General features: G+C 58.3%; 10 protein-coding genes across 35 annotated transcripts; 6 read left to right on the top strand and 4 right to left on the bottom strand.

Annotated features, from left to right (window-relative positions):
- The first annotated feature begins 6,824 nt into the window (after positions 1–6,824).
- AHDC1 (AT-hook DNA binding motif containing 1) lies at positions 6,825–59,431 on the top strand. Of its 6 annotated transcripts, XM_087761059.1 has the most exons (8): positions 7,435–7,559; positions 36,975–37,084; positions 50,299–50,461; positions 51,180–51,294; positions 51,406–51,446; positions 51,862–56,943; positions 57,047–57,662; positions 58,333–59,431. In XM_087761059.1, exon 6 carries the CDS (start codon positions 51,939–51,941, stop codon positions 56,898–56,900), a length of 4,962 nt encoding a protein of 1,653 aa, XP_087617185.1. In that variant the 5' UTR covers positions 7,435–7,559; positions 36,975–37,084; positions 50,299–50,461; positions 51,180–51,294; positions 51,406–51,446; positions 51,862–51,938; the 3' UTR covers positions 56,901–56,943; positions 57,047–57,662; positions 58,333–59,431. The 6 variants fall into 6 exon arrangements, with proteins under 6 accessions (XP_087617182.1, XP_087617186.1, XP_087617185.1 ...); XM_087761056.1 differs by lacking the exons at positions 36,975–37,084; positions 51,180–51,294 and adding an exon at positions 6,825–6,996 and having other exon boundaries at positions 7,439–7,559; XM_087761060.1 differs by lacking the exons at positions 36,975–37,084; positions 51,180–51,294 and adding an exon at positions 7,085–7,149 and having other exon boundaries at positions 7,439–7,559.
- Positions 59,432–70,822: 11,391 nt separating this feature from the next.
- On the top strand, positions 70,823–104,162 carry WASF2 (WASP family member 2). 3 transcript variants are annotated; one of them, XM_087761150.1, is made up of 9 exons: positions 70,823–70,957; positions 87,772–87,925; positions 91,762–91,896; positions 92,416–92,569; positions 93,694–93,811; positions 94,992–95,122; positions 96,641–96,796; positions 98,546–99,066; positions 99,552–104,162. In XM_087761150.1, exons 2-9 carry the CDS (start codon positions 87,796–87,798, stop codon positions 99,707–99,709), a joined length of 1,503 nt encoding a protein of 500 aa, XP_087617276.1. In that variant the 5' UTR covers positions 70,823–70,957; positions 87,772–87,795; the 3' UTR covers positions 99,710–104,162. The 3 variants fall into 3 exon arrangements, with proteins under 3 accessions (XP_087617276.1, XP_087617275.1, XP_087617277.1); XM_087761149.1 differs by lacking the exon at positions 70,823–70,957 and adding an exon at positions 70,958–71,065; XM_087761151.1 differs by lacking the exon at positions 70,823–70,957 and adding an exon at positions 83,823–83,961.
- A 6,434-nt stretch (positions 104,163–110,596) lies between these two features.
- Positions 110,597–112,302, bottom strand: GPR3 (G protein-coupled receptor 3). The gene is made up of 2 exons (XM_087761152.1): positions 112,251–112,302; positions 110,597–111,628 (listed from the first exon to the last, which is right to left on the bottom strand). The coding sequence occupies exon 2, from the start codon at positions 111,610–111,612 to the stop codon at positions 110,626–110,628; it is 987 nt and encodes a 328-aa protein (XP_087617278.1). The 5' UTR covers positions 111,613–111,628; positions 112,251–112,302; the 3' UTR covers positions 110,597–110,625.
- Positions 112,303–113,869: 1,567 nt separating this feature from the next.
- On the top strand, positions 113,870–119,320 carry CD164L2 (CD164 molecule like 2). 2 transcript variants are annotated; one of them, XM_087761154.1, is made up of 6 exons: positions 113,870–114,084; positions 115,875–115,979; positions 116,566–116,643; positions 116,833–116,901; positions 117,602–117,767; positions 118,232–119,320. In XM_087761154.1, the coding sequence occupies exons 1-6, from the start codon at positions 114,000–114,002 to the stop codon at positions 118,245–118,247; spliced, it is 519 nt and encodes a 172-aa protein (XP_087617280.1). In that variant the 5' UTR covers positions 113,870–113,999; the 3' UTR covers positions 118,248–119,320. The 2 variants fall into 2 exon arrangements, with proteins under 2 accessions (XP_087617280.1, XP_087617281.1); XM_087761155.1 differs by lacking the exon at positions 118,232–119,320 and having other exon boundaries at positions 116,836–116,901; positions 117,602–117,771.
- Positions 119,321–121,239: 1,919 nt separating this feature from the next.
- Positions 121,240–131,013, top strand: MAP3K6 (mitogen-activated protein kinase kinase kinase 6). Of its 6 annotated transcripts, none has more exons than XM_087761136.1 (28): positions 121,240–121,975; positions 122,468–122,607; positions 123,291–123,314; positions 123,737–123,924; positions 124,042–124,210; positions 124,405–124,511; positions 124,623–124,793; positions 125,107–125,219; positions 125,371–125,530; positions 125,674–125,824; positions 125,995–126,102; positions 126,174–126,223; positions 126,350–126,445; positions 126,757–126,844; positions 126,926–127,059; positions 127,138–127,265; positions 127,365–127,501; positions 127,682–127,787; positions 127,948–128,105; positions 128,211–128,391; positions 128,466–128,628; positions 128,913–129,078; positions 129,175–129,360; positions 129,479–129,584; positions 129,833–130,079; positions 130,171–130,426; positions 130,537–130,613; positions 130,716–131,013. In XM_087761136.1, exons 1-28 carry the CDS (start codon positions 121,696–121,698, stop codon positions 130,807–130,809), a joined length of 3,984 nt encoding a protein of 1,327 aa, XP_087617262.1. In that variant the 5' UTR covers positions 121,240–121,695; the 3' UTR covers positions 130,810–131,013. The 6 variants fall into 6 exon arrangements, with proteins under 6 accessions (XP_087617262.1, XP_087617264.1, XP_087617263.1 ...); XM_087761138.1 differs by having other exon boundaries at positions 130,731–131,012; XM_087761137.1 differs by having other exon boundaries at positions 126,760–126,844; positions 130,716–131,011.
- Positions 131,006–141,090, bottom strand: SYTL1 (synaptotagmin like 1). 6 transcript variants are annotated; one of them, XM_087761142.1, is made up of 16 exons: positions 136,871–137,026; positions 136,063–136,330; positions 134,777–135,073; positions 134,339–134,484; positions 134,156–134,264; positions 133,793–133,832; positions 133,337–133,436; positions 133,052–133,146; positions 132,713–132,835; positions 132,460–132,626; positions 132,274–132,376; positions 132,006–132,167; positions 131,855–131,933; positions 131,683–131,782; positions 131,393–131,598; positions 131,006–131,289 (listed from the first exon to the last, which is right to left on the bottom strand). In XM_087761142.1, exons 3-16 carry the CDS (start codon positions 135,022–135,024, stop codon positions 131,150–131,152), a joined length of 1,818 nt encoding a protein of 605 aa, XP_087617268.1. In that variant the 5' UTR covers positions 135,025–135,073; positions 136,063–136,330; positions 136,871–137,026; the 3' UTR covers positions 131,006–131,149. The 6 variants fall into 6 exon arrangements, with proteins under 6 accessions (XP_087617268.1, XP_087617270.1, XP_087617271.1 ...); XM_087761144.1 differs by having other exon boundaries at positions 136,063–136,256; XM_087761145.1 differs by having other exon boundaries at positions 136,063–136,146.
- Positions 141,091–141,804: 714 nt separating this feature from the next.
- TMEM222 (transmembrane protein 222) lies at positions 141,805–150,711 on the bottom strand. 3 transcript variants are annotated; one of them, XR_015705408.1, is made up of 7 exons: positions 150,554–150,711; positions 148,034–148,118; positions 147,239–147,270; positions 146,464–146,560; positions 146,165–146,295; positions 144,969–145,159; positions 141,805–142,613 (listed from the first exon to the last, which is right to left on the bottom strand). XR_015705408.1 is itself a non-coding variant. In XM_087760488.1 (6 exons), the coding sequence occupies exons 1-6, from the start codon at positions 150,670–150,672 to the stop codon at positions 145,072–145,074; spliced, it is 552 nt and encodes a 183-aa protein (XP_087616614.1). In that variant the 5' UTR covers positions 150,673–150,711; the 3' UTR covers positions 141,805–145,071. The 3 variants fall into 3 exon arrangements, 2 of the variants coding, with proteins under 2 accessions (XP_087616614.1, XP_087616615.1); XM_087760488.1 differs by having other exon boundaries at positions 141,805–145,159; XM_087760489.1 differs by lacking the exon at positions 144,969–145,159.
- A 498-nt stretch (positions 150,712–151,209) lies between these two features.
- On the bottom strand, positions 151,210–183,543 carry WDTC1 (WD and tetratricopeptide repeats 1). 3 transcript variants are annotated; one of them, XM_087760485.1, is made up of 16 exons: positions 183,347–183,543; positions 175,873–175,949; positions 173,579–173,662; positions 172,604–172,650; positions 171,288–171,399; positions 170,658–170,845; positions 169,803–169,985; positions 169,388–169,482; positions 168,179–168,294; positions 167,001–167,076; positions 165,151–165,247; positions 163,777–163,950; positions 160,311–160,546; positions 159,764–159,932; positions 159,149–159,341; positions 151,210–158,995 (listed from the first exon to the last, which is right to left on the bottom strand). In XM_087760485.1, exons 1-16 carry the CDS (start codon positions 183,402–183,404, stop codon positions 158,798–158,800), a joined length of 2,103 nt encoding a protein of 700 aa, XP_087616611.1. In that variant the 5' UTR covers positions 183,405–183,543; the 3' UTR covers positions 151,210–158,797. The 3 variants fall into 3 exon arrangements, with proteins under 3 accessions (XP_087616611.1, XP_087616612.1, XP_087616613.1); XM_087760486.1 differs by having other exon boundaries at positions 175,873–176,020; positions 183,347–183,495; XM_087760487.1 differs by lacking the exons at positions 151,210–158,995; positions 159,149–159,341 and adding an exon at positions 159,357–159,630.
- Positions 183,544–188,662: 5,119 nt separating this feature from the next.
- On the top strand, positions 188,663–220,146 carry SLC9A1 (solute carrier family 9 member A1). The gene is made up of 12 exons (XM_009470908.2): positions 188,663–189,065; positions 210,906–211,366; positions 213,123–213,373; positions 213,859–214,076; positions 214,452–214,654; positions 214,915–215,004; positions 215,404–215,474; positions 215,943–216,116; positions 216,264–216,378; positions 216,774–216,875; positions 217,200–217,272; positions 218,238–220,146. Exons 1-12 carry the CDS (start codon positions 188,738–188,740, stop codon positions 218,558–218,560), a joined length of 2,409 nt encoding a protein of 802 aa, XP_009469183.2. The 5' UTR covers positions 188,663–188,737; the 3' UTR covers positions 218,561–220,146.
- A 6,284-nt stretch (positions 220,147–226,430) lies between these two features.
- On the top strand, positions 226,431–234,054 carry TENT5B (terminal nucleotidyltransferase 5B). 4 transcript variants are annotated; one of them, XR_015705484.1, is made up of 3 exons: positions 226,431–226,861; positions 230,525–233,543; positions 233,681–234,054. XR_015705484.1 is itself a non-coding variant. In XM_087760918.1 (3 exons), exons 1-2 carry the CDS (start codon positions 226,685–226,687, stop codon positions 231,539–231,541), a joined length of 1,194 nt encoding a protein of 397 aa, XP_087617044.1. In that variant the 5' UTR covers positions 226,431–226,684; the 3' UTR covers positions 231,542–231,573; positions 233,681–234,054. The 4 variants fall into 4 exon arrangements, 3 of the variants coding, with proteins under 3 accessions (XP_087617044.1, XP_087617043.1, XP_087617042.1); XM_087760918.1 differs by having other exon boundaries at positions 230,525–231,573; XM_087760917.1 differs by having other exon boundaries at positions 230,525–231,573; positions 233,411–234,054.
- The last annotated feature ends 24,114 nt before the right edge of the window (positions 234,055–258,168 follow it).

Raw genomic sequence — 258,168 nt, 5'->3', positions numbered from 1 at the left:
AATAAAAGCCTGGAAAAGTGGGGTTGGGAAGCATTTGGGTTTGCAAAGCTGCCCCCATGGAGGGCACCCCGCAGCCCCCTCCTGCATCCAGCATCCTCACGGTGGGGACCGTCCCCTCCTGCTGCCTCCTGGACATGTGCATTAACAAGGCAGCAGCCTGGGTTTAATTAGCAGGGGGGCCCCTGGGCAGTGTCTGGCCAGGGGGAGCTGCTGGCCCCCTTCTCTGTGTTAGGGCAGACGTGCTGGTGGGGGGGTCCTACGCTTGGAGGCTGGGGAGGAAGAGGTTAATTTTCCTCGCAGCTTGGCCTCCCCAGCAGGGCCCAGCTGTGGCCGGCTAATGAATTCCCCAGCACTGGTGGGAACAGGGGACTGGCCCCGGCCCCATCCGGGGGGGGCTCAGGCTTGGTGGGGGGAGGCCCCGGGCAGGTGGGGAGGGGGGCACAGGGCCAATGGCAGCAGGTTTGGGGACATGCCAGGGGGCTTGGGGACATGCCACTATCCTGGATCCTGCTTCACCCCAGCTTCTACAAGGACTGCAAATTCCCTGGGCACAGGCGCGTGCAGCGGAGGAGGGCTGGATGCGGCCACCCCCCTTCCCCATCCGAGGGAAAAATCCCTCCGGGCTGGATGCGGCCACCCCCCTTCCCCATCCGAGGGAAAAATCCCTCCGGGAAGGGCCAGGCCCCCGGCCAGGCTTGGCTGGGCAGCATGGCATGATGCCCGGTGCCGGGGGGGCCAGGCAAGGAGAGCAGATTGCGTGGCACCACCAGCCGAGGCGAGGAGGCGGTTGGCACCGGACCGCAGCGAGCAGAGCCTGGGTGCCAGATTGCAGCCACCGGCTCCGGCCGCTCCATGCCTGGGGCTGGGCACCCAGGGACACGCAGGCGTGTGGGGTCAGGGAGACATGGGGCACCCCATGGGCACAGCAGTGTCTCCGTCACCCTCCCCGGCAGCTCTGGGGCTTGAGGCTGTGCCACCCCCCTCAGGGCTGCCCACTCTGCCCGCCCGGCTGCTCCCTGCCTCGTATCACCCCTGCGCTTGGCGTGCATACATGTGCATGCCCGTGTGTTTGGTGCACAAATGCATGCTGCCTCTCCTGGGTATGCACACACATGTGCTTGGTGCAACTCTGCCCGCAGCTCCGTGCACACATGCACGCACACACGGACCCCCTAATATTCAGTGCACACAGGCTCTGACACACACCCAGCACCCCAAAACCAATATCCCTTTGTGTGGGTCACACCCGTCTCACCCACATGATGTGTCCCTTGTCCCCAGGCCCACAGGGACACGCCCTGTCCCTCTCCAGCCCTGTGCGGGGAGCAGAGCCCTCCAGCCGGGGGGAGCACCCCAGTTCAATCCCTGCTCTCCAAGCTGGGCACAGCCCTGCTTGGGGAAACAAAGCAGAGCTGTGCCCCCCGTGCCCCTTGTGCCCCCTGTCCCCCCATGTCCCCTGGCACCCCATGCCTCCCAGCACCGGCACTGAGCAGGGTCCATCTGTGGCTCAGCCCTGGTGATTAAAGTCTCCCACTTAATTGCAGCTGGCGGTTTCATAGAGCAGGGCTGGCTTGGGGGGTGGGGTCATGGGGACCCCAACCCTGTGCACCCCGGCTGTGGCTGGGGCGGGGGCAGGCAGCAGTCTCCGGCCGCAGCTGCTCAGCGCTGGCTCAGGGAGGAGGTGGATGCGGCTGCACGGCCATGGTGGGCACCTGTGGAGAGAGGAGGGCTGGAAAGCGCAGGCGGGTGGGAGGAGGAAGCAGCTGGGCACCAGCGGGGAGGAAGGCTCACCATCGCCTTCACTGCGCCCACAGGCAGCCGCTCCATCCAGGGTGCGATGGACTGCTGGATGCTGCCGGACAAACCCTGGTGTGCTGGACCCTGGCTGTGCCAGTCCCCTGGCCCCGACTCAATCCCTGTCCCTGCCTGGCTCCTGCCCGTTCCTGCCTGGTTGGGCATTCGGAGGGGCTGATCCCACCACGGTCCGGCTGCCCAGCAGGGTTACTCTAGGGCAGCAGTGAGCAGTATCAGGCCCTTGCTCTGCTGGGCTGCCAACATGGCAATTCCCTCCAGCATAAAATTCACTTAAAAAGGAATAAAAATGTAAATCTGGGGCCTGCCCTGGCATGAAGGGGCAGGCTGGTGGTGTGGGGTCCCTGCTGCTGCCCTCCTAATGCTCCGCTTTTGCCTCCCCACAGCCTGGGCCAGATCCTGACCTCCTGATGGGAAATGATGCCACCCTCCCATGTCCCCAGCCAAGGACTCTCGTCCTCAGCGGTGCCAGTAGCAGGAGTGGGTCAGGGCCCAGCCAGAGGGTTTGTGCTGGCCACGCCATGCCCCAGGGACTCGTGTGGATTTGGCCACATGCTTTTAAACCCAGTTGTGCTGCAGTGGTCTCTCCCTGCAGGATCGTGGTCACGTCACCGTGGTCTGTCCCTAATTTTCCCCTTTGGTGTCATGAGTGTGAAAGCTCTTGGGGACAGAGAGTGGGGCCCAAGGTTGCAGGGACCTGCACAAAGGGGCTGCAGGGAGGGACCCCTGTCCTGGCCTCCGTGCTTCTTTCCTTTCCCCCTCTCCTCCATGGGTGCCCCGAGGCCGGAGAGACGGGGTTAAAGGGTTTTGCCTTGGGGTGACCAAAGGCTGGGCAGGGGAGGGGGCATCGATTTTATGTTAATGCTGGGCTGCATTGACCAGGGATGGAGGGACCGACGGGTCCACCCAGGGGTGCTGCCAACCAGGAGCAATAGGGAGGTGGGGAAGGAGGCTGGGACCCCTCCGAATGTGCTGCAGGGCTCATTTTTGCTGCAGAGCCTGGGCTGGGTGCTTGAAGGGAACAGAGCTGCGGGTGCTGGGGAGGGCGAAGGTCAGCATCCAGACCCGGGGGCTCTGGCCCCTTCCTCTCCCGGCTGACCAGTTCCTGCAGCATCGCAGGAGTGCTGCAGAGCTGAGCCCTGGCTGCAGCATCTTCTGGAGAGGAGGCAAAAGCAGCTCAGCATCACCTCCTCTGCCCTCACCCTGCCTGTAGCTGAGGGCCAAATCCAGCATGAGACTGCGGTGTCAGGTCCCCCCAATGCTTCCCAGGCCCCCTGTCCCCATCGTGGCCAGACCTACCTTCCCTGCTCCTGCCTGCAAACCCTGCCCGTGCCTGCCCAGCCCACGCGATCCCGCTCTGGCTGGCTGCTCTGCCCTGCTCCATGCCAGCCTCGGTCTGCATGAGCGCAGCAGGAGCTCGCAGGTGGGGGGTTCTGGAGCGAGCGTGCCCACCCAGTGCCAAGCACACAGTGGGCGCAGGTGTGAGACCACTGCAGATGGCCAGCGCTGCAGACCCTGGCACGAGGGAGCCGCGGCACTGCCACCCTCCCCAGGGGGGTCCCCTCACCCAGAGCTGCTGCTGGGAGTCGTTTCTCCCTCATGGTTGGGAAGGAGCCATCCCCACCCAAAACAGGCCTGGGAACTGGGTCTGTCCCTGTCCCCTTTGGCCCAAGCTCCCCAAGGACGGGCAGAGCCTGCAGAGCTCCTGGGTCGTGAATTGGAGCCACGTCCCCATGGCGGCGATGGCCAGACAACAGTGGAAGATGGCCAAAAATGTGGTTTTAGGCTCAACCAGACTGAGGACTGCTGGTCCAGGCCTGCAGGGACTGTGTCCCCGCAGGGGAAACTGAGGCACAGAGGGATTTATCTGCAGTCACCCAGCAGCCCAGCAGCAGTCACTGGGAGGGGACACATTTTTCCACGGAAAAAACAACAGAGGTTTGGGAAGAGCCATGCACTGGTCACAGCAGCAGCCGTGGCAGCAACCGGGGAGCAGCAGGATTTGGGGATGGAGGTTTCTTGGGTGAAGTAAGGTGTGGGGACGGTTCGGTCACAGCGCAGATGTATGCGGATGGGAAGAAGGCACAGTGGGAGCCTTGCTCTGCCCAGGGCATGCTGCTGCTTGGGGCTGCTCAGAAATGGTTGCATTGGGGAGAAATCCGGGATGGTTTTGCTGCTGCTCTGGGGCAGCACAGGGCTGGAATTCAAGGATGGATGGGTCTCTTCTGCTGCTTAAATTTATTGGGGTAAAATCTGGATGGCCCTAATCCTCTGCAGACGCCAGAGGGGCAGAATCCCCCCAGCCCAATGGGGATCTCTGGACCGCACTCTCCACAAAGGCCAGCAATGCATCAAACACCTTTTGCCATCCCCCTCACCCTGCTGTGTCCATGCACCCCAGCTCTCCCCCACAGCACCCCGCTGCACCCCGCTGCCTCCAAACCCCCTGCTTCCACCCCAGGGAGCTGGTGGCTTTCGGGATGCCGACTGGCACCACCACCCATCCAAGCCAACCAGAGCTTTCGAGGGACAAGCGCAGGCAAGTCACCCGCTGGCCTGATACTGGCAAGGGTGATGGCGAGCGGGGCCTTCGCCTCCCGGGTTTGGGGGACTGGGGTTGCACTTCTGGGGCAGCCGCCCGCAGGGCGCGGGGACGCGGGCTGAGAGCCGGGGACAGCGGTGGCCCCGGCTCGGTAAAGCAGCCACTAGATGGTAGCGTAAGTCCACGCCAACGCTGCTGACACAGCACTTGGCTGGGAGAGGGGACAGGGTGCCCGGGTGACCCGGGTGGCCCTGGGGACCCGCCTCCGCCACCCCCCTCCCCCGGTAAAAAGAGATGCAGGCGGGGCTGAGCACCCGCGGAGTTGTGACACGGGTGGGTGGGCACGGCTCCCCCACCCCAATGTCGCCTGTCACAGCCGGGAGCTGCCCGTGCCCGCCGGCGGCTCTCTGAACCAGGGGCGAGGGGAGGACCCTGCTCCCAAACCCATCGCATCCATCTCCCCACCTCCACCCCAAACCCAAACCACCCCATGCAGCTGAGCTGGGGACAGCTGTGGGGCACAAGCCTGACTTGAGTGGGGGACAAACCCAAGCCTGGGGACAAGCAGGGTGGCCCACAAGGCACCCAGCTCAGCGTGGGGGTGCTGGGCACACAGGGCAGCCTGGCAGGGCCAGAGCGTGCGTGCCCCTCCGCAGGGACCCTGCTGCAAAGTGCCTCGCTTTGCTCCTCATCCCTGCTCCCAGCCCTGCCGAGGGCTCCATGCCAGACTGATATATATATTTTATGATAACTATGGAGATGCACTTCAAACCTGACAAAGGACTTTGACAGTTTTAAGCATCTCTTTGATTAATACATGACCTTTTAATGCTTTGGATTAAATTAATAAATCTTTTACATTCTAACCCATTCTGCCTGCAATGTAATGTTTTTTTGCACGACCTCCTTCTCTCCCTGCCCGTGCAAGACAGCTGACCCGTCCCTCTGTCCCACTCCCCCAGTGCACACGCAGGTACAGCAATACCCAGCCTTGCAATATTCATAGGGCGCAAAGCCCTGCAAGGCGAGAAGGGAGGGATCCTCCTCGTTTTTTGAACTGTCCCTAAAAATAGCAAGAAAATTCAAAGCTGACATTCAGGGCGAGGGGACGAGGAAGCCTGCAAAGTTGCTCACTCAGCCACCAGCAATTGCAGCGATCCTGTCTGCGTGTGCAGATTCCTCTGCTGACCGGGCTGGAGCCCAGGCCTCCTCTCTGCACTGCTTCCAGGAGCGATGCAGACCGGTCCCCATTCTTATCTGGGGTGTGCAGAGCCCAGGTGGTCCCTGATCCATCCCTGTAGATCCTGGGGGGTGCACGGAGCCTGGGGATGCAGCTGCCAGCTTTTCAGGTGCAAATCAGTGGTTTTCAGTTGTCTTCCCCACTGGAAGACAACTCTCAGCTTGACCCTGGCTCACCAGGTCGTCCCAGTCTGGCGGCGAAGCTGGGGTGCCCAGTGCGTATCCTGAGCACAGATTGGCTCCTCGCTGCCTGTTGATCCAGAGACACGCATCAAACCCCAACCTGCACCATGCAGGCGAGGCGGAGGGCTGCTGTAAAGCCAGGTGCTGTGTCTCTCCCTGCACCCATGTGTTATTTCATCGATGACTCACGTGTTATTAGCAGCCAAGCAATATTCCCAATTCCCTGGAGTTAACCCTTCACTCGTCACTCACAAAAACACAATGTCATAACAAACATCAGTAGTATTATCTACTTTAATTATATTGTATCTACCTGGCTCTGGGAACATTAACATTGGCGAAGACTTGGAGGGAAGGAGCTGGAGAGATGCTCGACGGAGCCACAGGGAGGGAGGTCACAGGGTGCTCGGAGAGCTGGGGGCAGCTCCCCGCTCTGCCACCGCTGTCCCAAGGGGCCTCAGTCACCACCTGCCCTCCTGGCATCCCCTCTGGGACCTGGCTGAGAGAGGACACAGCTCCGTACCCCAAAGAAAGTAGAAGAGCAGGGTGTTACCAAACAGTGGGGAAGTTTCCAGGCCCCAGACAGAGCTTCTGCTTAAAAACAAAATTAATTAAAAGGGGGGGGGGGGGGGGGAAAGGGGTGCTGAGACGGGGAGGGTGATGAAGTGCAGATGTGCACCCCGGATTGTGATGGGGGGGCTTGCAGGCGCTGTGTCCCCTCACCCCTGCATCCTCAGGGAGGGGGGTGCGCAGTGCGGGTGTAACCCGGGAGAGGGCAGCAATGCCCCGCGCATCCCATTGGGACCTCGGGGGGGGCACCCGGGGGGGGCAAACCACCTTCGGTGCCCCCCTCCCGGGTGCCCCCCCATAAGTATCCCCCTCCCCAAGCAGCACGCAACGGAGGCGCGCCCGTTTGCGCCCCTCCCTGCGCGCTTCGCAACGGCGGGGAGGAGAAAGAGGGGCGGAGGGGGGGAGGAAAGGAAGGAGGGGAAAAAAAAAGGGGGGGGGGGGAAAGGAAGGACTACAAGGCCCGGCATGCCCCGGCGGTGCTGCACGGCTCCCCGGGGTGCCGGATGCTGGCCGTGCCGCTGACAGCGGAGCGAAGCGGAGCCGCGGTCCCCGCCGCGCACGGAGAGGAGAGAGGGGCAGGGCGCGCCTCGCCGCCGGCTCCGCTCCCCCCCTTTTTATCCCAGCCCCCACAAAGCCGGGAGCGGCAGAAGGCAAGAGAGAGGGGGGAGGAGGTGGAGGAGGAGGGAGGAGGAGGAGGAGGAGGAGGAGGAGGAAGGGGGGAGGCAGCGGCAAGCCAGGGCTCTGCTGCGCTGTGTCTTTCTTTGCTTTCCGCAGGCGGCGAGCGGCGGAGGCGCAGAGGGGAGGTCGGTTCCCCTCCGCCTCCCGCTCCGCTGCCTTTTGTGTGTGTGAGAGGCGAAGGGGGGGGGGAAGAGGAGGAAAAAAAAATTAGTGGGGAAAAAAAAAAGCTAAGCGGCAGAGGGGAGAGAAAAGCCCGGAAAAAAAATAAAATAGAGGGGTGGAGGGGGGGGAAGAGGGAAGGAGGAAAGCGGAGAGGAAAGAGCAGGCAGGGGACGGAGGAGGGGGCGGGCTGGCAGGAGCGGAGTTGCCTGGGGAGAATGTGAGCAGGAGGCGCTGGAAATGCTCTCGTTGAAGGTGGCGAGCGGTGCCGAGGGCTCCGGGACTCCCGCGGCCGGTCAGGACGCAGCCCCGCCGGACGGCAGGAGCCTCCCCAAGCGGGCGGGTTCCGAGGGGCTCGGAGCGCAGCAGCCGGCGGGTGAGTACCGGGGACCCCCCGCCTTTGTGTGGGGCTGGGAGGCGGGGAGGGGGGGGAGGACACACGGGACACCCCCTTCGGGCAGAGCGGGAGGGGGGAAGGAGGCGCTGAAGTTGCGCGGCGAGTTGGTGCCAAAATTGCAGGAGTTTAATGGCACTTGGGGCGGGGAGGGGCGTGCGGGGGGGGGCCCGGGGCGAGCCCCCGCCGGGGGGGCTGCGATCTCCAAGAGTTCGGCCACCTCCCCCTGGCCGCCCCCCCCCGCCGCTTCCCCCCCCCGGCTGCGAGCGCTGAGTGACAGCTGTCAGAGCCGGCTCCCTCCGCTAGAAGGCAGGCCGCCGCCGGAGCCGAGCGTGTCAACAACGCTTGGGGTTAGCCGGGCTTCCCGGGGGACGTGGGGGGCCCCCCGGGGCAGAGCATCCCACCCTCCCTTCCTCTGGCAGCCGGACCCCGGGGAGCGGCGGGCTGGCCCGCGGGGGGCAGCTCCGGGGGGTGGGGGTGGGGGGCTCGCCCCAGCCCCGCCGGCGAAGTTGCGTGGTCCACGGCGCGGGGCTTGGCAAGCGGTTGTCGCTTCGGTGCCTGTCATCCCCCCTCTGATTTGTTTTTATCGATCAGCTGATTTAAATCCTCTCCCCCCCCTGCCCCCGGCGTGGCCCCTCGGTGCTTGCATGGCAATGGGGACCACGGGGGACCGGTGGCTTTGGCAGGGGCTGGAGTCACCCCACGGGGGTCACGCTAACGCCAGACCCTCTGCCCACCCCGGGAACGTGTTTGGTGTCCCTAAGGCTGGGGCAGGTGGAGGCACCTGGGTCCCCCCTTGTTTACGTGCCTGGGGAGGACGTGGCCCCAGCTGCAACCAGGTGGCCTCGTGCATCCAGCCCCTCAGCCCGTGGCTGCCAGAACAGCCACCAAAAACCACGGGCTGAGCTCATTGTGTGCTGCCGCGAGCCCCGGCGCGCGGTGGAGTCGCTCCAGATTTATCCTGGCGTGACAGAGAGCAGAAGCGAACCCCGAGGGCGACGGGCACAGATCCTGCCCTCTCGCTTTCGACCCAGACGCCGGCGGGCGCTGGGGGCGTGTGGTCCGAATCGGGGCCCCCCCAGGCCTCCCCCCTCTTCCTCACCCCCCCAGGTGTCCCCTTACACTGGCTTCTCCTGCTGGGCTGAGGAATTTGCAGGGGAGGGTGGTGGTGGTGGTGGGGAGGGGGGGAAGAGGAGGGCGAGGGGGGGGCTGGAGAAGGGATGGCGTGGCGCCAAATTCCGCTCTGCCATGTCTCTGTAACCTGAATAGGCCAATTCCATCCCCGGTGCGAGTCCCCCGGGGCTCTGCCGCGCTCCGATGCAGTCAGGCGGGAGGTGGCTTTCGCCCAGCCGCCAGCCGCCAGCCTCCCCCCTCCCCGTGAACCACAGTCCAGTTCCCTCCCTCCGTCGTCCGGCGAGCGGATGCCAGCCAGAGCCACCGCGTACCCGCCGGAGCCACCGCGCACCCGCCGGGAACCGATCCGGCAGGAGGTGGAGATGGCCAGGGTTTTGGGAGGGGGGGGAGAGGCGAAGCGTTGACACTGTGGCAGGGACGGGGTAGCCAAGGACGTGTTGGGAGCGGGGCGGCCGGTGGAGCAGAAGCGATGGAAGCCCGTGGAAGGTTACGGGAAGCCTGGGGGGGCCGGCACTGCCCTGGCCTCCTTAGAGGAGGCAGCACAGACCCGGGGCAGGCTATTTCTGCTGAGATCCCGAGGAAAGCTCTGGGAGAATTGTGGGCTTCTATAAATAGTGTGTGTCAGCCGAGTGGAAACAGGGCCTTGAAATGCTCCTGCTATTCTCCTGAGTGCTTGGAACCAGCTCTTGGTAAACAGGGCAGCGGTGGGGAGGGCTGTTTCCTTCTTCCGGGCTCGTTAACGGGAGTGTGGAGAGGGGGAGCGGGAGGGATGGGGAGGGGGGGGATTTTTGGCTGGCGACAGGGCAGGGCTCCCCGCCGGGGCTGGCTGGCTGGATGCTGGGCTGTGGCTGGGCTGCCCGGATGCGGGATGGCCCCTGAATGCGTCGCAGATGTCCCCCCCACCGCTGTCCCCTCCCCAGTCTCGCCGCCCACCGAACTTCGGAGCTGGGATGTGCCGTGTGGTCTGGCTGCGCTGGTGATGCCGGGGGCAGTTCTCAGGGTGCGAGGGCTCAGCTGACCGGGAGATGCTGTGCAGGCCCCCTCCTCTCACCGGCATGGCGGTCCACGGGGTCACAGCCTGGTTCTCCTGCTCCCCGCCGCATGTCTGTCTGTCCGGGCTGGAGTTGTTCCTGCTCTGCCTTGGGGGCATGTGATGAGCGATGCTTTGGCCTGGCGCATGTGCTGGAGGGCAGGTATTTGGTCCCGTGGGACCTTCCCCAGGCACACCTGGACACTGGGGACCCCCTCCCTCGGGGGCCTTTGCATGCAGAGGCGATGTGGTGACATGCGCCCAGGGTGTTTGCTTGGCTCCAGGGTGCATCCCGATGGTCCCACTGCCGCAGGTGAGCATTTTGGCTTCGCACGAGGACCTGGCATTGCGCGTGGCATCGCCTCCCCTTGCACCCGTGCCCTGGTATTTACCCTGTGCCGCAAACAGTGGCTCAAAAGCTGCGTTGTTATTATTTTTCCTTCAAAATAACACAGAGGGGAAACAAACGGGGTGCGGCTAAGGTGCCTGCCCTGAGTTTTTAAGGCAATGTAAGGCAGGCTGCGCGGTCGGAGGGATCTGGTGCGCTCGCGGTGGGATTTGGCATTGCAAAGTGAAGCAGTCGGCAGTTCACTGGGGTGTTGCGGCGCTGGGGAGCTCACCCTGGTCTCGTGGGCTGGCTGACCCAGGCAAAGGCTGGAGCACTCGGTGCCGGCGCAGCGGAGCGTGCCGCTCTGCGTGGGTGGGAAGGGGCGAGCGCCAGTCCGTTTTTTTTTCCCCTCTCCATCTTTTTTTTTTTTTTCCCCTTTCTTTCCTTTTTTTTCTTTCTTTTTTTTTTTCCCCTCCCTCTCTGTGGGTTGAGCGTTGGGGCGACAGACAGGGAAAGTCTGAGCAATGGTCTCCGCGCTGGTGCTGTCTTCAATCACCGTGTCCCAGAATCCCTCGCTCTGGGCCTTCTAGGCACAAGGGCTTACAGCGAAAATCGGCAGCTGCAGCTGCGAGTGAAAGCACAAGAGCCCGGCTGGGTCTTTGGCATCGGCAGGAGAGCAAAAAGCTGGGGGAGGCGAGGAGGGAAAAGGGGGGGGAAATGTGCCCTGTGGTTTTTTTCCAGGCTTGCCACTGAGGGTTGTGTTTCAGAGCATTGGTTCCTGGGCGCGGGAATAGGCGGGAGGGGGGGTGCGGAGCGATGCCTCCGGGGAGCTCATTAAAATCCGTCGGCTCCCCCCTTTTGCCGGCCGAGGGAGGCTGGCTGGATATGGAGGGGAAGGAGGGAGGGACGTGCTGGGAAGGAACATGCCTGCAAACCGGCTGCCCGGTGGGGACAGTTCCCGGCCCAGGCAGGAACGCTGCCCCGGGGGCTCACCTGTTGGAGCACGTAGGATGCCTGCGTGCCAGCGGGGCCGTGACAAGGGCGGGCGCGCGCTGCCACGCCGGGGACTCCCTCTGCAGCAGGGCCGAAGCCCCCCTCGGGAATGCCGAGCTGGGCTGGGAGGTGTGATGAGCTGCCATGGTGTGGAGGGGGGCTGCAGCGGATGGGCTGCGGGCGGTGCTTGGATGGGGGTGCAGGGGGTCAGGGGGTTGCAGGCAGGCAGGAGGGGGTGTTAGCGGGAGCCATCCACACGTGCGTGGGCAGGGTTTGGCGTGTGGGCAGGGTTTGGTGCGCAGGGATGGGGCTGGCATGTGGAGCTGGGGGTGAAGGTGGGTCTGGGCAGGTGCTGGCAGGGGATGCGCCACCGTGGTGAAAACACCTCCTTCCCCTCCTTGGTGAAGGGGACGGGGACAGACCGCAGTGGGGACCCCCCCCGCCTCGTGCCAAAGCCTACCCCGCACAGGCGTGCACACGGGTGAGCGCTGATGCAGCCTGGCCTGGCGCGATGCGGGGAGATGGGGGAGCGGCGAAATGTGGTATTGATCCTCTCGGAGGGAGAGCAAAGCACTTCTGGCATCCGCCAGCTCCAACCTCTGCCCTTCCCGCCACTAAACGAGCTCCAGGCGGGGGGAGCAGCATCCCATCGCATCCCATCCCACCCCATCCCATCCCATCCCATCCCATCCCATCCCATCCCATCCCATCCTATCCCCGCGCCGCCGCCGCCACCCCCGGGGCCCCGAGCCCCACGCACGCTCTTTGCCTCCTGCTGACTTCAGCGCATCGGCTTGGGCTCGGCGCCTGTACATTCCTCGCAAAACCCGGGCCTAAAATATCTGGAGGAGGACGGAGTGCCTTGGGCGAGGGAGATGAGCTCTTCAGCTGCAGGAGAGAGGGAAGCTGCTCAGCTGGAGGCAATAGTGCCGCCCCGCTCCCTGCCAGCAGCCGGCTCCGCTGGGCCCCCCGGGAATTCACCGGGAGTAAATCTCGCCCAGTGAACTCGGTGGCTCGGTTTGGGATGGATGCGCCTGAGCAGAAGCAGGGGCAGGAGGGGAGCGTGGTACTCCACGAATCGCCAGCCGAGTGGCATGGGAGCAGGGTGACAGGGGGAGCAGGGTGGCAGGGAGTGGGTGGCAGGGGAGCAGGGTGGCAGGGAGCAAGCTGGGGCTGGGTGGCTGAGGAGGGACAATAAATGCTGAGAGGGAGGTGCTAGGCGGGAGCTGTGTGAGAACCAGTTTGCGAGGTCCAGATTGGCAGCAGATCCTGAACCAGGAGGAGCTGAGCATCCATACGGCCCCTGCCGAGATCAGACGAGACGACAGCGACTCGGTTTGGGGGAAGAAATTGGAGGCGGGGGAAGCTTTTTTGCTGAAATGAAATTTGAACCCCAAAGTGGGAGGGAAGTGGAGGTGGGGGGCACGGCTCTCTCCACATGGTTATTACTGCTGTTTTCCACCCAGCTGAAAGGAGAATGTAGCTTAATATGGACCTGCGGGGAGGAGAAGCAATCAGGAACGGGGATTTGTCAGGAGGGAGCTGGGAAACAGCGGGAGAGACGTAGAGGTGAGAGTGGCCAGCGCATTGCCCAGGGAGGTGTTTGCAGCCTGGCGGGAGAGGACAGAGCCGGGCTGGAACAAGGCGCTATTGCTCTTGGTGAGTGGGGGGCCAGCCCGCGGCCCCCCCAGACCCGCAGAGCTGGCAGAGCTGGCGTGGATGTGGGGAAGGTTTTTGGGACCATTTTTCCTGGTGGATTGCTGGCTGGGGAGTGGGAAGAGCTCAGAGTGTTGGGGTGCATCAAAGGCACTGGCCGAAACTCCGGGGAAAGCGAAGGGGCGGCGTGCCGGGGCCTGGCGGGTGGATGAGGGGGTGATGGCAGGTGAGCTGGGGAGAGGACAGGGATGAGACGGGGGAGTTTGGGATCAGCAAGCAGGAGGGTGGGGGCGGCGGAGCGGGGGCTCGGCAGTGGGGGGACGGGGCTGTGTGAGCGGCAGCGGGGCAAAGCCCAGTGTCCCTCGGCTGGCAGGTGTGGTGGCTCCTCCTCGACGCATGCATGAGGCTGGGGAGGGCGAACCGGAGGGGCTTTTCCCCTTGCTGGCCTGGGGACCCCCTCACCCTGTGGTCTGGGTCCTGCTGCGATCCCCTCTTGGCTGTTGGTGTCTCCCTGGCAGTCCCCAGTGCATTGCTGCCATCCTGTGTGTCCCCTCGGTCCTTTGCCCGGCACCTGCCATTGCTGCCCTTGGCACACTGACGCTGCTGCCCTTGGCACACTGACGCTGCTGTCGGCATCTCGCTTTCTGCCCCTGGCACTGGGCATGGAGGGGTTGGCAAGAGCAGCAGCTCCGTCCCGCTGCTGGCATCAGCCGCCACATTACCACAGCCGTTGGCTGTTCCCTGGGCCACGCCAGTGCTTGGGGACACCCCAGGGTGCCATCGAGGCACAGCGAGGCACGTAGGGGCTGGAGGAGGAGGAAGAGGAGGAGGAGGAGGAGGAGGAGGGAGAGACGCATGGCCCCACAGGGTCTGAGGGCTGTGGCCAGGGACGAGGTAGCGAGGCAGGGGCCAGCCTTTGCACGTCTCTGGGCAAAGCTGAGCTTGTCCCAGCCCTCCCTGGGCTCCCTGCGCTATGGCGGGGGGCCAGCCTTGCCCCCTGCCCCAGCCCAGCCGGAAAGGGGACAACCCCCTGCCCCCCAAGTGCAGCCCTGGCATTTGCTCCCCATCCCCCCCCAGTTCCCACCTCTGATGCTTGAAATGCAGCAATGCCCTAAAGGCAGCAGAAGCACCTTAGCAAGTGCACACTAAATAGCTGAACACGCATGGGTGGCTTTGGGTTAGCTGCTGCTCTTGCTCTTCCCCAGCCCCTTCCCCGGCGTCTGCCTCTCTGGAACCCCCAAATTTGGGGGGTACCTGTGGGAGCTTCCCTTCTCCTCCAGGACAAGGGTGTAATATTTGCTCAGTAGCTCTCACTCTGAATTATTTGCTCTGCTCCAACCGAGCAAGCACGGTGCTCGGCATTGCTGTGCCACTGTGGGTGCGTGTCATCATGTGTCGTCCCCCTCACAGCCCATCCGCTGCCAGCCCCATCCACACGTGGTACCACGGCATCCGAGCGACGCCCACCTCCCCATCCTTCATCCCTGCGCCCTCCCCTCCTCTTCCTCCCAACCTGAGCACCCTGCAGCCAGGCCCTGTGCCCGTCGGGGCGGGGGGAACAGTGTTCCCCTCCCCGGCATTCCTTGGGAGTGAAACACAAGAGCTGGCAGGGCACTCCTGCTTTCTCTGGCCTCCGCTCCTCCGGTGCCTGAACAAAGCCCTCCTGCCTCTCCCGGGAACCCGGGGTTTGAAACAGGAGAGGTGGCTGGTGCTGTGTGGCAAGGCGAAATGTCCTCCTCCAGCCTATTCTGGGTTTCTAGGGTGAGTGGGGGACAGAGGCAGGCATGGTCCCCGTGGTCCCCAAGGGTGGCAGTTCTGGCTGGGGTACCCCGGAGCTGCCGCCCTCGGGGACTGCAGGGACTGTGCCCACCCCATGGCATCCTCCCCAGCCTGAGAGATGCCGGAGGGCTGGCTGCTGGCCCTTGACTGGGCTTTGCATTCCCGCCGTCTCACTGCCATCGTATTGCTATGGAAACTGAGCCCTGGAGAGGACCGGTTCAAACCCAGTTTGGCCCCAGTTTGGTCCCGGTTTGGCCCCAGCTCTCATGCACAATCCATCCGTGGCAATACAGGTCGGTGTATCTGGACTAGCTTCGCCCCTTCATCCCACGATCTGGCATGATGCATCCCAGAGGAAGCATGTGCTCTGGCCCCCGGCCGCCTTCCCAAAGTCCGATCCCCCCCACACCCTGCAGAACAAAGCCCCCCCGCCTCCCCACCGCCCCCGGTGAAACAGGCCCCTGTCAGAGCACAGTCCCCGACAGCGAAGGTTATTTTAATGGATGCATTACTTTAAACGAACCCTCCACCATCTGTTCCACCCCCTAATTACGCATGCAAAAAAAGCCCATCTCACAGCCAGCGCAGGAGAAAGTAAAGATATAAGTGATTTAAATGCATGTATCCGCAGCTCTGCCGGCAGCTGGGCTGTGCTGCGCTCCTCGCCTTTCTCCCGGCTGCCAGGCGAGCTGGGCAAGTTGCAGGCAAGAAGGCAGAGGGATGGCTCTCCTGGGTCTGGCAGCTGCTGACACCTCTGGAGGCTGGCCGTGCTGCTGGTCAGTGGGTGCAGGCAGGGGTTGGAATTTGGTGGCTGCATGCCCCCCTCTGTTTCCTCTCCCCACTGCCCCCCTGAAGGTTAGCTCTGCCCGCCGGCTGCCAGCCTCGGCGTGGCAGCGGCTGAGCCTTCAAAGCGCGGGGACACGCCGCCGTCCCCGGGCTGCCGCGGTGCATGGCGGGGCTTTGGGGGGGAGCACCCCCGGCTTGGCCAGGCTCCTCACCCTGCTGCCGTTTGGTGGCAGCTCGTGCGGGCAGGGTGTCCTGCAGTGCCAGCTCTGGGTGTGCACAGCCCCTGGGTGACACTGGGGTCCTTGTACCCTGGGAGAGGGGCCAAGGAGGGGGCTTTGCCCCGGGCTGTGCTCAGGGGTGCAGGGCTGTTTCCCAAGCAGCAGCTGCGTTTCCTTGAGGCATCCCAAAATCCAGGGATCCTGGAGCCTGAGTGCCCCTGGATGATGTTTGACCCTGGGGGTCTGTCCTTCGGGGCTGCAGAGGGTGATAGCAGGGTGGGGGGGTCTGAACAAGCCACCCTCTGGAGGGGCAGAGCCCACAGGTGTTTGAAAAACACCATTTTTAAGTCAGCCTCCTGGTCTGGGGAGTCCCAGCCCGGGGCGGGGAGTGTGTGACAACGTGCCAGGGCTGTGGTGCAGGGGGCTGCGTCTGGCCACCATGCCAGGGCTGCCCCAGTGTGACTCAGTTTCCCCCATCCCCAGTGCAAACCCTCTCCTTGCGCCACCACGCTGGGATGGGTGACCAGCGTGGCTTTGCATGACCCCACGGTGACAACACAGGACCGTGACCACCATAGCAGGGCCACCGCCTGGCGCCAGAGCCGGCGGCGGTCCTGGGTGCTGGCATCCCCCCTCTCCCTCCATCTCCCTCTCTCCGTGCCTGACTGCAGCAGATGCGCCAGCTCTGCAGGAAGAGGGAATTAAGTTGGGCTGGAGGAATTTTAAAGATTGCTGCAGGCCTGAGGGTCTTAGATCCCCCCGCGGAGATGGGCAGTCATGCAGAATTAATCCTATCGGCAGCCTGGCTCAGCTTCAGCCGGTGCAGAGCTCCAGGAGAGCGCGAGGGAGCGCGGGGGGCGATGCTGGGGGCGGCTGAGTGAGCCCCGGCGCCTCTCGGCGTCGATGGGAAATTAATAATGAAAAATTAAAAGCCCCAACTCAGCCTTCCCCCTCCCAGCTCGGACGTGGGACTCGTAGGGGGGGAGGAGGTAGGAGGATTCTGCAAAGCTTAAGGAAAACCTGTTTACCGTAGCAAACAGAGCCCGGTGGTGTGAGAAAACGCCAGGGCTGCATCCTGCTCTTGGTGAATGGTGCTGTGGTACAGCTGGGGTTCTGCCCTGTGCTGTGGCAGGGGGGCTGGCTGGGTCTTGGGTGGGGGCACCCCTTTGCTGCCATCACCCAAACCCATCTGCACTGGGCTCATGTGGTGGCAGGAGGCAGCTTGGGGTGCCGCGCTGGCGTGGGGGACACGGGGACACACCGGACCTCTCCACGTGCTGCATCAGCCGCACGCCACGTCCAAGAGTGGCATCTGGCCGCCCTGTGGCTCTGCCAGCCCCATGGGCAGCCTTGTCCCCATTGTCCCTCCTGGCCGCTGGAGCTGCGGTACCACGATGCCAGTGGGCTTGGTGGCTGGGTGACTCGGGGCAAGGTGGCCCGTGAGGGCTCTGCAGCTGCTGCTGAGCCCTCTGCTCCTCCGGTTTATAAATAATGCAGCACCAAGGCATGTTGGCAGCACTGCACACACGCCTGCAGCCCTGGTGCGGCGGTGGGCACTTCGGGGGCGAGCAGCGGGTGCTGTCACCCCGTCTGGGTGACACGGGGCCATGCTACCCTGGCAGGGAGGAGGCGAACCCCAATGTCCCCCACACCCCCTTGCTCCCCACACCATCCCCCAGCCCCACATGCCCGGAGTGAGTGGTGGCAGTGGTGAGTGCCCACGGTGACCCCATGCACGGGGACGTCCCTGCGCCTCGTGGCGGTGGTGCCGATGGCGGCGCGCAGCTTGCATGGTTGCCATGGTGATGTGCCGGCGCTAACGAACCCGAGTAAACATTAACGAGGGAGAGCCCCACGCGGGTGGGAGGGTGGGTGGCCGTGGTGCTCAGGCCTGAGGACCCAGGCGTTCTGTGGGACTGGGTGCTGGGGTGGGGGTCATGGGGTCGTCTGTGTGTCTTAGGGTGCACCCAGGAACATCGCTCCGGACACCTGGGTCCCCTCTTGGTGCTGCATGAGGCTGTGCTTTAATGACCAGACTGGGAGCTCTGGGTGCTGGGCAAGGTCCTTGGGGGCAGGACATCTGGGTCCCTTTCCCAGCTCAGGGGCACCCACGGGGGGAAGGTCCCGACCCCGAGGACCCAGGGGTCCTGTCCTGCCTCTGTGCAGGCACCGGTGCAATGCACGGCACTGCTATCCAGCACTGGCCACCATTGCCCTCTCTGTGCAGCAACCATGGGTGCAGGCGTGGTGGGCAGGGGGTGAAGCTGCGGTCAGGTGCCCCCCGAGGCTGGCGGGGAGCTCGGGGCATTCCTGGCAGCAGCTGCTGCGCGGCCCTGCCACTGCTGCTGCCGCCTGCAGTTGTCACCATGACTCAAGTCCCTGCGTCCCTCCCTGTCCCCCAGCCATGCTGGCTTGGGGACACACTCCGTGGTTTGGGTGGGGGTCAGGGTGGGGGTCAGGGTGAGGGTCAGCCCTCCACACCAGCAGCCCCGCCATGCCCAAGGTCCCCTCCAGCGTTTAATGGTGCTGCAGCTCATTAAACAGAGGTGCAGGTGCCCTGGGTACCTTCCTCCTCCTGGAGGGCTCTTAATGAGCGGCTGCTAACGAGCACGCTCGCCTCCCCAGCCCCGGGAAAAGGCTGATTGGTGAGCAGGCACCGGGAGCGATGCACGAGCTCCTTTCGGGGGCCTTAAGGGGCCGAGTGACCCCATGTCCACTGCCACTTTGCTGTGCCATGGACATGGCCTTTGCACTATGTGTGAGGGTCCCGTGTCACCGTCACTGTGCCGGTGCCTGAGCCGGATGGTCCACCACCTCGGTGCTGGGGAGCACCGATGGCTCTTGCAGCCCTCGTGGCCCTGTTGTCTATCAGCCTGAGAGTGGGGGCCGACAGCACGGCAGCTCCCTGCCTGCAGCCTGCCTGCAGCCTGCCTGATTTTGCAGCAGAACACTATACCTGGGGAGAGGGCTGAGGGCTGTCACCCTCCTCCCAGGCGTGCGCGAACATGGCAGCACCACATCTCTCCCTGGCTCCTCGGCGCAGGGCTGCTGCGGGATGTGCGTCACGGGCACCTGGTGCCCCGTGCCTCAGTTTCCACAGGGCCCTGGGGGCAGGCATCGGGGCTGGGCAGGCATGTGGGGACATGGCTTGAGGCTCGTGTTGGTCCCCCCGGCCCCATTTTTGTCCCCATAGTCACATCGTACAAAGCCACCCGACCTCTGGCAAGCCCTCCTTGAGTCTGCCTGCACAGGGGCCTCCGGCAGGGTCGGTCGAGGGTCCGTGGCTCCCATGCACCCCAGAAATAACCCAGTGGTACTGATGCAGGGGTGCAGGTCTGTGGGTACGCCGGAGGAGGTGGGCTGGGGGCTGCCTGGCTGGGGGGGGTCTTAGGCTTGTCCTTCTTCTTCAGAGGCTGCAGGCGAGGGACAGCCCATCCCGCACAGAGCCATCGATCTGCGCCGGAGCTGGGTCCCCCAGCTCCCTGCTGAAGGGAGCCCTAATCCTCCGTGACATGGTGCCCGGCTCCACGGTGGCTAATTGCAGTGTCCCCAGCTGAGGATTATGGTTTAAAGCAGAGAAGGAGCAGCGGGAGCAGATGAGCTCCTGAGCAACAAAGCTCCCGTTTCCCTGCAAAGCGACTTTTATTAGGGGTATAATTAAAAGCTGACAGGAGGGGATAATCACAGGGATGGTCGGGGCAATGGCTGGGGTGAGGGATGAAGCCACCCGAAGGTCCCCATGCACCCCCAGGCACCCGACCCGCCAGCCCCCTGCTCTGACCACAGCGTTTCTGGCAGGGCAGGAGACAGCGAGGTGCTGGGCTGGCGGAGGAAATCCAAACTCAACCCCTATGAAAGGGGCTTTGTGTGCCCGGGAAGGAGCAGCCCTCCTCCTTTTTCTCCTCCTCCTCCCTGGCCGCGGGGCCGCTTTCCTGCCTGGAGGTGGCCTTGCCTCTGGCGTGGGCACCAGAGGGAAACTGAGGCACTGGGCAGCATGGCAGCCCCATGGCCTCCTGTCCCACTTGGGCTCCCACAAGGGCTTTTCTCCATTGCTTACACCCGTGGCATCGGCAGGGGCCACGTGCTGTGAGTGAGCTGGTCCCTGGGGATGTGCTGGGCTCCCCCATGGGTGCCGTCCCTGCAGGGTCCCTGGCGTGGGTCCTCCCTGCCAGGGCTGGCCAAGGCTCCAGGAGCAGAGAAGGAGCCGTGGGGACAGAGGGACATCACGGGGACAGAGGGACATTGTCCCCTATTCTTTTCATGCCACCATGATTGCCCTTTCCCTAGCACTGCCGCCTGCCTCAGTTTCCCTTTCCCCCTCTTGTGAGCATTATGGCTGCCATCCAGCAGGGTAGGACCCCAGATCGCCCTGGGAGGGTTCAACCCGTGTGGGTGACCCCGACTGCCCCTGTAGACGTGGCCAAGGTCCCCTGGGAAGGGGACACATTGCAGCACCCGGTATTTGCACATCCCTGGGCAGAAGCTCTCAGGAATGTCCCTCCTGTGCCGGCTGGGTCCCATAGCAGGGAGGAGGGTGGGTGCAGGCAGGGGCCCCCGGCTGGGTGCTGGCCCACCAGCTGCCTTGCCCCAGCCCCGGCCCTGGCCCCAGCGGGCAGCGGGGGGCTTGTTCTTCGCCTGGACAGGAAGACGAATGAATTCCATTACGGGATCGCGATTTTATTCCACGTGTCAGGGAGCCTGAGATTAACTTGCTCACCAGGCTGTGACAAACCCAGACACAGGCATGCACGCGCTCGGGTGCGGGGGCTTCACACACTCACCGGGCACGGAGCCGCCTGAGACCCCGCCATGCCCCCCCAGGGCAGGAAGGGCTGTGCCCGTCCCCGCTGCTGCCGGCTGGGACCCCTCCCGGCACCTGGGGAGGGTGGCACCGGCCAAGGCAGAGGCCTGGCACTGCCACCGTGCTGTGCCCTGTCCTAGAGGTCCTTTGGCCACCCGAGGATGCAGGTCTTGCAGCTGGGCGAGGGGTGAAGCGTCCTCCCAGTACAGCTCCCCTGCAGCTTGGCACTGTGCCGGGAGGCCACGTGCTGCCAAAAAATGGGCTGTGAGGAAGGTGGGAAGGGGAACACGGGAGTTTGGGGGACCTGTCATAGTGGCTGGCGGTGCTGGGGACATGGCAAGGCCAGTGGACCACTCTCATCTCTCTCATCTCACCCAAGCTGAGTGGCTGCCCGACCTGGGAGAGTGCGTCGGGGCCGTGCATCTGTGTCGGGTCTGCGCAGCCACGTGCACGGAGCCATGCCATGCTGTGCCGTGCCGTGCTTTGCCGTGCCATGCTGTGCTGTGCTGTGGGGCCGGCTGCTCTCCCCTTGCTGCCCCCCCTGTGCGGGCGTAGGCAGCTGGCTCTGTTTGCTGGAGGCTTTGCACATTCCAGTTCGTGGGTCACTCGCCTTCGAAACCTCTCCGGGGACAGAGGCAGTTGGGAGCCGTAACAAACAACCCAAGGGCTCTGATGACGCCCGCGTCCAGCACTGCCTGCCAAGCACCGGGGGGGAAGGGCCTGGGAGACAGCCCCCCACTCCCTTGGGGTGCCAGAGGGGAGCTTTGGGGTGGTGCTGGGAGTTCCCGGTAAAAATAACTGGGGAGGGGGGACACGCCAAGTGGGTCTCCTTGCAGGATGTGGGAGTGATCGCTTTTTGGGGAGCGGTGGAGCACGCAGGAGGGATGCTGCGGTCCCCTCTGCTTATGGGGTGTCAGGGCTGGGGTGCAGAGTGGGGTGCCGGCAGTGGGGTATCAGTTGGGATCCATATGGGGAGGGGTGGGGGAGCTGGTGGGGTGCGGCGCAGGCAAGAGAGCGGCGCAGGCAAGAGAGTAGCGCAGGCAGCAGGCAGCGAGCTTGGGGTGGCCAGGCTGGGGCTTGCTCAGGGCTGGTTAATGTGTCCAGGAATGTGCGTTGGAGCCGTTCCGGGGAGATCAAGGGTCCGGCAGAGCGGCAGGAGCGCAGCGTGGCTCGGGGGGCTGCAGGGCCGCACGCCGGGGAGGCTGGGCGGCGTGGGGAAGGTCAGCCTTGGCCAGATGCAGCCACTCCACCCTCCTCCAGTGCTTTGCACATTAATGCAAATGCACTGGCCTGAGTGGTTCATTAGCAGCATGTGGAATGGAATAATGCATCCGCATCCCATTAGCCTAATGAAAAAAAGGGAGCCGGCACCTGGAACAAAGCTGCCGACTCTTGGCTAGTGCTCTGCCTCAGCCGTGCTGGGCCTTGGGGCCCCCCCTTCCCTTCCCCTCCCCTCCCTTCCCGTCCCTTCCCTCCACTGCCCTGACTATCGCCTGCCCGGTCCTCCGGGCAGCCTCGCACCCAGTGCCACATAAGGGGACACCATCCCCAGGATGTCACCATGGTGAGGTGCAGCCCCAGGGGGACCCCAGGGTGGGCAGAGCCGGTCCCAGCATCACCCCTCTGCATCCCAGGGTGGGGGGGATCGAGCCAGGAGTGCCGCAAAGGCACTGGCTGGGTGTCGGTGCCGGGCGGCGAGATGTCCCCATGTCCCAGGGGCTGAGAGCACGGAGCCTGAAGGATTAGAGGAAACATTGCCAAACAAACCAGGCTGTGCCGGAACCAATTAGCCTCCAGCAGGCAGAGTTTCAGATGCTGTTATTTCTGCCTCTTCTCTTTTCTCTCCCTCCTTCTGTCTCCCCCTTTCCCCCTCCCCGGCCCTCCCCAGCCCCTCCTGCCCGCCCCCAGCATCTCTGCTCTCGCCATTCCTCTCCGTGTCGGAGCTTGTTTTGGGCACTGGCTCTGGAGTGAGTCATGCCGCGCGTAGGGGATTTTAAAAGCTTTCTGCTGTCGCTGGGAAGCCGGTTTGGGCTGCTCCGATGCTGGGGGTGGAGCATGATGCCTCGCAGACAACCCTTGTCTGGGGAACCCAAAAAAATCCCCCACCCCGGCGCCCCGAACCCCTGGGGTCCCACAGGCCCCCCTTGCCGCGGCCAGCTCGGTCACCCCAGCCAGCGGTTGAGTCACAGCCGAAACTTTCGAGCCGTTGGAGCTTCCTCCGCCGGGGCCCCTCTCCGAGGAAGTGGTCTGCCGGGGTGTCGAGCCCGGCGGGGCGGTTGCCCTGGCCCCGGCGAGTGCAGCACGCAGGCGCTGGAGGTTGAAGCGTGGGAGATTTTTTCCCCCCTCCTTCCCTCCATCGCCGCCTCCGCCAGCCCCGCTGCCAAGCCCAGGGTGGGGGGGCCCTTTGGCGCGACCCTCCCGCCGGTCCGCAGCTGGCCCCAGTCCCCCCCCTTCATCCTCCTCCTCCTCCTCCTCGCCTTGAGCTGTGCTGCTGAGGGACTGCAGCTCCCGTGGATCAGGAGGAGATTTAGGTCAAGCGCTCGACTGAGTCGAAACAGCCATCTGTGTGCGGAGGAAACCGGCCACCCAGAGCCCCTGGCGCGGCTGGCCCTGGCTTTGCTGCCGGGTCCCGGCACTGCTGGCACCCTCTGAACCCTGCGGCTGGGCACGCAGGCTGCCTTTGTCTCTGGCAAGGAAAAAACCCCACCCAATGAATAAATACATGGGGGAAAAAATCCCCCTGCCCACCCCCAGCTCTGCCGGGGGCATTGCCGCCGAGCGCCGGGAAGTTTGGCGCGGAGTGGCCGTGGCACCGCTCCAAGGTCGCCCTGACACGCTGCGGGAAGGCGCGCGCCTGGGGAGGGAGGCCAGCGCGAGCCGGGCTGGGGATGCGGGTGCCGAGGGCCGGAGCTGGCCCCGGGCGTCCACGGTGCAGGCAAGGGAGGCAGGGTGGGAGGCGCAGGCAGGAGGGAGGCGCTGGCTGCCTGCCCGGAGCCCGGACTCCTGGGTTCCTGCAGGAACAGGGTGGAGCAGGAGGAGGCCGGGGAGCTGGTGTCATCCCGGCCATAGTGAAGGGGAGCGTTTCCCTCCCCAGGAGGGTGGGGGGCTCTGCACGGACCACGGGGTGCAGAGCTGCTCCCTGCCTGCTGCTGTGCCTCAGTTTCCCCAGATGGAAAATTGTCTGCAGAGCAGGCTGGTGCTGGCAGCACAGCCAGGCACCCCAGCGAGGTGGGGAGCCCTGGATGCCCCTTCGCGCCCCACGTCAGGGTGGGGGCGGCCGCAGCCCCTCCTGCTCTCCACCTGCCGGCTTCTTCTTGCTTTCTCCATTTCCTTCCGGAGCCTTTTTTCGCTCACCGGTGTCTCTGTCGCTGCGCCTGTGCACACGCCTGTGCGCGGGGAGAGGAAACGCCACCGGTGCCGTGGGAGGGCCGGCGCGCGCTGGATGGGACTTCCCGTCACAGTCGGTCCTGTGCACCCTAGCCGTGCAACAAGTTGTGCCTGGTCTCAGGCTGGAGCCCAGCCGGGCATGGGGATGCTCTCCGGCACCTCGCCTTGTCTGCTGCCCACCTGATGCTCTGTCCGTGCCTCACCGGGCCCCTCAGGAGCCCGTCGATCTGCCCATCGTGCTTGGTAAGGAGCTTTGCCCACAGCCTGTTTGCACGGTAATCCCGCCTTGGCCGGGGGGATTACGTGTAGGGAGAGCTGTGGAGGGCCCGGAGCACCCAGTGGCTGGCAGGTGGCTTTTGGAGGTCGGGGTTTCCCTCATCGCTGCGGGTTTTGCCCGGGAGGGGGATGGGGACGTCGTCGTGCCAGAGCAGGTCCTGTTGACTGGGGACCACTGGTGTTCGCCACTGGCTTCCCCAGCCAGCAGGCAAAGCAGGCGGGAGCCCGGCGTCTCTGCAGAGCCTCAGCGGGCAGGGGGCTGGCAGCCCTGCACCGAGCCATGCCAGGGCTGGGGCCGATGTTTCCCTCTGGCGGGACCATGGCGAGCCGTGCCTGCATCCTTCGCCTGCATCCCTCCCTCCCTGCGGTGCGCTGGCGTGGCAGCATGCAGGCACGTGCAAGCAGCAGTGAGGCGAGGCAGCTGCGAGCGGGGACATGCAGGCAGCATGCGGAGGAGGTGTCCAGTGTGGGGACGAGGGAGCTGGGCTTGGGGACGGGCTCTGATCGGGGGGTCCCATTCTGGCTTCTCCACGGCCCCAGGTCCCTGGGGGGGCCTCGGAGGGGGCTGGTGGATGCTGGGAGCTCAGCGGTTCTTTACGGTCTCAGAGGGCTCCATTAATTCTTTAAATATCCAGCCTTTCCAGGTGGGTTTTGTTGAAAATTAATTTCCGGAGCTATTTTAATTTTGCTGTATTTAATTTGCTGTTTATTTTAATTAATTAACGTCGGGAAAAATCTCTTCTCCCGAGCATCCTGCAGCCGTCTGGGGTGGCTGCACCCAGGAGGCTAGAGCAAGGGGTGTCACAGGCGCAAGGGGCACCGGTGGGGAGGGTGCCCGGCCCCCACGGTGCCCACCCGGCTCTGCCGCACCTGTGCCGACCTGTCCGGGCAAACAGGCTGTCGGCACCCGCCTGCTCACCGGGATGGGCATGGGGAGGCGTTGACCTGGGTCTCTTCCGAGCTCCGTCCCTGGCTCCGGGGCTCATCCCGGGGTTTGCTGCCGGCTCCCCAGGATGGTCGTTGCATTTCCTGGCTGGGATATGGCTCGGGTACTGCTTGCAGCCACCTTCCTCCTCCTCCTCCCACCGATGGCTGGGGACCTGGGGATCCAGCACCCGTGGGGATGCAGTGGTACAGCCGTGCTGTGTGATGCCATGCCATGCTGTGCCACGCCATGCCATGCCAAGCAGCAGAGCCCCAGTTAAAAGCCCAGCACAGAGCTGTTTCTATCCACACCCATGCAGAGGGATGCAGGGCTGAGCTCAGCCTCACGCTCCCATCCCTGCATCCCTCCAGTTCTCCATGCTCCAGCCTTGGGGCTGGCTGGACCCCTGCGAGGGGATCCATGGGGGGAGGCGAGCAAGGGGGGGAAGGGATGGAGCCGCCTTCCTCCAGATCAAGGCCTCTGGTCTCTCGCATGTCTAGACACTGCCACACACACCTAATGTGGTTCTTGGCAGGAGCCACGGCTGCTCTCTTGAGGTTAATTGCTGCGCGCAGAGCTCTGCAGACAGATAGCCTGGCTCTGCGCTGCCCCCGGGACGCCTGCCTCGCCCAGCCCCTGCGTTGGTTGCAGCCCCCTGGGGATACTCAAACCCCCCAGGGATGCTCGGACCCCCCGGGGGTAGAGACGTGGGTGGGGGATGCAAAGGAGGTGCTGCTGTGCCCAGCCGGGCAGTTTGGGGTGCAGCACCAGGCAATGAGGGGGAGTCCCCTGGTTTTGGGGAGCAGGCAGGGATGGAGGAGAGGTGCTGGCGGCACTTTGCAAGGGGCAACGGCGGCCCTGGGGGGCTTTGGAGCTGGAGCAGGAGAAGAGTTAATGGCCTCTCCCTCACCGGCTCGGCGCTGCCGCCATCCTCCTGCCTGCTCTTGGCAAGGCGGCTGGGCCAGATAAGGGGAAGCGCGGCGGGGGGAGCCGGACAAAGGCAGAGACTTATTCAGCCTGCGTGGTTGGATCAGGCCTCCGGAACGGGAGCCGGAGAGAGACGCGGCAGGGACTGGGCTGGGAAGAGCCATTTCATCCTTCAGCCCCAACATCTGGTGGAAAGCAGGGCTAGGGAGAGGGGAACGCTGGGAGCGCCGCAGGGATGAGCCCTGGGGCTTGGCCGGATCCAGATTCCTGGGACAGGCTGGATGAGCCCATTCCCAGCAGCTGCTCTTGCAAAGGAGCCCAGAGGTCTCCAGGACCCGCAGGGAGCTCAGGACAGCCAGACACTAGCACCTTCCCAGGAGCACCACAGGTGAACGCTGCCATGCCATGCTTGCTGCCACTGGCACCGCGAGCCCAGTCCCTGTATGGCCCCGTGTGTAGGACCAGCTTCCCCATGGGCAAACCGGCGCCTTGCTGGGCCCGTTGCTGGCTCCTGCATGCCATCGTTGAGGCTGGGAGGTGCAGAGCAGGGCTGGAAGTGGTGCATCCTGAGATGGGAAGCACATTGGGTCACCAGAGAGAGATGCCCAAAGCACGGCGTCCCCTCACCTTGCACATGGCCAGCGCCGGCATTGGGGTCTGGGCTCAGACCCATGTCCTGGGGTTGTGTGGGAGTGACCCCCAGCCCTGGGACCTTCCCCTGCACAGGATCCCCAGGGAATCCAGTGAAGGTTTCGGTCCGAGCTGTGTTTTGGTTTGGGGTTTCGTCATGTTTTCATGGCAGGGAATTTCCGTTCCTAACCAAAGACAAGAGGGGAAAAAAAAGAAAAAACAAAAAAACACCAAAAAAAAACCCTGTATTGAATTGTTGCCAAAAAAATGAGATGTTTCCATTCTTGTTTTGGCTTTTGGCAGTCCCAAACTGCAGCCAATGGAAGAAAATATCTGTGTGGAAATGCTGCTGGCCTCCTCCGTGCAGTGCAATGGCTGTTTCAGGGCTGGCCGGGCTGGGAGCTCCTGCCCCCATGGCCAGGCAGCTTTGGGGGTTTTGGGTGCAGAGGGAGACTTTTGGCGTAAGGAGAAACTTGGAGAGAGCGTGAGAAGGAGCGTGGACCCTCCTGAGCGTGGCACAGGCCACCGCTCCTCCAGTGCTCTCCTGCCCGTGCCGTGCTCTTTGCAGAGGACATTGCCATGAGAACGGGATCGTTGTTTTGTGGGGAGCATCGACACGAAGCAGGCGAGCGGCTGCAAGGACACCGGTGGCACATGGAGCTTGCGGTTCCCACTTGTCCTTGCAGCGGGTCGCTCTCTCCTCCCCAGCTGGCGGCAGAGCCATGTTTGGCTCTGGCGTGTGCCGTGCAGTGCTGTCCTCCCGCTGTGCATCGCCTCCCCTCCTGGCATCACCCAGCCTCCCCCCGCCACCCTGCTTTGCCTCCCAGTTTTTGGGGGACCCTCTCTGGGGCCACGATGCTGCAGCAGGTGGGGTTGGGAGGAGTGGCCGCTGCAATGCTTAAATGAGGTTGGGGTTTTTTTTCCACCCCCCCTCCAGTCCATGCTAGGAAGAATTACAGTCGCCCAGGCATCTGTTCTGGCAGAGTCGAGCTAAAGAGCTTGTCCTGGGCTTGGCAAACCAGCCGGCACAGCCGACAGCTTTTCCAAGGGCAGCCTTGGCGGATGCAGAGCAGCAGGTTGACATTGCAAGGAGAGGAGCCCTGCGCCACAGGCACCAGCCCCACGCCCCTCTGCTCCTGCCTGGGTAGGTTGGGGGGGGTCCTGCCAGGAGGATGGGTTGCGGGATGCTGCAAACCCCCTCCCCAAAAAGCAGTGTCCTCCGGTAGATCTTTGTTTGGAGCGGGGAGGAGGGCAGCCGGTGCCAGCGCATCCCGGGCTCCTTGTCTCCAGGCAGGCAGGATGGCTTGTGGCACCCCGCACCCGGTGCAGGCAGAGCCGCAGCGCAGGGCTGGCTGTGGGAGGGAGGCAGGATCAGTCCCTGAGCAGCCCCTTGTGTGCCCATGAGAGCGGGTTGCAGAGCCCTGCAAGAGATCACCACCAAAAAAATCCCCCAGAGAGGTCCCTCGGTGTCCCCAAGCTGTGCGGCGTCCCCCGTCACTGCCACCCCATCCCCGCTGGGTGCTGCACACCTCACGACCACCCCACAGGTCCCGCTGTCACCCACTGTCCCCATGAGCGCTGTGGGTGGGTATGGCGGTGGCACCAGGAGATGCCAGGAGCACGGTGTGCCTGGGCTGGGGGCTCAGCTGCCCCTCGTGCCTCCCCCAGCCCCGCCATGCCCTGATCCTGCCCAGGCCTGTGAGCACAACTGCAGTGCAGGTAATTGGCAGTAAATCTCTGTGTGGGTCTCCACTCATCAGCTCACGGGAACTGGGTTTGGCATGGCATGCAGGGAGGATGCTGTTTGAAGGCACCTTTGCAGCCACCCTCCCACCTGGCACCCGGCACATCGCCATATCAGTGCTGCAGACCAGCCACTGGCACCATGCGTGGGCCATATCCATGCCCCAAGCCAGCAGTGGTTGAGGCAGGGGGAGGCGAATCAGTGCGGCTGGGCAGGGAGGTGGGGGAGCCCTGCCGGAGCGCCAGGCTCGGAGCTGGAGCATGTCAGGCACAGATGGGATTGTTAGCGCTGGTAAAAATTATCCAGCCCCTCTTAAAAACCCAGGCACAACAACCCGACCCTGTGGGCTCTGATGGCGGCAATTCCCACTGGAGTGGCGTCGGCGTTTGCTTCCCCTGCTGTTACCGTCCATCCTCGGGAAGGGATACGGGGCCACAGCCGCCCTTCACGTGCCACCATGTCCCCACCGCCTGGTTCCAGGCGAGGTGACCCCCTCGCCTTCCCCTATGCTCTGCTGAGGTGCGGGCTTGCTTCTTTCCCCAGCCCCTGGGACGGGCACCCTGACCCTGCTCCCATCCCAGCCCTGGTGCTGCTGGCACTGGGTGAACCCCATCCCCGTGGGCGCCCCCGCCCTTCGATCCAATCCGCCCTGCACAATTTCCTATTTCTTTCTTAATGCGCCTGAGCCTCCTGTTTGCTTTTTTAACTGCAGTAACCACAAGAGGGAAGTTTTGGAGCGGTACAAGCCCGGCTCCGCTGGGAAGGGAGAGCCGCCACAACGCTGCCGCCCATCACCGCAGCATCGTGACCCAGGGCTTCGCCAGCACGGTCCAGGAGGTGGTGGCAGTTGTGCTCTCCATCCCCCTCTCCCTGCCCCTCATCCCCAGCCCCTTTTCTCTTTGGGGCATCGAATTTGGGGTTGGTTTGGCATTGCCTAAGGGACTCGGACCCCCCCCAGTGCCGATCGATCGCTCTGCTCGCTCCCGCTCGCTTTTTTTTCTGTTTGTTTGCAGCCGCTTGAGGGCTCTTGTGATGAATCCAGCCTGGACAGATTTCAAGAACAGCTGAAACGCAGCCCGGGGTGGGGGTGGGAGTGGGAGGGCAGCGGGACCGGCCAGCACCAGAATGCAAAATGGTGCAGCGGGCAGAGCTGGGACAGCGGGATGGGCTCATGCTGGGTCCCGCTCGAGGACCAGAGATGGATGGGGAGTGATGGCAGCACCACCGCAAAGCTCTGGGCTCTGTGTGTCAGCAGCACAGGGACCGTCCGGGTTCAGCGGGGCTGAGGATTTGGGGTGGTGCATGGGGAATGGGCTCAGCCCCCGCACCTGCCTGCTGCCCACGGCTGCTGCCAGGAGCTGGGCTGCGCTCCAAGCCAGCCCCTAATTGCACAAATGAAGGGCTGGTCCCACTGGCCTAGTGCAACCGGGCTGCGCCGGGGCTCGGGGTCGCACCTGCGAGGGGCTGGGGGGGGCCACGCCGGCTTTGCTGCCCACCCCGCTGTGCCAGGTGCTGTCCATCCTCGAGTGGCCCCAGGGACCAGCTGCCTAGCCTTCCATTGCTGTAAAATGGCAGCTTTTTAATAATAAAGGAAACCCTCCCAAAAACCCCAGCACAAGGAGGAGGGTGAGCATCTCCCCGCACCCTTGCCCGGGGCCACTGGCTTTACCGGGGGGGGGGGGGGGGGGGTGTGACGGTAGCAAAGGTGGGTGCACAGATGCACCCAGGGGGACAGAAATGCAGGGAGCAGGAGGCGTACCAGAGCCTCGGAAGAAATCTTCCCTGGCTGATGCGGTGCCGATTGGTGAGGCAGCAGCTGCCATGGTGCTGGGTGCTGGGGCTGGCTGCGATTTTGCAGCCATGACTCCGGGAGAGAGCGGGACGCGCGTGTGCACACGCACCCGTGTATGAGTGTGCGCACAGGCAGGAGGAATAATTAGTTCCTACTATAGCAGTTTTCACTCAAAGTGCTTTTTAAAAGCCTCCATTCATTAGTCTTCACGGCTCCCCCAAGGTGTCGTGTCCTGGTTCTCTCCCCCCTCCGACTCCCCACCTTCCCTGGAGCAACTGGGGATCTTGAGTTGGGGAAGGGGAGGGTAATGCTGCTGGCAGATGCCAGGTCCTTGTAAAACCCGAGGACATGGCAGCGGGGTTTTTGGAGACCATTCTGGCATCCCCCATCCCAGTGGGGCTGATGAGGTGTCACGGGCACATGGGCATCATTGGAAAGTTCCCATCAAAGCCGAGCTGTGCTGGGTTCGGAGTGCTGGGAAGGAGAGCAGGAAGGCGGGGAAGGGCCATGGATCCAGTGGGTGCCACCACTGGCTGCACCCGGGGAGAGCGGTGCCCCTCACCAGGGTGCCAGGGAGTGGCACGGCAGTGCCAGTTTCCAAATTACCCAGTGTGTGCCGGGCTCCCAGGGGGTCACCAGGCAGAAGGATGGAAGATGCCGGAGGGTGCCAGTGCCACTCAGCCCCTGAACCCGAGCATTGCCACTGGGCGAGGAAGCGAGGGGGGGTGCCTGCTGCGTGCCCCTGGTGGGGCGCGGAGGTGGGCAGGCACTGGCGGAGGGCCTCCTCTGCAAACCCTAACCTTATTTTCCCAGGTCCGACGCCAGTTTCCATGGAAACAGCCGGGAGCAGAAACGGGAACCAGAATCCAGAAATGCGAAGCCTCGAGCTCCCATTCGCCTTCCTGGATTCCCGCTCCCTGTGGTCCCGGGATGCCGGCTGGGTGCTGGCCACGGGGCATCCATGCTGCTCCCACCACATCAGGGTGCAGGGCTGGCCTGCCTGGGCACCCCATGGGGTTGGGGTGCTCCTGTGTCCTTGCACGCTGCAGCACCTATGCACAGTACACGGTGTATGTGGACGGTGTGCACAGCAGTGTTCTGCAGTAGGCTGGGGGTACCGCAGGCAGGGGGTACTGCAGGCAGTGGGTAATGCGGGGCAGGGGATATTGCAGGCAGCACTGTGCACAGGCAAATTCAGACAACATCTGCACACATCTGTGCATCTAGATGGTGCACAAGGGTGGGTGTGTGATGTACATGTCTATGCGCTCGGGCATGGACATATGCACTGTATAGGTATAAGGAGGGCTGTAGTCACAGTACGTATCAATAATGTACGGTCTGTGTGTTCAATGTTACTGGTGTGCACTGGGAGGACCCCAGTCCCATGGTGTTTCCCAGTCCCGTCCCTCCCCAGGACGTCCCCATGGAGAGGGGCAACAGCAGCTGTCCCTGCCTACGGGGACCTGGGTGCCGGGTGCTGCACACAAACCCAGGCGTGTGGCTGTGGGGGGAGGCCCTGCTCAGCCCCCCGGGGCTGGGAGCCCCCCAGACTGCTCCAGGCAGCCTGGCCCTCCCAGCCAAAGCAGAGCCTCGCAGGCCATATTCGCGTCCCGCAAAGCCGAGCCCCGAGCCCTGCGCTGTGTCGTCCTGTGTCCGTCCAGCCTGTGCCTTCCCCACTGCGCACCAACCTCCTGCATGCATGTGCTCGCCTCGCACGCACGTGTGCAAGCCTCACGCCATGGTCCCTTGGGTGTGCAGTGGCACGTTGCATTCCTGCATGAGTTTGTAGGAGCTGGCATCTATGGGGTAGGACACTGGTGTCCCCTGGCACATCCTGGCCGGTGATGGGTATCGCTCAGCGCCGTCCCGGTGCCAGCTGGCCCCATCCTCTCCGCAGCATCCCGCCACTCCCCGCAAGCAGATTTCACCACGCTCCCAGTGGGCTGGGGCACGGCCGGAGCCATTCACGGCTCCTATCCCGGCACCCATCCCTCGCTCCCATCCCCACACCGTGCCTCGGGGGTGACGACGGTACCGTCGTGACGCCTTCCCCCCTGCGGCACGCGGAGCCGTGGGTGCGGGCACCGCCGCCATTGTGTGCGCTCACCGTAATACATCATTTACAGACGGACAGGTATTAAGATACATTATGGATAACTCACAGAGAGAGACGCTATTAATAATACAGACACATACAGAGGGAAGAAAGTGCACACTTGATTTCCATGTTGCTACCAGGAGTTGTGAGGCTGGCTCTGGCTGCCTCTTCCCACACGTGACTGCAACACAGTGGGTAGCTGACAGCCCAGAGAGCCTGGCTTGGGGCCAGGAAAAAGCAGAAAACACAATGTCTGTGCATATCCTCTCTCTTAAAATAACACTCCAACACCGTCTGAGACGAATTAAAATAAGATCAGGAGCGGTCTCGCGAAGAGAGGAAGACGAAGAGGGAAAGGCAGGCAGGGGAACGGCCAGGGCTGGGCGGCTTCAGACCCCGGCAGGGAAGGAGGGGGCTTGTTTTGCAGGGTTAGAGTTTAAAATAAAAAAGCTGAAGGAGAAAGAGAAGGCGAACTGGGAGAAGCAAATCCCCGGCGGGGAGGGGAGCGATGCCGGCGGCGGTGCTGGCTGTCCAGCACATGGCTGTCCTTTGGAGGGGAGCCGCGGCAGGGCGGGGGATGCGAGCGCAGGCTGCATGATGGAGAGCATCAGGAATTTCCTGCAGCTGAGGAACACACCAAATACCAGAATGCAAGAGCGAGCAGAGGAGAGCAGGGTGCCGGGGGGGGGGGGGGGTGGTGTGCAGAGGGCTTTAAATAACCGGCGGGGAGAGCAGCGAGGGCAGGGGGCAGCAGGGTGGGGGGCACCGAGGAGGGAACCTGGTGCTTTGAGGCTTTTTCCATCTCTTTGCCTTTATTTTTTTGCTGCTTTTTTGAAGGAGGTGCCCCACGGTGCTGCCTGTGCCCGCAGGCCCCTCTGCCTCCTGCTCACTCCCTGCCTGAGCGGGGGTTTGCTGCATTTTGGGGGTTTTATGTCTTTCCTCTCTTCTTTCCCCCAGTTATCTGGCGCGGTGCCGGGGTCGCGGGGGTTGGCAATGGCGGGGCGGGGGGTCCCACAGACCCCTGCCTCTCCCATGGGCCAGATCCAGGCTCAGGGAGCTGGGAGCAGCCTGGAGAACAGGCACAACCTTGCGGGACGGTGTCACTGGAGAGCGGGGGCCCTTCGGGGGGACCCGCCGTGCAGGCAGCAAGGGCAAACGCTGCCCGCTCGGCAGAGCAGAGCCCCGAGGAGCCATGGCAGCGCCTCCCACACATGCAACGAATTCGCCAGGCGCCCTTTGGCCACGCTCCTGCTTCTCCCTGGGCCAGGCTGGGTTAAACACAACAACCCAAAATCCCCAGGCAGGCTGCGAGCCCCCGAGGCCAACGCTGCATCCAGGTGCAGCCCGACCTCTCCCTCCTCCGCAGCCACCCCCGGCTCCCCCCTGCATCCAGCTCCTGGCTGCATCCAGCCCCGGCTCCCCCGGGGATGCTGGGGGGCCGGAGGGGAGGGGAGATCAGAGGGGGCATCTTGCAGTGCCGGATCCAGGTAGCCAGAAGGTCGCACTGAAAATCTGGAAGTGGAGTTTGAAGCTCAGCAGAGCAGTGAAATCCGTCTTGCTTTAGGGCAGAGAGGAGGAGGGAGAAAGATGCAGTGAAAGGAGCAGGAGGGAGAAGGGCTGTGTCCCCCCCATCTTGGGGTGCTGGGTGTCCCCAGGTAGACGCTGTGCCCTGGCCAGGGCTCTGCTGAGCATCGCAGCGAACTGGGTTGGGGGCATTTTGGGGGGGACTAAAGGGGGATGAGGAGGAGGCAGCAGTCCCTGAGCGAGTGCAGGAGCCTGGCCAGGCGATGCTGAAGGCGGCTTTGCAGCCCCCCTCGCCAGGTGCCTCCCGTTTCCACTGATTCCAGGCCACAGCATCCCTGCCGTCCCGGAGCAAGCAGTGACCCACACCTGCCAGGGCCCTGCTGAGTATGGGGATGCTGAGAAAGGGCTGAGCTCATTAGCCGGCTCCAGCCTCCCCAGCACAGGGGGTCAGAGAGCAGCAGGCTGGGGCGGGGGATGTGGGGAGTGTGGCTGGAGGCACTTTGTGTGGGCTGCTGGCCCCCGCCATCTCGCTCACCGGTCCCCAGGAGCCATCCCAAGCCATTCTGGCTCCTGGGATGCTTGTCCCAAGGCTGGGGGTGCAGTGTCATCGGATGGGGATCTACCAGGTGTGGGGGATGCAGTGCCAGGGGTGTCCCGAGAGGCTCCCCCCACCCAGCACTGCACCCTGCTGTGGTTTTTCCTCCCTCTCCCCCCCCCTCCCCCCACAAAGCACCCAGTCTTCTTCATTGCAGACCATGAGCTCTTGATCTGGGTGCAGGGTGAGTGGTGGGTACCTGTGCACCCCCCCCCCCTGCATGCCGGTGCCCTGTCCCTCCCTGCCCAGCATGGAGCAGGGTGTCTCCCAGACCATGGCGTGCTGGGAATCCCTCCTGGCTCTGCTTGCTGAGCTGGCCGCAGCCCTTTGATCTCCAGCACCGCTGGGGAAAGAGTGGGGCCAGCTGGGGTGCAGGGGGGCCAGCTGGGGTGCAGAAAGACGGGGCTGCAGGCTGGGGGGTGTTCGGGCACCCTGGGATCCCCCCACCCCCCTGGCTAACAAACCTGGGGACATGCCTGGTGTCACCCTGCCTGGGCAGGAGATGCGAAGCCTGTGCTCACCCCAAGGTTGGGGTGTTTCTCGTTGGGCATCAGCTGCTAATTGGTCCCCCTGCAAAGTTGTGCAATGGGGGGGGTTCCCCAGATCTGCCCCATCCTGGTCATGCCTGCCTGGCATGGGGCAGGGTCCCCCATCATTTTGGGTGGGTGCCTGGTGTAAATGCCCTGTGGGCTGCCCATGGGGGACATGGCACCTTCGCTTGCACCACAGGGTCCAGGCACGCTCCTCCACCAACCCTTTGGCCAGAGCGTGCTGGGAGGGTACAGGCAGGGTGCCGGTACCTGCCCTTGGGATGGGGACAGGGTGGGACTTCACTGTGCAAAAACCCCACCAGCAGATCACAGGGTGCCCTGGCCTCCCCAGCTCCCCCTGCCCACCCTGGCCCCCTGCTCCCTGCCTGCACATGCCTTTGCTTGGGGGCTGGCCGGCGGGGAGGCCAGAGGCAGGCAGTGGCAGAGGGGAGGATACTGGCTGGAGCGAGTCTGAACCTGGCATCTGTCGAATGTCACCTTACCCAGACAGCCTGTGCTTCCCTGTCTCCATATCAACCGTTCTGCTCCAGCCACCTGCGGGGGGGGTGGCAGGGAGCGCCTTTGGGGAGGAGAGCTCGCCTCGCGTTCGCTCGCCGCAGCCTCCCTTTCCCCTCCCTGCTCGCCCCCAGGGTGCCAGGCCCCGGACTATAAATCGTGGTGCAGGCGCACACCAATGCTCCTCCAGCCACCTGGGACATGCTTGGGAGTTGGGGGGTGACCCCGGCACTGGCGGCTCGTGCAACCCCAAATTGCATCGTCTGGCTCTGCCATGCCTCAGTTTCCCCTCGCCGCAGCAGAGGGGCTGGGCCGCAGCGAACTCCTACCTGGGCCGGTGCCCCCGTGCCCGCAGGTGCCTCCACTCCTCATCGAGCCCTGGCGCAGCTGCGGCGCAGGAGGGATGTCGGGGCTTGCTCCACCCCAGCCTCTGTGGCAAGGGCCTCTTCCCAACAGCTCTGCACATTTCCCTGGACTGTCCCTCTTCCCTGCAACCAGATGTTCTCGCCCTCCTCCCCCCGATGGGGTCCAGGCCAGAGCCAGCTCACTACAACCGCGCTGGGACGGACACCGCCTGCCGGCATCCCTCCTCCTGCCCTGCGGAGGACAGCGGCCGGGGACAGGGAACCAGTGTCCTGGCTCCCAGTGCTCTGCAGTTTCAACTCGTCCCATCCCAGTCAGGTTGCGACAACCCCAAACACAGCAGGGATCTGAGCCCGGCCGGGGCTCCTTGGTCCCATGTGTGCATGGGGCAGTGCATTGGGGATAGGATTGCAGCACCGGGGCTTTGTATTTGGGGGGATGCTGGAGTATTTGGGGGGATGCTGGAGCATTAGATGGGGATGCTGGAGCATTGGGGAGAATGCTGGAGCATTTAGGGTGATGCTGTAGTATTTGGGGTGGGGGTGCTGGAGCATTAGGGGGGCTGCTGGAGCATTTGGAGGATGCACAGTGCTCCTTGCTGGTTTACGCCTGTGCCAGCGCTGGGGCGGGCAGCAGAGCTGAATTCCCGCACCAGCGGTGCTGCAGGCAGATGGGTCGGGACAGGGCATGCATCTGCATGCGAGCCCTTCGCGGGTGCATGTGCATGTGCAATGTGTGTGCCGAGCCACGCGGGGCGAGACGCTGGGCCGCGTGGGTGCTGCTCACAGGGCCGCATGGACGCTCGCACTCCAGTGGGAATGCCTTCCCAGCTGCTCACTCCCAGGGCACCTCAGGAAGGCACAGGGAGCGTGGCAGGCGGGATGGACAGATGGACAGCCAGGGACGGACATGACCGCCCGCTCTCTCCTCTCCCAGCCATGCGCAGCGGCTCCTGCGAGTGTGTAATTTCACCACAGTGCCTAAACAAGGGACAGAAGTAAATTGACCTTTTAACCCGTTTTCCTACCAGGGGGATTATAGCCTGTTTCCTGTTAAATCTCTCCAAGAACTGGCTCCATCCTGCTCACAGAGCGGGGGACACCCACCCAAAAGGGGGGCTTTAATTTTCCTCCCCATCTACCACCAACTCGCCTTTCCCACCCCATCTCCTCTCCCATCTCCACCACCGCTCTTCCCATTCTAGTCTTTCGGGGTGCTTTCACCAACCCCGGGAAAAACCAACAGGGAAAATTGCTGGGAGGAAAGAACCGAAGGCGGAGAGTGATAAATATTGAAAGGGTGGGATTTCGATGTAGGCTGCAACAGCTGTGCCGGTTACAGTGTCACACTATCTCTCCACAGGTTTACTGACCCATTTCCATTCACACGGCTGCCAGTATCTTAGCAACTGCAACAGTCCCCCAAGAACAGGCATATTGCCTGCTATTAGTGACTGCTGCAACTGTGTCAAGGTTAGCTCTCTCCCTCCAAGCCCTGCCGGGTTTGTTTTTCGCCCAAAGCCAGCACAGGCTGTTCGATGATATATCCCCCCGGCAGCCGTCTCGGGTGTTGGGTGTTCATCCCTTCTGCAAAAAATGCTGGCGGGGCTGGAGTGGTTGGTGGGGTGATGGATGGGATGCGGGGCTGGGTGGTGGGATGGAGGGGGATGCGGAGTTGGGTGTGCCGGGGATGCTGCGGGGTGTTGGTGATGGTGTGAGTGCGTGGTGCTGCCCCAAAAATAGGAGTGCTGTCATATGGCTGAGTGTCGCCATCGCCCCTGCGCAGCACTGAGCCCTGGGAAGTCACCTGGAGGTGGTTGGGGGCTGTGCTGATCCCGCCTGGGGCCAGCCTCAGCCTGCGCCCTTGGGGGCTCAGCGCGGGGTGCTCCCATGGCTGGGCACGGGCAAGGGGATGGTGTGCGTCCCTGGGCTCCACAGTGGCACTGGGGGGCTCGGAGCGGGAGGCACGTATCTGTCCATGCTCGGGAAGCCTGGCACCACAGTGCGCTGGCTTGGGATGTGGGTGGCATCCACTGTCACCACCTGTGGGCACAGGCTTGACTTTGGCGAGGCCCCCCCCCCGCCCCCCCTGTTTCCCCCCGCAGTCCCTGCTCAGCCCCGGCACTGCTGTCTGAGAGTCAGGGCCAAGGGCTTATCCTATCGGGGCTGCGCCTTTTGGGAAACTGAGGCAGGCAGTGCATGGGCAGAGTGTCGACAGGGTGTGGTTCCCACTGCATCCAGCCCTGCAGGGCATGGGGTGCGGAGCCAGCCCACAGCCACAGCAAGAGAAGGGACTTGTCCCTCAATGTCCCCCAAAACATGGCGATATTGGGATGACCGCACCCACAGAGCAGGAAGAGGCACATCCCTAAAGCAGCCCATGTGTGGAGGGAAACTGAGGCACGGGCACCTGCCAGGCAGGCAGAGCAGCCCATCACCCAGCTCCTGGGTGGGTGCTCTGCTTGCCGGGGCCTCACAGCTGCCCCTGGGCTGCACCCACGTGTGAGGAGCAGTGAGGTGGGTGCTGGGGCGGGCAGGGTGCATCCCGGCCCCCCCGCACCAGCCAGCCCCCCCCGGCAGTGCTGCAGACAGCAGGCTCCACACCGGCACAGCCACGGGGACAGCTGAGAGGGAAGCCACAAAAATGATTTAAGGGGCTGGCGGGATTGATTTATTAAGAACAATTAAAAGCGCTAAATACGCTTAGCTCAGCCAGACGCCGAGCAAGGGAGCCTGGGGGGAAGAGACCTGTCTGCTGTATCCGGAGGGCGAGGCTGGCAGCGCGGCAACCTGCGGCACTTCGCGGGGGAACAGAGTGGCGCTGGGCTGGAGCAGCTGGGGAAGGAGACGGGTGCTGGGGCTTGTCTGAAAGGCGATGTAATGGGGCGCAGCACCCTGTGGCTGGATTTGCACCCCGAGGTGGGTTTGCACCTAGGGATGGGTTTGCATCCAGGGCTGTATTTGTAGCTGGGGCTGGGTTTGCACCCCAGCTGGAGGGCGCATGGTGGGATGCCAGGGGACAGGAGGTCCCCAGGCGGTGCGGTAACTGGAGGAGCTGCTTAGGGCTGTTGCCAGCTACAAGCTGCCCAATATGACCAGTAAGCCATACTCGGCAGGGTGTTGCTGCCACAACCATGTCTGACATTGCTACCCTGGGAGCTCTGCAAGGTCCCCAGCAGCTGGCTCAGGGCTGGTGCTTGCCGAGTGCCAGTGGCATGCCGGGCCAGGTGTTCGGCACAGGGAGGAGGCTCGGCGGCCACGGGCGCGACCCACGGGGCTCCTCGCCGATGGGTACCCATGAGGCCACCGGCTGTGTGCGTGGGTCCAAGGAGCTAGCAGAGCAGAAATTGCAGAGCGTTGCGACATCCGCGAACCCACGTCCCGCTCAAGAAATCCAAGCCGAAAGTCCTTGGAGGCTGGGAGAGTCCCTGGCCTTGTACAGACCTGCCGAGCCACGGCTCCTCCCCGGACACTGGCAGCGGCTGTGGGGGGGACGGGAGAGCTGCACCCACCGTGGCTCTCCTGGGGTCCCTGGTGCTGTCACTCTGCGGGGTGAGCTTTGCTGGGGGTGGCGGTTTGGTGTCCCCACCATGCTGCCGGGGCACTGGGATGCTGGGGGTGGGGGCAGCGGGCTGTGCTCTGCGTCCTCCCAGTCCCCATGGCTGTCTGCAGTGGGAGCACTGGTTTTGTACCCATTCCCCAGTGCAGTGCAGGATCCATCCCCTCCCCTGGGCTCAGAGGGCTGGCTGTGCATTGAGGCAGCAGTTGGGGACCTGAGTGATGCTCAGGGACATGGTGGTGGGGAGCCCTGCTGCCTTCCTCCCCTCGACCCTCCCTTTGCCACATCCCAGTGCTATCGGGGAGGGGGGGCAGGTTTTTCAGTTCGGGTTCGGATCCCCCATGCAGAGCAGCCCCCACCTCCCCCCAGTCACCCCACCTTGGGGCAGGATGCGCCCACATCCCCACCACTGCATGGGTCTCCCGTGCTGTGAGCCACACTGGGCACCTCCTGCCTCACCCAGGAGGCATCTGCTCACCGAAAACCATGGTACAGGGTGGGGACCCTGCCCTGGCCCCCCTGGAGGGGAACCCCAGGGGACAGCGGGAGCTGGGAAAGGTGCTGAATGGGAACAAAAGGTCTGTGGGGCGGCTGGCAGGGGCGAGCGGAGCCTGAGGCTTTCTGCTGACCCTGCTCTGGCTGCCCCGGCCTTGGCCTCCCCCCGCCACCCCCACCCACTCCTGCCGACGTCAGCGCTTCCCGGCAGCGCTCCCAGGTAAAGGAGCCAGCCGGGAGGTGGAAAAGCCATTTCTGCCTCTGCCTTGGCTCTTACGCCTCTGCCAGCCGTGGCAAAAGCCTCCTGGAGCAGGGTGGGTGCTCGTGCCTCATGCCCAAGCATCAGCGCGGGGCCACGCGCCTGTTTCCCATGGGGACGGAGCTGTGGCAAGGTGCGGAGCACGGCATGGTTGGGTGGTGGCCACGGCATGGGTGCTGGATTCCCCTCTGCTTGCACCCGCACCCCACTGCGCTCACCGGGCATGTCTGTGGGGACAGTGACTAGGGATGGAGATGACTGGGGATGGAGGTGGCCCTGCCCTGGTGGCCCTGGCGCTGCCGGCGTTTGCCGCCGTGCTCCTGCTTGGCCAAGTGCTGTCGCAACCTCAGGCAGCAGGGGCAAAGCCAGAGCCCGTGGGTCAAGGAGAGGGGCTGCCTGGGGTCACCCTGCTGGCCATGGTCACCAACTGGGATGCTCTGGGGTCCCAGTAACTGCACTGGGGGAAGGTGGGTGCGGGAGCAGCGCGGTGACTTTCCCAGGGCCATGCAAGCGGGGCGGTGGCAGAGGTGGGACTGACCCAGGGTGCTCAGCAGCAGGTCCCTGGGTGCCCCCGGCCTCAGCAGTGTGCCCACCACTGGCTGCCCAAGGGTTAACAAGAGTTTGCTGCTCCTGCAGACAATTAGTGACATCTTTGCTGACAACGCCACACTGAGCCACTCGCTGCCTCCCCAGCAGCACCAGCCTGGCCGCCCCCGCACGGCCCCCGCACCGCCGCTTGCCTTAGCTGCCGTGGCCCCGACATCCAGCCCAGCACCTCACCCCGGCACCTCGCCCCAGCAGTGGCGGCACAATTGCAATCCCAAGCGGAGCAGCCGGCTCCCCTCGCTGCCCTCTGACCTGCTGTTGCTGTGGAAACTGCATCCCACATAGGATTACGGAGCCTGAATCTGCAGGCTCCAAACTCCCCTTGAAATCCAGATGATGGCCACCGGGGTGTCCCCCCCCTTGTCCTGCTGCACCAGCCCCCCTGCCCACGGTGCCCACAGCGGTGCTGCCCACGGGGTGCCTGCCTGTGCCTGCCGGGGTGGAGGCTGGGTGCTGGAGGAGGTGGCAGCAGCACTCCTGGGTCCCCTGGTTTGCACCCACAGGCTTGTGATGCTGCCAAAGGTGCCACAGTGTCACCACGAGGCCATCGGTGACCCCTGGCACCTCCACTCCCCCATGCTGTTGCCTGAGCATCATCTCCCGGCATGCAGCCATCCCTGCATCCCGGAGGGGTGGGAAGAGGTGTGGGGCACCGTTGGGACCCCCCACCACCACCAGCAGCCAAAAGCACCCCGGATAGGGGGGTCCACCCCAAGGACCCATCCCCAAACCGTGTGCCTGTGGGCACCCAGCACCTCTGGGGCAGCAGCAGGAGCCGGGCACCCACCAAGGTCCCCCACATCCCCGGGGATGGGCAGCACGGGTCCCCCAGGCCTGGGTGCCCGCGCTGGGGGAAGGGATGGGTGTGGGGGAGAGCGGAGCCTGTTTGGGGAGCTCTGTGGGCTGGGTTTGTGTCTCAGCATCTCTCCCTGCCACCCAGGGAGGTAGGAGCTGAATTAATCGCGATCAATTAGTGCTGCTTGCAGTCCCTGGCTTCCTCCCTGCACCAGCTTTGTGCCGTCATGCCCAGCGAGGGGGGCCCTGGCATCTCCAGCAGCACCTGGGCGCCATTGGGGACTGCAGCCCCTCCAGATCCCCTGGGATGGGGACAGGGGACAAGCGGGGCGTCCCCCAGCCTGCATGGGCACCCACAGCCATAGCAAACATCCATGCCATAAAATTTGGCGGGGGTGACGGCGCACAGATGGGGAAGGGACTTGTGAGCCCCTCGAAGTCCCTCTGCCAGGGCTGGAGCAGGATGATGGGGGGTCCCAAGAGCGAGTGGCCGGATCCTGCAGTATACTGCAGCAAATGCCCTGCAATCTGCATCCGAATGAATCCCACCTTCCTTCCCCCGCAACGTGCTGCCCTGGGCTACAGCTAATCTATTGTGCGCTGGGCTGCAGCCAGCACAAGCTGCAATACAGTAAATCCTTCTGCAGTATCCTGCAAGGGGACCGAGCCCAGCCGCAGCCGCTCACTGCCTGCCAGACAAAGCCGGGGGCCCACACGGGGATGGGGCACAGGGGACAGGGACATGGGAGGGTGGCGGGCACACCTGGCTTCGTGCTGGCAAGGCTGGGAGGGCGTAGCCGCTGACCAGGGTGGGAAGTTCCCCAGGGAGTTATGGCAGCACCATGCCCAGTGGATCCCCCTCGCCCCCCAGATCCCTGCTGCGGGCCAGGGAGATGCTCCGTCCTCTGCCCCCCTGAGCATGGGGTTGTCCCTAAACCTTGTCACCACCACGGTCCCCCCCAGGGTCCCAGTGTAATATAGGGGTTTGCATCCCCGCCCTCTCCCCGTGCATGGTGCAACATCCCTCGTGCCTCAGTTTCCCCACTGGCACAGGGCCCACCAATCACCTCCTCCCCCTCCCGCAAGCAGGATCCGGCGCACGTGAGCCCCACTGGCCTTTGCTGAGGGATTTTGCTTGGATACTGTTATTATCGTTATTATTACTATTGCTGCTGTTGTTGTTGTTGTTGTTGTTATTATTATTATTATTATTATTATTATTATTATTATTATTATTATTATTATTATTATTATTATTATTATTATTATTGGGATGTTGGTGGGGCTCTGCGGCTCTGCCGGACCCATCTTTGGAGAGCGAGGCATCCTTCAAAGGGAAGGCGCTCTGTCACCGCCCCACAGCAGCTGCGTTCTCCTCAATTAGAAGGGGTAATGAAGCAATTTATGGGCATCTACAAAGTGATGTGTGAGTGACAGGCTGTGTACGATCCGTGCCGGGGCTCTGCCGGCAAGTTGCGTTCTTCCAATTTTAATGGAAAGCTCCCCGGTGAGGTGGGAAAAAAAAATTAGGCGTATCTATAGGTGTGTGTGCTCTGAGACTCATACGTGGCTGGATCAGTGATGCTGGTGGGTTGTGGCTGGGTGCGGGGAGAGCTGGGTGCCCTGATCCCCTGTCCCTGGGGAGCCTGGCCCCCTGGGACACGCTGTGCCGCAGCCTGGCCCAGCCGTGGCTGTAACCGGAGCTGGGAGGGCAGCTGGATGGGAGCAGAGCTGGGGGCTGGGGCAGCACAGGGCACCTGGGTCCTCTGGGAGAGTTGGCTGCAGCTCTCTGTTTCCATCCGCACCCCGGGCACAGCCCACCCTGCTCCCTGCCTCAGTTTCCCCATGCTTACCCGTGCCCCTGCTGTGTATCTCTGCCAGACCCTGGGTGCTTTCCCTGCGCTCGCACCTTCCTCACACCTCTGGCTTTTTGGGGGCCACCACAGCCTCTCAAAGGGGAAGGGTGAATTGTGTTTTGGGGTCACCCACTCTGATTGGGGCAAAACCCAGCGTGCCCCATGGCACGAGCTATCAGTGGCCTCCTGCTTCTGCTGTTGCCGGGGTGTGGGACTGGGGTCTGTGGTGCTCGCCTGGCCATTTTGGGGACCTGAGGGGTCCCTCCACTGCGGGAGCCCATGGGTGCTGACCGGGTGCCTGGCTGGGGCTGCCAGTGCCACATGGACAGGAGGGTGCAGGGGCATGGCGGTGCTTGTCGGTGCATTGTACCCCCGAGTGGGTGTGATCCTGCGTGTGCATGGGAGGTGGGTGCTGCACATCCATGTGCCAGCACACCTGTGCGTGTGTGTACCTGTGTGCACCCATCTATATGTGTTCCTGTACCTGTGTGTGCACGTGCACCCATGTAGGTGTGCGTGTACACCTGTACCTGTGCTTGTCTGCTTGGTTGCACCCACGTGTGGACCCATCTGTGTGCACGCTGGTGCCCATGCATGTTCCTGTACCTGTGTGTGCACCTGCACCCATGTAGGTCCACACGTGCACCTATACCCATATTTGTCTGCGTGGGTGCAACCGCAAGTGCACAGTCCTCTCCCCGTGCATGTAGTGTGCACACTCCTGCGTGTGCACAACCGCCTTGTGCACCTGCAGCCCCATGCACATGCACGCCTGCAGCCGTACCTGTCGGTGGGTGCATCGCCTCCGTGCCCATCTGTGTGTGGGGTGCCAGGCTGCCGGCGTGCGGGCAGCTGCCCCCCTCCCCGCGCCCCTGCCCCAGCACGCCGGCGCTGGCATTGTCCCCAGTGGCTCCCACACCCCAGCTCGGCCCCAGCCGGCCCCGCACCACGCCGCATCTCCCAGGAAACAGGATCCGCAGCCAGGAGTTTCCGCTCAACTCGTGTGTGCCTCCCACAAAAAAAAAAAAAAAAAAAAAAAAAAAAAAGAAAAAGAAAGGAAAAAAAACCCAACCCACCCTGACACCAGCCCAGCCGTAAATCCTGCCCGGCCCATTCTACTTTTCTTGTCTAGCCAGTTTCTAAAATTGGCCAAGGGAGGCAACTGGCTGCTCTCCCCCTGCCCGGATTCCCCGGTCCCCACCTGGCTGCCCCGGCGTGGTGTCGGCACCGAAGGGGTGCAGCGGTGACGCTGTAGGCTCGGCCATTGCACCTGGACCCCGCTGCTGCCATTCCCTGCGGTGGGGCTGCAAGCGAGGGGGGCGGCGGTGATGTCCGGCATCGGGGGTGTGGGTGGGTGCTGGGTGGCCCAGGACCCCGGTGGGCACATGGTCAGCATCCCCACATCCCAGCAGGCGCCCCTTTGCTGCCCTGGGCAGCCCCCCAGCCCCAGCGCCGAGGGAGCATGGCTGTGCCGAGCGAGCCTTCGGCACGGGCACGCGTCCATCTGGCGCCTTCCAAATGTTACTGGCCTCGCAGGATCCCGGCCCCGCTTGGCGTTAACCCGCAGCGCACCACGGCCTCGCAGCCGGCTGGGGACGGGGGGAGCTGAGCATGGCCTCTGTGCACCCCCCTCGGGGGTCCTTCAGCAGGGTGCTGGGGGGCTGCGGAGCCACCCTGGGTGCCACAGGCTGCGGGCAGGGGGTGACGTGGGCAGGGGACGGAGCCCCTCTCCGCGCCGGCGTGGCCGCGGGTGTTACATGACCCAGTGTGGCCGGCACTGGGCAGGGACACACCGGGGCTGTGACTCATGCTGTGGCTATAACAGGGAGCCCGGAGAGGGGGGCCATGGCCATCTGCGCAGCCTCAGGTCTGCCGGTGCATTGAGGGGGGGGCCAGGGCATGCTCCCCACGCTGGGGCAAAGCACCCCACGGCACTGCTGGGAACAGCCATCGCACGGAGACGTGCGTGCAAAAATACGTGGCATCCCGAGGAGCCCCTGGCACCCTGACCTGGCACCCTGAGGGATGGGTGCTGGGGTGTGTGTGCCCCCCCTGGCAGGGAGAGGGCAGAGGAGGGGGCCAGGCCGGCTGCTTGCCTCCCGCGCCGGCTCGACGGGGCGGGGGAACAAAGCTGGCACCGAGGAAAGCAGCTAAATTTAGCCTGTTTCCCTGCTAGCTCTGAACTGCGGGCTCTGGGCTCCAGCCGGCCGAGGTGCCACTGTCTCTGCAGTCCATCTGTCAAGCGGTTTCACCGCCCCACCTCCCCCGGCCCCACCACCACCTGCTGCCCCCCCCCAGCCAGTGGGGTGGGCAGTGGGGTGGACAGTCAGACGCCTCTAGGGCCAAGGGGGCTGGGGTGGGAGAGGGGTCTGCGTTCGCGCTGGACGATGCCGCTGGGGCTGGGGGCATTTGGGCATGGAGGGGAGCATGTCCACCGCATCCACGTCCCCGGGCGGCTATGCCCACCCAGGCCTGTGACAGGGGAGAGGATCCTTGCACGGGGAAATGGTTTCTTGAAGGGGGAGATGATTGCAGGGGAAAATGGTCATTGCAGGGGAGATGATCATTGCAGGAAGGATGGCTCTTGCAGGGGAGGTGGTCGTTGTAGGTCAGATGGTTTCTTGTGGGGGAGATGGTCCTTGCTGGGGAGATGGTTCTTGCAGGGGAGATGGTCCTTGCGGGAAGATGGTCCTTGCTGGGGAGATGGTTTCTTGCAGCAGCAGGAATAAGGGCCTGACCAGGCATCCCCATTCCCGCCCACCTTGAGGGCACCATGACACCTTACGGCGCTGAGGGCTGAACCCATCAAGGGTCCCACCAGCTCTGGGACCACCAGGCCTGGAGGATGCCAGCAGCCTGGGGACTGTGCTGCTGGAGAGCCCAGTGGCAGCAGCACACCTGGAGCCAGGCCCAAGAGAAGGGCTGTGTCCCTCGACTCAGCATCATCCCCAGCAGCGTGGGTCGGGGTGTCGGTGGCCCTGGGGTCCCCACTTCCAGGCCAGCTGGGATTTCGGAGCTGTTTGGCAATGAGTTTCCCACCCTGCCTTGCTGCAGCACTGGGTGGTTGGGGGGATGCCAAGACCTGCAGGCACCCCCTGCTTATAGCCCAGCGGTCTCAGAGCCCCCTCCCCAGTGCCAGGGCGGGTGCCCGAGCCTGCCACAGGGACATGGCTCCCCGGGGTGCCGTGGGAAGTGGCTGCCAGCCCCAGCTCCCCCTCGGGGCCACATCTCCCAGGTGTGTTTGCCCTACGCTCCAGCCAAGCCCTTCCCAGCAGCACTGTCCCCTCTTGCAGCAGCACTGCATCCCAGCACCATGTTGGGGGGACGTGGTCCCCTACCAGCTCCCTCCTTGAGGGGGGACCCCAGAAAACCTCTGCTCTGGTGAACGATGGCCCCGCAAAGGGAACCAGCGGCTGAGCAGCTCGGCTGGACCCGTTACCTAAGATGAAACCCAGGCGCCATCTGCTCTGTCTCCTAATTACCAGTGCAGCAGAAAGGGCAGGGCGGTGGGGGAACGTGGCGATGGATGGGTTTGAACCGCAGCGGGAGTGGGGTGGCAACCGAAGGAGGGGTCAGGGCTGCCTGCAAGCAGCCTGCACCCTGCCTGCAAGCACCCTGTGCCCCAGCACCCATCTGTGCCCGCCCCTCCGGACCCCCCGGCTCTTGCCCTGATCCCAGCCCGTGTGCTGGCAGCATCGTGGGGTGGTGGGTCCCCAAGGCGGGTGGGTGCCCCAGGAGGGTTTCTAGGTGGGATCCCAAAACACCCCAGTGGTGATGGATGCTCCCCTTCTGGAGGCGGGCAGGGCTGTGGCAGGGGATGCCCGGTGCGTGGGATGCAGGCGGGGCGATGAGGCGAGGGGAGGAAGAGGAGGGAGCGGGACCTTCGTGCTTTCGGGTGGGGGTCGTGATGCTGAGGCAAGGGGGACACAGAGGTTGGCGTGGCAGGGGCGAAGGCAGGGGGTCCTCCTGCCTGCCCGACCCCCCCCATGGTGCAGAGAGAAGGTGGCTGGGGGGGCTGGCTGGGGAACACGGAAACCCTCGGCAAGCGCCTGCCAGAAAGCTGTCACTGGAGGGGATTTTCCATTGGTGTCAGCAGGCGCAGGACGGGCTCTGGGGGGACTCACGGGGTGGGGGGCCGGGTGCATGTCAGCGTGCAAGGGGGGGGCGGGAGCGTGCGAGGGACGGGGTGCAGAGTGGCCAGCAGCAGAGGGTGGGTACAAGGGAGGCACCTCCCCGGTGCCCCAGGTGTGTGCTTGTGCGTGCAAGGGAGCGCACCTCCACTGTGCCCCAGATGTGTGTGTGCAAGGGAGGAAAACCACCATGCCCTGGCCGTGTGTGGGTGCGTGTGTGAGTATGCAAGGGAGAGGCACCGCCGCAGTGTCCCCAGGCTTGTGCAAGGGTGGATGCAGGAGTGGGACACCCCCTGATGCCACATCATGTGTGCGTGCAAGGGTGGGGGCACCTCTGCAGTGCCCCAGATGTGTGTGTACATGCAAAGGCCAGCTGTGCATGCAGAACACGGGTGATGGGAGTGTCCAGAGCCCCCACCACACCCACATGGGGGTATTTAGGGCCACCCCAACCCCTCCTGGCACCCTGTGGTGCCCAGGGACCTGGGAGGCAGCGGGCGATGGGGAGGACCCCCTGTCCCCAGTGCTGCCGCCGCGGGCAGCTCGGCACGGTGCCCCGGCGGAGCAGGAGGCGTCGGGCCGGCGTGTCCCCATCTGTGTGGCGGCTGGGTCCCTGCCGCCTGCCTGTCTCCTGGTGGCATCTCCGGCCCCACCCTGACGTCTGGGTGGCCTCGGAGCCGGGCACCAAACCACGTCCGTGTCTTGCAGGGCCGTCCCTCCGCCACAAGCTGCCGCCACGCCGGTGCCAAGCAAGCCCTTCTGTGCCCCCCCGCCAGCACTGAGAGTCGGGGCCGGGCGTCAGCAGCCTCAGGGGACCGGGGGGGGGGGACACAGCAGCCCCCCGCGCCCTCATGGTGTCACCTCTCCCACCCTGCAGCACCCCTGCCACCCAAGCGGGAGCCCCCGGGGAGCCTGTCCGGGGTGGGGGGTGGCCATGCTGCTCACCGCCAACCTCCGTCAAGCCTGAAACCGTTAAACTAATTAAAGCTTTGCAGCAGCAGGATTAAGCCAGGGCAGGGGAGGTGGCGAGCCCAGGTAGTCGATTAGTTCACCAGGCGAGGATATTGGATTTCTGTGAGGCGAGTCAGCAGTCTTCGGGGGCTGTTATCTTTGCAGGGCTGCAGGGTCAGGAGGTGGGAAGCGGAGGTGACTGCAATCTCTCCCGCTTCCCCCCCCAGCCCCCCCGGCCCCGCCGCAGCACCCGGCCTCGCCGCCTCTCCCCCACCCGCGGCGCCCATCTATCTCTCCCTCTTGCTTCGTTCCCTCCATCCCTCCTCGCTTGTGTGGTCTCGGCTGGTGTTTTGTAACCAGCGAGGAGAAAAAAAAAATTTAAAAAAATAAAAAAAGGGGAAAAAAAAAAAAAAAGAAGGAAAAAGGCCCTACCCCTGGCGAGCAAGCCAGGAATGGCGAAGTCCGGAGAGCCTAATGTGAAACATGTGGCGGCTGCCTGGGGCTGAGCAGGGAGGTGAAAGTGAGCGCGGCGGCGCGGCGAGCATCCCGGCGCGCCCGGCTCCCCCCCACGGCCCCCTCCCCACCGCCCGGGGCCCGGCTCCCGTCCTGCGCCCCACGGGTGGGGGGTGGCGTGGGAAAGGCGGGTGCTGCCCGTCCCCGCGGCGTGGCGTGGTGGGTGCCGGGTGGGGGGCGCAGGTGGTCCCCGCCGCGGGGGGCGGCCGGATGGTGGCGGCTCGGCCGGGGCGAGGGAGGAGCGCTGGCACGGCGCGGGGAGCGTCCCCCCCTTGTCACCGGAGACGTGGCCCCGCCGGGGGCTGCAGCGAGTCCGAGGGCAGGAGCCTGATGCCGGCCAGCGTGGGGTAAGAGCTGGCTGAACGGGCAGAGCAGGGCAGGGGGGACGGCACCCGTGGGTGCGTGCCGGTGGGTACCCCGCAGGGTTTGCCAATACATTCACAGCCCTGTGCGCCGCAGGCAACGGGGGGACACCGGCGCAAAGCTGGGGGGGCCGCGCCCCGCGACGCCCCGGTCCTCCCCGTCGAGCCGTGCGCAGCGTGTGCGGCAGGGACCGGCTCCCAGCGGCTGTTCTGGAAAACCTCCCGCTTGCTTCCTTCCTGCCTGCCTCCCCTCCAACAGCTCTCCGGGCACATTAGCAGCTTCATCAGAGACTAGACCGGTCTTTCTAGCACATATTTTCCTGCTCCACATTGCCCTTGGTGTAACTCTACACCGTGCAGGCAACCGAGGCGGCGTTTGCCAGAGAGGTGCCCGCATCTCCTCCGTGCCAACGCTGCGCCCAAAGGCTGGCGGGGAGACGGGGAAGGGGGATGTGGATGGACTGACAGGTTTGAATTCTCTTTCCCTGCCTTGTTGATAAGTTGTCACGCTAATCCAGACACCGGGAAGAGCCTGGATCACGCCGAGCGGCTGCGTGTGTGTGTCTACGGGTGTGTGCTGGGGGAGGGAGCCAACAGGCAGGGATTCACACACGGCTCTGGGTGGGAGGAAACAGGCGGACGCGCAGGCATGGGGGACCATGACAGGTTGGGGGGATCTGCCGTGCACCCCTGTGCCGGATGGGCAGCTGCCTTGGGTGCCTGGACCCCCAGCACACTGGTGTCACATGGGGGAGCAAGGGCCCCCGCATGCACACGTATGTGCAACACGCACATCCGTGTGAACACGCACATGCATAGGCATGCACACATTCTCCTGCAGCCTGGCAGGGAGATGCCCTGCCTCCGATGGGCAGCCCCTGGCTCAAAGCATGGCCACGGTGGGGAGGAAAGGGGTGTCCTGCCCCCAAATGCCACCCCGTGCCCAGGGAATCCTGTGATGGGCCCCATCCTGCGGGGCGGAGGGGACAGCATGCGTCCCTGGGTGTCCCCGTGGGCTGTGGCTTCAAGGGGAAGGCATGAACGGGGGGCACACAGCGTGTCCAGCCCCGCGGGCGCCCATGCCAGCCTGGGGCAGGGGGTGCTCCCTGGGGAGGGGGCCGTCAGGCTGACACGCGGGGGTCTCTATGCTTGCTCGAGCAGATGGGAGCTCGGTCGCCTGCCAGCCCATTGCACTGGAGAACGGTGCCAGCCCGCCAGCCGAGTGGTTCCCGCGCGCCCAGGGCTCCGGCCCCTGCCAGCCCGGCAGCGAGGGCGACAGCAGGAGATTCAAAGTGAACCTGCACTGCAAGCACCCGCGGCCCAGGTACCCCGGGGGGGCCCTCGCCCCGGGAACGGGGAGCGGGGGCTGCGCCGGGAGCGGGGGGGGGGTGTGGAAGCAAATCTTGCTGCCTCTGCTCTGTCCATCCCTGCCTTGGTGGGAGTGGGGGGCTGCAGAGCATCCCTCGGGGGGGGGGGGGGTCCGCAGCTTTGCAAAGCCCTTGGCTGGGAGTGGGGGGACAAAGAGGGGTGCCATGGGGTGCAGAGTGGGCTGTGCAGTGGGTGCATGGACCCCGTGCCTGGTGCCAGCTACCCCTACCCACCCGTGGGTGCCTGTGCAACGCCCCCCCACGCAGCCCTTGCTTATGCCCCCATTGCCAGCGAGGGGAAACTGAGGCAGCCGCGATGCAGGGGACCCCTGGGGGCTGCCGGCGCCGGGCAGCGTCCCCTCGGGGGGGGCAGCAGCTGTGCGTGGGGCGTCCGCGGGTGGGCGGGAAGGAGGTGGGGCGGGGGGCGGAGGAGCCGGACCACGCTGAGCCACCTCCGCGGGCTCCCCCCGCCCCGGTCTGTCTGTCCGTCCGTCTGCCGGGGCGCTGGGAGGCGGGGGGGCGGCGGGGACCGGGCCGAGGCGGCGGGCGGGAGCGCGGCTCGCCGGGGACACCTAGCGGCAGCGCGGCCGCAGGGCCCCCGCCTCGCCCCCGGGCCCCCGGCACCCCGGCCCCTGCAGGGCTTGGGGGGGTAAACCTGTCCCCTCTGTCCCCCAGATCGGAGGCAGCCTCCCCCCCCTTCCCCATCCCCGCCCCGCTCGCAGCCCCGACGCCAGGGTGATGGGCGGGCGCTGCCCTCTCGGCCGCGGGAGCTCGGGAGGATCGGCCCCCGGTACGTCCCTCGCAGGGACTGGCGCCGCGGAGAAGAAGCCGTGGGCGCGGTGGGCACCCAGGTCCCCCCCGCCCCGCTCGGGGCTAACCCTCTGCCCCCCTTCCTTTGCAGAGAGCTCAAGTGCAATAGCAGGAGCAGCAGCAAAGCCGAGGGTAAGTCCCAGCCCCGACCCCGTGACACCCCCAGGCCCCCCAGCCCTGCCCCAGGGGGCGACGGGGCAGCCCAGACCCCCACGGGCACCAGCCACCCCGCTTCCCCTGGGAGGTGGCTCTGCGCTGGGGCGAGCCGGAGGCTGGCACGGGTGGTCCTGCCATGGGGAGGGTCTCCAGCCCCCCTGAGCAGGGGAGGAGGCCAGACCCCATTTCCCCACACCTGCAGTGGGCAAGGGAGGAGGCTGGGGATGGTGGGAGCAGGTTCCCACGGTGCCAGCCGTGTCCTCGCTGGTGATGGGGCAGGGATAAGCTGGGCGGGCGAATGTGGGCAGCAGGGATGGAGCAGGCACTGCGGCTGCTTTCGGCCGGCAGTTGCCCTCGGAGCCTCATTGTCCCCCCTCTCTGCCCCACGCAGGTCCCGGTCTCACCTTCCCTGACCCCCATGTCAGCAACTGCTCGGCCAAGCGGCACGCGGGGGAGGAGGAGGTCAGGATGCGCGTGAAGCCCCCGGGCCCAGTGGTAACGACCAGCGTTGTGCGCGGCTCGCCCGACTACGTCCGAGAGCCCAAGTTCTACCCGCCGGGGCACCCGGCACAGCGGCCCCCGGCCTGCCCGGCGGAAAAGGCCTTATCCTGCAGCGTGCTGAGCTTCCCTGAGGGCTCGTGCCCTGCGCTTGGCCGGGAGCACCAGGCAGGCTCGCTGCTGCACGGCGACCCGGCCGACCGGTGCCAGAGCGTGCACGGGGGCACCAAGGCAGCAGAGGACTTGCTGGGCTGTGCCGGCGAGCCCCGGATCCTGGGGGGCAGCGCAGAGGAGGCAGCCGCCTGCGATCGGGCGCCTAAAACCTTCCCCAACGCGACGCTGGCCTCAGGCCGCTGCAACATCGACAGCATCCTCGCCTTGCTCCAGAGCAAGTGCGGCAACGGGCACATCAACCTCCACCCCGTGGTGCAGCTCATCGACATCATGAAGGACCTCAACCGCCTCTCCGAGGACCTCAAGAGCAGCGGGGTGCACCTGGACTGCGGCAGCCTCCGCAGTGGTGGTGGGGGTGGCCACGAGGACAGCCGCCTCCTGCCTGCTGACCGTGACCTCCAGTACAGCTTCTTCTCCTCGCCCTCCCTGGCCAACAGCATCCGCAGCCCCGAGGAACGGGGGGTGCTCTGCAAAACTGAGCCGCCGCGGCACCCTCGGCCCCCAGCCCGTGATGGAGAAGCCGATGGTGGCGGGGGGAGCGCCCCTCAGCCCCCTGGCCACAGTGTGGGCATTGGAGGGGCCTCTAAAACGCCAGCAGAGGAAGCCGGTTGCTCCCAGCCTGACGCTGGCGATTACTCGGACCTGGCTGAGGCGGACATCTTGAACGAACTGGCCTCCCTGGCGTGCCCGGGGCCGCAGCTGCTGGAGTCGCAGGCGATGGAGCCGCAGCCCCAGTTGCTGCCAGCCCAAGAGCTGGACTCCCAGTCCCGGCTGCTGGATTCCCAATCCCTCGAGTCGCAGCCCCAGCTGCTTGATTCGCAGAGCCTGGAGCCCCTGCCAGAGTCGCTGGAGCTGCAAAACCTGGAGCCGTTGGGGCTGCAGTCGCTGGAGCCACTCTCTGAGTCGCTGGAGCTGCAGTCACTGGAGCCCCTGTCTGAGTCGCTGGAGCTGCAGTCATTGGAGCCGCTGGCGGAGCCACTGGGGCTGCAGACACTGGAGCCACTTCCTGGGGCCCTGGAGCCGCCGCTGCTGGACACGCGGGCCCCGCTGCTGCCCGCCGAGCCCTCGCTGCTGGAGGCGCAGCCCCTGGGGTCCGTGTCGGAGCTACTGGAGGCACAGCCAGGCGCTGGGGACCCGCTGCGGCCCCACGGGCTGCAGCCCCGGCTGGGGGGGTGTCCCCTGGGCAGTGTGGTGAAACGGGGCCCTTGTGGGGGCCGGGGGGCCGGGCGGTGCGGTGAGGACCACCGCAAGTACGCCCTGCGCCGGACAGACAAGCCAAAGATGCTGTGCCGCCGGAGGAGGGCAGGGCGAGGGCGCCGGGCAGACATCACCCCTGAGAGCCGCGTCTTGTCCCCCCTCGGCCTGCCTGCTGAGGTGCCCCCCGGGCCCGAGGAGCCCGGTGCCCCACTGCTGGCCCCCCCGCCACCACCCCCCGATGCCCTGGACCCTGATGAGGTGCCCAAGGCCCCTGCGACAGGGAAGAAGAGCAAGTGCCGGGGTGTGAGGAAGATGGTGGTGAAGATGGCCAAGATCCCCGTGTCCCTGGGGAGGAGGAACAAGACCACCTACAAGGTGTCATCGCTCAGCAGCAACCTGAACCTGGAGGGCAAGGAGCTGGCGGCCAGCAGCTCCATGGAGCCCACACCGCTGCTCAAGATGAAGAACAACGGGCGCAACGTGGTGGTGGTCTTCCCCCCTGGCGAGATGCCCATCATTCTGAAGCGTAAGCGGGGCAGGCCTCCCAAGAACCTGCTGCTGGGCCAAGCCAAGCCCAAGGAGCCCGTCCCGGAGGTGAAGAAAAGGAGGAGGAGGAAGCAGAAGCTGGCTTCGCCCCAGCCCTCCTACATCGCCGACACCAACGACAGCAAGGCCGACTACTCGGATGTGCTGGCCAAGCTGGCCTTCCTCAACCGGCAGAGCCAGTGCTCGGGGCGCTGCTCGCCGCCCCGCTGCTGGACCCCCAGCGAGCCTGAGTCCATCCACCAAGCCCCCGACACCCAGAGCATCTCCCACTTCTTGCACCGCGTCCAGGGCTTCCGCCGGCGCGGCGGCAAGGCGGGGGGCTTTGGCGGGCGCGGGGGGGGCCACGCTGCCCGAGCTGCCCGTTGCTCCTTCAGCGATTTCTTTGAGGGCATCGGGAAGAAGAAGAAAGCCCCTGCCGCCCTCCATGCCGACACCGTGCACCCGCGCAAGCGGGGCCGGCCAGAGCCCGACCCCGTGGGCAAACCCAAGCGAAAGCGACGGGCCCGCAAGAACGGGGCGCTCTTCCCTGAGCCCAACCCAGGGCAGAGCTTCGGTGACGGCCCCGCCGAGTGGGCCGGGGGGGAGAAGGGTAGCCCCTGGGCCCCCCACCATGGCCACCCCAGCGGCCAGGCTGGCCGCAATGGCGGCTACCAAGGAGCCGAGGCGAGGCCCTTCCACGCTGCCGGACTGGAGTCGAGCTCCTCTGGCCGGGCCGGCTTCTACGCCGGGAGTGCACCGTCCTCACAGACAGAGGCCGGCCCGGAGAGGCACAGCCTCTTCACCGGCTACTTCCGCTCCTTGCTGGACTCAGACGACTCCTCCGACCTGCTGGACTTCGCCCTCTCGGCCTCCCGCTCCGAGTCCCGCAAGTCGGCAGCCGCCTACACGGCCCCGCCAGCCACCCTGCCAGGCCAGCGGGGCCTGGCCGCCTACCCAGCCCGGGGCGGCAAGGTGGCTGCGGCAACCCCTGGCGCCGAGGCCGCCTTCCATGCGGCGATGCAGGGCCGGCCGACTTTCCCACCAGGCCGTGCCACCGCCGCTGGTGCTGGCTACGGGGTGGCCCAAGGGTCGTCAGACTGCCGGGGGCCCGAGGCCTTCCCCAAGCTGGCACCGCCCTCGGCTGTGTCCCGGTCGCCCACGGCTCACCCGGCAGCCAGCGGCACCCCCGGCTACTCTCCGTACGGCAGCTATGGCACCGGGCAGAGCGTGGCGCCTGCTAGCGTCTTCCCACCAGGGAAGCAGTACCCATCAGCCCAGGACTGCCCCAACAGCAAGGACTGCAGCTTTGCCTACGGCAGCGGCAGCAGCCTCCCGTCCTCCCCCAGCAGCGCCCACAGCGCCGGTTACGCACCGCAGACGGCCGGTCCCAGCCTGCCGCTGGGCAAAGCCGCCTTCTTCAACAGCGCCGAGCAAGGCGGGCAGTTCTCCAGCGCGGCGCACACCCCGTTGCGCTGCGACAGCCGGGCCAGCACCGTCTCACCTGGCGGCTACATGGTGCCCAAGGGTTCAGCTTCATTCCAGCCCTCGCCTGAAAATTGCCGGCAGTTCCCCAGCGCTGCGCCGTGGGCTTTCCGGCAAGGCTACGGTGGGTTGGACTGGAGCTCAGAGGCCTTCAGCCAGCTCTACAACCCGGGCTTCGAGTGCCACCTCAACGAGCCCAACGTCATCCTGGACATCTCCAACTACACCCCGCAGAAAGCCAAGCAGCAGACGGTCTCGGAGACCTTCTCCGAGTCCTCCTCCGACAGCACCCAGTTCAACCAGCCGGCCGGCTACCGGCGTGCCAACAGCGAGGCCTCCTCCAGCGAGGGCCAGTCCAGCCTCTCCAGCCTGGAGAAGCTGATGATGGACTGGAACGAGGCGTCCTCCGCCCCGGGCTACAACTGGAACCAGAGTGTCCTCTTCCAGAGCAACTCCAAGCCCGGTCGGGGCCGACGGAAGAAGGTGGACATGTTTGACACCTCCCACCTGAACTTCTCCTCCTCTTCCTCCTCCTCCTCTGTGTACCCCTCCAAGAGGAGCACAGGACCCCGGCAGCCCCGGGGGTCCCGAGGGGCTTGTGCCTCCAAGAAGGAGAGGGGGACGGGCAAGGCCAAGTTCCCCACCAAGTCGCAGGCAGTCAACCCGCTCTTCCAGGAGAACACGGACCTGGGCTTGGACTACTACAGCGGGGACAGCAGCATGTCCCCCCTGCCCTCCCAGTCCCGGAGCTTTGGGGTCGGTGAGCGGGACCCCTGCGACTATGCAGGCCCCTACTCCATGAACCCCTCCACCCCCTCGGACGGGACCTTCGTCCAGGGTTTTCAGAGCGACTCCCCCGGTTTGGGGCAGCCGGATTTGGAGAGCAAGCACTTCCCTGCCCTCCCGCACCAGCTGGCAGCCCCCGGCCAGCAGACTGTCTTCGATGCTGGCTTGCAGAAAGCCTTCTCACCCAACTGCTCCCCGACCTTGGCCTTCAAGGAGGACCTACGGGCGGGCGACATCCGCAAGCTGCCTGCCTGTGACTCGCTCAAACACAGCATGCAGGGAGGGGCCCTGCCGCACGCTCCCCACCTGGCTTGCCGCGATCTCCCCATGCCTCAACCGCACTACGACTCCCCCAGTTGTAAAAACCCCCCATACTGGTATTCCCCCAATGCCAGCACCCGTAGCCCCTCGTACGATGGCAAAGCAGGGGCCGGTATGCTGGTAGACTTCATGGGCAGGACGGACCCCCCGTGTCTCAACCCCCACTTGAGCAGCCCGAGCGGCACCCACCCCTCCAAGGGCGAGAAGGAGCCCTTGGAGATGTCCCGGGCTCACCACCGAGGACCCTACGCTTGTCCCTTGATCAATGACTTGAACATCTCCCCCGTACCGAGAGACTCAATGCTGCAGCTGCAGGACAACTACAGGTACCCCAGTTTTGCACCCCAAGGGCACCCCGTCATGGCCCCCACCCAGAAGAGTGGGTTTTTGGGACCCATGGTAGAGCAACAACACCCCGAGGACACTTTTACAGTCACCTCATTGTAGTGTCTGCTGACGTGCCAACCGGACAACGAGGTTTTGTTACAGGGTAGGTGGGGGAGCCCCTCGGGGGGAGGGTGGCGGGGGGAGACGGGGCACCCCTGGGCCCTTCTCATCATGTCCCCCCTCTCCGTGTTGTGTTTCTCTTTCAGAGGTAATTTAGCCAGCACTTTTTTCTGGAACACTTTTCAAGTTCTGTATTTAACTGGGATTGGAACTGTTTGTTTGTTTTCTAAAAAAAAAAAAGAAAAAAAAAGGAAAAAAAGGAAAAAAGTTAAAAGGAAAAAAAAAATGGACGAAGAGAGAAAAACCCCGTTTTTTCCCCCCTCCGCACTCAAACCTGCTCCACCTGCCAACTGCTTGGCTCTGCTTTCCGGACTGCCGCCCCCCACCTCCCGCCCCGCAGCAGGACAATCGGACGGACGGACGGACGGACAGACGGATGGACCGTGCCAGCCCCCGCCGAGCCCAGGGCAGGGGTGCAGGCAGGGAGGGCAGGCAGGCTGGGCAGGAGGCGGCCGCGGGGCCTGGGGGTCAGCGGCTGGGTGCCCCCTGCCTGCAGCCCGGCCGGGGGGCGAGGGCAGCCCCTCGGCCACCCCTGGGGGGTCTGGTTGGGGGTTGGTTTTTTTTTTTCTTTTCCCTCCCCATCCGCTCACTTGCCGGGGGTGTTTGTCTTGCCGGATGGATGCCAATGGGTGTTTGGGAGAGCTGACCCCCACCAGGCTCTGGCAGCTTCGCCAGCGGGGCTCGGAGATGCCACGTCACCCGGTAAGTGCCACCCAAGCCCCCTTGCTGCCTGATGCCCATTCCCCTGGGAGGGTGGTGTGGGGCTAGGGGCTGGGAGCCCGGGGGGCTGCGGGGGTGCGCTGGGTGCTCCGTGCTTTCCGGTGGGGCTTCTAACCCAAATCCACCCACTGGGTGCCCCCAGCCCCTTTTGGGCTGCAAGCACTTCTCCCGGGTGTTGCCCTACGGCCAAGCATCAAACTGGGAACCCCATCTGCCCCAGCATCTGTGGGGGGCTGGAGCCCAGGGTGGTGGGGTGCCAGAGCCCCGCGTGTGCCGTGTGATGGAGCCTGGGGTGCAGGGTACTGGACTGCAGGGTGGTGGGGTGTTGGGTGCTGGAGCTGGGGGGGGGTGTGTGGGGTGCCCCAGACCGCTGGGTATGTGGGTACCAGACTGGGGGTGCACAGGATGCCAGACCCCTGGGTATGTGGGTGCCAGATGGGGGTGAGCAGGACCCCAGACGCTGGGGCACAGCTCCATCCCTCTACCGCAGGGAGCCAGGGCAGGGAGGGCTCCCTGCCACCCGGTTGCCGCAAGCCCCACCGAGTGGGTGCCCCGGCGTGGTGCCAAGCCTCAACCTCACGCCCGGCACCCCCAGCCAGGACGGGGTGCTGCGATGGTGGGACACTCACCCCTCTCTCGCGTCTCCCCACAGCCTGCCCGCCAGCCACAGCACCCTCGGCCCTGCGCCCCCCGCCCGTCCCGGCCACCGGTGCAGAGAGGAGAGGAGGGGGCCGCTGCCGGCGGGGTACCCCGGCCCTGTCGCCTCCCACTTCGCCCGCCGGCCCCTGCCTAGGCCGTGGCGCCGGCGCCGCGTTCTCTCTCCTCCCGGCCAGAAGCAGAGGGACTCTTTAATTTTTATTTTTTATTTTATTAATTTTCATTTTCTGCACAAAACCAGCAATTGTAAATACTTTTGAAGAAAAGAAGTAAAAAAAAAAAAATGTTTAAGGAAAAAAAAATTTTAAAAAGCTGAAAATTCACAAAAAAAAAAAGAAGAGCCACGCATCAGAGAGAGAATCAAAAACTGACTGAGAAGAGACCTAAAGCGACCGAGAGGCGAATATGCAGGAGAGAAGAGCAAAAACCCACCAGTATGCACTGAGAAAAATTTATTTACAGATCGATCGACAAAAAAAAGAAAAGAAAAAAAAGTAACAATAACCTATTTATTGTATATAATGTTTTATTATAAATCGTGTCTTGTATATTGCATTCTGTACATCTGCTGTGGTTTTGTGGTGTGCAACTTCCGCATGGGTTCCTTGGGTTTCCGTTGCCTTTTTTAATGATGATGACGATGATTTGAGTTTTATTTTTATTATTATTAAGAAGAACGAGGCGGGTTTTTTTGGCAGTACACACCCAAAGATCCAAATTTGTATTAAAAAAAAAAGGAGTTTAAAAAAAAAAAAAAATTTAAAAGAAGGAGAAGTCAATCACGCACCCTCTTGGTGGGCAGGGGGAGCCGAGGGGGCCGGGGCGCGGGCTGGGGCGAAGGGGGGGGCCGCCGGCTTCCCATGGCCCCCGGCGCAGCAGCGGCGACGAGCTCAGGGTGTGGGTGCACACGTGGGTGCCAGGGGGGCTTTGGGCTCCTCTCCTCCCCCCCCAGGCCTGTGTCCCCTGTGTCGTGTGTCCCCCCCCCCAGGCTTTGGCAACTTCTGTACAGCTTTGTGGATTGTGGGGGAAAAAAAAAAAGAAAAAAAAAGAAAAAAGCACCCTGAACTGAAAAAAAAGGGAAAATGCATAAAAAAAAGGGAAACCCCCCACCTGGTCAAAATAGCCCCCCCCCTTCCCCACCCCTGCTGTGCTGCCCCTCCCCAGCTGACCTGCGCAGTGCTTGTGCTGCCCTGGCCGCAGTGACCCCCCCAGCGAGCCCCCCAGGCGAGCCCCCCGTGCCCGGCCCCCGCTCTGCCCCTCGACTGGTCTTTTTGTGTTATTTAGGAAGGAATTTTTAATAGGCACTTTTTTATATTAAAAAAAACCCCTATATATTGAGCGATGCCCGCTGCTTTCTTGCTTCTCTTTGGGGGTGGCACGGCCCGGCTGTGCTGGGGGGGCTGGAGGGAGGCTGACCCCCCCCCGGACTTGGGGGGGATGCCAGGATCCGGCCTAAGGTGGGAATTGCAGCAAGAAAGCTGAATTTTGGTGCAAATCGGGGTGCAGTATGGCACGGGGGGGTCCCGCCGCTGCTCCCCCGGGATGGGGTGCCAACGGGGGTCCCGGGAGACATTGCCAGGGTGGCCGGTGGCACCTGGAGCTTGCCAGGGACCCGCTGCCATCCCGCTCGCCTCGTGCTCAGGGCTGTGGGTGCACGAGTTACTGCTGGGGGCTTCCTTCGCTGGGCAGGATGGGTGCCCACCCCTCCCTGGCACCCATGGGATTGCACCGGGGGGGGGACGCAGGGCTGCAGGAAGCTTCATGGTGATGGATGGGAAAAGCGCCAATGCCATAAAGGACCAAAAGGGAGAAAAATAAGCCAAAAAAAAAAAATCCGAATAAAAAAATCCACCAACTTCCAGGACTGGGAAGATGAAGGCTGCAGCATCCTCCGGGCGAGGAGGGGGGGTCGCGGGGAGGGGGGACACCGGCTACCTGTGGGTGGGAGAGGTGAGTGGTGCCGGCGGGGTCAGGGCTGCTGCAGCGAAGGGCCTGTGCCGCGCTGGGGGGGCCGGGGGAGGCGGGAGGTTGCTATGGAGAAGAACACCCGGCGCATACTGATGGCGGGGGCAGCGGGGGGAGCGGGGCCGCCGGCGCCGCCGCAGCCCGGGAAGATGTCGGTGCCGTGCGGGGAGAGCAGGGGCGATGCTGGGGGACCCGCTCCGTGCTGGGCTGGGGGACCAGCAGAGCCCCCCCCCCGCTGGGACACGCAGCTGGGTGGCACCGAGGGTGCCGGGTTCCGTGCAGCCCCCCCGTTACAGGGTGCGAGGAGCACCCTGAGCCCCCGCCGGGCTCGCAGGAGCCCCCCGCGCCCCGGAGTGCCGGGAGGGAGGCGGGGGCGTTGCCGGTCCCTGTGCCCCAGGTGAAGGTGGTTGGGCAGTTGGAGGGGGCTGTATTTCCATCCTCCCCCCACCACAGGGCCCTGCGAGCGTCTCTGAGCGCTGCAGGGTGGGGGCTCGGGGGGCTCCAGGCGCTGGTGGCTCACGGACCCTCCCCAGATCTGGCTGGGGGCGTTTGGCCGCGTGGCATCGGGCGTCCCCGCTGGCGACGAGGTGGGTCCTTCAGTGCAACTCCTCTGCAGGGGCCAAACTGGGGGGGCATTGCTGCTCTGTGGCGCCTCGGGTGCCCCCCCCCCCCCGCATCAGGCAGGGCCCTCGGGGCAAGCTGGGGAGGTGCTGCGGATGAAGGTGGTGGGGAGGGCTGGGGGGACTCTGCTGGCACAGGGGACGCTGCAGAGGATGCTGCCTCTCCGCCCTGGGGTCCCACGGGTGCCTGGGGACCAGCCACGCTCACCACGAGCACACTGGTGCTTGAGTGGTTTGGGGAGGCCACTTGCACACCTAATCCCCCACACTGGAGCCTCACCCAGCGAGCTCCATCTGCTCCCCACGGGCTGGTCCCTGCTGGGCACCCAGTGGCCTCATCCAGGCTGAGCTGTTGCAGGAACCCTATAGCTGGTGCTGACCTTGGGGATGCTGCTCACACCTGGCACAGCCAATGTGGGACCCCCCCACCCCAGGGCGGCCGCAGCACTGGGAGATCGCTGGTGGGGAGGGGATGGGGTTGGAGCACCCCTTCCCATGGGCCTCGCACACCGTGCAGGCAGGGTGCTGTGTCTGGGGTGAAAGGGGACCCCTCGGGGGGCCACCCCGATGCTGTGCTCCCACTAGGCTTCCCCAGTTGTGACATTGCTCAGTGGGGAAACTGAGGCACAGGGATGTGTGCTGTGCCCGCATCCTGCACACATCCCACAGGTGCTAGACCCCCAGCCGGCTCCCACACGGCTGCTCCTGGGGGGTCTTTTGGGGGTGTGGCGTGACTGTTCCCACCTTGTCTCCAACACAATGCTTCCCACGTGCATCAAATTTGCTCTTTTCCCCTCATTTGTCATCTCTTTCATTTCAGGTCGCAAAAAGCAGCAGTGAAGGAGGATGAAATCCGTTGTGGCCTGATAAACACCCCGGTAAGGCGGGTACAAATGAATGTGAGAGTGATGGCGGCACCAGGGTGAGCTGGGAGAGAAATCCCCCCCGGTAGGTAAATCCCACCAGGAGGCATCGCCCGGCATGGCTGCAGCCTCACCGGGCATGGCCGACTGCTTGGAGCACAGCTTGATTTTATTTATTTTAATTTTCTTTTTTTTTAAGACTCAATTAAATCTATCAAGCAGTGTGTGCTGTTTCTGAGGCTGAAAAGCCTTATGATTGGGCTGATTGCTGGGGGTTTATCAGCACAGCCCAGCATCGCCGCCACCACGGCCGGCTCTTGCCTGGGTTTTGCCAGCAGAGGCTGCTTGGGGAAGGGGCAAAAAAGGAGAAAAGACTTCAAAATTTGGTGGGGAAATGGTTGTTTTGTTAATTCTTTATTTGCATGGCATGTATTTATTGAAGGTTTCTGGGAGCTGCTTGTGGGGGCACCCGGGGTGAGCCTGGCATGGCCATGGTGCCATGCAGTGCCCAGGGTGACATGGGACGAGCAGGGAGAGGAAAGCCTGGTCCCTGGGTACCTGGCTGTACCTACTCGGCCATGCCGCCTCCTCGGGATGGAAATGATTATTTTGATTAAGCAGCTCTGCCGGGAGGAGGTTTCTGGCCCCTCATCATGCTGATGATGCCAGTGCAGGTGATGGTGCTCGGAGCCTGGGGATGCTGCAGGACAGGGGATGCTCCATGTCCTGGACACCGGCAGAGGGTCCAGGGCTGGCCCTGGAGCCGCTGCACCACAATGAACCGGAGCTTTGCCCGCATGTGCCATGGGGAGTGTGGCTGTAAAGGAGGCTTGTTGCGCTGCTGATGGGATCTGGCATGCGCTCGGGGGAAGGCAGCTTTGCCGCCATTTTGACTTTTCCCATCATCTTGGAAACAAGGCAGGAATTTGCCCTTGTCCCCCTGCCCTCCCCCCCTGCCCATTGCACGGGGATGGATCCGGTAAGGCTGGGGAAATGCCCCGTTCCTGGGGAGGTGAGGGGCAATGTGCCGGGGCAGAGTATGGTGTGCATGGATGCATGCGTGTTGCACACCCAGTCCCGGCTGCACTGTCACCCTGGCACAGGGAAGCACACGGAAGGCCCGTGCCGAGCTCCCCCCAGTCCCGGCACCTGGCTCAGACCGTGCCTGCCAGCACCTGGAGCAGGGCGAGGGTTGTGTCGCCCACCCCAGCCCTGGGGTCTGGCTCTGGAGGGCAGCGGTGGGATCCTGCCTTTTGCCCCGCAGGGCTGGGGCCAGCGGAGCCGCCTGGAGCTACCCAGGAGGTTTGGACACCCCCTCTCCTTCAAATTAATGGCTGTGCCATGAAGAAAATTGAAGCCATTATTCTTAGCTCGCATCCTTTATACCCACCAACTTCAACCACTTGACATGCTAATCACAAGCTAACAAGGAAGGGAGGCGATTTCCCATGTCAGACCTGCAATCCAGTGCATCTGGTAGCCGGGGTGGGGAGCATCTTGTGCCGGGGGCCGCCGGCACCCCTGCCCCAATGCCAGCACCCCTGCTACTGCACCGGCCCTTCCCACCAGGAGCACCCTAGCAAACAGCCTCTTTAGCCCCTTTGAAGCCCCCCCCCCCCCCCCCATGTCCCTGATGGCTGCTGCCCCCCGGGACAGCCAGGGAGTGGGCGCGGGGCGATGGTGATGCTCCCCAGGACCATCCTGCTGCAGGCAGCCCGTGCCGTGCCACGTCTCTGCCGCGGGAACGGCCTCCTGTGCCGGCAGCGGGGGCGGTGCCGAGCCCAGCTGGAGGACCAGACCACCCCTGCTTTTCCCAGAGGAAGGGCCAGGCCCTTGGAAGATATTTCCACCCTCCCAGTGTCCCCCCCCATCCTCCTTCCGCTCCACCAGCAGCAGCTCAGGCTCCCCATGTGCTCCCTGCTCTGGGGTCCAGCTGAGCCCTGGTGCACTCGTTGCACCCGCCGCAGGGCTGTGCCTGCTCGTCCCCAGCCACCCCAGGCTGGATTTGGCCCAGCTGCTGGCCAGGCAGAAAGCTCTGGAGTCCATTAACATTCCCCCGAGCGATCTAATCCCCCTCTCTGCCCTGGCTCTGGTTTTTACTCGGTTTTAATCAAGCCCAGCCTGGCGCCTTTTAAATAACCAGGGCGGGTGGCACCCCACTCCCTGCATGGCACATGGGTGCTGCCGTCCCTGGTGTGGGTGCCGGCGTGGAGGGGGAGGCAGGGACGGCCAGGGGCAGAGTGTTTGTAGAGGTCTCCACTCTCCAGTAATTTTAAAAGGCGTTTTGGAGCCAGAGGAGCTGAGATCAGCAGACCAGGGGCCAGGAAAGCGAGGGAATAAAAGCAAAGGCTATTGCAGGGGTTGTTATTAATACTTGCTGGCTGATGATGGTGGGGGGAGCTGGCACCAGGGGGTGGGCTGTGTGCCCACCCCGTGGAGAAAGGGCAGGCTGGGCTCCCCATAAAGGGAGGGGGATTTGGCAGCCGGACGCCTGGGTTCCTTCCTGGCACCCAGTGATGGGGTGGGGGGTGCAGGAGCCATGCCAGCACTCCTGGGTCCTGCACAGCCGGCGGTGGGGCCCCGGCTGGGGCGAGAGGCGATGCTCTCTGCGCCGACACTCCTAAACCCAAGCCCTGGGGCACAACTGGGGTGTGCTGGGGGAGCCCCGGACCCCCCGGGGTGGAGGCACCCAGGGGATCCCCCCTAACCCCCAGGGACCAGGAGGCTGTGAGGGGAGGGCACCCCAGGGTGGCTCAGCCTCCAGGGGCTTCGCCATGTCCCTGCTGCAAAGGGAACAGGAGCCTGGGGGAGTAGAGTCCCCACGGGGGTCCTGGATGGGACCCCCCCCCCGGGGAGGGGGCAGCTGGGCCCCCCCGGCTGGGGCTGGGGGCTCTGTGGAGCCGTGGTGGCCTTGCCCAGCCGTGCCCTGTGGGAAGGAGCCGGAAGCAGTGCTGGTTCCCCCCGGCTGGCGGTGGGGCTGGGTGGGGTCTGGGGGTGCTGGGGGGAAGGGAGCCGAGGGGCAGCATGTGGGATTTTGGGGGGCAAAGCATGAGCCGAAGCGTTTGTTTTTCCGGGTGCCCCGGCAGTGAGAGTTATCAGCGGCGGCAGAAGCACGGTGCTTCCCGGCCGGGTGTGCGCGCCAGCTCCTCGGGGAGGGATTAAGGGGATTATATTATTATTTGTTATCACTGAGGGGGGAGAAAAAAGAAGAAACCTCCATTGCTGGGAACTCTGCTTAATCGGAGCATAGATTAGCTCCTTGCCTCTGCCCGGCTGGGCTGGGACAGCTCCCATGGGCACTGGGGCTGCGGCTGCCCCTGTGCAGGATGGGCGTCCGGGAGGTCTGCCCTGCACCCGTCCCGCCAGCAGCAGAAGCCCAGCGGGGTGACATGAGGCCACCGGCTTCCTGGGGAGTCACCTTGCCTGCGAGCCACATGTGGGGCCAGATTTTGGAGGTGAGGGTTACTGCCTGAAGCGGTTGGCAGAGGAAATGGCAGCTCCTCTTCCAGCCTCCCCCAGGACGGTGGGGACCGTCACCCTTGGCCAGGCGTGGTGGCACCCTGGCCCTTGGGGGACTGGCCCCTTGGTTCAGCACAGGGCAAGCTGGGAGTCATGCTCTGCCCCGAGGGTGGCAAGAGCTGCCTCAAAGGCTGCTGGTGATGGCAAGCTCATGGCCGTGGCCATGGTTTTCCATCTCCCCTGGGCACAGCGGGGGGATCTTGGCAGGTTCGGGGGGAGCAGGAGCTCAGCTTGGCAGCAGAGGCAGAGGGTTTGTGCCTCCCCTGGCATCGGGACGAGGGCGAGTGCCCCCAGCGACACCCCAGCATCCCCGGAGGACAGGGACAAACTTGGCTGTGGTCCCCACTCTTGCACCCCCCCCAGGTAACCAGCTCCCAGCCCTGAGCTGCAGGGTGAAAAATGGAGCTCTCGGGGGGAGCCAAGACTGGTGCCTGGGCAGCCCCAAGGCTCCCACCGGGTGAATCTCTCCCCACCGGGCGAAGCTCTCCCCGCCGCGGCGCTGGGACGTGTCGGCCGCCCTTCCTCCTCCTTCTCTGCCACCTTCGCCCTCCTCCTGTAGCTGTTGCGTGGCAGGCAGTGAGTGATGCCGCTGCCAGCTCAGCCCTGCCTGGCTCCCACTCGGGGCGGGGCCACCCCAGGCAGGGCTGCTGGGGAAGGTGGGTGGCTCAGTGGGGCGACATGCCATGGGGCGACGTGTCATGGGATCACATGTCATGAGGCAACATGCCATGGAGCATCCCTGGGGGTGCAGGGGATGGAGGCCGGGCTGAGCCGGGATGCTTCGGGGCATGCTGGCATGCAAGGATGCAGTGGAGACCCTGCAATGTGGCGTGGGCTCTGCCAGCCCCATGTCTGCCCCTGGTAAGGGCTGGCAGGGGAGCAGGAGGATGAGGAGGGTCCAGCTGAGCCAGGTACAATTGAACAGCAAAGTTTTGGGGTTCCCCGCTCGCAGCAGGGTCGTGTGCCCCATCCTATCCCCTCGTGTGCCCCCTCAGGGCTGTGCTGCATGGGGGAGCTGGCCGGTATCCGTGGGCACCGCGGGTCCTGTGCTGCTCCCTGCCCATCCCAAGCCCCGTGGGGCTGTGAGCATCCCCTGCCTGCCCGGTGGGCTGGGGATGGAGGTGCCCCAGGACACCTGGCACAGAGGGGCCACCTCTACCCTGCTCCCCGCTGCTTCCCGGATGCCAGGGCAGAGTAGTCACACAGGGCAGAGGAGGTCTGGGACCACACTGGGTGCTCCAGGAGCCGGTGCAGCCCTCTCAGGAGATCAGGCTATATTTTTCCCCCTCCTTAAAACCCCAGCTCTGTCTGCTGGGCCGGGAGTCCCCCAAGGACAGCCTCACTCATTACACTGCAGCTTACAAGCGCACTTCTTGAATTTTTCTTTCAAAACCCCCAGTTTCCAGCAAGCGGAGGCCGAGCCAGGTTCAAATGTGGGGTGCGGGCACGGGGCAGCCCCTTTCCAATTTTGCCTTGCTTGTAGAGAGGCTGAAGCCACCACCGCCGCTGCAGAAAGCCCGTCATTAGAGCTGCTTCCGTGCACTCTTTCCGCTGATGGACCATGCTATTTTCTTTAGTCTTTTATTTACACTTTATTGCTCTTGTTTTTGCACCGGCAAGCGCTGCTGGAGTGCACAGAAATCCTTCAGATCTCGGCTGGCAGCAGAGCTCTGGCTAATCATAGTCATTATCTGAAAGCAGGTAATGGGCATCTTTCCCATGTTAATTTGAAAACAGAATCGTCGAGAGCAGGACACCAGGGACGGAGCATGCTCCCAGCAGCTGCTGCTGCCTTTGGATGATTTTTGGGTGCCAGTGGCTTCGGTGGGCGCTGGCCGCTGGGCAGGGGTGGGTTTGGGATGGGGGCACACACAACCCTGGGCACAACTGCTTGTGTCGAGCCTCGCAGCTCAATAAATCAGCCAGGAAGGGGCTCCTGGCCGGTATCCCGCATGGCCAGAGCCCGTCCTTGCTGCCGCAGCAATAAAATCCCCTGGCCTTGTTTTTTTGGCGGCGAGGAGGATGGCGGCTCTCCCTCCTCCCTGCGCTGCCGTCAGAACTTGCCCCTGGCTCGGCCCAGTGTGGCTGGGTCCTTCGTTAACAAGGACTCGTCCCTTTTATCCCCATCGGCGGGAGGAGACGGGTATGGAGGTGAGAGGCGAGGATTTCTCCCGGGGCCGGGAGGGGAAGGCTGGGTGGCGTTGGAGTTTCGTTTGCTGAGATACCATTAACGAGTGAGCAAAGGTTGCGGAGTCTCCATGGAGACAAGACAGCAAGCGAGACAGAGCGGGTGTGCAGCTGAGGTTAGAGCTGATTAGTAAATGTCAGTGGCGCAGCAACTGCCCGCCACCACACTGGCTCGGGGACCCGGTGGGCAGTGGGCGCCCCACGCACCCTGGGCACCCCATTTGCACCGTGCATCCCGGGCACCCTGTGCACCCCGTTCATCCTGTGTGCCGCACTGCATCCCAGGTATCCCGCGCATCCCATGCACCTTGGGTACCCCATGTATCCTGTGCATCCCAGGCACCCTGTGTGCCCCATTGTATCCCATATGCCCCCTGCACCCGGGTACCCTGTGCACCCTGAGCATCCCACATGCCCCACACATCCCACACATGCCAGGCACCCCATGTGCCCTGTGCATCCCAGGCACCCTGCACACTCCGCTCATCACACATGCCCCATTGCATCCTATGTCCACCAGGCATCCCATGCACCCTCGGTACCCCGTGCACCCTGTGCATCCCACCTGCCCCATGCACCCAGGCACCCCAGCTCACAGCTGTGGCCCAGATTGATGCCAGGGTGTCATGGTCCACGGGAATCAGGGATGCAGAAGCCTGGAGCACACCATTGCGTGTGCATTTCCAGAGCATCCTCGCAGCTCCGCTGCCGACAGCCCCGTCTCCTTTCCCGCAGGGAGCAGGGATGCAGCTGGAGCCGCTCTGCCCTCATGCCAGCCCTCATGCCACGCTGCAGGGGCTCCTTGGCCGTTTTATGAGATGCCAGGGAGCAGGGCAGTGGGGCCAGGACAGGAGCAGTCAGCCAGGGAAGGGGCACCCAAGGCTCCCCAGCAAACGGTGGGTGACTCGAGAGAGCCACATGGCCACTGTCCCCAGGCGAGGCCGTGGCCGTGTGCGAGGCTGGGGCGGCGCATGGGCTGCAATAATCTGCCATCTCCTCCCTCCTGTGGAGGATGTCCGCTCCTCCGTCCCTGGGACACGCAGAGGAAGGATGAGGCTGGACCTGCTGGATCCCACCTCGTTTTCAGCAGAAGCAAAGCCCAGGATGAGGGAAGCGGTGTTGGAATGAAGCTGGAGGCGACAGCAATTTGTGCCAGGGTCTGTCTGGGGTTATCAGGGGCTTGGACGTGGCTGGAGCTCACCCAGGAGGCAGGAGCATCCCAGCTGCCCTTCCCTGTCCCCTGGAGCATCATTTACCTCCAGCAAAACGCAAGGAGACACCTGGCAGGCGAGAGCATCCCTCTTGCAGAGAAACAAGTGTCAGGGGGTACCGGGGGGGGGGGGGGGTGGATCCTGCAATTTAGCAGGTATTATTCAGCAGCTATAAACAGAGCCTCTCACACAGCCAGAGAGAGATAAAGGTTGCAGTGCAGATACAGATTAGGTGGTTCCCTTGAGGCTGTGGCACCTTGAGATAGAAGCAGATCTTCTTCAAGGGAACGGCTCGCTGGCAGCCTGGAAAACCTGGAGCCGAGCGGCCTTCAGCAGCACCTCAGCCCTTGCCTTGCACCCATGGGGGGACGGGGGGTGCTGGGGGCACCAGGAGATGCTGAGCATCGCACCCAAGGTGGCCGTGCAGGGGGGGAGCAATGCAAAACAGACAAGAAACGGCTGTTTGCAACATGCGCATGCACCTGTCTCGCCCAGGAGGAGCCAAAGGAGATGGCGGCAGTGGTGGAGAGACCCCAGGAGCAGGCAAAGGCTGTGCCACAGTGGGCAGGAGCTGCGGGCAAAATGGGCCGGCACAGCACACACCTGAGCGACGCCCAGGCTGCTCCAGTCGGGGCTGCCGGCCCTGCTGGCCGGTGATGCCTGTGGCCAGAGTGCCCTCCCTGGCTGCCGCCGCGGCTCCCGGCAGCGCTGACAGGGATTTGTTTGCTTCCCGTCATAGGGAGTGCCGGTGATTTACTCCCTGCGGTTCAGTTTAAAGCAGGAGCACACTGAGCACGAAGAGATAGATGGCTGCGCCCGGTGCCCTTCGTCCTGCTCGCGCCCGCTCCCTCTTCCCCCTTCTGCAGGCATAAATGAACCCGGTGCTTAATGTTGATAATCAGGCAGGGGAGGAAAGATTTAATATCCAGATGCACAGGCAGAAATGCAGCGTGCCGCACGCTGGTAATTTTTGATCAAGTCTTTGCTTGTTTCTGAGGGGGGGGCATTAGCATCGCCCCAGCTCTGCCGAGGACTGCGCTGAGCCACAGGACGCTGCCGAGGTCACCCAGGCTCGAGGCCGGGCAGGGCTTTTCTGAGCCCCCGGCACGCTCGGCCGCGCTGCCCATCCCTGCCTGACCCCCGCCTGCTGGCACCGCGGCACGATGTCCTTGTGGGAGCGGGATGCACGGCGATGTCTGCTCAGCGGGACCTGTCCTGTGTCCCCCCATACGCACACTGCCAGCCCTGCTCGTTAAACCGGGCTCATTTATGCCTTGACTCGGCTCCCTGCCTCGTCAGGCCGTGGGCAGAAACCCCGTCGGGAGCCAAAACCAGCATCACACGGCGGCTTCCAGCAGCCATCGCCCAGCGAGGAGGGCGGCTGCCGTCCCCGTGCCCCCAGCTCTGGGTGGCCCCGTGCTGGAGACCCCCCGCCCCGGTTTGGGGGCTGGAGGCGGACGGGGCCCCTCAGAGCTTGGGGCAGGAGGAATGGCAGCGCCAGGCTCTGGTCCTGCTTGCCAGCCCAGTCCTAGCCCTAGCCCTGGCCCCGGCCCCTGCACCCCCTGCCCCACTGCCACTCCCCCCAGAGCCCCCCTTCCCTCTACCCCTTCCACCCCTGTCCCCCCCGGCCCTGACCCCTCACCCCACACTCCTGGCCCCCAGTCCCGCCCCACAGCTCCTGCCCCGATCCCACAGCCCCGTCTCTGCCCCACAGCCCCAGCCCCAGCCCCAGTCCAGTCCCGCCCCACAGCCCCAGCCCCTGACCCACGCCTCGCCCCCGCCCCGCCCTGGAGTGACACCCCCGCTCCCCCAGGTGGAACTTTCCTCGCAGGGCGTGAGACCATAGAGGCGAAGGGCAACACCAAAGCGGAGCTCTGCGAAGGGGGGGCGGAAGAGACAGAGACCCCCTTTCCTCCAAAGCCTCCCGGAAGAATATAGAGATCAGGCGCTCACAGACGCAGACACATATTTTGAGAATGTGGTGGCTGTGCGTGGAGTCGCGGTTCTCCTCTCTGCTCCAGGAATCTGCCCCAAAGCCGCGCGGGGATCCCCCCGTCTCGTCCCCGCAATGGTACGTTCCTCCGTGTTTACTCTCTTTGCGCGGCCGCCTTGGGTGGGGTTTTTCTGCTGCGCCAGTTTCGTACGCAAGTGGCGTAGGGCGGCCTTGATAGACATCCAGGCGCGGCCAATAGCGTGGCAGCATGGATGGCCGCCGACCCAATGGCGCAGCGGACCGGCGGCCGGGAGGAGGCGGGGTGAGGCTCGGTTGGGGCAGGGAGGGGGAGCTGTGGAATGGCGGCCGGCCGGGCTGGCCCGCCCTGCTGGTAGCGAGCCGGGGGCTGGAGGGGCGGCCGCGGAGAGGGGTGAGTGCGAGAGGGGTGAGCGGCGGCTTCTCGGGGCTCCCGGGCCGCCTCGTCCCGGGGGAGGGAGGCGGAGGCGGTGGGGTGGGCTGCTAGGCCCTTGCCAAGGAGTGAGCTACGGGGCTGAGCCGGGCACCGTTTCCTGCCAGATAGTGAGCGCGGGCGGGGACCCCCGGGCCGGGGGGGACGGGGCGGGTCTGGCCCGGGCCGGGGGCGAGGAACCGGCTCGTCCCTGGGCCGCCACATGCCCAGCTGCTCCCAGGGGCCGCGGCTCGGGGCAGGCTGTGGGCCCCGGGCCGGCCGGAGGAGCTGGGGCGCGGGGGGAGCGCTGGCCTGCCCGGGAGGGGCCCGGGCCCGGCCTTGGGTCAAGGAAACGCTGGTCTGCTGGGCTCCCCGAGGCCTCGCCAGCCTCTGCCGTCCCGGGCCGCTGCAGAGCTCTGAGCGAGCGGGGAAGGGCTTGGGGGAGCGGGGGGTGCGGGTCCCCCCGGAGCAGGGGCAGCGGGGCCGGGTCCCGGCCTACCCGGGCCAGCTGCAGCCTTCGCTCTCTGGGTTTGACATCGGTGGTCCTGGAAACGCGTCCATGTCTGTGTGCGAGTCCGTCTGCCCGGGTGTGAGCTGGCCACCCCTGTTGGCGCAAGTTCTGGTGATTGCGCTCACACAGCGTTGCTGCGAAAGCAACTTCTCCCTCCTGGCTGCCTTCCTGCCCCACGAGTGGGCGCATCCTTCGGGGCGCCTGGTTGCCCCTCAAGGACGTCTGTAAGCCCCTTGGCTGTTAACTATGGGTGCACAAAACGTAAAACTACCTGGGCTGTGTGGGTGCTGTGGTGTCCTTTGGAAAATGTTTTCCCCAATATTAAATCCCTAGGCTCTCTCTGAAAGGAAGCTCTGAAGGGTGTAACGGGATATGTTGGGTAGTTTAGTCAAAGGCACTGACCTGCCGGTGACCTCAGACCATATTTCTTCCAGAGAAGAAGTAAGTTGTTAGGGAATGTCCTTGGGGTTGTACCTCACCAGCATTTAGGTTTGTGTTGGGGTTACTCCTTTGGGATACAAATAGCATATGTCCTTTGGAGAAAGGTAAGAGATTGCAGCTCCTCCCTGTTAGTTGTTATTTGACCTCAAGGACCTTCCTGTGGTAGGATTTTTTTTTTTTCTGCCAAAAGCTTCACATTTGGCATTACTGTTTTGCTTTCATGAGTAGCAGCAGCAGAATTGGGCACCTCTAGATGGATCAGAGCACTGGTGGGACTGCATGATGTGTTAATGCCAGGAGCAGGCCTGTTCGATAAGACACTAGCAAATACTGAAAGTCTAAGTCTTTCAGCACTGCAGATGTTAGTGGATATGAAATGGTACTAATAATGCTAAAAAACTTTTATTAAGTACACCTGCTGCAGACAGGGCCATAACTGATGGAGCCCTCTGTAACCCTCACACTTGCGTGTCCTTCCCAAAGACCTACCTGTGAGATGGAAAAGTTGAAGGTAAAAGACGTGAGAAGCCAGCAGGGTGTGTGTGCTGTGCTTCCTGGTGACAAAGCTGGTGCAAAATGCTACTTTATGGGCAGTACTAAAGTCTGTATGCTTGGTCACATGAGGAAGGGGAGTAGTTATGTTTTCCACCTATTTAAACATCTGCAGAATCAGTTGCTACTACATGCTGCAGGAATTTAAAACGCTGCATTGCGACACTTTTCATTCTGATTTGTCTCTTATTGACCTTGAGTGGGTTTTTGTCATAGAAACCAATACAGAGTTTAATCCTAAACTTAGTTAAAAACAAACCAAAGCTAACATCTCCCCACTGAAAACACAGACAGCACGTTGATAGAGTGACTTTGAAAATCCACTTGCATTCACAGCCAAGGACAAGCTTTATCCAGGAAGTCGGGTGGAGCAAGCCAGGCACTCTTTTTTTTTTTTTTTTTTTTTTAAGGACTGTGCTTGAAAACATGAAGTTGAATGAGAGAGTTTGACCCAAGCTTGAGAGGCCCACCTAGTGCTGATCTTTGGTCAAGCTACAGTTGTCAATATTGTTCCTGGGCGGGTTGGTGATGGTGGGGATCAAACCCAGGACTTCTACCTTCCAAAGCATCGGTTTCTGCTTGGTTAACAGCCCTGTTCTGTTTGGGGTGAGGAGCAGGTTTACCAGCTCCCTGTGTAGCCCAGTTGAAGCAGGGTGAAGCCGTGCTGTACTGAATAAGGATGGGTTATAAGAGGATAAACTTCCAGGGGTGAACTGAATGTAAACTTTTCCCTAAACTGCATATTTTCACTGCTTTTAAAAAGAAATAATGTGATATTTTTTATCTGTCTGACAACAAGTTCAAAAAGTAAATGCCCCAATTCCACTTTTTCATTTAAAAACCAAAAACAACCACCTTCTGATGGCTCATGCCTGTCAGACTCCTTCCTCTTCACAGCTATGAAGATAAAAGCCTTTCCAAGCTGCCTGCTGCTGATCAGGTTTTCCCAAGCCGCTGCACGGCGACATTAGCAAGACCCCTGCTTCCTTTCACCATTCCCACACTGTCCCCAGCCCCGCCAAAAGCCAGCAGTGCAGCAGTGCCATGCCACTGTCTCACCTCTGGCTGCAGGCTCACCCCTGTTCCTCACTTTAGCTTCTGTCCCGTCTACATTCCTAACAGATCTTTCACTCTCTGTTTTTACAAAACTATGCTGGGGGCGTGGGGAGGAGGATGCACGCTAAGGCTAGGGGGTGGGGAGAGGAAATACAGCATGTTTCTGGCTACTTTATTTTGTACAAGACTTATTTGAAATGTGGTGTCATGAAGTGGGTGTCCTACTGAAGAAGGGTAGAGGCTGGAGCTGCAGCCCTCGTGTCTTTAGAAATATCACTGCTGGGGTTTGAAGTGATGAGTTAATAGTAAAGTTCTTTTAAGCAGAGTATAAAACTGTTCTCCCTATGAATAATGTGACACACTGAACAGAAATGGTGTATTTTTAAGTTACAGCTCAGAAGGTATTTGTGAGCAGTGATTCATTAACAAGAATACAACCTTTATGATAACTACCAACCCAGTTTCTCGGCATGCTTTGAATATATCTCATTCTTCAGGGCTGGTCTAGGAAAAGTTGATTTCATTCACAAAGCTTAGATAATCGCGTAGTGTGGGTGGAGGGGTTAAAACTTCAGTGATTGCCTCATATGCATACAGTTACAGCTGCAAATCCATCTCCTCTTTTTTTTTTATTTTTTTTTTGTGGTGATAGAAGAACAAAGAAGGTTGTTAGGATTAACGTTTCCACCAAATCAGGTTAGTTTTCTTTGACAGACTGTAATAAGGAAAATTTCAACAAGTGTAAGACTCAGCTTTAATCCTTCTAGATAGCTTCTCTCTGTGGGCTTTCTGGACTCAAATGTTTAATAACTTTAAATGTAAGGTTTCTGTTTTGTCTCTGCTGGGTTTGATGATAATACTTAGCCCTTGGTCATTTGGCTGAGCGAAATACATTGCTGCGTGTGCTGCATGAGTCGGTCACAAACGAGGAGAAGGACTGAATAGCAGTTGTGTTGATGTGTTGCGTATAAAGTTCCCGCTGCCCCCATACAGAATGGGGCGCCAGCGCCCGGCAAAAACACGCCCCGCCAAAAGCTGCTTCTGAGGGCTGAAACAGCCACAACAGGCCAGTGTCTGATGGCTCGGCACTGGGCTTGCTCCTTTATATGGTTTCTAAAGTAACGCTGCACAAAATGCACAGGAGGCAAACCAAAAGTGATGCTTTCACTGTGCGGAAATCTAGGAAGGCAAAATGCAACTATTTTCCCAGCCTGTCTTATGGTGTCCTACTGTTTTCAGCAGCACTCTTGCTTGTAGTGGGATCTGTAGTAAGAAATTGTGTATTTGAATATTTATTTTCACTGTGCAAGGATAAATATTTGTGAGATCGGGCCCTTAGTTACTGCAGATTAACATTTATGTAAATATTTTAGGTATTTATAAACACTGGATTTAAAAAAAGGCATGTGGAAATGGCTTCTGGGTAATAAGCAAATGGCTACTCAGAACAGAACCACCCCGGTGACATTCACTTCCTTTGTATTTTTGCAACTCTGTGTAATAAAAAGACCATGTGTTTTCTTTTCGAGGAGGGGAGGCTACCAGTGCTCCCCATCAGGCCTCACTGCAAAGGGTGTGCTTGCGAACACGAGCTTCTGCAGACGGTTATCAGGTTCAGGCCTGATCCTGATTTATATAAGATTTGTGTTTCCATCTGCAGGGTTTTTTTTTTCCTGCCTGGGAGGCAGTGGGGGGGAGGTCCCCTCCCAGAAGAACTGAAACGCAAACTTCCACGTTATTTTGTTGAGCAAGCAGCACAGCGGCAGCGCAAAGCGTTAATCGCATTCTCCATCCCAAGCTCGCCTTCGCTGTAGTAATGGGCCTGGGAAATAGTTCCTCTAGATCCTACCCTAATTCTTGAAATTGCAGTAGAGCTTTCTGGTATTCCATTGCTACTGGGGAAGTGGTGGAGCACAGACATATCTCAAGTATGCATCTGCCAGGGGCTTTGATGAAGAAAACTTAAAGGACCAGGAATCCCAGTTGGTCTCCTATGAAGGGGGTCAGTGGTGACCTGCTCTGTTCCTTCGACGCCTTCTGCGTCGTCTCCTCTCACAGAGCAGTGTCCTAGACCTGTGTTGGGGAGAAGCGGTGCTTTCAAGGATGCTGCGATGCCAAGAGAGGAAGGAGGGAGATGCCTATGAAGCAGCAGCAGTTAGCATGTGTTCTCGAGGGCTTACATTTCTGCATGGGAGACTGGTGGTGTGCCACCGCTTCCGAGGAGCTGCTCCGAGATCACCTGTGAGCTGTTGTCTTGGAGGCTTTGGTTTGCCTGTGTTACTGTTGGAAGCGGTGCACAGTTGAGAATGGGATGGACAACACGCAAAGAGCTGTCTGCTAAAAATATTTTGTCCTTACTGCTGCCATAAATCAAACCTAAACCATGAGTTTATTATTTTGGTTTCTACTGAAAGTGCTCAATAAGAATTGAGAGCTTCTCTTGCGTTGTCTGATGCAGCCAGATAACCTTCTTCTCGGAAGGTGCTTGTTTAATATGAATGGTGATGCATTTGTTTGAACTCCTTTATGAAGTAAAGAGACATATAGATTTGAGATTAAAATATCCTAATTGTAAAGTGAAGGGCATAAAAGGAAGCATATTTTCACCTAGCGTATGATAAATGTGGGACTTGCTGCCCTGGGATTTCATGGATGCCGACTGTTTGGATATGTTCAGAAGCTGATGGGACTGGTTTATGGAAGTGAAATCCATAAAGGACAATTAAATGGTGGTGTTTGTTTCTGTGTGGTCTTAAGGTGCAGTAGGATGCTGCAACATGGAAAAGGACAGCGGGGAGAAGTGTTGCTCTGTGCTTGCCTTGTTCTCATGCACTTTTCTTTATGCATCTGTTATCTGGCCACTGATGGACAGAGGATGCTGGCTTATCTGGAGGCTGGATGACCTAGCATGGCTATTCTTGAGTCCTGTGGCTTAGGGTTTCTTGTCTTGTTTGTTCGCTGACGTTTCCGATGATGTTACAGAGCAACCTGCCTCTTCTGAGCCTCCATTTCTCCCCGCTCATAAAACTGGGCTAATGACTCTGACCTTTTGTTTGTAAAGGAAAAGAAAAAGGATCAACAAAATACTGGAGCTTATTTACTATCATTACTGAAATGATGAGCAATGCCACTTTGCGGTACTTCAAAGAGGCTTCGCTTATAAGATGCTGGAAATCCCTAGAGAGAGAAAATGTTTCAGATGGAAAAGGAGGAGGGGGAATATTCCTCCCGTTCTCATCTCGTAAGTGTACTCTCCTGCAAGGCATGGAGGTAATATCTCCAGCCATCTCCCCTCCCAGCTGGGCTGTTTAAAATAGCCGCTGACAATCTTTGCTTTTTTCCATAATAGCCAAATGGGCTGGTGTCACTGATCGCATAGGAGCGAGATCTGCATAAATTGTTCACATGCTGTGGAGTTTTGAGAAGTACTTTGTTGACCTATTGTATTACCGCTAATAAGACTGAATGTGGTTTTAATTTCTCATTTCCTCTTTCACTGGATGTCTTTTCCTACTTCTTAGAGTCTTACTTCAAGTCTCTGCATAGCAAAAGTCTGTTTCTGTTGCTCAAAGAATGAATGATGCTTTGCTTTCAGGCAGCTCCGCACTGGAGGGCTTTAAGTGGCATTCAGAGAAGGCTATCAGCCACAATATCTGATGTATTGGTGTAGCTGCGGTTCATGCATGGAGTGCAAAAAATGGGATTTAATTGGGAGGGAGGGGGAATAGTGGCCCTGGCTGAATGGACGGGTGAAAGTTCCCCGACCACCCCTTAGCCCAGCAAATAGTTTGCTGAGTGCTTGCCAGAGCGGAAGCGAGTTCCCTTTCAGGCACCCTGCTTTTGTGCACCGTAAGAAAAAGCACACGCTCTTATGGTTTTGGCCTTGCAGCTGCAAAAAAAAAAAAAAAAAAAAGGCGCGAGAGAACCGTGCACACACCCAGATCCTGTTCTTTCAATACCAACAGCTGCTGCGCCGATCCTTTGCTGGAAGAAGGCATATAGCTATAAACACAGCTTGTGTAAAACCTTTACCTTCTGTCTAGGGCAGCATGAAATAACTGGCCGCTTCCCTTTTGGAGGGTGAATTAAAAATGTGTGTAATTAACTTATACAAAATAGCCTTTTGGTTGCTATTGAGAATTCAACATTGTATCAAGGAGGTTACATCTAGGGTCTGGCTTCACATGAGAGGTTTCCATAAAGCAGCTTATTATAGACCTTGTGGTGAGCTTTGATAGAAAGACTTGCATCTTTAGCATCCCTAATATGGTCTAATCTCTGCTCTCCCGAAAAGATCGGTTCAATAAAGTGATGGTTTCAAACGCTCTGAAATAGTTTTGGATGGTCCAGAGTCTGGAGTTTGCACTGTAGATTACGTAAGGTGAGATCACCGCTGGGCTCAGAATGTACAAAATGGAAACAACTAGAGCTTAAAAAGAATATTTTTCTGACCGTCCCAAGGAGATTACACAGGCATCTGTCACCACGTCCAAGCTGAAATCTGACCCTGCTCCGTCAGACCAGGGGGGCTGATTGAAACAGTGGGGCCTTGCTGAAGTCTGCCTGGAAGGTTGTTTGGCCCCGCTGGCTGCGTGGATGGAGAAAGTGAGTCCAAGGATTGTCATGCTGTTGAGCAAAACCAGAAGACGGCTACTCGCAGCTTCCTGCAGCTCTGCCTGCAAATCCCAAATGGCAGCCCGGGATCATGCGCCATGCCCGCACGTTGCACAGATGGCTCGTGCATGCACAAAAACCAGATTTGGTGTTTCTGTGGGGTTGCCTCGCTGGGCACCTCTACAGAAGAATGGGGTGATCCCAGAGAAGGGGCAGGCCCCTTCTCCCCCAGCCCTGGTTCCTCTTCCTGCCCTTGGACAGGACAAGCTGTAGGCCTGGGGGAGGAGAACTGCCTGGAAAACCCCGGACACGTGGTGACTTCTGGTGCTGGTGGGGGCCTGCCTGTTCTCCTGAGTTCATAGTGGTGCCCATCTCACTTGACTCCTGAGATCCGAAAAGCATATTCAGGGTCTTTAATGTGGCATCATGTGCGTCTCTTTTTGTCCTCCCCCCCCCCATAGAAAACCCATGCATTATTTTGACTTTATTAAGACATTGTTCATAAACCACTTTAATTTAGATGCTCAAGGCTGTTCTCTTGGGGTTTTTTGTGACAGAAATCCCAGCAGATATAACACTTCTGGAAAATATCAGGGAGTCAGTGTCTTCACCCCCCCCCCCTCGTGTCAAAGGTTAACTTAAAATATTAATGCTGCAAAGATTCATTTAAGATATTAAAACTGTTCGGGCAAGAATACATGTACATATTGTAATTACTTCCTTTTTCTTACAATTAAAGTAATTGGATTATATTTAATGAGCTATTTACATTTAATAATTAAGAAAAGACTTATCTTTCCAGTATTCCCCAAGTGCAGCAGAAGGGTGGGGGCACTCAGAGCTGTGATATAATTATCTAGGCGTGAGTTGAAACTGAAAGAGCAGTTGAGCTGTATAGAAAACACTTGGAACTGGTTTGTTCCTACTCTTTCATTAATCAAAATAGTTTAGTGTGTGTTAAAGGAGGGGAGGCTGAGCTTAGCTGCAAATGAGACAGAGTTTATCTGCTGAAAAGGAAGGTTAAAATATGTTCAGACTTCAGGAATAAGTCATTTAGAAAAAAACCACACCCTCTCTTTCCGTATTAATTACCGAGCGCTGCCCTAGAATGAAAATGTGCTGATGTATTGTGAGAGTTGTGCTTTGCACCGAGCGCTTTGTTAGTGCTAACAGGCACAAGCCTTTCCTCTTGCTGGAGGAGGCTGGTGTGAAGGAGAGGAAGAAAACACGCTATCCTCATTAGCAGTAATTCAGCCTGGGAATGAGCGATTCAGCGGTGTTTGCTTTCGCAGCCGTGCACCATTTGCAGACGTTGGCCCGTGGTTCTGTGTGGGCATCCCCGCAGCGGTGGCGTGCGCCTTGGGTACCCGCAGCACCTCCAAGTGAAGCTGTTGGGAATGATGCTGCTTGTGTTGCCGACTAAATTGCATCTCTTTAGTCAAGACCTTTTGAAGTGAATTCAGTGCTGTTACAGACTTGGAGGCTTGGAAAATGAAATCTTGTGATTTTATCCAGAGCTCGTTTTGCCTGGATTGGGACAGAAACAAACGGATGACTTTGCCAATGAAAGCTGTTCAACCTTGACCTTTAGGGACTGGCTTTTGGGGCAGAGCGGCAATCCTGTTTTAGTAGCCATCTCTCTTGGGTTGCTGTGACTGCTAACCCTGGTGGTGGGTGCTGCTCAGGACTCCTCTCCTGGGACAAGGTGAGACTGATTCCTCGAGCAGCCTCGTTGGCTTTGGAGAGCGGTTCGGGCTCAGACCGGGTGCCGTTGGAGACCTCCTGCCGATGGACTGAAACCTGCCCACCGACCAGGCCTCTCCCCACCTCCTCCTAAAATATCTGAGAACCTGTAGTGGGGTTTCTGTACCTGAGTGCACCAAAGCTACCTGTTGATTGAAGCTCGTGATGCTACTCTGTGTTGTCACTGACCTTGTATCCTTGCCAAAATTATTCCCAGGTTTAACAGAAAGCATTCTGCTCTCTTTGCTGCTCCTGTTTCCTAGGAAGCGACAAAGCCAAAGCTCTTCTGGCACTGAAGGAGCCCTGCCTCTCTCCTGATGTATATCCTCACGGCAAAGACCTTGAAACCTTTCTGATTCAGAGCTTTAATTCCTGTTTAATCAATAGTTCTGTATTCTGAGAATCAAATCCCTGTGACAGCTCTCTTTAATTGAGCTAAACTGCCTTTCTCTTGTCACATCTCTTCTAGAGTTTTATTTAAATGCATTTGTTCTGCCTGTATCCTAGTTAGGCATTGATAGGAACACCAGGTGACCCTCTTTGTTTAACTTGTTTTTCAGCTAGACAAATGGAAACATTAATTAGGGCAATGGTGTGTTTTTTAGGAATAAAAAAAAAAAGTCTAGGTCAAACTGCTGGCTGTGTTCGCACTCCGACAGAAGCTAGGAGGATCTGTATGTTCCCCGTTAGTGACACCCCCATCCTTCCACCCCCAGCTTGATTTCTGCCAGCAGCTTCCAGCGAGTCCCTCTCCAGGAGAGCAGGCTGGCATTTATTCCAGCAAGATCATCTTCAGTAAAGCTGATAACAAAAGTTTAAAAGGAAGAGCCAAATTTTCAGTCACACCTGTGCAATCCCCTTGAGGGCAGTAAATGATGACGATAATGCACGAGCCAGACAAAAAACACAGAAAATGGCTTTCTGAGCCTCTTTTGCATTTTTCAGAGCCAGGAGACTGGAGGGGGGGGGGAACAGAGGAGGGAAAAGAAGAGTATTTTTACTCTGGAACTGGGTGGGCTGGATGTTTGTTGTCTCAAGGACTCCACAGTGTGCTGTACAATGCTTCGTTCTTCTGTGTGATCAGGGCTGACGTTTCCTAGTGTCGGAACATCGCTGTGGAAATGTGCAGCGCTGCTCTTGCCCCACGCTATTGCTGAAACGCCTCTTTCGTAATGCTGGCAGATCGTATCTGCGAAGTTCTCGAGTTGGTGATTGAAGTGGATTATTAATATACAGAGGGGTTGTGTATGGTTTTTTGCGATCGGCTGGCTGTGTTCTCCTGAAGGCCCCGTGCCTTCAGTAGATCCTGCTTCAGGAAAGCTTTTGTGTGATGGTGGTGAAAACGCAGCCTCCGCTTTCTGTCTTAGCGGCTGGTACAAGATGGTGGGCAACGTTTTCCCCCGTTCCCGGGGGGTTTTACCCGTGCATCTCCCCCGTGGCTTTTGGGGAGAAGAGAGCACTGTGAAAGGAAGAGCCCCGCAGCTGCCCTTCGCTGCTGACTCCTGCTCAGCTGCTGGCAGGCTGGGCTGTTAATGACAGATGAGCCTGTGACGCGTTTTTGGGAATGAATACTTGTTACAGCTGGCGGGATGGAGTAGTTTGTGGCATCACATGGCAGTTTGCTCTATAATTTCACTCCCTATTGCTCGGATGCAGCACTGATTGCTAGGTCTCTCTCCGAGTGTGGAACTGTAGCATTTCTGATTGCTGCATCCCACTTCTCTGTGGCTGCATTGTGAGCTTGGATATAGCCCTGAGCACTCAGCAGAGCCTTCTGCTGAATTTTTTTTTTTTTTCCCCAGTTCTCCCTGTGTGTGTGTGTGTGGCTGCTGCTTCCCTTTCTGCTAGTCTTTTGGGGTTACATAAAAGCCAATCTCTTTCTGGCCATTACAGCTACATGGGGGAGTAGTTACTGCTGAGAGAAGCTTGAAATTTGAAGCAGAGTTGTCACAGACATTAGAAAGAACAGTCAGTCTGCGTTGGCAAGCTACTGAGTTAAGTCTCATTTCATACTGATGGGAATTTCAGATCTGATTATCTCCTTCCTCCCTCATTCCCAAACCTGCTGGTGTGTCTAATCCCCTGATGGGTACTCCTAAAGGCTGCTCTCCAAGGCGCTTAGCTGAAGGCTTGGTCTCCTTGACTATGCTGCTTGTTTGTGTCCAGGCAGAGGATTTTATAAGCCCTGCTGAGGGCAGGGTGATTGGTCACCCCGACGTACTTGAAAATCAAGTCTAATTTCACTCCTCTTCCCCCAAAATGAGCTCTGTCCTCCTTAGGTGCTTTGTGCTACACCAGACACTATGACAGATGATATCGCTGCTGGGGTCCAGATTTATTTGCAGATGGTCCCTGATCTAAGAGGTGGTGTGTCACATTGAGTGGGGAATTACCCAGGTGACTCCCAGTAATGCTATGCTAGCTGGTCAAATACCAGCGAGAAGAACCTTGCCAGATCTCTCCCTCCAACTCGGCTGTTATTTACAGCTCTTTGTGTGCATTGCATACACACGTCTCACCTTGTAGTCCTGCCTGCCTTCTCTGCACCGTGGTGTTGACTGTGCTATCTGCCTGCTGTACAAAAAAAAAAAAAAAAGGGCTGGTTCCTCTCTTGCTGTGCAGTGCTGTTTTCTGCTCTGCTCCAAACTGCTTGTTAAGGAGTATTTGCTTCGAGTTGCTGCTTTCAGTTGACAGAACTCACATTGGAAAGCAAATACTCAACCCTAAAATGTCCCTGTATTGCTTCTCAATACTTGTAATCAAAGTCTGTCTCCTTTATTGTTCGTAACAATTGTCCAATTTTACTGTGCCAGCCCTATTTATTAAAAATAGTCAATAAGACGCAGTTTTGTGTGAGGGGCTTATAGACTGGCAGTTCTTGTTTGAAACAAACCAATTGTACTTGATTCTAATCCAGAACTGGGATTCCTGAGCGATCCGCTACAGCAGAACTCATGGGGAGAGCGGTCGATGACTTGCTGATAAGAAATCTTAGAGCAGCATGCTCATCTTGAATTTACCTCAAAGTGCTGGATTCAGAAAGGCAAAAAAATTGCCACTCGCTTTTTTTTTTTTCCCCTGCCTTTACAGGCCTGTGTTGCACCACGCTTGTTCCCCAGTGCCCTGAGAGTATTTACAGAAATAATTGCCAAAGTCAGAATCCACTTAAAAAACGGTGAGCAAGGCATTCAAGGTGAGAGCTTATTGTGGAGGGAGCAGGGTGTCGGATCCGCAGCCCTGTGAAGAAGCACTGCGCATGGATCCTGCTTTCTTGGAGGAACACAAGGCGTCCGAGCCCACCGTGCGTGCAGTGAGAAAGCACTGGAGTTGATAGGAGGGGTGATGCGGAGCAAAAACCCAGTGAATCCTGGAAACAAGGTGCCAGTTGTGGCTGGAAGATCGGTAGGAATGTAGGAGTGGTGAGCTCAGCTTCCAGGGCTTTTGTCGTGCTCAGCAAACTTTTCCTGGGCCGGCGCGGGGCTGCGGAGCGGGCCAGGACTCGGCAACGCGTGCGTAAGCGTTTCAGGAGAGGGGAAATTATGAGGAATTCTGGCAATGCCCGGCTGGAGGTGGGGCAGTGTACAGCTGCAGGGAGGCGAGGGGAAAAGAGCTACGGGGCAAAGCTGGGCTTTTCGGATGGTTTGGCTTTTAGTCACTGCCGTCATAACAAGGCTTGGAGCCTTCTTTGATTCAAGCCGTGACTTGGAGACTTCAGAGGAAATGCTTGCTGTGGGCAGGTAGGAAGGTTCTGATTCAAGTGGGAGAGAAAAATCATTTGTTACTGTAACAAAAGCCCTTACTTCTTGTTTTTAAGAAGGTGTGAAGCATGGCGGCTGTGAGGATGAGTATTTTGAACATCGATTGATGCAGCAGCGTGCGTGGATTTGGCACAGAAACGACTTAAGCATCGGCCCATTTCCCTACAGCTCTCCCAACCAGTGGTGCTCTGCAACCAGCAAAGGTCGCTTAACTTCCCTCCTCACATAGCTAGCACCGTGTTTCAATTTGATGCCTTTCTTTTTTTTCTCCATATTCATTAGAAATCTGTTGCAGACAGTTTGCTGTTTCTTAGAGGCGGTTGCCTTTTACTTTTAACGTACTGGATCTCCTCTCCTGTTACAGTGGGATCGGGGCAGGTCCTCTGTGCCCGTGGTGTGCCATTCTTGTAGCTTCTTGAAAACAGCTTCTGCACCCCAAACTCTAGTACTGAAACAAATCTAATCTTCAACATTAATAAGCAAGTGGAAATGCTTATCTGTGCCTGAAAGATAAGGATTTTTGGCCTCGCAATTAATTTAACTTGCTTCTGAATGGTAGGATTTAGTTATAATATATGGTCTGCGGTAGTTACGTGACAGTGACTAATGCCTGATGACCAGTCTGGCTAGCCGGGGTGGAAAACTGCTGTGCTGTCATGCCCTGACCACTGAAAGTAAAGCGGTTCTGCATGGCCCTTGCTGGTAGCGTGCTGTCAATTGGCTTCTTAATGACTCTCTTAAAGAATAAAAGCAAGAGCCTCCCAGAAAGCTTTTTTAGATCTGCCCCTTCCTTGTTTCATTTACTGTGTCTCTTCCCTGCCCCCAGCTGTATGCCTTGTGCTGTCTCCGGTGTTTTGCTTCCTCCTTCTCCCTCTGCTCTCATGCCTTGTCCCTTCTCCACACTTGATTTTTCTGCTCCTCCTGACTGCTGCTTTCGAAATACACCACTTATTTTCCAATCCAGACTATTAATCTTTGTCCCACCTACTCACGAGGCATGAAGGTTTTACAGGAGCCCATTAGCTGTTATCTCTATACCTACCCTCCAAAGACTCACAGGAAAAATGAGGTCTAACAGTGAAATGCCTTCTTGTGGGGACATCAACTGCTCTTTTTGCTAAAGTTGGCACCAAGCTCTGGTTGCAGGTCCTAGATTTCCTATCTGCCTGCCTCCACCCTGTGAAAACATCTGAAACCTTGAAGCTCCTTGTCCTTCCGCTCAGAGGAGAGGAAATTTTGCTTTAGAATGCCTCTTATCCCAGAGGCCTCTGGCTGTGGCAAGAGCAGAAGGGTGGTTGTCCACAGCCCGTCCTGTTCTCCCTGCCTTGCTCGTCTCCGCTGGTCCAGGGGGTTAATCTCTTCCTTTAGTTTGACTGCTGCTTACTGGATCCCGACTGGTGTTAGGAGCAGCAGCGGGGCAGCAGAGCCGTCCCCGTCGCCTTGGGAAGAAGCAATGCTGCCGTACTCGCGAGGAGGGCTGTCGTAGCGATCGCAAGGGCGAAACTCTTGATTCTGCAGTGGAGTGTGGCAGGCTGTGCTGGGAGGGTGGGGGTGGCTGGCAGGATGAGCCAGGCTATAAAGGGAGTGTTTTTCTTAGCCCTTATCTCTGCTGTCTTGCACCAGTGCAAATTCATAATGTACCTGTGCTGTACCATTGTTATTTAAAAAAAAAAAAAAAGCAACTTTCACCACTACTCCTTGCTTTTAGTCTCAAAACATGCTTTGAAGGCAAACACTTTTGGGGGGGCTGTATGCAGACAACATATTCTGAGCCCTTGTTTGTTTGTGGGTATTTGGGGCACTAGTCCATTTTCTGCCCTGTTCTCCCCATAGCTGCAGCGATTACTGCTACCTTTGTCTGTCTGAGCCGGCATACCTGTCATCTTTGGGGGTTTTTGGTCTTTTTTTATACAGGCGTGCTCCCATCTCTTCCCCCTTACAGGCTTGTTTTTCCTCTTGCTGTTTTCCTTCTGTCTGTCCTGCACCTTGGAAGGTTTCCAGCTGGGTTTGGTGGATGGGCTGCCCGCTCTGGCTCTGCAGATCCCACCGCGTGTGCTCCCTGGCCGAGCCCTGGGGAAGCACGGGGGAGAAGCTCGATGCAGGCAGCCTGCAAATGCTGCCTTGTTTATGAGAGCTGCTTGTTGGTGCAGACTGCAGTCTGGGGGGAGCTGGGAAAGTTTGTCTGGCTTAAAGCGCTAAAGCTGACAAAAGATTGTAGGGCTTGGGCTGTAATCGATAAAACACGGGGTATTTAGAAGCGAAGGTCAGAGTCCTTCCTTAGTTCACCCTGTTCTGTAAATATCCCAGCGGTTACTGATGGCTGCTGCAGTGCTTGGACACGGTGAAGAGCAGCACGGACTTCAGTCCTCGGAGAGTCTCTGCTTTTATTTATGTGGATGCAGATCTCGCTCCCCTCCTCTGTAAGGTGTGCGGTTTTGGGGACCCTTTCCTTGCGCAGGGACAAGCACACAAAATCCCTCCCGTAGAGGCGTTGCAAAATGGCAACCTGCATCTGCTTGTCTGGGAGATATCCGTGCGCCCGGTATGCTGTGGCTCTTGAACTCCTCTGCCTTAATGGGTCAAATTTAGCAATTCAAAATCTGGCTTGTGAGGTAATTAGGAGGGATAATGCCCACTTCTTCCTCTTAACACCCTGATAGAAAAGCATCCAGGAAGGACTCCTGGACCTCAAAGATAAGCTGCCAGCTGCCACAGAGACTATCAAAGGGTGGCTCAAAGTCAAGAGCAAACAGCTGATTTTTTATGGTTCTTGGGTGTTTGCTGTTGGTGACAGGAAGCCATGTTCCCCAAGCTGTTAGCTTCCTGTTTTATTTTTACACCCAGCCCGAGCAGATCAGCATGCCTATCACATGGGAGCTGGCTGCTTCTCTTGGGTTGTTCCTCAGCTGACCTAGAAAAGTGATTCTTTCCCCTTCTAAATTAATCAAGAAGTTGGGATGTATTTGCTTTCACTTAGTCTTGAAGATTTCAGGCAGGTATTGTGCCTCTTGTTCTGAGCGCTGTTTACCCAAGTTTCCTTCTCTGTCTCGGAGGCAGATGATCCGAGAGGGAGCTGTTTGCTGCTTCAACGTTTCAGCCTGTTAGCAAAGGAGATTTTCGTTAGTTCAAGACACTGACCCGCACATAAAAGCATTTTCTGTCTAAAGCATAACTTCCGGACACTTATGTTTTCTTCTTTTTTTTTATTTTTTTTTTAAAAGAAAAAACTGGAAGCTCGTCCCAACTGTTGTACAAGCAATCTTGACTTCTTTCTGAGCACGCTCTAGTCCTGCATCCTGATTAGAGCTCCCTCATCCTTAAACTGCTGTGGCAGGAAAACAATGGTCCAGTGTAAACCTCGGCCCCGGGGGATTTCCCAAGGGAAGAGGGGTGCAGCCTGCAGGATAAGGAACAGTCACCAGAAAGTTTCCTGGTCAGCTGCAAGCCCTTCCTGTTGTTCCAGGAGAGCCCTGTCTGTGCTGCTCCGGGAGAGAGGCACTGCGTGTGCTTTGGGGTGCTGGAAGAAGCTGTGTGGTTTTGTTGTTTGGTTGTTTGTTTTTTTTTTAACATCTCCCATCTTCATCCTCTCAGTTTAAGCAAACCTATTGATTGCAAGTTTAAAATATTTCTGAAGAAGAGCTTGTAGGACTCGCCAAAGATGCTGTGTGTGAGCGCGGGAGGAAGGAGACCGCTCAGAGGTGGCGGATGGGTAGGAAGGGAACAACGGCTGCGGTAATGCCAGCAGCACCTTGCGTGTGGGCGAAGATGTGTAGTTTTCCATCTCTGCCTCTGTACCTGAGCTGGTGGGGCTTTGCTGTCACTGCAAGTCATAGAACAGCAGGATCTTTATTTCTGATGAACCAGTTTTGTAAGGGTGGGGAGGGGGGAAAGAAGGCTTATAAATAACGCCATTTGAGAGCAGGAAAAACGAACACCATGGTTCTGGTGTGCCTGGAATTTGCGGTTGAGTAATCCTTTCCTGTTTCTTTTTTGGGTTGTTTTTCATCTTTCAGAACAGTGCCTGAAGCAGGTCCACCATGCCGTTAGTAACGAGGAACATTGAGCCAAGGCACCTGTGCCGTCAGACGTTGCCTAGTGTTCGAAGCGAGCTGGAATGCATGACCAACATCACCCTGGCAAATGTCATTCGACAGCTGGGCAGCCTGAGTGAGTACCATGGCGAGCCTGCACGTTGCCCTCAGGAGTCGCTAGTGCTCTTTATTTAGCTCCCTTTCTACTCTCGTGTTCCTATTTCTCCCCCATCTGCCTTCCCTGGGTAATGCTAAAATGTTTTCCTAAAGAAATCTGATGCTAATTTCATATCCCTGGTCCCACTGCCTTCCCATCTAAGAGAAAATGGGAGGGGGGTGTGTATGTGTGTGTGCGTGCGTGTGTGAGAGGCTGCAGCGAAACTGCAGATGGAAGGATGGAGCACAACTCAGGCTTGTAAAATGGGAGGCTCTCCGAGCAGCCAGGATCTTGTGTCAGAGAATGTGCCTGTAATTGCACGCGCTACTAAATGGAGCTTGACTGTGTTGAATCTACAGTGTGTCAGTAGTCTTATTTTTAATGAAAGATAATTAAAGCGCACACGCAGAAGCCGCCTGTTTGCCCCTGCTGTTTGTTGCATTGCAAGACCCCAAGTCCCCAGTCTGAGCCAAGTGTGGCCTCTGGAGTATTGGGGGTTTGGGGCTGCTCGCTCACATGGCAGCACGAGCTGTAGCAATGCCTAGCGCAGCTCTCCAGTGGGCTGTCCAATAGCCTTGTAAGGGCTGGAGGGAAAATGGGGGCCTACGTGCCATAGGAGATGCGAAGAGTTAATTGTGGTCTCTCTGGGATGACTCCTTAGTCTGTTGAAATGCTCTGGATTCTGATTAGCCACCTCTGCCCTTGAAGCAAGACTTGGATAATCAAATTAATATATTGTTTAGCTTCTCCATGGTGTCTGCAAGCACTTCTGCCTGCTCTGCAAAGCAAGCCCTTTGTCTTCCGCCGTAGCGTGAACGTGGTAGGGGAAGTTTGGGTGTAGTCTCTTTCCAGCAGTGAAAACCATGGCTGTTGCTAAAATCTGGGCCTGTGTTTGCTGCCAGTCGGTATCGCATTCTGTTGGGTTGTAGAAATGTCACTGCGCAGGCAAGACCAGTCTCTCTGCTCACGTTCAACTGGCCCTCGTTGTTCATTTGTTAGGTCTTGTAGCCAAGATGGTTGTGGAGTGTGAGTAAAATCCATCTCGTGCATGTGAAATGATGAGGAAGAAGGCAGTAAAGCTGTGCAAATCTCAGCTGCAGAGAAAGCTAATCCCAGTCCAAAGGCATGCAGCGGGTTAGCGTGACAGAGCCATGGTGAGATCCTTCAGGTTTAGACCTTCTTTGCGCAACTCAGGTATTCAAAGCTTCTCTGCCTCGTCAGAGAGGGTGAAGTGCTGGAAGCCAAATCGCAGCCCGGTTTCTTTATTGGGAAGGCACCCCGGGAGCCTCGCTCGGCAATGTGGGGAGGGAAGTGCGTGCTGCTGCACCAATCGCAGATACCTCGAGGAGAGCGCTGGAGGGAAAACTCGGGAGAGGTGGCTCTTGCTGACACTTGCGCGCTTGCCTGCGTAAGGGGAGCGAGGCGGGTGTGGAGGAAATGCTGAGCACCGTCTCTTACCCGCTTCCCTAGGGCCAGCAGTATTTTACGTGGAGCGCTATTTAGACTAACTGCTACAGAACGCTTGCACCCAGATGGCCAAAGTCCTGCCCCCGCTCCTTTTTTCTTCTTAGTTCTGAAAAATAAATCCGCTCCTTCCTTGTATGTTGAATATTACAGGAACGTAAAGCAGGTTCAGTAGGCTGTGACAGCCCTGTCAAGTGAATAATCAGCCATGCCTAGTGCACCGCAGTCTCTTTACAAAGATGCAAACATAAATCTTGTCAAACTTTCATATTCCAGTGAGTTTACCCTTCGTTACTATCACAGCTGGTAGCACTTTGTATAAGTCGACTGTGCGTTTCTGTGTGATTTTATAGAATCCACAAGCTAAAGATGGAAAGACCTATTAAATCATGCCGTCTGTCTTCCTGCCAATGCATGACAAAGATAATTCTGATTGTAAGCTGCACTTTTGCAGTCAAAGTAACTAAACCAAAAAATTAATCTCTGCCTTATCTCATCTAAAAGTGTACATGAAACACAGAACAGTATGTGAGATGCTGGATGGTAACTCCGTACAGGTGCACTTACACAGGCAAGGGAATACGGACCATCCCTTCATCTCCCTCCAGGGTCAAGACTGATACATACAATGCTGTTTAATATATTATTTTATGCTTGAAACGTACTACTCAGCATTGCAAACCAAAGACTTTATTTTTTCCCTAGTGCTTGTCACAGTTCCTTGTGAAATTCAGAAATTATTTTCGGTTCTTATTAAAGTAGAAACCAAATTCCAACTTTTCTTTTTTGAACTGTTGCTATAGCAAGAGCTACCTGGCCCTTAGGTCTCCAGAAGTAAAATCCCTCTCATGAGTTTGAGGAAAGCTGGTTGGGCTTGTTAATGGAGCGTATGTGGAGACACGGAAGGAGGAGGTCAGTTGAAGTTAACATCCAGCATTTGCTTTCTATAAACACTTCAAGCTGGCATTGCCACCAGAAGGGGTGGAGGAGGTTGATTTTTAACCTGGCTGGTTCCTCGTGCTTGGCAGTGTAAGGAGAACTGCATGGGAGTATGAACAAGTAGCTGATATGTCAGTTTAGATAGCTGAAAGTATTTGTGCAGCTGGGCTTTGGGGGATGCCCTCGCGTTGCCTTGCAGAAGGGGCGCTTGCCTTTCTGGTGTGACTCATTGCAGACAGCCAGATTTTCCAAAATTGCTGTTGAAGTTAGGCTTCCAACTGGTTATCCTTTCCTGAATGTCAGAGAGGATCTTCAGGAGTAACAGATTCCAGAACAAACTGTTGACCATATGATGATGCACTTCAAAACCAGACTGCTTATTGGGAGCAGCCTTGTACTCAACATCCGTGGCTGGAAATGTTTCCCATCAGTGGGAACTCCACGGGCCTGCGTCTGCTGTCAGTGCCAAGTCTGTTCTGATCAGTGTGGTCCTCGGCATGATGAGGGCTCCCTGTCTTGAGTTATGCCTGAGAGCAGAACAAAAAGATAGTACTTACTGTAAGTTCTTGGTTACTGTAAGTTCTTGGTTTTCTTCCAGTTCTCCCACCCCTGTCTACCTGTGGTCATCTCTTGTATGCGTAGATTTTTAAACTCTTAAGGACAGGGGACATCTTTTTGTTAGGCTGGTAAGTGGTGCAGCAAGCTCCTGATCCAAGCCCCTAGGCTAGGCACTCTTGCAGTCTAAACGATGGATGATGTTTTTCATAGCAGCCCACTGGGCAATCCAAGCTGTTACAGAGAGAATATCCATGTGTGAGAAGTTCCCCTCTGGTTTTGATTTAGAATAAACGTGAATGCATCAATTTTTCAGACACTGCCACCTGAAGGAACAAAAGGGTCAGTGCTTTCGTCTGTGGTTGTAGCTCAGGCTTTAGGATCAAGGACTGGGTCTGCTCTCTAGTTCCAGAGTACTTTGAGCTTGTAAATATGTGCCAGTTACCCTGGAGGCAGGCCTGCTGGAGACTGGGAGCCTTTGAGATTCTCCAGAGCAATAAAAATCTAACTGTATTTGCTTGTCTAATAAACAGAACAGCAGAGAATCTTAAAGGACTACAGACCCATCCAGATTCAGACCAGCACAGTGTTGTCAGCCCTCCTTATTTTGTTACTTTAATAATGACTTGAAAGTATGACTCGATTGTTTCTTTATTGCTTGAAGATCCCTTGGAAATGTCAGGTTTTGGTGGAATAGAGCATTTTCTTGCTGGATGTTAAAACTCAACCCTGACAAACTTGAAAAGACGCATGGTTTTTTCCTTCTTTCTTTCTTCTTTCTTCAAGAAAACAAGCTGGGAGACTGAATGTGGTCTGATGTGGCTCACGAGGGTAATGTGGACGCTTTAATATTCCAGGTAAATTTGCAGAAGACATATTTGGAGAGTTGTTTACTCAAGCCAACACCTTTGCCTCTCGGGTGAGCGTTCTAGTCGAGAGAGTTGACCGCTTGCAAGTCAAAGTCACTCAGCTGGATCCCAAAGAGGAAGAAGGTAATGGAGTGGAGCACAGTCCTTGCAGACCAAGCGTGGTAAAGATTCTTATTGAGTCAGCGTGGTCAATTCGCGGCCATAAAACGATGCTGTGATGGGCGTTGGAACGTCTTCTCTTGGACTAAGAGGGACCGTTTCCTCCACTCCTGAAAAAGCACTGTGCTGCTCATGTGGATAGCCTTTCTGGCCAAGTCCAGATTTGCTTGTTAGCAAGTCTCCATGTGGAAACTCACTTTTCAGCAGTTTGATAGCGGTGCACTTCTTGAGTCTTGGTCGCAGGGATTTGAAACCACATTGGCAACTCTCAAGAGAGCCATGTCTATACAGCAGCGGGTATTGGCACGGCATGATCTGAGATTTGCTGGGTTTCCCAAGAGATCTGTGGGAAAAGGAACCTGACCTTAAGAAGTGCTAAGCGTGCCAAGAACTCCAACTGAAATCAGATGTTTGCTACTTGATCTTCAGTGTCATTGGCTTGGGTCAAGCTGTTCTTCACTTGCTCTCTCCTCTTTCTTACAGTCTCCCTGCAAGGCATTAACACCAGGAAGGCCTTCAAAAGCTCCACTACTCAGGACCAGAAGCTCTTTGACAGAGATTCTCTCCCCGTGCCTGTCCTTGAAACCTATAGGACCTGCAACACTCCTCCACCTCTCAACATTCTCTCACCTTACAGGTATGGCTGCAACACCTTCTTGGCCCCTTGTTCCCTTGCAGAGGAGTACCTCTTCCCCCCAGCCTGCCAAGGAGGTCATTTCCCATTCCGTGCTGTATTGAAGTAGCCATTTCCAATGGGAAATCGAGTTGCGAAACTGAGATCCACTAGGAGACCTCCATCCTCTGGATTACGTGAAACTTCGCTTTTGGGGCTGTACAAATGAGTGTAGCTAGAAAATTATATATTTGGTTACCTGCTGTCACTTTTGTGACTGCCTTGGGGCAAGGCTTGGCTGGCACTGCATAAACATGCTAGGTGTTGTGCAGATGATGCATTTTTCTTGTGCTTCTCTGTAGCCCTGTGGCTCCTTTCCAGAAAGCTGTAGTGCAAACTGCAGAGCATACATCTGCAAATGGCTCTCACCCAGGTGGGTGCAGCAGACTCCTGTAGAATCTGGAGATGCTTTTTGTGGCCTTTTGTGCCTGGTCTGAGACATCTGATGTGACCTGTGCTGGCTGTGTAACCAGTTCTTCTGAGCAGTCCCGCTCTGATTTCATCTTGTAGGTAGTAGAAGTAAAGGGGGTCAGAATACAGAGACTTAGCCCACATCCATAAATATCTTTTGAACAGGTAAAAAGTAATTACAGATAGCTGGAGGCAGCTGTCTTCTGCCAGACGCGGCTGCACTGCAAAGTAGGAGGAGAGAGAGTGTGTGTGTGCGTGCGTGTGTGTGCTCGCTCATGAGTTTCAGGGATGCTGCTGGTCTGATTTAGGGTTCCTGGGCTGGAGAAGGTTTTTTTCACACCAAAAATACAACACAAACAAGTGGGAGTTGAAGTGAGAGACCTGCTGCTCTTGGTGATTGTTTAGAGCAGTTGAGCTCTTCGGGTGCTGAGTAATGGAGAGTTTGTGTGAGGGCAAAAGCTATGGCAAGTGGGAGAGCCAGGACAAGTGAGGCTGTGGGTCTGCTGCCTGCTCTGAAATGGAGGACAGAGGCGAGAGCAGCGTGTTTGACCTTCTCACTGCAGACGTTTAAACTGTCATCTGGGGTTGTGCCTTGTGTTTTCTTTGGGCTTCAAACAATGTGTGACTTGGTCCTTGTTTGTGTGTTTCCCCCCCCCCCCCCCCCCCCCCCGTTCTAGGGATGATGGCAAGGAGGCGCTTAAATTCTACACAGATCCATCATATTTCTTTGACCTTTGGAAAGAGAAAATGCTTCAGGACACCAAGGATATTATGAAAGAGAAGCGGAAACATAGGGTGAGGAAATTGGAGATCTCTGCCAACAGAGGCATGTCAGGGAAGAATAGGAGGTGGGAAGTGTTAATGAATCTTGGACTCGAAAGTTGCTATCCAAAATTCAGGTTTGCTCTCTTAAACTCTTTAGGGATCAATTCTGTGACGTTTTTATCTGGTTTACTCTCATCCTTGTTAATTAAAAAAAGAAAACAAAAATACCCTTAATCTGTTTTTCCAAATGCCACTGTCTTTGTATGGTTATAATGGCTTAATTTGTAGTCCTCAAACATGGCGCTGGTGCAGTCAGCAGGGGAGAAAATTGTGTTGGAGTCTTTTCTGCGCTTCTGATGTTGCATAGGGGTCTGTTCAGTGTTGAAGCAGTGCAAATCCCACTGCCCCAGCACCACAGTGTGTTGAGTGGTGTAATACATTCTACTGTGGAAGAATAAAGGAAGGAGAAAATGTCCCTTCAGGAGTGCAAAACCAGGCCCTAATGTTAAATCAGGGGCAAGTGGGAGGCTTAACAAAACCATTTAGGCTGAAACTGCCCGGCAGAGTTCCTGGTTTGGCTGCCTGGAGGGAGTGTGGGTAAACATGGGTCCAAATGGGTTTGGCTGCCTGGCCCCATGTTTACCAACACTGAAACTTACACCATAAAAGATTCAGTTTGAGCATATTTTATTTAGCTGTTGAGCAACTGGAGTATTAAATATCAAAACAGATCATGATTTTTCAGTCAAAATAACAAAGGAGAGATTTAGGGCATGCTAGAATACAGAGAGCGAGGCTAGCTAAAGCCCAGTTCTTTGTGGGCAAGTGTCCATGTTGCACCCCAAAGCATGTAACACCAGCAAGGTGATGGTGAGACTTGGCAGTCTTGACACAGGGGCCAAAAACTGAATTAATGTGGGAAACTGAGCTTTCCCTCTGCCCTTAGGGTGGTTGTGCCAGGGAGTAACGATGGCATCATGTCTGGGCTGCCCTGGGGAACCTGATGCTGGCTGTCTTTTTTTTTTTATGCTGTCTGTACTCCAACTTCTATGGGAGATCTTTGGAGTTTGCAGCAATCGGGAAAGTAAATTAAAAATCCTAGCTCTCTTTGAGACTGTATCTTTAAACTGCTGTAGATCTGTCCTATCCTTCCCTATTCCCAGTGAGTTTAAAGCAAAATAAGGCTTCTGTTTGATTCCTCCTCCCTTAGAAAGAGAAAAAGGAGAATCCAAACCGAGGAAATGTGAATCCGCGGAAAATCAAAACCCGGAAAGAAGAGTGGGAGAAGCTGAAAATGGGACAAGAGTTTGTTGAGTCGAAGGACAAACACGGTCCTACCGGGTAAGCAAGTCTGGGGCTCTGTTCAGCTCCCAGCGAGGGGGAGCGGGCGGGCGTTGTTGATTGTAATGCAGTTCACCCTGCTCTGCAGCTTCTCCAGATCCACTGCACGGTGCGGATCGATACTGCCACTAATCAGATTCTCCAAAGTAAATCCGTCTGCTGACTTAAAATTTGCTAAATAAATCAGGGAGCTACATGGTTTGAACAAGGTGGCAGGAACAGCTTCGGTAGCAAGTCTGCTCTTGGCTGCCTGTCTTGTGGGCACAAAAGTGTTGAGAGCTTTGGCTCCCTACCCCGTCATGATGCCCTTCCCATCACACCCAGCCTCTGGGCCTTACGCTGAGGAGCGGGGTGGCATCTCAGTGGTATTGTGTGATTGCTTTGTTACATTTCACAAATGGCTCTTCACACCCTAAAGTTGAAGCGGGGGCTGTCCCCATCCAAGTATTTCAAGCTACAGATCTCTCTTTAGCGCTTCTGGCTTGGGAATTCATTTAACTTTTGACACCAGCAAGGCTGGAAGCAGACTGAATTCCCCACAATGCACTTCTCGCTTGCTCGCTCCTTGCAGCTTCCTTTCATATACGAAAAATCTCTCTTTAAATCACACTCTCCAGCTAAAAATAAAACTTGCTTTTAGTTTAATAGGAGAGCAGGTTTGGTTTCTAGCAGAGGAATCGAGCAGCACAACAGCACCATTTTCTTGCTTCTCTCTTTTTCTCATGTAAGCATATTCATGCGTTTGCATTCACTTGAGGTACAGAGCCCCAAGAACGAGGGGCTTCACCACCCTACAGTGAAATGAGCTCATTGAAAGCTGAGTGTGAGAGTGGTCTCTTCCTTCAGTACTATTTCAGCTTTGGATACTTGCTTTTAATGGCATCGCTGTTTCTTGGTTTGATATTCTGTTCTCAGGCTTATTTTTTGGCATCTTTGAGTATCTCTTCTTTTTTGCCACTGATGATACCCAGTGTAGCTGGGAGTCCTTCAAGTCCAAGTTGGTCAAAACAGTCTTATAAGTGTTATTTCTATAATCAAATGTTAAGAAAAATATTTTTTTATTTCGGTGTTTTCTTGTTCACTAAAATAAATACTCATGCTGTTCTGGCGTGTGGTAGCAATAAACAAACGTGAGAGCATCTGGGCAAATTCTAGCCAAAGAATTATGCAGAGCAAACTAATACATCTGTACGTGGTTCTTCATATAGGATGCTTTGAGAAATAGAGACTTTTTTTTTTTTTTAAATGTTGCTTTAAGGTTTTGTGAGTCCTGTTGTGGTGGTTGATAAGGTCCCACTGTGCTGGGAAAAGCCATTCCTGCTAGAAAACCTCATTTCTAAGTCTTGCAGGTTGATCTGTCCACATGGTTAATATCACTGCTGTTTGGTGGTTGAACTGCTGCACAGTTGTTTGTTGTAACCCTTCCACGAGGCAAAGCTCTTGTGAGTGAGGGGGAAAGTGAGCTTTAGACATTGTCTTGAACTCTTTAAATAAATTGCTTGTCTTGCTTTCACTCAGGTACCCCTCTAACATGGTGTATCAGAACGGCAGCATCGGTTCAAATGAAAGCATGGACGTGAACTGCTACCCACCACCGCCGCAGACTGACTCTATTGTGCCGCCACCTCCTTCATTCCCAGATGACAGCCTGCCTCCACCCCCGGTGGAATTTAGGTAAGCCTACGGGATCCCTTCTGTCACCAAGGAGTAGTAGGTGGTGTAAAAGGATGACATGAGACAGGCTGAGATAGTTCAGCATAACTTCCTAACGGGTGTTGTATGGGAACCAGAATGCTCCTGTCTGGAGGGGAAGTGCAACTGCAGGCAGGGACAGAGGCACAGGCAGCACGGCTCTCCATAAATCCCAACTGCTGTCGTCATTCCCATACAGAAGGGGAGAATGGGCCTGGGCGAGAACTAGAGCAGACTTACTTCACTTTCTAGAAGAGTGGGGTCCCAATTTAATGGTCTGTCTCCATTGCGTGAGTTTTCCAATGCAGTTGTTCCAGAGCACGTAGACTTACATTCCTGATAGAGCTGTGCAAAGAACGGCTTCTTTCGCCTCTGTTTTTGTTATCATTTGCCCTATGATCTTTGACAAATGTGCGACATGGGTGCTGAAGATGTAGATGTAGTTAAATTTAAAGGACTTGAGCACACCAGCTGACTTCTTTCCAGAGACTTCAGTGCAAGTTCAGGGCAGCTGCTTTGTATCGGATGAAATGGTGACTTCCAGTCACCTCTAGAGATGAGAATTATGGTCCAGCAGCGGCTCAAGACACAAAGGATGAAACGAGAGTAGCTTTTTCTTAAAGGCAGTAAAACAGAGTCAAGAGTAACAGGAGGAAGTACGTCTGATAGACAGGATTGTGTTAGCTTGTCTCCATCTTATCCAAAGGCAGCAATGCTGCAGAAAAGACTCTTCTGATGTGTCAAAGAGACCAAGCACTCCACTCTGCAGCATGTTCCTCTAGGGCAGAGCAGAAACGAGCTTTCAGATGAAGCTTACGCTGCCTTATGCAGTTGCTTAGATCTCTGCCTAGCCACAGAGATCTCCTCTCTCTGGTTTTGTTTTGGTGGTTGTTTTTAAAGAACTCTGGGAGCTAGGTTTGATCTCCAGTAGTCTGTCTTGGATCAGCACTGTGCACTGTTAAAAACTGTGACCTTTTTGTGGCAAATGTACCTTATTCTTCTGTTTTACCGTGGAAGGAGATGTTAATTTAGGGCTTCCTTTACACGTACATAGGATATTACAGTATCTTAAGGGCAGCAGTGTAACACAGCTTCCATAAATGGGAGATTCAGTCACTCAAGAATCGGTGTTTCCCTTAAAAGCACGTTGGATTTCCATGTCTTGCTCTTCACCCGCCATGGCGAGCTATGAGACATGGCTGGTGCGCTCCAGCTCTGAGCTGTGGAATCCAGTGAAGAGATCGGTTCCTAGCAGGTGTTCAGAGCCTATGCTGTCCTGGCACACCCACCAGTCCTTGGGCGATTTATCACGGTAGACAGCCCTGCTTGGTGTGTCATAAGTCTGACCTCAGCATGGAGGGGCAGTGGCTTGCGTTGCTGCAGGAGCGCTTAAGCCAGGAGGCTGCTCTGAGCTCCGATGTGACGCCCGGCCTCTGGCGGAGAGGTGAGATGGCTCATGTTCTTGTCAGCCTGGGAGATGGGATGGATGATAATGCTTCTGCCAGTCCCCAGAAGCTTTCCTTTGTTCTAGTGGTGTAGGCCAAAAGAAACACTGCAAGGGAACTAAAACCAAGGAGAGAGGTCTTATGGAAACACCAGTTAAAGCTGGAACTTAGATTTTTGTCTGGACTGCAACAAACACATGTGATTTGCGTTAACGTAGAGATTGTACAGTCTAATCTGGCCTCACAGCTAACAGCTTTACTTATCTCTCTCCTTCTGTTGCAACAGCTATCCTGTAGACAACCAAAGAGGTTCTGGTTCTGGAGGGACCAAACGGTCCAGCCTGGTTAGCCCGAGTCACCCACCACCAGCTCCTCCGATCGGATCCCCCTCAGCAGCCAGGCCAGGCTTTGCTCCCCCTCCGGCACCACCGCCGCCACCACCGCTGATGGGAAGCACCCCCCCTCCACCACCTCCAATGGGCTTCCCGTCCCCAGGAACCCCACCACCACCCTCGCCCCCGTCTTTCCCTCCTCACCCCGAGTTTGCTGCCCCGCCACCGCCACCTCCCCCTCCAGCAGTCGAATATGCCAGTGTGCTCCCACCTCCGCTGCCACAGCCGGGCAGTGGGAGTGCGCCACCTCCCCCGCCACCGCCGCCTCCTCCTGGCCCACCGCCTCTGTCTTCCAGTGGCCTGGATGGGCCCCCACCCCCTCCTCCACCCTCAGACACCTCTGCCTCCAAGCCCAAGTCATCCTTGCCTGCGGTTAGCGATGCCAGGAGTGATCTACTTTCAGCTATTCGTCAAGGTAAGGTTTTGTTTCAATACCAACTTTCTCCTTTGCCTCTGGAAAACCCCACAGTATCCAAGTGCGAGCACTTGGGAGCCGTCTCACGAGCACTAGTGTGACCGCCTCGCTGCTTGAGACCTGTCCCTTGTGGTCCCTCCTTGCCTGCCCCCCTGCTGACACCTCACGAGGTTTTACGCCTCCGCCGTCACCTTTGGAGACGGCAGTGCTGGAATTGGTGTGTTCCAAGTTTGCAAGTGGATTGAACGGCAGCGGTGGTAACCCCTCAGAGGAGCACAGAAACGATTCGCTTCCCATTCCTCCTGCCCACCCAGCCTGTCTTGGCTGTCATTCACAACTAGTGTTATCCCACAGCGTGTCCGATACTCACTGGCAGAGGACAGGCTGCCTTGCTCAGAGGATTGTGTCAAAGGGATGGCTGCTTTGGAGATTTCAGTGTGACCGAAGCCTTTGCATGATCCCCTCCATTGCCTTCTTCCCAACAGGCTTCCAGCTCCGCAAGGTGGAGGAGCAGCGGGAACAGGAGAAGCGGGACGTTGTGGGCAATGATGTGGCAACGATCCTGTCACGCCGCATCGCTGTGGAGTACAGTGACTCTGAGGACGACTCTTCAGAGTTCGATGAGGACGAATGGTCGGATTAATCATGGTCCCGTCCCCTTCTTCCCCTTCTCTCCTGGGTTAACATCTTCTTAAAGAATCAGGTGGCCAAACCTTCCACCGCTTCCTTTTTCATCCCGTAACCAAAGATGTGCCAAGGGTTTTCAGACAACCAGCAGCATGTCTCCCGTCTCCCTCCCCCTCCTGCTTTGGCAGGACTTTGTGCTCTGCCTTTCTAAAAGGTCTCCTCACGGACACTGAGGATGCGGTGTTGGGATTTAGCTGGAGGGAGTGTAACGGTTGCTTATTTAAGAGAGCGCTAAACCTCCAGATTCTCGATGCCACCAGGCAGAGCACATATAAACCCTCCATCCTGAGGGATTTTTAAAGTAAAGATGGATGATCCGGTTGCGGCTGCGTGGCCTTTCAGATGAAGGACATTTTCAGCTAGTTTTCTCATTGCAACAGCAGACAGTTGATCTGATGGCTCTTCCTTTCCAGTGAATACTGGTAGTGCTGCAAGAAAATGGGCTTTAAATGTCAGTTCTCTGCTGCATCCCACTGTCAAATAATCAGGTTTTGGCAATAGTGCACAATTCTTTCCCCTCTGACCCCCTAGTATTATTTCCAGACTACCCTGCATGGGGTGCGCTTCCTGGCTCTAGGGCTGTGGAGTGCGTTGGGTGCAATGTGAGGAGGGACTTTTTTTATTTGAAAAGCTGCCTTTACCTTCCTCAAATCTCCTGGACTGCTTTGCCAAGTCTGCCAAAGGAGACTTGCACAAAAGGGATGCAAAGCCAGGGCAGAACGGTTGCTCGGCTTCCTGCTTCTGGGAGAGCAGAGCCACTGCCCACAGAGACGCATCTGTGTGGTCAGCACTGAGGGGTGGCAAAACTCCGCTTTGCTGATTTCTCCAGTTCATGCTGAGAGTGTGTTTAAAAAAGGAAAAAAAAGTGCGTAGAGCAGGGAGATGGTGTGGGGAGGGGTTCTCTGAACATCAGGCACTTTGATCTTCTTTGGCCTGCTCAGGGCAATGCTGCAGTCAGTTTGAAGAGGTGCTTTTTCTAGCATAGTGACCATACTTTTTACACAGGGACCTGAGTAGCAGAAAATGCTGGTATTACCTTTGCTTCCTCTTCCCTTTCACCTAAGGAGGGGAGTTTGTGTGCCTAAAAATGTGTTGTGTGTGAACAGAGTTGCCTATCAGTTACATCAGACCTAACCTACATCTTTTCCTATAATTTTATTATAATTCATTAGTTAATTTAAAAAAAAAAAAAAAACAAAACAAACGTTTTTTCTCCTCACTAACCCTATGAATTCCCAGGCTGCTCAGTACAGATACAGTACTGGCAGGGGAAGAAAATGGCAAACTTGAACTAGCTGACCTAGGTTTTATTGCTGTTTTGTATTACCTTACATAGATTATAAGCATATCCTGGAAATCTATAAACTAATACCCCCGATGGTACAGATGTGTATTTTAATTTGGATGTGACTCTCTCAGCCAGGGTCATGCAAGAAAGCAATTCCAAAGCCTTTTGGAGATCACGGGTCCAGCTGTTGTGGGGCAGGACCAGCTGTGTGTCCTGTTAAGAGCAACTCTCCAGCCTCTTTGCCTTTCCTGCTGTAAAGTGTTTTGCCAGCCTGTGCCCGTTCGTTCTTCTCTGGCTTGCCTCGTTTAATGGTGCTGCTGACACCGGGAGCGCCAGGCCCAGCCCGAGGCTGCCAGGTTGCTGAAAATTCTTCTTGGGGTTTGATTGATGGCTTCAGTTTGTGCCGTTGAGTTCTCACTGATTTCTCATGTGTGTGCGCGTGCATTTTTAATCTTTGAAAGAGCAGATAAGGGCCTGGAGGATGGGCTTTTCTGGGGTGCGGATCAAGCCGAGATCCAGCGCGACCCTGAGCACAATCAGGAGAGATTTACTGGACTGCTACACCATCAGATTTTTGTCTGCAAATCAGCTGCTAGGCAGGATGCAAAGGCGTAGACGGTGAGGCATCCCGATGGGCTGGGAACATCTGAGCAGCGCTGGTTCCAGGTTCTGGAAGAGGGAGCAAACCCCTCAAGTGCCAGTGAGCCATCGTGCAGTGGAGGGACTTGGAAATGCAAACTGATGACTGCTGCAAGCTGGGTAAGGGGAGCTAGAGGAGAATTGCTGCCTCTTGTTTTTCTGCTCTTTCTGTAAGCATCCTCCTCTGGCTTCTCTCGGAGACAGGTTCCTGGGGAAAACGGACCTTTAAGCTAACCCGGGCTGACAGCGTTATCACACAGGGAAGCAAGGAGCTTGCAAATGCCAAACCTGGGTTAATTTTAAATTGCCTTAACTAGACTTGGCCCCTGTTGGGAAAGGGGAGCGAGTTTTCCTGTCGTGTGAAATTCAGAAAAGTGCCATATTCTCTGTGACCCAGACGGATGGTCTGTCAGGCAGGGCCGTGCCTCGGGGCGTTAGGGACACGGTCGCCCCACGCGCTGCCTGTTGCACAAGGATGCTGTGTGGGTGATCTGGCATGGCCGCGGGTGGAGTCGGCTCCTCCGCCTGCTTGCACAGCCCTCCTGGCAGCAGGAGGGACGCAGCTCTGTCCGTGCAAGCCTGCTGTAACCACCCTCTGCTTTCAAACTCTCCTCCTGAGGTGAGAATCAAAACTGCTGGATCCTAAACAGAAGGGTTGTGGACAGGTAGGGAAGGTTGGTTGTCTTTTTTTTTTTTTTTTTTTTTTTTAAATCTCCTTTGATTGCAAAAAGAAGTGGTATGAGCCTAGCGTGGAGATCCCTGAGAAACAACTGGTGTAAAGTGACTGTCTTTGAGTATCGTTGCAAAATCACAGAGCCCTGGGCCACCAAGTAAGCTTAATATTTCTTAAACCAGTAGGGGAAGAGGAGAGGTGCCAAAAACAACCTTTGCAAGACAGAGCAGCTGTGCTGTAACTGCAGGGCTGCTGCCCCGTGTAGACAGAGGGCCTGTGCTGGACTCCCCTGCCATCTTTGTGATTTCGTGTTACCTTGCTCCTTCCTCCTCTTTTTCTGTGTAAGGCTGGGTTGAACAGCGCGGCGGACGAACCTCAAGCATTTCACAAAGCCAAAAGCGAGAGCTGGCAGGTGGGGTCCTCCCCGTCTTTCCATTTCAGCCCGACCCGTGTCTGTATGGAGACGCGGAGCCGGAGCAGCCATTTTGCCCGTCCTGGAAGCCGTTTGCTCGGGGCGTGCTCGCTCCCACACGGCGAGTTTGGGCAGGCCGCCGCTGCCTTCCCCGGCGCCGTGCTCCTGGTTAACCATTCTCTCGGTGTCCTCGCCTGCAGTGCTTGGCTTTCCCCCGCCACCCCCCCTGCCCGCGCTCGCAGGGAAAGCCATGTCCCGGCTCCCTGGGCTCAGCCTGGAGCCTCATCCGCAGTCGGTGACCTTCACTGCTTTCTCCTCTCCTTATCAGACCCAAAGCACCAGACCAGATCGAGGGAAAGGGCTCCTGGAGGTCCCAGATGGCCGAGAAACTCTGCGGAGTGTCATTTCAGGGAAAGGATTTTTTTTTTTTAAGTCCATGAACTTATTTAATATGCCTCTTTTGAAAGTACCCACCCCTGAGGGGCTCCGGCGGGAGCTGGCTGGCAGGGCGTCGCGTGGGGCAGATGCAGCTGCCCCGGGTCAGGTCTCGTTGCTGTTGGTTTTCGGGGGGTACTTTCTTCTCTTCCTTTTCAAACAAAGCCTTTAAGTGGGAAGCGGATCAGATGTTTTTATTACTGTATTAACATTCGTTTTAATTCATTTCAGAAACTAACCCATTTTTCTTCCTGATTAGAATGTCATAGAATTAGACGAGCTGTAACCCTCCTGAAGTGCCTTATTTTCCTACATGATATAAATATATTTATAAGACTAATTATTCCACTTGTGTCTTAGGGGTTTATTGCTGAGCAGAAGATATGGTGGGAGGAGAGATGGGAAGTGCCCTCGGAGGACCCAGCCAGGCCGGGGGTCGGAAGGGTGATGTTTGACGGCTACTCTCAGGGTCAGGGGGTTACTTCAGACCAAAGGAGTTTCAGCAGTGAAACTCTGCTTAGAAAAAAAAAAAAAAAAAAAAAAAAGGGGGGGGGGGGAAAAACCAAACCCCCCAACCTCATGAGCAAAATACTGTAGACTTGTTTGGTTTTCTTACCCCTGCGAAATAAACACTGATGGCCGGGCTCTGCTGCCTCGTGTGCACGGATGCAGCGGGCGTAAAGCTGCTGCCGCTGGGGAGCGGAGCCCAGTCCGCGCCCGTACCTGTGCGTCTCGGCGCAGGCTCGCTGCCTTCTGTTTCCCCTGTAATGTCTGTGCTTCCCTGTCGGTTGCTGTGTAAGCCAGGCTTTCCTGCTGCTTTTTTTTTTTTTTTTTGTAATCAGCTCAGTAACCCCTGGATGAAGATTCCAATTGCAAATTTTTTTGTAATGTACGTGTAAAAATAAAAAACAATTTTTTGATCCTTTTTTAAAACTTAAACTTGATAAAACCTTTCTATCCAATCAGTGCCTGCGTGTCTTACTCTGGGCATGCGCTGGGGAGCTGCGGTGTGGTCCTTCGCACGTGGAAGGCAGCGGGTCCTGGGCAGCGGGGTGGCTGCGGCTCGTCTGTCCGTGACTGCTGCCCAGGAGCCCGGGGAGGCGCTGGCCCACGTGAGCGGCTCCCGCCTGTGCAACATGTGTCCCGTAGCAGGGCTGCTGGGGCAACCTGGGGAGCCTGGCTGCATTCAGCGTTTCATCAAGGGTGCCTGGGCCGTGCCCTGTCGCAGCCGCCATCCGTGCAGAAGCCTCTTCCAGTACCAAAATGCAGCCGTGCCAAGGTGGGTTGAGGATTATCGATGGCGGTGGTTAGCACTGCCCGTGGTGGGTAACGGCGCCAAGGAAGCGCTATCCGGGAGGAGCTACCAGCCTCCCCTGTGTGCTCCCTGCCATACGAAATGAGCCTGTGCTCCATCTTGCAAAAGCAGAGGAGCAGAGTGGCTGCAGCTGGGGGGGGGCTGCTTCTGGATTTTTTGCCTCCATTTCAGCTGCTCAAGGTCCCTTCTGCAGTTAATCTGCCTGGCCCCGGCCGCAGCAGCGATGGCTCCTGGCCCTGTTTTCAGGTGCCTTGTCTGGGCTCGGCACGTGAGCCTGTTGTGCCCCGTGTATTTTCTTGCTGGTTGGTGGAGAGCAACAAAAGGATCCATCCCTGCTGCTCTCGTCCCTGCTTTTGCTGTGAGCTTTGCTCTGCCAAATTCCCTTGGCTTCTAGGAGACACCCGTGTGCTCACGCTGCAGTGCTGTGCCTTTCTTGGCTGACAATAGTCCCTGGCTGCAAAACCTCATTAGATTAATTGGCCTTGCCAGCTTCTGAACAAGCAAGCCCTTTAGTCGTGCTGGGGCACGGAGGGCAGGGGAAGGGGGGGTCTCTCTCTTGGGCTTCCACACTCCCCAGTGCTCTGCGTCCCGGCTCTCGGCTCCATCTCGAATCTGGGAGGAGCAGCCGGTGCCCCTGGCTCCCTTGCCTGGATGGGTGTGGCTGTGGCCAGGGCTAACTTGGTGCCTCTGCTTTTTTGGGGTACATGCTAGCACACAGCCCTGTGCTTTTGGGGTACCAGCCCTTGAAAGTCATCTTTGGGAACTGGGGAGGTATCGGTGAGTGGTTTACCCCCCGCTAAAAGACAGACAGGGAAACTCTGGTGCCAGATCCACCCTCCTGGGTAGCCCAGCTGCCCCCGGCGAGGAGCTCATGGGGCCCCACGCTTCGCCCTCTGCCTCCGCAAGCAACCCACGGAGCCGGGGAGAGCTCCTGGAGACCGAGGAGCCTCCGCTGCTGCTCCCCAGCTTGGGGTTTAGCTCCGTGCGGGGAGAAGCCCAGCAGCGAGATTAATCGTGGTCCCCTTTCTGTGAGCAGCAGTTTCTTATGGAGGAGCTGCTTGCAGCTGGGGGAGTCTCTGGGGCTCGACTCTCTGGCCTTGGCCCGAGCCTTTGATGTGCTTGCCTGCCTGTCTGCCTCTTCCATGGGGCTCGGCACCGGATCACAGCTGGCCAGGCTCTGGCTTCACAGGAGCCCCTGTCTCCAAAGACCTATTTAATTTTCTCCTTCAAGGTGGTGTTAGCAACACCCAGAAGATGCTGCCGGCTGCCTTGGATGAGTGGGCTGCGTGTCCTTTCCACGACTGACGTCAGCTTCTCTCCCTTAATTCCCCCTCTGGGACCAAAGCGAGTGCAGGCGCTGCCAGCTCTGATCAGCGTTAACAGCCTGCTCTCCCAGTGTGTGGCAGCGCTCTGCCTTGCCAATGTCACCCCCGACTTGCGCTGCCTTCGTTAGCCAAGCAGCCATGGCTGGTGGGAGAGCACTACCCTCGTCCAACTCCCCGGGAAGGGCCCGCTGCCAGCAGAGAGTCCCCATTTCTTGCACGTAGGTGTGCTGAGATGGCAGCTCAGCCCCTGTAGAAATGGCTGACTCCTTCTCTCGCGCTCCCTTTCTGCCTTTTCTTTTTTTTTTTCCCTCCTCCCTGCCTTTGCTGTTGCCTACGCGGTTGTGTGGGGAAGGCAATCGGCTCCCGTGCTGTGGATGGCTTTATCTGTAACTCTTCCATCTGCTCACAGCAGCTCACAAATAACCACGGGGTGCCAGAGGAATTATGTATTTGGAGCTCAAGTTTCTGCAGTCTGGCAGGGCAGCAGCTCTGCGCTGGGCTCATCCGCTCCTGCAAAGGCCAGCGCCTGCATGTGGAGGGCTTAAGGCAGCCGGCGCGGAGCTGGGGCTGCGGCCAGCGCCAAATTACTCTGCCCATCGCCATCTCCAGGCCAGGGCAATTTAGACAAAGCCCCAGCCCCGAGGCAGCGTGGGAGCCCCGTCCTCTGCGAGCTGCTGATGGGGAGCAGAGGGTGCTGCTGCCCCTGGCTCCCTGCATCCCAGCCAGGCAGCCAAGGGCCCGCGGCACGAAGCTGCCTTCTCCATCTAGTGTTGCTGCAGGAATAAAATGGGAGGCTCCTGGGTGCTAGAGAGAGACCTGTTTTACACCCTGCCGTTCGCTGCCTCCCACCCCAAGCAGTGCTTTTGGCCGGGCTCCCTTCCCTAGGATGTGCTGGCCCATGCCTCCCCGAGCCACGGCTCCGGTGGTGGCCGGGGCCGATGCTCGGCAGCTGCACCGGGAAATGCCTCCTGCTGCCTTCGGCATTTAGTAAAATGCTTACGAGCGGGGCTGTGTTTTCTTCATTTCCTGCCTGTTCCTGCTTCCAAGGAAACAAAATCCCCCAAGCCAGGGCTGAGGTTTCTCATTTAAATGTTACCCAGGCCAATAACCAGAGCTGCTCAGCCCTCCCTATGGCCCAGCCTTCCCAGCCTGGCTGCCTGTGCTGGTGCAAGGGGGATGTCGGGGCTTGCGCTCCCTGCCAGGACGCACCCATCACAGGCGCCCCAGTACACTGCTGGGAGCAGAGACCCCTCCCCAGGATGCGGTGTGGGCAATGGGCAGCTCTTGGTTCTGCCCCAGGCACGTCAGTTGGGGTTCAGGGCGCTGGTGGAAGGTTTTTGGGGTAGCATTGACCTTCCTCCGTCCTCTGAGGTGGCAAAGCCCCCCTGGTTTTGGCACCATGGTGATGGGAGGCTTTGCTGTGGTCACTGCCAGCGCTTTTGCCCAGTGTCCCTGCTCCCAGCAAGGTGGCAAAGGGCAGGCGCTTGGAGCCGTAGGCAAGCCCCGCTGCTGCCAATGGGGCAGGGACTGCCTGCGGCAGAGAATGGGAGCAAACCCTGCCCGGAGCCCCATGCCCTCACTGCAGCATGGGCAGGGTTTGGAGGCAAGAGGCCGCCTGTGGCTTACAGCATCCGCTGGGAGCCATGGTGCTGGGCAGGGAGTGCCTGGGGAGGGACGGGCCTGCCAGATGTGTGTGCACAGCTGGGGTGATGGTGTGCCCACCCCTTTATCCTGCTCACAGCCTCTTAGCTCATATTTTAACCCCAAAGCTGGGCTGTTGGTCCCCCCGCAAGCCTCTCCTGCACATCGGCGGTGTGGGGGTGGCTGCTCAGCACTTGGGCGTCTTCTCGGATGGATTTGACTATTTTTTATACCTCTGCTTTCTGCATCTTTCTCCACCGAAAAAGGGAGCAGGCTGGGCCCTGCTGTGGGCTGGTTTATCTTCTGGCTCGGTGCTGCCTGCTCCATCCCCCAAAGGCCTGGAGCAGCTGGGGATGTCTCTGGACTCACTGGCTGGCGTGCCGAGAGAGCAACCAGCACTGCAGCAGCGTCAGGGGCCCGGCTTCCTCCAGCCCTGCATTCAGCCTCAGCTTTCCTCGTCCGTCCTGGCAGGAGGGAATCGGACACAGGTAGGAGCCGAAGGGTGCGTTTCCCAGCCGGGAAGCAGCACGCAGGGCAGCCACGCACTGAGCGATGGCCACCATGGTGGTGTCTGGTGGCAGCAGGGGTCAGAGCTGCGAGGGGTGACATTCTCGGGGGACCCACGGTGGTGGGTATGAGGGCTCCCAAATTGCCAGTGGTGGAGGGAGCCATCACAGGCGGCCCCTTGGCCCGACATGGTGCAATGCGGCTGGGTCATGGTGGCTTTTGGTGCCGGCCTGTCGCTGTGGGCTCAGCCCAGCTCCGGAGCCCTGTGAATCCCCCCCAGGTTAATTTGGAAGCCCCTCGGCTGCGGTGCAGCCCTGCCAGGAGCTGGGGGCTGCAGCCCTGTGCCCACCCCACTGCCAGCCATGGTGGGTGGGAGCCTGAGGGGGGTCCCAGCAGACCTGCGTGGTGCTGCCTTTATGCCACATGCTTGCACACACTACAGCAAACCCTGGCATGTCACCCTGTCCCCAGACGAGGTGACAGGGACCCCAGGGAGCAGGAGGGACCGGTCGGGCTTTCCTACCGTCGAGAAGCAAAGGGGCTGCAGCTGCTCCCTCTGAAGACATCAGCAGGGGAAGCACGAGGGAGAGAAAAGCTGTTTAAGCCGCTGTACAATGTTGACATAAGAACAGCCAGGTACGAACTGCCCATAAATCAAGCAGGGCTGGGAATTACAGGATTTTTCACTGCTGGGGGAGGTGGGCTCAGGAATTATCCCCTGGCTGAGGGATGAAGGGTCCTCAGCTCAGCCCCGGGGCACAACGGGTGTCTCCAGCCCCTGAGCTTTGCTCCTTTCCCCCTGGCTTAACCTCAGTGGGGACAAGGGGAGCCCCACATTCCCCAACCCCGTCCCCAGCGCTGAGCCCAGCCCCTGGAGAGCAGGCGACGTTGGTCTGTGGGTCCTTCAGCCTCTCCCCAGCCCCATCGCCCCTCGACGCTTGCTGCCATTACCCCTCTCCAGCGCTCAGCTTGGCCGAGAAGCAGAAGAAAAATCTCTATTTCCTTTGCAATAAACAGCACCAACCCTCTGGGCTGCCACCAGGTCCCCGAGCCCAAGGTGAAGCGAAGCCTTGGGGGCCAGCATGCATCCTGCGCCACAGCACCCAGCCGGGCTCCGGCTGCTCTTCAGCCCTGGGCACTGCCACATCCTGGCGTGTCTGCGGAAGCACAAATGCCTGTAAGAAACCTGCTGCTCCCTGACCGGGGTGGGCAGGGGCATGGGGGGCTCTCGGGGCGCACAGCCCTGCTACCGGAGGGGACGAGCTGCCCTAATTAGCTCTGCCATCGTTAACCCTGCCTCCTCTGTGACGAGCGCTGCATGCAAACAGCGTGGGCAGCAATGATGGACATCCTAGGTCCTATTTGAGCGGTGGCTCTCGCGGCACGGGCACCTCGGTGCAGGGGTCCTGGGCAGAGCCCTGAGCCCTCCTGTGCCACGCTCGCCAGGAGAGGGGCCGGGGCGCAGGCAGCTGCCTGCGATCTTGCTCTGATCGGGGTGGCAATAACAGCATGAGGCTGGATGCAGCCCCTCTGCCTGCTGGGCACTGGACCGCTGCGACGATGAGGATGGCGGGGGCCTTCGGCGCTGCTCCCCCAGGGCCAGCTCCTGCTAACAGGATCTGATGGGTGGGGGACGCGCTGTCACTTGGGATTTCTTAACCGGGCACGGGGAAACAGAGCGGGGAGAAGGCCCTGGACTCAGGGCGACGGCGCGGGGACCTCAACCTGCTCTCCCCCTCTGCCGCGGGTGACACCGTCCCAACCCCTCCCCTCCCCAGCATCAAACAGCCGCACCTCGTATCACAAGGTACTTTTATTCCCCCCCCATGATTGTAAACAAGAAGCAGCCCCCCCACCCTGACCCCCGCTCTGCAGCACCCCACTGAGGGGTCCCCACCCCAAGAAGCCTCTTCACATCCATCCCCCCCCCAGTGTGCAAATCCAGTCCCAGTGCAAAGAAAGGCTTTGGCGGGGGGGCAGCCCTGGGTGCCATTGAGGGGGGAGCACCCAGGGGCCCCTGAGGCTGCTGGGTTTGGGGTTGCGGAGCCTGCGGCAGCACCCTCTGCCCGAAGGCAATGAGCACTAGAGGGCAGCAAGCCGCAGCGCTGGGCTGGCGGCATTAAAATCATATTAAATAATAATTAAAAAAATAATAAATAAATGGATGGACAGCTGGGAGAAGGGTGGGTTTGAGTCCCTCCTCCTCCGGCAAGCGAGTCTCCCCCCCTTCCCCAAACGTACAAAATATATTTTAACTATCTGAGGTAAATAACGAGGCTGTAAAAAAAGCAAGAGGGGAGCGAACGTTCCTGGTATCACCCCCCTTTAAAAAAATAAAGCATCATAAATAGTTGTAAAGAAAATATGAGGATCTCCCCCCTCTCTCACACACGCGCACGCATAAATATAGATTATATTATGGATAAAAAATATGTTTTTCTCTCCTGTAAATTCAAAAAGTGGAAAAATAGAGGAAGAGAAGGGGTAGTGCCCAAAAGGACGGGGCTGGGAAGAGCTGCTTGATTCTGAGAGCTCCTGCGACGCGTCTCTGGGAATGAAAAGGGGGAAAAAAAAGAAAATCCCCCAACCGCAATCGGTAAGTGGAAGGTGCAGAGAGGCTGGGGAGGGGGACGCGCATCAGACGTCACTGGGGGAGCGGGACCGGAAAGGCATGGCGGAGGAGAAGCAGCCGCAGCACACGGTCCACAGCACTTTCTGGATCTCCTGGTTCCTGAAGGCGTAAATGACGGGGTTGATCATGGAGTTGTAGGTGGCGGGGAGGAGGGTGACGTAGGTGTAGAGGGCCGGGTAGCTGTAATCCCCCAGGAGACAGTAAATAGCGAAGGGCAGCCAGCACGAAGCGAAGGTGCCCAGGATGACGGCCAAGGTGGCGATGCCTTTTCGGGTGGTGACGTAGTGGGAACTGGCCAGGAAATGTCTCTGGACGGCGATCTGGTGGGCGTGCCGGCAGACAATCTTACAGATCTGCACGTAGAGCTGGAGCATCACCGCAAAGACCATGAAGAAGGAGACGGAGAGGATGATGAGGTGGTTCTTCGTCAGGGGCTTGACGATGCTGCAGGTGGAGGGCTCCTTCAGGCAGTTCCAGCCCATGATGGGCAGGAGCCCGTAGCAGATGGAGGCTCCCCAGGTGAGGATCAACATGATGTAAGTCCTGGTGACCGTCCTCTCTGAGTAGTAGGTGAGGGCGTTGTAGAGGGACAGGTAGCGGTCGATGGTGATGGTCAGCAAGCTGCTGACGCTGGCCGTGAAGGAGGTGACCAGGAGCCCCACCGTCAGCAGGCTGACCGCCTCTGATGGGATGAAGTAGACAAAGGCAAAATGCAGGATCAACCCCAAACCGGCCAGGAGGTCGGCTGTGGCCAAGCTGCCAATGAGGAGGAACATAGGAGCCCGGAAAGCCGGGGTGTAGCAGATGACCACCACCACAATGGCGTTCTCGCAGGAGATAATGGTCCCGGAGATGCAGAGGACGACGTCCCACGGGTTCAAGGCGAGGGGTTGCACCACGGACTCCAGGTCCAAGGAGCTGCTGCTGCCGTTCCTGGCGGCGAACCAGCCTTGCCGGCCTTGGCTGGAGTTGGAGGGCCTTTCCTCCATCATGCTGGCGGAAGCTGACCTGCCGCAGCCGAAAGCCAGAGCTGCCCCCTCAGCACCCACTGCCCGCGGCGGGGCCCCACCCCAGCTGTCCCTGTGCCACCCAGCCAGGGACAGTCCTGCCTCCCCCCAGAAGTTGTCTCCGGGAGGGGCACAGAGCAGCGTGTGTTGAGGCTGTTTGCTCCTAGGGGCTTTTTCTGGACGAGGTGGTTTGGGTTTAATTCTTTTGCAAGCAAAGAAAAATAAAGATGTGAATTAAAGGGGGGGGGGACCCCGCTCAGCCCGCTCCTGCCTGCGTCCGCTGCTGGGGGTGTGCGCTGCGTGATTTTGGTGGATAAATACAGGGGAGCGGGACCGGCCCCGGCTCCCCCCCGGGGCTGCGGGGCAGCAAGGGGGGATCCCCAGCAGCAGGTGAAGGGGCGGCCCCGGCGGGGGGGAAAGGAGCTCTCCCGGCCCCGCCATGCGTCCCCCACCCGCGGGGACCCCCTTGCCTTGGGGCTCTGCCCCTCCCGGGGCAGCCGGCCGGGCAGCACAGCCCCGGGGGGGGCACGGCTGCCCCTCGCCCTCCGTCCCACAGCGCTGCGCTCTGCCCAGGCGGGCTCAGCCCCCCCGGGCCCCCCGTGCCCCCGGCGCCAGGCACTCACCTGCCGGGGTGCTCGGCCGCGGCCCGGGATGCGCCATGGGCGCCGCCGAGTTATAGTGACCGAGCCCCGGGGGGGGGTGACTCACCGCCCCCGCCCCCCCAGCCCCCTTCGCCCCGCTGTGACGTCAATGGCGCGCCGGAGCCAATCAGCGCCCCGCGAGGCAGCGCGGGCGCGCGCGCGCCGCATAGTAATCGCGCTAAGGACGGAGCAGCCCATTCATAAAAACCAGCCCCCGCCCCCCCCCCCGGCCCAGGCCCACGCCGCCCCCGGGACCCCCCCCCCCCCGGACCCCCCCTCCCCGTCCCGCAAAGCCCCTGCAGGGCCGTGCTGCAGGGGAGGGGGCGCGGCTCCCCCCCGTTGCAGAGGTTCGGGGGGCTCCGCTTTGCGGGCCGGGCGGGGGAGGGGGGGGCGGCCCGGGAGGGGCGAAGCTGGGTCCGCCCTTGCCCCCGCACAGCCAGGGGTGCGCAGCCCCCCCTCCCGCAGCGGGTCCACGCGGCCCGGCTTTCCCAGGCGGGTTTGAATAATTCATGGCCGGGAGAACCGGGAAGGCTTGGGCCGGCCGGGGGGGGCTGCGGAAAGGGCGGAGGGCGGGGAGCACCCCCCGGGGGAGGAGGAGGAGGAGGGAGAAGGCGTGCGCACCCTCGGGGCCCTGCCGGGACTCCCCCCCGCGCCCGTTCCTCGAAGCCCGGTGCATTCCGGGCCTTCCTCGCAACCGGCCCCCGCCGGGCCGGGGGCGCGGGTTTGGCCGGTCCCGGCCCCGCTGCCAAGGCGTGGCGGCTCCCGGGGTGCCCGGGACGGGCTGCGGCGCTGCCGGGACCCCGCGGGGGTCGGGACCCCCCGGTGCTCCTGGGCACGGCTGCGGCCGCGCCCGCTCGGAGCCCGCCCGGAGACGGGGGGGGGCCCGGCCCGGCTCGGCCCGGCTCGGCCCGGCGGGAGCTGTTCGCGGTGCTGAACCGCCTCGGCGCGGCCCCGGGTCCCGGCGGGGCCCCGTCACCTGCGGGGCCGCGGGGGGCGGGACAGGCGGAGGGGCCCCGGGGAGGGTGGTGGCGCCCGGCCGGGGCTGGGGGCGGAGCGGCGGCGCGAGGCGAGCGGGCAGCGCACGGGCAGCGCACGGGCAGAGCGTGCAGGGCCTGGGCAGCGCCTGGGCGGTGGGCGTGCGGTGGGCGTGCGGTGGGTGTGCGGTGCGCAGGGTGTGCAGCGAGCGCCGGGCATGCAGCGCTCAGGCAGTGTGCAGTGCGCACGCAGTGTGCAGGGTGTGCAGCGAGCGCAGGGTGCGCAGCGTACATGCAGTGTGCAGTGAGCGCAGTCCGCAGGCAATGTGCAGTGCGTACGCAGTGTGCAGTGCGCAGGCAGCGCGTGCGGTGAGTGCAGTGCGTGCAGTGAGCGCAGCATGTGCAGTGAGTACAGTGTACGCAGTGAGTGCAGCGTGCGCAGCGCAGCCGGTTCCGCGCAGCAGTGCGGGCCGGGGGTGCAGCGCCCGGCGCTCCGGAGCCCCCCCACGGCCGCGGGCGGAGAGCGGGGGGCACCCCCGGAGCGGAGCCCCCCACGGGCCGGGCCCCCCGGGGCGGGGCGGGACGAGGCGGGGCCGCCCCTGCCCGCCCCCCGCCGCCGGGGCCGCCTCCCGCGGGCGCGCATGTGCCCGCGGCTCCGCTCCGCTCTCCCGGGAGCTCGGCGCTGCCGCAGCTGACGCCTCCCGCTGGGACCGGGCCGAGCTGAGCCTGGCTAAGCCGAGGGTAGCCGGGCCGGGCCATGGCCCCGCCGTGCGCCGGGGCGCTGCGCTGCGCGCTGCTCTGCGCGCTGCTCTGCGCGCAGGGGCCCGATCCCACCCGCGCAGGTACGGCCGGGGACGCGAGGGGGGGGGGTTGGGCGAGGGGAGTTTGCAGCTGTGGGGCAAACGAACTTCTTGGGGGGTTTCTCTTTTTTTCGGGGTTCCCCTCGCCCTCGTCCCCCGCGAGACCCCCGTGATGGATGGGGAGAGCCCTGTTCCCTCGGCTGGCCCCGGCTTGGGGGGAGGGGGGCCCCTGGTCCTGCTCCCACCCATGGGGCTGGGACCCCCAGGGCCAGGAGGGGTGCCCTGGGCTGCTGTGGCACAAGCGGGGTGCAGGGTCCGGCCTCCTCTCCGAAGAGCGGGGGGATCTCGTGGTTCGTGGCGGTTTCCGTGGGGGAGCGGAGCCGTTGTCCTCCTGCCCGGGGTGCCTGCAACTCCAGGCATGAATTATGCAAACCCCGGGCTTGCTTCTGCTCCCCACCTCCCATCCCCCCGCTGCTCACGGGAGACATTTCCACCCTGACTTCTCCCACCGGGACCCACGCATGTTCCCAGGGCTCCCATCGGGATGGGGCTGCCCTCAGCCAGCCCCGCTGCCCCCCTTTGTTTCTCTCTCCCTCTCCACACCTGATGACAAGAGCAGGAGTTGACAACGTTGGGCTCAAACGACTGTTCCTGTGCCTGCCGCGATAAAAATAACTTAAATTATAAACCTGCCTGAAACCCTTGTGAACAAAGTCCTACTTTCCCATTGGTTCCCAGCAGGTCTCTAAATGCTGGAGGGGGGGCCCGGTGGCGTGCCCGCCACGCCGTAGCCATGGCAATCGGTCCGCAGCATCCCACTTTGTGCCTTACGCCACCAGTTGCCCCCTTTGCTTTTGCTGGGAGAAGGAAAGGGCCTCTTCTATCACCAGGCATGGCCCGGGTGGCCAGGAGGACCCTAAGAGCTGGGGGCACTGGAGCTGCCCACCCCAAAGGGAGGTGGGGTGGTGGGAAGCCCTCTGCAAAGCGCTGCCAGCGGGGATGGGTGCAGCTGGCGCGGGAAAGGCAAGCACAAGGCTGGGTTGGTCCCTTTGTGGCAGAGAACCCTGGGAGCTGGCCCAGGGGGGTGCCAGCCCCCAGCCCCCTCCTGCGAGCCCTGGCTTGTTTGTCCCCTGAGAGCCTGGAAACATGTCCAGGGTGGGGAATGGCTCCTGGCTTCTTCCTGGGATGTTGCAAACATGGTTGTGGGCGTGGGACGCAGCGAGGTGCAGGCAGGGCCCGGCCACGGCTTCCCGTTGCAGCCTCCCTCGCTGGCAGTCATCGCTGTAAATTAATGATGAGAGTGTGTGTGGGGGGGAAGAGCTCATGGCAGAGCAGCTCCGCGAACAGCCAAGTGACTCACTGCCATGCTGGGGCGACGGGGAGCGGGGGGTCCTGTGGGACGGTCGGGGGGGCAGAGGGGTGATGCTGTTTAAATAACCCCGACCCGGCTGCTGGGAGCAGCCAGGCTGGTGCTGCTGCCTCGACTCTTTTAAACCTCTGCCAAAAGATCTGGGGCTGGGGTGGGCTTGCCCTGCACTGCGGCCTGCCGTGGCTGCAGGTGATGGGGTGAGCCCTGGTGTCCCAGGTGGCCACGGGTGCTGGGAGCTGTGGGATGCAGGATGTCCCCTCTCCGGAGAGCTGGTGACGCTACAAACACACCTGCAGCCAGCCGGGATGGGTCTGTTCATGGGTTTGGTGCTGCGAGAGGTGTCTTCATCCCTCCCACTGCATCATGAGAAATCCTCCGTGGAGCAGAGGGTCCAGCCCTGACCCCAGCTGACGGAGGGACGGATGTTGGCCCTGTCCTCACCCCTTTCCCCCGGCTTTGGCAGGAGAGTGCGGCGAGCTGAGGTCCTGCGAGGCATGCATGGCTGGCACCGCCTCGCACAATGCCACCAGCTGCATCTGGGTGGGCTGCGGGAGCCCCGAGGAGCCAGGTGAGGGGGCTCAGCCGTGTGGGGGGACAGCAAGGGGCTCCCACCTCCAGAGCTTACTCCAGGCCAGCCTTCCCCAGCCCCTACCGCTGGGCTGGGGCTGTGTCGGGATGGTGCCGGCAGCTCAGCACCCTTGGGGGCCTGGTCCCAGCTGTTTTCCATGGTCAAAGTCTGTCTCACCCGACCCATCGCGGGGGGAGGCAGGGGATCCATGCCAGCTGAGCGGGCAGGGGTGTGGGATTTTGGCATGTGCTACCCCCAGCCACGCTGGGCTTGGGGTAATGCTGGGAACCCTCCACCTCCCCCTCCATGGAGGTGCAGATGGAGCAGCACCAGGCAATGGAGGTGGGAGAAAGCTGGCTGCTTATAAAGCCCTTGTTTGGAGCTCTTCCCTGCAGGGGTACGGATGCGAGCCCCAGCTTGCAGCCCCTCGGATGGATGCCCATCCCTGGAAATGAGTCCTCGCCATCCCAAACCCTCGGCTGCCCAGGGCAGCCCTGGGCCCAAATGCCATCAGCTGCCCTGGGTGCCCCTACAGGCTGGTTTGCTGGGGGGTCCCTTGGGAAAACCCTGCTCCCTCTTCCCACAGAGATGGGGAGCTGCGTGCAGAGAGGGGCGGCAGCGCGGGAGACCTGTGTGCTCTACAACACCAGCACCCTGTGTGGAGGTAACCCTGCTCCCGCCACGAGAGCGGGTCCCCCCAGACCCAGCAGCCTTCGGGATGGAGGTGCTGCTGCAGGTGCCAGGGCCGTGGGGATGAAATCCCACCCCCGGAACAGCAACATGGGGCAGGGGGTTCACAGTGATGTCCCTTGACAATCCTTTTTTTCCCCATTCCCTCTGTCAATGCCTCCAGCAGCGCTGAAGTCCCCCACCGAAGAGCCTCCATGGTCCCATAGCAAGGAGCCGGTGACGCACTCCCCACGTGAGCAGTTCTGGGGGGGCAGAAGGTGGTGGGATGAGGTGGGGGATCTGGGTGCCCCAGGGGACAGTGGCCAGTGGGATGGGACAAGCCACTTCCCTCATGTTTCGCATCCCCTTGGATGAGCAGAGCCACCCTCGGGGTTGCATCCATGGATCTTCATCCTTGGCTGTGCCCCAGGAGGTGCCAGTGCCATCCCCGGGGTCACAGCTCGGTCCCTGTCCCCCCTCTCTGCCCCGAGCAATGCTGCTGTGGGCTGCAGTGATGCCAGGGTGGGGCTGGGGGGGTCATAACACCCTGCAGTCCCCCCAGGAACCAGCCCTGCTGCCATCCTTGCCAGGAAGTGCCGTTCCGGCCGGTTGGAGCAGGGGCTGGGAGCGGAGAAGGAGCCTCTTCCAGGAAGCGGGAACTGGAGAGCATTGGGCTAATTACGTCGGGTAACCAGAGCCCAGAGCCCTCTGAATTATTGATCCCACTGGGATCCTTTCACCGCTGGCTCCTCTGCCACACAGTGCCGGCTGCCCTGACATGGGAAGGGGCCGAGCCCATCCCTGCATCCACATGTTGTTGGGATTGTCCCAGCCCCATGCAGATGCTGGGGTCTGTGCGGACCCCAAATCCCCTCTCCTTGTCAGTGGCATCAGTATCCCAGGGATGCCAACAGCACCTGTAACTCCCCCACCCTGTTCTCCCCTGCCATTAGGGACCACCACAACCAGCGCCCCCCTGACAGGTAGCCCTGAATTTCACCCGCCCAGCTTTGACACGGCCAGCTTCATCGGTGGCATCGTGCTGGTGCTGAGCGTCCAAGCCGTGGTCTTCTTCATCATCAAGTTCATCAAGTCGAAGGACAGCACCTACCAAACGCTGTAAGGCTACTGCGCCCCCGGCCGGGATGGAGGTGGGGGGACCCGCGCCAGCTCATGCCTGGGCCAAGCCCACCCTTGAAGCCAAAAATGGGGGTCAGCCCCAGTGCATGGGGCTCCGTGGCCCGTCTGGCCGTGTCCTGTCTCGCAGTTGAGTGTTGTCTCCCATGGCTGTTTGTGCCGGTCCATCCTCACCCGGTGAGGGGAGGAGTGCGGAGATGGAGGGGCTCATCCTCCCCTGCCTGTACCCTCACCGGTGTCCGCCTGTCCTGCCGCCTCCTCTGTCTGTTGCTGCCTGGCCAGATCCTGGTTCTGAGCCCTGTGGAGAGCACAGGACCCCCAAATCCATCCCCCTGAGTTGAGCCAAGCAGGGGCCTGTTGCTCTTCCCCCTCGCCTGGTGCCATGGGGCTTGCCGTGTCTAACGTGTGGGGCTGTGCCCCATCTCTCTTTCCTTCCACGCTGCCAGAGAGGACAACCAGTAGGTGCTGGGTGCTGGCGGCGATGGGGAGGGGGCTACCCCTCTGCACCCCCAGAGCTTGACCCTTCCCTCACCCCTCCCTGGGGGGGGGGATGGCGTGGTCCCTCTCTCCTGGTTTGCATGAAGGGGGTTTCCCGGCTGGTTTGCTGTTTTCCTGGGTGTCGTTAGCAGTGGAAGGGAAGGGGGTGTCCCCCCTCACCCCCCTTTCATGCACAGAGCCCCTGGTGGGATGCAGCCGATGCACGGCCCCTTGGCACATCTGTGCCCCTTCTGCCACCTGGGCGAGGTGTCCCCAGGCCCCCCAGCCCTGCAGCAGCAGGGTGCACTCCCCCCACCCCCCAAGCACCCTCAGCAGGGCGGGAGCTGCAGGGCCCAGTTTGGCCCCAGTTAGAGAGCACCCAGCAGCCCCCCTCCCCACCCTGGGCACCCCCTGATCCCCCCCCCACTGCACCCCCTGCCCCATTGCCTCCCCACAGCCTTGGGGCTCAAAGGAAGGCTTGGGGGGGGTCCCCTCTTTCCCCAGTGGGCTCTCAGGTGCCTTTCCCTTCAGCATTTTGGCTGGAGCACCCAGCCCCCTGCTCCGACCCTCCCAGTCGCTGCCCACCCTGGCCCCCCCAGCCTCTCTGTACCCACTGGGGGAGCAGAGCCAGGGCCTTGCTGTGTGCTTTGCTGTGCCTGTGTTGCTGTAGGGGTGTGGGGGGGTCCCCAGCCCCCCCCCTTCTGTGTGTTGTTTTGGGGAGGGGGGTGCGTGCTGTGTGCTGTGGGGTGAGACTTGTAGCTCGGGCTGCCCCAATTAAACTCTGTGAGGTGGTGTCTGTCTCGTGTCCGGGGGGTTCGTGTAGCTGGGGTGGGGGTGCGGGGGGGCATGGCTGCAGAAAGCCTGTGCCCCCCATCCTTCCCCTGCGGTAGCTCCCATCCATGCACCCCAATTCCCAGGCCTTCCCCATGGCATTGCCACCCGCGTGGGTGCAGCGGGGTGGGCACTGGGGCATCCCACTCCCTGGGGGCTGCGGGGGGCTGGACCTCCCCCAGGGCAAAGCTGCCCAGGCCCTTTCTGCTACGCGCTCTTCTCTGTCTGCTGCACCAGGATCTGAGGCCACCGCACACCCCAGGCTGGGGAGATGCTGCCCTCGTCCTCCCCAGGGCAGGCAGAGAAGAGGCCAGCGCTGCCGGCATCCCTGCCCGCTGCCAGCATCCCTGCCCGCTGCTGGACTGGCTGCAGGGCCCCTGCCCACACCACAACTATGCAAAGCTGGCTCTGCCCCAGGCTGCCCGCTCTGCCCCAGGGGGGACCAGGCTGGGACATGTCACCCAGGCCTGGCCCCTGTCCCCAGCGCGGCTGGGGATGCTCCGGGGGGTTTGTACCCAGTGTGGCCATGGTCGCATCCTCCGGCCGCTCCCCGGGGGGGCAGAGCAGGGAGGAGGGGTGCAGCCAGGCAGGGGGGTCCCATCCAGCCCTGAATCCCAGCCTTGGGCTCCCCTGCCACCCACCCTGTGCTTGCCAGGAACCTGGGGGACCCAGGGCACCCCAGGGGATCAGAGGACACATGGCCGCGGCTGGCAGCAGGGTGGCCCTTTGCTGGCCAAGCCCCCAGCCCCATGCCGGGCAGAGCCTGAGCTGGCGCAGGGGGGACAGAGACCCAATAAAGGATTTTCCTCCTATTTCTGGTGTCCGTGTCATCGTCACCCATCACCCCCAGAGCCCGAGCGGCGGGTGCTGCCCTGGGAGATTTTGGTTGCAAACCCCATACCTGCAGTTGGGGATGTGACTGCGTCTTGCCCACAGGTTGGTGTTGGTGGGGGGTCCCAAGTGACTCCAGTCCTCCCAGTCACCAGGGGAGGGGAACCAGTATGGGGAGGAGTGATGCCATGCTGGAGGTTGGAACAACAGGACATCATCCCCTCCTGTCCTGGGGATCTCACCCCGTGGTGTCCCTGTCTGTGGGGCACATCCCCTTGCCTGGCCCCGGGGGCTGCAGCGGGCAGGGGTGGCCGCGGGCTGAGGCTGGAAGAACTGGGGGAATTGCTGGGCTGGGGTCCCCAGCTCTGGACCAGCGTGGGCCAGGGCTCGAGGGGGACACACACCTCTGTGGCCACAGCCAGCCCCACTAATGCTGGGCACCCCAGGGATAGTGATGGGGAGGAGGGACGCGTTCCTTCCTGCAGCGGCAGCGGGGAAGCCGGGCACGGTGTGTTCCGCAGCCACCAACCCCCGGCTCTGCCTTCCCTGAAATGGTGCTGGGGCTGAGCAGCAGGCCTGAGCAGGCAGAGCTCCATGCCCCACTGTCCCCAGGCGCTCGCTGTCCCCACTCCTCCCTCCTGCCCGGGGCTGGCCTGGCCCTGCCGTGGGAACAAGGCTGGGATGGCTTGTCTGCCTGCATGGTGGCTTGTCTGCCTGCATAGTGGCTTGTGTGCCTGCGTGGTGGCTTGTCTGCCTGCGCGGTGGCTTGTCTGCCTGCGTGGTGGCTTGTCTGCCTGCATGGTGGCTCGTGTGGTGGCTCGTCTGCCTGTGCGGTGGCTTGTCTGCCTGCGCGGTGGCTTGTCTGCCTGCACAGCAGCCCAGGCCAGGGTGCTGTGCCAGCCTGTCCCCTGTCTGCCCGCAGCTCTGCCCGCAGCTCTGCCCGCAGCTCCCCCTCCCCAGCCCGGCCCGCCAGCCGTTTCCATCCCCTCTCCAGCCCCCGGGGACCTTCCCGGGCCCCTCGCCCCGGCCGGGGGATGTGATGGAGGTCCGGGGGGCGCTGCCCGGCCCCTCGACCCCCCGAGAACCCCGGCTTCGCTTCACCACTGCCCCCTCCACCCCGGCGACTTTGGGGCCGTTGTTTCGGCTGTGACACGTGCAGGGAGGAGGAACCGGCCCCGGCCCCCCCGGATCCCCCCGGCCCCCTCGGCCCCCCCTTCCCCTTCCCCTTCCCGTCACTCCTGTTTCGCAACCGGCCCTTTGCAACCGGCGCCGTCGGGGGACAGGATGCGGCCGGGGGGGTCCGTGTCGTGTCCGTGTCCGTGTCCGTCCCGGGGGGGCCGTTGACTCACGGCCGGGACAGGCGGAAGCGGCGCCCGGTGCCCGGGGCGGAGCGGGGCGGAGCGGAGCGCGGCGCGGGGCAGCCCCGGTGCGGAGCAGCTCGGGAAGGAGCCCGGTGAGCGGGGCGGACCCGTCCGGTGCCGGCGGGCTGGTAGGGAGCTCTCCCGGTGGGGAACGGGGCACCGTGCGCAGGCAGCCCGGCGCAGGGCTCGGGCTCCCCCGGTAAGGATCAGGGCAGCCCGGCGCAGGGCGCGGGCTCTCCCGGTAAGGATCAGGGCAGCCCGGCGCAGGGCGCGGGCTCTCCCGGTAAGGAGCAGGGCAGCCGGGTGCAGGGCGCGGGCTCCCCTGGTAAGGAGCAGGGCAGCCCGGTGCAGGGCGTGGGCTCTCCCGGTGCTACGTGCCAGGCCCCCCGGTGGGTCTGGCTGCCCCAGCCATGGAGGTGCGGGGTACCCCTCCGGTCGCTGGGAGCTGCTGGCAGGACCCGCTGGCTGTGGCGGGCACGGCGGGCCGGCCGGTGTGCTGGACCCCGGGACGGGCAGGTGGGCGGCGGGCGCTGAGTGTCGTCTGCGTGCTGGGCTGTGAGCCAGCCACATGCCCCGCGCTGCGCAGCCTGCGCGACGCCTGCCGCGGCCTGCAGGCACGCCTGCACACCCTGCCCTTCGGCACCCTGGCACTGGGCGACACTACCACTCTTGACCACTTCTACAACGCAGGTGAGTATGCGACCCGCTCCGCTGGCGGCATCCCCAGCGTGGGGTTTCTATCACCCTTCTTTCCCTGCTATTCCGCCCGGTTATCCCAGCTGTTTGGGAATACCTGGGCCGAGACTTTCCCTATTCCCTGTGCAGCTCCCAGCGGAGCTCTGCTGGCTGTGTGCTTGGGTGGTTCACTGTTTGCTTTTCTGCCTTTCTCCTGTTTACTTTCCAGGGTGGCTGGACATTTGCCGAGACATCTTCCTCTCTGGCGTTAAACACGCGGGTGTGATTTCAGAAAGGGTGTTTTTTGTGGAGGGTTTGCTCAGGGTTCAACCCTGTGCTGGGGGCAAGTGGGTGCCCCTCACTGTGGCCTCAGGCGCTGTGATGGCCAGGGCCATCCCCTCTCTTAGGGGATGCAGACCCCCCAAACCAGGGGGTGGCTGGTTCCCTTGCCCCATGAATTGGGGTCTGGCGCCAGTCCTGTGAGCATCTCCGCCGTCCTGCCCGCAGACGTGGCCGTGGTGGAGCTGAGTGACTCCATCTGCCAGCCCTCCCTCTTCTACCACCTGGGCATCCGCGAGAGCTTCAACATGTCCCACAACATCCTGCTGTGCTGCCAGGCCGACCTGCCCCCCCTCCAGGCCCTGCAGGTCAGCAGGGACGGGGACAGGGACATCCCGGCCCCCCGGGTACTGCTTCTCCAGGGTGGGAATAGCCCCAAGCGCCTGGAGCATCCATGCCGGCAGGAGGGGATCTCCATCCCTCCCCTGAGCCCAGCTGAGTTCCTGTGGTCGCATCCTGCTCTGGCAAAGATTTCCCTGCACCTGGATAGGATGAGGAGGGGGTGGCTGGGACCTCAGTGAGCCCCAGACCCAGGTGCAGGGTGCTGGGTGTTCCCATGGCCCCAGCTGGCTGGGAATTCTGGAAGAGGTGCTTTTCCCTGGGAAAAGCCAGTTCCTTGGAAGCAAAACCCTCCGCACGGAAGGGGCCAGTGGGAGGGATTCTTGCTGCTTGGGGAAAAAAATGCAGATGGGAGCACATCCAAATAGTCCCCAAATGTTGTCCTGGCTCGGGGGGAGCACCCGTTCAGAGACCCGTTCCCTGTGCCAGGTTCGGATCAGAAGCCGGCTGCATTTGCAGCCCTGCCCCGGGAGGGGGGTCCACACACAACGCTCATGGTGTGGGGGCGACCGGCCGCCCTTGCGGCTTGGCCCTGGTGTCCCTCGCTGTCCCTGGCTGTTTTCCAGGTAACTCCGATCCCTGAGCCTGAAATCAGCTGATTTCTTTTGCCGGGGACACTCATTAAATCCCTTCTCCTTCCCTCTCTCCCCAGGAGGACATCTGCCAGAAGAACTCGGTACGTCTTGTCCCCGTGCTCGCTGCCGCAGTGCTGGGGGGTTTGAGCCCCTCTCTTCCCCTGAGCTGCCTCTCCCCAGCCTCAGAGGGTGGCATTGCAGACAAGGAGCGAGACCTCTCCCAAAATCTGAGTTGGGGGTCTGTCACTCGCTCAGAGCAAGTGCCAGGAGCAGCAGCATGGAGAGGTGTACCTGGTTTTGAAGAGAACCAGAGGTGTTCACTCTGGAGCATAATAATGGCAGTCAGAGATAAAGCTGTTTTGTCTTTCCGTGCTAATGACTTATGGAAGGTGGTTGTGTTAGCATGGCCTGTATCGTCCAGACAGCATGGGCAGACTTGGGGAGAAGGGGCTGGTCCATGACATGAGTAGAGGGGTTCTCAGCTCGGCTGGCACAGCCGCTCACCCCTTCTCCCCTCTCTCAGGACCTCTGCAGCAGCTACACCTTCATCCCCTATGCGGTGACACCCCAGAACAAGGTCGTCTGCTGTGACACCGGGGACATGAAGTGCCTGACGGAGCTTTTCCAGCCCAGCTTCGAGACAGAGACCTTCTTCACCCCGCTGGCAGCCCGGCTCGTCCAACTGCTGGAGGGGATCCCCACCGACTCCTGGTACTGCTGCCCACCCCTCCGGCTGCAGGCAAACCCCCATGCCCACGTGGGCTCGCAGGGCTTGGCAGAGAATTGCCACCACCCCAAAAGCCCCATGTCTCTGCTCCCCATCTCCAGCGGGTATTTTCGGGAGATGATCCGGCAGGATATCCGGAGGGCACGGGAGATGTACCGAGGGGAGCAGCTGAGCCAGGAGCTGGCCCGCATCCAGCAGCGCCTGGACAGTGTGGAGCTGCTCAGCCTGGACATCGTGGTGAACCTCCTCCTCTCCTACCGCGACGTGCAGGTGAGGGGATTTAAACATCCTGGCGAGGTGCCGGGGACCATGTTGGCAGCCCGGGGGGATGCTCCACAGCCTGCCCTTGCTCGGTGGAGCTTGCAGCCCTCAGGGCTTGGCTGGTTCAGGAAGAGCATTGCCCTGTGGAGCTGGGGATGGGCAGCACGGGGGCCACTGGCTCAGCCCCGCCGCTGTCCCTGCAGGATTACGATGCCATCATCTCACTGGTGGAGACCCTCCAGGCGCTGCCGACCTGCACCGTGGCTGAGCAGCACAATGTCCGCTTCCACTACGCCTTCGCCCTCAGCCAGTGAGCAGTGGGGGGACACACACCCCCTGGGCACCCCAATGGCATGGGGTTGGGGGACCGAGGGGCCACACTGGTGGTGCCATTTGCTGAGTGCCAGTCGTGTGTGCGCAGACGTAATCGTGCCGGGGACCGGGAGAAGGCCCTGTCGGTGCTGCTGCCCGTGGTGGAGCGCGGGGAGGGGGCTGCGCCCGACCTCCTCTGCTTGTGCGGCCGCATCTACAAGGACATATTCATCAGCTCTGGCCTCACCAACACTGAGATGAGGGACCGGGCTTTCTACTGGTGAGGCTGGGGACAGGGCCGGGGACAGGGCTGGAAGCCACCTGCCTGCTCATGCCCCTGTCCGGGGGGTTCGCAGGGACTCTGGGGGCTTTCCGGGCAGTGCAGCCCCACACTCAACCCCCCCACCAGCAGCAACAGAGGCAGGTGGTGCTAATTCCTGCTGGGCTTTTACTTTTTTACTTCTTTTTTGGGGTTTTCTGGTTTGGGAGTGCTCCCCCATCATCGGGGGCAGCTCCAGGACCCCGAGGCAGCCGCATTTTGGCTGGCAGGGGGGTGGCAGCAGACATGCCCTCCACCCAGCATCTTTGACCAGGTACAGCAAAGCCTTCGAGGTGGAGCCAAGCCTCCACGCAGGCATCAATGCCGCCGTCCTCCTCGTGGCCGCTGGGCATCAGTTTGAAACCTCCGTGCAGCTGCAGCAAATCGGTGGGTGCCCACCCGCAGGTTGGGGACAAGGACCCACCAGGGATCAGGACCAGGCACTGGGGTCCACTGGCATCGAGGCACCCCCGGAGCGGCTGTGCCTGGGTGCGGGGTTGCTGGCAGAGGGGTGATGGGCTCTGGCTCCCACCTCCAGGGGTGAAGCTGAGCTGCCTGCAGGGTCGCAAGGGCAGCCCGGGGGAGCTGCACTACTACTGGGATGTGGGATTTTGCCTCGGAGCCGGCATCTTGGCCAACGACCTCGGCAAAGTCATCCAAGCCTCTGAGAAGCTCTACAAGCTTAATGCACCGGGCTGGTATGGCACAGCACAGCGTGTGCCCACCTGGGTGAGACTGGGCCTCCAGTCCCCGGTGGCTGTGCCCCAGGATGGGGTTTAGGGGCTTTTAGGGGGTGTGGGGGACATCTCTCTCTCCTCTCTTGCCCCCCGCATCCCTGCAGGTACCTGATCTCGGTCATGGACACCTTCCTGCTCTACAAACACTTCCAGAGGAGCCCGCAGGTCCCCTCTGCCCGGCAGGAGCTGGCTGATTTTTGGCTGGGCTTCCTCCTCAAGGCATGCCAGCCTTTCGTCGCCACGCCGTGCTGCCCGGTGAGGGGCCCCACTGAGCCCGGGGTGGCTGTCCCTGGGCTCACCGGGGCTGTGGGGAGGCACCGAGCAGCCCACCAGTGCCAACCCAGGGGGCAGGATGGGGGTGCAGGGATGCAGGCTGGGGACCCGGCAGGTGGGGGGGCTCACCCTGCAGCCCCCTGCTGCCACAGGTCCTGGTCCTGGAGCTCAGCAAGGTCCTGCGGCCAGCCCAGCTGGCACTGCATGGTGGCATGGAGGAGCCTACACTGACGCTTGCCCTTGTCTGCCCCGCGGAGGAGGTAGGGATGGGGCTGGGGGCGGCTGGGGGGGTCCCCACCGACCCCCTCCTCACCTGCCCCTTCTCTTGCAGAAGGCGGCATCGAGCTGGACCTTTGCAGCCACAGCCATCCGGGGCGTCAGGTGAGCATGTCCCGGGTCCGCTTGCCAGCAGGACCGAGGATGCCCCCGTGTGCCTGCAGCCCCTCTGCCCACCCTGTGGGCAGCATCAGCCCCACTGCTGATGGGGTGGGGGTCCTCTCCCTCCAGCATCTGCAAGTGTGACGAACGGGGCTGCTTCCTCTATGTGATGCACATGGAGGAGGATTTCCAGCTCTACTTCCCCTCTCAGCAGCACTGCCAGTGGTGAGCAGAGGGTTGGGGGGCACAGGAACCCTCACATTGCTGGTGGGGGCGTGGGGGACCCCCAGTCACTGCCCTGGTGAGCGGGGAGGAATGGGAGCATGCTATTTCTTCCCTACCTTAATTTTAGGGGAAAGGGATCCTAGGGACCCAACCCCTGCAGCTGGGTCCCACAAAGCAGAGTGGCACAGACCCCCCTGTGCCACTGGTGGGGGACAGACTGGGAGGGGGACCAGGAGCCCCTCTGTGCCGGGGGTCAGTGGCTGGGTCCCCAGCATCCTCACTGGGGCTCAGGACCATTGTCCTCCTGCCAGCAGGTTCTGCGACTGGATCCAGTCCCTCCTGGCCAAGCAGGCAGTGGGCGGCGAGGAGGTGCCCAGCCCCACACAGCCCGTCCTGGAGGTGAGATGGGGACACAGGGTGGCATGGGGTGACACGGGGCACTGCGTGGCACAGGCTGCCAACCCACATCTCTGCCTGCAGTACAGCTACGAGTACTCGGAGGCGGGCGAGCGGGTGGTCCTGGGCAGGGGGACGTACGGGATCGTCTATGCTGGGCGCTGCCTCAGCAACCAAGTGCGCATTGCTATCAAGGAGATCCCGGAGCGGGACAGCCGGTAGGTGCCATGCTGGGGGGTCCCGGGGGGTCCCGGGGGACGCTGGGCAGCCCCTCACCCCCATGTCCCACCACATAGGTACTCACAGCCCTTGCACGAGGAGATCGCCTTGCACAAGCACCTGCGGCACAGGAACATCGTGCAGTACCTGGGCTCCGTCAGCCAGGATGGCTTCATCAAGATCTTCATGGAGGAGGTGCCGGGAGGTGGGCAGTGGTGGGGATGAGATCTGGGGTAAAGGGGGACACGTGGCCATATGCGGGGTCTAAATGGGGTTGCTGCCCCCCTCCATGCCCTGTCTCCAGGGAGCCTCTCGTCCCTGCTGCGCTCCAAGTGGGGACCCCTGAAGGACAACGAGCCCACCATCGTCTTCTACACCCGCCAGATCCTCGACGGGCTCAGCTATCTCCACGATAACCACATCGTGCACCGCGACATCAAGGTGAGGGGTTGGGGGGCATCGCCCATCCTGGGGCACAAGGCCTGACCCCCTGATCTCGGGGGGCACCAGGCAGTTGCCCCTCTGTGCCCATAGCTGCTGGGTTGATGCCCAATAGCCCTGCTCGAGCTCCAGGAACTTTTTGTGGCTTGGTTTTATTTCGGGGTGCCCTTCTCACACCAGGGAGACAACATCCTCATCAACACGTACAGCGGGGTACTGAAGATCTCCGACTTTGGTACCTCCAAGCGGCTGGCAGGCATCAGCCCCAGCGCCGAGACCTTCACAGGTAAGGGCAGCCTGGGGCTGGGGGCAGTGGGCTGCTGCGGACCAGGCAATGCTGGAGTCTGCATCCTTTGCACCCGGCATGGGGAGAAGGAGGACCCCCCCAAGGGGGAGTTTAGGTGATGGATACGGGCTCCTCTCCACCCTCCTCATCCTCTCCCCAGGCACCCTGCAGTACATGGCCCCAGAAATCATTGACCAGGGGCCGTGGGGCTATGGGAAGCCAGCGGATATCTGGTCCTTGGGCTGCACCATCATTGAGATGGCCACGGGCAAGCCCCCCTTCTACGAGCTGGGCAGCCCCCAGGCTGCAATGTTCAAGGTATCCATGGGGTTGGGCAGGGGATGGGAGCATTCTGCAGCCCTGAAATTGCCCTCCCTGGGGTGGCTTGTACCTCTGCAGCCCCCACGAGTGCCTCCCCTCCAGGTGGGCATGTTCAAGATGCACCCGGAGGTGCCCGAGTCCATGTCGGACGAAGCCAAGATGTTCATCCTGCGCTGCTTCCAGGCCAATCCGGCTGAGCGGGCGACGGCTGCAGCACTGCTGCAGGAGCCCTTCCTTGCTGGCATCAGGAGGGCCCGCAGCCGGCCCATGCCCCTGGTGAGGGGTGAGTCTGGGGGGGCAGGATGAGGGGTCCTGGCATGAGCTGCTAAATAACCATCTCCATCATCTCCCTGGCAGGTGATCCCCCTGACTCTGAGCAGCAGGATGGGGATGTGGAGGGCACTGATGGGACCAGGGGATGTTCCTCAGCCAGGCAGGACGCCCCAGGGAGGGGCACAGGGGGCAGCCCCCTGCTCCCCTGCCACCCTGGCGAGGCAGCCTCCAGCCGCAGCTACTTGGGGTAGGGCATCCTGGACATGGGGGTGATGGAGGGACCTGGGGTGTGGGGGGGGTGGCTTTCTGCCTCCCATGACACCCACTCCGCTTGCCACGTCCCAGCACTGCACCCCGCGATGCTCCCTCATTGTGCCAGGGCATCACATTCCTCCCCGTTATGGCTTGGGAGGCTTGCAGGAGGTCCCCCATGCCCTCTGCCAAGCCCAAAGGCTGTGCCCACCCTGGGGCCACACTCCTAAATGCCTGAGGCTGGGGGGGGCAGTGCCAACCCTCCCCACCTCCCACCAGCACCACCCAGGACTCGGCCGGCTCCAACCACAGCCTGCGCTCGTCCTCCCCTGAGGAGATCGGGGACGGGTTCCTCCTGCGGAAGGACAGCAAGCGCCGGGCCACGCTGTACCGCATCCTCACCGTCGAGGCGCCGGGCATCATCGCTGCCTTGGAGGAGAGCCAGGTGGGTGCTGGGTGCCTGGGGTGGGGGGGTCTGCGCAGCAGCTGGGTAGAGGGTGGGCATGGTGGCAGCCCCTGATCATCTCCTTTGCCCACCTAGAGCACAGTGGGTGCGAGGTTGGGCTCGGAGGATCTTGCCCAGCTGCTGAGCTGCCTGCGGAGCTACATCCAGTGCCCCTGCCAGCACCAGCTGCGCCAGGACCTCCTGGCACTGCACACCCGGCTGTGGGCGGAGGGGCTGAGCCTCCCCCACCTCCAGGCTCCCCTCTTCAGCTTCCAGGCAGCAGTGAGTGCCCAGGGTGGAGTGGTAGGGCGATGAGTGGGTGATGCCTTGGCACGGTGATGCCCAAGTGGAGGTGATGCCCTGGCACAGCAATGCCCTGGCACAGTTCTGCCCCTTCCAGGTGAGATGGGTGCTGCGCAGGCATCACATCAAACCCCACTGGATGTTTGCACTGGACGATGCCGTGAGCCAGGCAGTGCAGGCGGCTTTCACCGTGCTGCTGAGAGGTGGGTGGCACTGGGGGACGGCCGGGATGTGGGTCTGGGTCCCACCACCATGGCTGGGTGGGTGGAGGAAGAGGGCGGCTGGCCTGGGGTGGGCTGGGGAACTTTGGGCTGCTGGGAAAGGACTATGAGGGGGGAGCCAGCACTGGGGCAGCCTTGGCTGGGCCCAGCTCCCCGTTTTGTCCCCCATGCTCTGGGATCCAAGGCCAGTGGGCACCTCTCTGTGCCCACCACCACCTCTGCCCTCATAGACCTGGGACCGAAGGCTGGCTGCCTGGGGCAGGATGGCACCAAGGACACGAGTGACGAGGACGACCCCATGCCACCGAGGCTGTCCATCCCCAGGAGCCAGCCCCAGCGGGACAGCATCAGTTCGGGGCTCAACACCAATTCAGGGCTCAGCACTGGCCCCAGCACCCGGGCGGACCCCCTGCCCTCTCTGCAGGCACCCTCGGTGCTGGTGACACAGCTCTGCCACCTCCGCATGGAGACAGGCAGGTAGGGCTTCACTGGTCCTTGTGCCTCTGTCTCCTTGGCTGCCAGTCCGTGCCACCCCCCGGGTGCCAGTCTGTGCCCCACGCTCCCGCAGGCTGCTCCAGGAGCTGGCCAAGAAGGAGCAGGAGTGGCAGTGGCTGATGCAGCGGGTGCTTCGCTCCGGGGATGATGACACTGCAGTCCCCAGCCGGCCCCAGCACAGTGTGGGGCACGGGGAGGACCCCCCGGGGTGCTTCACCCTGGGGCAGGATCAGTCACCCCTGAGCCCCCAGCCCCACCAGGGACAGGCTGACCCCCTCCTCCTTGAGTGGCTGCAGCAGCACGGCACGGACCCGGCCACCATAGCCACGGTGAGGCCCGTGGCTACTGGGCACATGGAGCTATGTGGGGGCTGGGGGTTGGGCCCTGCTGGCATGAGCAGGGCAGCCCCCCAGCATTGCCCCCCAACACCCTCCCACAGCTCCTCTCCCACGGCTTCACCCTGCGGGACCTGCTGGACTGTGCCACCCGTGACGACCTCTTCTACGTGGGCATCAGGTACCTGCAGCCCGCATTGCCCCTCCTGGCCTGGCTGGGGTGGGGAGAGCAGGGTGGCAACGCTGGGTGGGGAGACATGGCTTGGCCTCCTCCTTCCAACAGCCCCCCATGTCCCAGCAGGCGTGGGCCAGCGTACCGCCTCTGGGCAGCCATCCTGGAGCATCGCCGGACCCTCACCCAGTGGGAAGGGGAGTGAGTCCTGGCCCCAGCGCTGTGACACAACCCCAGGCAACCCAGGCACCGGAGCCCCAGGGCTGCCACCACGGGGGCTGGCAGGATGGTGACGGAGGGGACAGCCTCATGCTGGGAGCAGGCGGATGCAGCGGCTCCAGCCCCACGCTGGAGGGACAAGTCAGGGTACGGTGCCCACAGCAATAGACAGACGCCAAATGTGCCCTCTGGTGCCACTTCATTGCTGCCGAAAGGCCGGGGCGGGCACAGACCCCAGCCCCACACAGTGATGCTCCGGGTGCAGCTCCGTCCCCCCCCAAGTCCTGTAGTCTCGCTGGCCCTGGGTGGTCCATGGGGGCTGGAGGCTATGCCCGGGGGACCAGGTTGGTCCGCAGGGGCAGCAGTGCTTCCACCCACTGCCCAGGCTGCTGGAGCAGGCATCCCCACACCCCCCGCTCCTCCGCCGTCGAGTCCATCCAGCCCACCGGCAACCCATAGCTGCTCCCTGTGGAGAGACCACTGCCGTCACTCCCCGGCCACACTGTTGCTACCACCCTGTCCAAGCCACCGGGAGCACCCCGGGGTGCCCGGGGCTCCCCCGCCCTCACCTGTGCCCAGGCTGAGCCGGATGCCGCCCAGCTGGCGCTTGGAAAAGGCTTCGTGGTGCCAGAGGGTGAACTCAGCGCACGCCTCGGCCAGGTCCTTGGCCTGGAAGCCGTCGTACACCATGGTGTGGTTAAAGAGGGGGTTGAGGCTCCGCTTCACCACCCGCGTCTTCTGCCGGCTCGCCTTGCTGTCATCCGGCAGCACGTAGCTGGGGGTGACAGCAGGGTGAGGGATACACACACACACACACCCCAGCCCCTCCAGCTGCCCCCAGGGTGCCACCCCGCCTTACCACTGCACGAAGGCATCCACGGTGCCGCTCTGCAGGGGGATGAGGCTCTGAGCATCCTTCACCCAGATGTGCAGCTCGCCCGTGGGTGGCAGCCCCCCGCCTGCAGGCGAGAGGGGTCAGGGGCACCCTGCCACGCCGGACCCCCCGCCCAGTGCCCGCAGGCACCTCTCACCTTCTGAGCCAGCGGGGATGAACTTCAATGCCAAGTTGAGGTTGCCCCGGCTGGTGAGGCCATCCGAGGAGATGGGCATCTGGGGAGGATGGAGGGGTTATGGGGGGCTGTGGCTGGGGGGAGGATGGGCTGGGGGAGGCTGTGGACTCACTCGGGGCTGGAGGTTGAACCACTCGGGGCGTGTGTTGGCCCAGTCCCAGGTGGCCAGTGCGATCTCCACCTCCCCCAGGAAAAGGTTCCTGCCCAGGCTGTCATGGTGCCACACCGAGAGGTTCAGGGTCCGGCCCTGCAGGTCCCTCTTCTCCAGCTTGTACTGGTGGGGAGGGGACACAGGGTGAGGTTATCCACCCCCACCCATCCATCCCACCTTGAACCAGGCGGACTCCCTGCCAAAACCACCCCAAAGCAGGGTTAGAAACCTTGAGGGTCTCATTGAAGATGGGATCCAAGCTCCTCTTCCGCACTGTGGTCTTGCGCTTGCTGCGGTTGGACTTATCCGGCAGCAGGTATGTCTTGATGTACCTGGAGCCAAAAAATGGGGTGGATGCAACGGGTACCACCATGGGCATTGCCCGGGCATCGCTGCTCGGGGCCGGGGCACTCACGGGTCCGAGCGCTGCTTCTTGGCCTCGGCCAGCTCACGGCACCGCAGCACGTGGACCTGCAGCTCCTTCTTGGCCAGGTCGTAGCGGAGGGAGAACTGGACGCAGCCCTGCACAGCCACGCTGCCCAGCTCGCCCTCACTGTACAGGCTCATCAGGCTGCCGCTCAGCTGTGGGGCGGGGGGACAGGGTTAGGGCCCCGGAGATGGGGGTTGGAGAGGCGACCCCCCCGCCCCTGCAGCCCCCAGCCCTGTACCGTGGAGGAGCTGAGGCTGGACACGGAGGAGCTGGTGGTCAGCAGGCTGCTCGGGGGCGCATGGCTGTTCTGTGGGGGCACCCAACCCGGGGATGCCTGAGCCATCTGGGGGGGCCCCGGCCCCTGGAAGTGCAAAGCAAAGAGGGGGTCAGCACCACCCCCCCAGACCCCATCCCCAGTGCGGGCTCCTGAGGGCACCCAGCTCCCAGCAAGTGCCTGGTGCTTGGGCACAGCCCGTGCCGTGCCAGCTTTGCACGCCCCAGACAGCCCCATACAGTCCCCCCAGCCCTATACATCCCCCTCCAGCCCCATAGAGCCCCTCCAGTCCCACCATCCCACCTGCCCAGCATCGGGGCCGCTGCGTGCGGAGTCGGGCTCCTCCTCGTCTTCCTCTGCGCTGGATGTGCCAAAGGGGTTCTCATCTACTGTGTCACCTGCAAGGGCGCGGTGTGGGCGGGGGGTCCCGACGCAGCAGGGATGGATAGGAATGGGGGGGTCCCATTTTTTCAGCAAGTGGAGTGAGCAGGCAAGCAAGGGATGGGGGGCCAGGATGAGGGGGCTGGGAGGAGGCAAGAGGCCCGTAAGCAGCGCTGGGGGCACTGACGCCCCCCAAATCTTGGTTACCTGGCTGGGCTGGGATGTCCTGCTCCCTCACCGAGACGTCACCCTGCCATGGGGGCTGTGACACTGGGGTCTCCTCCAGAGCCGGGGCCGCAGGGCTGGGCTGAGGTGGCACATAGGAGAAAGGGTGAAAACGGACAGCCCAGGCACCCTCCTCTCCCCCGCCTGCTCCCCTCAGTGCAGCCCCTCTGGGTCCCCAGGGACAGGGTGGGGGATGTCCCATGGGACGCCCCCATCACTCCCCACACCTCGGGGTTCAGGATCATACTTTGCAAGACTGCGCACAAGGCTGGCCCCAAAGGCAGCACCCTCCTGGGGTGACACCGCAGCTCCCCCCCTCTGGGGCCACAGCAGCCTGGGGGGGTCCAGGCTCCCTCACTGACTGAACCCATCACCAGGGCATTGGGTACCGGCTGCAGGCTCTGCTGTGCCAGCTCAATCCCCACGCCAGGCACCGACCTGGGGCTCTGCAGCTGCCTGCGCCTCCTCCGTAGGGGGGCTGTGAAAAGAGACGATAATTAGTTTCTCCTGACAAGGCATCAGGCTAACGAGCACTTTCTCCCCTCCCTGCATCCCTGCAGCTATTTATAGAGCCGGGGTCCAGCAGGGCTGCAGAAAACCCCCTGGGTGGGGGAGAGACAGACACCAGGACAGCGGACAGATGCCAGGACAGTGCAGGTCTGACCATGCCATCCCCTCCGCCACGGGCTCTGCTCCCACTTCCCCAGCTCCCTCTGGGCATCCCGGGGCCATGCCACCCACCGCAGGGATAAGAGATGCCACCAGCGCTGGGGCACCCATGGGGTGAGAGCCCCCCCTCACCTCTCCTCCTGCTCTGCCACACCATCCTCATCCTCCTTCTCCTCTGCCAGTGGCTCACTGATGCCCTCCAGCTCGCCCAGGCTGGGGCCACACTCTGAGTCCCTCTCTCCTGGGGACATCAGGCATCTCAGCGGGCTGAGCCCTGGCCCCCGGTGTCCCCCCGCGTCCATGTCCCTCGCCTACCCTGGGGCCGCCTCCTGCGGCGGATGGAGGCGCGGACGAGGTCAGAGCCCAGGTGGTGCCGGTGGCGCTGGGCGCGGGCATCGCAGAACCAGTCCCCGGTGAGGGTCCTCAGCCGCACGGGGTCTGACACTGACTTGCGGAGCTTGCTGGCAGTGGGAGGGAAGCGTTGGCTCCCCCCTACCCCAGTGCTGCCATCAACCCCTGTGCCACCGTCCCCATCACCCTTCCCAAGCAGCTGGTGGAGCCACCGTGATTGGCCCTGGGGACAGCAGCCACCATTTCCCAGGGGGCTTGGGACTCCTGATTCTGGTGTTACCCACCGCGGGGCTTCACCCTGGCCGGGCTCAGTGGGTGCCCTCATCCTCAGGGGAAAGGGGACCCCCAGCCTGGCTGCTCTGTCCCCAAGGGTGACACTGAGCAGGGGGTCCCTAGCCTCACCTGATGCGCCCCTCCTCGCGCCGGCGGAGCTGCCAGTCGCGGCGCAGCACCTCGGCAATGGCACGCCGCTCCTCCTCCGTCAGGAAGCTCAGGTCCAGCAGCGCCTCGGCCCCCACCTCCAGCGCCATGGCGGGGCAGGGGGGCACGGTGGGGGCACCCCGGGGCGCTGGCCCAGGCGGGTGCTGAGAAGCGGGGGGCTGCGGTGGCAGGGGCTCAGCGTGCCGGGCATGCACCAGCGATACCAGCATCTGGAGAGGGACTGCAGGGCCACTTTGGGGTGGGAATCATCCTGACCCTCTGCAAAGAGATGGAGTGGAAGCTCAGCATGCACTCCCCCCATTGCACCCCAAATACCCCCAGGGCCCCTAACAGGGACAAACCGAGGGGTGGGATGATGCCGAGGGCACCAAGGGAAGGAGCACAGGCAATGCCACAGGCAGGCTGCAGGCAGGCTCAGGGAAGCCCTGCCGCTCCTCCTGCTGCCAGGCCCCACTGCCGGCCCCGTGCCAGGGCCAGCCCTGCCCACTGCTGGGATTCTGCCCGCAGCCCGTGTTTGCAAAGGGTGTTTGCAAAGGCCGGCTCTGCCCCTGCCTGCTGTCCCACAGGTTCTGTTGGGTGCCACGGCACTGAGATAGGTGGCAAAAGGGGGCTTGGCTGCCTCCATGATGGGCTGAGACCGAACGAGGCTGAGACCGTACTCAGCTCATGACAGCTCCCAGGGTGGTGGCTGCGGCAGGGGCTTTTGCCCCACTGCCTGGCGTTGCCTCACCACTGCCCTTCCTGGCCCTGGTGTTGGGAAAGCGCTGCCCGGCACGGGATGCCAAGGGCAGGAAATTGCAGCAGCAATGGGGCAGGATCAGCCCTGCCGCCCCCGGCCCCCTGCCACCCCGGGCGCCCCGCTGGGATGTGAGCACCGGCACGGCTGCTCCCTGGCACAGCTGTGGGGCTCCCACCTCCACCCTGGGACTCGGACACCAGTGGCCCTGTCCCCAGCCCGAAGGTGACTTTGTCCCAGCCCTGGGGGGTCTCAGACATTCCTCAGTGCTAGGGACCCCAGCGCAGGATCTGAGCACACCAGTGCCGGTGGGCGGGCTGGGTGCCAACCCTACCACGGACACCACCCTGCCCAAGCCAGCACCAGGGACCCCCCACCCCACCCGGACCCCCCCAGCACCCCACTCCCCACGCTAGGCAGGGGGAGCCTGCGACACCCACCAGCACCCTGCACCCAGCCAGGCTGCACCAGGGCTGGGGGCGGGGGGTGTGTGTCTTGGGGGGACACGTACCGGCTGTCACCGGGGCTGGGACGATGCTGCTGCTGCCTCCCCGCCGCAGCCCGCTCGTATCCTGTTTACTGGCAGTGCACGGGGCTGTCCCCCCACACCGGAACAGAGCCAGCACCCAAAAAAGTCACCCAGGTCTGGCCCAGATGCTGCTGCGGTTCCCCGGACCCAACGGGGACCCCGGTGGGTGGGTGCAGCTGGGACATAAACAAGCACCCACGTCCTGCTCCTGCCGGCGTGTGGAGGGGTGCTGGGCACCCGGCCCCCCACCCTGCACAGGAGACCAGTCAAACCAGTTAAACCTCCCCAGTGAGCCACAACTGGAGGGTGCGCACCTCCCTTTTTTCTTTGCAGGCAGCCCGCCGCGATGGAGGGCAGCACTGGATGGTGCAAAGCAACACCCCCCCCCAAAATGCACCCAGGCTCAGCCCCCCCAGTGCCCCCCTGCAGCCCCTGGGGACTGGCAGGCCCCAGCCACCCCCACCACAGCCCAGGTCTGCACCCCCGTGCTCCCCACCCTCCTCCCTGCCCCAGGGACCCCATAGCCCATCACCGTGGCCTCAGACCCTGTCCAGCCCCACCGGCCAGCCCAGGCCTCTGGCACAGGGTGGGGAGGATAAAAGGGCACTGCAGAAATTCAGGTGCCGGAGCCCCCATCCCTTCTTGGTGGGGACCAGTGGGGGGGGCTGCAGCCCCCCAAGCAGGGAGAGAGGAGCCAGACCCCCAAGCCCCCCCACCCCCCCACCCCAGGGTGCTGGTGCAGCCCTGCTGTGGGGCAAGCAGTGGGGTCAGCACCCACAGCCGCCCTTACCTGCCCAGGGCTGTGTGTGGGGGTCACGGTGGCTCGTCCCCTCCCAGCACCCCACGGGGACCCTCGTGGTGGCAGGGTGGCACCCGGTCCCCACCCTCGGCTGGGTGCTGGCGGCCTAGAGCTGAGTCAACCGCAGGCGAGCAAGCGCCTCCTCGCCCCGGCGGCACGAAAGCAGGGACTGGAGCCAGCAGCACCCGCCGGACGGGACTGAACTGGGCTGAACTGGGAGGCGTCACGCAGCCCGGGAAGGGGTGGTGCGGAGGGGAAGCACCCCGGGGTAGGGGGTCCCCAAGCCCGGTGGAGACTCGAAGCCAGGGGTGTAGGCATGGGGATGGGGTGGGAGACCCTCCCCGCCCCCCCCCCCCCCGCCCTATCCTCACCCAGGGGTTTCTGGGGAGCGCAGGGCAGGGTGCGGCCTCGGGGTGCCTTATCCAGAGCAGCTCTGGGAGAGCTCCCGGGCTGCACTGGGGGGACTGGGCTGACTGGTCTCTGCTGGGCAAATCCACCCTCCCCACAGCACCCTGCAGCCCCACACACCCTAAAAGCCCAGTGTGGGGTGGTGCGGGGTCCCTGGGGCTCTGCAGGGCCCCCATCCCATGGGTACCCCCAGCCCCATGGCTCCCATCCTGCCTGGCACAATCCCATCTTGCTCCAAAGGTCCGGGGGCTCCTGACCACCCAGGACAAACCTGGGTGCTCAGCCCCACGCAGGATCAAGCCAGCAATGCCTGGCAGCAGTAAACCCCAGTACCCAGGGCAGGAGCATCCTTCCCTGGCACAGGGGGCCCTGTACCTCAGTTTCCCTCAATCACAGGGGAAGGGCGGCCAGCTGGGGGGTATCAGGCTCCCTGCCAGGCTCCAGCCATCACCCAGCAAGACGGCAGCGCTGCTGGGGGAGGCATTGCAGTGGGGTGCAGTGGCAGCAGCCTGGCAGCACATGCCAAGCACAGGACCGCAAGAAAAGGGGATTATTTTTAGCGTGGTTTCTAAGGAAATGAGACTTCAGCAACAGCTCTGTCTGTCTGTCGGCCGCCCTCCCCTTCCTCCCCTTGCAGGGCGCTTGCTGCTCATCTCCAGTGGGGAGAGACCCCAGAGGGACGAGGTCCCTGCTATGGATGCTCTGGAAATGCAGCAAGCGTGGCCAGGTCTCTGTGGGGGCGATGGCTCGGGGGCTGCCATGTCCCCACGGAGGCTGCTCGCAGGCTGGTGGCTCTGCTCCAGGTCACCCAGGGTGGGCACCCAGCCCTTTCTGTGCGTCCCGGCCTGGGGACCCTTCATACCAGCAACGTCCAGAGCCCTAAATGTTTATCAGCTGAGGCTGGACAGGAAAGGACGTGGCAGGATCCGTCCCCTGCTCCTGGATCTCTGGAGATGGATGGACGGATGGGTGGAAGGGATGGACGGATGGTACCTGCCACCTCGGTGGTGGGCTTGCTCACTGGGCAGTGCTCCTCCTCAGGGCCAGGGCAGGCGGCTCGGGGCAGCCTTGTGCTCGGCACAGGACAGACAGAGCCAAACCCCGTGGCCAGAGGTGTGGGGGAGCAGTGGGTCACATCCTGTGGAGCGTCCCGACCCCATTCCCGGTGACCCAGAGGGGCAGTGAGTTTGCTGGGTCTCAGCCGCAGCTGCTGTCGCACTGCAGCGCCCATGGAGCAGAGCCTCCCTCAGTGCCTCTCTCCGCCCAGGGCGGTCGTGGCTGGAGGCTGCGTCAGCCCAGTGACACCCGCGAACACGCCGGCCACCAGCACAAGGTGAGCAAGGTGCTGGGTCAGCTCTCGGGGACAGTTTTCCTTGCAGAGACCCTGGAGCGAGCCAGGCAGCCGCCGTGGCCTGCAGCACGGCTCCAGCTGCATCCCAGAGCAGCATCCAAGGGAGCAAAGCCTGCTTCTGTCCACTGGCTGCCAGGTGTTGGGTGCTGGCAGCATCCCCGCGGGTGCACAGAACAGGTTCTGCCTCATTTCTGCACTGGGCGTTCAGGAAGCAGGGGTGAGAAGCAAGTCCCATCCTGCTCCTCAGCCCTGCTCCCACCGCTGACTCGTTCTTTGGGTCTGTGAGGCGCAGGCAAGCCTGGGTCTCCCGGGGGGAAACTGAGGCAGGCAGGGAGCATGCGCCAGAGCGTTGGCAGCATCTCACCCACCAGCGGGTTTGCGGGGGGGAGTGGGGCAGCACCCGCAGCGGCAGCACCCGCAGCAGCACCCTGGCAGCCCCTGTGAGACCACCAGCTGAGGGCACCAGGGTGGGCTGCAGGGCTGGGGGCGTTCAGGCAAACAGAGGCTTTTAAGGCTCCTGCAGAAGCTGAGCTCCACGGCCACCAGTTGCCAAGAGCATCTCCAGAGGGACAGGGGCCCTGGAGCGGCCCCAGCCTGCCGCCCCCTGGCCAGGAGGTGCTGAGGGGAGCGTGGTGGTGGGGAGAAGGCTGGGAGGGATGGGGGTCCCTCCCCCGGGGACCCCGGAGGGGAGGGCAGGGCTTCGTCCTGACGCATGGAGCCTGCGCAGGCATGGGATGCAGGAGATGCCCAGTCCCCCCCAGGCACCAGCTGCAGGACACAAACATCTCTGCAAACCAGGGGGGGTTTTCACCCCAAAGCTGCCCCACAGACACCCCACCCCCCGGCAGCCTCCCCCAGCCCCAAACCCCCCCTTCCCTTTCTGCCATCGCTTTTACACCGCCACATCCCACAGTGCTGGGGTTGTCTGGCCCCGTCCCCCTCGGCTCCCCATGCCCTCAGCCCTCCTGGTGCCTTCAAGGTGCTGCTCGAGCGCTCCCTGAGCAGGCGGGGATGGAGCCTGGCTCCCACAGGCTGGGGGGCTCTTTGCTTGCAGCCCCCTCTTAATTTTTAATCCCTGCAATAGAGCAGGGACCTTGCAGCGTTTCCACCTTTGGCTCTGGCTGGGGATGATGTGTGAGGCCTGCCGGGGAAGACACAGGCATCAAGAGCCCCAGCGTTGGGTCTTGCACCCCCTTCCCCTCCCCCGCCTGGGAAACGACATGGGTAACGGGGTGGCCGAGGATGAGGAGGGAGCTGCAGCCTCAGAGGCGCCAAGCCCGGAGGCACCATGGCCGCAGGCAGCTCAGCCACCGCCACTGGCATTTTCAAAAACTTCCACCGTGCAAATGCTTAAGTGCAATTTGATATTGCTCCCCAGGGAGCCCTGGGATGCACCCCCCTCCCCACTAAAGGGACAAGAAACGGGGGCCCCCTCCCCTCCGGCCAGCTGCAGCAAAGTGACCCTGCTTCAAAGGCGGCTCCGTGCCAGCGCTGTGGCGGCGGCACAGCCGGCGATGGGGCATCTGCTCCCCCGTCCCCGCGGGGAGGTCAGGGACCCCCAGCCCCACTCCCTGCACTGAAGAAGCCACAGCACCGTGGCTGCCGGGCTGGATCGGTTGCCTCCCGGGCAAGGGCAGAGGGCAGGAGGCAGCGAGGTCACTCTGATGATTCAGTTCAGGCCATTTGGCAGGTTGGGATGGATCCTGCCATCCCGCTTTGCAGCCTCCGTCCCTCCCGGGACTGGGCTGGCCATGCTGAGAGGTAGGAGGGAAAAATGAGAGGAGCAGGGCTTGCACAGCCCAGCCGCCTGCCGCGGCCGGAGAGCTGCAAGCACCCCAGGCACCCGAGTGTGACTATCTTGGCACATTCAGCCTGGCTGCTTCCCTATAATCCCCAAATACCATGACCTGACCCGTGTGGCTCAGCTCCCGCGCACCTCCAGCCAGATTCCCTGCAGCTCCCCGGGCAGCAGAAGCAGGTTAGAAAAATCCTGCCACGCTTGGGAGGCGAGCAGGGACCCAGCAGGACGGTTACAGCCGTACAGAGCCACGCACGCTGGGCAGAGCACGTTCCTGGGGGGTTTTGCATCCTCACCTCATGCTGCAGCGGCAGACGTGTGCAGGATAAACCACTCGGAGGCTGCCTGCCATCCCCCCAGCTGCCGTTTTGCAGCCCCGGAGCCAAAGCAGGGGCTGGAGCTAACGCAGCCGCAGGAACAGCGTGGTTTGGATCGAGGGGCTGAGCAGGAGAGGATCCAGGTGGTGTCTTGTAAGATGGCTGCACCGTTAAATCCCCGAGCCTTCTACACAACCTAATTTTAAGGCTGATCTGCTTCCCCCACTGCGCAGCTTTGGCCTCTGGATATCAGATGCAACGGAAAATCGGCCACTGCATTGGCAATCGTTACGCAGCTCGGAGGCCCAGCTTCCCTCACTCCCAGTTGAGGCAGCGGTATCCTGCTGGGAGAGGGGAAAATGAGGCCGGCTCTTCGCATCCCACTCTGCTCTCCGCTGCTCCCGGCAGCCCCAGGCCCCACACACGCATCCCCTCCCCAACAGCTTGCAGGGAAAGGGAAGACGGGGGGCTCTGTGCTGGCAGGGGAAAGGACCCCAGCCTCCAAAAAACCCCATCCAAGAGATGCCTGAGACAGGACTGTGGAAAGGGAACAGCTCAACAGGACCAACCTGCACGAGGGGGCTTATCTTCCAAAAAAGCACCCTCCTCCCCAGGGCCCAGGGCCAGGCAGGGCTCCACTGACCAGGCAGAGGCTTCGGGATCAGCAAAGGGCAGGAGCGGGCAGGAGCAGGCAGGGCCCCTTCTCCTCCCAAACATAGCAGAGACCCTGGGCAGGTCCCCAGCTTCGAGACCTGGCACTAAAGCCTGCAAACGCTGCCCACGCTGTGACAATTGGGTCCCCCTGCCCCCAAACCCCCCCTTCCCAACAGCAGGGCTGAGAACATGGCTGTGAGTTTTGCCCCGGAGCAGAGCAAAGGGCAAGTTCATAAAGGAGAAGGCGTGGGAGCTGCGGGGTCCGGCTCCTGCACACAGCCAGAGACGCTGCCTTGGGGCAGGAGAGGGGCCGGAGCTCAGCGGGGCGGGGGGAATGCCACCCCTGCAGCTGGCTGGAAGGAGGAAAGAGTCGACAATAAGAGATGCGGCACTTGGAGACATCCACAGAAATAAGTTTATTTCCCCTACCGTCAGGATTATGAAACCACAGAAGCAGAGTTTAAATATTTACAAAGTAATCCAGCGCCCCACAGAGATCAAGAGAACAAAGGATGAGGGTACCGAGGGCTCGCCCTCGCCAAAGAGCAACGGCAATGCCACGGAGCTCTGCAGCACAAGCGCGTGCAAAGGGGAAAGGAAAGGAGCATAAAACCGGCATCTGGAAGGTGAAGGACAGGGTGAACCTTTCATGTGGCTAGTCAACAGGGGCACTGCAAGGAAGCCGGTAGTGAGATGAAGGAAGCTGCAAGGAGGGGACATTCCTAACCCACCCCCCTTCTGCCACCTCCCACGCCAGGAGGAAGCAGCCCGCTCCCCACACAACCGCAGCCGCCGGCTGCAGTGCTGCTGGGAAGCTGTGCCAACCACCGATGGGGCTTCTCTGTGCTCCCGCAGCGCTGGGCTGATGCTACCGCAGTGTAGGAAAACTGTAAATCCGACCAGCCCACCCGCCTCTCCCAGCATCCGCCCTCTGCGGGCACCGTCCTTCACCGTGCGAGCACAGACAGCTTCGCATGTCCAGCACGGATGTGCGGGCTGGCTCAGCGGTACCTCAGCTTTGGGCCTTGCTCTCCCGTCCGCCGTGTTTCCTTCGGATGCCCGGAGCCATCCTCCATCTGTCAGTGGAAGCGGGTCGGCTGTTCAGCCAGGACTTGGGCGAAGCGCTGCCTTCCTTCCCCCGCAGCCAGCGCTCCAGCCATGAGGCTCTTTGCTGCTGCTCAGTAAGTCTCCATTCAGAACCCGTATCTGGTAAAAAGCGTTAGGAGCAAACGACAAGGATTTTCACGGTGGGGAATGGCACTCAACATGTTTTCAGAAGTCCCAGGAGTGAGGACTATGGCCAGCAGCCCTGCTCCCGGCCTCCCCCAACAACTCGAAGTCTCAGCTTTGGCAATGCTTGTATAGCTTATCGATAAAACACTGAATCAACGTGTGAGACAGGCCTAAGAGTCTCTAGGTTATTGCTACTGCTTAAGACAGGTTAGCTTCAGCCCTGGGGCCAGGGACTCCGAGCGCATCCTTGGCAGGTCACTCTGAGAAATCATACTTAAATTAAAAACAGCGGCAAAGGACTAATCTCTCCTGTTCAACTGGCTTGTCCTAGGGCACGTTAGCCAGCGGGCTCGCTGGGTGGAGACCGCAGCAACACAGGGTAGCTCAGTAAGATGCCATCCTTTCATTGTAAGGTTCTCTTTGACCAAAATATTGGCTTTCTAATCAGCCCCAGGCCCAGCGCTCTCCAGCCTGCTCTCCGCGCAGGCTTGAAATGACTGTACAGAGCAGACACCGACAACTATTTCAGTTCCAGGCAGATGGGGAAGGGCGCCAAGGTCTGCACGCCTCCTCCGCCCACCCCAGAAAAGCCAGCACCAGACGACAGAGACAACTGGATGCCAGGGAGAAGGGAGAGGTTCAAGGGGCTGTTTAAAAGTGACTGAGGAAAAGGAGGAAATGCAGAAATCGAGAAGCCCAAGAGGAGTCCCCAACCCTCCCACGTGGCTAGAGGAGTCGGGGGGATGGAAGCGGATGGAAAGGCACACGGAGACGGGTCTGAGAGGCAGCAGGGTGACAGTGAATGGGCTGCCCGGTCAGAGGAGGCCGCAGGGACAGCAGGCAGTGGGGAAGAGCTTTCCTGCTGGCCACGAGCACTCCTTGCGGTTGAAATCCATCAGGTAGTGGAGTACAGAGTTGGCTTTTCAAGGCAGGAGTGGAAAAGCTATTCTCCTTCCTCCGCAGTCAGAGGAGATCTGCTCAACTGCACATGGCCCTTCAGCCACATTTTTTCTAAAAAGCCACTTGGCTCAGAGCCCCACAGAATGCAGCATCTGCAGGCCAGAGCCCCAGCAAACACAGACCTGGACCTCTCGCCCTGGCAGAGGCTCTGGGGCATGTCCAGATTCACTCCCTGCCTAGCACTCAACAACAACCTACCCCCCTATTACCCATCCTGGGCTCAAAAGGGCCATCAGCCCCCGGTGCTGCCAGACCGGCATTTCTCACGTCAAAGCCAGTCCTGCTTTTACTCCCGGTGTGCTCTTCAAAGCACGCCAAGGAAGCAAACAGACCTTCTTGTTCACCACCCTGGAAACAGCTGCAAAAAAGCCAGTGCCCCGGTTTGCTGCTGCAAAGCCCAACCAGAACATGGATGCTTTCCAGTCCCTTCACCCTTTCTTTTAATCTCTGATGGCCCCACTGAGCTCAGGTCTCAGGTGCTGCTCTCACGGATGCTTTCAAAACCCTACACTAAGCCTCCCGTCCCAGAAACATGTACCTGCTGCTGCCACCACCTCTGCAAGCTCAGGTATGCTGTGACACACAAAGGACTAGGGCTCAAAGGGAAGTAAGTGGCTCACGAGAAAGTGTAATGACAATTTTAGATATTCAGAGCACAAGGAGAAGCAGGGAAGCTGTATTTTCTCTGGCACAAGCTAAAAGGGACTTAGCAGAAGACTCCCACCTCTGCAACAGGCTACTGAAGGTGTGCAGACTGCCACGAGCCGTACCCAAGCCAGTCGATCGACTTTCCTGCCTTTCTGGGCTCACCAGCAGGACCAGATGTATTTGCCCTGCCACAGAGCGTTCCTCTGCGTGCCTCCTCAGAGGAGTGTCCCGCCGTCAACACCCTCCTGTCACTACTGGGGAGACCATCAGCGAGTGCTGCGGCACTCCACATCCCCAGGAGGAACCCCACACCTCCACTTTGAAAAATGTGCTACAGGAGAGTCATGCAACAGGGAAACAACAGCTCCTTCTTGAAGACTCAGGAAATCTGAGGAAGCATCTGATGATGTCTGCCAAGAGGAAGAAACCAGGTGATCAGAGAGAACCTTACAAGGTGTATCTGCTTGTGCTCCTGACCCAGGAGGCAGGGTTTGCCTTGTGTCTTTTTACTTGGCACTGAAAGCAAAGGTGCCCACGCCTCTCCTTTCCTGACTGCGTTTCTACCCACCAAATTGCAGAAAGGGAGCATATTCAGGGAGAGAGCAAGAGGCTTCAGGACCCCTGACACTGGGAGACACCATCGACAGAACAAAAACAGAAGGAAAAGAAGCCAGTTCCAGGAAACAAAGATGAGCTGTTACAATGGAGTGGAGTTGCCACCTTCCCCAGAAAACGCCTCCCAGAGTCCCATGCCTCCATCTCGCTGGATCAGTCACAGTTTCTTCCTTCGTGTGCCCATGGAATGGGGAGTTCACAGCTGCCATCACCGCAAATGAAGCGTCAGAACAATGGTCACAATCACCCCCAGGAAGAGGACAAAGGGAAGCCAGGTCTTCACAAATCCCCCTATGCTGCAAGATGGAAAAAAGGGGGAGGGTTTAAATGTAAGAAATCAGCAGAGAAAGACAAGAGGGAGAGAAGGATGTGAGAATAACTGGAGAAATCAGAGGGAGACAGACACCCTTCTGACTTTCTTATCCATTGGTGGCACTGCCATAAAGCATGTCCTGGAGATCCACTCCGTGTTAAAAATGGAGACTAAATCAGGTCCACAAATAACTGTACCATGAACAATAGGGCTGGACTCCCCTTCCACCTTCAATTCCGGTCAAAGACTAGCACATTTCATATCTGCACAGACAGAAGCAGTGGCAGGAGATCACAAAAAATGAAACCCCGTTACCGTAGGCCTCATTAACCAAACTGCTGGTGTATTTAACCAAGACAGCAGGGACTACACTTGCCTAAAAGCTGGTAGAGAAGCTTTTCCAGAACAGGGACGACCCAACAGAAGTGGAGCAACTCAAAAGCTTTATGCAGGGCAGTCCTTGCAGAATCTCCTCTTCAGGCGCAAGGAGCTGAAATGGAGATTAAGTGCCCTTTCTAGTAAGGAAAGCTCGGGGTTTCCCTCTCTGCTCAAGTTGGAATCTCCACGCCAGTTGGAAGGAAATCTGACTAGTTTTTATGTAAACAAGATTCAAGAGACAGAAGAGAACCCAACAGACCTTGGAGACAAGCCATTCTGTGACCTTATGTTCTGACCTAACCCAGCCAAAAGACAACACAGAGTGAGATATGCTTTAGCTAGCATTTCCCAAATTCCAGGCACCCTAAATTAGCTGCCAGATACAGCATTTCAGGAGCAGCACCTAGTGCAACCCAGCAAGCACTCTTGGTTCTTTTCCTGAGAAGAGGCAGCAGGCAGTGACAGTACCACCTATCAGCAACATACACCCACACGTTGCGGGGGAGAGATGTTTCTTCCTGCTCCACGGGACAGTCTGAAGCTTTGGAGGGCTAGAAAGAATGAAACAGAGGCCCTTTGCCTGCTGAATCTAGACCTCTCCTCGGCTCACCTTACATACTTCCCATACAGGAGTGAGAAGAAGCAGAGTTTGACCATGTTCCAGGAGGTGCTGTTATCGTATCTCATCAAGTTTAAGGCCAGAGCCACGTGAGAATGGCAGTTATCACAGCAAAGGTTGTGCTGGAACAGAAAAAGGGGCGTGGGATCAGAAATCCTGTCCTTGAGGCTCCCCAGTTCTGCACCCTGTGTGCTGGTGCAGACCCACAGGTCCCACTCCTGCAGCAAGCACCCAAACACTGGGGAGGTTTTCCTCCACACACAGACAGGACATCAGCGCCGGAGCCGTACCATTCGGTGCTTGTACTCCTCCGAGGCATCGTGTACGGCTGTGTCCCAAGCATTGGGACCGGTGGAGTATACTTTGCTGGGATCCAGTTTCCAGTACCTAGAAGGATGAGAACAGATCGCATTACTGCTGCACCTTTACAACTTCTTGCTCTTCCCAGCAGGAAGATGATTAAAGGACTTAGAGAAATCCACTACCTCTGGAGTCCATGGAGCCGAGCTCTTCAAGACAAGTGCATGCTGCAGAGGGCAGCAGAAACTAATGCTCAGCACCCTCAGCCCGGCAGCACCCCAGAGAGAGAAACTGCAGGCCTCAGGGGTGCAGACAGAACTCTGAAACTGCTTTCACGTCCCGTGATGTGAAACCTTCAGGCCATTCAAAACGTAAACCTGATCTGACAGATACACAAAACCCAGGCACCTCTCCTCCTCCCCGCAGAAAATCATTAACAGGATGTGGGGGATGACAGTTCATTAGTACAGCACAGGCAGTATTTACTTGGAGCACTTGTTGTTAACATTATTTTAAAATGTTTTAGCCTTTTCTTTTTTTTTTTAATAAAGGCTCCATACAGCTCTCATTATACATTGCTGTCACGCTTCTAAAAAGATTTAATTTAACGTGGTTTCTTGAAAAGCAGAGACACAGTAGCCATCCACTTGAATTAGGGCATCTGAACAACAAGAAAAGCAATATTATAGCATGTCTGTCTCCATGAATTAAAGGACATCTGCAGGTCAGTTGGTTAGTTTAATAAAAACTAACAAGAGCACTTACTTCACTGGCTTCCCAAATGCCATGTTGTCTTCCTACAAAAAAAGAAAAACGTCTCAAGAGGATAACCCCGCGCAATATTCATGACATGCCTCTTGCTGGAAGGCCTCACAGCCTGCCATCGCTTAGTGATAAAACTGTCACATTGCCTCAGCAGTCTCGAGACACCAATCTTATTTGTGTGTCTAGATCTAGATTTCAATTGGTTTTGTACTCCTGTTCTGGGCCCGAGTATATTTATACTCTGTACAGGGTGACATCATCTAGCTTTATGTACCTTGTTCCCCGCCCCCCCCCCCCCCTTTTTTTAACTATTAATATCTAGTTAACTCAAAGTTGTAAGTGTTCCAATCTATTAAGAGTATTAATTATCCCAACGTAAAACTCCCTTACTTTCAAAATCCACCAGACTATAAAGCAGTTTAGAAGACTAGCACATACCTGATGCTAAACAGCATGACAGTAACAGGCGTGCTGAGGAAGTGGGAAGGCAGCTTCTGTTACTCAGAATTAAGAGGATTTAGGTACAAAATTCCCAGTTAAGAGCCTGGACGACAAGATTTTTTCCCTTCTGCTCACCAAACTGGCCACTATCTATCATATCCCCCAAACGAACTCCATTGGACAGCAGCCCACAGAGCAATAGCAAAGAGCCATGATCTTCAGAAACATCTGAGCCATTACGTTGTAAAACTTTGAACTGTAAAAGACAGGGGTTGGCCCAAAAGTCACCGACGAAGGTGAGAAGCAGACCGAGCACAGATTCTGCTTAAGCACCCAGATCCTTCGTCTACTTACTGAGACAAAGTATGGCCCCGCGAAGTCCCGGATGACTCCAGTCGACGTGCAGATACCCATGTGGCCAATGATCGGGAAGAGCCATCTACCGAGGCAACAAGTGAACCGTCAGGCTGAGATATTTGCCCCCCGATCACACCGAGTGCGTGCAACGTGCTGCCAGGAGACTGCTGGAGCGGCCGTACAATCAACTGCATAGCATGGGACAGACAGGCACAGTTAACGCGTTACACACAGCCCGGAGGTGAAAGCAGGTGAGCCAAAGCCAGGCAAAGACCGGTAAAGACGCAGAAGGGGTACAAGCAAAAGAAAAACACGCAGGGAATGCCAAAGCTGTGCTCTCCTGACAAGCAGGTCTAGTCAGCTCGTCTGTGGGGCAGTCAGGCTCCGGGACTTTACCATGGGTGGCTGCAGTTACTGAGAGCGCATGACTCCGAAGACCTGCACTACACACATCCCTGGCCAGGGACGGGCGAGCCCCCGTCTCCCAGAACAAACCCACTTGTGTATCCTACTTAGATATCCTACTTTTTACTTAAAAGGTTAGGACCAGGAGAAACTGCCTGGAGATAAAACCAGACTTTCCACTTCAGCAACTGAAAATAAGGTCAGCCTGCCTATCTTCCCATCCACACGGCAGCTTTTCACAGCAAACTAGACTGAAGCACCCAGACGGAAAATGGGGCTCCTGGCCCCAGGAAGAGCACTCCCTTCCCTAAGCGACTCCATTGTTTCAAAGACCTTCTCCTCCCCGCTGGATATTTACAGCCCCAGGGAGCAGCAGATCTATATCCCACCCCCCTCCCACCATCGTCCCTAAGAAGTAAATACTTCAGGCCAAGTTACAGCTCTCTCCCACATCCTCCGGCACTCTCAGGTTTGCTGACCGCTCTCCGATTTCTCACTCCTCTCTCCCTGAGGGACTGCACACAGCGAATAATACTTCAGAATAGATTACAGCAATGCTAAACAGAAACAGATTCACAGGCCATGGCTCAATTACAGATCCTAAAACTATCCAAATAAAGAAGGACTGAGGCGGGTGGATGTTATGAGGAAAGACAAGCCATACGTGCCGATAAGCGCAGCTGAGGTTATAAATAGTATATAGATCCTGTTAATAACATAACCCTACGACGGAGAGAAAGGACTCTGCGAAGTCTGCGCTTGCATCACTTACCCTCCGCCTGTTCCTATCTGGTGTGATGCAAAGCAGCCAGTTTGGCTATCTGTGCAATGCTTCACCAGCCAGAAGGCACGGCTGAATGTAACACTGCCACAGTGTTGCCACCTTCAAAGGTCTAGACACCTCTTCCTTTTTTTAATCCTCCTCTCAGCACTGACTAGCTTTCAAGCCTCCAAATCCAAGGATGACAGGAAACATCAGAGGGGAAAAAAATGGAGCGATTATGCAATCTAATGAGAAATTTCGCCCAATTTTGAAATTTCTGCTGCAAAATGAAATCACCAGGAAGATGTCACTGCTCATCGGGGAACGAGCCCACAAACAGATACGGATGCCCAGTGACTCTGGCAGCAGGACAGCCCTCTTCATCAGTCCCAGAGGGAGATAAGAAGGTTAAAAGCTTTGGAAAATCCTCCAGGAAAAGACTAAGGTGGGAATTTTAAGCAACCAAGAAAGAAAAGAGGTAAAAACCAAAGCTGGTTTGTAGCTGTATGTGAGACAGCAACAGGAAGGCTGCAGCTTCTCCCCGCCAGGGAGGCTTACAGTGCCATTCCCAACCCTGGCATGGACCACGCCACGTCTTCTACCTGACTTTCAGCTCTGGCTCAGTAAACATTATCACCTGATTCAACCGGAGGGGAAGAGGAAGGCATAAAAATAAGCCTTTGCGTTCCCAGACTACCCCCAAAGCCACATTTTGCAGCTTTTCATTTTCCCACGGCCAAAGAACAACTCAGAAGTCCTCCCTGGAGCCTGCTTATGCTTGGCTGACAGGACTGAGAAGGCAAATCGACTTTAACTCATTAAAAGCGAAGCGCAGAGGCTCTCCTCAAGGCACAGGGTGCTCTAAGATCCCCGCAGCCAAACCTCTGCTCCAGAAACATGAAAGACTTCCCACGTTTCAGCAGATCTCCTCCACTCCCGCTCCTGTACAGACAGGCCCGCTCGCCGCAAAGCTCTCCCCGCACACGCCCTTGCTGCGGGGAGGGGAGAGCCCTACCCGGTGACAGCGTCCTGCAGGGCCCCGAAGCAGCCAGGCACCCCGTCGCCCCGAAGCAGGCCGCGACCCCCAGGCGGGCTGGGCGCCCTGCCCGCCCCGGAGCAGCCTGGGCAGCCGGTTACCGCGGCCTGCCTGCCCCAGGCGGGCCAGCACCCGGTGACCCCAAAGCAGACCGGGCTCCCTGCCAGCTCCGGAGCTGGCTGAGCACCCAGGCACCGCGGAGCGGGGCGGGCAGCCGGCCCCGGGAGAGGCCAGGGGACCCCCGGCCCGGGCCTGGGCCTCAGCCGGGCCGCCCGCCCCCGGGGCGGGCGGGGAGCGCAGGGCCCGCACTCACGTCAGGACGGGGATGGGGGTCCAGACCACGCAGTAGGGGAAGCGGCCGCGCTCGGCGTCCAGCCCGGCCCCGCCGCCGCCGCCATTAAACTGCTTCATCTTGGCCTCCGCTTCCGCCATCACCGGGGCCCGCCCCCAACCGCCGCGATGGCGTCACTTCCTGGAGACGGCGCCCGCTTCCGGGCACGGCCAGTAACCAGGAAGCGGGAGCGCGGCCAGGCCCCGGGCCCGGCGCCCCCCGGCCCTCGCCGCCTTGGGCAGGGCCCCGGGGCTCGCCCAGCCCAGCCCGGCCGAGAGCCCGCGGCTGCCGCTGAAGCCGCAGGGGGACCGGGGTGGTGTCACAGCGGGGCCTTCTGCTGGGGCGAGGCCCCTGCGGGCAGCTGCCGTGGGCCCTCGCACCTACCTTGCGCGGATCTGCCACAGGAACCGCAGCAGCAAACGCCTCCCTGTCGCCCTCCCGCAGGTCGGAAGCTGGAAGGGCGATCCCAGGAGCTGTCGGGGGAAGACCACCTCAGGAAAGCTCACAGCAAGCCTCCCGTGAGAGAGGAGGCGGTCAAGGCACTGCAAGGGGTGGAACAGCATTTACAAATGGAGAATCGGATTAGAAAAATAACAATTGCTTTATTAGGAAGTTTAATTCAAACTACACGAGAAAGCTGAAGAAGAAATATCTTTATTCCAGATTTCCACCCACCACAACACACTCAGCAAAACAGAGTGACAACTCGCTGAACGAGAGGGAAGAAGAGGGGGCGACGCTTGCCCCAGCCCCGCGGCCCGGGGTGGGGGTGTTCTGCCCAGCGGGTGCGGGGGAGCTGCCCAGCGTCCGGCCCCGCTCTCCTCTTCGCATCCTTCCGTGCTCTCCTCGGAAGCCGCTCATTGCCTCCTCGCAGAGACCTTGAGCTGCGTTTCCCTCCAAGGCCCGTGGTTATCGGCTCTCCAGCACAGTTTGTGGTGTCACGCAGCACGACGCCAAGGGGTTTTGCTAATAAAACAGTCTCATAAAACTGCACGCGGTTGGGTTCCTCCCCCCTGGCAGCTCCTGCACGCCGAGCAGAGGCAATGCAGAGCAAGCGCTCTGCTCACAGAAGCCGCTGGCTTTTGTTATTAGCAAACCCTCTTAATTGCCAGAGCCACGTTCCCAACGCTCATCACAAACTTACAGCTTCCACATAACGGCCCCACTTTTTACTGAGATTTCTCTCCTTCGTCAAAGTCTTTTGTTATCTCTACTTTATGCGTTCTGCTTTCCATTACCCGACTTTGCTCAGTAATTAAGCTGAGTCCAACCTTCCACATTTATCAACATATTCTCTGTTCCGGGGACAGAACAGCACTTAACACGCTCACTGAATTTTAGACTAGCGAAGCTTCCAGCTTGAAAGCCCAGGAGATCAGTAACCTCTACCCACAGCAGAGGCACGTCAGAGGGGACACCAGTTTGGAGTTGCTGGTATGGCAGTAGAAAGCATTGGCTAACAGTCTAGCATAGAGGTGGCCTACCTGCCCGCGATACACCCTAACGAGTACTCAGGCTTTGACTCAACTAGCTTAGTAACGCACTGCAGACTACATCCCCTCGCCTCTACCGAGCCCTTGAGAGATCATCTAACATCCCGCCTTATTTCCTAGTCTAGACCCTTGTTTAGGGCTGCCCCTGCTCCAGAGGCAGCTGGATGGATGCAGAGCCATCCACTGAGGTGCTCGCTTCACCTCGAGCTGCAGCACGGGCATCGTCTCAGCGTGACCTGTCACCGATCAGGAGCCTGAGACCGTGCTCCTTGGCATCTGGTGGTGAGGGATTTCACAAAATAGCCCAGCTCCAAAAGAGAGAAAGCTGAGGAAACACAGACACCCTTGAGAGCAAAGCCATGCCTGGCGCTTTGGTTTCTAACAGACATTTCCTATTTTGGCACTTCGGATGGAAGATGCACACAAAGGTTGTATGTGTTTCAGTGAACACTTTTTGTTCAGTGAAGAAAAATACTTGCATTGATTTGCTCCAGGTGAACATAAGTATCAGAGATTGTTAAAATCATGAATAGGGGCCAATGTTCACATCAGCTAATGTGGTCCTGGCGCGTATGTGGGATTAGGCAATGGATTTGCTCTTCCTGCTTGTGTCTCGGAGGCTGCTAAGCAGCATATCACCAGGGACCAGCTCCCTTGGCACAGCCGGGCAGCAAGGACGCCGCCGCCAGTCTCAGCAGGACGCGGCTCCCTGCAGTGCTGCCTCACACCCTCCCCTCCCTCGTGGGCAGGGGTGTTTCAGACAGCCCTGAAAACTCTCTTAAACTCTCTTTCCCTCTTAAACCAAGTGCAGGAAGGCAAACCCAGCTGCTGGAGCGCGGGAAGAACACCATTTTCCCCAGGCTGGATTTAAAAAAAAAAAAAAATTAAAAAAAAAAAATCAATACAGCACTCCTGTACGGCACAGCTTTCTTTTGTGTTTGTCAGGCAAGCAGAAGGGCTCTCCATCCCCAGTACCGCACTGGCAGAAAACGGGTGAGCTGTAGCTGACAGCAGGGTCTTCCTAGTGACAACTGGGAAGCTGCTGCTGTTCTACTGCTATTGATCTAAGCAGAATACAAAACACCTGAAGTCAGCAGGGAGAAATAGCTGCAGTTGGAAAAGAAACTGCGGGGGGGAACCAGGGGGGGAGAGCAGGTAAGAAGTTCTCCATGCATAAAATTAAAGGCCGGGCTTTTTATTGCAGCTATTTTGCCTGACTACAATACTGGATCGATGTACGGAGCAGGCATACTGCCATCATTGTTTTTGCAATCTCTCATTTGACGAGAAACAAAAGGTTTCACTCCCACTTCTGCCAGCGCCTTGCTACCGATGGCTCCTCTCTCCTGTCGTCAGCAAGGAAGCAGCTCTACCTCCCATCGGCCCAAGACGTCCTCAGGACAAGGACCTTTGCCTGCTCGCTGCAGGTGCCAGCGCGTTGCTCGCACCCCGGAGATGTGGGAGCCCTTCCCAGAGGCAAGCCCGTCTGCTCCGGGAACGAACAAGCCCAGACTGCACACGGGTCTGGGTTTGTCCAAGCGCACGCCACCATGGCTACAGCTGAAGCTCAGCCTGGAAGGGATTCGGAGCCTGGAAGGGATTCGGTTACCTCCCCTTTCTACCCTGGCTCATCTCTGAGCCTGAAAGAAGCAGGCACCCAGCCAGCTCCTGTTCAGTAAGCGGCTTCCTTGGGAACCTTCCCTGTTGTGACAGCTCAAACATTACAGGGACTGCCAGAACCAAACCACTCAAGGAAGAGATCCCCTCCCCCTTCTGACATTGACAACCGAGGCAGCAGCAGGCAACACCGCGTGCAGGAGCCTATTTAAAATGTCACCGAGGCGCAGGCTGATGGAGGACACCAAGGTGTCCTTCCCCCGCCCTGGAGGTGATGCTGGGGTGGGTTGCTTTGCGTTTTTGTTGTTCCTTTCCTGTGGTCTGTGCCTGCTGCAATCTGACAGCCTCTAATCGCTCAGTGTGAACCAGAAACGTCACTCAGCTGTATTGATGATGGTGCTACTCACGAGCGCAAGAACATACACAGGCTCAGCCACCCACCCCAAAAGCAATGCCCCTAAGCCATCTCACCCCTCAGCTTTAACCTTCAGGTCTTTTCTGCTTCCCTGTCACTTGAAAGCTCAGTTTCCTCCTGTCTCCCTCTCCAGTTGACAGAGTCAATCCACAGGGCAACTTTTATCTTTAAAAGGAAAGCCACCAGTTTCTCAGGGACAAGGGGCACAAGGTGAAAGAGCTCAAAGAGCCAAGTGCAGGTCACGATGATTTCTCAGCTATGAAATCCACAAAAAGGCCCACCTTCGCTCCTTGCCAGCCCCGCAGAGGCTCCCGATCAGTCTCAGCTCCTGCAGCAGCAAGGCCTGAACAAGCCACAAGGAGCGTATCAGGCAGAGGACTGGACTCCTCACTGCACCAACAGCGGGCAGTTTTCTGACATCCCGCTCCCATTTTGCTCAGAGGCGGGAGCCATCTTGAGCCCTTCGCAGACTTGTTCCTGGCACTGCCAACAGTTACACCAGAGAAAAGCGAATTCATCAGTAGGGCTGCGATTGTTCCTCTCCCCATGTCCCAGAGCACAGCGCTCCTCTCCCTCCTCAACCCAATTCCCTTACCCACATTACAAACAAAACTCGTTTTCTGGGTCCTTCTAGCCATTTCCACCCATGATTCTACCACTCAGCTTCCCCTTCCACGTTTCCTCTTTGTCCAACCATTCAGTCCAAGATCTGACCTAATTAGTTGATTGCCAATTCCGGCTGTGGATGCACATTGCTTTGTTAGAGCAGAGCTGCCTTTTAAAGCAATAATTTATATCAGACAGGATTGGAAATGAAGAGGCCTCAAAAGGCCTTCAGCTGAAAGGTGTCCAACAGGAATTTTTAACAGAAAAGTTCAAGTGGATTCTGAAAATAGCAGACTGTTTTCTAACGCTTACTTAAGGCCTGGCGTTCTGCAGCTTGGAGGGCAGGAAAATATTTGGGAGGTTTTGTAGCACGAGCCCAGAGGAGAAAGAGAGTTTGTGATATCCTTAGCAAGGGATCATCTCTGGGTCTAAATGTTGATGTCCCACACACCACGCTGAGTGTGAGACACTTTAAGGCAATAAGTGCGTTGTTTCTGACAGCGGAAACATCCCAGGTCAGTCAGTAACATGGTGACTCAGGCAGGCGGCCTTGGGCCTGCCCCACAGCCCAAGTCACCGGGGCTCTGCTGCTCGGGGCAGGAGGCTATTTAAAGAAGAGCCAAGAGGCAAGGATGGGCTGGTTTCCCTATGCAGCTTTTTGCCCCCCCACCCGCTCACCTCTGACTCTTGGGTTCAGCACGGACTCAAAGAGGATTTTATCAGTTTTACCCCCCACCCTGACAAAACATGATTCAGAGAAACTAACTCCATCACAGCACCATTAATCTTTCCGTAAGACGTGTGCATGGCTCCTCTCTTTCCTGGCAAGCCCCAGGCAGCCATTCCCACCCTTGCCCCAACGTCTGCAGCTTCAGCTCCAAACCATGCCAGAGGTGGGCTCTGCTCCCCAACAGAGCCCCAGCCCTGGCTCCACCAACAGATCCGAGCTCCCACACCTGGATAAACCAACATTGGCATTAACTCAGCAGCCACCACAGCCTATGAGCCACGGCTGGGGCTCCCCAGCCCCCTTCCCACTCAGGTTTACTGGGGCTGCTGCTCTCCATGAAGCAGCACAGAACCATCCAGCCCAGCTGGCCGCCCTCCGCCCACCCCTGTCCACCTCCATAGAGGAGAAAGGTAGAACAAAGCCAGAACAATCCCCCAAACAAAATGACACCAAGAAAGTACTAGAACAAAGAACTGTTTAATTGCTTAACCCTTTCTCTTCCAGGGACCAGAGAAACAAGTTTTCTGCTCCTTCTAATGAGGGCAGTAAGGCTTGTGTGTTACCTCTACAACTGCAGGGGCAAAGTTTACGAGATGATCATCTTTAGTACTTGAAAAAGCGAGAAGCAACGGTGATTGCAACACTAAGAGAATCCTAGAGTCTCCTAACGGAGAGCCCATTGCTAGAATACAAAAATAAAGGAGGCATCCCTGCATATCCCAGGCTAGAAAGAGTTAACCAGAAAGAGCAGGAAGAAGCTTTCCCAAAGAGGGGGTTGAAGTAAACAGCAGAGGTCAATAAAGCAACATCTTCTCCCTACTTCCCCAGCATGTTTTTTCCTTCACCAATAAATACAAATTCCTCATTAACAAGCGACAAAGCAGGTAATCTGCTCACGACAAGGGGAAAAGGGGCTAGAGGCAGAACGATTTTTCTCTCCCCTTCTCTCCCATTATTATTTATCTTTTTTAACCAAAGCAGCCATTAAAAAAAGCAATCCACTGCAGAGGCAGGGAATCTTGTAGCTTTCACACTGCAACCGGCAGGTAAGAGAGCTGCGCTGTCGCACAAGGGTAAAAACAACGAAAAATAGCTGCCACAGCAAAAGGTGAATGGGGAGGGAGAGGTCTGTTCTTTTCAGAGCTTTCCATCTCGGTCTCTCAGTTTAAAAATCAAAGTCTGCAGACACTGTCTACTGAAAGCTGAAAAAAAGTTTGAGTGGGAGGAGAAGGGGGAAAAAAAGAGGATGTGTCTAGTAGGAAAGCCTTAAGCAAAAAAAGGAAAGGCCAGACCATGTCAGAAAGCCACCCAAGTGAGAAGAATTTTCTGTTGCCTCTGGGTTTTGAAGAGCATTGAGAGCCGGGGGACACCTGGGGCAGGGGAGCTTGTACACAACCAAACAGGTAAACTGAGCAAGCCGTCACATCTACCGTGCTGGCACTGCGTGAAAACAAGCAAACGTGCCCTCGGCAGCCAAGTGACAATCTGTCCCAGGAGAGCGCTGCTTCTGCAGGAGAAGATGGAGGGCGAGTCTGCCATTGCAGCTCAGCGCAGCACAAGGGCAGCCGCTCGTTTCTGGCGGCGAGGGGCACGCTCCCACAAGACCGGGGCTCGCTAAGGCTCGGTTTCACCCACGCATGACAGAGCAGACGGACATCTTTGTCTGAGCGGCAGAGACCGGTCCCAGGTAGCGCCGCTGCGATTGCAAGGGGGGCGCGGGGGATCTCTCTCTGCAGGGAACCGCGTCCTTGGAGAGATGCTACGAGCCTCTGTGACCTCCCTCCCTCCTGCACAGGGCTCACTCAACTCGTAACGACTGTTCTGGAAGGGAGAGGAAGCCAGTTACCTTGACAGCCCCTCTCATCAACGCCTGGCAGCCCAAGAAGGAAAGGGAGGCCTCTCATCTTTCCACAGCAGGAACAGGAAGACCAGGGATCGCACCCCATGGAAGAACGGCCCTAATGCAGCATACACACATGCGCACACACTCCCAGACACACACCTCACACCCCTGGGACCAAGGCTAGCATGTTCAGACCTTCAGCAGTAAGAGATACAAGACAGCGCAGAGCAGTTAAGATCTCCAGGGGCTCTTTGGTCTTAGTTGATAGTCCTAGAAAAAACAACCTCTTCGGATTCAGTTGCAGCACAGCTGTGTAAGATCTATTTGATATTTAGTGTTTGGCAACCGCAAGAGGGGAAAACGGAGCTGCATGTTGCATGAGAGGGGAGGAATGGAAGTACAGTGCCGCATTTCTAGGCGCGCTCCTGGCTTTGCAGCCAGAGTCAGCGTGTGGAGAGCGGGAAGAGGAAGGAGGGTTCCTGAGAGGACCGCTAATCCATCAGATGTTACACCAACCACGAGGTGGAGAAGGCCCACCTTGGCCAAGACAGAGCAGCTGACTGCACAAAAATGCTGCTGTCTAAAAGCTCGAAACTTTAGTTGCGACATAAACACGGTGGCAACCTTCTCAGCTCCAGCAGAGGTGACGTGGAGAGGAGAAGGAGAATACAGCTACACACATTTTGGGCAACGGAGAGAGAAGCTCTAGAAGAGTGCTGTTACCAGCCCCTTTCCTCAGTAGCTTTAGCTACGCGAGTCCTAGGCCTCTGATGAAACCTGCTCCCGTTGCTGTCACCTTTCTCCGCGGGTTCACGGACCGCAGAAGAAAGTATCAGAGCTGGGCAAGCACATCCTGCCCTGTTGAGCTGCACACACTCAGTGCCTTCACTGATTCACCAACTAAGACGGATGCCCAGGGACAAGACAGGCAATATCCAGTCCTTAATATGACACAGCTACATCTGGTGACAACGTGTTAGAGATGGAAGCCAGAAGAAAGATGCTATGGGACAAAACAGGTGTTTCACGGCCAACAACCCTAAACCAGGGGCCTCTGGACAGGCTGGTAGCACAAAAGCAGAGTCAAGCTTTCAAGACCAAGCTCACTGCAGTAAATTCATTCCATAACCCCTGCCCTAGGTTTGTATTTTATTCAGGAATTTAACATCCCCTCTGCAAATGCATGAATGCAGGCAACATCCCCCTGTACCAGATCATACAGCAGCCCTGGAAAAAAAATCACCAGCTTACACTGCTTACAGACAACTCAAAGACCCCTGTTGGGACTAAATTCCACTAAAGGCAAACCCCGGACTGCACTGCCATGCTGCTCAGTAGCGTGACGGGAGGAGGAGGAGGTGGTGGCGATGGTTTAAAGAGACGGCTGCTCCTGCCCCTGCCAGCTTGTCCTACTCTGTGCATAGTGCGAAACAGTGCAGTCATTCATCAGAGAAAGTTCAGGACCAAGGAAACTAGGTTCCCTTTCAGCCAAACAATTAGAGGAAGGAGAGGCAGTTCTGTTTTAGCTGGGCCGGCACTGGACTTGCCCCTCTGAGCTGTCTTCATCATCTGAGCCTCCAGCCCCACCACTGGTCAGTCCTGTAATCCGGTACCCCATGTTCAGCAACATCACCTCCAGTGGGTCTGCATTCATTCGTCTCTGGTTAGCTTGGGAAGCACCTTCCATGTCCACTACCACACGGCCATTAAGGGTTTCACTCTGCAAGACAAGAAGGGAGAGAATTCAGCAAGGCAGCGCTAGGACCAAAGAGGGGCTGTTACTGCTGCTGCAACTATCAAGAGATCCCAGTAGGAAAGACCGGTACGTGTTACATCTCATGACAACACCGCAGCCTGTTACTGTGGCTCTTACCTCCGGCCTAGGGTTCCACAGCCGTACAACTGGGTCAATGCCGCTGGTGGCCAGGAAGCAGTAACTGGGATGAGGCTGGAGACAATTCACAATCGACTCGTCTCCCTGCAGCACTCTAACAAGGTTGGTGGTTTCTTTCTCCCAGATGAAGAAGGAGCCGTCATCTGACCCACTGACTATGTACTGTGCATTGCTAGGGTGAGAGGAGCAGAGACTGGAGATCATAGCTCAGAGTCAAAGCTAGTCTCTAGCAGACATGAGGATCTCAGTTGGCTTCTATAATCAGCAGGCTGCCACCCCTCGCGCTTAGGGATCCAGATAAAGCTTTCTGTGTTGGTTCCCTCCATCCCCAGGATTCATGTTTTCAATCCCAAATGGCTTTTCTGAAATGCTAGCCCAACCGGGTCCTCTGTGGATCTGCTACTGAACCAGCTATTCATGCAGCCACACAAAGAGGAGGGTTTCTGTCATCTTTTTCAACCCTGCAAACCAGCATCAGCGTCATTTTATGAACAGTCACATGGGGCTACGCATGAGGCTTTATCCGATGGAAGAGAGCATCCTGCTGCTGCTCACACTCCTGTCCTGCATCCCTATTATGCTCTGCCAACATACCTGCCAAAGAAATTGGCCTCTTTGATGTCTGTAGTAGTGTTACAGTGGCCACAATATCGGAATTTGTAGTCATAGCTGCGCTCCCTCAGCACCATCTCATCCTCTGAGATGGAATCCTTGCGGCCTGTGGCTCGCAGCCGGATGGGGCCACCCCCTTTCTTGTCTTCAGCTGGAAAGACAACAGATTTCCCTCGTCACGTTTTGGGGAGGAATGTGTTGTAAGCAAACAGCACTCTCTGAGACCCCAACAGCTTTAGAGAAGAGTTAAGGACAATTCCAGCAGGGAGCAGGGCTTAGAGCACAAGATTCCTTCCAGATTATCTCCTGGGTACATCAGACCCCTTTAATCATACTCTCGCTCGAGAGCAAACCAGGACCAGGCGCAAGCAAAGAACAGGCTCAGGCCAGTTTTTTGTGCACGGTAACAATCAATCTCTCTCAGAAGTTGGAGCTTTACTTCACAGGGGCAGTTTAAGGAGAAAATTCCTTGTCTGATCATTAGATTTTAGTATAACCTTGAAGAACCACACCGAACGCAGGCACTCACCGTTATCGCTCTTGGAGAAGAGGGCTGCATTGATGTCTCTGTCTAGTGCATCGCAGGCACTGCTATGTGCTTGTTCTGGGAACTTCCCTTTAAAGTCATCCAGACACTCCAGTGCTTCTGCCACATACTTGAGTTCAAAGAGACAGCGGGCAAGACGGAAATGGGCCTTCAGGTGGCATGGATTCAAGGATATGGCCTTCAAGCAGTCCCTTAAAGCATCATAATGGTCCCCATCCCTGAAGAAGAGGGAGGGGGGGATTAGATGGCCCAAACAGAAACAGCGTACATTTTCCACTGCCATTTCCCAGCCCTTGTTTCACTCCAAAGCTTGTTGTTTCCAGCTCTCTCTGTGCAAGCAGACACCCCACAAGCTCACGTACTAATAGCATTTGCTGTTTCCCAGGGGCACCATCTGACCAAGCCCGGCTTCTTGAATGCACCTCCACACGTAGACAGGCAGCCCTGTAACGTGACCGCACAGGGAAGCCCAGCAAGTCTTGACCTGCCATTTTAGATCCGACGGAGCAGAGCTCACTGATAGAACACATTTAGGGAAGTCCTTTGAAGATGGAGGATGCACAAGCCCTCTGGCCAAGCAGACACAAGGCCTCTCCTGCAAGGCGAGCAGGGCCTCACCAGAGCACGGCGGCTCACGCGTGCCCCTTTGTGGACACGCGGCGTGGCAGCACGTTTCCCTGCCCACAGAGCCACCGGTAGCCCTCAAGGAGCTACAGGACCACCAGGCTTCATAGCCCTGACGGACACATGTCTAAAGCAGCAGCCTTTTCCCACCTTTATATGAAAAACCTTAGAGTTTTAGAAATAAGCATTATAGCAGACCGGTATCATAACGGGTATTTATATCCTATTACAGTTACTGGAGACTACACTTGATTTCCCTAAGCTCCATGGCTGTGGGAATGAGAACGCCTCTGCTTCTGCTCTGGAAGCAGGAGAGACCTGACGAGCCTTGCGTGCTGGTATTCAGTTCAGACTGACAGAGGCTGACGAGTCGGCCAGGGCTGACACGCCTGGTGTACCAGCATCGAGCCTCAACTGTTCAGAGGCACCATGATCTGTCCTAAGAGCATGACAAGTCTCCATATGATGGCTAATAATAATAATAATAATAAAATAATAACAACAATAAAGTTTCACACCTGTAACCTATGCGCACCGCACTCACCAAAGCCCAAGGGGAAGGGGGTGAATTGCCCTATACCTCCCATAGGGTGACGATTTTGGATCACGTGGAACCTTTGTCAGGGAAGAGGTGTTCCTGTGTCTCTACTCATTAAAGGGAGCTCCAAATCTTTGGGTTACATGCTAAGCAGCGCTTATTCAGTGCCACAGGCATGTTCTGCAAGCCGTTCATCCTATTGCTCCCTCCCGTCCAGGTGGATATTGGCCACATACTGCAGCTTGCTAGCACAGTACAGAAGGTAGAATGCCATGTCCATGAGATTTGCAGCAGAGCAGAAGAAACATGGTGCTTGAGAGCTGTCTTTACAGCACTGCGTCTGTGTTAATCCAGGAGGCTGGATGCATGGCATCAGGCCACTTTTATTCAAAGGGGGAATGCAAGTTACCTGTTAGGATGATAGAAGGGTGTCTCACATTTTCAGAGCTGACTGGGCTATTAGCTGCTTTGCCACCCTCAAAAATCCTTCAACCTCAACTCCCAGTGTCAGACAGCCCAACAGACTGGTGTGAAAACGTACACGCCAAGATGTAAAGCAGGCACTGAGTTCTCCCATTGTTACAGGTTCAACTCAGCCTGTGCAAAAATGCTCGAACTAGAAATCAGCTAAGTACTGTCAACACAGACGGCTAAAAGCAATCTGGAGAGTGATGCAGTTGGCTCTTACAAGCAAATTTTAAAAGGACAGCCTTAGAAGCGTTGCAGAGTATGAGTAGCATCTTAAGGGAGATGAGCAAGGGGAGGTTAGGAAATTACAGACCTTCCTTTCTTCTAGACCCCTCTGTTATTCAGAGAAGGAGGCCAAAGCAAGACCTGCGGTATTCTGCAGGGTGGCCTATAGCTCTTCCTGCTCCGAACGTGGAGGGCACCTTAGGGACACACGGAGGTTCAGCGTGGGTCCCTGTCCAGCTGCTTCACCCTCCTTCTCAGTGACATCCCAGCCACTTCTGCCATACGCCAGTAGCTGTTCCTAGCAGAAAAGCGCCTTGTATTTTCTGCACCTGAGAAGATATCAGCTCAGTACTATTTAAATTCTAATCATTGCATGCCACAGAAACCCACTGTGCATACATTTTCACATCTTCCTGCTACCAAAAACTGTAGCAAAGCACTAGCTGACACACAGAAAGGTTCAGATCTGCCAGCATCCTTCGGGAAAAACGATTCCTATAAGAAAAATGTCATTCATGAGATCAGCGCTCCGCTTCTGTCTTCCATTCCTTAATCCCAACCTATTGTTCTTCTCCCTCTGAACACTGAGGTCTTTTTGAGGCAGCTCCCAAATCTCTCCTATTGCAAAAGAGCCAGTAGGCCAGTTACCAACAGTCACAACAACTGCTGGCTGCTCTTTATCTTGGCAAGAAGACGGGAGAATTCATACTGGGGATTTCAGCAGGGAGAGGAGAAGGATATCCTCACAAAGCAAATGTAGATGAAGGACCACAGCTATTTTAAATATGTTAATAGAAAGTCATGCTACTCAGTCTTATTCTGCTCAAGGGGACAGATACTAAAATAACTCAGTTGTACCTTGCAGATGCAGCTCTGGCTATTGGTCAGAGAAGACATTACCTACTGCAGAGGCTAACAGCATATTTTGCAACAATCAAGACAGAACCTCCCCCCGCCGCTGAGGCACCAGTTGCCACCTCCCCAGATCCCTCGGAGAGGTTTGTTTCCAGTAAGGGGAGTGTGGGTTAGCTGGGTAGCACAGGAACCACCGGGTCACATCTATCTGCAGTACTAGTTACTTGGATAAAGCAGCAACCAAAGCAACTCCAGGCAGTCCTACAACGATCTTCTATCTTGAGATAGGAAGTTAGAAAGCATAGTAACCATTACCTCGGCTGTTGACAGCAGATGTAGAGCCATACTCTAATGCAGATCAGAACTATCCAAAGAAACACAAACACCCTTGCAGACACTCATAATGCTGTTACTCAAAAGTGGATTTTTGGTTTCTTTTTAAACAGGAAAGGAACAGAACGTTACTCAGCATGCCAGCAGGCAAAATGATGAGCTACTACCAGCTGTGCTTGCCTGTGCAGTATCTGTGGCTGTAATTTCTCCAACACATGCTGCTGTGCAATCCCCTTGTTCTGTGCCAGAGGTGACCCACTTACAGCTCGATCCAATAACCCCAACCCTGCTCCACACACAGGGGAGCCAGGTGCTTCGCAGTGGACAAGGCATCCATGGTACCCAGAAGTCAGGCACCAGCACCGCCTGTGCCACTAAACTCTCCGATAGTCTCTGCTTCCTTACCACTTGCGCTTCATGTAGGCAGCGGCTCTGTTGCCATAGAGCATGGCATTGTTGGGGGCTTTCTGGACTGCTTTGCTGTATAGCTGGATGGCTTGAGTCCACAGCTGGCAAGCAAAGGCCTCGTTGGCTTGCTGCTTGATCCTCTCCAGATACGGAGGTAACTCCACTTGCGGACTGAAGGGAAAGAAGAAAGGAGCACAGGTAAGTCTCGCATGCTAACGCTCCGTTAACTCCAGTTAAATGTCTGCAGTGTTTTGTTCTTGCTCAGCAAGTCCCAGCAAGCATCAGCTAATACCAAAAGTTTCAGAAAAAGGCAGAAGAGACCATGTACCTGAATAACCTGGATTTAGGAGGAAGGTTTCTTTTTGACCATCATTTGACTGTTTATACGGACTTTATATACAGGCATCCACTCAAAACTGAACAGTGTGTATTTTAAGCATCTAACGCCTCAGACTTCACCAACACATCTTTGCTTTGACTGCATGAACAACATTTCCAGTCCTCTTTTAGCAACGTGTAACAGAATGCAAATTCAGAAGGAAACCAAGCATCCGAGTTCACTGGGCCGCACAAGGCCCATGCTCAGCAACCCAAAATTCCAGCCACGTCTCTGCTGCCGTGGTGGAGGGGCCATCTAGAGGAAACAAGCTGAAAACATTGAGCAAAGTGACTTTGGTGGAACGTAGACTACCCATATATGGTACTAAGTAACTGTGTCTTGACTTTTAACCATGTCTCATCAGCTGGAGGGAAAAACAGTCAGCAAAATGTGCTTCAAGTCTGCTTCTGCTTTGCGCCAACTGCATTTTGCTCTTAAAGAAAGCAAGCAGCAGGAACAATGGAAGAGGGCTCTCCATCCATTCCTAGCTCACATGCAGACTGCAGGAGTAATGACTCCAGTGTCATTGTCGTAAAGCAATTTTGGTTGCTTCAGTTCAGTCTGCAGCAGGCAGGTGCCAAAAAAAATGACAAAGGGAAGCAAGGTTCTTTCAACCTGACAGCCTCTCCCATTTACCAAGACATAATTCCTGCAGGCCAGGAAGTAACAACCACTCAAGACAACTAAGAACACCTTGCTTCCAGGCCCGAGAAGTCATTTCTTAGTTTTGTCTGCAGTAATTCATCATAAGAGGGGAAAAATCCTCACGGACAACATTTCTCCCAGGACGCTCTTGCCTGACCTGACTCTTGGTCATAGCTCACGCATCAGAAGCAAATACAGCTCCTAGGACAGAGGCCACCTGACAATCAAGTCAGCGCGCCAAGTGGAGTTACACTGCACACCTTGTTTAGCAGCACCAAACCCTGGCAAGAGGAAGAGGACACGAACACAGCCGTAGGGCTTTCATGTAGGTAGATCCGTCCTCTTACCTCACGTGTGCTCTTCCTTCAGACAAGCGGAAGCCATTGCTGTGGAGATGGATGCCATTCGACACTCCATTGGTAGAGGTTTTTCCATTCTGCACTTCTGAAAGTTAGGACAAGAAATATACAGCCATGCTAAGTATCAACGTAGATTGTACAAACTAATATCTGAAGCTTCAGGGTTTTATTTTACAGCAGAGCCAAGCCAATGCCACAGCCCCATTCAGAGCAGAAATAAAACTTCCATGATTCCACACCCCCACCTCCTCCAGCCACCTGGATTTGATTTGCCTTCTTACATTTACTACAAAATCTCTGCAGTATCCTTCGCAACACCACTCTAGAACAGAAAACGAGATACACGTAGAAGTATACACACACAAAGAGAGGGCAGCTTGAACTGAACTGCCTTCAGACTGAGCCTAGGCCAGAAGCAGCGTACCTGACTGATCACTAGAAGCCTGACATTTGAAACTGCAGAAGCAGTTAGTGACATTAGTAACTTTGCATTTTAGATTCACTCAGATGAAGAATCATAGAGCTAAGATGTTGGACATTTAATAGAACAAGGAGGATGAGGGGAACCACTGGAGGAATCCAGTCAAGGAATTCCAGATGCTTTTTTCCTTTCTTACCCTACTGCTCAAGGAGCAGTTACAAGCTGAAGTAATCCTCTGAAGGTCACGCAGCCACATCATCTGCCATTTCTATAGAAAATACTCAGCTTCAAGCTTTACCAACTGCATTTATGTTGCAGCTGGGAGTGCTCCTGCGGCCATTTCACAGGTTGGGAAATGGGGGACACTGTTCGACCAGTCTACCGACCTGCTCAGAGATTTCAGTGTGCAGAGACATGCGTGCACATGAAGTTCAGCCTTTGTACTGATACCGCCTTCTCACAGCCTTTGCCTGAACTTTCTGTGCCCAACAGGGTGGAGCGTTTGCTGCAACCACACCACTGTGAGCCTGTTCAAACGCTGTCCTGCCATTTAAAGCATGACCTCACCAGATACCACAGTACACATCACCCACATGCATTCAACACCGAAGAGAAAGGCAGGCAGGGCATATATTTGCTACCAGGATGTGAGTGTTAGATTAAGGCCTAAGGTGAGCTGAGTACACAGATCAAACTCTGCCAGAGCGCTCCGAGAACAGGGAAGGGGCTGAGCAGGGAACACTCCCTGATAAAAGTCAGCCTCTGCCTGGGGAATAACGCTGCAGCCATTCACTGCACGCTGCCTGCAGCATCTGTGTACGAACAGGCAGGCCCTGTAAGAAACAGGGCCAGGAATAAAAACGCTTTGGGATTCACTTACTCACCAAATAACTGACTTTTTGATTCAACTGTCTCACCACCCCGAGGGATATTAGTGCCAGGCCAGATTCTTAGACTAGGGAAGAGATTGTTCTGTCTCCTTCTTAACGGGTGTATAAGGGGATAACAAATGTATTCAACATTTTACTAAGAAGCTTAAAAAAATAAAAACAATATACCATTTCCATACCTGTCCACAAAGTTTTGCCCCTTAGTTGAAGGCAGGATGCCAGGACCTCAACCACCCTACGAAGCCTACTTTATCCTTTGTGCACAGCTTTAAAACACTCTCCTTAGCTCACACAGGCATACACCTCTCAACAGCTCACCTCTCCCCTCCTGACACACATGTTGTCGTTCTGTAGAAGGGTTTTAGAACTCAGGGCATGAACTGCACTGCAGAAACAGCCCAGCAACAGCCATGCCCTACTTCATTTTCCTAATTCCCGCCCAGATAGGGCTGCACCCTGAAAAAGAGTTGTGTAGTACGTGATTTCACTCTGCCTTCTGCTCACTTTCACGACAGCATCATACTTACCCCCTGCAGTATGGCACTTCTTTGGGAGGAGAAAAGTGTATGGTCGCTGCTTGTATGTTAGATCAAACAAGTAGACCTAAGGAATGAAGAAAAAGACAAAAAAAAAAAAAGTCAGTGAAACATAGATGCTCAAGTCAGAGAAATAAAACAGGGCTAGACAGGTATATGGTGCCACATTTGTGTTGTGCTATTTCCAGTTTTCTAACTGGGAATCTTGTTTATAGACACACAGGATGACAGCAGTACTGGTGGCATGCTCCGTTCCAGCACTGGGTTCAGAAAGAACAATGCTGAGAAAGAGAAGCCTCATCTTACTCAAGAGGTAAGAAAGCCCTCTCCACACCTACAGAACTTAAAAGATGCCCTGACCACAAACCAACCTGCTCAAAAAGCTTCGACTCCAATACGATATTTTAACTATTTAATTAACACAGTGATCATGAAGAAAGCAAACGTTTAGTGACAGAAAAGAGGCAGTACACTAAACCAAGGCAAAAGTGTCTCTAAGATGAAAGCAGCCCTGCAAAGCCCTAGTTTAAAACTGTACTGATACAGGAACTGACAGCCCAGATCAGACCTACAATTCACCTAACTCAGCACCTTCTCTTAAAGGGAATGCATGCACGTGTGAGAAAGATCTGTAGAGGACAACCACAGAGTAACCTGCCCACAAGCAAAGCTCCTGCTTAATCCATGCTGATTAATGCTGTCAGGAGGATTTTCTCATTTCACTGATAGGCTTTACAAAAGATCCATGAATATCACCCAGCGCTTAAAATTAAAGCAATCAATATTCCAGGTGAAGGCCTTTGCTTCTGTAAGTTCCTTATTCACTAGATTCTATTAAAGAAGTAGTTTGATGTTTCAAGAATGAGTTATGAAATCTTTTCTAGGTCAGCAAAGGTCAGTTCCAGAACTCTGGTTTTTTCCTCCTTCCAGAGAGTGAAATGTGAAATGTGAATTGAAAAACCAGAACAGAATGCCGTTCAAGTGGTAGCATAACGAATAAATCCCTAATGCCCAGCATTTAGTCTGAATGAATCAGAAAGCAGTTTAAAATCAATCATATTACCCACGGAGAAGTTGCTATACCTGTTTTCAAGAACGCACAACAACATATGGTGACCCAAATGCAACTGAACGTGAAGCTTTCTGCCAAACTTTAGCTGTCTTCTTACCTGCTCCCCTCCCATGTTGACTAAGAGCTCAGTGCCATCAGGACTGAAGGTGACGTACGTGGCTACCAGAACTCTCAGCCGGTTGTTGTAGTCCGGGAGCTTCACTGGAAGGTGCCCTGTGGAGAGAAGAGGTCCATATGTACTAGCGTAACTGGTAACCATTGTCTTTGTCCTACCCCAGCTGCTCCCTTTTACAAGGGGTTGTTAGGAGAGCACTGTCACAAAGCGCATGCACCTAGGTGATTTTCCATTTCCTGCTGCTGTTTATTGAATCCTTCCATCAGCCACCAAAACAGGCAGACGTGCATAGCTGCCTTTGCACAAGTTCTAGGTACCGATTCTGTGAGGTCAAGGTCATCTCCGTGTGAGGAGAAGACTGGATTGTAACTAGCTTGCTAACAGCGAAGTCTGCAGAACCCAGCAAATCTCAGTTTTAGGGATTCACTACGGATTTGGCTTCTGTGATTTGTGGCTATCTGCAAACAAATACCTCCATCTTCAACCCTCTATTCAACCCTCTAATCAAGTTTCCTTAATAAAGCCCTTAGCACAACCAGAGCAAGGCTCCTAAATATTCAGCTCACACGCAGGTTCTTTTGCTTCAGACAGCAGATGTGTTGCATGACCAATTCAGGGGACCTAAGAAATCCTCTAGCGGGACTCATCAGAAGCAAGACTGTCAAAACTGGTCTGCTGAACATGCTGGTCTAAGACACTTTAAAAAACCCAAACATTTGGGGGGGGGGGGGGGGGGAAGAGATAGTAAATAATGAGCACTGGAGAAGAATGTCATCTAGGTTGCCCAGATACTGCATCACTGATTCTTCATCTGCAGGATGAAGACAAGCCACTTCTCTTCTGTGCCAAAAAGATTCTGAACCGCAGCCTTGCTGGGACCAGTTCCAGGAGAAAGCCTATAGCGCCCAGATTATCCAATCCTTGACTTGCCAATAAAAGTGACAAAAAGACATTTACGCTAGACAAGAAGAAGTAAGGCCAGCTCACCAACACACACCACTGCCAAATCAGGGAAAGTGGGCAGGTAATGTAAGCAAGAATTCACAGCATAGAAGTGAAATAATCTGCAATTCCATGGAACATCCCTGTACTAGAGAAGGGCTCTTCCAAGCAGTGGTTTCTTGTGTGATGGGTAGAACTCCACTTCTTCGGGCATTAACTTAAATTCCCATGAGTCACAGGTGCCAATACCTGCCACATAGTACTGTGCCGCACCGTCCGGGAGGGGTTTCTGTCGGTCGCAGAATGTGTGTACTCCAGCTGAAGGACTCTGCTTCATGCTTTTTCTAGCCAGAAAGAAGAGCAGTCTTACAATCACAGCATTCAACTGCTGGAAGCCTGATCTACACTGACATTTCTTGTTCACGCACGAGGGGAAGGCCTCGTGCCTATACAGCTGTGCAGTCACAAGCCTGCCTCGCAGCACCCCAATGTACTCACGCAGATCAAAAAGACTCTGCAGGTGATAGAAAAGACTGGGTAAAACCGCACTGCGAGACAGGCAAGTGCCAGATCATCGCAACTCCCCCTTCCCACCAGAGCCTTGAACAGATTTCTGTACCGCTCACGTCTGCACAGAAGACCCAGAAAAGCCCGTTGCCATTACCTGTGGTTGTGGATCATACGTATGTCGTAGAGCCGCACAAAGGGTCCACTTGCCCCTACCGCTAAGTAGTTGTTATCTTGGGGGTTGACCGTCAGGCACTTGGCCTCCACCAGCTGCCCGCAGTACTCTGTCAGGTCTATCAGGACTTCCGAACGTTTGCTGTTCTCTCGCAGATCGTACTGTCTGTAAAGGGAAGAGAGAGTCGGGCAATCCCTGCCACTAGACGACAGAAGCAGCAATAAGAGAGGTTAGCTTTCCGCGGTGACCAAACTGAAGGCCGCTCAAAGCAGCACATTTATACTGCTCAGTAGTGACCCACACTTAATTATCTAGCTTGTGCATGAAGAGACGACACTAACGACATTAACAGTCCTTCGTGCCACAAGTGACTGGAAGCACCTCAGTTCAATATACGCTAGGCCTCAATATCAGGATAACCGTTAAAACCAGCTCTATAATGTGCACAAATTTATTCAAGTTCCAAATTAAACTCCAAGTCATGACCTCACAATCAGTAGCTCGTCTGAAAAGTGGAACAGACTCCCGTAACATTACTCAGGTAAGAGTCTTTGTGACTCTGGAGGGAAACGTCACTCAGTGTTGTATCTCCCTTCCGTTTGACATGGCTAGTCCTTTCTTGGCCTCCCTTTTCAGTGGAAGAAAACAGAGGTGCTGAGGAGAGTATTTATCAGAGGAGTCCACATTTCAAGATGAATCCTTCCAGTTTCAGGAAAGGGAGAGATTAGCTTAAGCTCTTTAGTATAGAGACGGTCTCTCTTCAGATCTGTGTATAGTACATACTGCAACGGATCCCAATCCAATTAATTTGGGGGCAGAACAACTAGAGTTCTGTACCTGATTAGCCCGTCTTCTGCTGCACTCCAGAAGGTGTTAGGCCACATGGGAGCCGTGGCGATCCGCTTAACTCTGTTGGTGTGATCTCCAAACATGTGGATGGTTTCCTTGACAGTCAAGTCATGGACGTGCACCTTGGAATCTGCAGCTCCCGTGATGAGGATCCGATCCCCTGAATGCGGCAAGAACTGTGGGAGACAGATTTGACATTCAAACTGGAGAAGTGCTGAGGCTGCTCACATAGACATAGCTGAGCTGTCCTGGCGGGTCACAGAGCAGCTTGCTTTGGGAACACAGGATGACCCATGTTATTACCTACATCACACATACGCCAGTGTGCACACTCGAGTCACCAGCTACAGCAGCACACAAAATAGTCTCTTCATCACACATCCCAATTTGCTACAACCATTTCCTTTGAATTTACAGAGAGAATGAGATAAGCCTGGGAGCTGCATAAACTAAGAAGTGCAGGTATTAGATTTAATGCCATTTCTTCCTAATATTAGAAATATTACATTATTGGGGGGGAAGGAATTGTTTGCAGGAAAATGTTTTCCAGCAAGGACCTAGTCTCCTGCTGCTTAGGTTGCTGATTTTGTTAGCCCTTCATTCCTTCTAACCATATACCTTGACAGAAAAGATGTTTGCAGTATGTCCTGTGTGCATAGAAAGGAGCTTCTTGTGGTGCAGAGGATCCCAGACAATGGTATGCTGGTCATCAGAGCCAGAAGCCAACAAGCTAAAAGAAACAGAAGAAAAGCATGCATCATGTATTCTTCTGTTCTAAGCTGTGACCAATTTCTTAGAGTGGTTTGACCACAGACAGCCATTAAGTTAATTCAGCTCTAAGAAGCCCACTTCCTCTCTCTTTTCTCAGCTGTGTTCTTGTTGCTCCCCATGCGCCAATCCATTCAGCCAGTTCAGGGAGCTAAACCAGCCAAATATCATCTCCATGGAAAATAAAGCGAGTGTTTTTTGTTTCTTTAGCTCATTGAACCAGCTCACCGCAGATTCAGATGGCACAGGGGAAAACAATAGGAGCATTTGGTCAACAACAAAATGCAGGGCCTCCATTTTCCTTATTAGCCTGGCTGCATTAACTGCTCCACATCATCCCCGAACCCAAGCCAAGGCGTTCGTTCCTGGACCTCAGATGTGCCCAAGCAGTCCCAAGCCAGGGCTCCTTTAGTGATTCACAGACTGCTTTTTAAGTGCAGGGTGTGGCAGCAGTCTTGCAAGGTGCCGTTTGCCTTGTACATCTATCTTCATTTGAAGCAAAAGAATTTGACATCTGCAACCATCAGCTGTTATAAACTTATTTCCTTGTAGCCAAATCTCTTTCAAACGCGTAAAATTTTCACTGGTAAATAATTCTGAAGAGTATCAGACAGCAGACTTCGGATCTTGTAAGAGGCACGTCAAGAAGTACACACTCTTCCTTCCACCCAGTCATTTCTCATGCGGATACTCTACTCCGCTTGGTTAACAGAAATGCTCTTATGTTTAGTTTCCCTCTAAAACTGCACAGAGGGGTAAATGCTCTACCTTCCTCCCCTATATATACATGTCCCCCAGCAGAGGCTTTTAACAGCACGGTGAAGGGGGCTGGGAAATGTCACTACCAGCCCGGCAAATCCTAAAGATCCATTATAATCCATAATACCACTTAAGAGAAGAAAAGTAGCCTTCAATCTCCACTTCTTAGCCTGACCATTTCCCTTCTGAACTCACTAACGGGGCATTTCTAAGAATATCCAGATATATTTAACAAAATAAAGCTGCTTTTGAAGCGTGAGCTCTACTACAGTTCAAAACTTTGAGCTTGAGCACCACTTTACGAGGAACGGGAAGCAGCTCCTTATGATAAGATGACCTCCATCCTACTCTTGGGAGAACCTGGGGTTATCAGCTTGTTGATCCCCTGAACCAATCCACATACTTACTCTCCTTTTTCATTCCATTCTAGACAGTTGACACACCCAGAGTGACCCTGAGAAAAAAAAAGGGAAAACGATATTACACAAACTCAGACTTATCAAACAGAGCTCTTCTAAGACAAGGACACAGCGAGCTCCCCACACATAACAACTTGTTCCAATACAAGCAGGTTTTTTTATTCCAACCCTGCAAAAAACCACCCACATGGCAGATAAGCACCTCCAGAAAAGACAAGACATGCCATAGCAGTTGGGGTAGAAAAGGCAAAATGAAACAAATTTAAAAAAAAAAAAGTAGTGTTGAATAAAATGGCAGTTTAGTCTCAGAGGCTACAGACGAAATCCTGCTGTGCACACGGAAAGGTGACTTTGCTTCCAAAGCTCTTGGCTAAGCTGACAAATTACATGTACAGGTTCTCTGGGAACACAGGGAAAATGCACTTTTGATAACTCTTTTAGAAGCACCTTGCTGCTGGGTGACTGTATCATACATCTTCACCCAAATTGACTAACAACTTAACCAGGAAAGACCAAGAGCATTGAGTAGCGTTTGATATGGGAGATGTGACTGAAAAAGGGAACAAAAGAATCCTTTCCTCCTCCAAACCAAGACAATCTTAAGATCTTTTTAAGCTGTGTTAGGCTGCAATACAACCACCTATTTTTTAGGCAACACATGACAGTCTTCAGCATTAGAGCTGAATACACTGAACAGTTGGCAGTTGCCTTCTTCAGGCACGGCTGCTAGGATGAGCTGATACACACCCGTTAAAGGCTCTCCTGTAGGTGCATTAGGTAACGCAGAAAGCTCACGCAAGATCCCACCGAGCTATTCTTGGCTCTAATGCCGTTTAGGGGACTAAGTAATCAGTATCTATCCCACACAAGAGACAGAATGCCATACTCTCCCACAGGCTCTCCTTTCTGCAGCAAGTTGTACGCCAAGCAGCTCAGTTTGCTCTTTAAACACTGCCCACTTACCTGCAATTCTGCTTCCAGGCCCAGGCGTCGAATGAATGGATCGGTGACGTGATAGTGTCGTTCGAAGCCCAGCGCACCCCTCTCCTGCATGAAGCAAACAAGCATCGCACTGACTACAGCAAACAAAACATTCCTTTTTCCCTTTAAGAGAAGATTCAAGAACTTTAAAAACGAAGCAGGGACCTTGGCAAAGTATTAGGGCATGCATAGCATCAGGTACCTGCTGTGTAGTAGGGAGACATCGTTTGCATCATCTCCAGGTAGGCAGTTTGTAATCCTTGCCCCTGAATCGGTTTAAAATGATGTTTATCTAATTGCCAGGCTCCAGCTGGGCAGCCAAGAGAAGGTTTGAGAGGCTCACCCCAAGACAGAGTAAGTTGCCTACTTTGGGCCAGAAACAGAAGATACAGAAGAGCTTGGGAATGCCTGTCATTATCCCTTGGCAAGGGCTCCAGAAGCAGCTCGCTCCCGAGGACTGCAGTACTAGACCACAGCTGCTCAGAAGCCTGCCATTACACAGAATCGGTGGGACTGGATGATCTCACACGTCTTTTCCGACCTAAATGATTCTATGAATCTGTCCCGAAGCACCACCGCCAAGGGGCAAAGTATTAGGGAACATAACTGGACAGCATCCTTTAGAGATGGCTTATTTCATCAGAAACGGAGCAGGAGCATGTAGCTGCAGTACCACAGCACAGCCTGTTCTACAGGGAAGGGAACAGCTGCCACAGAACTGCGTCAGTACAAATGAAGGTGAAGAAAAGCAGGACAGTTGTTTCCCCTGTGATCTCACAGGGTTCACAGATGCATTAGCAGATGGCTTCGACGAAAGAAGGCCAACTGCAGAGGCAGGCATGAAGAAAAGGGAATGTAAGTCATATTTTGGATGGAATATCTAATGTCCAAGGCGATTCCTTCCCAGGACCTGATCCAGCCTGGGTCCCGTCCCATGCTGTGCTACAGTCAGGTGAAGACAACTTAAGCCTTCATTATCACCATTTATAGATGACAACACTAATGTCAAAAATTATACTTATGGTACCAGGAACATGTTAGTAGTCACACAGCAGACACAAAGAACTAGTGTACTATGTTACAGTGCTGCAGACCAATGTTAAGTAATGAACTCCACACAACAAAAGCTATTTGAAAACAAAATGGAGACAGATATAAGGGGACTGGAGGAAAAACAAAACAAAACAAAACAGGCTTTTCATAGTCACTTTCATTACTAACTTCAAACCCCTTGATGTATTTTTACATATAGCATTCCCAAAACACTGCTAGGCCCGGTGCAAGGTGCTGCAGTTATAATTGTCCTGCTATTGCAACCTCAGTGGCTTTGTGAGGTCCGTGCAGTAGGATATTGCTTTTCCCACAAGGAACTGTCAGACTTAGCAACCTTCCCAAGGTCACACATGAAAGTCTAACAGAGCAGGCAGTGTGAAAAAGTCCCAGCCTAAGGCTCTAACCACAGAACCATCCCTTCCTTGTTAGAGCAGCAAAATAAACCTTTGCACATGGATGAAATTACAAGCTTATAATACAAAGTTTGGTACCAAACTGCAAAGTGAAGTGAGCATTCAAGCTCCTGGTTCCTTACTCTGGCCACTAACAGATCACTGTTGCGAATGCTGACTACCAGCAAAGCTGCAAATGATTTAAGGCCTCTGAGTCCAAGTAATAATTGCCTCTTGTGTCTGCTGTAGCTAGCCCTTTCAGGTTAAGAAATATTTCACAAACGGAGCCATCAGATGACTGATCCGACCACCGCAGAAGTTTTTCCCTACACAAAGGAAGCAACACACCACTCTTGAAAGAAAGAGACAGAAAGAGACTGAGAGAGAGATCATTAGCTTTACTACAGTCAGAAAATACCTTTGATGGCAAGATCACACGAAGAGAACACATAAAGCGGCAGACAGAAAACTCATGAGGGAAGATAGCTAAGGGTCCTTTATGGTGCCCAAACACAAGTAGCCAGAATTCTCTCTTCAACGTTGTACTCAAAAGGAACAGACCTGCTGATGTCAAACTAGCATGGTGCGCTCCTGCTAGGGAGAAGAACTGTATGCCTATTATGCCATACTTCACCCCAGCTCTTCATTAAGGACAGTGACAGGTCCTATGTGTTTGTTCTCTTAAGCTTCTTATACAGGTTATCAATACGTAAGTAGCAGAGATCTTTTCAGAAGCAAAGGCAACAACATGAGTATTTCCCAGTCCAGCATGAACACCGATTCTCCATCTGCTCTCCACCCAACACAAGCAAACGCTTGGCTAACACATACCTTGATCTGTCTGTGGATGATGTCTCTGGTAATGTTTGCTTTTGCCATCTTCTTGCAATGGGGCAGACGAAAAGAAGCTATCGGAAGAGCTGCTGTGCATCCAAGCATGCCAACAGAGCAAAGATCCACACTAAGGGCATTTAATTACCTGCAGGACAGAACAGGGAGGGAACAAAGGCAGGCATACAAATATATTAGGCCATTCATATACAATATTAAGTCATTTTTTTTTCCTAAAAATAGCAGTGGCTAAGAACTGAAAAGTTTTCTATAAAGGCTCCTTGAAGAAACTCAAGGATAGGAAGGAACAATGTAAGACTGAAGAATGCCTGACTTGAGAAGCCATCCCCAGTTTGCAGAGAAATTCACAACAAGCAGAACTCCGGGAGTGCACCAGCCTAGAAAGGCCACGTTTCCATGCCAGCAAAGACCCTGCAAGCCCAGGGCAGCATCCTGTTTCGCAGCTTGCCTCCCACCATGACATGTCCGCTCATGTCCGATTTCACTTTTCCCAAACTTTACAACCAACCAGACTTCTTATATTGTGAATAAACAAGACATCGATATTTTTGGCCACCTCTTCTCTCTCATTTACTACATTTGATTATCAGCCAAAAAAAGCCAAAGCAAAACAAAAGAGCCTAAGTGTCCCCTAGAAATCACAACAGCCAGCCATCAGGTGACACTATCATCTGAACGCCCAATTACATTAGCAATAGAAAAGGGGCGATCATTTAAAGTTTTATTTCCAGGAGAAATTAGAGTTTTCCACACTCTTAATGAAGTTCCATATTTAATGCACTAACCTAAATAATTTAAACCCATAAAATTAGCTACACTTGCTAGAAAACATTCAAATCGCAGAGTGATTGTCACAACCCCGCTCCGGACAGGCTGCCTAGCAGAGGACCAGCTAGTCTCTGAGAAATGATGTAATTCACCTCATTTACATACCACAGGCCCTGTGCTGTCCCATTTTGATATTTCTACATTTCTCTTTAAAAAAAGAAACACATTTTAAACACCCATTTTGTCCTATGTAACCCAATAGTTTTAAATTCTCTTTAAAAGCATTCACAAGCAGAACAAGCCAAAATTTTCTAATGAGTCCTCTTTTGAATGCGGAAATGCTGATTCATTGAAACAAGAACATTTCACAGAAGCACAGCAACAAATAATTCCGCTGAGGTCAGGCAGAAGTTTTGACAAACGCTGCCTGATTCTCTACTGGTTCATCTGCCAGGTTGCTGCAAAGCGAGGGCTTCCCCCATTAGCAACTTCAGGGCCATGCAGCCGTACTGCGCAGCAAAACCACGAGGCTCCTGCGCCCCGGGATCCCCAAAGCCCTGGGCTTCAGCTTCAATTTGCTTTCAAAAACCTGTTAGCGTGCATACGCAGGCATTTCCCCATGGGTAGGAAGAATTCACTTTTCCTCACAGAAAGCAGAGTTTGTCCGAAGTGGAAGTTCAGATCGCTTTCCTAACACAGCTGGCTCCTCTATGCGGCTCCGCAGTGAACACAGAAACGTCGCTAGACCTACAGATCGCAAGAAAAGCCATACAAACAAACTGCAAGTCGGATTTTCTTGCAGCGGGCACCAAAGCAGGATTTTTAGAGTAGCCATAGGATCTCTCCAATACACCACGCACAGAAAAGGCACAGCTGCTTGCAGGTCTCTGAGGATGAATGGCCCGACAGCAGACGACAAGCAGCCCTCACGGTTGTATTCCAGCCCTATTTTGGATGTACGATGAGAATAAAATTGACAAAATTCCCACATCGCGAGCGCAGACCTTGAGCGCCAGGCGAGTCCTGACGACGGGAGGACTTTGCACGGCAAGCCTGCTCCCAGTCCATGCCCAGCGAGGGCCAACGAGGCCGCGCTTTCACCAGGATCAATTCAAAGCCCAGATGTAAACACAGCAGCCCAAACTCACCACAGCCCAAGTCTAGCTTCTGCAGCAGATGTGTCCAGTAAACCAACGTCCTCTGCCACGTCTCGAGTTCACCAAGGCAAAAGCAGCTCAACTCGCTCCCCCAGATGTTGGAGCAATCAGCTGAGATTCTTTGGACCCCATCATCTGTTTTAGTGCATAAACTGGGGCTCCCCTAGAACCCACTGGCCAAACTGCAACTGAGCTAGTATGTACGTATATGCGCATCATGTATGTAGTTAATCCACAGTCCTTTTACTCCAGAAGAAGGACCAGGAAAGCTAGCTAGCATGCCCAGGAAGACACCTCCTGTTTCAAGCAGCTTTAACCTCACTCACTCTCACGTTAAGTAATAGTTGCTTCACTCCCAGGCTTAGTAGCAAGAGGCAGCACTGTGACTGCATTTGATCACCAATATTTCACAATAATTCTTGTAGTAGGGCGATTAAGCCATCAGATTTTGATACCTATCCTCTGCCTTCCCACATGAGCTCAGCGTAGATATTGTTTTGCCTGTTTATGGAGACAGCGCCTACGAGGGGACAACAACCGCCCTCATGAACAGCTCACAGGCACGGGAAGGAGTGGCAGCAGGCACCGGCAGCAAAGCACCTGGGCACGAGGGCTGGCGGACCACACCGACTGTGCAGCAGGTAAACATGGGAAACCAGGACAGACCCCTCGCTACCTGTGCCCAAGGCCAGCGCTACACAAGCGTGCCAGCTGGGCTAAATAAGCTGCGTTGCTGGAGACACCCACGAGGACGTGGTTTCCAGACACACTTTTCTGCTAAGTTCTGCAAGCGATAGAAGAAAAGCTGCTTTTTGAGTTAGCAGTCCAAGTTTGGATAGACTAAACGTGCAGGGATGAATGGTATCTGTGATCTCTCTCCTCCAGTTTCTCCAGACACCCCTTCCAGCTCACAAGCCTCCACCTGCCCGTCTCCGAGGCTGGATCCCCACAACTGGCCTCCTTAAACAAACCCTCCAGGATACGCAAGTGTGTTCTCCATCCATAGCTGCAGCAGGGCAGAGAGACCCTCCATCCCTCTGCACCGCCCCAGCAGCTCACCCTCGGGTGAGGGACACTGGTACTCACTGCACAAAACCCAAGATCTTCTCACCTCTAAGATTATATGCCAAGGCTCACCCTCCTCCTCCTCCGTCTAGCCCTATTAAACACACCAGCCACCCGACCTCGCACAGCACTTTTCTGCAGGAACCTGTGACCAGTGACTGATGACAGCAAAACAACTTTTTCCAGAGAAGTGAATGATCCATTAACCCAAAGTACATCATCAAGAGACATGAGGGACAATATTCCAGCAGATGTCAGCGCCTCAGTCTTGTCCGCAGCTTTCCACTCGTCTTAGTGCTTCCCTACAATGTTCCCAGACCCTGTCCGCAGTCCCCCCCACCTCCAAGCGGCAGCCGGCTAACTCTTCTCCTTCCCTGCCAGGCAGGGACTGCTGGGCTTCCTCTTTAAGAGCAGTTTAGTTTTCTTTTGATCTTAGGACCCCAAAGAGGCCAAAGACCACGCCAGAGCCAAGCAGGCAGTCACCTCCCAATTGACAATTGCCCCACTGCTCTCCTAAGGCCCCTGGAAGTATTTTTGCCAGATTTCCTACCTCTAGTCATGGCTAATTAGTTCTAAACAGTTCCTTTGTGTTAAACTCCTATCTAACAAGAAACGACACCAATGACCTGAAGGACGCACATGGAGAAATGCACGTTCATGGAAAGATACAGATCTCCCATACTCTACAGACATAAATAACCCATACCAAGCAGCCAGTTTACTGCTAAATAAGTTACTGCAAAACCACTAATACACTAGAAATCCACTCTTTGACTGTATGAACAGGATGCTCAGAGGGAACGAACATCCAACCCCCCCAAAACCTACCACTTGTAAGAGAGACTCAAATTCTCTTGCTCTTCATCAAAGTCCCCTCTGCCACAGCATTTTATACCTTCTGGGACTCTGAAACACACGCTGGCTGGGGGAGCGCAGCAATACACGGGAGCTTGCTATTTCTGCAAGTGTTTTTAGGATTACAGATGCGTTGTGGAGCTTCCCATCCCTCTGGACAGGTCATTGTCAGCTGCGGTAACTCAGAGGCGCTCTCAACAGATCATCGCTCAGCAGGTCTCAACAAGAGAGCAGCGCATCTTAACTTTATTTCTTAAAAGATACAGGTCAAGAAAATCATCAACGAAACGGGCCCTTTGGGTGACGAAGCGGAATAAGCCAGGGTTTAGAACAAAAGGTCTGATGCAAAACTGACTCGAACCACGCGGAACCACACTGAAACTGACCTGAAACACACACCACCAGCACCCAGGCCATGCTGGCGAGCCGGTCAGTGCCCAGCACACCTGAGGTGCTGACCCACGCTTTTTAGCGTTTCACCGTAAAAAAAAAGGACAGGCTTGGAAAAAAAACAGTCAAACGGGAATGCACGAGCCTAAGATGTCTCTCTTGCCTAGACAGGGCTTGGTTTGGCAACTGAATGTTGTAAAATCTTAAAGGCCTCCCAGAGTATACGTATATGCTTAGCCAAGATGACTCTAAGAGCCTTCCTTGCTTTCACGATGCTATTTTTCATTGCTCAACAGGTATGCAGCAGTAAGAAACCGCATCTGCAAGGGTTTGGCAAGCTTAAATTAGCATGGAATCACAGACAAAGAATTAAGAAATCCCAAATTCTCATTCCAGGTCAAACTTTGTCCATTAGCCACAGCTCATCACAATCCCAGACTCACCATGAATGTGACACTTACCTAGTTCACGCATTAGCAGTTAATACATGTAGAGCTCCTACTATGAAAGAAGCATTAAGTGCTCTTAACGCTAAAGACTATATTGACCACACCATTGTACTTGTAGATCAACAGTCTCCAATTACGTTAGAAACTGACCCTGGCATAAAGCATTACATCCCCTAAGATTTGTAGGTCTCTTAGAAAAAAAAAAAAATATAAATAATCAGAGAAGAATAAACGGCACCTCTGATTTCTTAGACACACAAAGGCTTCCAATCATGAAGCCCCTTCAAAGAGTCCATCCATTTGTTACCACTAAAGGCATGTAAATTAGTATAGGATGTTCCTCTTTCAGCAAAACCTCTGGGTTTTTGTTTCAGCAAAACCACTGTACAAATTCAGTTCACTTTGAGATGTATTGTTTCCTAAACCATTCATGCAGTTCTCTGGCTTTTAACGAAACCTGCACAACCAACTCATGATGAAATGAGAGGATTAAGTCCCAGGGAGAAGGAACAATTTAGGATAAATCTGCGCTGTTGCAACCAGTGATGACCCCACAAGCAGCTTCACTTTGGCTACACGTGAGAGATCATCATGACCTTTTTTTGGGGCATTTATTAGATGACACTGGAGCACGTTTTGTCATTAACCTCCAAGAGCATCTCCGCGCTCAATTCCAAGCAAGGACAACCTTCCCTTGTCCCTCACCGTTCTAACCTGCCTGGAATACCCCAGCCAGGACTAAAAACCTGAGATCCAGTTAAAGCTGTCACCTCATCCACAGCAACAGCCTCTTCTTGAACTACACCCTGAAGCATAAAGAGGACCACCCCACCTGCAGTTGGCTGTAGTTCGCTCATTGGCCTCTTCTGCTCCTGCAATGCAAAGCTCCAGAGGCAGAAAAAGAACTTTCGCAACACTTGGCCTTTAAATCTGCAGTCAAAAATTAACAAGCCACGGATTTCTGCAGGCTGTGGGCCCAAAATCTGCTAGGCTGTATTTGCACTGACAGTAACTTAAGAGCCTCTTAAGCTCCTGGAAAGGTACGCTTTCAAAGGGTGCTTCAGGGTACAGGGAGGAAGGGGAGTAACAAAATTCTCTGGCTTTGCCCAGCCAGCTCTTCTAATTTTCCTGAAACACTTGCTCTAAGTCTGGAAACAAAGCCTTGACATTGATCACGCAAACAATTTAGTTGTTTTAATACCGAACGGTCCCAGCGCCGCTAGGATTTGGGAGGTTGTTCCTTTGCTTGAATGTATTTTCCCCTCGCAGGACCACCCCCCTACCTCACCTACACACACAGCAACGCATTGACACAGAGAAGCACCCTGTGGACGTGCGCTTCAAAGTTCAAACCTGGGGACCACTGCCCTTCAGAAAAGCTCCATCAACACTAAGGAACTTCACAAAGCAGCAGGACTCATTCTTAAATTAGCAACCTTAAATAAGCAATCCAATTCCTAACTGTTTGGATGCACCCAAGTTTCTCAGTCTCCAAACTCAAGGTCATTGAAAAAAAGCAGCACTCTGCACACCACAAGCCTTGCGGATATGCGACTCATCCCAAAGGAAGATTCCTATGACCCTTCCCTTAAGCATCTATAAATTACTTCACCCATCCAAATACCAGTGGGACCCAACTCAGCAGGCTTCTTTAGCCTCACAACTTATTTTCCCTATCCTCTTTACCATGACTTTCCAAGAGGTCATGGATCAAATTAAAATATATACATATAAATAGGTAGATTTTTTTAAACAAACCTAGAGAAACAAGAGTAAATGGCCTGGTTAGCAGCAGACACCTCGTAAAAAGAAGGTTTTGCTACAGCTGAAGGAGTTGCCAGAAGCAGCAGTCGCTCCCCAGGACAGATGGCTCTGAACACGGAGCCAGCCAAGTGAGGAAAGAGTTGCTTACAACAGGGGTGGACAGGAGAAGAGGCAGGATCCGAGACCTGACAGACCCAGCACAAGAGGAGAAGAGCACCAGGGAAACTTTGACATGCCCAGAGACGCCGGCCCCACGGCGGCTGCGGCTCAGGCAGCAGCCCTCTAAGCTGGCACCCTACCTCTGCCCTTCATCCCCCCGCTGACACGGCCGTCCACAGGAGGAAAGGGAAGATGCAAGACAACACCTCAGCCCAGCACACGGAACAGCCTGATGCCAAGACCCCCCTGGCCCAGTAGCTCCAGGAAGGAGTTTAGCCAGCAGAGGCTGGCAGAGGAGAGGCTGATCTCCTCTCCAAGGGGCTGCGGGACACCCACCGGGGCAGGGGAAAGTTTTCCGTGAAGGCTTTAGCATGGGAAAGGTGAGCAGGGGAGGGAGCAGGGCAGAGTCAGCCCTTCGGAAAGGGGAGAAGAAAGCGAGGACAGGGCAGTGCCAGCTGTGGGAGAGGGGGAGAGAAGCCAAAAAGCAGGGGCTGAGCCTGGCAGGGGGGTGGGTACCAGCCAGAGGGTGCAGGTATCAACAGGGCTCGGGGGGAAGAGGTGCGTGGTTCGAGGGGCAGGAAGAAGGGATGGGGAAGGTGGGGGATGAGGGGCTGGATAAAGGAGGGCTTCTGAAGAGGGATGGGGACAGGCTCCTGGCGGGGGGGATGCCTGGCAGGGAGACGAGGGGCACCTGGCAGGGCCCGGGGGGGGGAACTGACAGGGCAGAGGGGGCGACAGGGGTGGGGGGAGCTGTCAGGGGAGGGAGGTACGGGAGGCAGCTGTCGGGAGGGGGTGCAGGGAGGCAGCTGTCGGGAGGGGGCTGCGGGGGCGGGCGCGGCCCGTTACCTGTCAGGCTTCCCGGGTGCGGGCGCAGCGGGCACTGAAGTTGCGAGGCTCCATCCATGCGGGGGGGAGAGCGGGACCGAGCGCAGGGGGCAGCCAGAGGGGCCCCCGTAGGCTGCGGGCGCCGTCCCCGGGGCGCGGGCAGGGCCCTCAGGCGCGGCCCGGCCTAGGCCCCGCCGTGCCCCCCGCCCCCTCCCGTTCACCCCCGCCCGCTGCCCGGCGCTCGCCAGCCCCCCCCCCCGCCGCCGCCGCCGCGCTCCCCACGCAGCTCTGCGCGTGCGCCACGCCAACTGCGCTACCACCCGCCTCGCACCCGCACCGACCCCGACCCCGCGCAAACGGCGTAAGTCGCTTTCGAGAATACGTCCCCGTCCTGCCCTCCCGGCCGCCGCCACGCCGTGATTGACAGCCGCCCGAGCCAACGGGGAGGGCGGAACGCGTCGTGCGGGCGCGGACGCAGGGCGGGAGCGCGGCGCCGCGAAGGGGCTGCTGGGAGTTGTAGTCGGCGGAGGGGGGGGTGGCCGCCTGCTGCGGGCCTCCTCCCGCCGCGCTGGAGCCTCGGGGCCCGGCGACGTCCCTCCGCCCCTCCCGCGGCTCCCCTTCCTCCTTCCCCCTTCACTAAGCCCGGAGGCTGCTTAAAGCCAGGCCTCACTGGGCCTGGATCCCCTCAGCTTGCAGGCCGCAGCGGGGCCTGGGCCCCCGCTGCCTCACGCACGGGCCCCGGAAGGTGCCCGGGCCGCGCCGGAGCGGCCCTCGGATAGGGCGGGGATGGGGGCTTGGGCTCCGCGGCGCCTTTCCGCCACCCCGCGGCCCTCCGCTCGCCGCGGCCGGAGCCCTCCCGCACGGCTCGGCCCAGCGCAGGGGCAGCCCAGGGCGCGGGCTGCCCTCAGGCAGCGGGTTGTGGCCAGGTCCCAGCGGAAAAGCGAGTCCCTGCCCGCCGGCCTTCGGCCTTCCCACCAGCGATCTGGAGAAGCGAAGTGCACGGCTCCCCCAGGCAGCACAAAGTTAGGTTTTGTGGGGAAAAAAATGTAACTCTGTGGGAAGAGCCAGGGGGTGGCAGTGTTTGCAAAATCCTTCCCCTCCCTCGTCCTCCCCGCTGCCCCGCACGCCCGGCCGCGGCGCTGGGGGCGAAGGCAAGGCTGGCACCTCTGCTAGTCCTGATTATCTTAACGCACCCTCCCGGCAAGGCGGGGTGGGGGTGTAAAATACATCAAAAGTTATGAATTCATCTCTCTATAATTTATTTCCACAATTAAACATTCCGAAGTCTATTAATAAAGTGTAATGAATAGCTTAAATTTTCATTTAGAACTTAATTCCATGTCTCCTAGATAATCCCAGCTGCACAACAGAAGAAAATTGCTACTTGCGTGTTCTGTGTGAACAGAAGGAGCAAAAAGCCCCTTAAATCAGGCATCACATGGGAGCGCGAGGACTCTCCCGTACACCTTCAGACTCACAAATGACAGACCAACCATTAGCTGTAATGATTTGTCTTCATCTCATAACCCATTAACTTATTTGGCTGTTGTCAAAGTTCTTTATGGAAGATAATTGTTAATTGTTGCCTCTGTATCTGTCCAGACTCTTTTAATTAAACAAATAATAATCGGGATCCATCGCTATCATCCTTACAACAGGGTTTTATCTTCTTTTCTCAGATGCCGCCCTCATGGGGATCTAAAGCTCTACACAGAAATCAGGCAGGCTGCAGATGCCCTTGACATGTAAGTTTTGCTGGCTGATGGAGAGAAAATTGGGGCACAGGAGCTTGATTTTTTTCCGAGCTGGTGACAGACAGACCTAACAGCGGCTGAAGCCAGGGAGGAGCGGGGGTACTCGCTGGCTCTGGCTGTCAGAGCTGAGGTTTCCTGCTGCAGTCTCAAAGGGAACTGGAGGCAGGCTGGGGAATATAAACAAGGTGTTCTCCTCCCGGCACCTGACCCTCCTGCAGGATAAACACCACCTTGGAGACTACCCTCGTGAAACAGGGCTGCAGGGGATAAAAATAAAAAAAAATAAAAATGAAATAAAATTGAAATAAAATTTAGAGTCACACATCCTTTAGTTTTCACTTCCCTGTGCTGTTTATTGGGGCAGACCAGAGGAAAAGAAAATAATTTGACTGAGAGGGAAAGCCTGACCTGCACCCGCTTTGCTCAGGCCGTTGTGAGTTGCAAGTGGGGATGGGGGAACAGGGGCACGGTGTGAACAGAGAGGCAGGCAGCGGTGCCGAGTTCATCTTTATCAAATAAATGCACGGAGGATGAGAAAGAAAGAGCTGGGTCTAACATAGAAATGCACTATAAACATATAGAAACATTCTTGTAGCCAGCGTGGGCTGCAGCCAGTATGTACAGCAAGGTCTACACTCCTGGTTTCTCTCAGCAAATCTGCTGCGGATTCCTTGCACAACTCAGAAAACGCTTCCCTTTTGGTGTCTACTTGGGCTTACCTCCCTGTGCAATGTAAATGATGTTTACCTTTTGATGATTAACATCTGCTGGAAATTATTCAGACCCTCTGATCAAAGCTGCTACAGAATAGCAAAGCTTCGCGGAGGATTCTCTCGATACGAGGGCTGAATTCTGCCTGATGCATGTGGGCACACAACTGCGGGCATTTGCTGGGTGCTGTATGAGCGTGTGCTGGGCTGTGAAGCTCCGTGTGCTTGCATGGCCTGGAGGAGCAGGGGGAGCACCGGGGTCTGGGTCAGAGAAGGTGCCCAGCTGCACGGCTGCTCGAAGGCAGGAGGTATGAAGTATTTCCAGGGGCCAAGGAAGACAATTATGAACTTAGGTATATGCACAGTGTCTGATTTTGCTCTCCAAGATACAACAGGATAAGCTCTGGTGTATTATAACTTATGTAATTTGCTTGATGGGACATTTTTAAAGCTCCATCTGCCCGTTCATGCGGCTGCATTGCTCCCCCTTTGCAGGCTAAGCAGCTTGATCCTAATTATGCTCCCTCCCAGTGCGAGGGTGGTGCAAGTTCCAAGAACCACGGTGAGCATCTTGGCTGGGCCACGAGAAGCTGGAGGCGACTGCACTACGCTCCTAACACAGGAGACACAAATAACTGAAAAAAGCCCCAAGGCAGCTCAAGCCCCAAGGCCCTGTTGCGGATATGTGCCACTGTCAGAGCGCTGCAGTGCTGATGGATTAACTCAGGAACACAAATTTAATTGGATGCCTCCAGATCTTCGTCTCCCGACTCAGAGAAAGCTGGAATCTCTTTCCACTTTGCCAAGAATTTGCACCGACCAAGTTCAATAGGTTGAAAGGCCGTTGCCCAGCCAGTATCAGCCAAGCAGGCTGGGAACGTACACTACCAAAGCAGCAAGAAGTTAATTTGATGTTGCGTCCCCCCCTGGCAAATGTACAACAGCCAGGTACGAGACAGTTCAGGCCTACCCACCACGGTCGCCGACTGATCCAGGCACGAGGAGGTGGAGAAATCTGACCCGGTTATTTCATGGGAACATTGTACCGGTTTTAGCTTCTCGGAACAGTTTCTGAAAGAAAACCAGCCCCAGTGTTTTCTCCTGAACGAGCCTCTAGCTGTCTTCGTGCTGCCAGCACACAGTCCTGCTTCAACCGAAACCCGTACCAACTGCCATCGTCTAGGATCAGGCTTCTCACCCAGATATGGCTACGCCCTTTCAAAAGGAGAAACGCTCAGGATTCCTTGCTTAATTGCTAAAACAGATTAATTTGACTATCCAGAACATAACCAAGCGGAAGACAGGAATTGACACACCTAGCTGGTTCCTGCTCAGGCTGGTGATTCACTTTAATTGATGGGTCACGTTTGTTAATGATTTCCACCAGGTCACTGCAGCAAGGCTGCAGTGCTCCCCTCCCACCTGCCGGGAGGGTGCAGGGCCACATTCCCTGCAGCCTTCCCCAAGCGCATCCGACCGCCAGCGCTTTGGGAGCTGATGCCGCCTTAAAACAAGAATGTAACCGATGCCAACCAGCAAGCGTAGCCGTCAAAGCTGGAGTTTTAGCGGCTCTGCAACATCTCAAGGGCCCATGCCTTCCCCACGCCGAGTTCCCCCAAGAAACAGGGACTGCATCTTTACCAAAAGGCTTATTTGCCCCTGAAGTTTAGCTAATAAATCAGTTCAAAACTCCCGGCGGTTTTGATAGCTCCAGTCACACGCACGTGACGCTCAGGAAGTCGGTAGCAGAGCTAAGCAATCAGGGTGGCTGAGCCCAGGCGCAACGGTGCCGAGCGACCCCCCCGTGCTACTCCAGTGGTTTTATTAGAGCCTTATCAGATTTCCTGGTGACTCAGTCTACACTGGTGACCAGGGCGAAGGGCACGGCGGCACCAACAAGCACAGATGGGGTTACAGCACCATATTGGTCCAGAATAGCTGCCACCGCCCACCAGGCCCCTTCCCCGTTCCCCTGGAAGTCACCGCTCTGCAAATCCCACCGCCCCGGAGCCGTGCCTCCATGCTGAGGCAGGCTAAGCAGGCCGTGGCTGTCCCTCTCCACGCAGCCGACACGGAGGAGGCAGGCGGCTGCTCTGCTCTCCCCGACGGCCCAGGGCGCTCTGCTGGCCCCGCCAGCCCCGGCTGCCCCCGGCCTGCTGCCTGGGCCGTGCACCCGCCACCCTGCCACCCCACACTGCTGGGCACGGCGCCGTGCTGCGCGCCCCACCGCATCCCTCCGGCGGCCGGCACCCGCCCACCCAGTCCGCAGATCCCCTCTCCCTCCCTGGCCGTTGCACCCCGCGCCCTCGCATCGGGGCCCCTTTGACTCCTTGCGCCCCCCTCGCCTCTGCGCACCCCTCCTGGCAGCCCCCCGCGCCTCCGCGCGTCCCGCCTCGCCTTAGCACCCTCTGCCTCCACGCTCCTCTTCGCCTCGCGCCCCCTCATCTCCTCGCATCCCTTGGCTTGCTCCCTCCTCCGTTGCTTGCCCCTGTGGCTTGCCCCCTCCTCCGTTGCTTGCCTCTCCTCTGCGCACCCCCTTTTCAGTCGGATCCCACCTTGCCTTGACACCCCCCTGTGCCTGCACCCCCTCGCCGCCAGGCGCCCCCTCTGCACCAGCCCCCCCGCCTTGTTCCTCCCTCCCCTCCTTGCGTCGCCCCCCCCACCCGCCCGCCCTGCACCCCCCTGCCCCCGCACCCCCGCCCCGCAGCGGCACCCGGCTCCGCAGGGCACCCCATCTCCGCAGCCCCCCCGCCCCGCCGCCCTCCTCCTTCCTCCTCCTCCCGCCGCCGCCGCCGGCGCCGCCTCCGCCGCTGCCTCCTCCCCGGCCGCTCGGTGGGATGTGCCCCGGCGCCGCGGCCGCCCCAGCTGCGCTCCGGCTGTCGGCGGGGCGGCTCCAGCCCCACGCCGCCGGCGGGCCCCGCCGCCCGCCCGAGGCCCCCGCCGCCGCCATGGCCCTGCGCGCCCTGCCCTGGGCCCTGCTGCTGCTGGGGCCGCTGCTGCCCGGCCAGGGCTTGCAGGCCAACCCCATGCTGACCTCCGAGCCCCCGCAGGGGCAGCCGGCCCAGCCGCCCCGGGCGGAGATCGGGGGGTTCACCCCCGCGCCGCCCGCCTCCGCCCAGGAGATCCAGCCGCTGAACAAGCAGCCGGCCAACGGCTCGGGCGAGGGGCACGCCAAGCCCCGCAAAGCCTTCCCGGTCCTGGCCATCGACTACGACCACATCCGCATCCCCTTCGAGATCTCCCTCTGGATCCTGCTGGCCTGCCTCATGAAGCTGGGTAGGTGGGCGGCGGGGTCCCGGGGGAACGGCGCCAGGGAGGGACCCCCAGCATCCCGGAGAGGGACCCCCGGCTTCCCGGGGCAGGCACCTGAGCATCCCTGGGTGGGACCCCCCGGCTGAATGGGGCAGGCAGCCCCGAGCATCCCTGAGCAGGACCCCCTGGACCATCCCTGGGTGGGAACCCCTGGAGCATCCTCGGGAGGGACCCCCCGGGCAAACCAGGGCGAACTCCCCTGCACGTCCTGTGCAAACCCTGTGCAGGGGTGGGCACCGCTCTCCCCACGACCTTGGGTCTCTGCTGTAGGCCTGGCAGGCAGGGCAGTGGCACCCCAGCCCTTTGCTCGGCAGCAGCTTGCTTGTCTCACTGTCCAGGAGTGGGGCTGAAGATGCTCCCCGACCCCTGACCGTCCCCTGTTTGGACCAGGTTTGCTTTCCTCCCTTTGGCACTCAGGCAGCAGCGGGGAGGAAGCGTCCCATTTGTTTCTTTGCTTCCTTTCTCAACCACAGATGCCTTTTGTAACCTTGGAGAAGTCACTTTAAAATATCCTAGTGTTTCAGCCTCCCCTTCCTCCCCCTCCGCAGCGAACCAGGGTGGGCAGCTGCCTCTGCTGCAAAGCGTCCGGAGGACTCCTGCATTAGAGATAACGAGCATCAGGGGCCATAGGGGTGGGAAAAGTCACCCGCTATGATGACCCGCTCTGGGAAAGCATCAGTCTGCCAGGGCGGGGGTTGTTGACAAAGTGTTTTCCAAACTTCTGCAGCTGGATCAATACCAACCGAATTACCCCAAAGCGTGTGACGTGATGTAACTGCTCTGCGCTCGTGGCATCGGCGCGCCGGACCCGGCCTCCAGCAGTGCCGAGGTCAAGCTGGCCCTGGTCCCATCGGTGGCGATAAAGCCAAGAGGGCAGGTGAAACGTTTGCCTGTTCCTGCCTTAGAGCGGGTGACAGGAGGGAGGGGAGCTCTGCGTTTCCTTCATTTTGCTCCTCAGTTACCACCAGCGATTTAATAACGCTAACGGCAACACTCCTTGTGGAGCACCCCAGCTTGCCGATGGAAATCTTGCTTTGGGAGCTTTTTTGCGCTGGTGCCCGCTGGAAACTGTGCCCTGTCCTGGCCTGGAGGGGTCCGAGAGACCCCCAGGAGCTCACGTACTCCCTGCCCAGCTTTTCCTAAAAATACCTCATCCCTTTCCCAGCCTGTGTGAGCGTGTGTAGGCAGGTAAAGCTCCATTTTCACAATCCCTCCTGGGTGTTTTATTTACATGTAGGCGCAGGAGCGCAAACACTTCAGAACCAGTGGCTTCCTGCCTGTCTGGGAGACAAGTGGTCGGGGCAGAGTGGAACCCGGCGGGATCCGTGGGGTTTATCCCTTCCAGGCTTTGCCCAAATGATTTAAGACACGTTTAGCTAGGAGGTGCCTCGCCATAGGCAACACAGCCGCGAAATCTCGTTTCCCAGGGCTCACCCGGCGCATGTTAAGCGACCTCTGCTAGCTGTTCAGGGCTATTGCACTGCGTTTTCAGTCCTCCTGTCTTGGAGAGCAGAGTGATGAAATCAGAAGTATCTGTGCGGAAGCTGGTGGAGAAAGGAGGGGCTAACGGCGCTGGCCTGCGGCCCTGCTCAGGGCGTGCTTTGAGAAACCGCCGCTGGAAAGCACCAGAATGGGCAGCGGAAAGTGGCTCCCTGGGGACGGACGTGGAGGGGGGCACGGGGGCATCGCTGGCCGCCCCCGCCCACGGGCACCCTCCGTCATCGCTGCTGCGCCGGGCCGCTGCGTGAAGCTGTTTCTGCTGCCTTTGCCTGAAGTTAGGGCTCATTGCTGCTGCAGGAAAAGTTATTTCTGGCGGTGAGCTGAGCCCCGTTGGTTCTTACGTGTTAAAAGTATTATGCAAGACTGCGTGTTTAAGGGGTATATTTTAGGAGAAGCTGCCTTGCAAGTTTGGCAAGGGTCCTTTGGAGATGGCAGGTGATCCTCAGAGCTGCAGGGATGCTGATTATGCCAAAATCCATACCTTAGATTACCTACACCTCTAACAGGGGCTTTGGCAGCAGAGCAGTCCTGGGGCCTCCTCTCCCGGGTTTTGAAGGGGAGAGCGTTGCTTGTTCACGTTGTCTTGGCATGTAGTTCCCAAGTTGCTGGTACAGCTGAATATTCAGGCTCCCTTCACTCGTGACCTGCAAAAATGTCTCGCTGGTCAGTGTCTAAATACTGGCCCCATCGATCCCAACCGGGATCAGAGGATGTTGTTCAGGAGCAGCAAAACATGCTTTTTTTCACCCAGGGATAGGTCTTACACAACTGGGCGCCGCTGCACGCCTGTGCAGTACAAGCTGCAACGGCAGGATGGGGCACACATGTCTCCAGGCTCCCTAAACCAGGCAGGGTTTGGAGCATCCAGTTTCCATGTAGAGGGGAAGGGGGGTGATGAGCAGAACAGGAGTTCGCGGCGCTCCCTCTCTCCCCCCTGTCCTGTTAGTGTGCATTTATTGGTGCATCAGGGTAACCCTGCAAAAACCCCTGAGGTGCAGGGGACAAACATCTTTTCTCCAAGAGGGGGAATTGGTGCAGCGTGGGCAGCTTGGCACCTCCTGACTTCCCTTCCGCAGCTTCTCCTCCAGCCCTGGGAGCCCCTTTGCCAGGTTAGGGCTGGGGATTGAGCCACGGGTTGCTGCAAAACTAAAAGTCTTCAACCCTCTGAATGATTTCTGAGTGTCACCAGCTGGCGTAGTGCAGGGTGGCCACGTAGAGGAGCTCAGAAGTGCCCACAGGGCTCTGCTCTGGGCCAGGAGATGCAACCTGACCCCCGTCCCGTTGCTCAGCGTCCCCTCATCGCTCCTGACGCCTCAGACAGCTATTCAGCCTTAAATGCGTCCCAGGGCTGTCCCTTCCAGCTGACTTACCCTCTCTCCAGCAGCTCTAACTGTGAGTTTGTTTGGGGAATTAAAGGTGCGAGCTGAGCCCTCCCTCTCTTGATGCGGTTTTTGTAAAATGCCTCAGAGGAGGTTGGTCCTGGGGGATTCCCCACCTGACAGGTGGCTTTCTGGGACAGAGGGACTTGTCACCCCAGTGTGTCCTGCAGGCATGGGCTGTTTCTGCTTTGCTAATCCCAGTAGAGAAGGGGAAGGCTAGCGCTGGCTGCTTTACTTAATACTCACGCGGTATTTTAAGACTGTGTAGGAGAAGAGGGGGTGAGGGATAGCTACAACCATGCCTTTCCAAAGCCCCACCAGCTACGTGCAGACCACATCTGGTGATGGCTTGACTTTGCCAGTAAAAGTGGAGAAGCCTTCGCTGCTGAGGGTTGCAACCAGACTTTGTCTCAGCCTGTTGCATTGCTGCAGAAGGGCAGACCTTCGTAAAACATCCAGATCAGAAGCCCTCTGTGGCCATCTCCAAGGTTTTGCAAGGATATTGTACGGGTTTCCTTCGCGCCCTGCCCAGCGAGGGGTAGGGAAGGGCCGGGGGTCTCTCAGCACAAGAGCCTGTTTTCCTGACTCTGAGGACTGACCTCTCGGCTCGTGTGGCTCCAGGAGATGTTCAGGGGAATTCAGGTTTGACTGTAAATATTTTTCCATTTCAGGGGAAAGGGAAGGAGTGAGTCAGGAGGGTAAATAACAGATTGTGGTTAGCAGTCCCTTTGCTGGCTGTGTGGGCATGGGCTGGGGCCCGGTGGTCAGAGCTTTATTGCAAGCCACCAGCTCTTACCCACCTTGGAGAGGAGTTGGGGTTACCTCTGTCTCCAAAGCACATCTTAGGCCCTACCTTCTAAAGCAGAAAAGCACAGCAGTCATATTTCCATCCTGCATTAGGAGCCGCCTTCAATCGAGGCATGCCCTGTTGTCTGTCTGCAGGGCTGTCTGTCTGCACCAAACGGCTCTTCAGCATCTGAGAGCTTCCCAGCCTCCTTGGAGCATCCTGGCCGTTCCAGCTCAAGGGCATAGTGGGGACTTGATTTCCTACCTGTCCCCACCGGAGACCGCTGCGGAGGGTCCCTGCAAGGCACCACTTCATGACTGAGCTCTCGTACCCTGCTTTTGCTCGCTGGTGCGCGCTAGACGCTAGCTCGCTGCCTGATGCGGTGCTTGGGTTGGGGCTGGAGCCTGTAGCAATCACCAAGTCATTCCTCTGTCTCTTCTTATCCCTTTGCAGCACTCAGGTTTTTAGTGTGTCTGGGTCAGGTCTGTTGTCTGAGGGGTTCCCCCTCCCTCCAGGCTGTCTGACGGCAGCCAGCGCCAGCCCTGTACTTGCAGAAAAATCACTACTGTGTGATTGCCGGACTGGTGCAAGGCGAGCCGGGGAGAGAGCCTGTGCTGAGCGAGCAGAAAAGGAGCCCAGAGCTGTGGGCAGTAGTGCACTATGTGGAGACACGCTGCAGCTTTGGGGCTCGGTTGGTGACACATCGCAGCCCGGTTAACCGGGCATGGGGCATCCCGGTGGCAGGCTCCGGTGTTCAGTGCCACTCCTGCGGCAGCAGTTGCCTTTGGCCAGTACTGACCGTCCCCATTGCTGCTGGTGTCTCGGGAGGAACAAGATTAAGGAAGTTCCTGGTGCCTGCGAGCTGGTGATAGGAGCTGGGAAAAGAAGAGCAAAACATGACAGACGCAAGCGGGGCTGTGGAGCCTCACGGAGGCTCTGGGCACGGCGGGGTGGCTCCTGCGCACGAAGGAGCGGGGACGATTTCAAAGTTGCCAGAGAAACATTTTTAGAGACTGGTGGCTGCTGGCTGGCAGCAAGATTTGGGTGCTAAAACACTTGGGTGTTTTCAAATGCTTTTAGCAGCCCACATCCCTCCCCTGAAACCAGGACTTTTGGAGGGGGCACCCCAGGGGTCTTAGAGAGATCTGTGAGTCAGGGACTCGAGGATTTGTTTGGGTGAGGGGCGATAAGCAGGGTAAGAAACCTGTTGCAGTGGTGGCACAGGGTGCAGGAACTGGATCTTGAGACCAAACATGGCAGAAACACCCCGGAGGAAAGCCACCGGTGTGGGGACACTGGTGCCACCTGCAAGGCTTTGAAAGGGGACAGCAAAGAAGCTTTCGAAGACATGCGTCACCCCAGCCTTCGTCATCGTGTAGGAAATACGTGTCTGACGTACGGGATGAGTTATCTCTCTTCCCCTTCTGCCCCTGCAAGGCTGGCTTCTCTTGGGCGCTGGGCAGGGCTGTGCCGGGCAGGCTTTGCTGGGGATGGCCATCGGCAAAACTTGGCTGGTGGGAAGGGCTGCCGGAGGTTTCGTGGGCTGTTTCAGCTGGATCTGTGGGACTGGTTGATGCGGATTCCCTGGTTGAGCCAGAGGGAAGTGTTTCTTTTAAAACCTGCCCGCTCACAAGCGGCAGCCCTGGCTTATTTCATGCATGGGCTGCAGATCACCAAGGCGGCGTGTGGTCTGAGATCCCCCCGAATGTTCCCCGTTTGTATTGGTGAGCTGGTGGCTGTTCTGCAGGGGAAGTGAGGCTTAATGAATAACTGTCAGGAAAGGATTTTAAAATACTGGTGCAGCTGGTGCCACAGAAGTGTAAATTGTCATGATAATGAATTTAAACAGCCTCTGCTAATGCAGACTTGTTGCATTCCTGCTTCCTTGTTGGGGAATGATCCAAACAAATGCTGTGGTTTCCCTTTCTCTCTGCTTTGCTGTCTCAGAAAGAACAGCCACAGCATTTTTTTTCCTCCCTGATCTGCCCGTTGCTGGTGTCTGAGCAAAAAATCATCCAAACTGTTCCCTCCATGGATCTGAGAAAACCATTAGATTAATTAGGGCTGGAAGAGTGAAAGGTTCCCGCTGTGAAATACAGGATGGTGATGGAGTGGGAAAAGCTGAACCTGTCTGTAATCACAGCCCATGCCTCCCTGGTGAGCCCCGTGTCCATTAAAGCAGAATTACGCTCGGTTTGCAGCCATGGCTTTTTCCCCCGCAGGGACCCTGTCGCCCGCAGCAGTGCCCACTTCACCGCTCTGCTTTCTGGACCTTGAGGCCACTCAGGAGCCGAAACTGTTGTTTCATCCCGTTTATTAACAAAGGCTTGGGCACCTCGTGCTGGGGGTCAGGACGGGCTGGCTTCCCGCACCGTCTGCAGGTGGAATTTGGGAAGCGGGTATTGACTCGCCAAGTCCTGCAACGCCCAGAGCCCAGGTGGGTGCTGGCCCGGCTTGCAGGGAGATGTCGGGAAGTTGTCCCTCCCCTGAGACCTCTGGCAGAGCTGGGGGGTGGTTTGTGGGGTAGGAGCAGAACGTGCTGATATTTGGCCTGTTTGGTTCATGTCCTCCATCCCAAATAGCCCAGGCACCCAACCGTGGCTTATCCACAATACCCAAAGGTGCTGGAGTTCCCTTGGGAATTAGTGGGGTGGAGAACGAGCCTGTTGCCTGCCATTAGCGTGGCTAAATAGAGTCCTTTGGGGTTTGAGAATTACACATGGGAGAAGGGGAAACTGGGTGGTGGTGGAGGGAAGGGGAGAGGGTCGATCTTTGGCTTAAGAGCGTATAAACCTGGGGCACCGAGGGACTGGAGCCAGGCGAGGGACAGACATCTCAGTGGCTCTTGTATAAACCAGAAGCTCGTTAGGCTTGCAAAACAGTATTTCATTAACATAATCCTTTCCCTTTTCCCTCCTGCAAGTCCTGGGTTTTGGCTGTAGACTGCGGAGATGATGGGGGCTGTAGAGACTGTCCCAGGGTTGTGCAGTCCGGTCCTTACTGGAGCCATCCTTGGAGCTGTGGGGACCGAGAGAGGAAACTTTAAAAGTACGCAGTAATGAGGATGAATTACTGCAGCTGCCTTGTAAACATTTTATTTCTTTTTTTTTTTCTCTTTTGGGTCCCCAAGGCTTAATTTGTTCAAATAAAAACTGAAGTCCATCTGGAATACTCTGTGAAAACACAGCCTTGCCGAGCGGCGATGGAGCTGGGTTACACCTCTTCTCTACGCTGGCTTTGCTGGGCTGCCTGGGTCGTCAGTGGTTCCTTCTCGCCCGTCGGGGCTCAAAGCTGCTGGTGTACGTTTGATAACAGCCTGGGTGTTTTGAAATCTGGGCCGGCCAGCTTCAAAGGGAACAGCAGAGGAGCAGGGAAGTTGTGGGTATGGTTTGACTTGGACCAAGTATCGATGCTTGGTCCTTTCACTTCATGGTGCCGACTGATGTAGCACCTTAGGTGAGCTGTACAATTGCCATCTATTCTATGTGGCATTTGAGATCTTGCTTATCTCTCTAATTTTCCAGCATCTTTCAGTTGTGTGTTAATTGAGGATGGCTGTCTTGTCATGTTTTGTTCTTCTGCTCTTTCCTCGTGCAGAACACGTGCGTTTCTGCTTGGGAAGGAAGAAATGAAATGAGAAGTTCTACAGACGGGCATGCACACACACATTGCTGCGTGTTTGTCAGAAAAGGCGAGATCAAAGATTGATCATTGCTTGGAGTGGAGTAGTGAGAACAAATTTGGTGGTGTGTCACCTTTGGTGGTGTGTCACCTTCGGTGGTACGTCACCCTGAGGCTTGGGGTTCCTTCCCGAGAGAGCTTGGCCCACCTATGTGATGGATTTGATAGGGACAGGAGAGACCAAAGGCTTGTTTGAAGTTGGGGTGATGTTTTGAGATCCCTGAGCAGAAGGTTGGAGAATGCAAAGTACTTTTTGTAATCGGAAGAGAACAAACGCGTTTCCTTGGGTTGCCCAGGAGTGACTCATAAACATCATAGCATCAATGATCTTTGTCTCCAGAAAGTCGCAATACAATCAACCTCGAGGGACAGCTCTTGAATTCCGCTTAATAGAGGGTGCTGGTAGGAAATAATTCCCCTCTCTCTATCAAGCCTGCAAGATGCATATTTGCAGAAGCAGACTCCATTTTGCAGATTTGCAGCAGGGTTTTTTCAGTGCTTGGAATTATTCTGCGTTTCAGAGTCACAACATGCTAAATCTTAATGACGTATTTGGAGAGAAGGCAGCTTCCCACCCCAGTGCTGGTGATTTTAACAGCACAAATGCCACAGGCACAGACTTAAGCACACACAGGCCTTTAAAGAGAAGAGCTGGTGTATCCAGCGCTGCTAGTGCCTCAGTTTCCCTTGGGAGTGCTTTTCCCACAGCAGTCTCGGTCCCTGGGGGCGGTGTTCTGCAACATACGGGCTCCTCTCATGTCTGTGAAGGGCTGCACAGAGGAGAGAGCATCTGCTCCCAGGAGCACTTCTGTTAGCTTGCCTGGGTGTGAAATAGCATTGCCTGCATCCCGGCTGGGGGGATGCTGGGAGGCTGAAACGGCATCTGACGGGGACAGCTCTCCAGCCCCCAGGCCTCGCCAGCGTGGGCTCAGCTGGCGGGGTCTCCACGCGCCCGCAGCTCCTGCCGAAAGCTGGGGAAGAGGCGAAGGTGACTGGGTGCTCGCATTGGCTCTCGACTCAACGCTGGCGTGTGCTGCGAGTGGTGTTGCTTTGTCTGGGTTTGCAAAGCCCGGTAGTAATCAGTGATAATTGCAATTACCTCCTCCCTCTCGTCAGAGTGGAGACCAACAGGTTATTTCCTGAAAAGCTTTTGTTTGTCTTTCCTGCCGGTGTTCCCGATAGGAAATCTGCCCTTCCTGGGAAGGGCAATTGGCATTGCTCTGCCTGGGGAGTTTGTCCATGATCACCTCGGGCTGGCTCAGCTTTTAACTCTTCCCAAGGCTTCAGGGGCTGGCAGGAACCGTGTGTTAAATGCTGTGCCATGTGGTTGAGGGCAAGGAGCTGGGAGAGCGACACCCTTATTTTGGCTGACCAGATTGTAGCCTTATTTTGGGTGACCAGGTACCATCTCTTCACATCGCCTTGAGTACCTTCTGCTCCAGAGCAATTCAATATCTGCATTAAACAGCGGAAAGTTTCGCTTTGCACCATGCAGAAAGTAACTGGGAGGGTTTTATTGTAGAAATCCCGCAGCTTCGGGCAGACGTGCTGCGCGGGCCCCTCCTAGCCCAGCTGCTCGTGGCATCCAGCGTGTCTTGCGACAGCTGAAGCAGTCTGGGAAGAGCGTGGCTGGTGGGTGGTTATGTTTAGCTCCTGTCCCCTTTCCCTGGAGCATATGCAGTTTTTCTAGACCTTCTTTTATTAGGCCTCCTCAAAATGCTCAAGTCCAGCTGCTGTCGCTGTTCTGATGCTTTTGAAGGATGTAAACCCAGATGAGGATGCTGTTGCCCTGTAGAAAACTCAGTTTTCCGGGGTAAGTGATCTGTGCCAGGGAGAGCCCAGCCTTGCTGGCTTGGCTGCGTGATGCACCCATCCAGAGCTGGGGGAGAAGAGTCAGAATGAGTCTTGGAGCAGCAAGAGCAGAAATTTGCATGGCGGTTTGTCCCCATGCACCTCCATACCTGCGTGCCCAGCTCCTGCTGGATGAATGCCACAAGCTAGTAAAGATTCATACAGTCCCACCTTAGAAAAACTGTGCGTGGAGCGTGCCTAAAGGCTTTAAACAGGTTTGCTAATCTCAGCCTGTGGTTTGGGAGCGGCCTTGTAATGTGCCCGTTAGAGGAATGTAGTCAGCGGGGACTGGGGTTACTGGAGTACCAGCGAGTCACCAGAGGTTTTTAATAGCCAGCTTGGCACGTAGCACCCAACCCTCGACCGGTTTCTCAAAGCTCTGGAGGAGAAGGTTGGGTTTTGCAGCACCTCGTCGTGGGGCAGCTCTGGAGCTGGAGAGAGGTGGAGGAGAGCTGCTCTGCTCACAGCTGTGCACAGCTGGATCTGGAATAGGTTTCTTCAAGGTGCCATGGAACCAAGCCTTCAAGCTTCCCGAGCCATCGCTGCTTGCTCGGGCAGCATCTCCAGTTGGCTCTGTGTTTTCCTCCCCGTATGAAATGCTGTAGCTGTTGGGTGACAGTCCAGGGCGCCGTGGGTTTCTCAGTCTTTAATAGTAATTAGGTCTTTCTTAATATCTGCTGTTCTTGCAGAGTGTCCTTGGCTTTTCTTCTGATTTGAAGGAGAAGTATTATCTAAACATAGGACTGGAAATTGGGAGCTGCTGGATTCTCATGCCAGCTCTCACGCCGTTCACTTGGGGACTTGGGCAAGTCCATTTAATGTCTTTTGTCTCTCATTTCCTTTTTACAGCTGGGAGGAAATTAATACCAGCTATATAAAAGACTCCCAATTGATCTGTTAATTTCTTGTGAGTGCTTCGGAGATAAAATGAAGGTATGTGCCTTTGCTGCATTGGTTCTCCCTGCTCTCAAAAAAAAAAAATATTCAAGTGTTTCTACTAAATGCCTCTGTCCGTGGATTGCCCTCCCGGCGCGTTACGGCAGTGCCTGGGCACCTTCTCCTCCTGGGAGGGCGATGCTGTGCTCCCTGCCCTCCCTGGTGCGTTCCCCAGTGCTCTCTCAACCCAGCCGAGGTGCCGCTGGGTGAGCGGTAGGCTGTGCCCCGTCCCAGCCTGGTCAGAGGGGGATGTTGGTCCCAAAAGGCAGCTGCTGTGATGGCCACCTCCTGCAATGGGAGCCTGCAAGAATGCTCCCTGCAAGCTGCCAGGAGCCTGCCTGTGGGCTGCCTGCTGTGCCACCGCTTCCCGCTACACATGGGGCCATGCAGGCGTCCTGGTGTGGAGTGGGTGGGGGGAAAAAAAATGGGTTTTTTAGGGTTTGCCTGTGAGTCGCTAGCTGAATCAGGGGCAGGTGAGTCAGGGAGGCAGCGATCGCCCCTGCCCTGCCTGTGAGGGCAGCTGCACCCCGGCACTCCTCTGCCTGTTTCGGAGAGGTTGTCCTGGACGTGGGCCTCCCCCAGATGTGGCTCTTGCAGTGGGTGCCCCAGGTCAGGGCCAGCTCTGCGGGGAGGTGCTGGCTGGGCTGGAACCCTGGGCGGGCTGGTTCCTAAACCTAAGCCTAGCCTAAACCTAAGCCTAAGGCAACCGAAAGCACAAGTCGGAGTGGTGCCGACGGGGAGCAGGATGAGTCCCTTTCCCACTGACGGATGCCAGCACCACAATTAGAGTTTGCTGCAAGCTGCTCCACACGGCACAGCAGAGCCAACTGTTTAGTTTGGGTTGATCTTAATTAATTAAGGTATCTTTTAGAGTTGGAGGGGGGAAGATTAGAGAGTGCTCGGGCTGTCGCTGGCTCGCCTGGCTGACCAGACCTTCTGGGTCAGGGCAGCAAGGTTTAATTGGGAGGAATTGCTGCTGGCTGTTTGGCGCTTGTCTGCAAAGTCGCAGGCTCGGTGGCACGAACGTTTGCTGTCTGGTTTGCAGAGCTGCAGGGAACGCCGGGTGTTGGACCATGCAATGGTCTCGGCGGGCTTCCCTGAGCTGTCCCATGCCGGGCGCTTGGGAAGAGAGAGGGACACAACCTCTTCGAATGGGGCAATAGCTGAGAGGGCAAACTGCAAACCAAGGAGCAGCCCCCTGACCCAGCTTTGTGCTGGAGGGGAGAGTTGGTGCTGAGCCTGGATTGCGCCCCAAGGAAGAGATCTCTCCTTGTTACCGTTGAAATTCTCTTGGTCTGCGTAAGCAGCTTGTTTATAAGTGTATACAACAGCTTTCTGCAAGGGGGTCCGCCCATCCTGGCAGGCTGATATCCAGGGTGCCTGCAGATGATTCACAGCTCTCCTGCGCGCCTGGGATTGTTGCATCCTCCTCCCGCTTTGCAGCACTGCGGTGCTGCCATCGAGGTCCCGCGACACTCGCGTCTCACTTGGCTGCAGCACAGCATTCTCCTCCCCTGCGACCTTCCAGCAAGGCTCTGGGCAGAGAAAATGAGATTTCCCTTGCCAAGGGGAGCATTTTGCTTCTGGGGGGGTGTCAGAGCAGGTGGGGAGCTGGGCTCATATGCATGCGGCTCGTGACTCCAGCTGCTGCAGGATGCAGTGACACCTTTGGTTGTGTTCCCCAGGCTGCTCAGCTTTTGGGGACCTTTCTGCATCTCCGAATCCAGCCCTACACCGAGGGCACAACCTCGTGGTTTCCTGGTGGTGCCGTCATCATCCATGGGTATTTCTCTGCTGACGTTGCCCACAGCTGGGAGGGGGCTGCATTGACAGGGCATGACGTTTGGCACCCCACATCCCTTTGGAGCCAGGCGATGCCTGCCACGGCTGGTATGGCCCATGGTGGAGCTAGCAGCTCCCACGGGGCCTAAGCAGGCCCTCCCAGGGGAAGGCAAGGCCCTGGCACGACGGTGAGGATTAGAGGCACATTCCTATGTGATGTTGCTGCAGGCACTGAGTTAGCAGGAGAGGCTTTGCCCTTGCCCTGCCATGGCTATTGCTGCCTGCACGGGGGCTCGTGGACAGCGTAGCTCAGCTCCTCGCCCTCTGCGCTCCCAGCAGCATCGTGGCCGCGGCGGGGTGGGGAGGAGCGGTACCTGCCTGCTCACCCTCCCCTCCGTGCCCTCCTGTAGTAGCTGGTTCAACAGCATGCCAGACCCATTCCTGCTATCACCAGTCCCTACGGCCATTGCTTATCCTAGCACCTGAAATGCATGAAATGCCTCTAAATAACTGCTCTCTGAAAGGCTCCAGGCATGAAATAGCATGGCCTTGCACCCCAGACCAGCTCTCTGCTCTCCTCTCCATGGCCCCTTGACCTTGCAGAGTGCCAGACCAGCACGGCTCCTGCTGATGCCCTGCCATCCGTCCCCCATGGGCACGGGGCATGGGGAGCTCTCAGCATCCTCCTGAGGAGGAAGGCTCTGGCTGCAGCTTATTCTCTGTTTATCCTATTCTGGGGCATGGGCTTTGCTCCCCGAAGGTCCCCAGGGGACAGTGAGAGCTGGGAAAGGCAAGCGTGTGTCTGCTCTCCCCAGCTGCCTCAGGGTGCAGGGTGTCTAGACTTGTCTCCCCTCCCATCAGAGGAATTGTTCGGGGCCTGCCAGTGGGAACTGGCTGCAAACTGCTGCTGCAGGAGGGTGGTGCAACTGGGAAACTGTCAGACATGGCAGCCCTGCTGCAAACCCCCTGCCAGCCCCTCCTGGCCATAGGGATGCCCATCATGCTGTGATGCTAGACCGCCTGCTTTTGCTAACGTGGCTGTGTGTTAAGGGCTTGACTGAGCCGGTTTGCACGAGTCCTTGCAAGGTCTGCAAGGGCCAGGCCAGTGCAAGTTATTGGCTGCTGTGGCTGACTGGCTAAGCTGCAGCAAGGTTGTTGCACGCTGGTACCTGACAGTGTCTGCTTTTTGTTCTGTAGCTTTCAGGTTTTGATTCATTCGTGGGCTGGCCCGATGCTATCAACACTGTTCTTATCTTCTGCAAAGCAGGCAGGGTCCAGGCAGGTCACCTTCTCATGCACGTTTGCCTCGCCATGGGCGTTAGGGCTGAATACATGAGATTGAGTGAGCTGCAGGCTGTACCAGGCGGCTCTCGGTCTCCTATCGCAGGAAACTCTTTCCATTTGCCCCTGGTTTGTTTGCAGTATGGGGGGAAGAGAGGGAAAACAAGGGGCAATTCAGCGGCTGCGAGGTGGGACCCAGCTGTTTGCACAAGGTCTGTAGGCAAGGGGGACGGTAATGTTCGAGAGAAAATAAAACCGTACCTTCGGCAACTAGCAACGGGACTTAATGGCTATTGACTGCCGCAACGCAACTTGTAGGGACGTTGTGTGCGATCCAGCTCAGAACTGAGGTCTGGGAGTTGGCCACGGTCACAGCTGGGCTGTGCTGGGCACCTTGCGTTAGGGTGGACAGACCCTGCGGGGACCCAGCCCGGGCAGAGCGGGGCCAGCGGCCATGGCCTTGGTGGGTCTGAGCTGGCAGAGCTCTGCGGTGCAGTGCGGGGCTTCGTCTCCCTCCCCACCTGCGTCCCGTGCCCTGCTTAAAGCAGACAAAATGGTTGTACTCGATCCCCACTTCTTGCAGACTGAAAATGTCTGGAGGCTGCACCGCAGTGCTGGATGCTCGTGGGTTTTAGCCTGAGTCCTGAGCATCAGGCTGGTCACAGCCCCCTGCCCGCAGGTGGCTGGGGTGCAGGAGAGTGATCCCCGAAATCAGGGCTGGATGTCTGGCTTTTCCCTTCTCTCCCTGTGTTTGCTCTGCACACCAAGCCTGCGGTGAGGTTTGGGTGGGTGCCGGCTGTGTGGCCCCTGTCTGGTATCTGCATTAACTCAGTGAGTCACAAAAAGCGTATAAATTAATTACATTCCTGGTTCTTGGCTTTTCTTCCTAATTAGTGCCAAGAAAATAATGAGGTTGGAGTGAAACATTTGGTTTGATCTGGAGGAAATTGTTTTGCTTAGGAGCTCTTTCTGTACTTGTATCTTTAACAAAAAAAAAAAAGTCAACTTCTAAATACGAAATGCCATTTTGGGGTGGAAAATCCAAACTTTTCCATTCTGGACATTGAGGCTTCTCTTAAGGGTTGCCCCAAGCAAGCCAAATTGCTGAAACCAGCCCAAAGAGAGCTGCAGGAGAGCCCTCGGGAGAGCCGGGCCTGCATTAAAGCCCTGCTCCGTGGTGAAGCAGAAGAGGGTTTGGCAAAGCTGAGGGGCTGTCTGTTTGCCACCGGTCTGCGGCGGGGCCCCACACGTGCCGTCCCAGCAGAGCGGCTGCCGGAGCGAGCCGTGTCGGTGCTCAGGAGGGCTGAAGGTTCAGGGCAGGTGATGACGTTGGAGCTCGTGAGACGCAATGGATGTAATTTAAGTATCATGGCTTTACCTCCTCCCCTTGCAGGGTGACACAAGCTGTGGCTTTGCTCTATTTTTAGGTGTAAATCACCAGCTATTTAATTCCTTTCTAGCAAGTTAAATGTTCATCCCCTTCTCTCGAGACTTCCCCATTACATGTGGTGGCCGTGCCGGTGCCAGGCGTGTGCCGCTCTCCCTCTGCGCCCTTCCCCTGGCTCCTCACTCCCCGTCTTTGCAGGGAGGTTGATGGGTCCGGCTCCATTTTACAAGGGAGGCTGCGCAGCAGGGCTGACACGCACTCCCAGCAGCTGTGAGACATCCCGCGAGGGTTGTGCTGGAGGCCACCAGCGATCAGCAAAGCCTGGCTGATCTTTGGGCAACTGCAGCAGCGGCCCGTGGTCGGGTGGGGAAAGAGAGAAATCCAGCTCCTTTTTGGGGAGGAAAGGGGATAAATGGAGAGAAGCTGCGACCAAAATCTGGGAGCCTGAAATGGGTTTTCCCCCAGGAGCTGGTTGCAAAATGTGGCCTCGGTGGGGTCGGGAGCAGAGCACAGCCGGATTCCCACCAGCCTCATGCTGCGGGACAGAAGTCTCGCGGGGCAGCATCCCATCGGCACGTCTGGCACGAGCCCCAGTGGACCCGGGGGCGAGGAGGGCCTGCGGAGAGGGAGGGAGCGTGGTGCCTCGCCAGCGTGAGGGATCTGATTTAGGAACCCCTTGGCTGGTAAAGCCGGAGCTAATGAGATATTGGCGTGGCAGGAGAGCTGCCAGCAGGGATTTCTGTTCCTGCAGGGCTTTAACCCTGCCTGGGGCTTAACCCCGCATCCTTGACCCTTTACCACCCGAAAATACAGAGCATGAAAGCCAGGTCACAGTGGTCTCGGTGCTTTGCAGACCCTGGAGCCCAGCCCCAGCCCTCCTCCCTGCCCCGCTGTTTCTTCAAAGCAGAGAAAAAAGAAGAGGACGGTGCTGGGTAGTGGCTTTGCAGATGACTAGTCCCCATGGCTGGTGACACATCAGTGACTTTGTGGCTCATCCAGCAAAGCTTCCACATGTCAGGGCTCTTCGTGGTCCCTGTGTCCCATGGAGCGTGGGAAGGTGTCTGCACCTTCCTGCATCCCTTGGCACCGGGTTGATGGTTTGCTGATGACGCAGAGCTGCTGTGTCTCTGTATGGCCCACCTGGCCCCTGCCAGCCTGGTGTCCTAAAGGGTTAAAGTGGCCTTTGGAGGGGCCCTGGTGCTGCTGAGACACGTGTGTCTCCTCCAGCCGGTGCTCTCTGCAGTGTCCTTCAGAAGGGCAGCCCTTCTGAGCATGCCTGCTCCCCCTCGCCGCCTCCTTTCCGACCCGTGCCTGCTCCTGGGGCTTTTCCAGCACCGCAGCATGCTCAGCATCCAAGCCGTGCCACCTCTCTGTCCCACCCTGCAGCCCAAACAAGCACCCATGGGTCCCCAGGGCTGCAGCGAGCATCACCTGGGGGGCTTCACCACCCCCTCACCCAGACTAACCCCACATCTACCTCCTCTCAGAAAAAATCATCCAGGGGGTGGAAGAGCTGTCTAATCCCCAGTTAATAATTGTGTAATTTCTCTCTCGGGGCTGCTGCCTGCCTGCTGGAACTTGCAGCTGCTCTAATAAACTTCTGCAGCCTGGGAGGATAGAGTGTTTTTGTAACCGTTCTCATTTCTGGTGCCTCCTCTTAGCTAGCACGCATCTTCCTGGAAGCAGCCTGGCTTTCCCGCAATGCTCCCATGCGTGGGCGCTTGGGAAGCCGGGGTGAAGCCACAGGAGCATCCCGCTTAACCGTGAACGTGCCGAGCCCTCCCAGCCACGCCGCGTGCTCCCTTCCCTCCTTCCTCCCTGTTTGCCGGGCTCCAACTCAAACACCGACCAAGCTGAGCGTGTGAAGTGGGTTTTCTTCCCTCCTCCTTCATGTTTCTTTTTCTCCTGTGAAAGGAGGGGACGTTAACCCCAGCCAAATTCAATTCAACCTGCAGCTGTAGGAGGAGGTGATGGCTGATGGCAATCCTGTCTGCAGGGACGGCTCGTGGGGACGAGTGTGCAGTGGCTCTGGGAGCCAGGGGGACCCCATAGTGCTGGTCCCCAGGGCTGGCACGCTGTCTCATGGTGCAGGCTGCCTCTGGCATCGGCATTATATATATATTTATATATATATAGATATATAAAAATATTTTTTAAATTTTATTTTATTTTTCATTTACCACCTCTGAACACCAGTATTTCTTAGGACCACGGGGATTGCTCTTACAGCTCCAAGCCCAGCGATGTCCCCGCGGTGGGAGATGTAGATGTCTCCAGACCTGGCCTGGAGCAGGGAAGTGTGTGAAGGCTTCACCTCCTTTCTTTCGCCAGAAGTGTTCTTGTGAAGTGTTTGATTAAAATGTTATTAAAATGTTCTTTCCACACTGCTTTGAGAGAGGCCTTTAAAATTAGGGGAGCGCTGCCAGAGCTCTGACTAAGCCTGACCTTGGGTCCCATGCCATATGGAGCGACATGGGTGGGACGGGGAAGTGCTGTCAGGCGGGGAGGGAGGGGACCTTGCAGATGCCGTAGGACACGGCGCCTGTGGTCCTCGGGGCTTTCTGCTGTGGGATGAGGCTGCGCTGAGCAAAGGGGAATGCTCCCTGCTCCCTTTTGCAGGAGGTTCCCAGCACCGGAGCCACCTCGAGAGCAGCTGTTGGTTTGGGAGCTGCAAATCATCCTCTTCTGGCCTTGAGAGAGGGTTTCCAAATTGCTGTGAGCAGCTCGGGGCATGGAGATCACCTCTGTTTTAGCCGCAGTGCAAGAAGCATCACCTCAAGCAAATGCTTGTGTGGGACCTGGCCCATTTTCACAGCAGCGCTCCCCTGGGGCGGGGATGCTGGGTCTGGGTTGGGTGCCCAGCACTCTTCCCTCCATGTCCCTTCCCTCCGTATCCCTTCAGGCTCTTCCTGCCCAGGCTGAGGATGGAAGCAGATCAGATATGGTGGGTTTTGAGTCATTAGGCAGCGAAGGAGCAGATGCTGCTGGATGGAGCTTATATAATGCCAGGCACAGCATCCGGCCCGCACACTGGGGCTGCCGTAACCCAGATACAGCCGAGGAAGGAAAAAACCACACATAGGTCAGAGTCTCTCCCAAGCTGTTCGGTTGGGAGTAAATATTTACATGGCACTGTATCCGGCAGCAGCCAGGGCCCTGGGAAAAGCAGCCCAGCTCCCCCTTGGTAGGATGGGGATGAACCTTTAGCAGCTGAAATGGGAGCCCTCGCATTTGCTGGGGTGAGGCTGGAGACCGAAGCAGCTCGCCGTGCTGGGGCCGTGCTCAGGTGTCTTTGTTCAGCTTCCACAGCCTCCAAAAGACAAGCCTGCTTTATGCACCTAGGGGAAAAATCATCTGCCTTGCTGAACAATCCAACAGGCACCAATGGTTCTTGCCACCGCTGAAGCTGCTGGAGGAAAATTCCTGATGTTGCCCTCGATTGCCTGCACTTGGGTAGAAATGGCCCCATGCAAATCTGCTGACACCAAAAGGAAGACAACTGGTGTTCAGAAGCTGCAGAGCAAACTTTTGCAGCATGAGCATCGCCTTGCAACAGCTTTCCTTGCCCAAAATCTCTTTAATTTGAAGGATGGTGATTTCCTTGTGTCCTTCAAGTCCTTAGACCGCGGTTAAAACTGGAAAGCCAGTCCCCAGCTCCTTTCTGCCCTGACCTGAGGAAGAGCTGGCCACCAGCAGAGAGCGATCCCCGCAGTCGCCTTGCTGGGCACATGCAAGCCGGGGTGCGTGATGTGGGCAAGGAACCGTTTTCATAGGAACTGTTAACTTCTGGATTTCCTTTTCCTTGTGTGCTCAGGCTCTCGGGGTTGATGTTCACTCAACTGTTCTTGCTTTTAATAGTTTTGGTGGTGTTTGATGCTGTTGATAGGGGAGCTGCTCCCATGGAGTTTGTTTTCCAAAGGAAGAAACTTGGATGACTGTGTGTGCCCTGTGCTGGTGATTTGGGGATCGTGGGTCGCTCTCAGGGAAATGGGGTCTCAGGGGACTGGTGGGGTTCAGGAAAAACAGCCGAAACCCAGTGGGTGCTTCTCCACAGGAAAAGCTGCTCCATGTGCTCGCCTGCCCGCTCCTGCTCATCCCTGCTCGTTCTCCGGATGCGGATGTGCCGGAGACTGGCTGCCTCATCCCCTCCTCTCCCGCATCACTTGTTTATTCAGGGTGTGCTGGCAGCGGCGTGCCGGGAGTCTCGTACGCCTGGTGCAGGTGCTGCCTCTCCATTACTGTCCCTTGCTCCTTAGGGAAGCGCTTCCCATGCAGCTGGCACGAGTCCTGCGGAGCCCTCCCAGCCAGGGGGACCTCTTGGATGCCGGCTCCTGCCCTTCTGCTGTGGGAAAAAGCACTTGCTGCTTAACAGAGGACGATGAAGGAGCATTGGGGATCTTGCTGTCCCCCCTCCCGCTTCCCGGCTCATCCCGGGTTTGTGCTGGCAGCAGAGGATTTGCAGCACCCACTGCTGCAGATGAGTCCCAGTTTGCAGCAGGGCCACCACATCTGGGGATGGGTGGGTGGCATCAGTAGGTACCTGGGCAGGCGAGCGGCACAGACAACTGCTGTGCAAATAACCTTTTACCAAAGCAGCCGGGAACAGGAGCCTGGGGGTTTTTAAGGCTTATTATTATTATTAAGGCTATTATGAAGACTTATTCCCCTTCCCGCTGCTCCTGGATGTGCCCGTGGCCGGGCATCCTCATCACCCAGCATCCTGCCGCAGCCTCCCTCTTCCTCCAGGAGAGAAATTCAGGTGCAGAGCTGGGATCGGGCCAGTTTGCCCCTGCCTGGCATCACCCCTGCGGTGAGAGCGTTTCTTCCCATTAATCACCCCCACCCCAAAGTGGGATGCCAGCCCGGCACTCAGAGCAGGATCCCAGCAGGATCCCAGCAACAGATTTGTACCGATGAGCTTTCGAGTGCTCTAAAAATACTGAGCAGAGAACGTGGGGAGCGAAAAATGGCTGAGATTCAGTGAAATCAAAGGCATAATTAACATGCAGCCCGTGTGAGTATATTTTTAGGGCCCTACAAAAAGGCTCTAAAACATTGAATTCACATCAGCACACGAATGTTCCAGTTTAATGGGATCCTGGGGCCTGTGGGCAAGAAGTGAGGGATTCTTAATTGTCAGTGTTTGTGTTTTATTCATGATTGAATGTACTTAGCAAGCAAAAACTGATTTGCTGCAGGCTTCTCGCTGCTTGTGTGGCTTTAAACCTTATTCTGGCCAGGGCTGGCGTATGCTGAGATGGGCAATTGCCCGGTGTGCTGGAAGGGCCATTTGTTCCTGGTGTTCACATGAGCTGTGCTTGGAAAAGGGATTATCACCTCCCCTCCCATGGGGAGCTCCCTACCAGGGCTGCTTTGGGGTGCTCAGCACTTGCGTGGGCTCCGGCGGGTATTGGAGACAGAAGAAGAATCCCTTGGGGGTAAATCGGGAACTGCATCCAGCCTGGGAGGTGCCTGAATGCAGGTGGCTGGACATTGGGAGAGCACTGGGAGAAAGCTCGGATGCTTCCCATCTCCTCCCAGCTTCCCCTCGTGCCCAAACCCGAGGGCCACAGGATGGTTTGCTCAGAGATCAGTGCTGCTGCGGCAAAGACAAGGCAGAAACCAGACTGCTTCCCCCATCTGTCTGGCACCCGAGACCCACCAGAGCCACCCAGGTGCTGCCGAAACGGCACAGCCGGGCTTGCATGGAGCCTTGGGTGTGATGAAACCTCCAGCCCCTGTGGTGTTGGGCTTGCCCACGCCGGAGGCAGCGCCTGCAGCTCAGGTAGAAATTTGAGGTCTAATCCTGCCCTCAGAGACCTGCGTTTGGCTGTGGCCGTGGCCAGTAGCTGACTCACTGCCTGTCCTTAGGGAGGGACTGGGGAAGCAACCGCTTTTCCCACCAGAGCCGGATTCGTGCGGCGCCTTCACCGCTTGGCTGCACAGGTGGAGGAGGGATGAGCCGGCACCGCGGCGCAGATGTGGTCCCTGCAGGCTCGGCGGCGGGGGACGGGGGTGCTCATGTGGTGCAGAGCCGCTCTGGATCATCAGCGGGATGGTGGCTCGTTAGGGAGGGTTTTTTTTTAATCTGTTGTGAAATGATGTGCAGATGGCACAGCCGCCCGGCCGGAAGGAACGGAGGAACACGGGATGCCAAGGCAGGGTTCCTTATTTTAAACCGCTTCCCTTGCCAGGGAACAAATGTGCCACACTTCAAAATAATAATTATAAAGCCTGGGAGAGGATCCAGGGAACCCAAAATCCTTCTGTGTGTATCAGCACGTTGGCTGAAGTGCTGCTTCGGTTGGCGTCGTGCTGCCTGCCCCACCCGGCAGGCAAATGCCCGCATTGCCAGGACTGTGTGTGGTGGATGGATGTTGTCCCAGCGGGTCATGGCTGGCGCAGAGGGCTGCATTAGGGGTCATGCTGTGATTCAAAAAGGGGAAAACGAGTTCCCTCTTACCTCGCACCCCAAGGAATAGCCCTGCACCGCGAGGATATGTCCTGTCCCTGCTCTGTGCCCGGGCACAGCCCTGCCTGCAGGGAAGGCAGGCGTTGCTGCAACCGGCCTTATAAAACCTCCCAGCTTGTTCCTGAAGCTGCAGGAGGGGGAATAAGGAGCCGCTCCAAATGCATCCTCAAACCCACCGAGCACCAGCTCCCCTCCCTGTCCCCTGCGTCAGGGACACCCAGGGATGGGCACTGCGCTGCTGCCTCCTGCCAGAGCCTGGCGCGCTGGGCGTAACGGCACTCGGTGGGCAGGCTGCCGTCTGACGGGAGGTAAATGCCAGTGCCTACGTGTGCCCGGGCTTAGTAGCTGTGATGGGAAGAGCTGGAGCCAGCGACAGCTTGTGTTGTGAGAACTGCCTGTGCCACAAACGGCTGTCACGGGGGCCTGGGGGTCCCCTCGGAGACCCCGGGGTGCCCGGAGGGCGGCTGCTGCCTGTTGAACTGGAACTCGCTCTTATTTTCCAAACTGAGATCAAGCAATGCCAGGGTATGTGGGCCTGGTGAAGCTGCACTTTCCACTTTACAGCGTGGGAGTGTGGGGAAGAAGGGGGTTAGGAGGGGAAACTGAGGCACGCAAAGAGCAAATGATCCTGAAGAGTACAGGGAGGGCTGGGAACTAGTCCCTGGCTCCCACAGGGGTGTCCTCCTGCAGAGAGCATCCTCCAGTCGCATAACCAGTGTGTGTCTTGCTTTCTCCTCCTCCTTCCCAGGCTTCCACGTGATCCCTTCGGTGTCCAACATCGTTCCTGAGAGCTGCTTGCTCATCGTGGTGGGCCTTTTGGTTGGGGGGCTCATCAAAGGGGTGGGTGAAAAGCCCCCTATCCTCAAGTCGGACATCTTCTTCCTCTTCCTCCTCCCACCCATCATCTTGGACGCTGGCTATTTCCTCCCTTTGCGCCAGTTCACCGAGAACCTGGGCACCATCCTCATCTTCGCCGTGGTGGGGACAGTCTGGAATGCCTTCTTTTTGGGTGGCCTGATGTACGCCGTGTGCCAGCTTGGTGGCCCTGGCCTGAACCACATTGGCCTCCTGGCCAACCTGCTCTTTGGCAGCATCATCTCGGCCGTGGACCCGGTGGCCGTGCTGGCCGTCTTTGAGGAGATCCACATCAACGAGCTGCTCCACATCTTGGTCTTCGGGGAGTCCCTTCTGAACGATGCCGTCACGGTTGTAAGTGGATGAGGGGGATCGGCCAAGGGGATGGGGTTCCCTTTGGTGGAGCATCTCTGGGTGGTGGCACCAGGATGGGCAGCTGTCTGTCAAGCCCTGAGGGCAGAACCATAGACTGGGCCATTGCAAGCTGCCAGGTGCCTCCTGCCAGCTGAGCTGCGGCAGCTCCGCTTGCTCTTAGCTTTTTGCAGGTGCAAAGCTAAATATAGCGGCTTAAAACACCGCAGAGGTGGGTTAAGGTGAAGCGTTTTACTTGGCGGTTTGGGGAGGCCGAGAGCACATTGCCAGCCAGCTACCACCTGTCGATGAAGAGCAGGACTGTGCCCAGCGCCTTGGTCTCCTGGGAATCTGCTCTCCTGGGTGAAATGGCTGCCTGCTGCTGTGCTCATGCCTGTCCTCCCAGGGAAGGCGAGCAGGAGCATGGAGGGGCTGGTGCTGGGTCAGGCAGTGCTGCCATGTAGCTGCTGCTCCCTCCTGTCTCCTTCCTGATGGTTCCTGATGTGGTCTTCCTTGCTGTCCCCCAGCTGTAGCACCAAGGAGGTGTGAGGACAGGACATGGCCAGCTGTGGCAAGGGGAGAGCTGTGGGGGCTGCAGCCAGGCTGGCATCCTGCCTGGGTCACCCCACAGCCCCCATCTTTTGAGCAGCAGCTTTGCAGGGACCTTTGGGAAGTTAGAGGGCCAGGCCACCCCGCTCTGGGGCCATGCCATTTCCAAAGGACGTCTGTGTCCAGGTGCTGGCTTGGCTGTCAGCGCGGCGTCCTCCTCTGCAGAGCTGACCTCTAAATTTACTTCTAACCCACTGCTTTTTCCTGGCTCTTCTCCCGTATCCCAGCTGTCTGCTTCGGCGCTGGCTGCTCAGCACACGGCAAAGGCTGGCAAGGAATGTACTGTCCCACCACAGGGCTTCCAGGCACTTCTCCCCCACTTTTGGCCAGAGGGGCTCCCTGCAGGGTCTGTGTACCCACTCCCATCCCTGGGGAACACTTTTGCCTTCTGCTGTCACGTCTGTCCCTGCTCGTGTCCCAGGACCCAGCCCTGGCAGGCAGGAGCTGGCACCTCGCCCTCTCTCTGCTTGCAAGCGCTGCCATCCCTGCAGGATGCCCTGAAGCCCATTTCCCATCCTGACACGGCTGTGTCGGCTTCTGCTTTAAAATCTCTTCAGTAAATGTATTTGGGGTTGGGAGGAGGTGATACAGCCCGGGGTGGGCTCCTCTTCGAGGTCGCCCTTTTGGCTACAAAATGGCATGAGGGTTTGGGTTGTTCTCTGGGCTGAGCAGGGCAGATGTTGGCTTTTCTCTCCATGTGGCTGTCGGGTGTCCCCCAGCCTGCATCTGTCCTGGGATGGATGCTCGTTGGGAAGCAGGAACAGTCTCTGGCTGGTTCAGACCTTGACCGAAGCCCCTCCTGGGACAGCAGTCAGGGCTGTGTTGGAGAGCAGAGCTGTCCCAGCCACGTCTCTGATGGCACCATGTCCCTGCGAGCCATGGAGGACAGGGAGCTGGTCTCTATGGGTCTGTGTCTTGCACAGCAAAGCACCACCAGCTTTTTTTGGCATGAGGCTTGGTCAAGCACAGGACCCAGCTCAGGGTCACCAAGCACTGGCACACCTCATCTCAGGTGTGCCATGCTGGGTACCTGCCTGGCTCCCTTTGCTGCTGCTCTCCCAAGGAAGGTCCCTGAGCAGGTCTCCTCCGAGGTGAGGCTGTCTCTTGCCACTGGGACAGTTTGAACCCCCCTCTCCCTTCTTCCTCCCAGGTCCTCTATCACCTCTTTGAGGAGTTTGCCAACTTCGAGCAGGTGACCATTATCGATATCATCCTCGGCTTCCTCAGCTTCTTTGTGGTGTCGCTGGGCGGTGTCTTCGTGGGCGTCATTTATGGGGTGATCGCTGCCTTCACGTCCCGCTTCACCTCCCACATCCGAGTCATCGAGCCCCTCTTCGTCTTCCTCTACAGCTACATGGCGTATCTCTCCGCTGAGCTTTTCCACCTCTCCGGCATCATGGCGTGAGTTGGGCATGGGTGGGATGAGATGCCCTCCTGTCCCCAGGACCATTTGGAGGATTTACTCTGGTGTAACCGCAGCCCTCTGGCTGTCCCAGCATGGCCAGTACATGCCCAGTGAGGACCAGAGGTGTGTTTGGGCTGGGATATGCAGGGAGGCAGATGAGGGAAGTGACTCTGAGTTGTCCGACAGATCCAGGTGCACTGGCAGCCCATTGCCCATTCTCCTGGGCACACAGGAGCAGGCAGGGCCTGCTGAGCACTCAAGACGGCATGGTTTTGTGCTGCCTGGCTCCAGTGCTTGCTCCTGCCCTGCCAGGGGGGAAGGAGAAACCCCATGTTGCCTTCTCTGGTGGCCTTGAATAATTGCTGGTATCTCACAAGCCCTGTCCTGCTCTGAGGTTTGGTATAAGAGGACAAAATACTGCTGCAGGGCCAGCAGTTGGGGCTGTCCCCATGGCTGCTGAGTGCCCCCACCTTGCCCCTAGGCTCATCGCCTCTGGCGTGGTCATGCGGCCTTATGTGGAAGCCAACATCTCCCACAAGTCCCACACCACCATCAAGTATTTCCTTAAGATGTGGAGCAGCGTGAGCGAGACCCTCATCTTCATCTTCCTGGGCGTCTCCACCGTGGCTGGCCACCACTACTGGAACTGGACCTTTGTTATCAGCACGCTGCTCTTCTGCCTCATCGCAAGAGTTTTAGGTGAGGTGTCAGTGTGGTGGCAAAGTCCTTGGGGATGGTCGTGGGTGATGGGCAACTCTCAGGGCCATGAGGCTCAAGTTTGCCTTGCTGGGGAGACTGGAGTTGACTGGGCAGCACTGCTCCACCGTGGGCATCAGCCTTGCTGGTGGTTGGCTTTGTGGGGAGACGGGGTTGAGTCCAAGTTTGTGCTAGACATGGGGTTGAAGCTGGTGAGGGGTGTTGGGATGAGCGAGAAGGATAGCCCCCACCTGCACCCATGGCCCCGAGGAGGTGACACTGCACTGGGCTGCAAGCTGGGCTCCTGGGGGGTCTTCTTCAGGGCTGGTGGGCATCCTTCACCGTCCGCTCACACGAGGCCCTGCCCCGCTCCCCCAGGCGTCCTGGTCCTCACCTGGTTCATCAACAAGTTCCGAATTGTGAAGCTGACGCCGAAGGACCAGTTCATCATCGCCTATGGGGGCCTGCGGGGAGCCATCGCCTTCTCCCTCTGTTACCTCCTGGACTATAAGCATTTTGGCATGAGGGACATGTTCCTCACAGCCATCATCACGGTCATCTTCTTCACAGTCTTTGTGCAGGTTGGTGGCACGCAGGTGGTCGCAGTGCAGTTTCAGAGGGAAAGGGGGTTATTCAGTGAGCCTCGTGTGTGTGTGGAGAGTGAGGAGCATGTCCCCAGCCTCCATCCCTGACCCTGTCGCTGTCCCCCTTCTCCAAAAGCTCTTGAGGCTGCCAGGTGACACCGGCGGTGCGGAGCCCCGTGGTTTGGCTGTGCTGAACCCATCACACTCCCACCAGTGTGCCCTGGGGAGAGGTTTAACTCACCCTCCCCATTCTCTAGGGCATGACCATCCGGCCCTTGGTGGACCTGCTGGCGGTGAAGAAGAAGCAAGAGACGAAACGCTCCATCAACGAAGAGATCCACACGCAGGTAACCCACGGTGCCCGGCCGGCCCTTCCCGCGCGCTTCTCTTCGCCGCCTTAGCCCTCTTCTCTCTCTGCTTCTGCCACCTCCACCGCTGTAACCAGGCGGGTTTACGGAGTGGGAGCTGCCCTTAAATCAGTGCCCAAGGTAAGGGGGGACGGAGCGGGTGCTCTCCCCCATCTGTGTCGTCCAGTGCCCACTCCAACCCAGACCTCCCCTGTGCCTGGTAGAGCAGCAGCCCGGTTGTGTAGGACCGTGCTGCCCTCCTGAGGCCCATCCTGGACCCACAGCCCTGATTTTGCACCCCCTGAGTGCCCTAACCCCTGTGTCAGCGTGGGTGTTGTGGTGGGGAGAGGGTGGGCAACAGCCCTGTGAGCTGCCTACACCTTGGACCTTCTCTTCCAGTTCTTGGATCACCTTCTGACGGGGATTGAGGATATCTGTGGTCACTACGGGCATCACCACTGGAAGGACAAGTGAGTGTGAAGGTTTGGTGACTAGCAGGACTGGTGGCGGAGATGGGGAAGGGTTTGAATCGCCACCCGGCAGGTTTTGCAGCCCTGTGCTGGATTTTTCCCTGGGCTGTAATATCCACACGCACACTCCCCTCAATGAATTACGGCCCTGGGTTGGGTACGAGTGGGGCTGCAGGGCCGCACCCCTTCACCACGCCACCCACAGCATGCCCACAGCAGTGCGGGAGCTGCTGGTGGCTGGTCCCTGCAGGAACTCAGGACCATCCATTGTGGGTACAAGCAGCTGCTGGGTGTTTTGGAGGCTGCCTGGCTCGGGAGGGAGTCGGGGAAGGTCTGGCCTGACTGCGCTGGTGGGAACTGAACCATCTTCTGCTGACCTGGGCCAGGGATGGGAAGCTGGGAGTGGGTTCGAGGGCAGTGGGAGGTCTGATGTATCGCTGCTCCTCCTTTCCCCACGTCCTTGGGAAGGCTGAATCGCTTCAACAAGAAGTATGTGAAGAAGTGCCTGATTGCGGGGGAGCGGTCCAAGGAGCCCCAGCTCATCGCTTTCTATCACAAGATGGAGATGAAGCAGGCAATCGAGCTGGTGGAGAGTGGGGGCATAGGCAAGATCCCCTCTGCTGTCTCCACCGTCTCCATCCAGTGAGTTCCCCGGCCCTGGCCACCCTGTGCCTCTGACGGGCCCCTGGTATAGGCTGAGCACTCCCTGCTAGTGGCCACAGGGCAAGCAGCCATTCAGTCATGCCATGGCCATCGCAGTGTCACTCTGAATCCTGTCTGTCCACGCAGGAACATCAACCCCAAGACCCTCCCTGTGGAGCGCATCCTTCCGGCCCTGTCCAAGGACAAGGAGGAGGAGATCCGGAAAATCCTTCGCAACAACCTGCAGAAAACCAGGCAGAGGGTAAGGTGTCCCCTGGCCACCGCTGCTTCCCTGGGCCCTCAGGGCCAGCTGGGCCCTTAACCACTGGTGTCTCTGCCCTGCTGCCCCTTGTGTTCCTGGTCTGGCTCTCCCTCCCCAGGAGGCTTTTCCTCCGGGGATGGCGCTGGGATAGTGCTGAGGGGGAGGCTGGCTGGGTCAGTGGCTGAGCCCAGGGTTTCAACCCTTGCTGGGCCAAGGTGGGTCAAGATCAGGCATCCCAAGGCAGCACACAAGGGACGAGCCACCTGCTTGCCTGGAGGTGCTCTGCCCACTGGTGGCTGTTTCATCCACCTCCAAGGGAAAGCATGCAGTGACCTTCCTTTGCCTTTCCCTGTGTTTTTTTTAACCCGGCTCCTTTTCTTGGGCCCTTTTCCCAGTTGCGATCCTACAACCGGCACACGCTTGTGGCTGACCCCTACGAGGAAGCCTGGAACCAGATGCTCCTGCGGAGGCAGAAGGCCCGGCAGCTGGAACAGAAGGTGTCAAGGGGATGCTGCGGAGGATGGGGGGCTGCGGGGGGCTTCCCAGCCTGGGAAGGACATGGGTGTCCTGCATGGGGAGGGGGCTGAGGTTCAGATTTCAGTGGGGGACCTCAAGCCTTGAGGGTCCCTGCCCTCTGATCCCCCCAGTGCAAGGGCAGGCTCCATGTAAGTCCTTGCAGCATGGCTGGGAGGATGCATGCACGTCCTCTGCATCCCGCTGCTGCTTCTCGCTCATCCCTGTGGCCTGGGGTCAATTCCCTGCATCCCCTTCCCCATTTATCCTGGCCACTGATGGAGACGGTCCTTGTGCTCTGATTCCAGATGAACAACTACTTGACAGTGCCGGCTCACAAGCTCGATTCGCCCACCATGTCCCGGGCTCGCATAGGCTCAGGTAGGTGAGACTGAGCTGCTGGGGGAGCGCCACTGCCGGCTCCTTGCTGGGCATCGCCGGCACTCTGGCGCTGATGCACTTGGAGGCTGCGTTGTGCTGCACCCCCCAGCTCCTCTGCCACCTCTCCAGCCCCGACTGTCCCTGTCCCGCTCCCCCGTGCGTGATGCAGCCAAGCCCCGGGCATTTGCTCTTCTTGAGCCTGAGCTCTGCTGCGTGCAGCCTGGGCGCACGGTGGGCTCTGCCTGAGCAGAAGCACCCGGCTTGCTTCCCGGCACAGTTCCCATGAGGAAGCGAGCTTGGCGGGGCGGTAGATCTGTCCAGAGCTGGGCCCGCTCCGTCCACGCAGCCGCACTTCTGGCCATGCTCCCTGCCCTGTGCAGGGGAGAGGGCCAGGAGCGCTCAGCCCTGAGACCTGCCCTGGCCTCCCGCCTTCTCCAGCACGCACTGCCGTCTGCTCTGCCGTCTTCTGCTCCTCCTGTCCTGTGTGTCCTTCCCTGTCCTGGGGACAGTGTGACGAGGCGGGGCGGGGTGTGGCGGGGTGGGGGGGGTGGCGGGGCGTGGCGGGGCGGGGTGGGGTGTGGCGGGGCGGGGCAGGGTGTGGCGGGGCGGGGTGTGGCGGGGCGGGGCGTGACGGGGTGTGACGCGGTGTGACGCTGCTGCCGGCGCCTGCGGAGCCGGCGGTTGATCGGCAGAGGGCAGCTTCGCCCCTCGCGAACGGCGCTGTCCTGGGAGCGGGGCTGGGCTGCCTGGAGCGGCTCCAGAGGGGGTGCGGAGATCAAAAACAGGAATTAAACAGCAGACTTGGAAATTAGAGAGAGGGTGAGCGCAGGCATCGCAGCCCCAAACATCGGGGATGCATTAGCTGAGGGGCCCCGAGACCCCGCTTCCCCAGGTTTTCCTGACGCAGTTTGTTCGTGATGCTGTAATACGTGAGGCCCTGCCTGACCCCTCTCTGCCCCCCCCAGACCCGCTGGCCTATGAACCCAAGGCGGACTCGGAGAACCTGCCCATCATCACCATCGACCCGGCCTCCCCGCAGTCCCCAGAGTCTGTGGACCTGATGAACGAGGAGCCCAAGGGCTGTGGCGGCCTCCCGCCCTCGCCCGAGGAGGACGAGGAGGGGCTGGTGATGCGGGTGAAGGAGCCTTCCTCCCCGGGTACCGATGATGTCTTCACCCCAGGGACTGGCGACAGCCCCAGCAACCAGCGGATGCTGCGATGCCTGAGCGATCCGGGGCCTCGGCCAGAGCCAGAGGAGGGGGAACCCTTCATCCCCAAGGCCCAGTAGCAGCTGATGCACGAAGCCTCACACAATGCTACGTACAGTTTTTCTCTCTCTCCATTTGTTCTTCTTTCTCTGCTCTCCTTTTTGGTTTCCTCTGTCACTACACACTGGGTTTGGGAAGGGGAGACCATCCTGGATGGACTGGGATTGCCAGGACAGCTCTGCCCAGCAAGCCCTGGGCTGGCCCCAAGGAGCAGGGAAGGAGCCCCCGGGACGCACCGGGCTCCTCAGCCGCCGTGGCCTGGGGGTGACGGACGATTTACTGCCTGGCACTGGGATTTGCAGGAGCCTCGCAGCCCTGGCGGGGCTTTCCTGGAGGCTGCCCACCCACTCGGGACCTGCAAGCGGCTCCTCGGGGCAGCTGTGGCCGGCGCAGGGTGGGCTCCAGCGGGGGAGTTGGGGGAGCCTGCGGAGGCTGCCCCGTGGCACAGCTTCGCCTCTCCCCAGCATGCGTCTTACCTGCCCCCTCACCTTGCTCCCAAGCAGAGAGATGGGAAGACGGGAGCCAGGCTCTGCGCCGGGGCTGGCGCACCCACCACCTCACCCGGCACCCTCCCCGGGACCTCAGGCTCGTGCCGCTGCTCCCTGCCTTGGCTGCTTCCCCGGCAGGGCCGGCTGCCACTCGGGAACCTCTCCTCCGGCCCTGCATTTCACACCAGGTCTTGCTAAATAAATATCCTATAGCCATGCAAGGGGGGAGCCGAGTCCCCTCTCGCTTTGAGCGGCCCTGCAAGCCTGGGCTTCTCTGTCCCTCCTGGAACCGCTACCTGTCACCCGTTCCCGCGGGGACCCTCTGCCAGCCTCAGCCCCTCGCCCTGTGCCTGCCTGGCAGCGGCACCGGCTGCTCCTTAACCAAAGACGGTGTCCAGGCTCCCCGGGCACAAAGACGGGGCATGCAGGGGGTTTCATTTGCTACATGGTGGGGATTGTTTTTCTCTCCCTGCAACTGAGAGGCTCTGGGGAAGAGCCGGGGGCCGGCTCGTCCAGCGTGGGGACACGTTAGGGCTGGGAGACGGTCTCCCCCTGCCAAGGGGGATGGCTGGGGGTGTCAGGGGTCCTGAGTTTGGAAGGACCCATCTTTCCCCAAGGTTGGGCTGGGACAGAGCGTGGGGTGTTCAGGGGACTTGCAGCCCTCCCCGGGCTCAGGGTGTCCTGCATTGTGCTCAAGCATGTCACCTTGTCCCCCACATGCCACCCAGCTCCCACCACGTGCCACCCTTCGCCATGGGTGCTGCCTCCCCCATGCTGCGGGGTCTCATTGCCCCCTCCCCAGGGAGCCCGGGCTGCTTCCCCCTCCCCGCGCTGTGCCTTGCCACACGTCCTCTCTGCCCCGCTGCCTTGGTGGGCACCCGTCCCGTGTGCCCACCCGCCCCACGTCCCGACCAGGACCCCGGGGACCGGTGTGCACGCAGCTTCGTCATGCCGGGGCGAGAGCCCACGTTGCTGCCTGCGCCTGCCTGCCTGCCCTGCTCTGTCTCCAGGAGGAAAAAAAGCAATGAAAATTCTCTTGTATAAAAAGGGAAAAAACACATGTAAAGAGAATCTTGGTTTTTATCATGGATATTCTAATAAATTAATGTTAATTTTTAGTGGGGTTTTTTTCTGGGTGGTGAGGCTCATACCCCTGCTGCGGAGTCCTGGCTGTCCCAGATGAATGAGGCAGCTGCGAGACCTCATCCCCATCGCTGCTGGGATGGAGGGTTTGTCCCTCGCCTTCCCACCGTGGCTTGGGGAGACGGGGAGCCCTGGCCGGGAGTACTTTTTAAGCCGTTCGCAACTTCAGTGAAGACAGAGGCTCTGCAGAGCCTGGGCTGCCGCATCCCTCCCTGGGGCTGTGTCGGCATGAGGGTGTGTTGGGAGGGGATGGGCTGTTTTTCTCACTTTGCAGGGGGAAGAAGGCAAAAGGGAGGTCCTTTTGCAGGAGCCCAAATTGCCCCACCGTGGCCCCAAGGTGCTGGCCAGGCGTCCCGGGCAGCTCTGCCTACCCCGAGCCTAGTGCGTTGCCCCCGCTGCTGGCAGCACCTGCCTGTTCCGGCTCCCTGCCTGCACTGTGGGGGGGCTTTGGGGGGCTAACTGCTCCATCCCCAGGGGAGGGGGCTTGGGGACATTTGAGCCCTGTGATTTTTCCTCTGGGTTTCCCCAGGAGCTGGGGCTGAAGCCGGGCCCTCGGCGAGGAACCGGTTCCCACCAGCATCCCGCAGCTGGAGAGAGGGAAGAGGCTGAAGGCAGTGCCCAGGCAAGGGGCTGCACCCCGACCCGAAAATCCCCCAGGAAAGACCTTCCCAGCCCCAGCAGCGCTTGCACCTTCTCCCCCCAAAGAACCCCTCAGGGCCGTGGGTGCCCCGGGGTGGCTGGAGCTCCTCGCTTTTGGGCAATTGCAATGGGAGCGTGTTTCATCGCTGCAAATTAAAGCTCTGATTCAACGAGGCCGTGACTCACCCCCTCACCATCCAGCAAGCGCGTAATGGCTGGTGTTGCTCATGTGCTTAAAATACCTGAAGCCCAGGGTCCTCCGTGGCCCCGGGCTGAGACTTGGCCTGGCCACCGCACCCCCAGGGTTTCCCCCTTGCTGAGGGGTCCCTGGGCAGGATGAGGTGGCCGGGGACGTGGGGCAGGCGATGCCATGGTGCCCATGGTGGTACCGGTTCAGTGGGTGCCATCCTTGCACCGTGCATGGGGTTCGGGGTGGCTCATCCCCGGGGCAGCGATGCCAGTGGGGGGACCCTGAAGCAAGAGGGTTTGGCAGGAACAGGCAATGCCAGGCCTTGGCTCCATCCTCGCTGGAGGAGAGCAGCAGTTTTGCCATCCCAGCCCAAAGGGTGGGAGCGCTGAGAGGTGCTGGCTGCAGCCCAGCAGCTGGGTGATGGCCGCCCATCCCGGGCGCAGAGGGGAAAGCAGGAGCGCGGGGCAGCCCCAGGGCTGCCTGAGCATCTCACCCGCCCCACGTGCCAGGGAGCGGCACGTGCAGCCGCCCTCTTGATTTTGGTCATACCTTTAATGCGAGAACTCACCAAACCGAGGCATTTCCAGGATATTCTTGTTTCTGTCTTAAGGGGTGAGTAACTTTTTTAATGAGGGAGGACTAATAACCCCTCCAGGCATGGGCTGTCACCGCTGAGCAACTGCCAAAGCACACACAGCACTGAGGCTGGGGGTGGATGGGCCCCGGCGCGAGCCCCCGGCCCTGCGGTGCCGGCGACAATGCCTTTTCACCGTGTGCGGCCCTCCTCCGTGTCCTCCAGCCCCCGGCTCCCCCTGCTCGCTCCCAAAGCATGTCAGGGCTGTGATGGTGGCACCAAGGACAGGGAGAACAGAGGGACCCTGAGCGGATGACCTTGTCCCTGCACACGCGTGTGCCGAGGCGTTTATCCCCCTTCCTGTAACCCCCATCCGTGGCGATTAAAGCGCTGCTGCCTCTGCAGCTGCAGGAATCTGCCCCGGCCAGGATGGCTGGGCTTCCCCGTGCCTCAGTTTCCCTCTGCATGGTCCAGCACGAAGCCCTGGCTTGCAGCAAGGGGCAGGGGGAGAGCAAACGGCCCCGCAGCCCTGCACTGCTGCACGGGCAGCGAGGACCAAGACCCCTCAGGAAGGGCCGTGATGCCACCCCTGGCATCACCGGCTCCGGGCTCAGCAGCCACCCAAAGCGGAGCTCCCCGCTGGCTCCCCAGCTTTCCCAAGAGGAACGTTAGCAGGGTGGCTGGCGCGGCAATGCCAAGCAGCTTGCAGGCAATGGCAAGGGATGTGCCCGGAGCTGCCGCCACCCGTAGCTGTGCCCAGGCATCACCCGAAAACCCAAAGTGAAGGGACCAGCTGCGTTCTCTACCAGGCTCAAATTAGTGGCATGAGGATGGCTCGTCCCTTGCCACAGCTTTAAAAGCACACATCGGGCCAAGCCAAACAGCACGTGGTGTCACTGGGAAGCCACCAAGGCCGTGACACACAGGTCACCGTTCACACTGCAAGGGGACCAGGCAATGGGGACCTCCCCGGCTGGTGACATCCTGGGCAGCTCCGAGGGGGCAGCTTGGTCCATGCCCCGTTCTGGGGCCATGTCAGTGCTGTGTCCCCCTTCCTGTGCCCCAGTGGTGCCGTGTCCCCCCCGCGCTCCCCGGGCAGCATTTTGCAGCAGCCGAGGGAGGTGACGGGTGCCATTCCCCAGCTCTGTGTCACTCACAGTAATAACACCCTGCGCTCCCTTTCATCTCAGGGACTCCAAGGTGGCCCTCTCCAGGGTGAGGACATCCCAGCGTCATCACTTATTATTAATTCCAGGAGGCAGCGGGGACGTGGTGGGGTCTGGGGGTCCTGGCCAGTGACATGGGGACCCTGGGCTGAGAGCAGAGCCGTGGCAGCCCTCGTGCTGGGCAGCGAGCACGGGTGCTCACCATGCAGCTGCGCTGCCTGCAACACTGAATTTGGCCTTGCTGTGGCCACTCGGGGCCACGGAGGAGCCGGTGGCACAGCCCCAGGGACACAGGTGTCCTGGCAGTGAGGGTCTGGGGGCAGCAAGCAGCGGTGGCACCTCTGGGATGGGCTGTGCGGGAGCAAGTGGGGCTGGACCTGGATGTAAGGGCCTGGGAGGTGTCTGGGAGCGGTGTTTGCCAAGGGAGGCTTTGGACATGGCCAAGGAGGAGGACTCCACCTCCTAAACCCAGAGAGGGCGCAGGGAGGCGGGCATGTGCGTGGGAATGGCAGCATGTGTGTGGGGACAGTGGCATGCGCGTGGGGACAGCAGCACGTGTGCATGGGACGGTGGGCATTCGCATGGCGCTGGTGACGTGGGTTCATGGGGATAGCAGGCAAATGTACGGGGACAGCTCATGTCTGCATGGAGCGGGCTGGTGCGTGTGCATGGGGCAGCCTGGCATGCAGAGGTGGCCAGTGCATGCACCCGACAGTGGGTGCATGGACGGGGACAGCTGCCACGGGCATGGGGACAGCCGGTATGGGCATGGGGACAGCCTGGGACATGGCTGGCGTGTGCGTGGTGGCGATGCTGGGGCAGCTGCTGTGGGAGTGGGGCAGGAGGGATGCCCCCGCCCTGACAGGGAGCATTGCTGCTCCCCCGGGGCAACACTGGGTGACGTTGGTGGCTCTGGGAGAAGGGCTTGGTCCCTCCTGCTTGCTCAGGGAGCTGGCACACACCCTGCTTAATGGCGGGTGGGACAGAGCCAGTCCCACGCAGGTCCGGGAGTCCCCGAGGTCTCTCTTCACCTCCAGGCTGGGCTTTCACCCCCTGCCCTGCTCCCCCAGCTCCTCCAGCCCTTTCCCCCAGCTCCCCCACTGAGCAGCCCATGGTGGGCACTCAGGGCTGCAAAAGGTCCCCAACACCCGGGGGGCCCCACTCGGATGGGGGGGCTTCACCTCCACCCCCCAGCCGCCCTCCCGGCAGCCCCTGCCCCTCTCCATGCCCCTGGCAGTGGGGTGCCCTGTTCCTCCCCACGCACACACCAGGGCACGTCCCAGCTCCCCCCCGGGTGATTTCCCGACAGGGCGAAGCCGGTGTCCCCCGGGGCAGAACCGAGATGCTGCCGACCCCAGATTCATGGGGAGAGTGGGGTCATGGCACCCCCGAGCCCCCATCCCCCTGCCCAGCCCCTGGCACCATCACACCCCTGAAGGGGCATTGCAACCCTCACACCATCACCCTTGAGGCAGGATCCGCCCTCATTTCACCCCAAGACAATGATTATTCCTTAATTGCCAGCAAAACAAACGAATAAAGCCCGGGCTGGCCCTTGCTGAGCTGGAAGGAAACAGCCTGGGTGCCATTCCCAGTCCGGGTTCGCTGCCGGCAGCTCTTTGGGATAATCGTTTGGTGATGGATGCTAATGAGTGGCTCAGCCAGTCCAGCCGGAGTGCGTCAGCTCTTTTTAATGGGCCGATGTTTTCTCCGGAGCAGGCAGCACGCCTGTCCCTCTCGGCCCTCTCGGCCCAGGCAGCGCCGGCGTGCGTCTCCCAGCTCATCACCAGGCCACCAGCTCGTCCCCCCAGCTCCTCCCCAAGGATCTGCAGTGCCTCGTTCATCCCATCGGCTCCACAGCCGCATCCTGCCTCACTGCCCAGGGGTGTCACAGCTGGTGGGGTCCCCCAAACCGCCCTGCCCGTGGGGTGCTCAGCACCCAGCCAGCCCTTCCTCCTGCACCCGAATCCCCCCGGCCGGACCCCCCAGCTGGGCTGGCAGGGCGGATCACTGATCCTGAAAGCCATTTGGCCCCTCTCAGCCTCTTGGGAAACTCCTCCTGATCCGGCTCTTTTGCCGACAGGATCAAAGGGGTTTTGCAACGGGAGGCGGCTGCTTGATGTTTTATCAAGTTCCTTGGAAAATCACTTTCCAGCAGGGCTCCCCTCCTCCCATGCCCCAGTTTGGAACCTCACAGGGCACAACCAGGAGCAGCGTTTAATCCTGATGGAGATGCCTGATGGAGCCATACAATGATGCCAGTGGGAGCCAGAGAGCGAAACACTGCGGCACGAGGAGCATCCCCACAGGAGGACCCTGGCAGAGGGGACTCTGGCCCCCGTGGGGATGCCTCAGGCTGTTGCTGTGGCACAGGGTGGGGAGGATTTCAGAGGCGACAAGAGCTCGGGGCACCCCCTTCCTCCCTCGCCCCCCCCCTTTGTGAGTGCTCCTAAACACCCCATTTCCCCCCAAACCCAAATCCCCCCGTGACTCAGTTACTCTTTCCGCAGCCAGCTCCAGCTCCCAGGAGCAGACCCCTGGGAAATGGGAGAGGACAACCCACCGCCATCAAGCCCCAGCTTCCGAGATGGACTTTGCAGCTTGGAAGAGCTCTGCAACAGCCTCCACGAGACAAAATGCCCCAGGCTGGGGGTTTTCAGGGGTGCTCTTGCAATAAACCCCTGCAAGGGTGTAAAAATAAATCAGCACTGGCTCATCTCCCAACAGCACTTGTGGCTTTTAAGGACGGATCCCAGCTCCAAGCAGGAACAGGGGAATGGGAGCGGCGGCTGCAGATGCGGAGCTGGAGTCGTCCCCATGGGACCGCGGGGCATCGGGCACTGGCTTGGTGAGGAGGTGCCTCCTGGAAGCATCTGCAGGGTTAAATGGCGTGGGGAAACAAGCTCTGTAAAGTGATAGGAATTGTTGGGATGAAAGGAAATGGGCGGCCGGGGCCACGGCTGGCCCGAGGAGGAGGCGGCGGCTGGGCTGGCAGCGGGGCCATGCGGGGGCTTTAGGGGCTTGGGTTGAACGCCCGGGGCTGGGAGCGCCCTGGGATCAGCCTCCCGAGCCGGTGGGCTCCATCACCCCGGGGTGGCACCCCGTGTCTCCTGGGTGCCAGAGCTCCCTGCAGCCGTGGGCGCAGTGGGTCCCTGTTGGCCGGGGAGAGAGGGCCCCGGGGTGAGGGGCGGCAGGCTGGGGGGCGTTGGGCTGTGGGGCGCCAGACCACGGTGTATCAATTGGGTACCAGGCCGTGGGGCATGAATGGGGCGTTAATGGGGCATGAATGGGGCATGAATGGGGTATCAATGGGGCATGAATGGGGCATCAATGGGGCATCAATGGGCGTCAATGGGGTATCAGTGGGCGTCAATGGGGCATGAATGGGGCGTCAATGGGGCATCAATGGGACGTCCCGACCAATCACGGCCGGGATTCCCGCACGCAGCGGGCCGCGCTGGAGGGGCGGGGCTCCACCGGTCTACCCCGCCCCCTCCGCCCTTCACCCCGCCTCCTTCCCTACCCTCTTCTCTGATTGGCGTCCAGCCCAGCCCCAGCCTTCCTCCTCGGCCTATGGGAGCGCCGGAGGGGCGGCGAGGCCGGGCCGCGATTGGTGGCGGGGCCGGGCCAATGGGGGCGCGGCCGCGCGCCCGATATAAGGCGCGGCGGGGCGCGGGCGGGCGCAGCGCTCGGCGGAGCCGGTGGCGGGCGGGGAGCGGCGCGGCCCGGTTCGTTGCAGCGTCCCCCTGCGGGCACCGACCGCGCCTCCCCGCCTCCGCCCGCGGGAACGGCCCTCAGAAACAGCTTTTGGGTTTTTTTTTGTTTGTTTTTTTTTTTAAATTTTGCTCCCGTTTCCCCCCGACCCGGCACTTCCGGCTGCTTTCCGGGCCGTTTCCGGGTGACTCGGGCTCCTCTTCCGGCGCGGTCCCGGCGGAGGGAGGGCGATGCTGGCGGCGGCGGCGGGGCCCGCTCCGGGCGCCTCGGAGCACGGCGGAGGCCGCTTCAGCGTCCTGAGCTGGGAGCAGGTGCAGCGGCTGGACCAGATCCTGGGCGAGGCCGTGCCCATCCACGGCCGCGGGAACTTCCCCACGCTGCAGGTGCGGCCCCGCACCATCGTCCAGGTGAGCCCCGGGGGTCAGGCCGCGCTCGCCGCCGCCTGCTTGGACTCTGCCCCGCTCCGGCGGGGCTCAGGGAGAAAATAAAACTGCTGAGGCGGCGGGAAGCGGCGCGCCGGGCCCCGAGCCAGCCCGGCCGGGCACCCTGCGCCTCCCTGCCGGGCTCCGGGCAGAGCTCCCGGCCCGCCTGGAGCGGGGCCGGCCAGGTGCGGGTCCCCCGGCGGGGTTGAAGGCCGGGCGGAGCGGGGGGGAGCCGGCCCGGGGGGGCCGCTGCGGCCGTGGCAGAAATGGTGAAGGTGGGGGGGCCCCGGGAACGGCCGCCGCTGGAAGAACCAGGGGATTTGTGCCCGTCCCCTGGAGCTGCTGCAGCCTGAGCCGTGCCTCCCGCTTTGCTTCCTCCCGCCCCGTGTTCCCCCCCCTCCTCCTCCCCCGGGTTCGGTGCCCGAGAGCCGCGGGCGGCCCAGGCACGGTGGGGCTGGGGGCTGCTTCCATCAAATGGCTTCGTGCTGGTGGACGCCGGGCCTGGGCGCCGCAAGAGGCGGTTGTTAATTTAAATGCTGGATCAAATGTCAGTGTCGTTTGATTCTCGTCACGCTGGCTGTGTCCTCCAGAGCCTGCCTCGGTGTTCGTCTCGTTAAAGAGTCCCTGTTAGTTTAACCATAAAGTAATAACTGTGTTTAATATTAAACTAACAATGTAGTTCAAATAAGCTGATGCATATTCATGTTTGGGAGGCAACTTCATTCCTCGGTAATGACTCATCAAATGTAAAATCGGGCATGTTAGCTTCTAATTAAAAAGACTATTCACAAAGCTAAGACCAAACTGGCTTTCACAATAAACTAATCGCTACGATTTTGAAGCCTCAGCTGCTTGAGAAATATTTCTGCTTAAGCCTGGAAAATGGAAAGGTGACATTTGAAAGACGTTCTGCTGTGTGAAAGCCTCAGCTAATTTCAAATTCCTCGAGTTCCTGCTGCATCTGTTGAGGGCAGAAGTGCTGAATCTTGGCTGCTGAGGCTTTAAAGCGAATGATAAATGAGCGCTGCTGTCAGGACTCTGTCCTTGGGTTGTGCAAGGCCAGCAAAGCTCGGCGCTGCTAAAAGCCTGGCGCGGTGCAGCATCGGATGTTCCACCAGTTATTACTATTTAGTTCCACAAAACTGAAGCAATTTGGTGTCGGACCTGCTGAAAAGGATGTTGCCACTAGCAACTTCAAACACTAAATAACTGAGGGCTGTAATTCTGACCAACCGCGCTGGCAGACCCTGTATTTAGGGCTGACTAATCTGAAACAAGTAACCTAAAAGGCAGTTATTTATTGCGTGCTCTTGTTGTGGGAGGTGAGAAGAGGCAGGTCAGGATGCAGGCAGGGTTTGCTCGCGCCTGGCTGTCAGAGTCAATTATCCGAACCACACGTAATGTGAGGTGCTGTTTTGGGAAGCAGGTCAGCAGCTGCCTAACCCTCTAAATATCCGACCCTCTGGGGAAAACGCATACCTGGACCCACGGCTGCAGCTGGGGAGATGTGCTTCGGGTTGAGACTGGTTGGCTGAAGCCTGCTGTCCTCAGGGAGGCGGCAAGGCTCCCGGCTCCCTGGTGCTCTGCAGGTTGGAGCTTTTTTGGCTGATTTGGGACAAGACTGACTTGAGCAGTTGGATTTATTTTTTTCCCTCCTTTTCTGAATGCATCTCATGGGTGGACCTGTAAACCTGGGGAGCTCCATAAGCCTGAAGCTTACGGGTCTGAAATGGTGCAGGTCCTGAGCCATGCCTAGAAAGGGGTTAAGCAGATGTTCTTTAGGGCTAGGAAATTAATCTGGAATGAGATCTTCTCCAAGCACTGGTCCTAGCTCTGCATCTAACACTTTGTGACCTATATCTTGTCTCTCTAAGCCTAATAGCACAAAACTCTTAACTCCACAAGTAGTGCTGGGGCTGTGCCTCAGGTGTCTGATGGGTTGGCAACAACTGCACACCAGGAACTTGCTTGGATCGACTGCTTGATATGTGTTCTGTATGGGGGAAAAGCCCAGTGCTGCTTTTTAGGAGTAAATCCAGCTTTCAGACTGTCTCCCTTTGAGAACAGCTGCGTTCATGGCTGGATTGGATGTGCTGGTGGGGACTTGGGACTTCTGATGGTGAATAGCTCACTAGTTAACCATTGCCTGACATATCACCATTTGGTTGGCAAGGAGCCCAGGCATGTTTCTAGCCGGAGCAGCAGTGGCTCATGTCAGGGAGTAACAGGGGAAGCACTAGCAGAGAAGCTGCATCGTGAGATTTAACACTCTCCAAGTTTAAAAACGCTCATTGGTTTGTACCGAGATATCTTCTGTTTGCAAGAACACCTGCGGGCAGCAGAAGCTTGCTGGTGGCCAAGAGGCCTGTGACATGCTAAGGGTTGCATGCTGTAGTCCTTCGCCTTCATGTATTGTTTCTTCTAAACCGAACTTGCTGAGGGGCAGTTTTACAGCCGCTGAGACTCACTGAAGCTGCGATGCTCTGGTGTCCCCAAAACTGCTCAGGGCCATGCCCACCAAACGGGTTTTGGCCCCTCTGATAAAAGCTTTGAATTTTAGTGGGGCCTCTCTTGAACTAGGGCAGCCTCGCAGGGCTGAGAAGCCCAGTCAGACTGGCTTCTAGTAATATAACTTGTCCATTTGTATCCCAGGCTTTGGCTCTTTCAAGCTCCAGCCTTGCTTCAAGCACCGGGTGAGCAGGCTGGCTAGCTGGGACTCACAGGACAGCGGGTAATTGCTAGAGAAACATGAAAGCAGGATGAGAGGTGGGAAGAGCTGCTGGTGGAAGATGTGCACTTAATCTTCCTGGGATCTTTGAGCTCAGTTAAACTCAAATTATAAGCTGTGTCCAGAGAGTTTATTTTATGGTCTTGGGGTTATTTCAGCCTCCTTGCCTGTTAAGTAATCAGGCAAGTGATTCAGCTTCACTCTAAATGAACAAAGCTTTGGAGGTACCGGTGGGTGTGCCAGGACTGAGCAGGCAGCATTAAAATCACTGGAGTAACACCCGCAAGATGAAAGCTGCCTCTTGTGCTTGATAGCATGCCAAGTTCGGCACGAAGCTCTGACACACTGGAAATTGTTAGGATATACTTACTAGTTAGGACATGAACTTGCATACGCCTGCCTGGGGCTTCTGAGCAGTTCGCCAGATCTCGATTTGCCTTTAATGAATCTCGACAGGCAAAAGGGATGGCTAAAAGGAGTGAGCCACCCTGATTAAATCAACAAGGACTGCTGCAGACTGTGCTGCCGCCTTGTATTTGGAGTCCGTTTTGGATCAGCTGGCTGCAGCCATGGGGGGATGAAGGGGGCAGGGACCACCCCAAAGAACAGGCTCAGAGAAGCTCTCGGCTTTGGTGGGGGGAAGGAGGGGAAGAGCAGACAGCTGTACGGGAAGCAGAACCAGCTGTTCATGTGCAGTAAGAGCCCTCTAATGCAAGGGAATAAGTGAAGGAGAGCCACCCCCAGCTGCTGGCAAGACTCTGGATGCTTTCCAAAGTGACCTATTTCTAATGGATTAGCTTTTTATTTCACTGTCTTGCACTGGAGTGACCCATATAAGCGCAGGGAGTGAATCCTGCTGCTGTAACCAGGCTGCTCCAAGAATGCTTTCTTGCTTCTCACTGACTCTCTTTGTATCTCAGGTTGTCCGTAGTCGCCTGGAGAAGAAAGGAATCGCAGTCCATAACGTAAGGTTGAATGGCTCAGCAGCTAGTCACGTTCTACATCAAGACAGTGGCTTGGGGTACAAAGACCTAGATCTCATCTTTGGTGTAGATCTGAAGACCGAAGATGTCTTCCAGCTGGTTAAAGATGTGGTCATGGACTGCCTTCTTGACTTCCTCCCAGAAGGTGTCAACAAAGACAAGATCACCCCCATGACTCTGAAGGAGGCGTATGTGCAGAAGCTTGTGAAGGTGTGCAACGAAACTGACCGCTGGAGCCTCATATCGCTCTCCAACAACAGCGGGAAGAACGTGGAACTTAAATTCGTGGACTCTCTCAGACGGCAGTTCGAGTTCAGTGTGGATTCCTTCCAGATCATCCTGGATTCGCTTCTGCTGTTTGGGGAGTGTTCAGAGAACCCCATGGCTGAGAACTTCCACCCCACGGTCACTGGGGAGAGCATGTACGGCGACTTTGAGGAGGCAATGGACCATCTCCGGAACAGGGTGATCGCCACAAGGAACCCAGAGGAGATCAGAGGTGGGGGGCTTCTGAAATACTGCAACCTCTTGGTGAGGGGGTTTAAGCCCAAATCAGAAGTGGATATGAAGGCGCTACAGAGATACATGTGCTCCAGGTTTTTCATAGACTTCTCTGACATTGGTGAGCAGCAGAGGAAGCTGGAGTGCTACCTCCAGAGCCACTTTGTTGGGATGGAGAGCAAAAGATATGACTATTTGATGACCCTCCACAGGGTGGTCAATGAGAGCACAGTCTGCCTTATGGGACACGAAAGGAGGCAGACCCTGAACCTCATTGCCATGCTGGCTGTGAGAGTCCTGACTGAGCAGAACATCCCCACAGTCACAAACGTTACCTGCTACTACCAACCAGCTCCTTATGTCAGTGAAATAAACTTCAACTACTACGTCACCCACGTGCAGCCCTTCCTGCCTTGCAATCAGTCTTACCCAACGTGGCTTCCCTGTAACTGAGCCAGGACAAACTTCAGGGTCTGTCCTCCAAGGTACTTCCTTGCCTTGGGGAGGGGGGGAGGCAAAAAAAAGACCTTTCTAGAACTGCAACAAAAGAAACTTCCTGGACTCTTGCTTGAGTGTCTTGTTCCTGGGGTTGTTGGAACGAGGCCTGTCTGCTGTACACTGTGATGGGAAGTGCAGTGTTATGGAAACTAGATGACTTGGACGTTTACGGGAAGACTCAATCGCTTATGAATTCTGGAGGCAATGGGGGAGGGTGGGGTGTGTGAGGGGAGACTGTAGAATTACACTAAGGTAGAGCTGCACTGCCCTGAAATGGATCTGAATTGGTTTTTTTTAGTGCGGGAGGTGTTCCGGGTGTGCAGACTTGTGGTTTCTGAAGATAGAAGCCAGAGTGGCTAATTCCTTTGAAGGACCAAAGAATCCTGTTTAAGTGCCTGTAACAATATAAACACAACTGTACTGTAAACCTTATTTTTTTTGCAGGGGCTGACATCCTAAGAGCTTGAGTGGGGATGTCCAAAGAGGCAAAATGTTTCTGTTGTGGGGGGGAGGGTCGTAAGATCATTTCTAGTAACCTCGCTGAAGCAAGAATGGGACTGCAGGTTACATGTTGCTGAGGTTTTTTGGCATGGCTTGCTGCCTATGAAGGACCGGCTGTAGCAAATAGCTGTCAAAGTGGAGTTGCATAAGCAGGGGTGGGCTTTGAATGACTACCTGTAAATGCCTAAAACTGGGGACACTGGGCGGGGGGGGAGTGCATGGTGGAAAATGCTGTGCAGAGCTTTATGGAGAAAAGACAGCAGGGACCTACATATGAATTTACTCAAGCTCCCGAGTCTGCAGTGCCAAAAAGTAATCATGTACATAAATGATGAGGCAGAAGATCTGTCCAGGAGCCTGCCCCAGGCTACCGTACCTGATCGTGTATTTTCTAGGGGAATTTGAAATGCTGCTTATTTTTTTGGCATGCAAGTGTGGTTTTAATGCACAAAGCCAGAGGCCAGCTGGGTTATCTGGGAAGATGAGGCTTGTCCTTTGAAGCACAAACCAGCTGGTTCACTAGTCAGTTATCTCCAGCTGTTGCTGTGATGGGGGCTGGAGCCTGTGTCCTGCTGGGAGATAGGCAGACCGCTTCCAGACTCCAGCCTCCTATGGCTGGAGATCTTCCCTCTGCCCTCGGGCAGGTTCTGTCTTCAAAAGCAGCCTATTTCCAGCTACGTGATTCCACATATGAGCCACTGATAGCATTTGAAATTCATTCTCTAGCAAGAAATGGAGCTTGGGCAGCGGGGGGTTGTGTAAAAGTCAATTGGCCTTAGGAAAAAGTATGTCTTCTCTAAACAAACCCTCTTGTGTCTTGAGGGTTTGGCTCTCTTAGTCAAACGTGGCTTTGAAGTTGTTGGGTGTCTAGAGCACAAACAGTCTTTCACTGTGGTGCCTGGATTGCCATGCCCGTCCTTGTGAAACATCATCTCAGACTTAACTATGCACGGATGGAGAGGTGGGCGAGCAAGCAGGCGCTCCCTAGAGATGCTGCTCTGGGAACACCGCGGCTTCGTGGTGCTTCCTCCAAGGCTGACATACTTGAGTATCTTTACTAACTTGTGGTTTTTTTGTTCTTGTGACAAAACTGTAATAGCTGGGCAGATTGAATGCTCTAATAAAGACTAGATCCTTGGAATGTGTATAGCCAGATTGCTACCTTTTTTGGGGTAGGGGCGATGTGGAGTGGGTATAAGGGGTGGGGGGAGTGATTTGGGGGCTCTTGCACTTAGCATGAACTAACCAATTTGAAACTGGTCCAGCTTTGCTTCCTATCCAGTCAGAGCTGAAGAAGAGTCACTAACGATGTAGTTATTACAGGTTTAACTGCCCTCCTGTAGAACAGCTTTGCCTTCACGGACAAGGCTGGTGTGTGGACTCTGCCACAGCCCGGGAACTCCCTGGTGCCCAGAGCCTAATCCCTGTGGTGGGAGCTTGAGATTTTCAGTGCAAGGTAAAACTGGTTTAAGGGCTGCTTTTGAGATCCTAAGTGTGCCACCTTCATGGCTTCAAGGGAAGATATTTTTTGTTCTTGCATTTTAAACTTCAGATGAACATAGATGACATGTAGCATGCTTTTTTTTTTTACAGGCTGCTTACCCTCTACCCACAGACACATAGACGCACTAAACTGAGATTCCCTCCTTCCCTTTAAGATGTCAAAAAGATTCCCTACAGCCAACAGCTCGACAGGGCAACTTGCGTTGAGATTGCACTTTTGATTTACGGAGTGTGTGTGGTGGGACTCTTGTGAATGGGTTGAATCTGAATTTTTCTAGACCTTGCAGTGATACTGTGCTGCCTCCTGTGAGGGGGCAATTGGAAGATTCCGGTAGCTTGAATGGCACTTGATTTTGTTTTAAATGTTTTTTTTCCTACACCTGTATCACTTGTCATGCAATGGGCTTGACATAGACTCACTAGATTCTTTAGAATCTGTTACAAATAAATACAGTGTATTCAAATTTGTTGGATTTTTATTTGCTTGTCCATCTGGGTAATGTGGTGTTGAGATGGCTGACCCTACTCCTGCCAAGAACCAGGCTCTGAACCAACTGGTCGCCTCAAGAGGAGCGAGCTGAGTACAGGTTCTGGAGGTGGCCGGGTGCTGCGGGTATGCTGGGCTGCTCGGTCCCTCAAACCAAAGCAGCTACGGAGCCTGGGAAGCCTGTAGCTGTTGGCAGGTCGCTGGGTGGCCGAGGGAGGTTTCTATTTATAACACTGTTCTTTAGTGTTGTGCATCTTCCCTTTTCCTGGTGGCTCCTCAGGTTGCTGGGGGGGGAGGGTGGCCCGATGCGGCAGCCTGCTCGGTGGCGGTGGTGGTCTGAGGGTCCTTGTCTTGGGACAGCACTGGGAGACTCTCGCTGCTGGCTTTCCATGACTTCATTCTTGTCTGCTGATGGTCATGAACAGCAAGAGGATGCTTGAGTGATTAAGACTTGCTTATTTTGTGTAGCTGACCCACCTGCAGAGTGGTTCCTCTTGGAAAGGGGAGGGCGAGAGGCTCTGAAAGGTTTATCTCCCAAAAAAGCTTGGATCTGCTGGTGTTCAGGCCCGATTCCTGTGTGATGGCTGAAAGCTGCCTGCCTGTAGCTGGTGCAAGCTCTCCAGCTCTGGCGGCCCTCCAGCCTTAGATGAAGTTTCACTTCCCCTTGTCAAGCTACAGGCAGTTCTGGTTCCACTGCAACAATCGAGCTGATGATGTGCCAGTCCCGCTTTGGGACAAACTTGCTGGCTCTGCATCTCCAAATTTTTACAGTCCAGGGCCAAGGTTCCCTCTGACGACAGGTCTGGGTTGTTCTTGCTGGGCTGGCACCCTGCACGACTGTGTCCCTGTTGCCTGCTTGAGTAGGACTCTGCTCTTGCGGGGCTGATTTCTCTCCAAACCTGTTGGCAGCGAGGTGGGATGCTTGCCTCTTGCTGGCACGCAACCCAGCACGAAGCTCCTGCCTTCCCTGAGCGTCTCCTGTATGGGAGTGGCTCTAAAATATCTGCTTAGTTTGCCAGCTGTCTTCTCGGTGCCAGTGGCCGGTCCTGTTGATGCTCTGGTGAATAAGCTGCCTCTGGATTTCTGACCCTGAGCAGAGCAGCAAAAGCCCTGACAGACGGCTTGTCATTGTTGGAGCGGATCAGACTGTACAAAAGGATGTTCGTGGAAAGTACTAGTTGTGATCAGAAAGGAGCTATCAATGTTTACAACTGAGATTTGGATCCCTCTTTTGTTAATTACCAAATAAAAAAAACCACCATATATTTTCTCACAGCCTGTAGTCTGTCATTATTTTTCTCTTTGAACAGAGGGTGATGGACAAGTTGGGATGTGCCCGAGTATCTGGTGCATAAGATTTGGACTCCAGTTGATGGGTGTGTTGGTGTGTGCTGGGTGCCCGAGTGCTTCTCGGCCTCGGCGCTAGCGCTCTGCTCCTAGGAAAGACGTGGGGTGGCTGTGGCTCTGCCCCAGCAATTCCCTGGTTTTAGCCCACTGGTGTTCTGCCTGAGGCAGACTGGTCTAGGTTACGCTGGCAGTGCCCGGCTCAGATGGCAGAAATCGGGAGCAGAGAAGCCCAGGCTGCAGTCTGCCCGTGAGCACGGCAGGACGGTACGGCCCGTGCCCTGCAGCACCTCTGCAAAGGGCTGGTGGGTGACTGATGCCTTGAGACGTGTCCAAAAATACTCAGTGGTGTTTCGGCTTGGTCGTTTCCAGGGCTTGTGAGGCAGGGTTTACATCTGCAGACCTGCCCACAGCAGCTTTTCTTCTGGAAGGACATCTGGCTGAGCTCCAAAATCGCTGAAACAGGAGGAATTTGTCTTGAATCTCCAGAATACAAGCAGCATCTTGCTCCAGCCTTCCTGCTTTCAGCTGTCCTTAATCCGTCGGCTCACTGCCGAGGGTGGCACCATCTATGTGCAGGCGGGTAGCTAGACCCAGCGTGGCTTTCAAATTGCATCTCAGTCTCTCTAATTAGCCTCTCTCGTAGTATGCCAGTGTTTCTACCCAGCTGCCCTCCTCGGTAGCAGCTCAGGCAGCGCGGGTGTTAACTCTGCTATTTGAGATCATGCAGAATGAGAGAACAGTCTGTCTGTGTGGCTCCGCTTTCCATTTATAGCTGTATTTAGGCGATCCAGCACACGGACCCTTGTGCTCTGACGCCTGGTGCCAAGCACGAGACAAATGCTTCATTGATATGTACATACCGGGAGGGCGGTTTGCTCCCAGCAGCCCTGGCAGCGGAGCTGAGCTGCCGGAGGATGGCACAAAGTTGGTCCCCTTTGCCGCAGTCCCGAGGCCGGGGAGCAGCTGAGCTTTGGTGGGGTGAAGGCTGATAGTGAGAAACGTGCGGCGTGCAGTTTGTGTTCTGTCATTGAACCCTCCTATCTTATCTTCTGGCCCTGTCTGCTGGGGGTTCTGCTTTAGGCTGTGTTACAAATGGGATTTCAGCTTATGTTAGAGCTGGTTTGGAGGCAGAGGAGTGTTTAAAAGGCTTTTTTCTTTGTCCTGTGCATGGGGCGTTTGCACTGTTCAGCTTCAAATGCATTTTGTTGCAGACTTTGGCTAATGGCAGGGAGGCACAGCAGGAAGCTCTGTGAATCCCCTGGGTCGACGACCTTTCCCCACCTCTGACTTCTTGAATCCACCCTCAAATCGGAAGCTCAGGCGTTCCCTTCCCTCCTGAGCCATTGCAAGAAGAGATGGGCTCGTGCCGCTCCGCCAGGACAGCAGTCCAGCTCCCCGAAACCCCCACGTGCTTCTGCAAAAGCCGAGACTGGCTCACCAGGTGCCTGCTCTTCCCTGCTCCTTATCTTCTAGCAGCTCCTGCTTTGGTGGAGCGAGCCGCGGCCCCGGCCGTAGCTGGTGAGAGCCACGTGTGCGCTGAGCGCCCAGCCGCTGCTTGGGCTGGAAGCTGCGGTCGCTTTGCTGCTCCCTCGTCTGGGTGGATCCCTGTGCCTGGCTGCCCATTTCAGCTTGTAGAAACTTGATGGCTCTGACAAATTTGATTGAAATCGTCTGTTGGCATCCCACGTTATTAAGGAGAATGACTGACAGCTGTCGCAAAGTCATGTTTTCTTAGGAAAGGAGGAAAAAAAAACAATCTGCAGCCTTTAGCTGTTGCACAACCGAGCTGTGAGATGCACCAGGGATGGGGTGCCCTTGCACCCCCCTACCCCAACCCACTGCGCATCCCTTCAGCGATGCCGAGGGGAAATAATGGCATTTCTAGGAGAGAAGAGGACTTGTAGGTGGGACCGTGGTTTTGGAGACAGGCGTTAGGCTGGAGCGGTGCCAGGGGAGGTGCAGGGCGATGTGTAATACGTTATCTCTCTCCCTGTACAAGCGAGAACATGCATTTTCACTCCTAGGAGCTCACATTGTTTTTCCAGGGTGTCATAGCTGAGTATGGAAGGGCTGTTCCCACCTCTCCTCCTGGCCAGGAGGTTTCTCTTTGATGACGGATGGGGACGCCTCTTGTCAGGGTAGCTCTGCGCGGGGCCGGCTGTTTGGGGCTCAGCCGACAGCACCGGGGTGGCTGATCGTTGCCCTCTCCTGCCACCACGGCATATTTACCCTGCTTATCTTGCCACTATCAACCCCCAGTTTCAGCAAGAGCAGTGTCACCCTGCCTTCAAAGGAAAAGCCACCAAGCAGCACGTTCCCTGGGGTGTTTGTGTGGCCTATATTTTTGCCTTGTAATCCAAGGAGGGGCTGGATGCACGACACCCCTCCAGCCCTCCTCCCTTCCCCCGTAGCCACTGGGCCGGCGTGGCTGGAACAGCTGATTACTGTAAGCATCCCTCTACTAATATGCAATTACAGGTCGCTTGGGCTTGAAATCCCAGTTAAATCCGCATGTCCGCAGCGTGACTCACCTAACTACTGCTCCCCTAATGAATCCTGGATGCATTCCTTAAAGACTGGACATAATGTTAACATGCCACTTACTAACCACCCTTTTCAAATATCACCAGTGTAACGAGTTCAGCCAGTTTCTTCCCCTGCTCCTCCTCCCCTGCAGCCCTAGACGGTCCCTGCATGCTCCGATCGCAAAGGCTGAGCATCCAGGGTGTAACCCCCCTTTGCAGAGGGGTTTTCTCGCTGCCGCAATGGGGCTCAGGAGGAATCGGTCCCTGAAAGGATGGTTGTCTGCCCGCGCGTGTTTTAGTCGAGATCTCGAGCAGCGCTGCCATTTCGGGAAGGCTTAAAAAAACCCTAATGGTGGATGGTGGGAAGGCAGGAGGGATGCAGCCCTTCCCTGTGGTGACAGCCACCTGCGAGGGACTGTGGAGCATATGTGGCCTTCTCTGCAGCTTCGGGGCTGCTCCTACCCACAAGCAGCTTGGGGGTTTTGTAACGTGCCCTCCCGAAGCAGGCGGCCTTTGAACCCAACCTGCTCGTTTGGGGCTGGATGCTGCTATTCCGGCTCATGCCCGGTGGGTGCTACCGGGCTCCCCGTGACGGAGGGCGCAGAGCAACGTGAGTAAGCACATCCTCACCACCACCCCACGTCACGGGTGACCTACCCCTGGGAGGGGCGGGCACCCTCCACCTCCCATTAATCCATTAATGCCCAGGGAATTGGAGACGGTCAGCATTGCTAATAGCAATAATTGCCCCCTCGTTATTTAGTCGATGATTTGCTTTATCCAGGCAGGCTGCCTTACTGTCCAACCTCAACCCATCCACCCTGAGGCCGTTCCGGGCTGTGCAGGTGAGCCAGGAGAGATCGCGGGGACAAGCTCTGTTTTCCAGCCGGCTCCCAGCTGGATGAATGTGGTTTATCTGGTGCCAAAACTGAGCCCCATCTCTTTGACATCCCTCCAATTTCTTATCTGCAAGCATCTCTTTCTTCACTCCTTGGGATGAGAAGAATAAAAGAGATGTTTAGGGCTTTTGTGGGGGACCAGGGGGGCTGGCAGTGGGGGAAAACAAGGTTTCAAATAGGGTTTCTCCCCACTTGTGGGAAACCTGCCCTGCAGAAGAAACCAGATACCCTGAGAGCAGAGCAGCAGGTCCAGCCTGGCTCCACAAGTGCCCCTCTTGCTGCCCTCCTGCTGCCCCAGTGATAAGGATGGCATGTTTTTGGATGGAGTAAGGAAATTCCCCCCCACAGGGTGGTGAGCCCCCGGGATGCACCCGGCTCCCAGGCCTTGCTGCTCTTCCCTGCCAGCACACCCGTCCCCTGGCAGCGGCAGCTCCCCACAGCCCCAGGTAAGTGCAAAACCCACCGGCAGCCAGGAAGAGCTGGCTCCTGCCTCCGGGAGAGGTGATGGCAGACGCTGCCGGCTCAAGCGTGCCGGCGGCCAGGAGCCACCATGATGGGCTGGGCTGGAGGGTCCATCTCCCCCAGGGCAGCTGGTGGTTTTTAGCTGATGCCAAGGGGAGACCCTTTGGCAGGCAAGGGTGCTGCAGGGTGTTCGGGTGCCAGGGCTTGTGTTTGTGGGCAGGCGGGGAGCTGCTCCTCTCCTCAGTTCATGGCACAGCGAAGTCATCAGGCTCCTCAGCCATCGTGTGGGTGGGAGGAAGGCAGGCTCATCCCACAGCAGTTGTCACTTGCCTAAACCTTCGAAAGCCGGGATTACTGGCGTTATCCTATAATTGAGGAAATCCACCCTCTCATTAGCTGCATCGGTGGCTGCTGCCTCTTTCCCTTTCCTCCTATCTTCTCGGGGGTGCCTACTGCTCCCCCTGTTCCCCAAGCTTCAGCAAAGGCACCACCAGCCCCGCATGGGGCTGGGGAGCCCAGCAATCTGCCGAGGTGGCCACAAGGCTTCCCCCAGCCACTGGTTTGTGCCACTGAGGGCTGCGGGATCAAAGGTGTTGGGTTGGGTTGGTTTTTTTTCTGTCTCTGCTCTAACTGCAGGCCAGCAGCTGCCTGTGCTTGCCTCCGGGCTTCTTTGGGGTAAAGCTTAATCGTCTGCACCAGGTTTTCTCCTTGGTGGAGCCATCAGCAGGAGCCGGCTCCTCCCTGCAGCCTCCTGAAAGGAGGGACATGGAGCCCAACTCTCAGCCACCCCACGAGCGCCCATGGCTCCATCTGGACAGAGGTGCTGCCTGCACCTGGGGCTTGCGTCGTCCCGGTGGGAACTGCCTTTTCAGCCACACCAGCAGGGCCAGAGGGGCCAGGGGACGTGGCTGCCTCCAGCCTGCTGTCACAGCCAGGGCAGGACCGGGGCCACCCCTGTGAGCAGGACAGTGAGCCTGGAGCGGGTGTCGGGGGAACATCACCCTCCCAAACCGGACAGGGCGGCTCTGGAAGTCCCCATGCCATGTGTCACACCCAGGGAAGACCTTCTAATTGTCCCCTCGCAGGACAAGGGCTGGAAACAGGAGGTGAGGAGGCGCTTGGTGCTTTGTGATACCCCTCGACTCCTCTCCAGCCCACCCGGCTGGGGCCGGAGCTGTGTGTGGTCAGCGACCACGTACCCAGCCATGATAAGGACAGCCGAAATAAGGACCCAGCTGTCCCCGTGCCCCGTGCTGCGCTCCAGCCCACTCCCTTGGCTCCAGCCTTTCCCTTCCTGGGAGAGGGGATGAGTTTTCCAGCTGCGCCGAGCCCCCCCAGTGCACGTGTGTGTGCTGGGACCCACCGGGGCAGGCACGTGGGCTGCATCCTGCTCCCGGACAACGCGAGCCCACCGGCTGCATGTGGTGCAGGGGACAGGGAGGAGATGTGTCCCCACCATCACCTCAGCCCACGTGTCCGTCGTGGGCTGGCACGTTGGCATGGCATCGCCTGGTGCTGGGGATACCTCGTGCGAGGCTCATGCTGGGTTGTGCATGCTGGAGAGGTCGGATCCTGCCTTGCAGTGTCTGCTGTGCACGTTCCCAGTGCCGGTCCCTCTGCTGCCAGCCTCAGCTCCATCCCACGAAGCACGGTGCGATGAGGTGAGCCCAGAAAATCCCCTTCCCGTCTCTCTGAGCCCAAGCTCAGCAATGCAGCAGCATCTACGCCACCAGCACAGCACCAAAACATCCCAAAAGCTGCAGCGGGGCCGGGATATTTGCTCTTGATGGGACCTTTTGAATTTCTCCCCGGCAACTCTGCGGCTTGGGCAGCCCCAGCCGGAGCAGAGACAGCAGGTAATAAATTCCCCTCGCTGTGCCCTGTTCTTCAGGTATTTCAGATTACAGCAACCTTTGTGTCCTGGCCACTCTCTCCCAGCACAGGCTCTGTGCACAGTACGGGAGATTACAGCCATTTAGCGCTATTTATGTATATAACTTTAGGGTTATCAGAAGAGCCTAGGAGAGACAGATAGCAACATTAAAAGGGCTTTGGGTTATAACGCAATTATAAGGCTAAATTGATGGGTTCCTAAAGCGCATAAGCCTCAGCAAGTGTGAATATTGTGCTCTGTGCTTCACTTGGGATGGGCCAACCTTGCAGCTGTGCAAATCCAAGTGAGCTTTTTACCTTTTTAATTGGCTTTTTGGGGCATATTGCCACCTGCTTTAACAGGCCAGGGTGGTAGGAGGAAAATAATGTGGCTGTTTTCCCCCCCAAGATGGGTCCCCGCACGTCCCGGGCTCAGCCGGACCCATGGGCACCACAGGCTGGGTGCTGTGCTGCCGGACTGGAGGTTTTCTCTCCAAAGCCCTCAGCAGCTCTTCTCCAGTGGAAATACAGCTTCACCTTGGCCAAAATTTTGGCAGCAAGGGGGGATTTGGGCTAAAATCCTGGGCTGAAAGCAGAGCTGGTGATGGGGGCTTGGAGGGTTGTGACCCTGGGAGCCCATGGTGCAGTTTGGACTTAAATTTTGGATGTTTCCGTGCTTTGAGCACATCTGTGGTTCACCTGCCATACTTCAAACTTTTATTCTCAAAGGTAGGAAAGACTTAAAAGCTTCCAGAAAGAAGGGGAGTGGGGAAAATACAACCCTACGATCCACTTCAGAGGGGCTTCAAAAGGACGGGCAGGGCTTTTGGGGGTTTGCACCGCAGCAAGCAGCACCCCAGCAGCTTTGCCAGACGCTCCCCAGCCAGAAGAAAAGGGCAGGGACCCGATCCAAAACCCTCGCTGGGAATTTTTCCATCTGCCGTGCTGGGCTGTAGATCAAACCTCGGGTGACCTGCGGGGCTGACAAAGGGAGAATGGTCTCTTGGGGTTTGTTTAATGTCCCTGGGGCTGGGAAGGGACGTTCCCGGCCTCCAACCTCCCTTTGTTCCTGAGTTGGGCATTGTAGCACAGAGCCCCAGCTGCGGGTGTGCTGCCCCGGGCTTTCTGCTTACTCCTTGGTTGGCTGGATTAAAGCTGTTGGGTCTTGGTGCTCACAAGGATTTTCAGAGGGTTTTAGGACTATGGACATGGCTGGGTTCTGTTCGCCAGGGTTGTACAGAGGAGCGAGTGAGGATGCAATGCCAGCATCTCCCTGGGGTGGGAGGGAGCAGAGGGGAGAGGACCATTCCCAGAAAAGGATGGAGCAGGACCCATTCCCTGCTCTCACACAGCTCGTTGTGTCCTACAGCCCCAGTCCAGCGTGGGCAGGAGGTGCCGGCCAGGGCAGGGCTTGTAGCACCCAAGTCTCTCCATCAGGGCTCCCCCCGTGCAGGGGAAGGGATGGGTGCAGGAGGAGGGTGCTGGTGCCACCCACCACTGGTGGGTTTCAATTTCAAGTCTCCGTCCGCCCGTCCTCCCACCAGCACGGACGAGAACTGAAAGAGGAATTGCTGCAGACAGGCTGGATGTGCTCCACTGTGGCAAGGCAGCCTGCAGCCTCCCGAAGCTCCCACGTCCTCTTTCCCAGCAAAGCCAGGCTACAATTTCACTGCAACCTCCACGGCTCAACCACAGCAGCGTCTGCAGCCTTGTGCAGCCCCTGCCCGCAGCCCCTGCCTGCAGACCTCCACAGCCACGGGCAGCCAGTCAGTAGCCGGCGTGTGGGAGCTGGCAGAGGCCACAGCTTTGCTTGAGGTGGTTGTTTCAGCCCTCAGAGAGGGCTTATCGGGGCAGCCACCTTTTTCCACTCGGGGCGATAGCAGGGGAGCAGCACGAGGACGTGGCAGGTTCCTGGGGACAGAGGGGCACTGGGGAGGGGCTGTTGGCTTTGCCTATCACAAGGTAAAGGGCAGAAAGCAGGCAGGGAAAAAAACACAGCTCCATGGAGCTGCGGCCGTGGGAGCCCTGCTGGCATCAGCAAAACTTTCCATGGAAATCGGTGGCACTCGGTGATAATGCTTCACCTCTGGGACACACCAGAGGTGACACGCCTTGTCCCCATGTCCTCCGGTTGCTGTTTGGTCACCCAAGGGACCACAAGTCGCCGTCACATTGATGGGATGGGTTACTGGTGTCCCGTGCTGGGAATGGGCTCTTATGGGATGCAAAACAGGCACCACCCCACAGCTGGGGTGTGATGCTGGTCCCAGGGGAGCCATGCTCCCGCAGCCGTCCCTGCCACCATGGTGCTGCCGGTCCCCATCCCTGCATGTCCCTCCAGTGCATATTTTTCTTGGCAGCCCCCAGGCAGGAATGTTTCCCTGCTGCCGAGAGAAAGTGGAGGCAGGAATTGCTGGAATAGCGACAGGCTGAGTAACAGCGCTAACTTTATTCTCCGAAACAAAGGCCAGTGTCCCAGACGCTGAGGGCTGGTCCGGCTCCCGGCAGCGCAGAGGCCAGGGCTGGGGAGCGCGGGCAGAGCCAGAAACAACGCCGCCGCAGGGGCCCCTGCCCCAAATTCCTGCCCTGAAGCTCCTCAGCCGTGCCCGGCTCCCACCACAAACCCCTCTCCTGCTGCCCGCCAGCCAAAAGTGCATTTCTAAGAGCGAAGGGGAGTTGAAAAATAGCACAAAAAGGGCTGGGATTTCTCTCTGAGACCTTCAAGCAGCTTCCCAGCCCTTCCCAGGTCTCTTCCTTCTGCAGGTGTATCCCCAGAACATGTCCTTGGATTCTGGGGGGCTCCAAGCCTGGCACGGACGCCCGATGGCCCAGAGCACCCCCGTGTTGCCTTTCCCACACTCTCTGCACCCTTGGATGCTGTGGGACAGGGTGCTGACCTCCACTCCAGCCCGACTGTCCCCTTCCCCAGGTGCTCTCCCAGCTGTGGAGGTGGCCAAGGAGGGGCTGGAGGAGGAGGGTCCCCTCGCCAGAGCCCACAGGCTCCACGGGCTGCAACAGCATCTCCCCACCCCGCTCCGAGGAAGGTCCCAAATCCCCACGGAGCATCCCCGGAGCACGAGGCCAGCTCTGGGCCAGTTGTTCCCCTTCAATGAAGAGCACGGTTTTGTGTCTGAGCAGGATCCGTCCTCGATGCCTGGTGCAAGCAGCCTTCCTGCCAGGGCTGGCCTTGGCTGTGGGGCTCAGGGCAAGGCAGCGCTTTCCAAAGCAAATATTTGCACAGTGCAACAACACGTGGGAAAGAGCAGGGGCGTTTGCTTCCCCGGCTCTGGGGGGGAGGTTCCCAGGGAGCCGGACTTGGTCCAGGGGGGTTCAGCCATGCCCTGACCTGTCACCGTGCTGAGCTGCCCAGGTTTTGAACCTGTTTATGCTCTGCAGGTTTGCACAAAGAGGCTTTTAATTTGCACCCCAACAAAGGGGCATCGCTCTCGGCTGGCCCTGGAAAACCTTGCTGGGCAGCAGGGCAGGAGGGTTCAGAGAGGACCTGGGGCTGTACTGGTGCCTGGCTCCCCCTGTGCTGAAGATGCTCGAAGGTCCTGTGGTCCCCAAGGACCCCAAATCTACCCCAAAATACTTCCGTGTATGAAGTTAATGTTATGCGGTGGCAGCACCGAGCTGTCGCAGTGGGGCATTGCACATCAGCCACTGTCCGCCCTTCCTCACTGGTGCCGTTGGCTGTGCCGTGGCTGTGCCACGCAGCCCACCCCAAACCGCCCCCGGCCCCTTGCCCCCGCAGCGGCTATGCTGTGCTTGGGGGGTTCCCATCTACCATTTAGTCTCTCCAGGCTTCACATCTTGAGGCTTTTCCCTGTGGCTGCAGCACCTTAAAGCATCGTTTTCTATTGTTTATAAAGCAAGACTCTCCTGCAGTCCTCAGACCACAGCTGAGGATGGAGAAATCCCTCCTGCCCCAACACCACCAGGGCAGCGACACGGGCCCGACGCTGCTCCCTCACTGCAGCCATTGCAGTTGGTACTGGGTGTGCTCCCCATCCACCCAGTTTTTCTTGGAAACGATGTGGGAACCGGGGAATGAGCCTGTGCCAGAGGCGAAGGCTGATGCACCGGCACCAGCCCCAACACACCAGGGCACCCAGCGGCATTGGGCACCCAGCGGCACCAGGCACCCAGCAGCACCAGGCACCCACAGCCAGTCCTTCTGCTCGTGCCTTGGCAGAGACTGGCTGACCCCCGAGCATCAAGGGTCAGCGCTAATTGGGTATTAGGAACACAGAAAGTCCCAGGGTGAGGCCAGCTTAATGGCCTGGCTGCTCCCAGCCAAGTCACCCATGCTCTTCCTCTGCCTCCTCCTCCTCTCCAGGAGACATTGGCTGTAATGTGAAGGTGTCAGCCCTGCCCATGGTCCTGCTGGTTTTTAAATCACTGTGTGCTTTTATTGCAGTGAGTCCCTTTGCCCGTGCTCAGGGAGCTCCCAGCACCTGCCTAAACCCTGGGGGGAACCCACCTCCCCGACCGGCATGGCGAGGGCAGGACCCCCCGTCCCACCATGGCTGGGCAGCTTCAAGCCATGTCTCAGGGCTGTCCCCATGGATTATGGCATCTCCCAAGCACGTTGTCCCCCCTGTGTCCTGCCAGGGAGGCTGCTGGGGCCCCGCTGGGCACCCGTGCGAGCCAGGGCTTCCCCAGGGCTTCTCCATAACGGGAGCTGCTCCTGGCCCCTCTTCCCTCCTGCTCCTCTCCATAAGAGGCGAGGCAACGGGGAGAGCCGAGAGGAGTCTGCGCTTGGCTTCCCTCCGCAGATTCCTTTCCTGCCTGTCACTGACCGATATAGTCCCCGGCGTCAGCCCGGCTGCACATCAGCAGTGCTGGGGCCGGTGGGCAGGCATTGGGCTGACGTGCCCCGGGGACGTTGCTGGGTCTCGGTGCCGCGTGGTACCCAGGGGTCCCGTGCGGGGTGGTGGGCACAGCGCCCTGCCCGGGGGTTGTTTCTGTCCAAAGAGGCTGGGTCTCCTGGTGCCAGCCATCCCATGGCACAGCGATGAGCTCGCTGGTGCTGCAGGTCCGCCACACCTGCAGGCATGGGAGAGGGAAGAGAAGGAAGGGCTGTGGGTTGCTTTTCTTTCCTCTGCCTTCCTTCCTCCCTTCCTTCCTTCCATGCTCATGACATGACAAAGCTGCTGAGCTCTGCCATCGCACACTCACGGGGCTCCAGGAGCTCGGTCCTTCATGGGAGCTGGGCAGCAGGACCAGCACCATGAACCCCTGCACTGGGATCGCTGAGCCCCAAGAGCCACTCTGTTTCTAGCTCTGCCAAATGAGCTTTGCTGGTCGAACAAGCCCACTTTCAAACAACAAAGGGTTGAAAAGTTTGGGGCTTTTTTTCCCTAAATCCCCACCTCCCGGAGTCACGCCAGCGCACACGTCCCAACTCGGGGACGCTGAGGCCAGGGTGCCACCCGTTTCACAGACACGCAGTGGCACAGGGTGCCACGCATGTCCCAGGGAACTGGGATGTGCCGTTGTCTTGCAGGTGAAAACCCAGAGCTGCCTCTGCTCCCCCACCTCTGGCAGGGGAGCCCCAAACCCTCCAACTCATTATTTTTGAGATTTGGGGGTGATGGCACTGCAGTTTTAGGAGATCCTCATGGATACCCTGGCGTGCAGAGCCCAAGGACCTCTGGGTACTCCCGGGGGAGGCAGCAGGCGGGGGGGTGCTGCAAGCAATAACCGCTGCTTTTGGCAATGAATCTCTAAACCCCTCCATACACCACGATCAGGTTACACATCTCCCGTCTCCGTCAGGTCGGATTGCTGAGGATTAGCAGGGACAGCCGAACGAAAGGTGCTGGGGGGGAGTTGGTTCCCTTAGTGTCTCTGCTCTGTACGTCCCTGCTGCAGGGTGGGTGTTGGTTTTAATATATATATTTTAAATTATATATTTTTATATACATATATATATTAAGGGTTGCAGGGGGGAATCTGTTCCCACCTCCCCCAGCCCTGCCGTGCATGAGATGGGACAGTGAGCAAGGCGAAACTACTCACCCGCACCTTGCCCTTTGCTGTATGTGTTCTACAGCTATTTTGGGGTGCAGTCCTCTCTCCATCACCCTTCCCAGGGCTTGCCGCAGATTTGGCTGCTGTGGGTGTGGGCAAACCCCGGTGCTGTAGGAAAGGGGCTCGTGCAGGTCCTGGGATGCTCGGGAGCAGCTCCCAGGAGCAGCAGGAGGATAACTCCCCTCCGTTGCAGACACAGCCCTTGGAGAAGACGTCGGATCCTGCCCAGCCCGTAACATAAAGCACCTGTGGGCTTTGGGAAGGAGCCGGCTACGGTGCAGACGGAGGCGTGTGATCGGATTAGGGCAGCCGAGGCTGAAAATAGAGATACTGCTCCGTGACGGGAGGCTCGCAGGGTGCTTAAGCCAAGCCCGGGTGGGAGGCGAGAGGCAGAGATATATGAACCCTGGAAAATCACAGCTTGGACGGTCCTGGCTGTTGCCCAGTGGCCTCCTGCAGTCCAGCCTTCCTGGAAGGAGAAAGGCCATGAGAAATCACAGCCCAGAACCTGCACATAGCAGGGTTAATTACCCCATTTCCCTTAAATGACTCACTTAAAAAAGGGTTCAAATGCCTAGAGCAAACCTTTCTCAACACCCAAAAATTTGGAAGGGGTGTGGGGAGGGGGATGAGGCTGAACAAACCACTTTCTGCTGCTCTTCTCCACCCAGGAGCGGAAGGTCTGCGGGAGGACACTGTGGGGCAGCTGTGCCAAGGAGGAGAGGCACCACAGCTGAGCCTTGTCCCAGCTCTGCCGAGGAGTGGGGTGCAAGGGGCAGGACCTGGAGAGACATGGCAGGTCAGCCTCATGCTGGGGACCCATCAGGCTCGCATGGAACCCGTGGCATGGCTTTGCACGCCAGTCCGAAGCTGCCCAGCTCTGCAGCATCCCTGACCGATCTCTGGCTGCATCTTGCTGCCAGGGCTGCTCCTGCCTGCGCTGAGCTGGGGACACTGGGCACTGCCCTGCCTGTGCCACACGCTGCCGCTCCTCCCCCGGGCCTGGGACAGGGACAACCAAGGGGTTTGCCCGGGACCCCACTCCACGAGTGGCTGCCATGGTCAGAATCACCCAGGACAAGAGCAGAGGGAGATGTGTGATGTGGCCATGCCTGGCTCCATGTGGGCACGGGGACTCTGCAGGCTGGGCCTCAGGAGTAAGCCGGGTAGGAATTAGGCACGTTACCTTGCAGGGCAAAACAAACCGATTGCTAAGGTTTAACCAGATCAGTGACTTAAAGAGCTTTAGCGGGGAAGAGAGAACGGGACCAAGATGCGCTTAGCGCAGTACTGGACCAAGACGCGATTAGCACAGTACGGCGAGCGCAGGGCAGCCACGCGCGGCAGGAACAGGCTCCCGAGACCTGGAAGCCCACCAGGGTGGGGACATGGGGACAGGCTGTGCCGGGCTGGGGGTGCTGCGTGGGTGGAGCAGGGGGAAATGGGGTGGTGGGGAGGGGTACCTGCTCCCACCGTCATCACCCGAATGGCCCTGGGCAGCATCCCCCACCTCCACCACCCTTCACCCAGGGGACGGGGCAGCTGCAAACCCACAGTGACCCCCTGTCCCTTGGGCCTGGGGTCTCAGGTCCTCAGTGGGGGGGTCTGGGTAGGCACAGGGTGACTGAACTGAAAAGAGGGGCTTTATCGGCATTTCTCAGTACATCTGATCTGGGGGTTGAAGCACAAGGGTGCCCATCCCGGGGCTGATGAGGGGCGGAGATGCAAATACCCACGGGCTCAAAAGGAGCCCAAACCATGCCCAGGTGTGTTCCCAGCCCTGGGCTGTACACCCAGCCCCTGCGGACATCCCCAGGCACTGGCTGCTCTGGCCAGAGGACAGAAAGAGGCCGAAGAAGTCCTGGTGCAGTGACTTCCAGCCCCCCCCCCGCGCCCGAAAGCTCGGGGGGAGCCCAGGCTGGGCTCAGCTGCTGGAAGGGGCAAATCAGGGGCCAGGGGGGCAATTCCCACCCTCTGTGGCTGATTGGGGCTGTAGCGGCCTCTTACAGGAGTAAAGGCTGGAGGGGGACGAGGGCATAAAATGGAGACTGGGGGGTCCCGGGGGGAAAGAGTTAAGGAGGGGGGCAGTAGGCTGGGGGAAAATGTCCTTTAAGTGTTAACAGAGAGCTCTGCGGAGGGAAACGCTGGGCTGGGAGGAGCTGGGGGCGGGGGGGCTGCTGTGGGGAAGGGGGAGCTGGGGGGGTGCAGAGCTGGGGGGGTGCTGTGGGGAAGGGGGAGCTGGGGAGGGTGCAGAGCTGGGGGTTGCTGTGGGGAAGGGGGAGCTGGGGGGATGCTGAGGGGGAACTGGGGGGGTGCAGAGCTGGGGGGGATGCTGTGGGGAAGGGGCAGATCTGGGGGGGATGCTGAGCTGGGGGATGCTGCGGGGGTGAGGCCAGGCGTGGCTGGCGACCCCAGCGTGGGAGTGCCAGCCCCGGGGCCGGGTCCCTCCGCCCGCTCTCCCGCCGGCACCGCGGGGCCGGGGACGGCGGCTCCTGCAGTGCCCTCTGGCGACGCCGTCCCGGAGAGGCTCCGGGACTCCTCGGTGGCCTCCCGGTGCCCGGGAACTGGCCTGGGGACCTTCAGGGCGGTAGCCCTGTCCCCCCAGCCCCTTCGCTCTGGCACCGTCCCTTTCCGACCCTCTCCATCGCCCTCGTCCTGTCCCTTTCCCCCCTCTCCATCGCCCTCACCTCGTCCCTTTCCCCACCTCTCCATCACTCTCGCCCCGTGCCTATCCCCCCTTCCATCACTCTCATACTAACCCTGTCCCCCCCCATCTCCCTTGCCCTGTCCCTGTCCCCCTCCACTCTCACGCCAGCCTCTCGGAGGCATTTCAGCTCTGGGGAGTTTCTGTCCCTGCCCATCGGTGCCTGTGCCCCTGCCACCCTCCCTGGCACCCACCTCACACCGACACACTTCATTGGGACCAGCCCGAAGGAATTAACAGTGGAAAAGAGAGAAGCTGGGCTTAGGTATTAACATGCCACATTAATTTTATTTTTCCCAGAAGTCTATAACAAAATAATCTCATAAACCCAACAAGTGTTGGTGCAATTTATGTAACGTTATTGCTGGCACCGGGCAGAAAGGCGAGCAGGGTTACGTAAAGCCCTGTGCTGCCGGGGCAGGGGATGCTCCCAGAGGCAGGCACCGAGGCACCAGGCTTCTGCTCTGTGTTTTCCCTCTGACCTTGTGCTGGAGGTGGTGTGGGTTTTCTCCCCCAGATCCATGCCCCAAACGGGCCCAGGACCCTCCAGCAGGACTTTGCTGCTGTCCCCATTGTGCGTGAGCATCCCGGTGATGGTGTCAGTTGGAGCTTTCTGGGGCTGGCACAGGGCTCCTACGCTGTACGGGGCACGGGGGGTTCACAGGTCACCCACAAAACTAGACCAGGATGCCCGGCTGGTGGCTGGACCACCCTTGTCCATCCAGAGAGCGAACCTGGACGCGTGAGCACCAGCACAGCCATGTCCGCAGCCTGGGACGCAGGGCTGGGGCTCGCTGCATGCCACAGCATGGCTTCGGGGAGCCCTGGCAGCTTGGGGAGCGGTAGCATCTTGCAGGAGCTGCTGCAGAAGTCACTGGATGAGGATTTTTCTGCAGAGACGTTGCCCAAAACTGCAGCCCAGGGACTTGTGAGGATGCAGGAGGTGATGGCTGCTCCCACGCAGCGGAGGCAATCCAGAGGTGTGTTATCCTGGCCGTGAGCAGCCACCATGTAATGGGACTCTGGGGTTAGTTTTTATTTTCTTTTTATTCTTTTTCCTGAAACAGGTATCGTGTCTCGCTCCAGCATCAGCCTGGGGAGCTGCTGTTATTCCTCCGCTCTGAAAACCAGGTCTTGGATGTGGCCCCATCCCCTCCCTGTGCAGTTTAACTGCGCTTGCTGCTCTTCCTGCCCGGGGGGACACCCACCTCCGGCCACGGGAGGCGGAGGGGACCCCAACTGCCTCCCCATCCTTTGAAATCCCCAGCGTGGCTTTCCCTGGGCACCTGGAGCAGATGGGTATCCTCATTTCAGCTAAATGTCTGCTTATTTGCAGGGTGGAGCCGTGAGGACACCTGGGATCTCCTTCTGCCCTCCCGGCCTCATCACTGCACCAGCCCCCCCATCAGTAGGAAAATGGGAATGAGCATGGGAATTGTAATGGATATCGCATCCCAGCTAAAGATACTGCAGGAACACAAAGTGCAATGAGACAGTAACCTTACCGAGACTGAAGGGTGGGGAGGAACCGTTGCATCAAAGAAGTGTGAATGATTTTGGTCTTACTGGTTTAATGGAGTCGGTTCTTTTTAAGGTCTTTCCCTGCAATTCCTTTAAGTAGGTTCTGCTCTAATCAGGTCAAAAGCTGATTTGCAAATAATCACCAGGGAGGGAAAAAAATCGAGGGATTTAAGCCCAAGCTGTGCATTTCATACTATTAATTGAAAGCCTGGGAGAGATAATGTGTCCCTTCCCCGGCTGAGACCTGTAAGCCGCTCTTCACAGCGAACTCCCCACCCGGCTCGGGGAATCGCCTCCTGGTTGGGATTACGGCTCTGCACGCATGGGAAAACCTCCAGCAGGCAGTGATTTAGGGAAAGGGCAGAAATTAGGGAGCATCGAGGAGATACACGGTGTCAGAGCATCTGTGAGCTCCACACAGGGCAGCACAAAAGCAAAAAGAATTGTCTGAGAACAGGGATTAATAGGAGAAAGACACGTCCCCCCAGCGCATGACTGCAAAGTCATGCTGGTAACTCCATTATTTCTCTGCCACCCATTTTCTGCATGCATTCCTGTGCAACTTGTATCTTATTTGTGACCTTATACAAATTTTTCAGGCCAGACTATGTCCGCGCATGTGTGCATATATACGTATGTCCATCTGCGGTGCCTGGCAGAGACCCCGGGTGCTCGCAGTGGCACTCTGCTGCCCGCAGCTCCTAACACATTTTCCCTGTCCCCATGCACCCAGAGGAAGGAAGAGGTCAATAATCAATCAGAGAAATCCACCCTGGTATTAATTACAGGCCATTACTGGGGCTTATTTGCTAATCCCCATCCTAATCACCCTCTCGGTTATATTTCAGCCAGCACCTAAGGACACCACGTGTAATGAGTAAAATATATCAAAGTTTACTTCTGCTCGTGCCCTGGCTGCGGAGCACGGGCAGCACGGCACGGGCAGCACCGTGCAGGCAGCACCGCGCAGGCAGGAGTCCGGCAGCAGCACCAGCCGGCACAGAGGCGAGAAGCGAGGATTACACAACAGACCTGCTGTCTCACACCAAGGTAGTCGCGGCACATTCGTGGGTCAGTGAAACCCCCCCCCACCCCAGCCCAAATCAACTGTGTTTTTTTAATTTAAAAAAAAAAAAAAAAAAGGGGGGAGCGAGTTATGGTTTTCCAGCAGGAGGGAGGGATTCATGCAGCCTCCGGGGAAAGCCACTGCGAAAGCTTGGCGCAGCAAAGCGAGACCCCATGTTGGTGGCTCGGCCAAGGGATGCCGTTAGCCCAGGGATGGCGAACGCTGCAGCCACGGCGGCGAAGGAGCGGGCTTGCAGAGGGCTTTGCTGGCTGAACCGCTGTAGCTCCTGGCGGAGAAGGGATGATGCTGTCAGGTCCGAGCCCTCCGTCCCGAGGCCGGCTCAGGGCTGGTGGGGCAGAGATGGGGACAGCGATGGGGACAGCAATGCCAGGGCCCTGCACAAGACTTTTGCCTGGAGCGGGGTGCTTCGTCCGGAGCCCACCTCCACCTCCTCGTGCCCTCTCGCCCCTCTGGAGCCTGCAGCGACGGGCTCTGCTGCAGCGTGACATTGGGGGTGCCCAAGGACTCTTGCTGGAGGCATGGGGAGGTGTCACCCGCTGGGTCAGTCACCAAAGCAGTCCCAAAAATCCAGCATGCTGGGAGGCAAACGGTGCCGGTGCCATCATGAGGAGCAGTCCTCTTCTGCTCTCTGCCCCCGTGGGGGTGCACAGTCCAGAGTCCGGGGATGGTGGAAGTGGGGTGACCCTGAGCCCGCTCGATTCCCCCACTGAGGCTTGCACGGGGGCGCGAGGGCTGCACCCAAGCCCCAGCGTGAGGCACAGTCCCACCAGCGTCCTGCTGGCCCAGGGTCTCAGGGACCCCTCCTGGGGTGCAGCGGGGCTCGGACAGGGAAGGGGCCCTGCCCCAGAGTGGCTGCCCCGAGCCTGCTGCCTCTGGGGGGAGGCGACTCCAGACTGGGGGTGCTAACGGCAGATTGCCCTATGAACACCCGCAGACCTGGCAAGATCCTCCAGGGACCCCAGACCCCAGACTCTGCAGGGTCTCCCAATGCCATGGGGGTTCCCAGATCCTGTTGGGTCCCCCAACCTCACTACCCCCCCAATCTGCCAGCTCACTGCACACCCCTGGACCCCTGACCCTGCAGGGTCCTTCAAGCACCCCAAACCCCCAGGGTCCCCCAGGGACCCCCCCCACCCAGACTCCTCAGGGCACCCCAAGGTCCCCAGACCCTGCTGGGTCCCCTGGAATGCTCCAATCCCACAGAGTTCCTTAGGGAAACCCAAACACCCCAGACCCCACCAGGTCTCCCCCCATCAGACCCCTCAGGCCACTGCCAAGGTCCCCAGACCCTGCTGGGTCCCCCAGATGCCCCCATGCCCTGCAAGATCCCCCTGGGACCCCCAAACCCTCCTGACCTGCTGGGTCCCAGCCCATCAGATTCCTCAGGCCACCCCCAAGGTCCCCAGACCCTGCTGGGTCCTCCCACCCCGTAAGGTCCCCCAGACCCCCCCCCACCCTGCAGGATCCCCTCGGAACCCCCAAACCCTCCCGACGCAGAGGGTCCCGACCCATCAGACTCCCCAGGACCTGCTCAAGGACCCCAGACCCCGCTGGGCCCCCCAGGCCCCCACCCACCCAGCAAGGTCCCCCCCCACAACCCCCAAACCCGCAGGGTCCCCTGGAGACCCCCAAACCCTCCTGACCTGCCGGGTCGCAGCCCATCAGGCTCCCCAGGACCCCTGCGTGGGACCCCCGGCCCCACCGACTCCCCCCCATCCCGTAGGGTCCCCACCCGTCAGGCTCCCAGGACCCCCGCCAGGTCCCGCGCCCCCCCGCCCCCGGGCCGCCCTAGGCGGGGCTGCGGGGCGCGGCGGGCAGGCGGCGGGCAGCGGCGGCGGGCGCGGCGGGGCCGCGGGGGCGGGCGGGGGCCCAGGGCACGCAGCTGCGGAGCGCCCGGGCGGCGGCCAGGAGGGCGGCGGGGCGGGGCCGGGGCCGGCGGCGGAGCCCCTTCTGCAGCCGCTGGCTCTGCGCCGCCAGCGCCAGCTGCGCCTGGGCCACGCCGGCGCCCAGGCGGCCCAGGGCCTCGGCTCGGGCGGCCAGGCGGAGCTCGGCGTGCCGCAGGGCGCAGTGAACCTGCCGGACCCGGCCCTCCAGCTCCGCCGCCGCCCGACGGCGACCCTCCGCCGCCACCAGCCGCCGCCGCGCCGCCGCCAGCTCCACCGACCCCGGGCTGCCGCCGCCGCCGCCGCCGCTGCTGCTCTCGGTGCCGCCGCCGGTACCGCCGCGATCCGGGCGCTGCTCGCCGCCCGCAGCCGGGCCCGCATCCGCCGCTGCCGCCGCCGCCATGGGAACGGGAAGGGGAACGGGAGCGGGGTAGCGCCGCGGCGGGGATATATAGCCGGGGGCGGCGCCGGCTCCCCGCGGCTCGGCCCCGCCGGGGGCGGCACCGGCTCCGGCTCCGCACCGGCACGGGGGGGCGACCCGGCACGGTGCAGCCCCGGCGGGGGATGCTCGGGCTCGGTATGGCGCGGTGCGGCCCCGGGCTCGATACCGGCGCCGGGTTTGGTACAGCTCGGTGCGGCACCCGTACTGACACCGACGCGGCCCCGGGCTCGGTACGGCTCGGTACAGCACCGGCCCCGGGCTCGGTATGGTCTGGTACGGTACGGCATGGCCCCAGTACCGGCACCGGCACGGCCTCGGTATCGCCCGGTGCGGCACCGGGCTGGGTATGGCTCGGTATGGCACTGGTATCGGCACCGACACGGGTCCGGGCTCAGTACCTGCACCGGGCTTGGTACAGCTCGGTGTGGTACCGACACGGCCCCAGCCTCGTGGCTGGTACGGCACCGGCCCGGTGGCGTTAGCGGTTCGTGGGGCTGGAAAACTGCCCTCCCTGGGTGGGGACACTGGGAAATGCGGAGCTGGGATGGGGGGGTTCACTGGGAAAGGCTGGACTGGGAGGGGGTTACTGGGAAGGGTTACTGGAGGGGTTATTGGGAAAGGCTTAGGCTGGGAAGGGACACTGGGGAGATTTACTGGGAAGGGTTAGGGGGAAAGGCTGGGCTGGGAAGGGATACTGGAGAGGCTGGCTTCATGGCTGCAGCGCCTGGGAGAAGCAGCTGAAGCAGCCCCTAGTGCTGGCTGGGGGGTGCTTGTGCCCCCGCCACCAGCCCAGGGCAGGGAAAGGGGCAGGGGCAGCCCCTGTTCCCCCCCGGGGCTGGGGTGTCCCAGCCTTGGGGTGCAGGGCACGTGGCACCAGGACAGCGCGTCCTTGGTTGCGTGACTGTCACTGCAACGTCGATGCCTACGCCATTATCATTTTATCCGGCGTTAATGGAGCTGAGGGTGCCAACGCCATTATCATTTAAGACGGCGTTAATGGAGCTGAGGGTGGGCCGAGATGGCACGGGGAGGGGGCTGGAGCGGGAAGGTGCTGCTGCCACCTTGCTCCCCCCAAGGAGCCTGTTTCTTGGGGTTCCTCCTGCCAGGACATCACGCTCAGCGGCTGCATCTTCACGTAGGTGCGTGGGGTAAAACCTGCTTGTGTTTCACATCAGAGCAGCAGAGAGGATAAAAGGGATGATAGGAACCAGGTGCTGAGGTCTCATCCCACCCCCGGACAGGAGCAAAAGCCTAAGCCAAAAAAAAAAACAAACCACAAAACCCCAGCCTAAATCTGTTCCAGGCAGATCCACGTCCAGGCCTGCAGAGGATGTCACCCCCATCCCACGCGGGCTGGTGGCAGCTTTGCTTTCCTTACCTTAGGGGGGAAAAAAACCCATCCCTTGTGCTTTGCATTGCATTCCCGCTTTTGCGAGCGCTGCCACACGTCTGCCAGGCACCGGAGCAGCGTCAGAGGCTGCTGCGTCACTGCTCCCGGCCCCCGCTGCCTGCACGTCCCTTCCCTGCCCGTCGTCCACCGGCTCCCCCTGCATCTCCGCTGCCCGGTGTCGGAGACATCGCCGTGACATTTGCTTAAGCTCTGCAGGCTGCATTTCAGGCTGTAGGAAAGCTGGAGTCCAGGCTGAGCCGTCTTCACGTATTGGATGCAAATGCTGCTATAAAATGGGGTTTGGGGATTTGAGGGGTGCTGCTCCATTGTAGGTTCAGGGTCAAAGCTCTGCTCTTGCTCCCTCTGCCTCCAACCCAAAGAAACTGTGGGGACAGGCAGGTATTAAACAGAACATCCTCTTCTCTGATTTTTTGCTCTGCTTTGGTGAAACCCGGACCCCCAAGGGTACCCCCAAAGGGGGAAAGGGCCAGGGTCTGTCTTGCAGTGAGCTTCCCCTTTTGCCCCAAAGTGAAACCTCAGAATCGCTGAGGTTGGAGGGACCCCTGGAGGTGCCTGCTCCATCAGTCACCCGCTCAAAAAACAATTGCTTTTTTGGGTCCCCCTAGGTCTGTGCTGCTCATCACCTTCCCAGCTCCAGTCCCTGGTCCAGTGTGAGAAAAGGAAATGGAAACGGGGAGCAGCTGTGCCTGGACACGAGTTTAAGAAATAAGAAGGGGCCAGATGGGCTGGGGACGTTGGCCAGGAGGCTGAGGGTGTCGCCGAGCCCCCCGCAGCAGCTGTGTCCCCAGGCTGTCCCAGCCGGCCATAGCACATCCCGGCAGATGAGCAGACAGAGGCTGGTAAAGCAAATAATAGGAAAGTACAAGAAATGCCCCTGCTCCTCAGGGTAAGTCACTGCCTGACTCCCAGAAACCCTCCCGCGCTGCTGCGGGATCTCTGCCTGGGCTGACGAGCTATTAATGATTTAGCAGAGGAGTCTGAAATTAGCAGCGCTCAGAATAAACCTCTTCGATGCAAAAGCCCAGCTGAGAGCCTTGTTCTCCTTTCCCCGGCAGCGACCCTCTGCACCCCGCAGCTGCACGGCGGAGGCACCGACCACCGGGATGGGGCACAGCACTGCAGCCCTGTGCCGGTCCCCAGTATTCCCGTAGGGATACGGGCAGCCAGCCCCGCACCGGCCGTGCTCTGCTCCAGGGCAGGACAGCCCTGCGGGAGGACGTAGCCGAGGGCTGTGCACTGGCCTCTTATCTCCAGCCTCTTTAAAGGCCCGCGTTGGGATGTGCTCCAGAAAAATGAAGCCTTATTACAGGCAGTAAATAATTAATGTTAGTGCAATCTCTCCCAGTCTCTCTGCAAGTTTTTCCCCAGGTGTCCCAGTTACCAGGCAGTGGTGGACCCCAGTGCTGCTCTCTCATCCTGGCCCAGTTTAAGGGAAGAAATCGTGCATCAGGATTTCAGGTTTAAGCCCCAGGACTCTCAGGTTGACCCAGCTCCCTGCCGCACAGCAGCGGTTTGGGACCAGAGCCCTGGCACACGACGGCAGCTCAGCTGGGACATGATGGAGCACTGGGAAAATGCAGGAGCCGAGGGGCATTAAGCAGCACGGTGCTGGGCTTGGGGGGCCACAACATGCTGCTCGGCTCATCCTGGCAGTGCCAGGCTCGATGGGGCAGCACCGTGAGAGGTGTCATGGCTGGGATCTGTGCTCAAGGCACCTGGCAGAGAAGGAGACAACGCATTTCCAAGCAGTGCTTTGAGTTACACACAAATGAAAGCCCAGCCAGAGAAAAGACACCGGCTGGAATTAAGTATGGTGTTCCTGTGCCAGAGGCTTAAATAAATAAATGCAGTCTTTGTGCCCTTTAGAGAAGGAATGAGCTTCTTGGCACTGGCACCATCCTT

The sequence above is a fragment of the Nipponia nippon genome, unplaced genomic scaffold (assembly GCF_047370975.1).
Source record: "Nipponia nippon isolate SJK-2023a ecotype South Korea unplaced genomic scaffold, ASM4737097v1 scaffold_23, whole genome shotgun sequence".
NCBI classification, from domain to species: domain Eukaryota; kingdom Metazoa; phylum Chordata; class Aves; order Pelecaniformes; family Threskiornithidae; genus Nipponia; species Nipponia nippon.
Note: the sequence above shows the minus strand (reverse complement) of the source record. Positions and strands in the feature narration are given on the sequence as shown.

Bases quoted from the DNA above. Each gene is read 5' to 3' on its own strand.
- TENT5B (XM_087760918.1), top strand. From the start codon at position 226,685: ATGCTGGCGGCGGCGGCGGGGCCCGCTCCGGGCGCCTCGGAGCACGGC. The intron at 226,862-230,524 runs GTGAGCCCCGGG...TTTGTATCTCAG, and splicing joins GGCCCCGCACCATCGTCCAG to GTTGTCCGTAGTCGCCTGGA.
- MAP3K6 (XM_087761136.1), top strand. From the start codon at position 121,696: ATGGAGGTGCGGGGTACCCCTCCGGTCGCTGGGAGCTGCTGGCAGGAC. The intron at 126,446-126,756 runs GTGAGCAGAGGG...TCCTCCTGCCAG, and splicing joins TCTCAGCAGCACTGCCAGTG to CAGGTTCTGCGACTGGATCC. The intron at 126,845-126,925 runs GTGAGATGGGGA...CTCTGCCTGCAG, and splicing joins CCACACAGCCCGTCCTGGAG to TACAGCTACGAGTACTCGGA.
- WDTC1 (XM_087760485.1), bottom strand. From the start codon at position 183,404: ATGGATGGAGCCTCGCAACTTCAGTGCCCGCTGCGCCCGCACCCGGGA. The intron at 170,846-171,287 runs GTATATGGTTAG...TGTCTCCCACAG, and splicing joins CAAACATCTTTTCTGTCAAG to TTCTTGCCGCATTCAGGGGA. The intron at 168,295-169,387 runs GTATTGGCACCT...TTCTCTCCACAG, and splicing joins GGCACAGTACTATGTGGCAG to GGCACCTTCCAGTGAAGCTC.
- TMEM222 (XM_087760488.1), bottom strand. From the start codon at position 150,672: ATGGCGGAAGCGGAGGCCAAGATGAAGCAGTTTAATGGCGGCGGCGGC. The intron at 146,561-147,238 runs GTAAGTGCTCTT...TCATCCTTCTAG, and splicing joins GCATTTGGGAAGCCAGTGAA to GTACTGGAAACTGGATCCCA. The intron at 146,296-146,463 runs GTACGGCTCCGG...TTTCTGTTCCAG, and splicing joins AGGAGTACAAGCACCGAATG to CACAACCTTTGCTGTGATAA.
- SYTL1 (XM_087761147.1), bottom strand. From the start codon at position 135,024: ATGCTGGTATCGCTGGTGCATGCCCGGCACGCTGAGCCCCTGCCACCG. The intron at 133,833-134,155 runs GTGAGGGGGGGC...CTCTTTTCACAG, and splicing joins GTGGCAGAGCAGGAGGAGAG to CCCCCCTACGGAGGAGGCGC. The intron at 132,836-133,051 runs GTGGGATGGTGG...TTGCACTTCCAG, and splicing joins GCGGCCCCGATGCTGGGCAG to GGGCCGGGGCCCCCCCAGAT.
- SLC9A1 (XM_009470908.2), top strand. From the start codon at position 188,738: ATGGCCCTGCGCGCCCTGCCCTGGGCCCTGCTGCTGCTGGGGCCGCTG. The intron at 214,077-214,451 runs GTGAGGTGTCAG...CCGCTCCCCCAG, and splicing joins CCTCATCGCAAGAGTTTTAG to GCGTCCTGGTCCTCACCTGG. The intron at 217,273-218,237 runs GTAGGTGAGACT...TGCCCCCCCCAG, and splicing joins CCGGGCTCGCATAGGCTCAG to ACCCGCTGGCCTATGAACCC.
- WASF2 (XM_087761150.1), top strand. From the start codon at position 87,796: ATGCCGTTAGTAACGAGGAACATTGAGCCAAGGCACCTGTGCCGTCAG. The intron at 91,897-92,415 runs GTAATGGAGTGG...TCTTTCTTACAG, and splicing joins GGATCCCAAAGAGGAAGAAG to TCTCCCTGCAAGGCATTAAC. The intron at 92,570-93,693 runs GTATGGCTGCAA...CCCCCGTTCTAG, and splicing joins AACATTCTCTCACCTTACAG to GGATGATGGCAAGGAGGCGC.
- GPR3 (XM_087761152.1), bottom strand. From the start codon at position 111,612: ATGATGGAGGAAAGGCCCTCCAACTCCAGCCAAGGCCGGCAAGGCTGG.
- CD164L2 (XM_087761154.1), top strand. From the start codon at position 114,000: ATGGCCCCGCCGTGCGCCGGGGCGCTGCGCTGCGCGCTGCTCTGCGCG. The intron at 114,085-115,874 runs GTACGGCCGGGG...CGGCTTTGGCAG, and splicing joins GCCCGATCCCACCCGCGCAG to GAGAGTGCGGCGAGCTGAGG. The intron at 115,980-116,565 runs GTGAGGGGGCTC...CTCTTCCCACAG, and splicing joins CGGGAGCCCCGAGGAGCCAG to AGATGGGGAGCTGCGTGCAG.
- AHDC1 (XM_087761056.1), top strand. From the start codon at position 6,850: ATGCTGGCCGTGCCGCTGACAGCGGAGCGAAGCGGAGCCGCGGTCCCC. The intron at 7,560-50,298 runs GTGAGTACCGGG...TTGCTCGAGCAG, and splicing joins CGGAGCGCAGCAGCCGGCGG to ATGGGAGCTCGGTCGCCTGC. The intron at 51,447-51,861 runs GTAAGTCCCAGC...TGCCCCACGCAG, and splicing joins GAGCAGCAGCAAAGCCGAGG to GTCCCGGTCTCACCTTCCCT.